The sequence below is a fragment of the Mus musculus genome, chromosome X (assembly GCF_000001635.26).
Source record: "Mus musculus strain C57BL/6J chromosome X, GRCm38.p6 C57BL/6J".
NCBI classification, from domain to species: Eukaryota; Metazoa; Chordata; class Mammalia; order Rodentia; family Muridae; genus Mus; species Mus musculus.
The window spans coordinates 111,570,012-111,858,369 of record NC_000086.7 but is presented as its reverse complement, the minus strand read 5'-3'; the positions used below and the strand labels follow the sequence as shown (position 1 = coordinate 111,858,369).

Genomic DNA, 288,358 nt, shown 5'->3' with positions numbered 1-288,358 from the left:
ATGGAAAATATGAAGAAATACAGGGCTGATAACCACATAATAAAGTATATTAAATATGATTGGGCAGTTATTTCATTTTAAGTCAATAATGTAGTTCTCTGGATGTAGAAAAGTTCTTGGACCCTTTGTAATAGATTTCCTGAAATGTATTTGGTGCACAACAAACAAAATATATTTGATGTATACAATTTGATGATTTTTTAAAAAATAATGTGTGATTACCCATAATAACTATCATCATTGCTAGTATAAAAAACAAATATATAGTCTGTAAGATTTTTATTTTCCTTTGCTTTTTATGGTAAGATTATTAAACAGAGACCTCCTGTTAAACAAGCTTTAACTACACAAACAAATATTGTTACTTAAGGGCCACATGTTGTTAAGCATCTCTCTGTAATTTACACTTCTTGTATACATTTAATTTTTATCATTTGAATAACTATGTATAAAATATAATACCCTAAATAAGAAAGATGCATACATATTTGATATACAGATTATATTAAAAATGAATGAAAAGGTAAAATTAAGACTCACTTGCTGTTCGTTCTCAGTCTGTGGGAAACAATTCTGTTTTGAATCTCAACTTCACTCTTCACGTTTTGCATGAATTTGACAAATTACTCAGTATGCCTCTGAAAATCCCTCGTTCAAAATACTGTGAATGATGTCTTAGGGTCAGAGGCAAGCTCATATCTTGGCACCAGGGTCAATAATTTAAATAGTAAAATCTAGAGTAGAGTTATACATGAAGTCCAACTTTAAAACTTAAATTGTGAGAGAAATACTCCCAGACAACATGATAATGACAGTTGGTATTTTGTGAACACTTGCTATGTGCTAAGCCCTCTTCCAAGGAATATATTATCTTATATAATCCTCGTGACAAAGCTGCAGTATAGGTGATGCTATTATTCTCTATATGGAAAATGGGGTTCATGGAGGACTGAATAAATATTAGTTTTTATACTTTGGAAAAAACATTGGATAAAAGCAAAATTCTCAATGTCTAGATTAAACTATTAACTTGGTCAATAACTTGAAAATTTTTAGCTGGTACTAAATTTTAGCCTTTGTCTTTGCATCAATCAAACTAAGAAAGTGGCATTCCAAAATAATCCCTAAAAATAATGTATTGTCCGCTAGTCTTCAGCTCTGACTCCAAAATTTCCTGTCTAAGAGTAATCTCACTCAAACTCATGTTCCTACCTGCCTGTGGAGGGTTTAATCTCCTTTAATACACAAGTATATTGTGTACTTTGTATAAAGTAATTATTGGATTGTTTCCAAGGAAACCACTAGGCAGAGTAATAAATTTTATCCCCATTCCTATTCTGAAACAGGATTTACACTTTCCTTTCGCCTACACCATCCTTCCACAAGGCCCTTCATGGAACATAAAAGGCCCCTGTCTAATGGATATCGTCACTGAAGAAGATTCAGTTTGAGATCCTTGGTGAAACTGCTAATGTGGTCTTGATGTTCTCAGGAATGAATCTATGAATAAAGGAACACATAGCCATAGATTTCACGGCTGTTAATGAAATTCCAGTTAAGAATTACACGAGAACATATTAATTAAGATCATGCTGACAAGATTTATCTGTACTGCTTCATTACCTCACAGACCTCCCTTTCTAAAATTTCACCAATGATTCAGAAAACTTACCTTGAAATTTTTCCAGGAAGGAGTACATAAAATGGTTACAAATTACTTAAATGATGACAATGATAACAAACATCTTTTAGTAGCAATGAGGTACCTCTATTGTCTCTTTTTGTACAAAGAATGATGTAGAGAAAGAGAGGAAAAGAAGAGACAGAGACAGACAGATAGACAGACACACACACAGACACACAGAGACACACACATTCAGAGAGAGAGAGAGAGAGAGAGAGAGAGAGAGAGAGAGGCAAACAAGTCCCCAAAGGGTTTTTTTATAGCTTATGTAATATTGCGTAGCTAACAAAATTAATATTTTCAGGAATTGTAATTTTAACCCCACAGTCAATCCCTGTTCAGTACTGTTAAGTTTTTAAGTTTTGAAAGAAACAAAATTATAATCATGGCTTTCATACTCCACTGCTATATGACTTTAGTCAAGTCATTAAAAATGTTTGTGCTTCAATTTCTTCATCTGTATAATAAGGTTGGATTAAATGTTCTCAACTGTCCTTCTGGGTTTTAATATTCCATGATTATGTGCACACACGTGCACACACAAAGGTTTTCCTGCAGAGTAGTCCTTCATTTGCATAGTAATTATCACAAGCACCAAGATAAGTACTGGCATTGCTTTCTCATAATTAAATCCTATAAGAGTACCTATATATCATCCGACCCCTTTCTGTCTGCATCGCTCATTATAAAGGGACAAGTAAACAAGAGGGGGTTGTAATTCACTGTGTTCAATTTCTATTTGTATTATTCTGAGAACCCTTCTGATAGAAATCATCATAGTTCAATCATAGCTATTATTTTGGTCCATTCACAATTCCACCTCTCTCCTGGCCTATTACATTCAAAGGCACAAATATTTGTTCTATCTTAAAGAGAGAGGGAAAAATAATTGTATGAGATTCTTTCATTGTTATCTTTCTTAATTCTGTTTCAATATTTAGTCTCAGATGATTGAGCAGGAAAATACAAAGTATAAGTAATACATCTAAATAATATACACTATCCATGTTATTTTCATACGTTACTTTTATGATCTTACGAAACTGTAATTTTGTTTTGGGACCCTAATTTTCATGTAGAAATGATAGAAGTTGGTTTTATATGGAACTAAAGAGTTTTATAGAATGATAAAAAATAGTGTATGGCTAATGCCTAACCTAATAATTTAAATGAGAAGATATGCAACAATATGCTAAAATATAAATCGCTAATTTATTTGCATTAATGAATGTAATATATATATAATTTCTGTATAAACTATTCTTCAATATTAAAAGTAAAATTGGTGAGAAAAGTTAGTAATACCTTGTTTAAGATCCAAACAGCAGCAGAATTTGATTTGAAGGGCTCAAAAAGCCAAATATATAACTATTATTGATTTTTAGGAATGCATAAAATTGTACATCATTCTTTTAGGCTAAGGTATGAAAATACCTAGATTTGGCAATACATTAGTTATTTACATTTCATTTTTTCTACTTTTGGTGGTGGTGACTCAATGTGCTAAGTCATACAAAGTTCAGAGGACAACACAAAGTTCAGAGGACAACATTCTTTTCTGTGTGCTCCAATTCATGAAAGCCCTTTTTTTTTATGGACAACCAACCTCCGATTTTTCTTTTTCTTTTGAAGTTCTTGCATTTCCTACCATTAGTTGAATTCCAGTCGTCATGCTTTCTTCTTCAAATGCTTGTCAAATATAAGTTGAGTCTATATACACTAAGCCATGCCACTGTCTCCCAGTTAGTTGCTTTTATAATGAAGCTAATCTGATTTTTATATGCTTATTAGATGTTTCCTCTTTTCACTATACTGCTGGTATTTTTAACTTGTTAAAAATAATAATCTCACTTTCTTCACTCATCTCAACCCTACTCCCCTCTCACTTTCCTCATTTCTGTTCATTATTTCCCATGCAGTATACTTGCCTAAGAACTAACTGTAAAAGTATGTTGACTCATCTTCTTTCTCCATTTCCTCCTTTACTTTTTCATGTTTCAATACATTTCTTTTTTATTAGGTAGTTTTGTTATTTACATTTCAAATGTGATCCCCTTTCCTAGTTCAAAGGCATATTCATCATGTTTCTGCAATTCTTATCTATTGCTAAAATTTTCCTCACAATATTTACATTCTTAATTCTTACCAACCCTTTAAGGCCAAAGCAAATGTTCCTTTATCATAAAGTCTGCTATGAATACTTTTACCTCAAGATCGCAATCAACTACAGATAGAATAAGATTATATCTTCATTAGGCATTATTCCAAAGCTCACTACAAATATGGCTCCATACAGTAGAATAACCCTATGGGAGAAGTAAAGCACACAAAGGAAAAGGGATAGAGGAATAATGGATTATCAAATCTGAGAAATCAAATCTGAGAAAGCAGATACTTTTTGTCCTCTCATGAGAACTAGCTTCCAGAAATCTTTCAACCAAATGTTCTTTAAAAATAATCAATAAGTGCAATTTTCTAAAATTTTCCTTTATACAATTTAGAGTTAGGATACCAAGTAATGTATTTCATTATGACATTTTCATACATGGCATGTTCTTATTCTTTGTCCTTCCCCATTTCCTCTTTCTAATGTCCAACCACTTCCTACCTGCCCCCTAGAATAGCACTGATTCTATTATCAAGTCCCACAAATTCCATTAACTTTTATACCCCTCCTCTTTTAAGATCTGTTGTGCTGCTCTTATGGTCTTCTTTTTATATTTTATAAGTTACACACACACACACATGAACCCAGGATACAGATACGAGAGAAAATATGTCATATTTGCCTGAGGGTAGTTTATCTTGCTTAACCTAAGTTTCCAATCCTATTCGTTTTGCTTAAAAAGTAATGATTTCAATATTTTGTTTACAGAGCTGAATAAAATTCAATCATGTAGATAAACCAAAATATCCTTATTGATTGACCTATTGATAAGAATGTTTATAGTTCCATTTCTTGACTATTGTAAAATATTAGACCATAAATATGGATGTGAAAATGTTTCTATAGTATGTTGACTTGGAATCATTTGGCTATATACCAAATACCTGTGTCATATGGTAGTTCTATTTTTATTTTTTAAAGAAACCTCTATTCAGATTTTCATAATGGCTGAACCACTTTACTCCCCTACCAACAGTAAATAATAGTTATTCTTTACCCATATTCTGCAATCATTTATAGTCATTTGTTTCTTCATGTTAGCCTTTCTGACTGTGTTGAAGTAGAGCTTCGAAGTATTTTTTTTTTACTGATACTGTATTCTTTTTTCCTTTATTTTTATTATTATTATTAGGTATTTATTTCATTTACATTTCCAATGCTATCCCAAAAGTCCCCCACACGCTCCCCCACCCACTCCCCCACCCACCCACTCCCACTTCTTGGCCCTGGCGTTCCCCTGTACTGAGGCAGATAAGGTCTGCATGACCAATGGGCCTCTCTTTCCACTGATGGCTGACCAGGCCATCTTCTGATACATATGCAGCTAGAGACACGAACTCGGGGGGGGGGGGGGACTACTGGTTAGTTCATATTGTTGTTCCAGATCCCCCAGCTCCCTGGGTACTGAAGTATTTTAAATTTGTGTTTCTGTGTTGGCTGAGGACATTGAACACTTTAAAAATATATTTATTGGCCATTTTTGGTGGAGAGTTTACTGTTGTTATTGTTGTTGTTATCTAACTTTCACATTTATTACCACTTTTGTTTATTAAAGGTTTTGTGTTGATACTTAGTTTTTGCCATTTTTGATATATGAAGTATGTTAACTCCTCTCTTTACCATACAAGGTAGCAAAATTGTTCTCTAATTTTGTAGGGCTATCTATTTGCTGTTGTAACTTTTATCATGCAGTTTAATTTTAGAATTTGGCAAGTCAGGGTTTTTTCTCATACTATTGAAGTTTTTTTCCCAGAAAGTTCTTCCATGCACCTTTTACTGAAGTTTTTATTTAGCATTTTCAAGGTGAGAGATCTTATATTGCAGTCTCTACTCATATTAAGTTTGTTTTTATGCATGGCAAGAAGTTCATACATAATTTCATTCCTCTACATGTGACTATAAGAGGCTGTCTTTGATATACACTTGTTAAAAAGTTAAGGGGCTGCAACTGTATTTCTAGAACTTGTATTCTATCCCACTAGTTTTATGCCAATATTAAGCCATCTCTGTGACCATGGCTTTAGTACTTGAGATCATGTATTGGAATAAATCCATCGCTGCTTGTTCAATTCAGTATTGACCTAGCTATTTGTGTTTTTCTTTTTCTTATTTATTTATTTATTTATTTTTGTGGGGAGAGTTTGTTTCCATATATGTATTTCAGGGATTTTTTTTCTAGCCCCATAGAGAATGTCACTAGAACTTTTATCTGGATTGTTTAAAATCTGTAAAACAATTTCAGTAATATGACAATTATCAGTATATTAATTCTTTCAACTCATAAGCAAGCAAAATCTTTACATTGTAGTGTACTATTCAATTTATTTCTTCAAATATTAAAATTTTTATTTAGAGTTTTATGCTTTCGTAGTTTAAGCTCATTTGCATGTACTTACTAGTATCAAGCTGTATGAACAGAATATTTCCTCAATTATGTCCTAGAAGAGTCAATAATTGAAATATATAAAAGATACTTAATTTCTTATGTTGATTGACTCTTTCATACTATACTTTGCTGAAAGTGTTTGTCAAATTAAATATATTTCTGGTGGAATCTTTACGGTTTTATAAGATGGTGTCAAAGGTAATTTAACTTTATGTTTGCTTATTTCTAGCCTTTTCATTCCTTTCTCTTGATTAACTTGGCTCTCTTAAAACCATCAGCAATATATTAAAGAAGAATAGTAAGGCTATTTATCCTGTCCCCTTCCAAGTTTTTGAGAATTTTTTCATTCCCCCCCTTTAGTATAATGTTGGTTATAGAACTTTCATAAATATATTTTATTATATTGAGTTAAGTTCCTTCCACTCAAATTTTTTGAGATTTTTATCACGAAGCGATAGACATGGATGCTGGATTTTGTCATACAGCATTTCTACATCAACTGAGATGATCTTGTGACTTTTTGTAAAGACTGTTCACATACTGTGTTACAATTGTTGAGTTGTATATGTTGAACCAACTAAATTCCTGGGAAGAAAGCAATTTGGATGTGATATATGATCATCTTAATGCATTTTTATATTTACTTGTTCTTTCACAATATTATCTATATATGTGTCTTATGAATAAACAAACATACACACATACACAAAGTCCCCTATTATCCTTTCTTTTTTCATTTTCTCTCCCACAAAATAACTTCTTCTCAAATCACTTTCATTGTTTGATGTCTTTCTCCAGAACATCATAACATTTAATTGGAATTTCCTTCTTGAGTATGGGCAGTACAATATGCCAATTACTACCACTGGAGTTTAAGATTTCTCATCTCAGTGTAGCCTCCATGTGCCTATAGTTCCTGTGGTATAAGTGGCTCTTATTACCCCTATCCTATCCATAATGGAACATTATTGAGCACAGTTTTGTATACATACGCACTGATGCTATGAATTCGTAAGTGCAACAGCCATGCCATGTCCAGAAGATGGCATTTACAGCATCCGACTTATTATCCAGCTTTTACAATTTTCTGTACCACCTTCTGTGGTGTTTTCTGAGTCTTGGAGAGAGAAATGATATAGATGTCTCATTTAATTCTGAGCATTAAAAAGTCATTAGTTCTCAGCATATTGGCCAGTTATGTATTTCTGCATTAACTGCCACCTATCGCAAGTTAAAGCGTATCGAAGGCTGAGAGGACAGAAATATTCTCTTTATGAAACTTTTTGGAACTAAGAGGGAAGTTTAATATCATGTTCATTTTGCAGACAATAATAATAGGTTTCCCAGGGCCTATGACCTCCTCATCAATAGGTGTCTCCAAGGTTTACAATGCAAGGTGTGATTTACTTCTGTGGAGTGATTCTAAATACAGTAAGAAGGCAATTGGTTACACCACACACACACACACACACACACACACACACACACACACACACATCATGCAGTCATTGCACTAGTGGGCATATCATATTGTACTCTTGAACTAAATTTGCATATATTTTGTTGAGAATATATATATATATATATATATATATATATATATATATATATATATATATATATACATATATATTCACCAGGGAAATGGTGTATAGTTAGTTTTCTTTTTATGTTATACCTTGGTGGTTTTTTTTTTTTTTTTTTTGAGACAGGGTGTCTCTGTGTAGCCATGGCTGTCCTGGAACTCACTTTGTAGACCAGGTTGGCCTCAAACTTCCACCTGCCTCTATCTCCCAAGTGCTGGGATTAAAGGCATGTGCCACCACGCCTGGCCATACTTTGGTTTTTATATGAGGCTAATACATTGGAAAATGTGTGTGGTAGTAGTCTTGTCCTATTGGATTTGTGGACCACTTTGAGAAGTATTGATGCAAATTCTTCCTTAAAATATTTGTAGAATTTAGCAATGGATCTGTTTTGTTCTGGACTTTTCTTTGTAAGAACAGTTTTGATTACTGCTTGTTTCTTACTTGCTGTGTTATATTTAAGATGTCATAACCTTCTTGATTCAATTTTTGTATTTATTAGACACGTGTATTACATGTGTTTAGAAGTTTACCCATTTCTTCTAGATTTTTCAGTGTTTTGAAATAGAAATTTTCGTTAAATTGCCTAATGACTCTGTGGAGTTCTTTGGGTTCTGTGGTGACATCTACTTTTTTGCCTTTAAACTTAATTCAAGTCCTTTCTTTCTGTTTCTTTTAGTTAATTTGGGTAGTAGCTTGTCGATCTTGTTTTTCTTTTCAAAAAACAACTCCGGCTCAGTCTCTGTAATATTCTTTTAGTCTCCATTTCAATATTTTTCGCCCTAATAAAGATAATGTTTAATTTATTCTTAAGAATTTCATACTTATCTACAATGTGATTTTATCATATCCATCTCACTTACTCCTTTTCAACTCCTGCCAGAACATAACACCAGTCCCATCCAATATCCTATACTATTTTGTTAATAAATCCACTGAGTCTGTATGTGAATGGGAGAACTGGAGCATAGGTAAAATTTTAGTTCTAGAAGCCAACAACTGCCAATAGCTCTTGGACAGGGTTGGACCTCATGACCCCTCTCCCCCATCAAGAGTAGAATTATGGCTGACTTAAACTTGTGCAGATTTTGTGCATAGAGTTATACTTGCTGTGAGTTTATATGTGCAATGGTACTGTCATGTCCAGACAAAATATTGCTTCACAACAGTCTTTCATTGTCTCTGCCTGTGACTTCAGTACCTCCTATTCATCAATAGACAACATATATGCCCTAAATTTTTTCAGTTCTGCTGGTCAACTGAATTTGAGTTTGATATTTTTCTTGTTTTGTAAGACATGAGGTGTAACATTAGGTTATTTATTTTCTGTCACTCTGATAGTTGATGTAAGTACTTAGAATCATAAACTTTCCTCTTAGAATGCCTTTGGCTGCATCTCAGAGGTTCAGTATCTCTATTTGTGAGAAACTACTACTACTTTTGAGTAAGTTTCTAATGGTTTATGATTTTAAAAAATAAAATAACTATGCAATGCTTCTATGGTTTAGAAAGCAAAATTTGACATGTTACTTCCCAAATCTTTTAAAATCAATTGTCCCTAAAGTCTTTTAGTTAATTTGTAGAACATTATAATGTTCAGAAAAAGAAAATCCAGAGACAATGATAGTAAATGTCTCTTAAACAACTCTATCTCACCCTAAAAACATTTTCTTCTGAGAAGTTCAATGTAAAACCTATTATTGCATTGGTATATAAGAAAACTGGAAATGGATTAAATTCTTTCTCATTCTTATACTTGAAGAATAAGAGTGAATTATGTCCTCAACTCCATGTAAATTTTGTATGAAACAATCCTTTTTGGGTATGTATCTGCCTCTGAATTATGAGTGTCTGACTTTTCATCTGTTGTCATATTTTTGTTTTAATTGGGAAAAGTAACTCATAGTTTTTATAAGAGATAGATCAAGCTATTAAATTTTTAGAATTATAAAATTCAGATTAAAATTATAAATTAATATAAAGCATGTAGTTTTAACTTCTGTAACTTGTTAACTGGGCTATAATGTCTCCCAATAATACATTAATTTAGTGTCAAAAACAAATTTTATTATGTATAATTAAGATTTAACTACAAGCTATTATTGGACATATATAGATAGAGAGAGAGAGAGAGAGAGAGAGAGAGAGAGAGAGAGCAAGAAAGAGAGACAGAGAGAGACAGAGAGAGACAGAGAGAGAAAGGAAAATGATCATGATAGTAGGGAAAATAACAATATATATTATCTGACAGCTGTATTTTGGAACAATAGCAGTCACAATCTACTTAAGTAACAAAAACTGATACAATATAATTTTATTAAAATTTTGTTTGCATTAATGCTAGTTCTCCTTTTATTATATTTTATACATATATACAGATGCTAATAACTCAGTAATTTCTTGGTATTGGGCCAAGTTCTATGTAGAATGCTGTATATTATATGACTTTCTAATTAAAAATGCCATTGCATTTTAATAAGGACCACAATTTTAATGATTCATGTAACTCTCTGCTTGAGAAAGTCATTAATAAATGAGTCCCAGTTGTCTCATCTATATAAGGGATATAGGTGGTATTTTATGTTTTTAAAGGAAGAGAAATTTTTGAAAAAAACTATTTGCTGTATCAATTTGCGTAAAATGTACAAATAAAGGCAGATTTACTCTAGTTCTTTTCCAAAGCAAATAAACACCAATAGGATTTTTTTTTTAATAAAGAAAGTAACCGCTAATATCAATAAATCACAAACCAAGAAAAAAAAAACTGTTAAATATCCCAAAATGATGATCAAATTGGGAGAGGTATGGATGGATGAAAATGAGAATTCCCTGTCTTTAGCATATCCAAAAGAAGAAATTGTAAGGCTTCCTAAATTCTTAGTTTTTATGTTTTATTTTTTTATTTTTCTTTCTTTTTTTAATTTTCTATTAGGTATTTTCCTCATTTACATTTCCAATGCTATCCTAAAAGTCCCCCATACCTGCCCACGCACTCCCCTACGCACCCACTCCCCCTTTTTGGCCCTGGCGTTCCCCTGTACTGGGGCATATAAAGTTTGCAAGTACAATAAGCCTCTCTTTGCAGTGATGACTGACTAGGCCATCTTTTGATACATATGCAGCTAAAGACAAGAGCTCCGGGGTACTGGTTAGTTCATATTGTTGTTCCACCTAAAGGGTTGCAGTTCTCTTTAGCTCCTTGGGTATTTTCTCTAGCTCCTCCATTGGGGGCCCTGTGATCCATCCAATAGCTAACTGTGAGCATCCACTTCTGTGTTTGCTAGGCCCCGGCATAGTCTCACAAGAGACAGCTATATCTGGGTCCTTTCAGCAAAATCTTCCTAGTGTATGCAATGGTGTCAGCATTTGGAAGCTGATTATGGGATGGATCCCTGGAAATGGCAATCACTAGATGGTCCATCCTTTTGTCATAGCTCCAAATTTTGTCTCTGTAACTCCTTCCATGGGTGTTTTGTTCCCAATTCTAAGAAGGGGCAAAGTGTCCACACTTTGGTCTTCGTTGTTCTTGAGTTTCATGCATTTGGCAAGTTGTATCTTATATCTTGGGTATCCTAAGTTTCTGGGCTAATATCCATTTACCAGTGAGAACATATTGTGCGAGTTCCTTTGTGATTGGGTTACCTCACTCAGGATGATGCCCTCCAGGTCCATCCATTTGCCTAGGAATTTCATAAATTCATTCTTTTTAATAGCTGAGTAGTATTCCATTGTGTAAATGTACCACATTTTCTGTATCCATTCCTCTGTTGAGGGGCATCTGGGTTCTTTCCAGCTTCTGGCTATTATAAATAAGGCTGCTATGAACATAGTGGAGCATGTGTCCTTCTTACCGGTTGGCACATCTTCTGGATATATGCCCAGGAGAGGTGTTGCGGGATCCTCCGGGAGTACTATGTCCAATTTTCTGAGGAACCGCCAGAATGATTTCCAGAGTGGTTATACAAGCTTGCAATCCCACCAGTAATGGAGGAGTGTTCCTCTTTCTCCACATCCTCGCCAGCATCTGCTGTCACCTGAATTTTTGATCTTAGCCATTCTGACTGGTGTGAGGTGGAATCTCAGGGTTGTTTTGATTTGCATTTCCCTGATGATTAAGGATGTTGAATATTTTTTCAGGTGCTTCTCTGACATTCGGTATTCCCCAGATGAGAATTCTTTGTTCAGCTCTGAGCCCCATTTTTTAATGGGGTTATTTAATTTTCTGGAGTCCACCTTCTTGAGTTCTTTATATATATATATTTTTCCCCTATCCGATTTGGGATAGGTAAAGATCCTTTCCCAATCTGTTGGTGGCCTTTTTGTCTTATTGACGGTGTCTTTTGCCTTGCAGAAGCTTTGCAATTTTATGAGGTTCCATTTATCGATTCTTGATCTTACAGCACAAGCCATTGCTGTTCTATTCAGGAATTTTTCCCCTGTACCCATATCTTCGAGGCTTTTCCCTACTTTCTCCTCTATAGTTTCAGTGTCTCTGGTTTTATGTGGAGTTCCTTAATCTACCTAGATTTGACCTTAGTACAAGGAGATAGAAATGGATCAATTCGCAATCTTATACATAATTGGTCACAAAACAGGCCTCAACAGATACAAAAATATTGAAATTGTCCCATGCATCCTATCAGATCACCATGGACTAAGGCTGATCTTCAATAACAAAATAAATACTAGAAAGCCAACATTCATGTGGAAATTGAACAACACTCTTTTCAATGATACCTAGGTCAAGGAAGAAATAAAGAAAGAAATTAAGGACTTTTTAGAGTTCAATGAAAATGAAGCCACAACATACCCAAACTTATGGGACACAATGAAAGCATTTCTAAGAGGAAAACTCATAGCTCTGAGTGCCTCCAAAAAGAAACTAGAGAGAGCACACATTAGGAGCTTGATAACACACCTAAAAGCTCTAGAATAAAAGGAAGCAAATTCACCCAAGAGGAGTAGACAGCAGGAAATAATCAAACTCATGGGTGAAATCAACCAAGTGGAAACAACAAGAACTATTCAAAGAATCAACCAATAGAGGAGCTGGTTCTTTGAGAAAATCAACAAGATAGGCAAACCCTTAGCCAGACTCACTAGAGGGCACAGGGATTAACAAAATCAGAAATGAAAAGGGAGACATAACAACAGATACTGAAGAAATCCAAAACTCTCGCCCCAGCTAGTATCTCGCTGGCAAGAATTCACTGGCAGACAACCAGATCCTTCTACGGCAAAGCTTTTATTGCTCACTTCTCAGGAAGACCCTAAATCCAGAAAATGGCGCTGCTTATATAGCCCACAGTGTGACGTTTCAGCACCTGATATGGCATGACAGCTCCTGATTCATTGCTCGGCCATCACCCCATTACTATGCCCCCAGATGGGCAGTGACTAGGCGTGAATTCTCTCTTGCACTTGCGAATAAGGCTTGTTTACTAGTTAGGCACAGTGGAAGCCAGTGCCATCTTATAATGGCGACTGCTCACGGCACGGCTCTCCACACAAAACACCACCAGATTCTTCTACAAAAGGCTATACTCTACAAAACTGTAGAACCTGAATGAAATGGAGAAGTTTCTAGACAGATACCGGATACCAAAGTTAAATCAAGATCTGGTTAATGATCTAAACAGTCCTATATCCCCCAAAGAAATAGAAGCAGTCATTAATAGTCTCCCAATCAAAAAAAGCCCAGGGCCAGATGGGTTTAGTGCAGAGTTCAAAGAAGATCTAATCCCAGTTCTTCACAAACTATTCCACAAAATAGAAACAGAAGGTACTCTACCCAACTCATTCTATGAAGCCACAATTACTCTGATACCTAAACCACAAAAAGACCCAACAAAGATAGAGAACTTCAGACCAATTTCCCTTATGAATATCAATGCAAAAATCCTCAATAAAGTTCTTGCTAAACAAATCCAAGAACATATCAAAACAATCATCCATCCTGACCAAGTAGGTCTCATCCCAGGGATGCAGGGATGGTTCAATATTCGGAAATCCATCAACGTAATCCAGTATATAAACAAACTCAAAGACAAAAACCACATGATCATCTCGTTAGATGCTGAGAAAGCATTTGACAAAATCCAACACCCATTCATGATAAAAGTCTTGGAAAGATCAGGAATTCAAGGCCCATACCTAAACATGATAAAAGCAATCTATAGCAAACCAGTAGCCAACGTCAAAGTAAATGGTGAGAAGCTGGAAGCAATCCCACTAAAATCAGGGACTAGACAAGGCTGTCCACTCTCTCCCTACCTATTCAACATGCACTTGAAGTCCTAGCCAGAGCAATTTGAAAACAAAAGGAGATCAAGGGGATATAAATTGGAAAGGAAGAAGTCAAAATATCACTTTTTGCAGATGATATGATAGTATATATAAGTGACCCTAAAAATTCCACCAGAGAACTCCTAAGCCTGGTAAACAGCTTCAATGAAGTAGCTGGATATAAAATTAACTCAAACAAGTCAATGGCCTTTCTGTACACAAAGGATAAACAAGCTGAGAAAGAAATTAGGGAAACAACACCCTTCTCAATAGTCACAAATAATATAAAATACCTTGAAGTGACTCTAAGGAAGTGAAAGATCTGTATGATAAGAACTTCAAGTCTCTGAAGAAAGAACTTAAAGAAGATCTCAGAAGATGGAAAGATCTCCCATGCTCATGGATTGGCAGGATCAATATAGTCAAAATGGCTATCTTGCCAAAAGCAATCTACAGATTCAATGCAATCCCCATCAAAATTCCAACTCAATTCTTCAACGAATTAGAAAGGGCAATCGGCAGATTCATCTGGAATAACAAAAAACCTAGGATAGCAAAAACTCTTCTCAAGGATAAAAGAACCTCTGGTGGAATCACCTGCCTGACCTAAAGCTGTACTACAGAGCAATTGTGATAAAAACTGCATGGTACTGGTATAGTGACAGAGAAGTAGACCAATGGAACAGAATTGAAGACCCAGAGATGAACCCACACACCTATGGTCACTTGATCTTCGACAAGGGAGCTAAAACCATCCAGTGGAAAAAAGGCAGCATTTTCAACAAATGGTGCTGGCACAACTGGCGGTTATTTTTCTTTCTACTTCTTAAAAAATAGTAGACTTTTACTAATCTGTTTTAAAAATGACTTACATATTACATGGTCTATTTGATGAAATGAAGAAACCGTTTTTCTGAATGGTGAGTTTATTTCCACTTTATATGACATTACATGAGTTCTTCTAACCTTTATGATATGATGGCCATTTTCACTCCTCTCTCTCTCTCTCTCTCTCTCTCTCTCTCTCTCTCTCTCTCTCTCTCTCTCTCTCTCTCTGTGTGTGTGTGTGTGTGTGTGTGTGTGTGTGTGTGTGTGTGTGTATGAGAGAGAGAGAGAGGGGGGGGGGAGGGAGAGAGAGAGGGAGAGGGAGAGAAAGAGATACAGGGAGAGGGAGATGAAAGGGTGGAAGAATCCTAGGAAGTTTGACTGAATCTGTTATTTTGCTTATCCTCGAGTATGTTTTCCTTTAAATTTCTATATTTTGCAGAGAGATGGAACACAAGGAAACCCTTTTAAATCACAAGCTTTCCAGGGGCAATCAGTGTTATTGATATGACAATTATGCCTTTTCTCTTTCCTTGGAGTTTGAATGCTATACAGTAAATTAAACGAGGAAAATACCTAATTAAAAAAAAAGGTTTTTCTTATGTTTTTTCTGCAAGATAACTCTTAGATGGGTGTGATGGCTCAAGCTTTTAATCCCAACACTGGGGAGACAGAAGCAGATGAATCTCTGTGAGTTGAAGGACAGCCTGGAATACAGAGTGAGTTTCAGGATAACCAGGGCTATCTAGTGAGGTTCTGCCACAAAACAACAACAAAAACAAACAAACAAAAACAGATACTCTTGTGATGCAAATTTTCAAACACAGGAAAAGTGTCCATAATAGTACAAGCACAATACTGTTTCTCCCTGTGTGAAAGGGTGTCATATATCCCAGACTGACTTCAAACTTGTTACTTAGGATTTTTGTAAAATTTTTAAGCTCTTGCTACTACCATTCAAGTGCAAGTCTTAAAGGGAAGAGGAAGGAAACAGGAATCATTTATGTAGTATTGTTGGTCAAAACCTAGGGCTTCAAATTGCTAGGCAAACACCGTACCAACTGAACTAACAAGCCTAGCCCCAACAATAGCATTTTTTGTTATTAGAGACAGGGACACACTATCAGCCCTGGATGTCTAGGAACTGACTATATAGAGTTGAGCTGACCTCAAACTCTCAGAGTTCAGTCTGCCTCTCAAGAGCCAATGTTAAAGATGCACACCACTAGACTTGGCATAACAATAGTGTTCTTTTGATTGTCTAAGAGTTTCACATCAGTATACAATTCCTTTTGTTCACATATACTCTTTCACTTCCTATCCTCCAAGTTTTCTCCTATTTCCTACTTTGCCTTTCAATCTTCTGAATTCTTTTTTCTTTTTTTTTTTTTGGCTTTTTCCTTTATTTTCATTTCAAATGTTATCCCCTTTCCTGTTTCACCTCCAGAAACCCCTTTTACCATCCCCTTCCCCCTACTTCTACCAACCTACCCACCCCTACCTACCCCACCTGGCATTCCCCTATATATGGGGCATCAAGCCTTCATAGAGCCAAAGATCTCTCATCCCACTCATGCCAGACAAGATCATTCTCTGCTACATATGAAGCTGGAGCCATGGGTCCGTCCATGTGTAATCTTTGGTTGGTTATTTGGTCCCTGGGAGCTCTCGGGCTTCTGGTTGGTTGATAATGTTGTTCTTCCTATGGGGCTGATAACTCCTTCAACTCCTTTAGTCTTTTCTCTAACTCCTCCATTGAGAAGGGAGCCCTTTGCTCAATCCAATGGCTGGCTGCAAGCATCCACCTCTATTTCTGTATTTGTCAGGCTCTGGCAGTGCCTCTCAGTAGTCGGTTATATCAGGCTCCTGTCAGGAAGCACTTCTTGGCATCCATAATAGTGTCTGTGTATGGTGACTGTATATGGGATGGAATCCCAGGTGGGGCAGTCTCTGGATGGCCTTTCCCTCAGTCTCTGCTCCACAATTTGTCTCAAATTTCCTCCTGTGAGTATTTTGTTCCCCCTTCTAGGAAAGACTGAGGCATCCACATTTTGATCTTCCTTCTTGAGCTTCTTGTGGTCTGTGAATTGTGTCTTGGGTATTCTGAGCTTTTGGGCTAATATCCACTTATCAATAAATGCATACCCTGTGTGTTCTTTTGTGACTGGGTTACCTCAATCAGGATGATATTTTCTAGTTCCATCCATTTGCCTAAGAATTTCATGAAGTCATTGTTTATAATAGCTGAGTAGTACTCCATTGTGCAAATGTACTACATTTGCTGAATTCATTCCTCTGTTGAAGGACATCTGGGTTCTTTCCAGCTTCTGGCTATTACAAATAAGGCTGCTATGAACATAGTAAAGCATGTGTCCCTGTTATATGTTGGAGCAGCTGTTGGATATATGCCCAGGAGTGGTATAGTTGGGTCCAATTTTCTGAGGAACCACCAGATTGATTTCCAGAATGGCTGTAACAGCTTGTAATCCCACCAACAATGGAGGAGTGTTCCTCTTCCTCCACATCCTTGCCAAGATCTCCTGTCACCTGAGTTTTTGATCTTAGCCATTCTGACTGGTGTGAAGTTGAGTCTCAGTGTTGTTTTGATTTGTATTTCTCTAATGACTAAGAATGTTGAACATTTCTTTAGGTGCTTCTCAGCCATTCGGTATTCCTCCTGAGAATGAGAATTCTTTGTTTAACTCTGCATCACATTTTAATAGGGTTATTTGCTTCTCTGGAGTTCAACTTTTTTAGTTCTTTGTACATATTGGATATTAGCCCTTTATTGGGTGGATGTAGGATTTGGTAAAGATCTTTTCCCAATTGTTTGTTTTCATTTTGTCCTCTTGACAGTGTCCTTTGCCTTACAAAAGCTTTGCAATTTTATGAGGTCCCATTTGTCAATTCTTGATCTTAGAGCATAAGCCATTGGTGCCCTGTTTATGAACTTTTTACCTGTGCCCATGTGTTCGAAGCTCTTCCCCACTATCTCTTCTATTAAATTCCATTTGCTGAAAATGCTCTCTTTTTTCCACTGGATGATTTTAGCTTCTTTGTCAAAGATCAAGTGAGCATGGATTCATTTCTGGGTTTTCAACTCTATTCCATTTATCTACCTGCCTGTCTCTGTACCAATACCATACAATTTTTATCACTATTGCCCTGTAATGCAGCTTGAGGTCAGGGATGATGATTCCTGCAGAACTATAGAACATTTCATCCTTAAATAAAAGAATATACCTTCTTCTTGGCACCTCACAGCAGCTTCCCAAAGTTGACCATATAATTGGCCACAAAACAGGCCTCAACAGATGCAATAAGATTGAAAAAATCCCATGCATTCTATCAAATCACCATGAACTCAGGCTGGTCAACAAAAGCAACAGAAATCACACACACACATGGAAGCTGAACAACGCTCTACTCAATAACTTGGTCAAGGAAGAAATGAAAGAAATTAAAGACTTTTTAGAGTTCAATGAAAATGAAGGCACAACATACCAAAACTTATGAGACACAATGGAAGTAGTTCTAAGAGGAAAACTCATAGCTCTAATTGCCTCCAAAAAGAAAATGGAGAGAGCATACACTAGCAGCTTAATAGCACACTTGAAAGCTTGAGAACAAAAAGAAGCAAATGTACACAACAGGAGTAGACAGCAGGAAATAATCAACTCAGGGCTGAAATCAACCAAGTAGAAACAAAAAGAACTATACAAAGAATCCATAAAACCAGGAGCTGGTTCTTTGAGAAAATCAACAAGATAGATAAAACCATAGCTAGACTAATCAGAGGGCACAGAGACAGCATCCAAATCAACAAAATCAGAAATGAAAAGGGAGACATAACAACAGAAACCAAGGAAATTCAAAAAAAATCATCAGATCCTACTACAGAAGCCTATACTCAACAAAACTGGAAAATCTGGAAGAAAGACAATTTTCTAGACAGATACCAGATACCAAAGTTAAATCAGGGTCAGATAAACCATCTAAACAGTTCCATAACCTCAAAAGGAATAGAAGCAGTCATTAAAAGTCTTCCAACCAAAGGACCAGATGTGTTTAGTGCAGAATTCTATGAGACCTTCAAAGAAGTCCTGAATTCTTTAACTCACTGAGTCCATATAGTGTTGTCAGTCTCTTTGTGGACGTAAGATCATCCATCCTCTGGAACATGGAAAACCCACTAAAGGCCACATTCTTGAAGAAAGAAAACCAGCCCTCACTCTAGCATCAGTCACCAGTGGTCCTCAGCTATGTCTTCTGTGAAACAGTATATCCTGGGTAGGACAGATCCACTGTAGATGAGGATTCACAATAGCTGTGGCAGCACCCACAAAATCAAGCCAACCAAATGTCAGTATGAATGGAAGAGGGGCCAATGAAGTCCCACCCTTAACTAAATAACAAAACCATTTTAAAATGTTTTCTTTTGGTTTAATGATTGAGCTTGATGCTCTTGCAGACTTTAGTAGTTCACATCCCAGATCCCAGATGGGGAAGGGTGCTCAAACCATTTGTAACTCCAGTTTTAGAGCATCAAATACCCTCCTTCTCTTCCACTTTCTGTTGATACAGGTATGTGTGTACACACACATACACACACATACTTAAAGTGTTTTATCCCTGCTAGCTATTTTGTTCAAATAAAACTTTAACTCATTCACTGAAGTTGCTGTTTCTCTGAAAGTATTATTTACTTATTTGCGTTATCTATATACTTGGTGTTTGAGATACAACCCAGAGTCTTTTATATGCTGGGTATATGCTCTACCACTGACGAACATTAATAGGCCCACATAGCTCTTTAAATTTGAAACAAATCAACCATTCTTTTTCCATATAATTTATAACATTTGTTCCATATAAATTTTAACATTTGAAGTTGACTGAACCCATTCTCAAGTGTCTTTATTATATGCTTTTATAAAAACAGTTAAATCAATATATTTGATTAACTTTGACTTTTTTCCACTGTGATTCTGAATTGTTATGGTGTGTCAGTACAAAGTAGTTACCCTTTTTGATGCATACCTTATACCTATCTTATACCTGTCATAAAACAGCAAGGTATAATAGGAATATTTAAGGGATAATACTAAAACTTCCATAAAAGTATAGACAACATGAAAAAGTAAAAAAAAAAAAAAATGAAGGAAAGAAAATATGGCTCGGTAATTAGTACAGGATGCCTAATATCCAGCCAATAACATTTCAAACATAGAAAATATGGGAAATTATCTAGGAGTTCTTTCAGCATATTGAATTAAAAACAAGCACATATAGCCATTTGTCACAAAATCAGAATGACAACAGACTTCTACAAACCAAACTTTGGTTGCTTTTATTACGTGTTGCATAAAATACCTAACACGGAACAGAAAATATTGATCACAGTATCTTTAATACAGTGAATACATTAAATTTTCCTACTTGTCTCTAACAGTTAATGGTTCTAATAAAATTTCTCTAAGACTTACTATTTGCTGCATAGTTCATGTAAAACATTCTAGAAAACTAATGTATATATACATAGATACACACACATATATAATATGCAATTATCATATACATAATCATAAACATAAGAAATATAATAATAAAATTGGGGGATAGGGTAGCTCTTAAATGTACGTAATTTAGTGGGAAGTTAAAATAATGTCAAAGTATATTGACTAGCTTCTTTTTTTTCATTTTTTTTATTAGGTATTTTCTTCATTTACATTTCCAGTGCTATCCCAAAAGGCCCCCGTACCCTCCCCCCTCACTCCCCTAACCACCCACTCCAACTTCTTGGCCCTGGCGTTCCCCTGTATTGGGGCATATAAAGTTTGCATGACCAATGGGCCTCTCTTTCCACTGATGGCCAACTAGGCCATCTTCTGATACATACGCAGCTAGAGACACGAGCTCTGGAGGGTACTGGTTAGTTCATAATGTTGTTCCACCTATAGGGTTGCAGATCCCTTCAGCTCCTTGGGTACTTTCTCTAGCTCCTCCATTGGGGGCCCTGTGATCCTTCCAATAGATGACTTTGAGCATCCACTTCTGTGTTTGACTTGCTTCTTTCTGATCTACATATAATTAGAGTGTGTATGTTATAATTGAATGATTTTTAATCAGTCTTTGAAATTCCTGAAAAAAGGTAAAAAAAAAGTGAAATAGAAAAAAAATTGACAGGTTGACAGTTTCAAGCAAATGCATCAATATTTCTTCTGTGTAAAAGAGGGGGTAAGCATAAGTATACACATGTAGCTAATCTGATATAACATAGGCAATTGAAAGTTTTCTGGAGCCAAAAATTGAAAAGAACTTACTTATTCATGAAATACTAAATATGTGTCTCTTTTACATAAACAGGACATTTTCCACATGAGATATTTGTTTGGGTTATCTTCTAACATTTTATATTAATTTTTAATATTTATTAATTATGCAAAATAATGGGTCTCACCCTTACATTTCCATAACTTGGTTTTGATATCTAAAGTACCATAAAGGTTTGGCTAATTGTTGCAGTGCATGTAAAACAAAGACATGCCAGCAGATTTTACTATCCGTATTTTTTTATGTTCTACATCTGTGACTTTTATGACTTTAAACCATCAAAAATAATGGGGAAAGCACTGGAAATAATGGGAAAAGCATTAACCTTATAATGGAATCATGATTACTCTACATAGTTTGTATAAAGAGCCATAATTTTAAGATGCTCTTTTGTTAAAGAATCTTTTAGGTAAGTAATTTTAATACAAATTCAATTTACAAATCTCCTGATAAAAATTACAGTCCATTAATCAATTAGGGTTTTATTTCTTTTAGTTCTAAGTTAGCAATTTTGCTTCTCAAGGCAAGTATGGTAGCACACCCCTGTAATCCTGGCACTTGGAAGGTTGATTCAGGAAAGTAGTGAATTCAGGGGTCTGTCTCAGCAAAAACAAGAAGCAAAGTATCCAAAGGGAGGGGGATAAAAGAAAGGATAAACATTAAGAAAGAAAGAAAGAAAGAAAGAAAGAAAGAAAGAAAGAAAGAAAGAAAGAAAGGAAAAACATTCCTCAAAGCAGATGCTGTAATTCAACATTTTGAAGTTAAGGAAATTAGAATGGTATGTGCGAGATTTAGTACAATAGAAAAATAAAATAAAAAAAAAACAAAAAAACAAAAAAAAACAAAAAGCAAAAAAAAAAGCTGGTTTTTCACCTAAAAAGGACAGAATTTTCAATGAAAAACATTTCCCTCAAAGAGCAGGATGTAACAGGAGCCGGGTATGCTGGTGAGTGCCTATAATCTCAGCATTTGGAAGCAAAAGAAATATCAGTTTAAAGCCAGCCTGTGTTATACAGAGAGGTCTACACCTGTCTGCTGTGGGATATATAAACAGAACTTGTCTTTAAAAAAAAACCAAAATGTAACACCCCTTCATATTAAAAGTATTGGAGAGATCAAGACTTGAAAGGCCCATACCTAAACATAATAAAAGCAACTTACTGCAAACCAACAGCCAATATCAAATTAAATTGAGATATACTTGAAGCAATCCCACTAAAATCAGGGACAAGACAAGAATGTCTACTCTCCTCATATCTATTCAATATAGTACTCAAAGTGCTAGCTAGAACAATAAGACAACAAAAAAGACATCAAGGGGATACAAATTGGCAAAGAAGAAATAAAGTTATAACTATTTGCAGATGATATGATAGTATACATAAGCAACTCCAAAAATTCTATCAGAGAACTTCTCCAGATGATAAACAACTTTAGCAAAGTGGTTGGATATAAAATTAACTCAAATCGATCCGTAGCCTTCCTTTATACAAATAATAAGCAGGCTGAGAAAGAAAATAGGAAAACAACTCCCTTCACAATAGTCACAAATATAAAGTTTCTTGGGGTAACTCTAACTAAACAAGTGAAAGACTTGTATGACAATAGCTTCAAGTCTCTCAAGAAAGAAATCGAAGAAGATATGGGAAAATGGAGAGATCTCCCATGCTCATGGATTGTCAAAATTAATATAGCAAAAATGGCCATCCTACCAAAGGTAATCTACAGATTCAATCCAATCCCTGTAAAAATCCCCAACACAATTCTTCAAAGACATGGAAAGAGCAATTCTTAAATTCATCTGAAAAGGAAAAAAAAAACCACAATAAGGGAAAACAATTAAAAACAGCAAAAGAACAGCTGGAGGACTCACCATCTCTAACCTCAAGCTATACTACAGAGCAATAGTGATTAAAACTGTATGGTAATGATACAGACAGACACTTTGATCAATGGAACAGAATTGAAGACCTAGAAACAAAACCACACACTGACAGACACTTGATTTTTGACAAAGAAACCAAAAATATACAATGGGAAAAAAAGAAAACATCTTCAATAAATGGTGCTGGTCTAACTGGTATATAGAAAAATGAAAATAGACCCATATTTGTCACCTTGCAGAAAACTCAAGTTCAATTGAATCAAGGACCTCAAGGTATCTAATAGAATGTGAAGAAAAGGAAGTAGGAAAGAGCCTCGAACTCATTGGCACGGGGGAAAATATTTTCTGGACACAACAATGGTCCAGGCTCTGAGATCAACAATTGACAAATGGGACCTCATGAAACTGCAAAGAACTGTACACAATACCTACGATACAGTCCACAAAACTCAAAAAGTCAACAAGCTGAAGGGCCAAAGTGAGGCACCTCAGTCCCGCTTGGGAGGGAGAAGAAAGCAATCACAAGTGGGGAGGGAGGGAGGGACCTGGGAGGGAAAGTGGACAGGGATGTGGGGAGGGAAATAGGGGAACCTGATTTGGTATTGGGTAAGAGAAAAGGACTGAAGCCCTGAGGGCCAACAGAAAGAATAGAAACTTGCAACTTAGGGCTTTAGGAAGTTGGGGGACCCTCCAGAATGTACCAGAGACCTGGGAGTGAGAGACTCCCAGGACTCACAGGGAGCCACATTAGTTGGAAGGGCTGACAGTAGGGAGAGGGAACTTATAGAGTCTACCTCAAACAGGAAGACAGGGCATCAAATGAGGGAGGGGGTTGCCATCCCACAGTCAAAAACTCTGACCCATAATTGTTCCTGTCTGAAAGAATTACAGGGATGGAAATGGAGAGGAGCCTGAGGAAAAGAAGGTCCAGTGACAGGCCTAAAGTGGGATCCAGGTCAAGAGGAGGTCCCAAGGCCTGGCACTATCACTGCGACCATGGAGCACTCACAAAAAGTGATCTATCATGACTGCCCTGCAAAAGACCCAACAAGCAGCTGAAAGAAACAGATGCAGATATTTGCACCCAAATAATGCACAGAAGTTGAATTAGAAAAAGGCTTAAAGAAGCTGAGAAGGAGAGGGACCCTGTAGGAGGACCAGCAGTCTCAATTAATCTGGAAGCCCCACCCCCAAGATCTTTCAAACACTAGACGACGAAGCAGACAGCATATACCAGCTGATATGAGGTCCCCAACACATATGCAGCAGAGGATTTCCATGTCTGTGTTCATTCACAGATGATGCACCTAACCCTCAAAAGACTGGAGGCCCCAGGGAGTTTAGAGGTCAGCCAGGGTGGAGGCATGGGGACATCCATGTGGAGACAGGGTGGTGGGGAAGAGGTATAAGATGTGGAACAGTCAGAGGGGGCAGGAGATAAAATCTGGAGTGTAAAACAATAAATAAATAAATAAATAAATAAATAAATAATATTTTTAATAGAAAAAAAAAGAAAAAAAAAGCTATGAAGATGGTGCTTTTGTAGTTCTGTATCCCCTGAAACTTGGCCAAGGACTACTTATCATGATAGTCATTTCTCTGCTGCTAAAATGAGGCAATTTAAACCAGATTAGATTATATTAAAGGACAGGTTTATTGAGAAGCTGCCCTCAAGGGGGGAAAGGAGTGGAAGTGTGTTGGGAGAGGGAGAGATAAGGAGAAAATGGGATGGTGTTCACACAAAGAGAGGGGAGGGGAGGGGAGGAGAGGGGAGAGAAGGTAAAGGGGAGAAGAGGGACCCAAATGTCTGAATTATAAAGGGAGGAGCCTCTGGGGGAAAAGCAGCTGCTATGTTGGAAAGTTCAGGGTTGGGGGCAGGGTATTCTAGATAGGGACTGAGGGATGCTGGAAGAAGCTGGAAGTCGGGTCTGCTTTGGTCTGTAAAATATGCAACTCAATCCCTTGTCCTTGTCCTCAATAGGAAACCAATCACTACTAAGCAACTGGGTTAACTCCCTAATCCTCTAGTTGAAACTATAATAAAAACTGTTTTCTATTACTTAAAAGCAAGACGAAGGAAAGTTTTTACCTAATGATCCCTAAAGGGGACGACCTTGTTTGAGAATATTTAAAAACCTGAGTAGACCAACAGAAAACTTCTGAGATGATTGCTTTTGTGGAGCAAGGCTTAGCAGAGTTAGAAAAAGGTGGCTATAATTTCAGTGTTTTATTTTGTTTTTCTCTTTGGAACTTATTTCCAAAAGAATTTCAAAAGTTTTCAGAAACTTACTCTGAAGAAAAACAAAAACAAAAACAAAAACAAAAAACAACAACAACAACAACAAAAAAAAACTCGACTTTACAAAGAAAAGACAAAAAAAAATCCCTATAAAAATTATAGGTAATTTTACCAATTCCAAGAAATACGTTGACGAAGTTGTGATATTTTCTGGCAAATGTAACATCAGATGTCCTCAGATTTCTCTGAAACACAGCCTAATGTAAAAAGTCAATGGAGCAAAACCTGTAGAGCTCTGGGGCTGGGGGTGGTGGTGGAGAAAATGTGCTAACAGCAAGGTAAGTTGTTTGCCATGTTGAAAAACAATAGTGAGCCAGCCGTTTGCAGAACAGAACAACTCGGGATATAGTAAGAATGAGGCTTTTTTGAAAAATATCAAAATTCCTCTCCTAAAAAAAAACAAAAGGGCAATTTCAAAGCATTTTTCTAATATAAAAAATAATTTATTTTATAATAAGTCGAAGATCTTAAGAGACATCTCTCAGAAGGTATATAAATGCCAGAGCTAACATCAAGAAAGAATTCCAGCACTGAGGAAGAGGAGAGAATACTAAGCCACACCCCCAACCAAGAAGCTATTTGCAACTGATACCTGCTGAGAAAGGAAAAACCATCTTTCTCCAAGGGATTGTCACTGAGATATCACCCATTCTCCAAGGTAGCCCTAGAGTATTTGGCTAACAGAGTACATACTCATTTTTCTTTCATTTTTGTTTGTCTTGTTAGTTTGTTTGGTTTTTGCTTGTTTATTTTGTTTGTCTCATGTGTGCGCTTGCTTATCTTTTAAAATCATACTGTTTTTCAGTTTGCTCTATTTAAAAGCTGCATGGGCTGAAGAGATGGGTCAGAGGTTAAGAGCACTGGCTGTTCTTCTAGAGGTTCTGAGTTTAATTCCCAGCAACCACATGGTTGCTTATAACTATATGAGATCTGGTGCCTTCCTCCTAGTTGCAGGCATTCATGCAGGCAGAATGCTGTATACATAATAAAAGCTCCTTATACATTTTACCTGCTTTACAATAGGTTCTCTTCCTTCTCATTTTACTAGGCTGAATCATGACATATTAGCTTCATATAATTCATTCTCTAAGTCTGGGGTTTGATTGTAACTTTGTGCCCCACATCATCCCAAACTCATGAATATACTATTGTAGCCATACCCAATATATATAGTATTTGATATCATCCAAAACATAAGAAAAATATAGAATTTAGAGTTAATATCAAGATGATACACAAATATATGGATCAAATTTGTGATCAAAGCATGCTGATTAAAAACATGAATATTTTCATTTTTACCTCTATATCAATACCACAGTGCTTAATTCATAACCACTCCTTCACTAGAGCCAATTTTTAAAATCTAGTAGAATATGATGCCCAGCTCATTCTGAAAACTTCATGAAAACAAAATAATTTGTAATAGAAAGACAAAGAAAAGGGCTATTTCCTAGCACAGTGCTCTTCAATCTTTCTATTGCAGTTTCAAAAGTGGGTCTTATGAGCATTAATTTTAATTTCATACAATATTCATTATTTCCCAAATTTTAAGTTTTTCCTAATTTTATATCTATTGTCAGTCTTTCCTATAAATGCAATTTCTCTTTGCACTTCATTCTTTCAAAGTCAAACTCAATTCTTTTTACCAAATGATATCTTCAACATCATCACAGGTTGTAAATTGTAACATTATAAAATTATTGCATTATAAGAATGAAAATTTTAGATCTGGCTCTCTGTTTTTAAGTATTTGGCTACAAGCAGATCATCGCTGCTAACAAATTTCTAATCAACTGGTTTCAAGATCTATAAAACTGAACTGATAGCTTTTTTAGCTTCCTTAGTTTCCACAGTTGTACTAACAAGAGCATTGTACCAGCTCTGGCCTGCATGCAAACAACAGTGTGAGGCTTTTGATTGAACTGGTTTTGTAGAATAATGATCTAGCAGGAGTTGGTACCATTGGTGGCCTTGTTAGCATGGCTGAGGCTGCCAATAACTGATCACTTGGCCCACTTTTTTCTTCCTATTTTTTTATGTATCTGGGGACACAGATAAGCTACTAACAAGAAGCAGGCTTTCCTTCAGATCTTACAGAAACCACTTTTCCATTCTGCACAATAATTCCCCCAACTTACTTATTCACCACATATTTATTTCCATTAAATAACATTTCACTTTGTAAAGTAAATCATTTTAGCACTTTTTCAGGGACATAAAGTGAACAAAGATATGAGGTTTTGATATGTCTTGCCAAATATTCATTTTAGCCTAAAATTCCCTTAATGGTTTCACAATATAGTTGATATAAGTGTACTTACTTGCTCTTAGAACTTAGCAATGGGAGACTGGGAACTGGGGATAGCCACAAGCAAGTCCCAGATACCAGGAAAGCAAGATGTTCCCAGGAACCAAAGGGGATGAGATTAGCTGAAGTACCCAAAAGGGGAGGGAGAACCTGTAGAGAACATATCCAGAGATTAGGCAAGGCCCCAGGTTGGGGGATGGGGCCACCCACTCAACTCCAATTTTTTCTTTGTACCCAAACTGATTTTATTTCATTTTTTCTTTTTTAATTTTTCTTAGATATTTCTTCATTTACATTTCAAATGCTATCCCATATATATATATATATATATATATATATATCCTATACCCCTCCCTGCTCCCCTACACACCCACTCCCACTTCTTGGCCCTGGCATACCCCTGTACTGGGGCATATAAAGTTTACAAGAGCAAGGGGCCTCTCTTCCCAATGATGGCCAACTGGGCCATCTTCTGCTACATATGCAGCTAGAAACATGAGCTCTGGGGTACTGGTTAGTTCATATTGTTGTTCCACCTATAGGGTTGCAGACCCCTTCAGCTCCTTGGGTACTTTCTCTAGCTCCTCCATTGGGGGCCCTGTATTCCATCCAATAGATGACTGTGAACACACACTTCTGTATTTGCCAGGCACGGGCATAGCCTCACAAGAGAATTATTTTTATGCTTATCTTTTTAAAAGAACCAAAGCAACAGAAGAGGTTTTAGTTCAATATTAAGTAGAAACTTATAACTAAAACTTTCAAAAGGTGGCACCTTCAATCTTGAATAGTAAAGGACCTTCATAATTTGAATTAGTCAAACAGAGCATGGATTATCATTCTTCAAGAATGTTGCTAAGCTTATTTATAATAGCCAGAAGCTAGAAAGAACCCAGATGTCCCTCAACAGAAGAATGGATACAGAAAATGGGGAATATTTACATAATGGAGTACTACGCAGCTATTAAAAACAATGAATTTATGAAATTCTTAGGTAAATGGATGGATCTGGAGGATATCATCCTGAGTGAGGTAATCCAATCATAAAAGAACACACATGATATGCACTCACTGATAAGTGGATATTAGCCCAGAAACTTAGAATACCCAAGATACAATTTGCTAAACACATGAAACTCAAGAAGAAGGAAGACCAAAATGTGGATACTTCTTTCCTTCTTAGAATGGGGAATAACATATCCATGGAAGGAGTTACAGAGACAAAGTTCGGAGCAGAGCCTGAAGGAATGAACCCGCTTGGGTATCTATCCCATAAACCACCACCAAACCCAAACACTATTGCAGATGCCAACAAGAGCCTGCTGACAGGACCCTGATATAGCTGTCTCCTGTGAGGCTATGCCAATGCCTGGAAAATACAAAAGTGGATGCTCACAGTCATCCATTGGAGGGAGCACAAGGTCCCCAATGAAGGAGACAGAGAAATACCAGGGAGCTGAAGAGGTCTGAAGCCCCATAGGAGGAACATCAATATGAACTAACTAGTACCCCCAGAGCTCCTTGGAACTATACCACCAATCAAAGAAAACACATGGTGGAACTTGTGGCTCTAGCTATATATGTAGCAAAGGATGACCTAGTTGGTCATCAATGGGAGGAGAGGCCCTAGGTCCTATGAAGGCTCTATGCCCCAGTATAGGGGAAACTCAGGACCAGGAATGGGAGTGGGTGGGGTGGGGAGCAGGAAAAGGGGGGAGAGGATAGGGGATTTTCAGAGTGGAAATTAGTAAAGGGGATAACATATGAAATGTAAATAAAGAAAATATCTAAAAAAGAAAAAAGAAAAAAGAAAGAATGTTGCTAAGGACATTCTGGAATTTTCTTTGTATTTGGGAAAGAGTTGAATAGTTGGTTGAGCTGTTGAGACCTGAAGAACATTCTGACACTAAAATCAGAAGACGTAAAAATGTCCTAGAAAAATGTCTCTTCAAAAATATAACCTCTAATTTACTTCTACAAAATAACTTGACTTCAAATGCAGCTAAAGACAAACAGTAAATTTAGAGGAAAATATTTGAAAAGTATAGTGTGTTAAAAATGATCCATTCCTATCTCCTTATACTAAGGTTGAATCTAAGTGGATCAAGAAGCTCCACATAAGACCAGAGACAGTGAAACTTATAGAGGAGAAAGTGGGGAAAAGCCTCGAAGATATGGGCACAGGGGAAAAATTCCTGAATAGAACAGCAATGGCTTGTGCTGTAAGATCGAGGATTGACAAATGGGACCTCAAGAAACTGCAAAGCTTCTGCAAGGCAAAAGACACCGTCAATAAGACAAAAAGGCCACCAACAGATTGGGAAAGGATCTTTACCTATCCTAAATCAGATAGAGGACTAATATCCAATATATATAAAGAGCTCAAGAAGGTGGACTCCAGAAAATCAAATAACCCCATTAAAAAATGGGGCTCAGAGCTAAACAAAGAATTCTCACCTGAGGAATACCGAATGGCTGAGAAACACCTGAAAAAATGTTCAGCATCCTTAATCATCAGGGAAATGCAAATCAAAACAACCCTGAGATTCCATCTCACACAAGTCAGAATGGCTAAGATCAAAAATTCAGATGACAGCAGATGCTGGTGAGGATGTGGAGAAAGAGGAACCCTCCTCCACTGTTGGTGGGATTGCAAGCTTGTACAACCACTCTGGAAATCAGTCTGGCGGTTTCTCAGAAAATTGGACATGGTACTACCAGAGGATCCCACAATACCTCTCCTGGGCATATATCCAGAAGATGTTCTAACTAGTAAGAAAGAAACATGCTCCAGTATGTTCATAGCAGCCTTATTTATAATAGCCAGAAGCTGGAAAGAACCCAGATGCCCCTCAACAGAGGAATGGATACAAAAAATGTGGTACATTTACACGATGGAGTACTACTCAGCTACTAAAAAGAATGAATTTATGAAATTGCTAGGTAAATGGATGGACCTGGAGGGCATTATCCTGAGTGAGGTAACCCAATCACGAAAGAACTCAAATGATATGTACTCACTGATAAGTGGATATTAGCCCAGAAACTTAGAATACCCAAGATATAAGTTACAATTTGCAAAACACATGAAACTCAAGAATAATGAAGACCAAAGTGTGGACACTTTGCCCCTTCTTAGAATTGAGAACAAAACACCCATGGAAGGAGTTACAGAGACAAAGGTTGGAGCTGAGACGAAAGGATGGACCATTTAGACACTGCCATATTGAGGGATCCAACCCATAATCAGCTTCCAAATACTGACAACATTGCATACACTAGCAAGATTTTGCTGAAAGGACCCAGATATAGCTCTCTCTTGTGAGACTATGCCGGGGCTTAGCAAACACAGATGTGGATGCTCACAGTCATCTATTGGATGGATCACAGGGCCCCCAATGGAGGACCTAGAGAAAATACCCAAGGAGGTAAAGGTATCCACAACCCTATAGGTGGAACATCATGAACTAACCAGTACCCTGCATATGTATCAAAAGATGGCCTAGTCGGCCATTACTGGAAAGAGAGGCCCATTGGACTTGCAAACTTTATATGCCTCAGTACAGGGGAACACCAGGTCCAAAAAGTGGGAGTGGGTGGGTAGGGGGGTTTGGGGGAGGGTATGGAGGACTTTTGGGATAGCATTGGAAATGTAAATGAGGAAAATACCTAATTAAAAAAAGACTATACTTAATATTTAAATAAATCATAGAAGACAATCAGAAAAGAACACTGCTTAGTAGAAAGATTAATTCATTCACAGAAGAAGAAATACAGAATATTGTTAAGTTCAATAAATGTAACAGAAACAAACAAAGAAATATAAATCATACCAACCTTTCCCAAACCGAAGATTAATAATTTCAGTGTTAAGAAGTATTTAGTAATTTATTTAATAATTCACGTGTACTCAAGTTGTGGTAAAAGTGATTAAAAACTGAAATACAGTCTGTTGGAGGTCCTCCAAGCCGGTGGCGATATGAACGACACAGACACCAAGTCGGGTTCACGCAGCAACTTTACTTTGGGCTTTTTCTTTTACAGCTCCCTTCCCCAGCAGCTTCTTCTTAGGGCAAGGGTTAAATTACTCCTATTCTACTTCTCTTACTCTACTTCTACTCACAGCAAGGTTTAAAACTCCTCACTACTCTACTTCTGACTTCTACCTAGTGCAAGGGCTAAACAACTCTCCTCACTACTCGTGACTCCTCTCCTTCTAGCTCCACCCCACCTCATCCAATCAGAATTCACACACACTCCAGGCATGAGCTTAGGTCGTTCACAGATAGGCTGACAGGTCTGGATCACGAGGAACAGTCACTGCGCATGCTCAGGCAAGGCAGTAAACAAGTGGGTTTCATGGGGCCTGCAGCCGCACCTGCTTCCCACATCTCCCCCTTTTTGTTTTATTAGCAGCTCTGGGATCAGCATCTGTCTTAGGTTGCCCCCATCCGTGCCACATCCTTACCCGTCATGGGAGTGATGAACTCACTTTCGCCATCCTGTCTTAGGTTCGTATGTGCACATGAAGGTCTTACCCATCATTGATTACTGATCCAGCATGTTGAGCCAACATTGGGGGGATGTTCCTGCTTCCAAGGCTGCCATAGCCTGCACTAAGGCTCATTTATCAGCCCTGTGCCACCTTCGCATATGTGCCATCAACCAAAGCATTCCTCCACACACAACAGTCAGCAGGAGTGCTCAAAATGCTATCCCTCCCCAATTTTTTAAGAGTCCCACAGTTCCCTGGATGATCTCCAGCCATTGCTTTGCAGTTGCAATCTCCACATGGGTGTTGTTCATGGCAACAATCGATGCTCGCAATTCCTTCATCTTTGTGTCAAGATCATGACTCCAATTTCCGAGAAGCATCGCACCAATTGCATGTGACAGATTTGCAGTTCTGGAAAAATTCTGATACTGAACAGAGGTTACACACATTCCTAACATATGAGTCAAGCTCTGGCTAAGGGTGTTAATTGGTGAGGAGATTGTAAATCGGAATCTCCTTTTAAAATATTGAATAACAGGCATAACTCTGCATTGGGTAGATTACAATAGGGCCGAATCCAATTGATATCTCCTAAAAATTTCTGAAAATCATTCAAGGTATGCATTTTATCCATCCTTAGTTCCAGTTTAGTGGCTCAACAACAGCATCTCTCAATTTAGTACCTAAATAGTGTTTTACTTCTGTCTTTTGAACCCTTTCTGGGGCTATCACCAAATTCCACGTCTCCAACTGTTTAGTTAGGGTCCCAAATACCTCTTCCACTTCCACATTAGAGGATCCACAAATCAAAATATCATCCATACTACGTTTTCCCTTTTTGTCTCCATCATCTTTATAGAGGGGAAGAGAAGACAACGGAGGGGCTGATGGTTCGGGCAGCCTACCGCGCCTCCACCTCCAGCGGAACATCCGACTAGAGATGTCACTGTAGCTATCAGTCTTGTCACTGTCACTAATATACCCTTCAGAGCTAGATTCCTTCTTCTCTTTCTTATCTTTGGTTTGTTGTCTAAGCTGTTTAGGCTTTCAGCAGCTAGCCTGAGACGCAATCTCCTTATTGTACTTTCCACTGGTGTCCCTCAAGCACGCCCTGACCAAGATCCAGATGACTAACATTTTTTTAAAATATTTTTTATTATTATGTATTTTCCTCAATTACATTTAGAATGCTATCCCAAAAGTCTCCCATACCCTTCCCCCCATTTCCCTACCCACCCATTCCCATTTTTTGGCCCTGGCATTCCCCTGTACTGGGGCATATAAAGTTTGCAAGTCCAATGGGCCTCTCTTTCCAGTGATGGCCAAATAGGCCATCTTTTGATACATATGCAGCTAGAGTCAAGAGCTCCGGGGTACTGGTTAGTTCATATTGTTGTTCCACCTATAGGGTTGCAGATCCCTTTAGCTCCTTGGGTACTTTCTCTAGCTCCTCCATTGGGGACCCTGTGACCCATCCAATAGCTAACTGTGAGGATCCACTTATGTGTTTGCTAGGCCGCAGCCTAGTCTCACAAGAGACAGCTACATCAGTGTCCTTTCAGCCAACACTTGAACCCATGTTGCTTAAATTCCCTTCGTTTCTATTCCTGAGAACCTTAGTGCTCCATTCCCTTTTTTCCAGGGAACCTATCAGGCCTATGTTTTCTTTAGTTGCTGAAATTCCCTTTGTCTCTATTTCTGAGAATCTTAATGCTTCTCCCTTTTTTCCCCGGGAACCTTACCTTCATCTCTATACCTGAGAACTTTAATGCTTTGCCCCTTTTTTCCTGGGAACCTTACCTTCGTCTCTATACCTGAGAACCTTAATGCTTCGTCTCTATTCCTGAAAACCTTAATGCTTCGTCTCTATTCCTGAAAACCTTAATGCTTCATCTCTATTCCTGAGAACTTTAATGCTTTGTCTCTATTCCTGAGAACCTTAATGCTTCGTCTCTATTCCTGAGAACCTTAATGCTTCGTCCCTTTCTTCCTGGGAACCTTACAGGCCTGTGCTTTCTTTAAATACTGTTGCTTACCAAAATTTCCTTACAGCTGTTTACTAAGGTTTCCTTACCTCTGTTTACCAAAATTTCCCTACTGCTGTTTACCAAAGTTTTCCTAACAGTGTTTATTAAAATTTTCCTACCACTGTTTGCCAAAAATTTCCTACCACTGTTTACCAAAAATTTTCCTACCACTGTTTACCAAAAATTTTCCTACCACTGTTTACTAAGGTTTCCTTACCTCTGTTTACCAAAATTTTCTTACTTACCTTTGCTGACCTACACGATGAGTTCCCCGTTCCCCTTATGGGCCACCATTTGTCGCAGGTCCTCCAAGCTGGCAGCTACATGAACGACACAGACACCAAGTCGGGTTCACGCAGCAACTTTACTTTAGTCTTTTTCTTTTACAGCTCCCTTCCCCAGCAGCTTCTTCTTAGGGCAAGGGCTAAATTATTCCTATTCTACTTCTCTTGCTCTACTTCTACTCACAGCAAGGGTTAAAACTCCTCACTTCTCTACTTCTGGCTTCTACCTAGGGCAAGGGCTTAACAACAACTCTCCTCACTACTCGTGACTCCTCTCCCTCTAGCTCCACCCCACCTCATCCAATCAGAATTCACACACACTCCAGGCATGAGCTTAGGTGGTTCATAGATAGGCTGATAGGTCTGGATCACAAGGAATAGTCACTGAGCATGCTTGGGCAAGGCAGTAAACAAGTGGGTTTCACAGGGCTTACAGCCACACATGCTTCCCACAATAGTCAACAACTTTTTAAATTTTTCTGGTGTTGAGTAACTTTAAAGTATCATGAGTTGTGTCACAATATTTTCCTTACTAGAAAGGTAACTCATGTATTCACTTTACAGATGAAAAACTGAAATCCTTTTCCAAAGATCTTGTATGTGCTCATTGGTAGAATTGGCACCCAGCTGTAAGTCAGTGTGACTGAAGGTAAAGCTCCTAACCAGTGTCATGTGCTAACTTCATTCCCTTTCCTATCCTGTCTCCTGACTTTCCTTCTATGCCTCATTCAAACACATCCAGGTTATCCATACCTTCACACAGAGCTCTCCAGAATTATTTCTTGCATTTTAAAAAATGAGACAGCGGGACCTGAGACTGCATTGATTAAGGAAGCAGATAACCCGGCCTGATCCGGGGCTCAAGTAACTTCCGGCCCATTGCAGCACCGGGATCCCTGGCCTGGGGAGTCTCTGGACACCCGCAAGGACCCACACAGGACCCTCCACAAGATCTTAAAACCTAAGGTGAGTGGAACACAACTTCTGCCAGGAGGCAGGTTCAAACACCAGATATCTGGGCACATTCACTGCAAGAGGAGAGCTTGCCTGCAGAGAGTACTCTGACCACAGAAACTAAGGCTAGAGATAGTCTCCCAGGTCTGCTGATGAAGGCTAACATAATCACCTGAGGAACAAACTCTAACCAGAGACAACTAAAACAACTAGCTCCAGAGAATACCAGAGGGTGAAAGGCAAACGTAAGAATCCTACTAACAGAAATCAAGACCACTCACCATCATCAGAACACAGCACTCCCACCCCACCTACTCCTGGGCACCCCAACACAACCAAAAAGCTAGACCGGGATTTAAAAGCATATCTCATGATGATGGTAGAGGACATCAAGAAGGACTTTAATAACTCACTTAAAGAAATACAAGAGAACATTGCTAAAGGGTTACAAGTCCTTAAAGAAAAACAGGAAAACACAACCAAACAGGTAGAAGTCCTTATAGAAAAACAAGAAAACACATACAAACAGGTGATGGAAATGAACAAAATCATACTAGACATAAAAAGGGAAGTAGACACAATAAAGAAAACCCAAAGTGAGGCAACGCTGGAGATAGAAACCCTAGGAAAGAAATCTGGAAACATAGATGTGAGCATCAGCAACAGAATACAAGAGATGGAAGAGAGAATCTCAGGTGCAGAAGATTCCATAGAGAACATCGGCACAACAATCAAAGATAATGCAAAACGCAAAAAGATACTAACTCAAAACATCCAGGAAATCCAGGACACAATGAGAAGACCAAACCTACGGATAATAGGAGTGGATGAGAATGAAGATTTTCAACTTAAAGGGCCGGCAAATATCTTCAACCAAATTATAGAAGAAAACTTCCCAAACCTAAAGAATGACATGCCCATGAACATACAAGAAGCCTACAGAACTCCAAATAGACTGGACCAGAAAAGAAATTCCTCCTGACACATAATAATCAGAACAACAAATACTAAATAAAGAGAGAATATTAAAAGCAGTAAGGGAGAAAGGTCAAGAAACATATAAAGGCAGGCCTATCAGAATTACAACAGACTTTTCAACAGGACTATGAAAGCCAGAAAAGCCTGGACAGATGTTATACAGACACTAAGAGAACACAAATGCCAGCCCAGGCTACTATACCTGGCCAAACTCTCAATTACCATATATGGAGAAACCAAAGTATTCCACGACAAAACAAAATTCACACATTATCTTTCTATGAATCCAGCCCTTCAAAGGATAATAACAAAAAAAATCAATACAAAGACAGAAATCACGCCCTAGAAAAAGCAAGAAAGTAATCCCTCAACAAACCAAAAAGAAGACAGCCACAAGAACAGAATGCCAACTCTAACAACAAAAATAAAAGGAAGCAACAATTACTTTTCTTTAATATCTCTTAATATCAACGGACTCAATTCCCCAATAAAAAGACATAGACTAACAGATTGGCTACACAAACAGGACCCAACATTCTGCTGCTTACAGGAAACCCATCTAAGGGAAAAAGACAGACACTACCTGAGAGTGAAAGGCTGGAAAACAATTTTCCAAGCAAATGGCCTGAAGAAACAGGCTGGAGTAGCCATTCTAATATCGGATAAAATCGACTTCCAACCCAAAGTTATCAAAAAATACAAGAAGGGACACTTCATACTCATCAAAGGTAAAATCCTCCAAGAGGAGCTCTCAATTCTGAATATCTCTGCTCCAAATGCAAGGGCAGCTACATTCATTAAAGACACTTTAGTAAAGCTCAAAGCACACATTGCACCTCACACAATAATAGAGGGAGACCTCAACACACCACTTTCATCAATGGACAGATCATGGAAACAGAAACTAAACAGGGACACAGTGAAACTAACAGAAGTTATGAAACAAATGGATCTGATAGATATCTACAGAACATTTTATCCTAAAACAAAAGAATATACCTTCTTCTCAGCACCTCACGGGACCTTCTCAAAAATTGACCATATAATTGGTCACAAAACAGGCCTCAACAGATACAAAAATATTGAAATTGTCCCATGCATCCTATCAGACCACCATGGACTAAGGCTGATCTTCAATAACAACATAAATAATGGAAAGCCAACATTAACGTGGAAACTGAACAACACTCTTCTCAATGATACCTTGGTCAAGGAAGGAATAAAGAAAGAACTTTAGGACTTTTTAGAGTTTAATGAAAATGAAGCCACAACATACCCAAACCTATGGGACACAATGAAAGCTTTCTAAGAGGGAAACTCATAGCTCTGAGTGCCTCCAAGAAGAAACTAGAGAGAGCACACACTAGCAGCTTGACAACACATCTAAAAGTTCTGGGGAAAAAAAAAGGAAGCAAATTCACCCAAGAGGAGTAGAAGGCAGGAAATAATCAAACTCAGGGGTGAAATCAACCAAGTGGAAACAAGAAGAACTATTCAAAGAATTAACCAAATGAGGAGTTGGTTCTTTGAGAAAATCAACAAGATAGATAAACCCTTAGCTAGACTCACTAGAGGGCACAGGGACAACATCCTAATTAACAAAATCAGAAATGAAAAGGGAGACATAACAACAGATCCTGAAGAAATACAAAACACCATCAGATTCTTCTACAAAAGGCTATACTCAACAAAACTGGAAAACCTGGACGAAATGGACAAATTTCTAGACAGATACCAGGTACCAAAGTTAAATCAGGATCAGGTTAACGATCTAAACAGTCCCATATCCGCTAAAGAAATAGAAACAGTCATTAATAGTCTCCCATCCAAAGAAAGCCCAGGACCAGATGGGTTTAGTGCAGAGTTCTACCAGACCTTCAAAGAAGATCTAATTCCAGTTCTGCAGAAACTATTCCACAAAATAGAAGTAGATGGAACTCCACCCATCTCATTCTATGAAGCCACAATTATTCTGATACCTAAGCCACAGAAAGATCCAACAAAGATAGAGAACTTCAGACCAATTTCCCTTATGAATATCGATGCAAAAATCCTCAATAAAATTCTTGCTAACCGAATCCAAGAACACATTAAAGCAATCATCCATCCTGACCAAGTAGGTTTTATTCCAGGGATGCAGGGATGGTTTAATATACAGAAATCTATCAACGTAATCCATTATATAAACAAACTCAAAGACAAAAACCACATGATCATCTCTTAGATTCGGAAAAAGCATTCGACAAGATCCAACACTCATTCATGATAAAAGTCTTGGAAAGATCAGGAATTCAAGGCCCATACCTAAACATGATAAAAGCAATCTACAGCAAACCAGTAGCCAACATCAAAGTAAATGGTGAGAAGCTTGAAGCAATCCCACTAAAATCAGGGACTAGACAAGGCTGCCCACTTTCTCCCTACGTTTTCAACATAGTACTTGAAGTCCTAGCCAGAGCAATTAGACAACAAAAAGAGATCAAGGGGATACAAATTGGAAAGGAACAAGTCAAAATATCACTTTTTGCAGATGATATGATAGTATATATAAGTGACCCTAAAAATTCCACCAGAGAACTCCTAAACCTGATAAACAGTTTCGGTGAAGTAGCTGGATATAAAAATAACTCAAACAAGTCAATGGCCTTTCTCTACACAAAGAATAAACAGGCTGAGAAAGAAATTAGGGAAACAACACCATTCTCAATAGTCACAAATAATATAAAATATCTCGGCGTGACTCTAACTAAGGAAGTGAAAGATCTGTATGATAAAAACTTCAAGTCTCTGAAGAAAGAAATTAAAGAAGATCTCAGAAGATGGAAAGATCTCCCTTGCTCATAGATTGGCAGGATCAACATTGTAAAAATGGCTATCTTGCCAAAAGCAATCTACAGATTCAATGCAATTCCCATCAAAATTCCAACTCAATTCTTCAATGAATTAGAAAGAACAATCTGCAAATTCATCTGGAATAAAAAAAAACCGAGGATAGTAAAAACTCTTCTCAAGGATAAAAGTACCTCTGGTGGAATCACCATGCCTGACCTAAAGCTGTACTACAGAGCAATTGTAGTAAAAACTGCATGGTACTGGTATAGTGACAGACAAGTAGACCAATGGAATAGAATTGAAGACCCAGAAATGAACCCACACACCTATGGTCACTTTATCTTCGACAAGGGAGCTAAAACCATCCAGTGGAAGAAAGACAACATTTTCAACAAATGGTGCTGGCACAACTCGTTGTTATGTAGAAGAATGTGAATTGATCCATTCCTATCTCCTTGTACTAAGGTCAACTCTAAGTGGATCAAGGAACTCCACATAAAACCAGAGACACTCAAACTTATAGAGGAGAGAGTGGGGAAAGGCCTCGAAGATATGGGTATAGGGGAAAAATTCCTGAATAGAAGAGCAATGGCTTGTGCTGTAAGATCGAGGATTGACAAATGGGACCTCATGAAACTGCAAAGCTTCTGCAAGGCAAAAGACACCGTCAATAAGACAAAAAGGCCACCAACAGATTGGGAAAGGTTCTTTACCTATCTTAAATCAGATAGAGGACTAATATCCAATATATATAAAGAACTCAAGAGGGTGGACTCCAGAAAATCAAATAACCCCATTAAAAAATGGGGCTCAGAGCTAAACAACGAATTTTCACCTGAGGAATTCCGAATGGCTGAGAAGCACCTGAAAAAATGTTCAACATCCTTAATCATCAGAGAATTGCAAATCAAAACAACCCTGAGATTCGATCTCACACCAGTCACAATGGCATAGATCAAAAATTCAGGTGACAGCAGATGCTGGTGAGGATGTGGAGAAAGAGGAACACTCCTCCATTGTTGGTGAGATTGCAAGCTTGTACAACCACTCTGGAAATCAGTCTGGCAGTTCCTCAGAAAATTGGACATAGTACTACTGGAGGATCCCACAATACCTCTCCTGGGCATATATCCAGAAGATGTCCCAACCGGTAAGAAGGACACATGCTCCACTATGTTCATAGCAGCCTTATTTATAATAGCCAGAAGCTGGAAAGAACCCAGATGCCCCTCAACAGAGGAATGGATACAGAAAATGTGGTACATTTACACAATGGAGTACTACTCAGCTATTAAAATGAATGATTTTATGAAATTCCTACACAAATTGTTGTACCTGGAGGGCATCATCCTGAGTGAGGTAACACAATCACAAAAGAACTCAAATGATATGTACTCACTGATAAGTGGATATTAGCCCAGAAACTTAGTATAGCGAGATATAAGGTACAATTTGCAAAACACATGAAACTGAAGAAGAACGAAGACCAAAGTGTGGACACTTTGCCTCTTCTTAGAATTGGAAACAATCACCCATGGAAGGAGTTACAGAGACAAAGTTTGGAGCTGAGACCAAAGGATGGACCATCTAGAGACTGCCATATCCGGGGATCCATCCCATAATCAGCTTCCAAACGCTGACACCATTGCATATACTAGCAAGATTTTGCTGAAAGGACCCAGATATAGCTGTCTCTTGTGAGACTATGCCGGGGCCTAGTAAACACAGAAGTGGATGCTCACAGTCAGCTATTGGATGGATCACAGGGCCCCCAATGGAGGAGCTAGAGAAAGTACCCAAGGAGCTAAAGGGATCTGCAACCCTATATGTGGAACAACATTATGAACTAACCAGTACCCCTGAGCTCTTGTCTCTAGCTGCATATGTATCAAAAGATTGCCTAGTCGGCCATCACTGGAAAGAGAGGCCCATTGGACAGGCAAACTTTATATGCCCCAGTACAGCGGAACGCCAGGACCACAAAATGGGAATGGGTGGGTAGGGGAGTGGGGGGAGAGGGTGTGGGGGACTTTTGGGATAGCATTGGAAATATAATTGAGGAAAGTACGTAATAAATAATATTAAAAAAATGAGACAACATAGTTTTTAAAATATTCCAACTTTCATACAGATTTAATGAACTTACACATTCTCCCTTTCCATTAGAATAATCCCTGAATTTTACTCCTTCTTTGTTTAGCTCTTTCAGGGCTAAAACTTAGCACTTAATCACCAAACTATAATTACTTGAATGATTCCATACTAGATTTAAGTAATATACCTTTAAGCATTTTAACACGGCTTTAAAATTGATGAAAATTTAAAAATTTAAAGAATACCACAGACTGGATTTTAGAGCAAGAATGCAGGTTCCTCTATTCTTAATGAATAATACTATATTTGCTACAACTAAGAATTGTAAAAATTGTAAAAAATTGTAAAAAAAAAAGAATTGATAAAGAATTATCTAAAGTTTATATGCATTCATACTACTTTAGTCCTTAATATGTTCCTTTCTGTTACAATATTACATCTAAGACACAAAATTACATTTAGTTGTCATATTTCATGAGGCTTCTCTGGGATATGATGATTTCTCAGATATAATTTAAGTAAATACATAAAATGAATTGCTGCTTGTTGTGACATGTGACAATTTGTTTCAAGGAAGTTTTCATCTATTAACTTGATTTTCTACATTCCCAACAGGTATAGAACTCGTGCTGTTGTGATGATAGCTGAAATCACTCACATAAAATGTCCAAAGACAATTAAAATAACTCACCAATTTAAATTTTATAACTATTAATAAAATGGGTCTCTCTAACATGCAGCCACTCTTTAGCCATATGCTGTCAGAAATTCCATTATTTGTACTTCATAAAGACACATGTATGACGTTAATCTTACTGCTGATAACTAATACTCTCCTGCTTCCCCGGCCCTCCCTGCTCCTTAATTCCAAACTGTTATGAATTTTTATAAGAAACATATTAAATGGTATCTTACACATGCTAGATAAGAGTAATAAATGCTGATTTAATTTGAAACACTATTTTAACATTTTTATTCAGGAATGCATAATAAAATCTGAATAACTAATACCTCTATTGAATTATCTGTTAAGTAAAAATATAATTACCATTAATTTGTCTTTATAATACATATCCTTTCAAATTCACATTCTGGAACCCTAATCCAAATGGGATTCCAGAGACAGAAACTTTTGAAAGGTAATTCACTTTATAAGACTATATGGTAGAGCTCCCATGATAGGACTGTTGTACTTAAAGAAGAAGAGGAGAGTTTGACTCTACAACAGGTGATGATTCTGGGTGTACTGGCTAGTTTTGTATCAACTTGACACAGCTGGAGTTATCACAGAGAAAGGAGCTTCAGTTGAGGAAATGCCTCCATGAGATCCAACTGTAAGGCATTTTCTCAATTAGTGATCAAGGGGGAAAGGCCCCTTGTGGGTGGGACCATCTCTGGGCTGGTAGTCTTGGGTTCTATAAGAGAGCAGGCTGAGCAAGCCAGGGGAGGCAAGCTAGTAAAGAACATACCTCCATGGCCTCTGTATCAGCTCCTGCTTTCTGACCTGCTTGAGTTCTAGTTCTGACTTCCTTGGTGATGAACAGCAGTATGGAAGTGTAAGCTGAATAAACCCTTTCCTCCCCAACTTGCTTCTTGGTCATGATGTTTGTGCAGGAATAGAAACCCTGACTAAGACACTGAGAAAAAGTGGTCATTTGCAAGCCTGGAAATAAAATAAAAGTAGAGCAGTCCCAAGGATGTGAGACTTCCCAGCCTCTAGTTTGTGAGAAATAAATGCTTGTGGTTTAAACCAACAACAACAAGCCAGGGTTTTTTGTTTTCTTTTCTTTTTGAATTAATATATTTTAAATGTACAAATAATGGCTCTGTTATGATTTTCCTTTTGAATTTCTGAGGCATGTTTTTATACTGTAGCACAACCTGGTCTGAAAATCTTTCTTTAGCCACTCAACTACTTATATTACAAAATTGGGCAATCATACCTGATTCATTATTATACTTACATAAAATCTCCACTGTGCTTTTATCATAGTCACTTTCTATCACCTTCAGCTGTCACCACTTTTCTTCCTGTGAGTCTACTTCCTCCCTCCAACAAAATTCCTTCTCTATTCTCATGTCTTTTTACTTAATCTAGATAAGAGAAAAATTGCATGACAACTTTCTTTCTAGGTCTGGTTTATGTAATGATTTCTACTTACATCTATTTTCCTACAAACAGTATTCTTTTGCTCTTTGTGGCTAAGTAATACTCTCTTGTGTATATATAGCACACTGTGGTGGTTTGAACAAGAATGGCCTCCACAGGCCCTTATAGTTGAAGAATAAATAAGAGGTATGGCCTTGATGGAAGAGGTGTGTCACTGAGAGCTGACTCTGAGGTTTTGAAAGACTTGAGCCAATCCTGTGCTCTCTAGTTCTCTCAGTGTTCACTCATCAAGATGTAAGTTTTCCGCTACTACTACAGCACTGTAATGTCCATGGCTTTCATGCTCTGTGCCATGATGGTCATAGATTCTCACATTATGAAAATTTTAAGCACTCAAAAATCTCTTCCTTCTGTATGTTATCCTGAAAAATGGCATCTCATCACACCAATGGAAAAGTAATTAATGCATTTTTTCTTTTTTTTTATTATGTATTTTCCTCAATTACATTTCCAATGCTATCCAAAAAGTCCCCCACACCCTCCCTCCCACCACTCCCCTATCCACCCATTCCCATTTTTTGGCCCTGGCGTTCCCCTGTACTGGGGCATATGTAGTTTGCCTGACCAATGGGCCTCTCTTTCCAGTGATGGCCAAATAGGCCATCTTTTGATACATATGCAGCTAGAGTTAAGAGCTCTGGGGTACTGGTTAGTTCATAATGTTGTTCCACATATAGGGTTGCAGATCCCTTTAGCTCCTTGGGTACTTTCTCTAGCTCCTCCATTGGGGGCCCTGTGATCCATCCAATAGATGACTGTGAGCATCCACTTCTGTGTTTGCTAGGCCCTGGCATAGTCTCACAAGAGACAGCTATATCTGGGTCCTTTCAGCAAAATCTTGCTAGTGTATGCAATGGTGTCATCGTTTGGAGGCTGATTATGGGATGGATGCCCTGTGTCCCATTTCCTACCCTGCAACTCTGCCTGCTTTCCTGGAGGAATGCCCACTCCAGGGACATCAATTAAGCCCCTTCCTAAACCCTTGGCCTAAATATTGTGTAAATGTACCACATTTTCTGTATCCATTCCTCTGTTGAGGGGCATCTGGGTTCTTTCCAGCTTCTGGCTATTATAAATAAGGCTGCTATGAACATAGTGGAGCATGTGTCCTTCTTACCGGTTGGGACATCTTCTGGATATATGCCCAGGAGAGGTATTGTGGGATCCTCTGGTACAAGCTTGCAATCCCACCAACAATGGAGGATTGTTCCTCTTTCTCCACATCCTTGCCAGCATCTGCTGTCACCTGAATTTTTGATCTTAGCCATTCTGACTGGAGTGAAGTGGAATCTCAGTGTTGTTTTGATTTGCAATTCTCTGATGATTAAGGATGTTGAACATATTTTCAGGTGCTTCTCAGCCATTCGGTATTCCTCAGGTGAGAATTCTTTGTTCAGCTCTGAGCCCCATTTTTTAATGGGGTTATTTGATTTTCTGGAGTCTACCTTCTTGAGTTCTTTATATATATTGGATATTAGTCGCCTAACCGATTTGGGATAGATAAAGATCCTTTCCCAATCTGTTGGTGGCCTTTTTGTCTTATTGACGGTGTCTTTTGCCTTGCAGAAGCTTTGCAATTTTATGAGGTTCCATTTATCGATTCTTGATCTTACAGCACAAGCCATTGCTGTTCTATTCAGGAATTTTTCCCCTGTACCCATATCTTCGAGGCTTTTCCCTACTTTCTCCTCTATAAGTTTCAGTGTCTCTGGTTTTATGTGGAGTTCCTTAATCCACTTAGATTTGACCTTAGTACAAGGAGATAGAAATGGATCAATTCTCATTCTTCTACATGATAACCGCCAGTTGTGCCAGCACCATTTGTTGAAAATGCTGTCTTTTTTCCACTGGATGGTTTTAGCTCCCTTGTCAAAGATCAAGTGACCATAGGTGTGTGGATTCATCTCTGGGTCTTCAATTCTGTTCCATTGGTCTACTTGTCTGTCACTATACCAGTACCATGCAGTTTTTATCACAATTGCTCTGTAGTACAGCTTTAGGTCAGGCATGGTGATTCCACCAGAGGTTCTTTTATCCTTGAGAAGAGTTTTTGCTATCCTAGGTTTTTTGTTATTCCAGATGAATCTGCCAATTGCCCTTTCTAATTCGTTGAAGAATTGAGTTGGAATTTTGATGGGGATTGCATTGAATCTGTAGATTGTTTTTGGCAAGATAGCCATTTTGACTATATTGATCCTGCCAATCCATGAGATCTTTCCATCTTCTGAGATCTTCTTTAATTTCTTTCTTCAGAGACTTGAAGTTCTTATCATACAGATCTTTCACTTCCTTAGAGTCACTTCAAGGTATTTGATATTATTTGTGACTATTGAGAAGGGTGTTGTTTCCCTCATTTCTTTCTCAGCCTGTTTATTCTTTGTGTAGCGAAAGGCCATTGACTTGTTTGAGTTTACTTTATATCCAGCTACTTCACCGAAGCTGTTTACCAGGCTTAGGAGTTCTCTGGTGGAATTTTTAGGGTCACTTATATATACTATCATATCATCTGCAAAAAGTGATATTTTGACTTGTTCCTTTCCAATTTGTATCCCCTTGATCTCTTTTTGTTGTCTAATTGCTCTGGCTAGGACTTCAAGTACAATGTTGAATAGGTAGGGCGAGAGAGGACAGCCTTGTCTAGTCCCTGATTTTAGTGGGATTGCATCCAGCTTCTCACCATTTACTTTGTTGTTGGCTATTGGTTTGCTGTAGATTGCTTTTATCATGTTTAGGTATGGGCCTTGAATTCCTGATCTTTCCACGACTTTTATCATGAATGGGTGTTGGATTTTGTCAAATGCTTTCTCAGCATCTAATGAGATGATCATGTGGTTTTTGTCTTTGAGTTTGTTTATATACTGGATTATGTTGATGGATTTCTGTATATTGAACCATCCCTGCATCCCTGTGATGAAACCTACTTGGTCAGGATGGATGATTGTTTTGATGTGTTCTTGGATTCCTTTAGCAAGTACTTTATTGAGGATTTTTGCATCGATATTCATAAGGGAAATTGGTCTGAAGTTCTCTATCTTTGTTGGATCTTTCTGTGGCTTAGGTATCAGAGTAATTGTGGCTTCATAGAATGAGTTGGGTAGAGTACCTTCTGTTTCTATTTTGTGGAATAGTTTCTGCAGAACTGGAATTAGATCTTCTTTGAAGGTCTGGTAGAACTCTGCACTAAACCCATCTGGTCCTGGGCTGTTTTTGGATGGGAGACTATTAATGACTGCTTCTATTTTCTAGGGGATATGGGACTGTTTAGATCGTTAACTTGATCCTGATTTAACTTTGGTACCTGGTATCTGTCTAGAAATTTGTCCATTTCGTCCAGGTTTTCCAGTTTTGTTGAGTATAACTTTTTGTAGAAGGATCTGATGGTGTTTTTTATTACTTCAGGATCTGTTGTTATGTCTCCCTTTTCATTTCTGATTTTGTTAATTAGGATGTTGTCCCTGTGCCCTCTAGTGAGTTTAGCTAAGGGTTTATCTATCTTGTTGATTTTCTCAAAGAACCAACTCCTCATTTGGTTAATTCTTTGAATAGTTCTTCTTGTTTCCACTTGGTTGATTTCACCCCTGAGTTTGATTATTTCCTGCCTTCTACTCCTCTTGGGTGAATTTGCTTCCTTTTTTTCCCCAGAACTTTTAGATGTGTTGTCAAGCTGCTAGTGTGTGCTCTCTCCAGTTTCTTCTTGGAGGCACTCAGAGCTATGAGTTTCCCTCTTAGAAAGCTTTCATTGTGTCCCATAGGTTTGGGTATGTTGTGGCTTCATTTTCATTAAACTCTAAAAAGTCCTTAAGTTCTTTCTTTATTCCTTCCTTGACCAAGGTATTATTGAGAAGAGTGTTGTTCAGTTTCCACGTGAATGTTGGCTTTTTATTATTTATGTTGTTATTGAAGATCAGCCTTAGTCCATGGTGGTCTGATAGGATACCTGGGACAATTTCAATATCTTTGTATCTGTTGAGGCCTGTTTTGTGACCTATTATATCGTCAATTTTGGAGAAGGTCCTGTGAGGTGCTGAGAAGAAGGTATATTCTTTTGTTTTAGGATAAAATGTTCTGTAGATATCTGTCAGATCCATTTGTTTCATAACTTCTGTTAGTTTCACTGTGTCCCTTTTTAGTTTCTTTTTCCACGATCTGTCCATTGATGAAAGTGTTGTGTTGAATCTCCCACTATTATTGTGTGAGGTGCAATGTGTGCTTTGAGCTTTACTAACGTGTCTTTAATGAATGTGGCTGCCCTTGCATTTGGAGCGTAGATATTCAGAATTGAGAGTTCCTCTTGGAGGATTTTACCTTTGATGAGTATGAAGTGTCCCTCCTTGTCTTTTTTGATAACTTTGGGTTGGAAGTCGATTTTATCCGATATTAGAATGGCTACTCCAGCTTGTTTCTTCAGACCATTTGCTTGGAAAATTGTTTTCCAGCCTTTCACTCTCAGGTAGTGTCTGTCTTTTTCCCTGAGATGGGTTTCCTGTAAGCAGCAGAATGTTGGGTCCTGTTTGTATAGCCAATCTGTTAGTCTTATGTCTTTTTATTGGGGAATTGAGTCCATTGATATTAAGAGATATTAAAGAAAAGTAATTGTTGCTTCGTTTTATTTTTGTTGTTAGAGTTGGCATTCTGTTCTTGTGGCTGTCTTCTTTTTGGTTTGTTGAGGGATTACTTTCTTGCTTTTTCTAGGGCGTGATTTCCGTCCTTGTATTGCTTCTTTTCTGTTATTATCCTTTGAAGGGCTGGATTCGTGGAAAGATAGTGTGTGAATTTTGTTTTGTCGTGGAATACTTTGGTTTCTCCATCTATTGTAATTGAGAGTTTGGCCAGGTATAGTAGCCTGGGCTGGCATTTGTGTTCTCTTAGTGTCTGTATAACATCTGTCCAGGCTCTTCTGGCTTTCATAGTCTCTGGTGAAAAGTCTGGTGTAATTCTGATAGGCCTTCCTTTATATGTTACTTGACCTTTCTCCCTTACTGCTTTTAATATTCTATCTTTATTTAGTGCATTTGTTGTTCTGATTATTATGTGTCGGGAGGAATTTCTTTTCTGGTCCAGTCTATTTGGAGTTCTGTAGGCTTCTTGTATGATCATGGGCATCTCTTTCTTTATGTTTGGGAAGTTTTCTTCAATTATTTTGTTGAAGATATTAGCTGGCCCTTTAAGTTGAAAATCTTCATTCTCATCCACTCCTATTATCCGTAGGTTTGGTCTTCTCATTGTGTCCTGGATTTCCTGGATGTTTTGAGTTAGGATCTTTTTGCATTTTGTATTATCTTTGATTGTTGTGCCGATGTTCTCTATGGAATCTTCTGCACCTGAGATTCTCTCTTCCATCTCTTGTATTCTGTTGCTGATGCTCACATCTATGTTTCCAGATTTCTTTCCTAGGATTTCTATCTCCAGCGTTGCCTCACTTTGAGTTTTCTTTATTGTGTCTACTTCCCTTTTTAGGTCTAGTATGATTTTGTTCATTTCCATCACCTGTTTGGATGTGTTTTCCTGTTTTTCTATAAGGACTTCTACCTGTTTGGTTGTGTTTTCCTGTTTTTCTTTAAGGACTTGTAACTCTTTAGCAGTGTTCTCCTGTATTTCTTTAAGTGAGTTATTAAAGTCCTTCTTGATGTCCTCTACCATCATCATGAGATATGCTTTTAAATCCCGGTCTAGCTTTTCGGTTGTGTTGGGGTGCCCAGGACTAGGTGGGGTGGGAGTGCTGCGTTCTGATGATGGTGAGTAGTCTTGATTTCTGTTAGTAGGATTCTTATGTTTGCCTTTTGCCATCTTGTATTCTCTGGAGCTAGTTGTTATAGTTGTCTCTGGTTAGAGCTTGTTCTTCAGGTGATTATGTTGGCCTGTATCAGCAGACCTGGGAGACTAGCTCTATCCTTAGTTTCAGTGGTCAAAGTACTCTCTGCATGGAAGCTCTCCTCTTGCAGGGATGGTGTCCAGATATCTGGTGTTTGAACCTGCCTCTTGGCAGAAGTTGTGTTCCACTCACCAAAGGACTTAGGATCCCATGGCGGATCCTGTGTGGGTCCTTGTGGGTGTCCGGAGACTCCCCCGGGCCAGGGACCACGGTGCTGCAGTGGGCCGGCAGGAAGGGACTTGAGCCCCGTATCAGGCCGGGTTACCTGCTTCCTTAATGCAGTCTCAGGTCCTGTGCAATTGGATTGGAGCAGGCACTATGTTCCACTCACCAGAGGTCTTAGGATCCCGTGGTGGATCCTGTGTGGGTCCTTGGGAGTGTCTGCAGACTCCCCCGGGCCAGGGACCACAGTGCTGCAGTGGGCCGGCCAGAAGGGACTTGAGCCAATGCATTTTTTCTTTGTTTATTCATGTAATGATGGTCACCTAGTCTGATTTCAAAAATTTGCTATCCTGAACAATAAACAATGGTAGGCAATTATGCTGAAGTCGATTCCTTTGGCTGTTATGAGTAGTGCTGAATGGATGTGGAGGTATTTCTCTGCTATGCTGACTTGTTTGGAATCATTTGATTATATATCTAGGAAAGCTACAGATGGATCATATAATAGTGTTACCTTGAGATATATTCAGAGCCTAGATTAGGGAAAAAGACATGAGAGTAGAGCAAGGATTTTTTGGAGAGGGGAAGTAGACCTACAGAAGAAAAGTTGCGACAACAGAAGGTAATAGAAAGTGACTATGAGGGCCTGGTGGTGGTAGCGCACGCCTTTAATCCCAACACTCGGGAGGCAGAGGCAGGTGGATTTCTGAGTTCGAGGCCAGCCTGGTCTACAGAGTGAGTTCCAGGACAGCCATGGCTACACAGAGAAACACTGTCTTGAAAAACAAAACAAAACAAAAACATGACTTTGATATATATATACATATGCATTTATATGCATTTCCTCAAGAAAAGTAAGATTAGATAGATAGATAGATAGATAGATAGATGTGTAGATATAGATATAGATATATAGATATATATAATAAAGAGAGTAGTCATCTGTGAGTCTGGAAGAAAACAAAGTATACATACACACACATATATATTTTTATCATGCCGTATACCATGTAGTGTATATCATGTATTATTATAGATTATACATTACATATTATACATTATATATATTACGATACATAGTATGTGTATATATAGTGTATATTTTAGGTTTTGTGAGTACCCTCTGTTCTAACTTTACACAACACCAGTGCTAATTTACACCCACACCAATAGTGTTTCAGCTTCCCTAGTCACCAGCCCATGCATTCTCACCAGAAGTTGTTTTTTGGTCTGGGATAAGAGTGAATCTCAGTGTAGTTTGTTTGCATTTGCATATGGCTAAGGTGGATGAGCATTTTTAATATACATATTAGCCACTGAGACTTTGTTTCTTTAAATATATATTCAATTTGTTCACCAAGGATTGATTGGATTGTTATTTTGATAATATTTTGAGTTATTTTTATAGTTTGGATGTTAATTCCTTGTCAGATGGCTTGCTATCAACAATGTGCATGATCTATCTGATATCATATAATCCAATGAAATTAATTAGTAATAATTGTTTTATTTCTTCGGCTATCATTAGATCACTATTCAGGAAACTCCTTCCTATGCCTGTATCTTACAATATCTTCCAGTAGCTTCAGTTTCATTTCTATTTTAAATTTTAATATACTTATATTTATTGTATGTACATTGGTGTTTTTGTGTTCCGCCCGCATGTATGTCTGTGTGAGGGTGTTGGATTCACTAGAACACAAGTTACAGACAGTAATGACTGCCGTGTGGGTGAATTGAACCTGGGTCCTCTGAAGAACAGCTATTGCCTTAAACACTGAAACCACTGAGCCATTTCTCCAGCCCCTCAGTTTCAGTTCTTACATTTAGAGGTTTGATTCATTTTGAATTGATGTTTGTACCACAGTCTAGTTTCATTTTTCTATATGTCCAGTTTTCCAGCACTATTTTTGAGGAAACTGTCTTTTCTTGGATGTATATGTTCACAGCAGTTGTTGGGACTCGTATTGTTGTAAATGCATAGATTTCTTTCTAGATCTTTTATCACATCACATTGGTATTCGTGTCTGTTTGGGTACGGCATGCTGTGTTTGTTATTATGGTTCTGTAGTATGTTCTGGTCCCAGATATTACCAGACTTTCAGAGTTGTTCTTTTTTCTTGGGATTGTTTTAACTATTCAGGGTTGTTTTGTTTGTTTGTTTCTTCTTTTTGTTTTTCTTCTATGTGAATTTTAGGAATTTTTTAAATAATTCTGTGAAGAATGTGTGGCATTCTTTATATAAATACAGATTATTTTAGGGATTACCAAAAAATATTTAGAACATTAAATTTTTCCAAAAAAAGCAGAAAACTAAGACTAGTCATCTGTGGCAACCATTTCTTTACAGCTGTTTTTGATTTGGTGAGTATGTGGGAAATACCTGAAGTTTTTGATTTTGTGAGAAATATCACAAGTTTTTATTTTGATTTGTTGGAGGACAGGTATGTGGACATATTTCCAGACATCCTCTTACTGATTAGATATTATAACTCAAGTTTCTTTTCCTTTTTATTCAAGGAACTGCTAATGAAGAAACAGGTTCTATACTTCTATTAAGTAAAAGTCCTTTTCAAAAAAAAGTCTCTGAAATTACTTGCTGATGGTCCTGGATTCTATAAGAAGGCAGTCTGAGGAAGCCTGGGGAAGCAGCCAGCCTGGGGAAGGAAGTAGTAGCCTTTATGGCCTTTGCATCAGCTCCTGCCTCCATGTTACTGCCATGCTTGAGTTCCTGAAGTGGAAGTGGAAACCAAACACACCCTTTCATCCTTAACTTGCTTTTTGGTCATGACCTTTCATTGCAGCAATAAAAACACTAACTAAGACAAGCTGCTTCATAGAATCCATGTGTGAGCAAGGCTTTGACTCCATCTAGTCACCTTGGAACTTAGTGTAGAGAGTTCCACCATCCATTCTGTTGGCACATAACCAAGACAGGATCATTTCAGCAACACCAACTTTTACAAGTCCTGGTAGCTGAATTGCAAGTAAACATTTATCTAAAAGGAGTCACAGAAACTATAATATCTCAATAGGCATGGAGGAATAGGAATTTTTTTAAAATCCCACTTTAATAGAATCATGAGAGTTAACAAAGCAAAACAAAAACTATGAACACAGCTATCACCCATGACCTATCACCAACTGACTCTAACCCCTTATGAACAAATCCAACAGTAAAGAAATAGCCAAAATGTCAGAATAAGAAATTGGAGTCTTCCTGTTCAGAAGAGTTAATGATCACATAGAAGAGTAAAATAAATAGATGCACAAATTTTTAAAAAGTTTCAATATCTTAGTAAGACAGTTTCTAGAGTGAACACAACAGTTAATAGATCAGAAATTAACTTTCAAAATGTGGAGGAAAATGTTATCAAGGATATTAACATATTGAAAAATAACCAAACAGTAACATTTACAATGAAGTGAATATTTACAATGAGGTGGTCAATCAAATCAAAACCTCAACAGACATTCATAACAAACAAAACCATGCAGAAAAAATTAACTTGGGGAATGAAGGACAAAGTGAAGGTAACAATACAAATATATCCATATAAGGAAAAAATAAGGAGCATGACGAATATTTCCAAGTCTGAGACACATTCCAGAGACCAAAGTATTAATGATATAGAAGGAGTAGAGCTAAAATCAAGTGGAACCGACAGAGTAGTTAGTGAAATCATAATACAAAACTTGACAAATTCAGAGTAGGAAATGTGCCTCCAAACACAAGAGGCATATGAATATCCAAAAAGACATTATGAGAAAAGAAACTCTCCATGTCATATTATAATCAGGATGTCAAAAGTACAATGCAAAGTAATAATCCTAAAAGCAGCATGAGAAAGAGGAAAACTCACCTAAAGGGCCGAAATATCAGAATTACCCCCAGACTTTTTATCAGCAACCATAAAAGCCAGAAGAACGGGGAATAAACTATATCAAGGTCTGAAAGTAAACAACAGTGAAACAAGAAAGCTATGCCTTAAAAGGTTTCTTTCAAAATTGATGGAGAAATAAAGGTCTTTCAAGACAAGCACAAATTAAGGCAATTTCTGACAAGCAAGCTATCACTTCAGAAATTTCTTAGTGGAATACTTTACAGGGAGGAAGATGAAAGAGAAGCTAACTACAGGTAAGGCAGACATGGAAAAACAAAAATGTCCAACACAACTTCAAATCTAACATGAGAACGGGAAGAGAAATATCAACAATCCATCAAAATAGAACACCATCTAATGTATGTGCAGTAAATAACAAACCCCTTTCTAATAACCTTAAATGTAAATGGGCACAACTCATTACCAAAATATATGGACTAGCACAGTGAATTTAAAAAAAAAAAACACCTACCATAAGCTTTCTTTTCTAAAGAAACACAACCAGTAAAGATACCCAAAAGTTAATATCAAAGAATGGAAAACAAATTGCCAAAAAATGAAAAATGTAAACAAACTGGTATAGCTATTCTTACAACAGGCACAGAAAACACCAAACCAAAGATTAGATTAAACCAAACCAAGAAAAGATTAAAACAGACTGTATATATTGATAAAAGGAACAATGCATCAAGAAAATATAGTAATTGTAAGCCTTCCTGCACCAAGTATTGGAACACCTAATTTCATAAAACAAACACTAAAAGACATAAAAGACCACATGACTTGACATAATAATGGGGACTTGAGTACTCCACTATTAAATTTGCATAATTTTCCCAGAGAAATGAGAGAGCTAAAATATAACTGGCCTTAACAAATATACACAGAATATTCCACCCAACAATTAGGGAATACATATTCTTCTCAATGGCACAAGGAACCCTCTCCAAAATTGATCACATCACAGGTCACAAGTCAACACTCAAGAAATGAGAGACAAAGGGAAAGAGGGTGAGAGGGACAGAGAGATCTTTGTTCTCTATCAAATTTTAATGCAACAAAATTAGAAATCAACAATAAGAGAAATGACAGAAACCAGGAAAATACTCAGAGTCTAAACAACACACTCTGGAATGAACAGTAGATCATCCAAGAAACCAGAGAGGAAAGTTTAAAAGTTGTAGAGACAGTGAAAATAAATCTGGATTTGAATGTCAGCAAAAGGATGGAAACAGTAGCAGCAGCAGCAAACATGGAATGGAGAAGGTGGTACAGGCGAGGACTTGTTCTCCCTTGGAGCTCATAATATCTGAGAAACTGGCAATAGTAGCCCATTTTGGAAGAGTCTCTGAGCTCGTTTAATTCTTCTTGGAAGTACCTCAGATCTGTCAGCAGATTACTAGATTCCAGATCCAATGAAGCAATACACCTTATATATATGTATCAAAATAAATCAACCTTTATTATTATTATTAAACATTTGGTAAGGTGCAATGATGCTACTCTCTATTTTGTATAATCAAACATATTATTTATTAATTAATTTAATTTTTTACACTCCATATTTCATCTGCCTTGCTCACTCCCCTGCCCCTGCCCACCCTCCCACTGTTCCATATCCTATACCTTCTTCCCACCCTGCTGTCTCCACATGGATGTCCCCACCCCCACCCTACCTGACCTCTAAACTCCCTGGGGCCTCCAGTCTCTTGAGGGTTAGGTGCATCATCTCTGAATGAACACAGACCCAGCAGTCCTCTGCAGTATGTGTGTTGGGGGTCTCATATCAGCTGGTGTATGCTGCCTGGTTGGTGGTCCAGTGTTTGAGAGATCTCGGGGGTCCAGATTAATTGAGACTGCTGGTCCTCCTATAGGATCACCCTTCTCCTCAGCTTCTTTCAGCCTTCCCGATTTCAACAACAGGGGTCAGCTGCTTCTGTCCATTGGTTGGGTGCAAATATCTGCATCTGACTCTTTCAGCTGCTTGTTGGATTTTCCGGAGTGTAGTCGTGATAGGTCCCTTTTTGTGAGTGCTCAATAGCCTTAGTAATAGTGTCAGGCCTTGGGACTTCCCCTTGAGCTGGATCCCACTTTGGGCCTGTCACTGGACCTTCTTTTCCTCAGGCTCCTCTCCATTTCCTTTCCTGTAATTCGTTCATACAGGAACAATTATGGGTCAGAGATGTGTCTGTGGCAACCCCATTCCCTACTTGATGTCCTGTCTTCCTGCTGGAGGTAGGATCAATAAGTTCTTTCTCCCTACTGTCTACTGTTTGGCATTTCATCTAAGGTCTCTCCCTTTGAGTCCTGATTTTGGGGGGCGGGGGGAAACCTGATCTGGTATTGGGTGAGGGAAAAGGACTGAAGCCCTGAGGGCTAGCAGAAAGAATGGAAACAGGCAACCTCTGGAGATAGGAGGCTGGGAAGTTGGGGGGGGGGCCTCCAGAATCTTTTTTTTTTTAACATTTCCAAGGTACCTAGCAAAATGGTACTCACAAGACAACCAGCCACCTTCGGGGCCAGAGGACAGGTGTCCGCCCAGCCTGGGAGGCTTCTGCCTCAGGTTCCGCGAGAGCCACCTTTGTTCTGGGACTCCACTGCGGGCTTCTGAGGCGGCGCCATTTTCGGCTCCAGACAACCGGCCACCTTCAGGGCCAGAGGACAGGTGTCCACCCGGACCGGGAGGCTTCTGCCTCAGAATCCACGGAAGCCATCTTGGTTCCAGGACTCCGTGGCGGGCAGTCTGCACAGGTGAGAGTGTGGACTGCAGAGGCTAGCAGCTTATGGGACAGGCGAGAGCCACAGAGCTTCTGAGGCAGTGCCGTTTTCGGGCTCCAGACATCCAGCCACCTTCCTGGCCAGAGGACAGGTGTCCACCCAGCCTGGGAGGTCTTTGCCTCAGGATCCGCAGGAACCATCTTGGTTTCAGGACTCCACAGAAAGTAGTCTACACAGGTGAGAGTGTGGACTACTGAAACAACGGCTTCTGTGACAGGCCAAAGCAACACAGCTTCTGGGAAAGGTCCTGTTTTGGGCCTTCATCTTCGGCCAAGAGGAGGTCCAAATGCCAGATAACTGTGCACCTTCCCTGAAAAAGGAGAGCTTGCCTGCAGAGACTGCTCTGATCACTGAAACTCAGAGGAGAGAGCTAGCCTTCCAGGTCTGCTGATAGAGGGTAACAAAATCACCAGAGGAAGAATCTCTAAACAGAGAACTATAACAACTAACGCCAGAGATTACCAGATGGTGAAAGGTAAATGTAAGAATCTTACTAACAGAAACCAGGACCACTCACCATCATCAGAACCCAGCACTGCCACTTTGCCCAGGCCAGGGCACCCCAACAAACCCGAAAATCTAGACCTGGATTTAAAAGCATATCTCATGATGATGGTAGAGGACAGCAAGAAGGAGTTAAATAACTCACTTAAAGACATACAGGAGAACACTGCTAAACAGGTAGAAGACATTAAAGAGGAAGCACAAAAATGCCTTAAAGAATTGCAGGAAAACACAACAAAAGAGGTGATGGAATTGAATAAAACCATCCAAAACCTAAAAAGGGAAGTAGACACAATAAAGAAAACCCAAAGTGAGGCAACTCTGGAGATAGAAACCCTAGGAAAGAAATCTAGAACCATAGATGCGAGCATCAGCAATAGAATATAAGAGATGGAAGAGAGAATATCAGGTGCAGAAGATTCCATAGAGAACATCGGCACAACAATCAAAGAAAATGGAAAATGCAAAAAGATACTAACTCAAAACATCCAGGAAATCCAGGACACAATGAGAAGACCAAACCTACAGATAATAGGAGTGGATGAGAATGAAGATTTTCAACTCAAAGGACCAGCAAATATCTTCAACCAAATTATAGAAGAAAACTTCCCAAATCTAAAGAAAGAGATGCCCATAAACATACAAGAAGCCTACAGAACTCCAAATAGACTGGACCAGAAAAGAAATTCTTCCCGACACATAATAATTAGAACATCAAATGCACTAAATAAAGATAGAGTACTAAAAGCAGTAAGGGAAAAAGGTCAAGTAACATATAAAGGCAAGCCTATCAGAATTACAACAGATTTTTCAACAGAGACTATGAAAGCCAGAAGAGCCTGGACAGATGTTAAACAGACACTAAGAGAACACAAATGCCAGCCCAGGCTACTATACCCCGCCAAATTCTCAATTACCATAGATGGAGAAACCAAAGTATTCCACGACAAAACAAAATTCACACATTATCTTTCCACGAATCCAGCCCTTCAAAGGATAATAACAGGAAAAAAAAGAAAAAAAACGATACAAGGGCGGGAACCATGCCCTAGAAAAAGCAAGAAGATAATCCTTCAACAAACCTAAAAGAAGACAGCCACAAGAACAGAATGCCAACTTTAACAACAAAAATAATGGGAAGCAACAATTACTTTTCCTTAATATCTCTGAATATCAATGGACTTAACTCCCCAATAAAAAGATATAGACGAAAAAACTGTCTACACAAACAAGACCCAACATTTTACTGCCTACAGGAATCTCATCTCAGGGAAAAAGACAGACACTACCTCAGAGTAAAAGGCTGGAAAACAATTTTCCAAGCAAATGTAGTGAAGAAACAAGCTGGAGTAGCCATTCTAATATCAAACAAAATAGACTTCCAACCCAAAGTAATTAAAAAAGACAAGGAGGGGCACTTCATACTCATCAAAGGTAAAATCTTCCAAGAGGAACTTTCAATTCTGAATATCTATGCTCCAAATACAAGGGCAGCCACATTCATTAAAGACACTTTAGTAAAGCTCAAGGCACACATTGCACCTCACACAATAATAGTGGGAGTCTTCAACATACCACTTTCACCAATGGATAGATCATGAAAACAAAAGCTAAACAGGGACACAGTGAAACTAACAGAAGTGATGAAACAGATGGACTTAACAGATATCTACAGAAAATTTTATCCTAAAACAAAAGAATATAACTTCTTCTCAGCACCTCATGGTACCTTCTCCAAAATTGACCACATAATTGGTCACAAAACAAGCCTCAGCATATACAAAAATATTGAAATAGACCCATGCATCCTATCAGATCACCATGGACTAAGGCTGATCTTCAATAACAAAATAAATAATAGAAAGCCAAAATTCACGTGGAAACTGAACAACACTCTTCTCAATGATACCTCGGTCAAGGAAGGAATAAAGAAAGAAATTAAGGACTTTTTGGAATTTAATGAAAATGAAGCCACAACATACCCATATATATGGGACACAATGAAAGCATTTCTAAGAGGAAAACTCATAACTCTGAGTGCCTCCAAAAAGAAACTAGAGAGAGCACACATTAGCAGCTTGACAACACACCTAAAAGGTCTAGAAGAAAAGGAAGCAAATTCACCCAAGAGGAGTAGAAGGCAGGAAATAATCAAACTCAGGGGTGAAATCAACCAAGTGGAAACAAGAAGAACTATTCAAAGAATCAACCAATCAAGGAGCTGATTCTTTGAGAAAAACAACAAGATAGGTAAACCCTTAGCCAGACTCAATAAGGGGCACAGGGAAAGCATCCTAATTAACAAAATCAGAAATAAAAAGGGAGACATAACAACAGATCCTGAAGAAATCCAAAACACCATCAGATCCTTCTACAAAAGGCTATACTCAACAAAACTGGAAAACCTGGACGAAATGGACAAGTTTCTAGACAGATACCAGGTACCAAAGCTAAATCAAGATCAGGTTAATGATCTAAACAGTCCTATATCCCCTAAAGAAATAGAAGCAGTCATTAATAGTCTCCCAGCCAACAAAAGCCCATGACCAGATGGGTTTAGTGCAGAGTTCTATCAGACCTTCAAAGAAGATCTAATCCCAGTTCTACACAAACTATTCCACAAAATAGAAACGGAAGGTACTCTACCCAACTCATTCTATGAAGCCACAATTACTCTGATACCTAAAACACAAAAAGACCCAACAAAGATAGAGAACTTCAGACAAATTTCCCTTATGAATATCGATGCAAAAATCCTCAATAAAGTTCTTGCTAACCGAATTCAAGAACACATCAAAACAAGCATCCATCCTGACCAAGTAGGTTTCATCACAGGGATGCAGGGATGGTTCAATATTCGGAAATCCATCAATGTAATCCAGTATATAAACAAACTCAAAGACAAAAACCACATGATGCTGAGAAAGCATTTGACAAAATCAAAGACCCATTCATGATAAAAGTCTTGGAAAGATCAGGAATTCAAGGCCCATACCTAAACATGATAAAAGCAATCTACAGCAAACCAATAGCCAACAACAAAGTAAATGGTGAGAAGCTGGAAGCAATCCCACTAAAATCAGGGACTAGACAAGGCTGTCCACTCTCACCCTACCTATTCAACATTGTACTTGAAGTCCTAGCCAGAGCAATTAGAAAACAAAAAGAGATCAAGGGGATACAAATTGGAAAGGAACAAGTCAAAATATCACTTTTTGCAGATGATATGATAGTATATATAAGTGACCCTAAAAATTCCACCAGAGAACTCCTAAGCCTGGTAAACAGCTTCAGTGAAGTAGCTGGATATAAAATTAACTCAAACAAGTCAATGGCCTTTTTGTACACAAAGGATAAGCCGGCTGAGAAAGAAATGAGAGAAACAACACCATTCTCAATAGTCACAAATAATATAAAATACCTTGGCATGACTCTAACTAAGGAAGGGAAAGATCTGTATGATAAGAACTTCAAGTCTCTAAAGAAAGAAATTAAAGAAGATCTCAGAAGATGGAAAGATCTCCCATGCTCATGGATTGGCAGGATCAACATTGTAAAAATGGCTATCTTGCCAAAATCAATCTACAGATTCAATGCAATCCCCATCAAAATTCCAACTCAATTCTTCAACGAATTAGAAAGGGCAATCGGCATATTCATCTGGAATAACAAAAAACCGAGGATAGCAAAAACTCTTCTCAAGAATAAAAGAACTTCCCCTGGAATCACCATGCCGGACCTAAAACTGTACTACAGAGCAATTGTGATCAAAACTGCATGGTACTGGTATAGTGACAGACAAGTAGACCAATGGAACAGAATTGAAGACCCAGAGATGAATCCACACACCTATGGTCACTTGATCTTTGACAAGGGAGCTAAAACCATCCAGTGGAAAAAAGACAGCATTTTCAACAAATGGTGCTGGCACAACTGGCGGTTATCATGTAGAAGAATGAGAATTGATCCATTTCTATCTCCTTGTACTAAGGTCAAATCTAAGTGGATTAAGGAACTCCACATAAAACCAGAGACACTGAAACTTATAGAGGAGAAAGTAGGGAAAAGCCTCGAAGATATGGGCACAGGGGAAAAATTCCTGAATAGAACAGCAATGGCTTGTGCTGTAAGATCAAGAATCGATAAATGGAACCTCATAAAATTGCAAAGCTTCTGCAAGGCAAAAGACACCGTCAATAAGACAAAAAGGCCACCAACAGATTGGGAAAGGATCTTTACCTCTCCCAAATCGGATAGGGGACTAATATCCAATATATATAAAGAACTCAAGAAGGTGAACTCCAGAAAATCTAAAAACCCCATTAAAAAATGGGACTCAGAGCTGAACAAAGAATTCTCACCTGAGGAATACCGAATGGCTGAGAAGCACCTGAAAATATGTTCAACATCCTTAATCACCACTGAAATGCAAATCAAAACAAGCCTGAGATTCCACTTCACACCAGTCAGAATGGCTAAGTTCAAAAATTCAGGTGACAGCAGATGCTGGCGAGGATGTGGAGAAAGAGGAACAATCCTCCATTGTTGGTGGTATTGCAAGCTTGTACAACCACTCTGGAAATCATTCTGGTGGTTCCTCAGAAAATTGGACATAGTACTACCGGAGGATCCCACAATACCTCTCCTGGGCATATATCCAGAAGATGTCCCAACCGGTAAGAAGGACACATGCTCCAGTATGTTCATAGCAGCCTTGTTTATAATACCCAGAAGCTGGAAAGAACCCAGATGCCCCTCAACAGAGGAATGGATACAGAAAATGTGGTATATTTACACAATGGAATACTACTCAGCTATTAAAAAATGAATTTATTAAATTCTTAGGCAAATGGATGGACCTGGAGGTTATCATCCTGAGTGAAGTAACCCAGTCACAAAGGAACTCGCACAATATGTTCTCACTGATAAGTGGATATTAGCCCAGAATCTTAGGATACCCAAGATATAAGATACAACTTGCCAAACACATGAAATTCAAGAAGAACGAAGACCAAAGTGTGGACACTTTACCCTTTCTTAGAAATAGGAACAAAACACCCACGGAAGGAGTTACAGAGACAAAATTTGGAGCTGTGACAAAAGGATGGACCATCTAGTGATTGCCATATGCAGGGATCCATCCCATAATCAGCTTCCAAATGCTGACACCATTGCATACACTAGCAAGATTTTGCTGAAAGGACCCAGATATAGCTCTCTCTTGTGAGACTATGCCGGGGCCTAGCAAACACAAAAGTGGATGATCACAGTCAGCTATTGGATGGGTCACACAGCCCCCAATGGAGGAGCTAGAGAAATTACCCAAGGAGCTAAAGGGAACTGCAACCCTATAGGTGGAACAACAATATGAACTAACCAGTACTCGGGTGCTCTTGTCTTTAGCTGCATATGTATCAAAAGATGGCCTAGTCGGCCATCACTGCAAAGAGAGGCCCATTGGACATGCAAACTTTATATGTACAGGGGAAGGCCAGGGCCAAAAAGGGGGAGTGGGTGGGTAGGGGATTGGGTGGGGTGGGTATGGGGGACCTTTGGGATAGCATTGAAAATGTAAACGAGGAAAATATCTAATAAAAAAAAAATTAACTCAAACAAGTCAATGGCCTTTTGCTACACAAAGAATAAACAGGCTGAGAAAGAAATGAGGGAAACAACACCCTTCTCAATAGTCACAAATAATATAAAATACCTTGGCGTGACTCTGACTAAGGAAGTGAAAGATCTGTATGATAAGAACTTCAAGTCTCTGAAGAAAGAAATTAAAGATCTCAGAAGATGGAAAGATCTCCCTTGCTCATGGATTTGCAGGATCAATGTAGTAAAAATGGCTATCTTGCCAAAAACAATCTACAAATTCAATGCAATCCCCATCAAAATTCCAACTCAATTCTTCAACGAATTAGAAAGGGCAATCGGCATATTCATCTGGAATAACAAAAAACCGAGGATAGCAAAAACTCTTCTCAAGAATAAAAGAACTTCCCCTGGAATCACCATGCCGGACCTAAAACTGTACTACAGAGCAATTGTGATCAAAACTGCATGGTACTGGTATAGTGACAGACAAGTAGACCAATGGAACAGAATTGAAGACCCAGAGATGAATCCACACACCTATGGTCACTTGATCTTTGACAAGGGAGCTAAAACCATCCAGTGGAAAAAAGACAGCATTTTCAACAAATGGTGCTGGCACAACTGGCGGTTATCATGTAGAAGAATGAGAATTGATCCATTTCTATCTCCTTGTACTAAGGTCAAATCTAAGTGGATTAAGGAACTCCACATAAAACCAGAGACACTGAAACTTATAGAGGAGAAAGTAGGGAAAAGCCTCGAAGATATGGGCACAGGGGAAAAATTCCTGAATAGAACAGCAATGGCTTGTGCTGTAAGATCAAGAATCGATAAATGGAACCTCATAAAATTGCAAAGCTTCTGCAAGGCAAAAGACACCGTCAATAAGACAAAAAGGCCACCAACAGATTGGGAAAGGATCTTTACCTCTCCCAAATCGGATAGGGGACTAATATCCAATATATATAAAGAACTCAAGAAGGTGAACTCCAGAAAATCTAATAACCCCATTAAAAAATGGGGCTCAGAGCTGAACAAAGAATTCTCACCTGAGGAATACCGAATGGCTGAGAAGCACCTGAAAATATGTTCAACATCCTTAATCATCAGGGAAATGCAAATCAAAACAACACTGAGATTCCACTTCACTCCAGTCAGAATGGCTAAGATCAAAAATTCAGGTGACAGCAGATGCTGGCGAGGATGTGGAGAAAGAGGAACAATCCTCCATTGTTGGTGGGATTGCAAGCTTGTACAACCACTCTGGAAATCATTCTGGCGGTTCCTCAGAAAATTGGACATAGTACTACTGGAGGATCCCACAATACCTCTCCTGGGCATATATCCAGAAGATGTCCCAACCGGTAAGAAGGACACATGCTCCAGTATGTTCATAGCAGCCTTATTTATAATAGCCAGAAGCTGGAAAGAACCCAGATGCCCCTCAACAGAGGAATGGATACAGAAAATGTGGTACATTTACACAATGGAGTACTACTCAGCTATTAAAAAGAATGAATTTATGAAATTCCTAGGCAAATGGATGGACCTGGAGGGCATCATCCTGAGTGAGGTAACCCAATCACAAAGGAACTCACACAATATGTACTTACTGATAAGTGGATATTAGCCCAAAACTTAGGATTCCCAAGATATAAGATACAATTTGCTAAACGCATGAAACTCAAGAATAATGAAGACCAAAGTGTGGACACTTTGCCCCTTCCTAGAAATGGGAACAAAACACCCATGGAAGGAGTTACAGAGACAAAATTTGGAGCTGTGACGAAAGGATGGACCATCTAGTGATTGCCATATGCAGGGATCCATCCCATAATCAGCTTCCAAATGCTGACACCATTGCATACACTAGCAAGATTTTATCAAAAGGACCCAGATGTAGCTGTCTCTTGTGAGACTATGCAGGGGCCAGCAAACACCGAAGTGAATGCTCACAGTTAGCTATTGGATGGGTCACATGGTCCCCAATGGAGGAGCTAGAGAAAGTACCCAAGGAGCTAAAGGGAACTGCAACCCTATAGGTGGAACAACAATATGAACTAACCAGTACCCTGGAGCTCTTCTCTCTAGCTGCATATGTATCACAAGATGACCTAGTCAGCCATCACTGGAAAGAGAGGCCCTTTGGACTTGCAAACTTTATTTGTCCCAGTACAGGGAAACGCCAGGGACAAAAAAGGTTAGTGGGTGTGTAGGGGATTGGGGGGGTGGGTATGGGGGACTTTTGGGATAGCATTGGAAATGTAAAGGAGGAAAATACCTAATTAAAAAAAAAAGGAAAAAAGTGTAAAAAAAAAATGGTACTCACAGAGACTATAATCAAAGAACTAACACAATGTTTAAAAATATCCCAGGACAAATACTTCCCAGAAATTTAATAGACAGATGTTTATCCCTACCTTAATTCTAAAATGGTCTGACTTTTAACTACTCTCCTACAAAGATTTTTACTGTAGAACATGAAAGTCAAGGTTGATTTGGAAATATACTTTTTTCTGTTATCAGTATATGAATATTTCCTGTCAGAGCCAAGGATAACTTTAGGGAGGCCTTCATTGTATTAGGTATTGGAATAAACTTTTATTATATTTGTCAAAAGCCTACTTCTAATTGTAACCAATTATTCTAGATCTGTTTTTGTTTCATAACTTGGCTTTACTGCATCTGTCATCAAGAATTTTTATTGAATAACTCATTCAGTAGCAGACAATCCTGACAGTTCTTAAAAAGTTTGTTTTTCCATATGACTGCACCAATCTCCAACAACAACACATGCACATCAAATGCTGGATGACAACATAATTCCTTGTATGAAGTAGATACCAGGTATAGGTTTGTTTAATGGCCCTCACCATGCTTCCCTCCACTACATTTTCATTTATACTGAACATGCAGGGTACACACACTCTGAAAGAGCTAAATGTTGCTGATGGAAAGTCACTTGGTGCTTTGCTTTTTTCATTCTCATTTGATGATAGCTGTGTTTCAAGTACAGTTTCTGGGAAATGTCCTGCATTTAACAAAAAATAAATAAATTTTTTCAGCACTGATTTGCCACACAAATATTGGCCAGATAAAAACAAACACAATGGCTGCAGATGCTTCAGCATCAAAAGATATGATAGTCAGAGTATAAATATTTACATAATGTGCATAATCATTTTTTCAGGTAAAAATTCTAACAGATTCTTTTTCTATAGGAAAATCTAAACATATTATAAGGGCATTTATAATTTGGCAACAAAAGTTGGAAAATGTAAGGTATATATAACCTATCATCTATCCTATCTCAGAAATTCATAGTAAAAATAATCAAAACAGTATGCAAAATAATATATAAGTATTTACATTATTAGATTATTTATAATAGAGAATAATTAGAAGCAAAATGTCAGGCATTGAAAATTGCTTAAGTAAATTACAGGAAGTCCATATGGAGGTAAGATGTACTATGATTAGAAGCATGTTGTGGAAGAATATTAATTTACTTAAAATAGTCACAACTCTGTAGTGTTAAAGGCTTCAAAATACATGTAAAATATGATTCTGCATTCGAATAAGTACATAAATATAATTGTAATGTAATCGTAGATACATAAATGTATTAAAAAATCTTAACAATGTTTATCTCTGTGTGATAGAAATTATAGATGAGTTTTAGTCATCATACTATTTTATCTTTCAGTAAGTTTTCTGCATTTGACCTATAGTTACTTCTATAATTATAAAAAATGTTTAAAAGATCAGTTTTGGCAAATACATAAAGGAGTACTTTCATTATAAAAGTAAATATTGTTATGACACTGTCTATTAAAATGTAAGCGAACCTTCAGAATAGTGGATGGTACAGTGTATATCATTTACAGATATATGGGGTTAGCTTGTAATATATTTGCAAATAAAGGAAACCATGTTGTGTTATTTCAACTGAGATTAAAACTGATTTCTGGTAGTAGCACAATTTAGAAGTGCCACTGTTGATATTTAGTCATTATTTCTGCTCCTCCTGATTTTTTACAGCCGTAGTTTGTAGGCTGTTGCAAATGTACAGAGAATTTCTATAGTGAATGGGAGTGTTTTTTCTTTCTTATAAATTCCTGGAAAATCAGATCAGAAATAATAATCAGCTACATATCTACTTTTGCACCTCTTAGAGACTTACTAATAAGTGCCAGAGTCAATGACTATGTGTAGCCATGGATGCAAGAAGAATCAGCTCAGGAGCTGATTAAAATCAGAGATAGAGGTAGGCTCAGGAACAAAATTATGAAGAAGCCTGTTTTCCCCAGTGTAATCAGATTGAATGCACTTGTTGCCAAGGCACTTGAAAGGACAAGGTTTGTGATGTTACAGTATACATAGTTTAAAATGTACAGATGATGAGGTCTGTGCTTTCAGGAATTTATAGTCTTAATTAAATCCACAGAAAATGATGGTTTGTAAAAATCTCAACTGTGAGCATCAGATTGGTCCAGAAAATAACATGAACTAGATGTGTGCTTATCTACTGTAAATGTACATATTTTGTAGCTCAAAAATATTCATACAATTTGTGTTATTTGAAAAATCAAAATGCACTGTAGAAAAGACACCAGTAATGATGTACAAATCATTTACAGATAAAAGAACATATGCATATAATAACCAAGCATCAAGACTGCCTGGGGCTTTGTACAAGCTTAGAATTTTCAGTTCAGTACTATCCAAAATATCTTATTCTCTTTTTTTTTCATTTTTTTCCTGTTTGATGATGAACAAAATCTAAAATGTTGATTTTCAAGATATTTTTGGTTTTCCTTTTGTGTCCCAAGTATCTCTAACCATTCTAATTCTCAGTATAATTCCCATTTTTTTCAGAAAAGACTAAAATGCACTAACTTTGAATAACTAAGAATATATTACTTCTATTTATGAGATATATAAACAAATATAATCAAACAATTCATCCAGGTACTGAGATGTTGGCAGCTATGGCAGCATTCCTGGTTAAGGAAACAATCTCTGCTTTACTTAAGTTACAAATCAACTTGCAAAAATTCAAATGTAACAAACTAAGTACAACCATCAAGTTTCATAAATATCTGAGGTACAGAGGGAAGCACATGTATAAAGGCTATATGAATACAAATCAAGCCATCACTGGGTATTCTGTCTACAGTAGCACAACTCGATGTATTTTTAATATTTAATGGGAATAGTATGCATTTTTCATCCTGTTTATTAGATATTAGTGAAAAGTTGTGGGGTTTTTTGTAAAGATTATGCAATCAATACTTAGCAAGTACACATAATATTTCTAGAAATCTTGTTAAGATCGTATTAGGAAGAGATCTACAGAATCATTTGTTTCCTTATATTTTTCCATGATAATATATTCATTTGTATTATTATTTATCAATACTCTGTATTATACATCAGATATTGGTGATGAGCATGAGAAGTGGCAGGGTCTTCACATTTCAGACTACATATTATAGTTAGGATGGATTTGTAGAAAGGGGACTGTAAACACACAAATACATTGGCATTAGTGTTCCCAAGTTGAGATTGGATAGTTTTCTTTATACTTTTACTCATGACAGTTTCATGTTCAACACAAAATATTTGGAACTGTTTTAAACACGAACAATTTTTCAAGCACGGATTTCATGGAACTTTCCAGTAGTTTCTAGTCATGTAGAAAGGTGCAAAATACATCTTCTTGCAATCTTTGCAAAAGTAGAATTTTCTTGTGAGAAGTAATAAATGGCACTGGTCTCCTTGCAACAGCCAAACAACTGACCAAACAGCCACAGTGAACTAAAGAAATTACAATATATTTCAAAAAATAAATTTAGTCATTATGGTGTTATTGGCAGGTATTCTATAATGAGCGATAGTTCTTTTCAAATAAATTAGTTGTCAGGATACTCTAAGGCATTGTTGGAAATAGGGACACGTTCACTTACAAGAGGTAGATATGTCGTAAAGTTTCAAAACCAATAATGAGATTCAAGGCTAGTATAAACTTAAGCATGTTTTTCTTATTGGGGTCCAGCAAAAATCTAGATTTGATACTTGATAACTGTTCATTCAATCTTATTTCTCTACTGTTCATGAAATTGTGTTGGAAATAGATACATGAAATATCAACTTGTAAAAAGTTCATATCTGGATGACATGTATTCTGCCACTGGGCTCCCATGCACACTGCATATTATTATTATCATTTCTAATAAAGCATTACAATTAAACTGTGTGCTCCTATTTCATGGCATTATTATGAAAATTAAATAAAATTCATATATTACATTTCACAATAGTATATACTTGAAATAGGCAGCCCTTACTATACTGATAAGGTAGGTGAGTGTTCACAAGAATAATTTATAGATTAGAAAAAACTCCTCTTCTTTAAAATATTTCTCCTGTTAGACTTTGTAGATGGCTGGAGTCAATGATTTTTTTTTCTTTTTGTTGGTTTTTACTTGCATTTTCCTTATTTTCTTAATTATCTTACCAAACATATCCTCACATATATTACTGTTTAATATCTACCAGTTTGTTTACTAACAAAAATTGCTTTTATTCATAGTGGTAATATGAGAGATAAAACAACTCTACACTGTTTTCCTGAGCCTCTCTTCCCTGCCTGTTGCTATGTCTCAGCTCCCAGCTTGGCCAAGCATCTCCTGCTCAACCACAGGTTATGCTTGTCAAGAAGATAAGATAGGCTTTCCATAGACGACCTCCTCCTCCTCCTCCTCCTCCTCCTCCTCTTCCTCCTCTTCCTTCCTTCCTTCCTTCCTTTCTTCCTTCCCTCCTCCTCCTCCTCCTCTCTCTCTCTCTCTCTCTCTCTCTCTCTCTCTCTCTCTCTCTCTCTCTCTCTCTCTGTTATCCCAGACTCAATCAGAGTCACCAGTGGAGCTGCAACAAAACATCATCTGCAGCCTCCCCTCCCCATATCCATGCTTTCTGTGGATCCCATACATAATCCCCCTACCCTAGATTCCCCTTCCCCCAGCCTTCAACACCAGCAAGTACTCCCCAATACTCCACCCTAATGGGTCAGTAAACACGCAATACTTGACCATCATACTCTCTGAAAATCCAGAGAGGGAACAGAAACCAAACTAAACACCCATCCAATAAAGACAAATGCAGAAATTAGCACCTAGACCTATAATCACATCAAAGCCAGATGCCCAGACACCAGCAAAAGAACACAATAATAGCCAGGGCAATATGGCACCACCAAAGCCAACTGTCCTACTACAGTAGGCACTGAATATTCTAACATAGCTAAAGCACAAGGAAAAGACATTAAGGTCTTAAAAAAACCAACTATATGAAAATGATAATGGTCCTTAAAGAGGAAATGAATAAATCTCTTAAAGAAATCCATAAAAATACAAACAATTAGAGCTAATGAATAAATCCCCGAAAGAAATCCAGAAAAACAAACAAACAGTTGGAAAGAATGAACAAATCCCTTAAAGAAAAGCAGGGAAAAAAATAGTTGAAAGAAATAGTACTGACCAGACAGCTTCTGGGACGGGCGGAAGCACAGAGCCGCTGAGGCAGCACCCTTGGCGGGCCGCAGACAGCCGGCCACCGTCCGGACCAGAGGACAGGTGTCCGCCTGGCTTGGGAGGCGGCCTCAGCCTCAGCAGCAACGGTCGGTCGCCATCTGGGTTCCGGGACTCCGCGGGACCTAGGAAATTAGTCTGAACAGGTTAGAGGGTGCGCCAGAGAACCGGACAGCTTCTGGGACAGGCGGAAGCACAGAGCCGCTGAGGCAGCACCCTTGGCGGCCCGCAGACAGCCGGCCACTGTCCGGACCAGAGGACAGGTGTCCGCCTGGCTTGGGAGGCGGCCTCAGCCTCAACAGCAGCGGTCGCTATCTTGGTTCCGGGACTCAGCAGAACTTAGGAAATTAGTCTGAACAGGTCAGAGGGTGCGCCAGAGAACCGGACAGCTTCTGGGACAGGCAGAAGCACAGAACCGCTGAGGCAGCACCCTTGGCGGGCCGCAGACAGCCGGCCACCGTCTGGACCAGAGGACAGGTGTCCGCCTGGCTTGGGAGGCGGCCTCAGCCTCAGCAGCAGCGGTCGCCATCTTGGTTCCAGGACTCACCAGAACTTAGGAAATTAGTCTGAACAGGTTAGAGGGTGCGCCAGAGAACCAGACAGCTTCTGGGATGGGCGGAAGCACAGAGCCGCTGAGGCAGCACCCTTGGCGGGCCGCAGACAGCCGGCCACCGTCTGGACCAGAGGACAGGTGTCCGCCTGGCTTGGGAGGCGGCCTCAGCCTCAGCAGCAGCGGTCGCCATCTTGGTTCCAGGACTCCCTGGAACTTAGGAATTTAGTCTGCACAGGTGAGAGTCTGCACCACAGAAGCTGACAGCTTCTGGGAACTGCCAAAGCAACACAGCTTCTGAGAGAGGCCCTATTTTGGGCCTTCTTCTTCGACCAGGAGGAGGTCCAAAAACAAGATATCTGCGCACCTTCCCTGTAAGAGAGCTTGCCAGCAGAGAGTGCTCTGAGCACTGAAACTCAGAGGAGAGAATCTGTCTCCCAGGTCTGCTGAGAGACGGTAACAGAATCACCAGAAGAACAATCTCTAAACAGAGTCAACTATAACTACTAACTCCAGAGATTACCAGATGGCGAAAGGTAAACGTAGGAATCCTACTAACAGGAACCAAGACCACTCACCATCATCAGAACCCAGCACTCCCACTTCACCCAGTCCAGGGCACCCCAACACACCCGAAAACCTAGATCTAGATTTAAAAGCATATCTCATGATGATGGTAGAGGACATCAAGAAGGACTTTAATAAATCACTTAAAGAAATACAGGAGAACACTGCTAAAGAGTTACAAGTCCTTAAAGAAAAACAGGAAAACACAATCAAACAGGTAGAAGTCCTTACAGAAAAAGAGGAAAAAACATACAAACAGCTGATGGAAATGAACAAAACCATACTAGACCTAAAAAGGGAAGTAGACACAATAAAGAAAACTCAAAGTGAGGCAACACTGGAGATAGAAATCCTAGGAAAGAAATCTGGAACCATAGATGCAAGCATTAGCAACAGAATACAAGAGATGGAAGAGAGAATCTCAGCTGCAGAAGATTCCATAGAGAACATCGGCACAACAATCAAAGAAAATGGAAAATGCAAAAAGATCCTAACTCAAAATATCCAGGAAATCCAGGACACAATGAGAAGACCAAACCTACGGATAATAGGAGTGGATGAGAATGAAGATTTTCAACTCAAAGGACCAGCAAACATCTTCAAAAAAATTATTGAAGAAAACTTCCCAAATATAAAGAAAGAGATACCTATGAACATACAAGAAGCCTACAGAACTCCAAATAGACTGGACCAGAAAAGAAATTCCTCCCGACACATAATAATCAGAACAACAAATGCACTAAATAAAGATAGAATACTAAAAGCAGTAAGGGAAAAAGGTCAAGTAACATACAAAGGCAAGCCTATCAGAATTACACCAGATTTTTCACCAGAGACTATGAAAGCCAGAAGAGCCTGGACAGATGTTATACAGACACTAAGAGAACACAAATTCCAGCCCAGGCTACTATACCCAGCCAAACTCTCAATTACCATAGATGGAGAAACCCAAGTATTCCACAACAAAACCAAATTCACACATTATCTCTCCACGAATCCAGCCCTTCAAAGGTTAATAACAGAAAAAAACCAATACAAGAACGGGAACAATGCCCTAGAAAAAACAAGAAGGTAATCCCTCAACAAACCTAAAAGAAGACAGCCACAAGAACAGAATGCCAACTTTAACAACAAAAATAACAGGAAGCAACAATTACTTTTCCTTAATATCTCTTAACATCAATGGTCTCAACTCCCCAATAAAAAGACATAGACTAACAAACTGGCTACACAAACAAGACCCAACATTTTGCTGTTTACAGGAGACACATCTCAGAGAAAAAGATGGACACTACCTCAGAATAAAAGGCTGGAAAACAATTTTCCAACCAAATGGTATGAAGAAACAAGCTGGAGTAGCCATCCTAATACCTGATAAGATTGACTTCCAACCCAAAGTCATCAAAAAAGACAAGGAGGGGCACTTCGTTCTCATCAAAGGTAAAATCCTCCGAGAGGAACTCTCAATTCTGAATATCTATGCTCCAAATACAAGGGCAGCCACATTCATTAAAGAAACTTTAGTAAAGCTCAAAGCACACATTGCACCTCACACAATAATAGTGGGAGACTTCAACACACCACTTTCACCAATGGACAGATCATGGAAACAGAAACTAAACAGGGATACACTGAAACTAACAGAAGTGATGAAACAAATGGATCTGACAGATATCTACAGAACATTTTATCCTAAAACAAAAGGATATACCTTCTTCTCAGCACCTCATGGTACCTTCTCCAAAACTGACCACATAATAGGTCACAAAACAGGCCTCAACAGATTCAAAAATATTGAAATTGTCCCATGTATCCTATCAGATCACCATGCACTAAGGCTGATCTTCAATAACAAAAAAAATAACAGAAAGCCAACACTCACGTGGAAACTGAACAACACTCTTCTCAATGATACCTTGGTCAAGGAAGGAATAAAGAAAGAAATTAAAGACTTTTTAGAGTTTAATGAAAATGAAGCCACAATGTACCCAAACCTTTGGGACACAATGAAAGCATTTCTAAGAGGGAAACTCATAGCTCTGAGTGCCTCCATGAAGAAATGGGAGAGAGCACATACTAGCAGCTTGACAACACATGTAAAAGCTCTAGAAAAAAAGGAAGCAAATTCACCCAAGAGGAGTAGACGGCAGGAAATAATCAAACTCAGGGGTGAAATCAACCAAGTGGAAACAAGAAGAACTATTCAAAGAATTAACCAAACGAGGAGTTGGTTCTTTGAGAAAATCAACAAGATAGATAAACCCTTAGCTAGACTCACTAGAGGGCACAGAGACAAAATCCTAATTAACAAAATCAGAACTGAAAAGGGAGACATAACAACAGATCCTGAAGAAATCCAAAACACCATCAGATCCTTCTACAAAAGGCTATACTCAACAAAACTGGAAAACCTGGACGAAATGGACAAATTTCTGGACAGATACCAGGTACCAAAGTTGAATCAGGATCAAGTTGACCTTCTAAACAGTCCCATATCCCCTAAAGAAATAGAAGCAGTTATAAATAGTCTCCCAGCCAAAAAAAGCCCAGGACCAGACAGGTTTAGTGCAGAGTTCTATCAGACCTTCAAAGAAGATCTAATTCCAGTTCTGCACAAACTTTTTCACAAGATAGTAGTAGAAGGTACTCTACCCAACTCATTTTATGAAGCCACTATTACTCTGATACCTAAACCACAGAAAGATCCAACAAAGATAGAGAACTTCAGACCAATTTCTCTTATGAATATCGATGCAAAAATCCTCAATAAAATTCTCGCTAACCGAATCCAAGAACACATTAAAGCAATCATCCATCCTGACCAAGTAGGTTTTATTCCAGGGATGCAGGGATGGTTTAATATACGAAAATCCATCAATGTAATCCACTATATAAACAAACTCAAAGACAAAAACCACATGATCATCTCGTTAGATGCAGAAAAAGCATTTGACAAGATCCAACACCCATTCATGATAAAAGTTCTGGAAAGATCAGGAATTCAAGGCCCATACCTAAACATGATAAAAGCAATCTACAGCAAACCAGTAGCCAACATCAAAGTAAATGGAGAGAAGCTGGAAGCAATCCCACTAAAATCAGGGACTAGACAAGGCTGCCCACTTTCTCCCTACCTTTTCAACATAGTACTTGAAGTATTAGCCAGAGCAATTCGACAACAAAAGGAGATCAAGGGGATACAAATTGGAAAGGAGGAAGTCAAAATATCACTTTTTGCAGATGATATGATAGTATATATAAGCGACCCTAAAAATTCCACCAGAGAACTCCTAAACCTGATAAACAGCTTCGGTGAAGTAGCTGGATATAAAAATAACTCAAACAAGTCAATGGCCTTTCTCTACACAAAGAATAAACAGGCTGAGAAAGAAATTAGGGAAACAACACCATTCTCAATAGTCACAAATAATATAAAATATCTCGGCGTGACTCTAACTAAGGAAGTGAAAGATCTGTATGATAAAAACTTCAAGTCTCTGAAGAAAGAAATTAAAGAAGATCTCAGAAGATGGAAAGATCTCCCATGCTCATGTATTGGCAGGATCAACATTGTAAAAATGGCTATCTTGCCAAAAGCAATCTACAGATTCAATGCAATCCCCATCAAAATTCCAACTCAATTCTTCAACGAATTAGAAGGAGCAATTTGCAAATTCATCTGGAATAACAAAAAACCTAGGATAGCAAAAACTCTTCTCAAGGATAAAAGAACCTCTGGTGGAATCACCATGCCTGACCTAAAGCTTTACTACAGAGCAATTGTGGTAAAAACTGCATGGTACTGGTATAGAGACAGACAAGTAGACCAATGGAATAGAATTGAAGACCCAGAAATGAACCCACACACCTATGGTCACTTGATCTTCGACAAGGGAGCTAAAACCATCCAGTGGAAGAAAGACAGCATTTTCAACAATTGGTGCTGGCACAACTGGTTGTTATCATGTAGAAGAATGTGAATCGATCCATACTTATCTCCTTGTACTAAGGTCAAATCTAAATGGATCAAAGAACTTCACATAAAACCAGAGACACTGAAACTTATAGAGGAGAAAGTGGGGAAAAGCCTTGAAGATATGGGCACAGGGGAAAAATTCCTGAACAGAACAGCAATGGCTTGTGCTGTAAGATCGAGAATTGACAAATGGGACCTAATGAAACTCCAAAGTTTCTGCAAGGCAAAAGACACCGTCAATAAGACAAAGAGACCACCAACAGATTGGGAAAGGATCTTTTCCTATCCTAAATCAGATAGGGGACTAATATCCAACATATATAAAGAACTCAAGAAAGTGGACTTCAGAAAATCAAATAACCCCATTAAAAAATGGGGCTCAGAACTGAACAAAGAATTCTCACCTGAGGAATACCAAATGGCAGAGAAGCACCTGAAAAAATGTTCAACATCCTTAATCATCAGGGAAATGCAAATCAAAACAACCCTGAGATTCCACCTCACACCAGTCAGAATGTCTAAGATCAAAAATTCAGGTGACAGCAGATGCTGGCGAGGATGTGGAGAAAGAGGAACACTCCTCCATTGTTGGTGGGATTGCAGGCTTGTACAACCACTCTGGAAATCCGTCTGGCGGTTCCTCAGAAAATTGGACATAGTACTACCGGAGGATCCAGCAATACCTCTCCTGGGCATATATCCAGAAGATGCCCCAACTGGTAAGAAGGACACATGCTCCACTATGTTCATAGCAGCCTTATTTATAATAGCCAGAAGCTGGAAAGAACCCAGATGCCCCTCAACAGAGGAATGGATACAGAAAATGTGGTACATCTACACAATGGAGTACTACTCAGCTATTAAAAAGAATGAATTTATGAAATTCCTAGCCAAATGGATGGACCTGGAGGGCATCATCCTGAGTGAGGTAACACATTCACAAAGGAACTCACACAATATGTACTCACTGATAAGTGGATATTAGCCCAAAACCTAGGATACCCAAGATATAAGATACAATTTCCTAAACACGTGAAACTCAAGAAAAATGAAGACTGAAGTGTGGACACTATGCCCCTCCTTAGAAGTGGGAACAAAACACCCTCGGAAGGAGCTACAGAGACAAAGTTTGGAGCTGAGATGAAAGGATGGACCATGTAGAGACTGCCTTATCCAGGGATCCACCCCATAATCAGCATCCAAACGCTGTCACCATTACATACACTAGCAAGGTTTTATCGAAAGGACCCAGATGTAGCTGTCTCTTGTGAGACTATGCCGGGGCCTAGCAAACACAGAAGTGGATGCTCACAGTCAGCTAATGGATGGATCACAGGGCTCCCAATGGAGGAGCTAGAGAAAGTACCCAAGGAGCTAAAGGGATCTGCAACCCTATAGGTGGATCAACATTATGAACTAACCAGTACCCCGGAGCTCTTGACTCTAGCTGCATATGTATCAAAAGATGGCCTAGTCAGCCATCACTGGAAAGAGAGGCCCATTGGACACGCAAACTTTATATGCCCCAGAACAGGGGAACGCCAGGGCCAAAAAGGGGGAGTGGGCGGGTAGGGGAGTGGGGGTGGGTGGGTATGGGGGACTTTTGGTATAGCATTGGAAATGTAAATGAGCTAAATACCTAATAAAAAATGGAAAGAAAAAAAAAGAAATAGTACTGTTCATGGCCTAAAAATAAACCTAAGAGGCAAATTGGTATAGTCATTCTACTATCTATCAAAATAGACTTCAAAACATAACTAATCAAAAGAGATGGGGAAGGACACTACATAAACATCAAGAGAAAATTTCACCAAGATGACATTTCAATTCTTAACGTCTATGCCCCAAACAAAAGGGCTTCCACCATTGTAAAGGAAACACTACCACAGCTTAAGTCAAATATTGATCCTCATACACTGATATTAGAAGACTTCAATACCCACTCTCAACAGTGGACAGGTCATCCTGACAAAAACTAAAAGAAAAAATACTGAAACTAACAGACATTATAAATCTGAAGAACCTAACATATTGCTATATAATATTACATAATATTTCATCCAAACATAAAGAATAAGGCTTCTTCTCAGCATCTCACAAAACTTTCTCCAAAATTGTCCACATACTCAGACACACAGCAAGTCTCAGTAGATACAAGAAAATTGAAGTAACTCCCTCTTTTGTATCATCCAACCATAGATTATCACTGGATATCTACAACCACAGAAACAACAGAAAGCTTCCACACTCATGGAAATTGAACAACTCTCTACTGCATGAAAAATGGGTCAAACCAGAAATTAAGAAAAATATTGAAAGACATTTCACAATTGAATGAAAATGAATACACGAAATACTCAAACTTATGGGATGTAATGAAAGCAGTACTGAGAAAACTTCACAGTACTACATTTAAAAAAATTAGAGAGATCTCATACTAGCAGCCTAACAACACACCCAAAAGATTTAGAACAAAAAGAAGTAAGCATACCCAAGAGTAATATAGAGCATAATATACTCAAACTAAGGGCTAAAATCAATAAAATAGAAACAAAGAAAACAATATAAAGATAAATGAAACAAAAACTTGGTTCTTTGAGAAAAAAAAAAGGTAAACACTATTCAAACTAGCTAAAATCCAGAGAAATAGTATCCAAATTAATAAAATCTAAAATCAAAGGAAGTATATAAGAGATTCCAAGGGAATCAAGAGAATCTTTTTTTTTTTTTTTTTTTTTTTTTTTGGTTTTTTGAGACAGGGTTTCTCTGTGTAGCTCTGGCTGTCCAAGAGAATCAAAAGAACAAATTTCAAAGAACTATACTCTAGAAAGTTATAAAATCTAAAAGAAATTCATAATTTTCTTGATAAGTACCACTTATCAAAGTTAAATCAAGATTAGATAAACAATTCAAATAAACCAATAACCCCTAGGGATATAGAAGTAGGCATTAAAAGTCTCCTAACCAATAAAAGTTAGGACCAGATGGTTTCAGTGCAGAATTCTAATAGACTTTCAAAGAAAAGCTAATACCAATGCCCAGGACACCAGGAAAATATGGCCTACTGAATCAACTAAGTAGGGCTCACAGGGGCTCACAGAGTCTGAAGTGGCAAATAGAAAAGCCTGCACTGGTCTGCGTAAGTTCCTCTGCATACATGTAGCCTCCCTCAACCTTGAAGGAGGCTGATCCAGACTTTGACCTTGCCGCCACTAAGAAGGAGATTACCTAGGGTAGAGCCTTCTGACCTTGATGGCTCTATTTGCTCTTCTCCAAGACTCTGCTTCCTGCTGAAAGGTCCTTGAGATGTTCCGGAAACACACCCTGTAGATCACCTATGGGCTGGCTCCAGGCACCAAGAATGGGCTGACGGATGGGGGATGGCCTTACCCTCTTTATAAGCACAGATTCTCAGTAAACTTTGGGGGCCCATTTCTTTCCATACAGCTCCGGCCTCCCACTCAGGAACCCAGTTCATGTGGCCGCAGGCAGCTTATGGGTGGTGCCCGAACAGTGACCTGAGTACGGGTATATCAATCGGAGAGAACACTGTCTTGGTAGAGCTCTACAAGAAAGATTAAGAAGATGTATCTGGCCCTGTGAGCAACACTTTGTATTCATGCTAGCACTGGCTTTAAACTTCATCTTTTCAAAATTGTTGCGGTAAGTGCAAAGGGATACAGGCTAGACTGAGTCAGCGTTGGCCCAGCGCTGATATCAGCTAGGGGTTGACAGTGGAAAATGGGAGTGAAAAAGAAAACAGGCATTTGTCCGCAGTCAAGAACTGCATCGGGCAAGAGGAGTAGGGCTTAAAATAATAAAATAAAATAAAATTAGTAAAATTAAAAAAAATAGGGAGAGAGAGAGATCAAGAGAGAAGGAAAATGGATTTCACAATTCTCCCGGGGACACAGGGAAATCCGGAGACGTCCAGCCTTCTCTCTGGCCCCTACAGGAGACACTCTTAGATTTGGTTACATCAAGTTCTCTACCTTCTCTGTGTTGTTTGTGTTTGGTGCACCATGTGTCAATTCATGTCTGTCTTTGTGTTTGGTCCATGTGAAAATTCATGTGTGTCTTTGTTTCGTTGTATGAATGACTGTTGTTTTATGTTTCCTGTTGAAAAAGAAAAATGGTTAAAACTTTATCTGCTGGCTTTCCATCTCTTGATTTAGTCAGTTTACACAGCGGAGGCTGATTTAATTTGCCCTGCACTGTAGCCAGGAGTGACACACAGCAAGGAAGCTCCTGCTGAAAAACTGTTTTTTAAAAAAGGAGTCTGCAGCTTCTTAGTTCTAAGGCATAAAAGCTGATAGTTGTTTTTTTCCTAGAAAATTCTCTACAATTGGGTTCAGCAATTGACAAAGTGCTTTTTATCTTAAAATTATAGCTAGAAAAAGTAAAATTCTTTGATTGGCCTAAATTTATTAAGATTCGTGTAGTCACTTAATTTGGATTTTACTGGTCTTAAAGGTGTAAATATGCTCTGCATGTCTTGGTCATAGAATATTGGCTTATAGTTATTGGATATGATCAAAAATGTGTAACATTGGTTACAAAAAAAGTTAGCTTTAAATTGGTAACTCCTGATTGGAGTCATTTTAAATAACAACACGTGGCAAAAACCAGCCCAGAAAACTAGGCCTCTAGGATACTTCTAAATTGAGATAATATTTAATTAATTCTTATCCTAGAAAGTAGACTTATAGAGATAAGATTTTTAAAAATGTATCTTTAATGAAGCATTAAAATTTGCACTGTCATGCATTCATATGTATAAATTGGCAGCCAAACTTCGTAACATGATATTGATGTTTCTAGTATTGATTTCTAAGATAATAAATTGTTTAAAATTGGGGTTTACTTTCCCAAAGTTGTAGAAATATTCTGTTTCTAGTATTGATTTCTAAGATAATAAATTGTTTAAAATTGGGGTTTACTTTCCCAAAGTTGTAGAAATATTCTAACATCACATTAAAAAACTTAAAAATTATGATTAAAATTGCCAATGTTCCATTGTCTGCACCTTGCAGTTTGATTGCAAATTTAAGATCTTTAATTCACCTATATATTGTAATTAGGATAATTACAAGAGTAATCATCTTATGAGAGCGCTAATACAGCTCTCTGTGGCCATACAACCATACAAAGCTCAGAGCAGCCTCAGCAGGGCTTGTGTGGCTTTCCTTTTTGTTTTGCAAACAGTGCCTAGGGAAGTTCTTGCCTGCCTTCAGGGGAATTTCTTTTTAGGAAAAAACAAACAAACAAACAAACAAACAAAAACATTGTTGCAGATCTAGCCAGATGTTGTTCTAAATAAAGTTTAAATTCAGAATTTATAAAAAGTAAATCAGGCCGTAGATTTTATAAAGACGTTACAATCTGACTTGCCTACTTCATATAAAATTATTATAGATTGAAAAGTTTGTTTTTTCCTTTGCATTCTGATAATTGAAAAGGGTTTGCTTCTAGTGAATTGGTGATCACTGGAAAATTTTACCTCTATGTCTGGCTAATATAGCTTTACATAATGTAAGAAAAAATTTTATTGTCTCTGCTTCAATACAAGAAGCTGAGAGTTTGAATCTTTCAATGTATATTGTTTCCTAAGTGGAAAGTATTTTATTAGCTAATGCCTCTAAAGGGAAGTTTACTTCAAATCCGTTGCTTTCACACAATGAGCCTTAATGTTCTGGGGAGTAGTTGTTGCTTCATAAGATTCAGAGGCAATATCTTTATGATATTTAGGGTTTTAGTTATACTAGAAAATCGTATTAGAGAAAATCTAAGAAAGAAAAATTGATTTGCTTCAAAATTTTTTTTCGAAAGCTTCCAGGAGATTTTAATTGGCTAAAACCTCACCTTAAGGTCTTAAAGTGACTTAAACCTTTGTTGAATGTTATCTTGAGAGACACAAATTAATTGGTAAAGAACAAACGGCTTTGCAGAAAATAAAGGAAGCTTTTATAATTGTTATCAATTATAGTCAATGGTAATTAAATATTAGCTGCTTATTTTATTTATGGTTATTAAATGTGTCCACAGCAATTTTTTGGCAAGAGAAAACATTAATGTAAAATCATCTTTCTTCACCTCAAAGTAAAGTTTTAACATCCTATTATAAGGCTGCTGTGGTGTTAATTAAGAATTGTAAGATAAATTCATATATTTAGAAAAAACTATACCAAAAAATTATGTCTTAAAAACCTGACAAAGTGTCTGTTCCTTGTTCCAAACAGCAATTAAATTAGTTATTGCAGAATATTGATATTTGGCCTATTGCATACCATCATTTTAAATAAAATTGGTAATCACTATCCTAAAGATAAGTTAAAAACTGTTTTTATGCATGCTTTTGTATCGTCTATAATTCATGCATGGATGCATCCCATTTACTGTATTTAAAAACAACCCTTCTATGAGAGAAAAGTATATGTGAATTGGATCACATGTTTATTCTTTTGAGTTTCCTCCTGCTTCATTCAGCACAGATAATTAAATTGTGTGCTGTAGATGGTGTTTTAAAATGTTAAATAATCAAGCTTTAATTTGTATATTAATAGTCAATATATATCTCAGAGCTTACAAAATTGCTTAAAATTGTTCATCCCTCAGATACTATAAATTCTCAAATTTGCAATTGTTTATGCATATACAACTCATAAGAAAAAATGCTGTTCTTTTAAGAAAACTGTCTTTGTACATTTAAAAATTTGTCCTAGATTGTCTGGACAAGACCTCTTAAGGCAATGCCATGCTAGATTTATATCCCATCCAGATTACAGACCTTACATAAAAATAATTGGCCATATAATCTCATTCTTTACATCATCAAAATAGTAATGGCTTAAGATAATATTTTGGTATTTTTAGAGAATGTGCATGTCAAATTGTAAAAAATTTGTTCTTAGTGTCCTCAGTTTCTACCTGTTTCCACATAATGATGTTAATTCTTGAGGAATTATACTTAATCAATTGCTGCAAATGGATACTCTTATTTCTGATTAATAAATAAATTATGCACATGTGACTTTTAATACCTTTTCAAGCTTTCTAGTTACAACTGCTCTACAAGAGAAACAACTAAAAGTGTAGTTAGCCATTGTCTATGTTAAAAAAATTTTTATATATACTTGGTGTTCCAAATTAGATTACAACAGATAATGGAACTGGCTATAACAGTCAAGTATTTGAGATGTTTTGTCAACAATTTAATGTTACCCATCCTACTGAGACATTTTATAATTCTCAAAGACAAGGTATTGTGGAACTTTAAAAACTATATCTTCTTAAAAAACAAAAAAGGGGAGGAGTTCTATCCCCGTGCACATTATTTAAATCACATTTTTATTTTAAAAATTTTAAAATTTGGATGTCAAAGAGCTTAATAAATGCCTTATAGTATCTTAAAACTAGACATAATCATGTCTAGGTGAGATGAAAAGGATCTACTTATTGGCATATGGCTTGATCCTGAACAGCTACCCTGTACTACCCTATACTTGGGAAGAGGGAAAGCTTAGGTTTTCTCCACAGAATGTTGCAGAAGCATGACAACTGCCAGAATGAGTCCTGTGATGGGCTGACCTGTGAGTTCGCTGAGTGCCCTGACTTTGGTGACAAGAAAGCTGATTTGGGTATATGTTTTTGACCCACCTTTACCTTTGTCCCAGATTGGACAAGCTAAACTGCCTTACTTCAAGCTTTTTAACTTTACAGGACAGAGAACATTAGAGACCATGGAATATGACTTAAAAAATTAGTCATAAGAAGGAGTTATAATGATTCTTCTCCTTCCTTTAATGTGACCAGTTATTCTAACTCAATCTTGGACTGGTCTAGTAATAATTCCAGTATTAGAGATTCCTATTGAAGATATCTAAAAATCCTTATTAGCTGGCAGAGTTAACTTGGAGCTTCACCTATTTACATGAGAAACAGCTGTTTTGTCCTGTTTTGTCCCATTTGGCTGTTGTGTCTTGGAGGCCTGCTCCTTTCTGAAGAGAAACAGAAGGGAAGTGGATCTGGAGGAGGGTGGAGGGGGAAAGGGGGGGTTGGAATGTATTGTATGAGAGATGAATCTACAATTTAAAATAAAACTATTTTTACTGTAGCTCTTTGAAGAAAAAAGAAAATAATATTGAGTTTATAGCTTCAGGAGGGCCATGCATAGGGTGGTAAGGGAGGAAGGATACACTTTTCTAGTCAGCCAAATAAACTGAATGGATCATGACCATATATGGGATTTCAGAGATCACAGCATAATCACACTCATGATCAACTCACTCTTACATTGAGCAACTAACGTAAAACTATTTTATGGCAAAAAAATTAATCATGGAATTGCCTTACAGTATTCATCACTTTGAATGACCACCCTATCTCATATTCAGCTATTGTGAGAACTAACAGCTGTTAGGGCCTATGTTTAATTTATATCTTGTTCCATTTGCTATTCACACTGGCAGTTTCAGTACCCATATAGGGACAAAAACATCTCACCACTATATAAGGCCTCCTCTTCTAAAAGTCCATGTTAAAACCAGAGTGCAGGTTTCCCAGGCTCTATGCCTTGAGTTGCAGTAGTGGCATGTGAGGTGACAGCAGTGACTGCAGCACGATTTTCTCCCTACTGTGATCATTACAGTCCTATACCTACCTTTAGCAGCATTCTTCCTGAGACCTACCAGCCCAATGTCAATGTGAAGATTATCCATGTTTCATATATCTTCCTTTTCTGCTAGCATTAGGAGAAGCATGGTCTTACTGGCAATAAAAGAAACTGTCCTCAGGACTGTTACAGGACATGTCTATTTCTATAAAACATTTATAAGATAGTCAAGGGCACCACAACAATTTTCTAGGGTTGTGATACTGTTGAACTAGAAATATAGAAATTGAGCTTCAAATACAGAGGAAAGAAAGAAAACATGGTTATAACAATATTGATCTGTCTAATTTGGTTCTCTATTATATAACAGAAAAATAATAGTGCTCTAAATGACTCAGTACAGTTGCTATAGTTATGATAGTTATAAGACAAGCCTAAGAGATATTATTAGAAAATACTGTAAGTACATATTTCAGTAATGGATGGATTCTCCATGAATGAAAGTGAACTGGGGAAGGCTTCTCATAGAGGACCATATTTGAATGTTATAAGAACAGAGGCTCCTTCAGTCTTTCCCCTAACTCTTCCATTGGGGTCCCCAGCCAACCAAAGAGTATACAGAGAGGGATCCATGGCTCTAGTTACATCGGTAGCAGAGAATTGCCTTATCTGGTTTCAATGGATGGGAGGCTCTTGGTCCTGTGGAGGCTTGTCCCAGTGTAGGGGAATGCTAGGGTGGTGAGGCAGGTGTGGGTGGGTGGGGGGTTGGGGAGCACCCTTATAGAGGCAGGGAAGGGGAGAGTGGAATAGGATGGGGAATTGTGGAAGGGAAACAGGAAAGGGGGACAACATTTGAAATGTAATTAAATAAAATAACCAAGTAAAAAAGAACAGGCCATTCATTAGATGATAAATGGTCATTTCAGGTTAAACAGTAGGTTAGGACACTAGAATTTAATCATTTCTGCTGCTGCTGAAGCTGCTAAATCTGGAAAGAAAAGTGATGGATCTAGAAGACCATTTGGTTCACAAAAGGATGGAGGTAGGTATGAGGCATAGGAATCATAGAGATCCTTAGAATAAACAGCAGGAAGAATGTGGCAATGGGATAATAATAATAAAGTACATTATATTTTGTCATTCATGCAACGTTATACTTATTTTCAGGACAATAAAATAATTTTTCCATGTGTAATTTTATCCATTTAATGTTAAGTACTTAAAATGAATAAATAGGGAAACCCACTGATCAACTATTCATTTTAAAACCTTTTTATTGTTTCCTTGTGAATTTCACATCATGTACCGCAATCCCACTCATCTCCACATCCCTCTGAATCTGCCCTTGCAATTTCCCCACCTCCCGCCCCCAAGGTAAATGAATAAATAATAAACATCTCGCTGTGGAAGCTGCATTGTTCATGGTGTGTCACACAGCGTACACTTTAGCCCAAATAGATTTACTTGCCAATGTTCATTGCAATGAGTCATTGGTGTGATTCAAGGCCTCTGGCTTCTGCTACACTGTCAATACTGAATCCTCACTGGGACTCCTCTCAGATATCCTGTTGTCCTGTGTCATGGAGATCTTATAGCTTTGGTTCTGCAGGATGGGTTAGATTTTGGGGTTAGCCAACTCAAAGCCCTGGATCTGTGTCTGGGTGGTAGCTGAGCTGGTCTACTTACAAGCTGTCCTGCTTTGCCCTGGTGGTCTAGGTGTGAGAGATGGACCTCCACGATAGAGGTCCTGTCCTTCGCTGGCTGCAGCTATTCTTAATAAGCTTTTGTTTAGTCACCTTCTAGTAAGTTATGAACTTAAAAAATAAACTGGGCATAATGATATTTACCTGCCATTTCTGTAATCCTGAGGCTAAAGCAGAAGGATGTCAATTATTTTTAATTTTTTTATTACATATTTTCCTCAATTACATTTCCAATGCTATCCCAAAAGCCTCCCACACCGCCCCCTCCCCTACCCACCCATTCCCATTTTTTGCCATCTCTCCAGCCCCTAGGATGTCGATTTTGAAACCAGCCTAGGATATAGAAATGGTTCAGACTAGCTTTTAACACGATCTCAATAAGGTAAAAACAAAACAATGAAAAGTCATAACTCCTCTTAACTGTGTATATGTGTAAAACAAAAAGATACTGTATCCCACAAAGAAAGCCACAGGGTATTGGATATGTGGATAATTATTGTATACAACGTATAAGTATTGTTATTATAAATATTTGATTAACAAAAACAGGGTTTTCAAAGCTTTCAGTTTTTCAAAAATCTGTAAAAGAATTAATCATAGTTTATTTTTATTAGTGATCAAGTATAGAGCAATAATTTAAAATTAGTTCAATGATCCATACTTTTAACAATGTTTTATTTTTCTAAATAATAGACAAAAAAGCAAAACATAGCATTTAGGGAAAAACTAATTGCAGTAGGCTACCAAAAGAAATATACTCAAATCAATTCAGTAAAATATTTTCAGATCAGGTTATGTCCTTATTTAGGAAGAACCTGCTCAAGAATATAATTATAGTATTTTCTCTTTCTCTATAAGCCACAGAACAGAGTCAGTCAACACATGCTGCTCTTGTAGAGGACATGGGTTTGCCACCTGTAACAGGTGGCTCAGTACTGCTATACTCCAGTTCCAAGAGATTCAACACTTCTTTTGTGGTCTTTATGGGCACCTGCATGTATGTGGTACACATAATTTCACACATACATGCAAAAAATAAATAAAATAGTTGTGTTTTTAGATAGATATACATTCATATTCTTATGAATATAGTTTGGGAGACTAGGAGAAAATCAATAAGCTAGATATTATAGAATCTGCATTTTTGTAGAAAATAAAATCTACTTTGAATGAAATTCTTTCCAATTGAATATCATTTTGAGAGTCAAATAATGATTCTACACTTATAAGATGTGATTAAAATATACAATGTTAATTTTTAATGTGGCTTTTGAATCTCAATGCTAATTTGAGATTTTTTTGCTAATTTCAAGCTAACTATCTGTCATGTGTTATAACAATCTAAAATAGACAGCCCATGATTATAATTTTCTTTTTTTTATTAGATGTTTTCATCATTTACATTTCAAATGTTATCCCCTTTCCTAGCTTCCTTTCTGAAAATTCCCTATACCCTACCCCTACCCCTACCCCTGCTCCCCAACCCACCCACTCCTGTTTCCTGGCCCTGGAATTCCCCTGTATTGGGGCATATGATCTTCTCAAGACCAAGGGCCTCTCCTCCCATTGATGCCTGACTAGGCCATCTTCTGCTACATATGCAGCTAGAGACAAGAGCTCTGGGGATACTGGTTAGTTCATATTGTTGTTCCACCTATAGGGTTGCAGACCCCTTCAGCTCCTTGGGTACTTTCTCTAGCTCCTTCATTGGGGATCCTGTGTTCCACCCAATCGATGACTGTGAGCATCCACTTCTGTATTTGCCAGGCACTAGCATAGCCTGACAGGAGACAGCTATATCAGGGTCCTGTCATCAGTTTCTTTGTTGATCATTAATAGTGGTTAACAAAATAAAATATCCTAAATATAGTAAATATATCAAAATTTACAAAACAATCTTAAAATGCAATCACAATTATGTAGGGTCACCATGTTTTCAAGAATTATAACAAATGAAGATAGAGCTTTTGAACCACTGGACATGGGACAATAACAGTAGAGAACACTTCCCTTCTGATGCGTTCTTTTGATTTATTTTAATTTGAAACAATGGTTTTAAGATGGGGCTTATTATGTAAGGCATTCAACTTGAGTTGAGTAAGCCACGTGTAGCCTGTGTCTGACATTCAGAAGAGGTATGTCTATCTAGATAAATATCAAATATCCCTTGTCTCTGAGAAATACTTACATTATGAGTAAGCAATAAATTGTAGGTGGTTGTGGGAAAGACTTAGGTCACATTTTACTTACAATCACTACGTACCACTTATTGGACGGTCCTAGCTAAAAATCAATCTAACCATTCTGAAGTTAGATTTGCTTATATTAAATGTAATGTGAACAATATCTGCTTTATCTAAGCAGGGTTTATTTTTCTCAAATGAAATGAGGTATATAAAACTATGAAACATTGCATTGATTTCATAGTTAATGAAATTTTTTTCTGTCACCTACTTTAAAACTAGCACCAAAGATTATAAGAGACCTAAGAGCCTTTCATCCAGCACCAATATTCAGCTGAGGCATAGAGCAATTGCATGATATATAATATTTATTGGTATATAATAATTTTATATATAGTATTAGATTCCAAATAGACTTTTATTTTCAAGTATATCATGTATTTTGTACATATTCAGACCTTCTATTCCCTTCCTTATGTTTGCCTCGCCCTCTCCTACTCCTTGGATTTCCCTTATTTTTTTTTCAGTCTTCCTAGTGACTTCATATTGTGTGTGTGTGTGTGTGTGTGTGTGTGTGTGTGTGTGTGTGTACATACACATGTATGTATGTATGTACATATAAATATAAATATATGTTGTTTTCATCTTTTTAATGAGTTCTAATTCTCAGTAATGAAAGAAAATGTGATGTTTGCCTTTCTGTGTCTGTTTTTTCCTTATAAAACAATCATCTTTAGTTATATTAGGGAAGCAGCATGATTTTCTTTCATTGATGGGTCACAAAATCAAGATTGTGTTCCTTTTTATGGCCAAATAAAACTCTTCTTTCACTATATACAACATTTTCTTTATCAATTCACCTTTGGATAACACTAATTCTGCTATTATGTTATTATAGAAGAAGCACTTTTCTGTAGTCTGTTGATTTAAGTTTATCAGCTAGTTAAGTTTGCTAGGATTTATGTACATCTAGATCACAGTCACAACACACTATTCAGCTTGGTGCATAAATTGATTTACCTTTGCTTACCTAAATCCTATTGAATAGTGTAAACGTTGTGCACATTTCTGGTTCTTCATGAAGAATGCTTTCTGTCAGAAAGATATGTAGGAGGGTTGGGGTGGAGGTGGACTAGTTACCATTAGTGAGAACTAGGCTTTCTTTCTCTGCACCTATTACCTTATATGAAGAAAGTGTTTTTAGGTTAACGAATTTTTCTCTTTTTACAAAAACTTACCCCAAACACCTAGGAATGTCAGAATCAATTAACTTAAGCCAGTACCATCTGGATTGCTTTGACTTTATATTTAGCGGATACATTACAATATTGAGATGGGATTTTAGTCCCCCAAAGAGGATTCAGAATTTCCAAAGAATATTTAAAGGAATTGTTTCAGAAAACTTAGAAAAATTCATTATGCTATGGTTCTTGCCTCTTTTGACATAAAAGGAAGTATGTAAATAATTTTACTTGATATAGCTATATGTGGATCTAAAGTAGGATATGATTTTCTACTACTTGATTTCTTTGCTAAAATTTATCTTAAATTCTGTAGGAGCCTAATGCATTTTTCTTCCTCAGAAGCCTGAAAATATTTTGAGGCTAGATGTAATTAGTTTATTTTGTCCTTGTACAAACATTCCTCTCTCTCCACACACAAGTACACAATGTCAGTACATTGCTTAATACATTGAAGGTATTTGATAAAGGACTATCCAGTTTGATTTTACCAGATATGTAATATTGAATTTACTGTCCTGAGGATAAAACCTTCTAGATGGGGTTGACCAACAAGGACAGAATCTGTTTGTTCAAAATTGAATGTGTTACACAGTCATACCAATAATGTTCATAAGACTTTCTCTGAGTAAGAACGATTACAAAATGAAAGTTAAAAAGAGATGAAATAGAAATGTGAAATACAAAATACATTTTATCTTGATGATAGAGCCCATAAATTAAGTGGCTTCTAACATATGATTTCAGGTCTAGTTTTCTAACAACACAAATAAAATTTTCTAAAACATATATTCTTTTCAAGAAATATCTTCTCAAGAGCTTTTTTTTTTTTATTTTGGCTTTTTTCCAGTGTGTATGGGTGTATATAAGATGAACCCAAGTGCATATGTTTGTGTGCATATGATTATATAATAATTTTAAAATGAGAGATAGTGACAAAAACAGATATGAACTGCCTCTTTGCCTAAATAAGCCCAGCTGTGGCATATGTGAATAGACTCATTCATACCTCTGTCACTTAGTAATCAGTCTTTATTTGGAAATATGATTTTTTTTATAAAGTAACCAAGCATTTTCTTGGGGTTTTTCTTGGAGTGATATTGCTGCTACTAAAAGGTGAAATTCCATTCAATAACTTGGACTTAAACTTTGTGTGCCAGTTACCTTGTTTTATTTTTTGTTTTTTGTTTTGTTTTTTGGATTTTTTTTTCAGGTGTGAGCACTGGGGCTGGGGATTTATTTCTACCACTGAGCTAAATCCCCAACCCCAGACTTAAACTTTGTAGGGAATAAATTCATAAATTGCCTTTGATTGTATTTGTTAAAACTTATGATTTCTTTCCTTTTTTTAAAAAAAGAAAACTATTTTATTTTGCCCCACCAATAATAAATTCTTTTTAAAGAGATAATATAATATAATATAATATAATATAATATAATATAATAAATATAATATGATGTAATAAGACATTGCAGTTCAAAGAGAAAAACCAGTGGAAGGAAAAGAGCTCAAAGAGAAGGCACAAGAATTACAGATCCATTCATTGGCACTGTTAGGAATTCCATATAAACACTAAACTGAAAGTCATAATATATATGCACATGAAATAGTATAGACCCATGCAGGCCCTGTCCATCCTGCCTCAGGATGTGTGTAAGTTCATATTAACTTTGATTATGTTGATTTAGTGGGTCTTATATTCTTAGAGTCCTTTATCTCCCCTGCTCTTAGACTTTTTGTGCTTCTTCGTCTTACAGGGTTCCCTAAGTCCTCAGGGGAAGAATTTGATGGAGACATCCAATTTAGAGCCGAGTGTTCCAAGGTCTCCTCTCTATTTTTGTCTCTGTCTCTGTGTCTTTGTCTCCATCTCTTTCTGTCTCTGCTTCTCTATCTTTTTCTGCAGGTCTAGCTAAGAGGGGGTGTGTCTCTGTATTTGTTCCCATCTGTTGCAGGAGGAAGCTTCTCTGATGATGCTGAGCAAGGCACTGATCTATGAGTATAGGGAAATGCCAGTAAGGATCATTTTATTACTATGTTATTTATTTAGAACAGTAATTTTTAGCTTTCATCTGGGACTCTAGGCTATCCACAGATTCTTGGTCACTTAAGGAGTATCAGTTATGGGTTTCATCTCATGGAGTGGGCCTTAGGTCACAGAGGTAATTAGCTTTATGCTACCCTCATATTACCATATTTTTCAGGCAGAACCATATTGTAGATCAAAGGGTTTGTGTCAGGATTAGTTTTACATTTAACTTTTGGTAGCCTGCAAAGTTTCTTCAAATACCAAGGCTTTTAGCACATAGGGGTGAAGGCTCTATGTAGGCACCTGGCTTCTCCATGTTCAATGAATTGTGTATGAGTTGTCTTTAGCCAGGCAGTGGTGGCGCATGCCTTTAATTCCAGCACTTGGGAGGCAGAGGCAGGCAGATTTCTGAGTTCAAGGCCAGCCTGGTCTACAGAGTGAGTCCCAGGACAGTCAGGGCTATACGGAGAAACCCTGTCTTGAAAAACCCAAAAAGAAAAAGGGGAAAAAAAGGAGTTGTCTTCAACAATGAGACATTGCTGTCACTTGAGAGCAACCTAGAGTTATGGCAACAATCTGAGTTTGTTTGAGAATTCCCATGGTACTCATTTGGCCAACAACTCTAGTAAAGTACCGAAGACCAGAAACTTAATTTGTTGACAAGATATGGCCAGTTAGGTTTCTTTCTCTATTATTTGGCAATTTCATTAAGATTGCCTTTATTTACTATATTTTAGGAAGTTTCTACTGTATTCAGGTTCTATATTACCCCATAAATGGTCCTTTATTTTAGCTATCATTCCCCATATTCTCTCTCTTCTCCCTTACCCTCTCCCCACTTGATCCTCCCATACAAGCCCACCCTATTTATGCATAACTGTCCTATTTCTTCTTATTAACAAAAATCTATGTCCCTAGTACCTTATTTTATAGTATAGAGTCTATACCTAAGCTCTTTGGTTCTATGAATTGCTTGATTATCTTTGTTTTAATAACTAATATCCACATACAAGCAAATACATACCATATTTATCTTTTGGGGTCTGGGATATATTACTCAGGGTGATTAGTCCATCCAGTTACCTGTAACTTTGATGATCTCATTTTTACTAACTGAGTAGTACTCCATTGTATGAATTTATCACATTTTCTTTATTTCTAAGTTGAGGGACATACAGGTTGCTTGTAATTCCTGACTATTATGACTAGAGAAGCAATGAATATGGTTAAGCATATGTGTCTGTGGTAGGATGAAGCAGCCTTTGAGTATATGCCCAAGACTAGTATAGCTGGATCTTGGAGTAGATTGATTCCCATTTTTCTGAAGAACTGCCACGCTGATTTCCCTAGGGATTCTGCAAGTTTGCACTCCCACCAGAAACAGAGGAGTGTTATGCTTACTCCACATCCTCACCAGGATGAGCTGCATTTATTTTAATCTTAGCCATACTGATGGGCGCAAGATGAAATCTCAAAATAGTTTTGATTTGCATTTCTCCAATAACTAAGGATTCTGAACATTTCTTTAAGTGTTTCTCAGCCATTTGAGATTCCTCTATTGAGAATTCTGTTTTAGATCTATATCCATTTTTAATTGGATTATTTGGTTTGTTGGTGTCTTGTTTCTTGAGTTCTTTATATATTTTGGATACTAGTCCTCTAAATGGATGTAGAGTTGGTAGAAAAAAATTCCTATTGACAATGTCCTTTGCCTTACAGAAGCTTTCCAGTTTCATGTGGTCTAACTTATTAATTGTTGATCTTAGTGGCTGTGGAATTGGTGTTCTGTTCAGGGAGTTGTCTCCTGTGCCAATGAGTTCAAGGCTATTCCTTACATTATCTATCAGGTTTGGTGCATCTAGTTTTATGTTGAGGTCTTTGATCCATTTGAACTTGAGATTTGTGCAGGGTGATAAGTATGGATCAATTTGCATTCTTTTATACACAGGTATCCAGTTAGACCAGCACTATTTGTTGAAGATTCTTTCTTTTATCCAGTGTATATGTCTTGCTTCTTTACAAAAAAAAATAAGATGTCCATCAGTATATAGATTTATGTCTGGGATTTCAATTCAACTCCATTGATCAAAATGCTTGTTTTTATGCCAATACTATGTGTTTTTTATTACTAGAGGACAACTTTAAATTGGAGACAGTAATACCTCCAGCAGTTCTTTTGTTGTTAAGGGAGAAGAAAGCAATCACAACGGGGAGTGGGGGAGGAACCTGGGAGGGAAAGTGGACTGGCGGAGGAAGAAGGGAACCGGATCTGGTATTGAGTGAGGGAAAAGGACTGAATCACTGAGGGACAGAAAAAGAATGGAAGCAGATAACCTCAGGAGGTAGGAGGCTGGGGGGGACCCTCCAGAATGTACCAGAGACCTGGGAGTTGAGAGACTCTCAGGACTCAAAGGGAGGGACCTTTGATGAAATGCTCTACATCCAGGAGGATGAATTTGTAGAGCCCACCTCCAGCAGGAAGGGCATCAAGTGAGGGATGGGATTACCATCCCACAGTCAAAACTCTGACCCATAGTTGTTCCTGTCTGAAAGAACTTCAGGGATGGAAATGGAGAGGAGCTTGAGGAAAAGAAGTTACAGCAACAGGCCCAAATTGGGATCCAGCTCAAGGAGATGCCCCAAGACCTAACACTATTACTGAGGCTATGGAACGCTCACCAAAAGGGATCTATCATGACTGCCCTCCAAAAGACCCAACAAGCAGCTGAAAGAGTCAGATGCAGATATTTGCACTCAACCAATGGACAGAAGTTGCTGACCCATGTGGTTGAATTAGGGAAAAGCTGGAAGAAGCTGAGGAAAGGGTAACCCCATAGGAGGACGAGCAGTTTCAACTAACCTGGACCCTCAAGATCTCTCAAACACTGGACCACCAACCAGACAGCATACACCAGCTGATATGAGGCCCCCAACACACATACAGTAGAGGTCTTCTGGTCTGTGTTCATTCAGAGATGATGCACCTAACCCTCAAGAGACTGGAAGCTCCAGGGAGTTTAGAGGTCTGGTGGAGTGGGTGATGGGTGGTAGAGACATCCACGTGGAGACAGGGGCAGGGAGGAGGTATGGAATGTGGAACAGTCAGAGGGTGGGCTGGGAGGGGAATAAAATCTGGAGTGTAAAAGAAAAGGAGAAAGAAAGAAAGAGAGAGAGAGAGAAAGAAAGAAAGAAAGAAAGAAAGAAAGAAAGAAAGAAAGAAAGAAAGAAAGAAAGAAAGAAAGGAAGGAAGGAAGGAAGGAAGGAAGGAAGGAAGGAAGGAAGGAAGGAAGGAAGAAAGAAAGGAAGAAAGATTAAAAAAAGATTGTTTTCAGCTATTGTGGGTTTTTTGTTTTTCTATGAATGGCTAAAATTATTCTGTAAAGATCTGAAAAACTGTGTTGGAATTTTGATAGTGATTGGACTGAGTCTGTAGATTGGTAGGGTGACCATTTTTACTATATTAATTTTACTGATAAATGAGCATGGGAGATCTTCCCATTTTCTTGTATGTTCTTCAATTTCTTTCTTCAAAGACTCCAGGCTTTTATCATAGTAGTCTTTACATGCTTCATTAAAGTTATGCCAACATACTTATATCTTTTGTGGCTACTGGGAAGGTTTTTATTTGCGTGCTTTTCTTCTCAGCCCACTTGTCATTTGAATATAGGAGGATTACTTTTTTTTTCTTTTAATTTTGTTTTGTTTTGTTCTTTGGGGTTTTTGCTTTATTTTAGTTAATATTGTATCCATCCACTTTGCTGAAGGGGTTTATCAACTGTAGGAGCTCCCTGATAGTATTTTTGGGGCCACTTATGCATATTATCCTATCATCTGCAAATAGGGATACTGTGATTTTTTTTTCCTTTCTAAATTCTATCCTCCTAATCTCCTCCAGTTGTTTTATTGCCCTAGCTAAAACTTCAAGTGCTATATTGGATAGGTATGGAGAGAATAGACAACACTGTATTGTTCCTGATTTTAGTAGAATTGCTTTGAGTTTCTCCTCATTTAATTTGATGTTGGCCCTGGGCCTTCTGTATATTGCTTTTATTGTGTTTAGTTATGTCCCTTGTGTCCCTAAAATCTCCAGAACTTTTATTATGAAAGGGTGTTGGATTTTGTCAAAGGCCTTTTCTGCACATTTAGTGGTCATGTAGTTTTTGTCTTTCAGTCTGCTTATGTGGTGGATTACATTTATTGATTTTCTTATGTTGGACCATCCCTGCATCTCTGGCATGAAGCCTACTTGATGATAGTTGCACTGGCTGATTTTGTGTGTCAACTTGACACAGGCTGGAGTTATCACAGAGAAAGGTGCTTCAGTTGAGGAAATGCCTCCATGAGATCCAGCTGTGAGGCATTTTCTCTATTAGTGATCAAGGGGGGCCCCTTGTGGGTGGGACCATCTCTGGGCTGGTAGTCTTGGTTCTATAAGAGAGCAGGCTGAACAAGCCAGGGGAGGCAAGCCAGTAAGTCACATCCCTCCATGGCCTCTGTATCAGCTCCTGCTTTCTGACCTGCTTGAGTTTCAGTCATGACTTCCTTGGTGATGAACAGCAATGTGGAAGTATAAACTAAATAAATCCTTTTCTCCCCAACCTGCTTCTTGGTCATGATGTTTATGCAGGAATAGAAACCCTGACTAAGACAATAGTAGTGATTTTTTTTTTATGTATTCTTGGATTTGGTTTGCAAATATTTTATTTTCTTTTAAATGTGCTACTACAACCTTCTTCTTGACAGAGTGTGTAATTTCTTCTTCCTGGAAGGGAATTTCTTTGTGACTCCATCTTTAACTGCTACTTCTTTTAGTGCATAAGGGGCACTATTCATTAAAGCCATTTCCATTTAAAATGAATTGTCTATAAGTTTCAGTGTAACACTGAGACTGTCATTTAATGGGGGTAGGAAGAGTGGTGAAAATGGCTGTCAGCTTAAAACTGAGAATATGAAGCTAGAAGATTTTAAGTTGCATGAATGAGATTCTAATTTGAAGAACTTTATATCTTTACATTAGCAATTCTGACACTGACTACACTTATGAGAGCACAATTGCCAGCTTAGCAGATAGATAATTTTTTTCAAGAACAGAGATTATGATAACAAAAAATGCTAATCAAACTGCAGAATATGTAAGAAATTGTAGATATAGGTACTTATCTTTTCTGGTCTTCAAATTACTTACAAATAAATTAATGTAAAAATAAAATAAAGCAGCTAAATAAACTCCATGGTCACTCTCAGCTTTGACCCTTAATAATTACCTAAACCCCAATGAAGGTTTTTTTTTCTCATCAAATTACTATATCCACAAACTATAGGATAGTACTACATAGGAGCTCTGTTCTTAGGGATTCACATCTCAAAAGTAAAATAAAATAAAGTAAAGTAAAATAAATAGATGATTAATGATCCTTTGGGGAAACACTTTCCAATATATCTGTAATACCCTGAAACCCAATCTTTAAGCAAGGTCAGTCACATCATCAAATATCAGAAAAAAAGCCAAGCACCTCATTACTGTCTAATAGTCAAAAATCAAAACCCCATGTCTGTAAAGGAAAGGATAGGAAATGGTACAGAATTGAGCTTAACAAAATGTCTCAATCAAAGGAAACTATCATTATACATTCCTAAACTTCGCAATGGAGTTGTTACAAGCATCATTATTGCTCTAATTAAACTAATTTTGGATTACTGGAATTCTAGCTAATACCCCCCCTTTTGTTTTCTTTTTCTGGTTTTATTTATAATATCAGCCCAAAAAACTTCCCAAAATTTTACTTGCATAATTTTATTCTAATTAATATTGAAATTCTTTGAACTCAACATAAAACCAGAGACACTGAAACTTACAGAGGAGAAAGTGGAGAAAAGCCTCGAAGATATGTGCACAGGGGAAAAATTCCTGAACAGAACAGCAATGGCTTGTCCTATAAGATCGAGAATTGACAAATGGGACCTCATAAAATTGCAAAGCTTCTGTAAGACAAAGGACACTGTCAATTAGACAAAAAGGGCACCAACAGATTGAGAAAGGATCTTTACCAATCTTAAATCAGATAGGGGACTAATATCTAATATATATAAAGAACTCAAGAAGGTGGGCTCCAGAAAACCAAATAACCCTATTAAAAAATGGGGTACAGAGCTAAACAAAGAATTCTCAACTGACGAATACTGAATGGCTGAGAAGCACCTGAAAAAATGTTCAGCATCTTTAATCATCAGGGAAATGCAAATCAAAACAACCCTGAGATTCCATCTCACACCAGTCAGAATGGCTAAGATCAAAAAATTCAGGTGACAGGAGATGCTGGCGAGGATGTGGAGAAAGAGGAACACTCCTCCATTGTTGGTGGGATTGCAAGCTTGTACAACCACTCTGGAAATCAGTCTGGCGGTTCCTCAGAAAATTGGACATAGTACTACCGGAAGATGATGTCTTTTAGAGGTATGCCACCCTGTTCCTATGAACCTCATCGCATTCTGCCAAATTATAACTCTCTTCCCTGCCAAAATTTACCTTCATTAATCTTTGATGTTATTTGTTTTTACTTATTTCTGTATCTTTCTTAAGGGAATCCATGATTCTTGTATGAAATTCTCAAATAATTATAAAAATAATTTATTTATAAAAGCAATAAGTGTGAACGAATATATGCAAAAACAAGAGACCTGCACAGTTCTAGGAGGCATGTAAAATACCATAGCTGATATCTGGAATGTAATATATTAGTTCCTCAAAAAATTAAATGTAAATATGACCCATTAATTCTATATTTGGATATATGTGCAAAGAATTGGAGGCAAGGGGTCCTGGAGTGATAGCTCAATGGTAAAGATCATATTCTGTTCCTAGAAAGAATATAATTTCAGTTCCTAGCACCCATGTAATATGACACACAGCAGTCTGTGACTCCAACTTCCGGTGATCTGGCTTCTTTGTGTGTACTAAAAACATAATCTGTATTCCATCCAGAGGAAGTAAAGGTGTGTTCTAATGGCATGTCTAAATTCCATATGGATCATATAGACTTGGAAAGGTCTTTGGGTGTGATCTCCTGCAAGAGCAGCCATGTTGCTAGATTAAAATCCCCATACAGATTTTATTTTTATGAGTCCTAGGCACAAAACAGCTTTGGCCATCAAGCTACAATAAACAAAGAACTGACATCTGCTGTGCCCCTTATTGATAAGAACAACTCCACCAACAAGGTGTCTCTTTACCCATCACAAGGGGGTGGATCTCTCTCTCTCTCTCTCTCTCTCTCTCTCTCTCTCTCTCTCTCTCTCTCTTGAGACAGGGTTTCTCTGTGTAGCCCTGGCTGCCCTCACTCTGTAGACCAGGCTGGTCTCGAACTCAGATATCTGCCTGCCTCTGCCTCCCACGTGCTAGGATTAAAGGTGTGCGCCACCACTGCCCAGCTATATATATACATTTCTCAATTCATTAAACAATAGTTTTTTTTTTTTAATTTCCTCTTCTCCCAAGCTCAGTCATCAGCATTCTACTTTATGCTTCTACAAATTTGACCTTTCTTGTTCTTCACAAAATTGGTGCCATACAATTCTCATGTTCTTTAATGACTGACTCGTTTCACTTAACATATTGTCTTTAGCGACACACATGTTGTAGCACATGGTAGAATGTTCTTTTTTTATGGATGAATAATATTCCCTTGCAAAATTGTTTGCTTGTCCAGTCACCTATTAATAGGTAAATTTTAGCTATGAACATTGTTGTACACATACGCACTAAAGTATTTACTTTCAGTTTCCTTTTAAAAATTCATTTGTTTGTTATTCATTTGTTGACATACACAAAAAAAAAATTGTGTATGTCACCAGCTGATCTGAGGCCCCCAACACATATACAGCAGAGGACTGCCTGGTCTGGCCTCAATAAGAGATGAAGCACCTAACCCTTGAGAGACTTGAGGCCCCAAGGAGTGTTAAGGCCTGACAAGGGGTGGAAGGTGGAGTAGGTGAGAACATCCTCTTGGAGACAGGGGGGAGGAGAAATGGGATGAGGAACTGTGGGAGGACAGACCAGACTAGGAGGGGATAATGACTGGACTGTAAAAAATAAAAGTAATAATAAAAAAGATACACTTAAAATGAACATTTTTATTTCTTTTAGTTAAAAGAAAGAAACCTTAAGCAAATAATATGGAATATGAGTTCTGTTTCTAGAAGAAATGTTTGTCCTACTGCAGCACTTGGGAGAGTGGGCCTTGTGTCTTGACGGCATCACAGTGAAGCTGGCTCTGAAGATGTGGATGGACCCAGCAATACTATTCCTGAACATATACCCAGAAGATGCTCCAACATGTAATAAGGACACATACTCCACTATGTTCATAGCAGCCTTATTTATAATAGCCAGAATCTGGAAAGAACCCAGATGTCCCTCAACAAAGGAATGGATACAGAAAATGTGGTACATTTACACAATGGAGTACTATGCAGCTATTAAAAACAATGAATTTATGAAATTCTTAGGCAAATGGATGGATCTGGAGGGTATCATCCTGAGTGAGGTAATCCAATAACAAAAGAAGTCATTAGATGTGCACTCACTGATAAGTGGATATTAGCCCAGAAACTTAGAATATCCAAGATACAATTTGCAAAACACATGAAACTCAAGAAGGAAGACCAAAGTGTGGGTATTTTGGTCCTTCTTAGAAGGGGGAACAAAATTCTCATGGAAGAAGCCGGACGTGGTGGCGCACGCCTTTAATCCCAGCACTTGGGAGGCAGAGGCAGGCGGATTTCTGAGTTCAAGGCCAGCCTGGTCTACAGAGTGAGTTCCAGGACAGCCAGGGCTATACAGAGAAACCCTGTCTCGAAAAACCAAAAAAAAAAAAAAAATTCTCATGGAAGGAGTTACAGAGACAAAGTGTGAAGCAGAGACTGAAGAAATGACCATCCAGAGACTGCCCCACTTGGGGATCTAGCCCATAAACCACCAAAACCAGACACTATTGCAGATGCCAACAAGAGCTTGCTGACAGGAGCCTGATATGGCTGTCTCCTACAAGGCTCTTCCAGTGCCTTACAAATACAGAAGTAGATGCTCACAGCCTCCATTGGATGGGGCACAGGGTCCCCAATGAAGGAGGTAGAGAAAGTACCCAAGGAGTTGAAGAGGTTTGCATCCCCATAGGATTAACAAAAATATGAACTAACCAGTATCTCCAGAGCTCCCTGGGACTAAACCAAAGGAAACACATGGTGGGACTCATGGCTCTAACGGCATATGTAACAGAGGATGGGCTAGTTGGTCAGCAATGGGAGGAGAGGCCCTTGCCCAGTATAGGGGACTGCCAGGGCCAGGAAGCAGGAATGGGTGGGTTGGTGAGCAGGGAGAGGGGGGAAAGAATGGGGGGGGGGTTGAAGAGGAAACCAAGAAAGCGGATAACATTTTAAATGTAAATAAATAAAATATCTAATAAAAAAAGATGTGGGTGGAGGTGAGCCAGTCCCAAGAGCACAAGCACATTAAAGGGCCAGTTCTGCTGTTCCAAAGCTGCAGGATCTCCATGACACAGAGCAATGGCACAATGATCAGAAGTCCCAGTGAGGACCCAATATTGATGGTGTCACAGAAGCCAGAGATCTTGAACTTCATTTCAATAAGCATTTGAAAGTGAAGATGAGGGATATACTGTGGAACACACTACAGCTTCCACAATGAGATGTTTTCTATGCTTTGTTGCTTTGTTGTTTGTTTGCTTGCTTGCTCATGTGTTTTATTTTCTGAGGGGAGTTGCAAGGGCAAAGGGTGGATATGAGGAGACAGAAAAATGAGTGTGACTGGGGTACATGATGTGAAATTCACAAAGAATCAATATAAACAAGAAAAAATGGAGATGTGTAGTGGTGATACTTGTGAAACATTATGAATGCACTGAGTGTGAATAAACTGTACACTTTAAATTGCTTGGCAAAGAATATGTGATAAATTTAAATGTATATTTAAATATATGCATATATAATATAAATGTATACAGATAAATTTTAATATATATTTAAAACAATGAACAATATATATGGACCTACAAAACAAGTATGCTCTGCCATTTTTGGATTTTTTTTTCAACTTAAATACTAGCATATTATCCTTAGAAACATAGCTTTTATTTATTTTTTAAGTTATTTTATTTACTTACATTCCAGTCATTGACCCCCTCAGGGCATCCTCCCACAGTTCCTCATCTCATTCCTCCTCCTCCTTGCCTCTAAGAGGGTGCTCCTCCCCCACCAGCCCTCCCTCTTCTCTGGGGCCTCAAGTCTCCCCAGGATTAAGCTTTGCAATTTTATGAGGTCCTATTTGTCTGTTGTTGATCTTAGAGCATAAGCCATTGGTGTTCTTTCAGGAAATTTTCCCCTGTGCCCATGTGCAATCTACAGCAAACCAGTAGCCAACATCAAACTAAATGGAGAGAAACTTGAAGCAATTCCACTAAGTTCAGGGACTAGACAAGGCTCTCCTCTCTCTCCCTTCCTATTCAATATAGTACTTAAAGTCCTAGCCGGAGCAATTAGATAACAAAAGGAAGTCAAAGTGATATAAATTGGAAAGGAAGAAGTCAAAATATCACTATTTGCAGATGATACAATAGTATACTTATGTGACCCCAAAAGTGTGACCCAAAAAAATTCCACCAGAGAACTCCTAAACCTGATAAACAACTTCAGCAAAGTGGCTGGGTATAAAATTATTTCAAACAAATCAGTAGCCTTCCTCTACTCAAAGGATAAACAGGCTGAGAAAGAAATTAGAGAAATGACACCATTCACAAAAGTCACAAATAATATAAAATACTTTAGTGTGACTCTAACCAAACAAGTGAAAGATCTGTATGAAGAAAGAAATCAAAGATCTCAGAAGATGGAAAGATCTCCCATGCTTGTGGATTGGTAGAATTAATATAGTAAAAATTGCCATCTTGTCTGAAAGCAATCTACAGATTCAATGCAATCCCTATCAAAATTCCAACTCAATTCTTTATAGAGTTAGAAAGAGCAATTTGCAAATTCACTTGGAATAACAAAAATTCCAGGATAGGGAAAACTAATCCCTTTCAGCTTCTTAATTCTTTCCCTAATTCAACTTTAGGGATCCTGACTTCAGTCCAATGGTTGGGTGTAAGTATCTCCTACTAGCATAGTATCCTTAGAAACATAGCTTTTGAAAAAGATTATTCATTAGCCTAAGGGGTGTAGAAAAAGCATTGTTATTCCATTATTAGGTAATTCCATTTTAACTTTTTATATACATGCATGTACATACATACATTCCAATAGCATGTGGTCAAATATATATACACACATTTATATATGTATGTATATGTATGCATATCACATATGTATATATGTATATGTATGTGTATATGTATATGTATATACACATATTTATTCTACCACATGCTGTTAGAAATCCACAATTCCAAGAATATATGGGCAGCACAAATTGGATTTGATGTTTTAAAAAAGGAGGACACAAAAGTTGGATGGGTATGGAATGAGTGTGGCTCTTGGAAGAGTAGGTAGATAGTGAATATGATTAAAAAATACATTGCAGGAAAATTTCAAATAACATATAAAATTAAATTGCTTTTCAATACATTTAGTTGTGTGTGTGTGTGTGTGTGTGTGTGTGTGTGTGTGTGTGTGTGCAGACTTGTATTTAACAATATGGAAGTACAAGACAGAATATAACTTGGTGGAGTCAATTCTTTCCTTCCATCCACTGAATCCTGTCTTTACCCATTGACCCATTCTACTGGCCCCAAATAATCTTTGGCTCCTTCTTTTGGCGAAGGGCTCCTTAATTCACCCATACTCATGTTACTACACTGAATTCTGGTAGCATGGACTCTTACTCATATATCTGGTTGAATTATCTTAAATCACTTAATTTTTAAAGCACTTCATATTTACTGTAGAAATAAAAGAAAATGAAGGCAACCTACAAGAAGAAACTGTAAGGCTATCCCAATAAGGAGAATTTCTGAAACTCTAATGTAGAGAAGTTTCCTCATGAGTGATTTTGAAAATATGAGATTTGCAGACAGCAGCCCAGTTATTTTAATTCAGGAAGTTTGTGATGTTACCTAATAATTTGTGTGATTCAAGTATCTTTTAAAAAGTAATGTACAAATTGTATGATAGAAATCACTCCTGGCGCTTGGCAGGTGTCTCCCTATCACTTCTTCGGAGAACTTTCCACTATTTAAATGACTATGAAAACAAAGAATTTATCTGTCTTCTGTGTCAATGGGTTTTTTAGGCTCTTGATAAATATTTCTAGTGGAGAAGCATGAGTTAGTTTTTGATAATCATTTCTTATTTTTAAAATTGTAGGAATTCATTTTTGTATAATTAAATTTAAAATAGGTGCATAAAACAAGACCTATCATTCCCTGCATTTCCCCCACTCTGCTTTTAAAGAGATGAAAACATTTACGTCCTGACCTCAATTTTCCTAACACAATAAACTTGTTGAATTATTGTATAATGGAATTATATTACCAGAAAGAGTATTAGCTTTTCTATATGTTTGTTTCCATTTGAGAGGGTTAAAGCTGGTAGGGATATAAGGACCTATGGTTTACACTCCAGATAGTGAACAAAAAAAACCAGATAATTTTGACATATGTAGATGAAAATTCATAAATTTTTAGATAATTTATGGTACTAAGGAACAGCAAATAAAGGAACAAAAAATAATTTTGTCAGCCTAAAAGAACAAGTGGGCTACGGTATCATAGCGGTAACAGTCAGTAGTGTCTGGGGAAGAAATGACTTCATGCTTTGAAAAATTAAATCTGACATGTTAGTAATTTATAAAAATGGATTTGTTAAGAACCTAACTGGTGTTGGTATTGTAAAGCAGAAAATAGGAACTGGTATTCATTTATAAATCACGCATTTCAGTTCCCTCTCTAACACAAACTGTCCGCGTAGTTTTAGAAAGTCATAGTTTCTCTGAATCTTTTGAATATGAATAATTCTCATATTCTCCTTACTTTTAAAGTGTTGTCAGGAAGACAGGAGATGTATGTAAAAGCACACATGATGTAAAAGTTGATTATAATTGAATTAGGTGGTCATTGAATCTGAATGTATGGAAAGCACTTTGAGAATTGTAAAGAAGCCTGTCATGCATTTAAATGAAGAAGATGATGATAATTAACAATTCTCTTTAACATCTATGAGTGTTATGCTAATAATTATATGAAATGACCTGAAGAGGCATAATTATATCCTTTTGAGATATTTGCAATTATCCTCAAACCCCAAGCACATAGGAAATTGCCAGAAATGGCTACATTTAATATCAAGTAAGATCTTGCCAGTTTTAGTCTCATCTTTTCCACAAACTAAGTCGAAAAGACTGGATTACATTTCTTTATTAATGGAAAATCACTCATATCTCCAATCCTCTCCTTTCCTTGACTTGCTTTGCCTCGCCTCTTCTCTTCTTTTTTCTCTTCTTTTTTTCCTTCTTTCTTGCTGAGTTTATCTTGAGCTAACTTCTTTCCTATGATTTTTGTTTCTTTGAAAATGTAAGAATACCTTGGGCTACTTCTTATACTGCTGCTATAAAAGGGCATTATGTGGCTGGTGGAGTTGGAAAATGATTGTATCATACTTTATAATACTCAGATATTTTATACTTAAATAGGAATTCAACAAAAAGAATCCTTACAGTTTCAATAAGACAATGTCACTTTTTCTGTTTTCTTAATACTTTCCACTGGACATTTCAGCTTATAAATATATTCTTTTGCCCTTAATTCTTTTCTCTTCCTTTAAGAAAATATCTTTGAAGGTCCACAGATAACAGAACTAACAATGCTATGACAATAGCAGTGTTGTTCTATGGTTCTCTATGTCCAGTGCAGTCAGAACTTTTCCTGTGCATCTACTATATTTAGAACACTATAGTAAGTTTTGTAAAATAATACCACAAAATCAACTAGAGTTTTCAAGAATGTATATGTTTAAAAATATCTGCTAGTATAATTTCATAAAACAATTCTGAAATTTGTACAATTAACTTCAAATTTCTGATAAATAAATTGTGACTCAGAAGGTATCAAAAAAGAACTATCCATGATCCCTGCTATTCCCACACCAAATATGGCAAGACATAGTCTAAAAAGAGGAAATAGTAACCTGAAATTATATGTAATGTTGTGCTTCTGGAAATTCAGAATTGTGAGAGCTTCCTATTAGCTTTAATAATTGGAAAACGATTAAAGAGGAGTTACAGCTAAGTTGAGTATCAAAGATGGAAATTTGAAGTTATATAATGGTAAGAAAAGGTGTTTTGAGAAGAGGGGAAAAATGTTATGAGTTGACCTCTCAGAATCAATAGGAAAAGAAACAATGAGTGGAGAATATCATCCTGGGGAGAAATAGGAAGTGATATACTTTGGAAGGTGCATTAGCCAGGGTTATCTAGAGACACCAAACTTATGGAATGTTTCTATGTATTAATGGGCTTTATTGTAATGACTTAAAGTCTGCAGTCCAACTAACCCAACAAGAGGCAGCTGTGAATGGGAAGTCCAAGAATCTAGTAGTTGCTCAATCCCACGAGGCTAGTTGTTTCAGTAGATCTTCTGTATAAGCTAGAATACTGAAGAAGTAGGTTCTAATGTGCTGGCAAATAAGTACAAGAAGGCAAAGAAGAGTGACTCTTCTTCCAATGTCTTTTTGTAGGCCTCCAGCAGAAGGTGTGGTCAAATTAAATGTGTGTACCACCACAGCTCAACCTGGAAGTTGCTTTATCCCAGGCTGACCTTGAACACAAAGATCTGCAGGGCTCTGTCTCCTGAGTGTTGGGATCAAAGGCATGTACTACTACCCCTGGACTTAAGCTTCTTCATCTAGAATGTGCTTTGTCCCAGGCTGTCCTTGAACTCAGAGAGCTGCTTGCCTTTGTATCCTGGGATTAAAGGTGTCTACTACCTTGCCTGGACCTAAACTTTGCATGGCCACTATGCCTCAAGATCTGGATCAAAAGCTTGGGTCATCCTACATCAAGATCTGGGTCAGAAGCCTGTGTCTTCCAGTCTCAAGATCTGGATCACAGGTGTGCTCTCCATTTCTGGATTGTAGTTTATTCCAGGTGTAGTCACATTGACAAATAGTAAATAGGCATCACAGAAGGTTTCAACGTTCTTTTGAAAACATGCATGACAGTCATTCTGGGTTTTTAATTAACATCGAAAAAGCATTCAGGGGCTGGAGAGATGGCTCAGTGGTTAAGAGCACAGACTTCTCTTCAAAAGGTCCTGAGTTCAAATCCCAGCAACCACATGGTGGCTTACAACCACCCATAATGAGATCTGATACCCTCTTCTGGTGTGTTTGAAGACTGCTACAGTGCACTTACATATAATAAATAAATAAATAAATAAATAAATAAATAAATAAATCTTGAAAAAAAGAAAAAAAAGCATTCAATATTATTCGTAGAAGCCAAGTATGTATAGGACATTGTGACAAGAGGAAATTAAATCTGAAAATAGAAACATTAGGAAACTATTGCCATAAACAAGGCATGAGTTTATCTAAAGCTAAAATGTGAAATATTAAGAAGAAAGGACCCAAGAATTTCAACACTGAGTTTTGAAGGAAGAAATTATGGAGCAGGTTACTTTGTGTGGTAGGAGAGGCAGAATGACGGAAGATTAAGGTAATCAGGAAAGCACCTTCAACTTTTTATGTTGAGATGATAAGAAGTTGTCCTAAATCAAAATAAGTACCTTGACAACAGTTATTAGTTTACATATAAGACTTTATTTAGCCATTAAGAATAAAATTTCATAATTTTCAGGAAAATGGGTGGAACTGGCTTTCATCATGTTAAACAAAAGGAGACAATTTTTTGTTGTTTATGAAATTTAAGCAAGGAAATGACTTGGAAGTAAAAGAAGGAATACTAGGGATATAAAAAGGTAACAGCAAAGGTTAGGAAAAGTTACAGGGAGAATGAATATTATCAAAGTCTATTATATGATTATGTTATATAATTAACATATTGCTAAAATTATATATGAGATTATATAATTTTTATTTTAGATATACATGGTGAAGTATACTTGAAATCTCAGCCACATAGCAGGACGAGATAGGACAATTACAAGTTACAAAGGTCAGGTTTGATAACTTATGAGGACTTTGTCTTGAAATAAATGTTAAAAGTGAGCTGATGACTTAGCTCAGCGAAAGAATAGTCGTACAAAGGTTCAATTTCTAGCAACGCATACAAGTGCACATGCATATGCATGCACCCATGTGCCCATGAGCATGAGCTCACACATGTGCATGTGCGCGCACGCACACACACACACACACACACACACACACAGAGTACCCAGTTGGTAGATAATGCTAGAGAGCCAAAAAGTAATGCAATAGTCAATGTAGCTTTGAGTATGGGTTCTTAAAAATCAAGATTACCAGTCTAAAAATGATGTTTATCATATATCACTGCAATGCTTCCAGGTGAATCTTCAGTAGCCATTGAACAGCTGTTTCTTGCCATAGCTTTAATATAATCAGGATGTAACTACAAGAAACCATATTATCATTTTGTAGTTTATGTAGTTCTGACTCTGATTCTTTTCTCCACTTTATGTCCAGATTCACAAACACAAATGAATATCAACTTCTAAATGAAACCCATCATGTAAGCAAATACTTACTGGTAAAATACAGTGTCATTAACTATAGAAATGATGTAAACAGATATCTAAAATTTATTAATTTTACAAGGATGTATATTTCCTGAATAATAATTCTTATTTACCTTGTACAATCTGCTGGTAAATAGCTATCTATTCTCTGCTTCAGTTTTTAGCAGTTTTAAATAACTCATAAGAGAAATCAATAAAATACACAAAAAGAATTTTACTTCAAGTTCAAAATATTCTTAGTCAACTTACAGAGGCTCCCGACTTGTCACATTGAGTGAAATTTAATATCATCAAGAAAACTAACAACAGTAAATAAATACACATTGGCTGTCTTAAAACCCATGATTTTATATTGATGCTTACATTAATAAAACAAAACAATAAAAATAAGAGAAAAAACACAAGGAAGACATAACATTTATGCTCACACAACATATTTCATTTTAAGAAGCACCCAAGTCATTGCTCAGTGTGTAACTGAGAAGTCAAATTGCAAACCACATAGTAATAGAGTATACCATCTACTATATGAAACAAAATACCATCTGTTGATCAATGTTGGCTAAAAAGAATTTATCATATGTGCATTTGTTGTCTACAGGTAAGAAATTACATCTCTTAGCATATACAAAAATAGTGTTCTCCAATTTCATCTCAAACAGTAATTTCTCTTTCAGTACTGAAGCAATATAGAATACTAGAAAGATTCCAGGGTTAGAATCCAAAACCATATATATTCTGCTCTTCTATTTTAAAAAATTACATTGAAGAAGATTCATTTTAACTCTGAAGACATTTTCCATAATCTCTTCCAGCTCTAATGTTTTATAATTTAATAAAAATTATATCTGAAGATTATTTTCAGTTCATTGTATTGTTTTTCTATTTATGAATTCTACTTCTGCATAATACCTATGAGTGTAGATTTCAATTATGACTCTTCCCCAAAATTTTGTTCACAGATGAGTATATAATGCTCTTAGCCTAATTTTACCTAATGGATCAACTAATTTAATCAATTATCACTCTATTTAATAAGACAGAAGTGCAGGGGAATAGAGCCCCATGGTTTTTGCATACCTATGTTCTATTTACACATCGGTGCAAAATGTAATATTACAAACAGAAAACCTTTATTAACAAAACTTTTTTGTACTTGAAGAATCTTTTTATCTTTGACATTATATGCTTCAGCTAGTGGACCTAAATTGGCCACTTCTAAGTTGTCTATTACAATGTGTCATTGGGAAAGGAAAAAAAAAAAACATTGATATGTGTCAGTTTTGTACTTTGTAGATAGTATAGTCTCAGTAATATGGAAAATTTGACAGCAGTATAGATGGCAACTTGCTTCCACTTCACAAAACAAGATTTTATTGCCCATATTAACATGTAATTCATCCATACTACATGAATAAAATCAGAATACATTCATAAATGATGATTCATTGGGGTAAATTTATATGTTATAGATTTCCAAGAAATTATCAAGCCTATAATTAAAAAAAACACTACTGTTCTCAGATGAATCTGGCCATCAAGAGGCTTAATAGACCATATGGCTGCCTGTTCACTTAGCCTTTTGTTTCATATACTCATGCTTCCATACAGTAAATAGTTATTGAATGTCTACTGCCAAAGAATCTTTATTGCTGTGTGAATCAGAAATCCTAATTACATCCTATAATAGATAATTGATTTAAAAATCTGGCTGTAAATGTAAAAGAGGTAGGTGAAATCAGGGGAAACATTGGCAGTTAATAGAAAGAATCTTAGTGAGCTCACAAGTAAAAAAAAAAAAAACAGTGCTCTGCAAGGTAGGTCTTTATGAGTCAGGATTCACAATAATAACCTAAGTTCAGTGAGATGTTAAGAAAGATAAATTTATCAAAATGTCAGGAAATGGAATTCTTAAGTAGGAAACACAGAAACCAGGAAACTGAAAATACGATGAAAAATATGGCAGTAACAACGGAAGTGATAGAATGAAATAAGATGTGATAAATATCTTCTACCTATACATTTTGTAAATGATCTTGTAAAGCTCATGGCTATAAATTTCATTTATGCATTGATAGCTACCAAATGAGATGTCTAGTTTATCTGCTCTGGACCTCACACTCCAAATTCACTGTACATTGGCATCTCCACTTGGTATTGAATTGGTACTCAAATTTAACAAAGCAAAAACTGAACCCTTGATTCCACCTCTCCATCCTGCTCTTCCTTAGCACAGCATAAAGAATTTCTGGTCCATCTTTTTTCACTGCTTGCTGTTCCTTCAGTAGTATTTTAGTTCATTAAGCAGTGACAATTTGACAGTTAATGCTAACTAGGACACATTTTTTTATATGACACTTATCTTCTATAAGAGGCTCGATTAAATGCAACCTCCTTAAGCATATCTTCCTTACATATCCTTTCCAATATAGATTCCTCCAACAATCATTTTGTACATTTATTTTCTTGATTACTTGCTTCTCCTTCTATTTTAGTTTAATATCTTTAGAGGTAATGCCATTCTCCAAATCTTTAGGGCCTAAAAATGTTCCGATCACAAAATAAGTAATAGCTAATTACTGCCTAAGCCAACGGAAAACAATAAATGTATGAATATGAAATTTTATTTTCTTGGATATAAGTAGCCATTATTTTCCCCAGTTCCAATGATCAATAAAATAAAATCTTCTACACATACAGCACATCAGATTAAAAAGCTAAGTCATTAGCATTTTTCTACTAAGGAAACAAAGTTATCATGGTTATTATTACTCACTCAGAAGCTTAGAGGAGATATCTAGATCATTAACTATCCTAGTTTGGGTTACTATTGCTGTAATGCAATGACATGATCAAAGCAACTTGAAGAGAAAGGGGCCTATTTGGCTTATGCCTCCACATCACAATTGATCATCAAAGAAAGTCAAGACAGAGACTCAATCAGGGGAGGAACCTGAATGCAGGTGCTGATTCAGACACCATGGAAGAGTGTGCTCTCTGTGGCTTGCTCAGTCTGCTTTCTTATAGAACCCAGGACCATTACCCCATGGATAATACTACCACAATAGGCTGCACCCTTCCTCCCCCATCAATCATTAATTAAGAAAATGTCCCGTGATATAGCTGTCCCTTGTGAGACTAGGCCGGGGCCTAGCAAACACAGAAGTGGATGCTCACAGTCAACTATTGGATGGATCACAGGGCCCCCAATGGAGGAGCTAGAGAAAGTACCCAAGGAGCTAAAGGGATCTGCAACCCTATAGGTGGAACAACATTATGAACTAACCAATACCTCCAGAGCTCTTGACTCTAGCTGCATATGTATCAAAAGATGACCTAGTCGGCCATCACTGGAAAGAGAGGCCCATTGGTCAGGCAAACGTTATATGCCCCAGTACAGGGGAATGCCAGGGCCAAAAAATGGGAATGGGTGGGTAGGGGAGTGGGGGGGGACTTTTGGGATAGCATTGGAAATGTAATTGAAGAAAATACGTAATAAAAAAAGAAGAAAAAAATCAGTTTACACTTTCAGAGCCATCTCATTGAAAACGAATAAAGAAGAGAAGCAGAAAAAAAAAAAAAAAGAAAAGAAAATGTCCCACAGGCATACCTACAGACAGATATGGATTTTATTCTTAATTAAGGATCTCTCTTCTCAGATGACTTTAGCTTGTGTTAAACTGATATAAAACTAAATATGAGCCGATATTAGCCCAGAAACTTAGACTACCCAATATACAATTTCCAAAACACATGAAACCCAAGAAGAAGGAAGACCAATGAGTGGATACTTCGTTCCTTCTTAGAATGGGTAACAAAATACCCATGGAAGGAGTTACAAATTTCAGAGCTGAGACGGAAGGAAGGACCATCCAGAGACTGCCCCACCCTGGGACCCATCCCATATACAACCACCAAACCCAGACACTATTGCATATGCCAGCAAGATTTTGCTGACAGGACCCTGATATAACGATCTCTTGTGAGGCTATGCCAGTGCCTGGCAAATACAGAAGTGGATGCTCACAGTCAGCTATCGGATGGAACACAGGGCCCCTAATGAAGGAGCTAGAGAAAGTACCCAAGGAGCTAAAGGGGTCTGCAACCCTATAGGAGGATCAACAAAATGAACTAACCAGTACCCCCCAGAACTATGTATCTAGTTGCATATGTAGCAGAGGATGACCTAGTTGGCCATCAATGGGAGGAGAGGCCCTGGTCTTGTGAAGATCATATGCCCTAGTACAGGGGAATGCCAGGTCCAGGAAGCAGGAGTGGGTGGGTTGGGGAACAAGGCAGGGGGAGGGAATAGGGGGCTTTGGGGATAGCATTTGAAATGTTAATGAAGAAAATATCTAATAAAAAATAAAATAAAACTACCCAGTACATTATGTCAAATCTACAACTTTAAAATTCCAATAAATAGCTATAAGTTTCTCACTAGACATCAACTCCATGAGGAGCTGTGTGATATTTATAAAATATTTTTTAAAATGAAATTCAACAATATTTGTTGTAGAGGAATTTTAATCTAGCATCATGGCTGCTCTGGCAATGGATCACATCCAAAGACATAGGTCTGTGTTATTGGAATGAATACAGACACTCTATACACCTTTAAACCCTAGGGCTTGAATCCTTTAGTACACAACTTTAATCTCAAAAAATGATGTCTAACTGAAGGGCAGACAAAGTGACAGATCAGAGAAAGATTTGACAGAATGAGTTAGAGACAGGATACTCCCAATTCTCAGATGAGTGAGCTATTTAAGAGAACCACAGGGAGAAACAATTCAGTCACTGAATTGGAGTTGAGTCAGTTGGGAATCAGTGGAGTGAATGAAGTGCAGTGGAGTTGATGCCATTCATGAGTTAATGCAGTTCAGTGCAGTTGAAGCCAGAGAATAAGAAGCAGCCAGATTAGAAGTTGTCAGAGTTAGTTTGAGGCCAAGCAGAGTGAGAAACTGAGAGAAGCCTGACTGAATCAGTCAGTGTAGAGAGGAGTTCAAGCCAGAACAGCTGAGGTGAACCAGCCAGCCAGAGTTCAGAAAGTGGCAATCTGGTGAATGAAAGTTATATTTACAATTTGTGTTAAACTTTTCTCTACTTCTTTAATAAGATTGATAGGATGAAGTACCTAGAAAGCAGCAAATAATGCTTCAGACATCTGGGTTATTTTCCAATCTTAATATATCTATTGTGCCTGGTACCTTAGCTACGTAACTTCTACTGGAATGGATATAGAAATAATACTTCAGTAATTGACTATAGTAAGACTTTAGGGATGAATTAAAAGAAGAATAAACTGTTCTGAAGGCTATAGTGATGGACACCAATTGGTTCACAGCAAACAAATCACATTCTTTTAAAATTACCATAATAATTCAAGCATCATTGAATATGTAAAAAGAAACAAATAGTGATATTCTGAATCTGGGGATCAGAATTTATATCAAAGGAATTTGAAAGTTGTATTACCTCTTTGGAAAAACAATATAAAAAGATATGAATTTGGTACCTAGTTATGTGTGTGCTAAAATAGGTACTTCTTTGGCTTCAAAATCTAGTTGTATTTTTCTTTTTGCTTATTTTTCACACAAATATTTTAAGGTTTCCTCATTTTTTTCTCACTATGGTTACTTTTGGCATACCATATGGAATTATAAATAAAGTTAAATTGCAGGAGGATAGTTTTAGATGTTGTAAAGGCACTTAACTGTAGTCATATTTACACAAATACATATATATGTATCCATATCTATTTCAAAATTTTACAAGACTTGATTAATTATTTTCTTAGTTGGATGCAAATACTTTGATCCAATTTATAAGAGGTTTTTCACAACACGTCTCAGTGTAATGCTTTCAAATCTTACCAAGTACCAATATAGACTTGTGATTCCTTATTTTTTTTCTTACATTAGCAAAAGAACAGTGAGAAATCAAAAGGTATAACCATGTTGAAATCCATAAGATTCGGGAAACCTAATTAATAGTTCTGCCTCAGACTAAAGATAATTTTATTGATTATTCTAAAGCATTCTTTCATTGTGGTCTTTTTTTCCCTTGTGATTGATTAGCATTTTTATCTAAAGGTACAAAATGATAGCAATATTACTCTGATTTATTGTATCACTTCACAATTATTTCTAGAATTTCTCTCTTTTAAAAATGGAGCCTAAAGAGAAATATGTCTTGTGGTAACAAAGATAAATAAGAAATGTGTCCTTTAAAAATTGCTAAGTGTTTACTTCAGTTATGAACAATGTCGATCAGGACACAATCCAACTCTGTGGAGAAGTTAAAACTTTAAAAGGAAAATAATGTCTTAGTCATTTTGATAATTCTGTTTTTAGAGAATTCTGAATCTGTATACTCTACTTGACCCACTTATTTTAAAAGACTTGTTTGAAGCAACCACAACTGCTGTGCGGAACCTAAAGTTTATTGTGCTGCAAGCCTTTTTCTATCTCCATTTTGTACGCAAAAACATCAAAAACAGTGCTCAGAAACCATACTGTGGTAAGGCTCTTGTTAGAACCAAGTGAGAAAAAAGTAGATATTACCAAAATTCAAAATATATTCCTCCATAAATCACTACGGAGGAACTTTTCAAAAGAATCCTATTATATTTGTTCTTAGTTGGAATGAGAACGGCAACCACATCTATCACACTGAGCTTCACTGGTGATGCATAACTAACTAAGGCAGGGGTTAGGGCTAATTGTATTTAAGTCTCTTTTTGTCATCGGCGTTACAAAGACATTGCCCTCCCTTTTCTACTTGTATTTGCAGGAGTGCAGTTCTAAATTAGGTTATTCTGTCATTACTGAAAAGTTCCCAGCAACACTGAATTCTATACTTAGGAAGACAAAACTAGCTACTTCGTATCTTATCCATAATAAGAGTATTTGAATACAAAAAAGGGCTGGATCCAGAACTCCAAAAATTTTAGACATTAATTAGCTGTTGATGTGGTTCTTGAATATCAATTAGAAAAGTTTCAGTCTTAGAATAAATATTTATTGAATAGTTATTCAAAATCTGAATGACACTACACTAGGAGTTATTCTTACAAAGTATTTTAAAATGTATCTGTTGCTATCAAGGAGGTTGAGATCAATTCATATAGAGATACACAGTAGTAAATCTTTAAAAAAAACACAAAACGAGTATACAGAAGTTATTATCATCAGGCACTAATGAATGAGATACATAATGAGGTTTTTAACAGCTCATTGGAGGAGGTAATTATTGAAATTTGAACTTAGGGGAGGTTTTTTGGACCAAGTAAATTTTGTACTATGCATGTGACCAATAAGATTTAGTTTTACATCAATAGTAGACAATGTTATGAATACAAACTGGGATTTCAGAATCACTATATGATTTCTTCAGGAACTTTTTAAAACTAGAAGTCTTGATTTTTTTTCCAAAACTATTTATATAACTTTTATTCATGTTGAATCCTTAGAATTTATGTACTCAATATTATATTGTTTTCTCCTTTTGATATGTGACTTTGTCATTGCTTTCAACAACTTACTTTTATATAATGAAGACTGGTTGCTATGTAGACATACTCTAGCTGAGAATATGAAAGTTTGGTGGCAAGAATTGTCAATAATATAATTTTTTCCTTTTCCTCTTTCCTCTTAATATCACAAAAACATTAAGAATTGTTCACAATCTAACAATAGCTGCTAAATTATTGTACAAAATTCTGTTTAGGATACAATTATTTTATTCATAAGTTAATTGTATGCATGATTTCTTCTACTATATTTTAACCTCTTTGATAGCTTGGACCAGGCAATGTTTAATTCATATTTGTGTAATCCCCTTTCCATTATCCGCACTTAACATGATAACTATACAGTGAATGCTTATTGAACTAAAGCCAATGTTAACAGTGTAGATATGCAGACAATAGTGACAACATTTTTGGAAATTAACAAGTAAATAGTTTAAATCCAGATATTCTGCTTGAAAATAATTTTTATCTGTAGAAAGTGTTTGGACAATACCTATTCAATTTGCAGCCCAGATTTTCTATTATATTCCCATTTGTATTCATGGTATTCAACCATATAATATGGCACTTTAAACAGTTTATAAAAATACATCTTTATACACACATACAATACAGCCTTCTTGGAACAGCACACTTGTTTTTCTTACTAGTGTTTGCTTATTAGCAATCAAGAGGCAGGTTTTCCTCATGAATTTAAATCAGTTCTCCTTCTCACCATCTTCAATACATTTACTTCAATGACATGATGCATAAAGAAACTACAGGATAATTTTAGAACTCATCAATACCTACTTCCATGAAGGTTTCTAATACTATAGATTCCATTAACTTGTTCTACATGCCTCATATGTCACAGTAAATAATGAGTTTGGTTTTTGTAGATAATTGAATAAAGAATATATCTATTTTGCTGAGTCTTTTCAGTCGGAGATTAATAAACTTTTGAAAGAATAAAAATGATGGCACTCCCTGTGAGAACTTATAACAAATTTAAAAAGGAGGTGTTTTAATTACCTCTGCTTTATAACATAGAGCTTTGAAAGGGATATATTTATTATGTAAAAACACCAAATAAAGAAGAAAGCAACTCAGGCCTTCAAAACATCTTACTTTGCCCCTTCTTAGAATTGGGAACAAAACACCCATGGAAGGAGTTACAGAGACAAAGTTTGGAGCTGAGACAAAAGGATGGACCATCTAGAGACTGCCATACCCGGGGATCCACCCCATAATCAGCCTCCAAACGCTGACACCATTGCATACAGTAGCAAGATTTTGCTGAAAGGACCCTGATATAGCTGTCTCTTGTGAGACTATGCCGGGGCCTAGCAAACACAGAAGTGGATGCTCACAGTCAGCTATTGGATAGATCACAGGGCCCCCAATGGAGGAGCTAGAGAAAGTACCCAAGGAGCTGGGAGGATCTGCAACCCTATAGGTGGAACAACAATATGAACTAACCAGTCCCCCCAGAGCTCTTGTCTCTAGCTGCATATGTATCAGAAGATGGCCTAGTCGGCCATCAGTGGAAAGAGAGGCCCATTGGTCGTGCAAACTTTATATGCCTCAGTACAGGGGAACACAAGGGCCAAGAAGTGGGAGTGGGTGGGTAGGGGAGTAGGGGGTAGGATATGGAGGACTTTTGGGACAGTACTGGAAATGTAAATGAAGAAAATACCTAATTAAAAAAACATATTGCTGGGTAGAATTACAGTCACATATTCTAAACTATCTAGCTGAGTTACAAACAAGATAAAAGTCCATAAATATGCTGTATATTTTATAACTCTAATGATGTAAGCTTGATAAGTATCTTCATTTTGGAAGATACTTTATCAATTGTATTGTTGGTATAAAATTTCCATGTTGTTTATTATAATATCCATACTTCTAGCTGTAATTCTGTTGTTGTTGTTATTATTGTTTGAGTCGGGATCTTGCTCTATAGTCCTGACTGGCCTAGAACTCACTACATAGACCAAGCAGGTTTAAAACTTGGGACAATCCTCCTGTCTTTGTATACAAAACTGAGATTGTTGACATGAACTATCACTCCTGCTATATGGCTATACTTGTTGATCCAAGAATATATATAACAAATAACAGAGTTCATCTGAATTCCAAAACAAATTTCACATAAACCCACTACTAGATATCATATCCTTCAAGAATATGAAATAGAAATGTGTTTGTTAGTGTGGGAAAACATGATTGTAACCCAATAGCAGTCTTCCAGAATTTTATTTCAGTCAGTTCTTCGAAATCAGGTAATCTTTATTACCACTTGGCTATTTTGAAGTCATGTATGAGAAATGGATCTGTTGCCATTTTAAAATACATTGTTAAATGCCTTGCTATAGTTTCCAGTCACTATTATGCTAGATATAAATACCTCACTCTGGTCTGGAAATACATGATGAAACATTCTTGTCAATTCTTGGAAAAGCTACAGTTGTCACTAGTTTGCTTTGAAGTCTTATTCAGAGCAAGGCAAAATATTGCATACAAAAATATGCCTTCTCTCATATCTGGTACAAAGGACTGTTGAAAATACTCATTACTTAGGGTACAGATTGTGACGTTAAAAGTACATATTTGAGTTTATATGATTGCCAGGTCCCAAACAGCTTTGGTAAGGAAAGAATGATGTGGTTCCTGCCCCTGGGACACAGCCAGCAGGCACGGGCCTCTGAGAATGTCAATAGCTCCTAAGGGTTGGTAAGGTTTGTTTGCATAATAATGTACATATTTTATGTTTCTCCTTCAAGGAAAGTCCTCCCTGTTAAAGTTAATGACTCCATGCTGATCCAAGACAGCAGGAGTCCTCCTGGAGGCAAAGGTGTGGCTAATGTCTCAGCAAAATGGTAAATGCTGGCACCTCCAGGACAGCTCTTAAGACTGTGGAAAAGAACTCTAAAAACATGAATTCTAACATTTTAATTTCTCAACTATGCAAAAATATAAAGATGCAATATGGATTATATAGGGGGTTTCACAGATCTGAAGGAACAGAGGCAGCTACACTAAGTGCCAACCTGTCAGAAAGATACTAAGGGAGATAGATACAGAGATTTAAGGGAGTGATGATCACAGGAGATCCCATCCTGCCAAGTTTGTTGTTGTTATTGTTGTTGTTTGTTTATGTTTACAAAGTGAGACAGATTTCTGAGTTCAGGGTGTGTCTGGGACAAAGCAAGTTTAGGCCTAGGTGTGGTAGAAATGGTATTTTCAGGACCGGGTCCCACCCAGCTAGTTTAGCATTTGTGCTCATCAGAGGTTGACCGATCTCTGAATTCATCTGCAGCTGCTGAAAGAGTCAGATACAAATATTTACACCCAACCAATGGACAGAAGCTGCTGAGCCCTGTGGTTGAATTAAGGGAAAAGTTGGAAGAAGCTGAGGAGGGCGACCCTGTAAGGAGGAACAGCAGTCTCAATTAACCTAGACCCCCAGGGTCTCTCAAACACTGACCCACCAACCAGACAGCATACACCAGCTGAAATAAGGCCCCCAAAACACACAGTAGAGGACTTCCGGGTCTGGGTTTACTCAGAGAAGATACACCTAACCCTAAAGAGACTGGAGGCCCCAGGGACTTTAAAGGTCTGGTGGGGTGGGGGTGGGCACATCCACGTGGAGACAGGGGTGTGGGGAGGAGGCATGGGATGTGGAACAGTCAGAGGGTGGACCAGGAACAGACTAAAATCTGGAGTTTAAAATAAATTTTAAAAAAAGAAAAATGAAAAAGAAATGTGTGCTTGCTGTCTCCTAAGAATTGAGAGATTGGGGTCTTGGGATGCTGATTCATGAGATAATCAAAAGGAAACCTGGAGTAAATAGCTGGATTGATATGAAAATAAAACACTGATTGGGCTTTTGACCTGCAAGAGATGAGCTATCCAGAGATTTCTTTTAGAAGAGCAAGAGAAAACTGCTTGGAGAACTGTCTCCAGCAGAACACAGAGACAGCTGTCTGGAGATCTCCAGAAAAAGTACATCAGAGAGAAAGAAAGCAGAATAATGAGAAAGCAGGCTAGAACTTGTCTCAAGCAGAATTTAGGCTGCCAGCTTAGACTCAGGATTTGATGTCCAGTTGTTTGTTTTACCACTCCCAGATGTTCCTTCCTCAGAACCTCTCTCCAAGCCAAGGCTGGTCCTTGGCATTATAATTATTAAAGAACTTAATTGACCAACATGTATTTTACTGAAGAACCATTACACATCTTTTTTACCTTGTATATATTACTATATTGATCACTTAGCACACAACTCAGATATCACACTGTTCATTTACTCCATCATTCAAGAAATAGTTCTCAATTTCTCTTATGTTCCCAAAATTGTGTTAGTTCCACGATGGAAAAAGTAGACACAGTATCTGAAGGCATAGAATCCAAATTTCAAGACTGAAAACCATCAATAACTCCACTCCCAGGGGATACAATATCCTCTTCTGACTTCCTTGTAATGCACATACATACATGCAAGCAAAACGTTCATACACATAAAACAAAATAAATAAATCTTTAAAAGTAGCTATTGCAACTATGGAAACTTAAGAAAATAATATACTCTATACATTAGAAAGGTTTTTACCTCTCTTCTAGAAAATATTACACCAGTTTTTGAAAAGCAAACCTAGCCACTCCTTTTTATTTATACCACCTACACTTCTTTGTTGCCATAAGATTTGAGATATATGTTCTTTGTTTTATTGTACATGTATTTACCAAAGTTCTGATTTAATTTTAATATTTTCTGAGATATGATCTCACTGGGTAACTATAGTTGGCCTGGAACAGTCTAAATAGACCAGATTTAGACACTCTAAATAGACCAGATTGTCCTCGAACTAATAGAGTTCCACTGTTCCTCTGAGTACTTGGATTAAAAGCACACAGCACAATGCACAGCTTATTTTAATATGGTTTTCTTTTAAATAATACTTTTAATTTTATAGGTTGATAGCATATACTGTGACATTTTATAACATATATACAATGTGAAATGATGTGATACTTATTTTTATCATACAACCCAGGAAATTATATAATTTTCTTTCTGTAGTTAGAGTTATAAAAATGATGACATCAGGTTTTGAAGATAGACAAGCATGTATTTCAGTACTACTTTAACCATTTATTTGGCTACTATGCCCTTAAACAAATGACCTAACTCCTCTAAACTGGTTTATTTATCTGTAAAATGAGTATAATTCTTTTTATGGTGAGGGTGAAAAGTAAGCCATGTTATGTAAAGAAACTAACCTCGTGATGTGAGTAAATTATTTTCTTTGTTGGTCAGGGGCCTTTTGCATCTATTGGTGTCTGTTAAATAATATCTAATGCATCATAGCTGCCCAATGCATGATACTGAATTTTTAATACAGAATGTACCCATTTTAAAAGGTTCTGAAGACATAAAATAATGTGTATTCTAATATTCAGACTACATATCCAATGTATCTTGATTTCCTGGAGATCTTGCTTATCTTAGTTTAAACATTATAAAATACTGTTGAATGCCTAGTTTTAAATGTATTTTTTTTTGTTAGAGCCTAACCTTTCTTAAGCAGGCTCAGATGAGAGGAGTAGAAACATTCAAAAAGGAGAAAATTGCTGGCTGCATTTATTAATCAACAATTATCCAATTTTGTGCCAGGCAAGACATGTAAGACATGATTTGTGCAGTTAAAGAGCTTACAATCTAGTTGAGAAGACTGACTCATGAAACTATTATAACAATTAAGTGCAAAATTGTGTGGTACTTCTTCTCAGTGCTGTAGGAGTCCGGGAAAGGGAGACCTCACTCTGTGTGAGCTGCAAAATGTCAGGACAGGCTATTAAGTTAAGGCTTCAAATGAAAAGGCGAGTTTTCAGACCTAGAAAGACAAATGCAGGAAAAAAAAAAAAGAGAGAGAGATTATTTGTGAGACCTTCATTGTACCATTGTTCTTTGATTTACAGTCCTGTATTTGAAAAAGAAAATTAACTTATACCTCAAACACTTACACTGAGAAATATTTTCTCCCATATTTGGTGCAAAATGCTTCTTTCCATGAAACCCATGGCAAAGCCTTTAAAATTCATAATGTGAACAGGAAAAATAGCATTATGTTTCACAAATAAGAAAAATGATCAATATGTAAGTGTTTCATGATCGTATTTTATTATGGCATTTGAAGTTAGTTCCAAACTTTAAGACCTTCTTTACAGCCATGAAACTGATTATCATATATATCATATGGCAATAACAGAACAATTTTTACTAAAGTAAGTTCGAGTTTCCTTTTTAAGGGAGATGTTGACTTTCTTTTCTTTTTCTATTTTCCCACTGGTGTTAGGTATGATACCTAGAGCCATGTAGGTGAGAGGCAAGCACTCAAACACTGAGCTACTCCCTCAGCCCTTAACTTTTATTTTAAAATAAACTCTTATTTAAAACTTGTGGTATCTTATCACTTTTCTGCTTCTTATTACTGTAATACTAGGACCATGTTTCACCAGCATGATTTTAAAGGAGGCGTTAAGCCTGAGGAAGCTTAAAGATAAAATGCTTTGGGAAATCACTGCTCCTGCTGTATGGTTGTATATGCATTCATGCGTACAAGGTTTAGGGAGGCTTAGACTATCACTGCTCCAATATTTGGGAGAAACTAGTAGTGTGCTACCTATGACTATATCCTGTGGGACTCTGAGTATCCATCATTTCCCCATGTTATTTCTTGATAGACACTCTTATCAATGAATTAAAAAAAAAAGAACTGAAGCCCTCAAAATGTACATTAGCCTAACAGAGTAAACAAAAATACATTCTTAAAGGTTCGATGAACAATGGAGCGAGAGATCCTGTTTGGGAAATATTTATTAATTCTTTTGAGAAAGAGGATATAAATTCTATCTGAAACTTTAAATTATAAATGGGCAGTTACTTTATAGAGCAATAGCAGGATGCCACAGATAAGGGCTCCAAATCCTTCATTTTATATTACCCTGTTTAATGGAAGGGAATGGATGACTGGGCAATCCAAAAAGCGATCCAGCCATCGTCCCAACCTGGGTTAAGCCTATATTTTATGTGTGTATTCTTTTCTGAGTAAATGTTTCTTGAAAGTAAAATGTGAATATGTGCCTGTGAGAAATTTTACATGACATAGTTTGGGACAATAATTTTTTTTTTTACATTGGAAAAAGCCCTCAATTTTTATTTTCTTTTTTTTCCATTTTTTATTAGGTATTTAGCTCATTTACATTTCCAATGCTATACCAAAAGTTCCCCCATACCCACCCACCACCACTCCCCTACCCACCCACTCCCCCTTTTTGGCCCTGGCGTTCCCCTGTACTGGGGCATATAAAGTTTGCAAGTCCAATGGGCCTCTCTTTCCAGTGATGGCCGACTAGGCCATCTTTTGATACATATGCAGCTAGAGTCAATTATTAATGAACTATTTTTAAAACTAAAATTTATCCTTAATAATTCAAAAGGGGAAGTTATATAAGACTTTTCTATGTGAAGAACCCTGGAGCATTTAATCAAATAATCATATGATCAGATAAATCTATATATTTGCATATATGCAAACTATCACAAAGCAGACAAGTTGTTACAGCTAAGAGTGCATGCTCTTCATATGAACTTCTTACTTGAAATTCATGATTTTAATCTTGAACATATTTAATATTTGTGTTTTAATGTGTCTCTGTAATGATATCATCAAAGAACTTGAATATTTTGCTTTAGATTTAACTGAACTTAGAATAAGAATATAGTTTCTAAAAACCCTAAAGGACTTTATCTGCAGTGTGTTCCTTACAACTGTCTCAAATATCAAAAGTCTCAAGTTGAATTTACCAGAAAATAAACTGTGACACAATTCACTGTGTTGATGACCAAAAGGAACATATTAAACTGCCAAACACATTATCAAAGTACAAAGTGCTGTGAGAGAATAATAGTACAGGAACAAAATATATGACAGCACTTCTGGAGTGAGAGGTTATTTAATTTTGATGTGCTGTGTGATAGAGCTTGAGTGTAAGATGTGTGGGAGTTCAAAACGGACAGTATAAACAGGAAGACAGACTAAGAACAGATTGTCTGCCTTTCAATACTCTTAAGTATTGAGCAATAAATGGTGTAGGCTTTATGCCATAGATAGTAGGGAAGCTTGAATTTCAGAGTAATATAAGTGGAGTTGCATTTTCAGATAGATTATTTTTTCTTCAGACACTGTGGCACTATATTGAGGCTGGAAGAAAAGAATGTCACAGAACATTGCAAGCATTGTAATATTTCTCATGAAATTACTTTCTAGACAATAGTAACACTAATATATTTAGAGAAAAACACATATATAGGAAATATTGCAAAAGCAAGATTAGAAGCGCCAAATATATAATATGGGAAACTGAATAAAGAGTGATACTAGATTCCTCTAAGATAGCAATTTCATTGATAGAGACTTGTGAATACAAAAAGAGATAGTAAGTATGAAAAAGGTGAATTCCATTTTTGATGTGTTAATTTTGACAAGCCAAAACTAGAAGTGTGTGTGTGTTGGACAGGATATCAAGCCACAGGGTGGGAGAAGAAAAAAAATCCCTTCAATAGACACATTCTTTTTTATTACAGTTATTTGAGGTGAGTAGGGTGACACATGTGGATAAGAGATGACATCTAGAGGGGACTTGGTCATCTTCTGTGGATAAGAGATGACATCTAGAGGGGACTTGGTCATCTTCACCAATGTGGATACTGGGGATTGAATGCAGGTTGTCAGGCTTGGTAGAATAGAAAGTGTCTTGACCAACTGAACCATAACTACAATGTTTTTATTACATGTTTTCATTTGATTTTATGTGCCTTTTTGCTTACATGTATATATGTGTACCACATGAGCACCCAGTATTCATGCGGTCAGACAAGGATATGAGATCCCCTGGAACTAAAGAGACAGATGGTTGTGAAATATCATGTTTTAGGAATTGAACCTCAGTCCTCTGCAAATGCAAGTGTTCTTAACTGCTGAGCCATTCCTCCAGACCCCCAAATACTTTCTTAGGGAAGAGTTTTTGAGATTGGAAGAAAGTAGAAATGATTTGATTTAATAACATTATCATCTGTTGTTGCTAAAATAAATATGTCTTGTCTATGACATCTACTGTTTATTTTTCATCTAAACATCAATCATTTAAAAGGAACAATATTGTAAAAGTAGGAGAATACAATATCTTTCCAGATTTCACCACTGCTGCTTTCTTTCCTGTAGAAGAAGTAATATGAATATACTTATTCACTATAAGAAACAAGTTACCCTCTTTAGCATTTAATCATTAATGTCTGGACAACAATTTGAGAGAAAGAAATATGAATGGTTTTAAAGAAAGTTACATTTGAAATAACGAATCAGATATTAGACTGAAAGATTAAAAGCATATTTTGTAAAAACAAAAAGTGAGTTTGCAAATGTTTCATAGATAATCCTTCTAGAATCTAGTTAATTGCACTGGCTTTTAGTTAATTTCAATTGAACCATAAAATTAAATTCTTAACACCAAACTGTGTGTACGTTTCTCTTTTACTTAAAAGTTAATTTTTTTTTCAGGTTATTTAGTCAGTCTTCTAAGTTAAATTTCCAGATGTGTACAGGACTGAAATGTAACCCCCTGAAGAGAGCTTACATTAAATAAAATTGCTACACAATTATGCTGCTGGTGGTATATGTAATGATATGTTTCCTTGACTTCCAACAGAGTGGTGAAGGGGATGAGTAAGAAAGGTGTTAGTAACTGAGAAAAAACTTCACTGTTTTTTATATAAGAAGTTAAGTCTGGATTTGTTGCCTTTATGTGTAAACGAGAACATAAGAAAAAGTGTCATGTTGCTATGAGAACAGAGAGTAATTGGAAATTGAATTTCCTTCTGTAGACCTTTGCTCTGCAGTGACCACAGCAATAAGTTCCATGATGAGAGCAGTCTTATTATGAGTCATCCCAAGAAAATCATCACAACTACATGATACTCAGACCCTGGTTTGACATATCTTAGTAAAAAAAAATAAGTGCTATTCCCTAACATAAAAATACTTTGTTTGAAAATCCAGTTTCTTTGGAACTCTGCATTACATATCAAAACTCATAATTACAAAATGGTTAAAAGAAATTTCAGGTGTCAATGAGTTACATAACACAGAGTTGAATAATATTTTTTAAATATAACCATCTCAACACCAGAGGACATTTAGATGGAGCATAAGCAAAATGTATTTTACCAATATTGTTTCATTATATATGTAGTAAAAATTGCAGTGCTCAATAAAGGTGGAGTTGAAAAACATCTCTTCTTTTCCCTCTTATATATCATACATCTTGACTGCAGTTTCCCCTCCCTCCTCTGCTCCTGGTCCTCCTTCATTTTCCTCCACACCCATCCCCAAACTCTTCCATTCCCTTCAGAAAAGGGTAGGCCTCCCAGGGATATCAACCAAACATGGCAAATCAAGTTGCAGTAATACCCCCTCATTTAAGATTGGATGATCATGATCAGGTATTGGAAGAAGGGAGAACAGGAGAGAAGCCCCTAGGGCCAGCAGAATGAATAGAAATATGCAAACTTGTGGGGGAGGGACCACTCTAGAATGTACCAGAGACCTAGCAGGTGAGAGACTCTCAGGACTCAAACGGAGGGACTTAGATGAAATGCTCAATAGTGGGGAGAGGGAACTTGTTGAGTCCACTTCCAATAGAAAGACAGGACATCAAGTGAGGGATGGGGTTGACATTTCACAGTCAAAAACTCTGATTCAGAATTGTTCCTGTCTAAAAGAACTGCAGGGACAAAACTGGAGAAGAGACTGAGGGAAAGAAGCTCCAGTGACAGGTCCAAATTGGGATCCATCTCAAGGGGAGGCTCCAAGGACTGACACTATTACTGATGCTATGGTGTGCTTACAGACAGGAGCCTAGCATGGCTGCCCTCTGAGAGGTCCAAAAAGCAGCTGAAAGAGTCAGGAGATACTTATACCCAACCAAATGGACTGAAGTCAGGGATACCTGCGGTTGCATTAGGGAAAGGCAGGAAGAAGCTGAGGAGGAGGGCTACCCTATGAGAAGACCAGCAGTCTCAACTAACCCAGACTCCTGAGTTCTTTCAGACACTGAGCCACCAACCAGGCAGCTAGCTGGTCCAAGGGTCACAGCACATATACAGCAGAGGACTGCCTGGTCTGGCCTTAGTGATAGAAAATGCACCCAGGTCTGGCAGGGGGTTGGGGGTGAGGACAGAGGTTGGGGACATCCTCTTGAAGACAGGGGGAAGAGGCATGGGATAACGAACTGTAGGAGGGCAGACCAGGAGATGGGTGATGACTGGACTGTAAAAAAAATAAAATAAAAGTAATTTGAAATGTAAATAAATAAAGTAACAAAAACAACAAAAGACTGGATGAGGCAGCTCAAAAGCAGGCAACAGAGTCAGACAGCTTTTGCTCCCACTGTTAGGAATCCCAAAAGAAGACCAAGCTATAGAACCAAACTGTATATATATATATATATATATATTTGTTTAGCTTTGTACCTCATATATATCTATATATATAATAGAGAGAGAGAGAGAGAGAGAGAGAGAGAGAGAGAGAGAGAGAGAGAGAGAGAGCCTAGGTCAAACTTAAGCAGGCTTCCTGATTGTTGGTTTAGTCTCTGTGAGCCCCTATGAGCCCAGGTAGTTGATTCTATGAGTCATCTTGTGGTGTCCTTGACTCTGCTTGCCCCTACCACATTTTCTCCCTTTCTCCCACAGCATACCCTTCTAATGTTGGGCTGTGGGTCTTAGTATCTGTTTCCAACAGTTGCTGGATGAAGCCTCTCTGATGATAATTATGCTAGGCTCCTGTCTGCAAGTATAGCAGAATATCATCAGGAATCCTTTCATTTACATATTTTTTCTGATCGTGTTCAGTTCTTTTTTTATTAGATATTTTCTTTATTTACATTTCAAATGTTATCCCCTTTCCTGGTTTTCCCTCCAAAAACCCCCCTTCCCATCCCCCCTCTCCCTGCTCACCAACCCACCCACTCCTGCTTCCCTGTCCTGGCATTCCCCTACACTGTGGCATCCAGCATTCTCAGGATGAAGGACCTCTCCTCCCATTGATGCCAGACAAGACCATCTGCTGCATATGCAGCTGGAGCCATGGGTCCCTTCATGTGTACTCTTTGGTTGGTGGTTTAGTCCTTGGGAGCTCTGGGGGTACTGGTTGGTTCTTATTGTTGTTCCTCTTATGGGACTACAAGCTCCTTCAGTCCTTTGGTCCTTTCTCTAGTTCCCCCATTAGGGACCTTGTGCTCAGTCCAATGGTTGGTCCAAGCTTCTGTGCTAATATCCACTTATCAGTGAGTGTATACCATGTCTGTTCTCTTGTGACTGGGTTACTTCACTTAGGATGATATCCTCCAGATCCATTTGCCTAAGAATTTCATAAATTCACTGTTTTTAATAGCTGAGTAGTACTCCATTGTGTAAATGTACCACATTTTTTGTATCCATTCCTCTGTTGAGGGACATCTGGGTTCTTTTCAGCTTCTGGCTATTATAAATAGAGCTGCTATGAACATAGTGGAGCATGTGTCCTTCTTACATGTTGGAGCATCTTCTAGGTATATGCCCAAGAGTGGTATCACTAGATCCTCATGTAGTCTGATTTTCTGAGGAACCTCCAAACTGATTTCCAGAGTGGCTGTAACAGCTTGCAATCCCACCAGCAATGGAGAAGTGTTCCTCTTTCTCCACATTCTCACCAGCATCTGTTGTCATCTGAGTTTTTGATCTTAGTCATTCTGACTGGTGTGAGGTGGAATCTCAGGGCTGTTTTGATTTGCATTTCCCTGATGACTAAAGATGTTGAACATTTCTTTAGGTGCTTCTCAGCCATTTAGTATTCCTCAGTTGAAAATTCTTTGTTTAGCTTTGTACCTCATTTTTTAATAGGGTTTTGTTTTTGTTTTTTGGTGGTTTTTTTTGTTTGTTTTTTGTTTTTTTTTTTTTTTTTTTTTTGGTTCTCTGGAGTCTAACTTCTTGAGTTCTTTGTATATATTTGGATATTAGCCTTCTATCGGATGTAGGATTGGTAAAGATTTTACCAATAGGTTGGTTGCTGTTTTGTCCTATTGACAGTGTTTTTTGCCTTACAGAAGCTTTGCAATTTTATGAGGTACCACTTATTGATTCTTGATCTTAGAGCATAAGCCATTAGTGTTTTGTTCAGGAAGTTTTCCCCGGTGCTTATGTGTTCGAGGCTTTTCCCTACTTTCTCTTCTATAAGTTTCAGTGCATCTGGTTTTATGTGGAAGTCCTTGATCCACTTGGACTTGAGCTTTGTACAAGAAGAGAAGAATTGATCAATTCGTATTCTTCTACATACTAACCACCACTTGAGCCAGCACAATTTGTTGCAAATGCTGCCTTTTTTCCACTGGATGGTTTTAGCTCCTTTGTCAAGGATCAAGTGACCGTAGGTGTGTTTGAATTCAGTTCTATCCTGGGTCTCTGGACTATCCAGCCTCTGGGTCCTGGCCAGCCAATTTCTGTACCACCTTTACTAGAGCACATCTTGTAAATAGGATAAATTTTAAGCCAAAGGTTTTGAGGCTGGGTCCCAATTCCTCCACTGTAAGTCTTTGACTAGTTATAGGAGAAGGTCAGTTCAGGCTCCATATCCCCCTTTACTCCAAGATTTAGCTAAGTTCACCCTCATAGATTCCTGGGAGAATCCATTGCACTAGATTTCTCTGTTTTGCCTTAGAAATACCCTGTAGTTCCAGTTGTCTGTCTCCATCTTTCCCCACCTGATCCCTCATGTTCCTGTCCCTACTCACTCTAGTCCACCTGCTATATCTATTCTATTTCCCCTTCCAAGGGAGAGTCAGGTCACACCCCCCCTTTAGCCCTCCTTTTTACTTAGCCTCTCTGAGTCTGTGGATTGTAGCATGATGATCTTTTACAGCTAATATCCAGTTATAGGTGAGTATATACCATGTTTATATTTCTGGGTCTGGGTTACCTCACTCTGGATGATTTTTTTTCTAGCTCCATCAATTTGTCTGTATATTTCATGATATTATTTTTAACAGCTGAGTAACACTCCATTGTGTAAATGTATCACATTTTCTTTAACCACTCTTCAGTTAAAGGACATTTAGGTTATTTTCAGTTTCTAGTTTTTATGAATAAAAGTGCTATGAACACAAAGAAGCAAGTGTCCTTGTGGTTGGATAGAATACCCTTAGGGTATATGCCCAAAGTGGTATAGCTGGGTCTATACCACTGATAGGTATATAGGTAGAAATAAAGATATTCAATATTCAATATTTCTTTTTAAAGGCATAAATGATAATTAAAAACAATTAATTTGTGATTTTATAATCCATCTTACTAGCCAATTAGATAAAAATACACTATTTTTAAGTGAACTGAGGTCATGAATAAGCAGTTCACAAATGAAAAAAGAATTAATTATAATAACCTCAGAAATGCAAGATAAAATGGGATACCAGTTTTTCCTTAAAGGTTCAGCAATTTATAATAATAATAACAATATTCAGGGTCAAAAAGGTAAGGTAAAAAAGCCCCTTATTGTGCTACTGTAAACTAGCAAAATCTTTATGAAGAAAAATTCACTAATATGTATTCAATGGCTTAAAATTTGCATAATAACCTTTGACCCAGATATTCACATATAATTTGTTTTAAATTGGCAAATGTGTCAGCCAGAAACACAAAGATATTTATTGCATAATTAAAGTATACAAAATTAAACACAATTAACACCTCCAGTAACTATGGATTTTTAAAATTGTTTTAGACTGCAAAATTAAGAAATATGTAGTCATTAAAGCTATAAGAAATGTTCACTTTATAATAAATAAAATCTTAAATTACTTTTGTATAATTCAAATATATGTATTTGCAAAGAAAAATATGCATGTATATACATATACTTAATTGGTCTACACAGAGTATGCCAATTTTATGCAACTTGGTGTTCTTTATTTTATAAATTTTCTAAATTGAAAAGTATTAATCAGAAAAATAGCACATTATTTTAAAAACAGAATATAAAAAGTGTGAATATTTAAAAGAAGACAAGTATAGTGGTTTGAAATAAAATGACTTCAATAGTAGCATATGTTTCCATATTTGGTCTTTGGTTGATAAAAAAACTGGGAAGGAGTAGTAGATGCGGCCATGTTGGAGGAGGTATGTTAGTGGGAGCAAACATTGAGGATTCAAAAGCCAGTGCCATTCTCAGTTATTTCTCTCTGCTTTGTGCTTGTGGATAAAAAAGTAAGATCGCAGCAATTGCTCCTGTGTCATGCCTTCCTAAATGCTGTCAAAAGCTCCATGGTGTTTGTGGACTCTAACATTCTGAAACTAAGCAAGGCCTAGTAAGTTTTTTCTTTTACTGGTATTTTGATCATGGTGTCTTATTACAACTATAGAAAAGTAACTATGGCAAAAACTGGTTCTAGGGGGTGATCTATTGCTGTACCAGGCTTTACAATACTGGTTTTTGTTTGTTTTTGTTTTTGAAGAATATGGAAGGCTTTGGGACTTTGGACTAGAAAAATGGTTGAGCCAGTAAATGAAGCTTGGTGTACCATCCTACTAATGACTTGAAAGACTGAGTACTGAGATCCATATGGACTATAGAGACCTAGATCAAGGGGTTTTATCTTATGAATTTCTTGTCTAGGCAACCACAGCTGCTATGAGCCTGTCATGTCCATAAGGCACCATTTTACTCCAATCTATTCTTAACTTCTGGCACTGGCACCTGAGCCTTAGGAGTGATATAGATGTTCACTTTGTGACTGAGCACTCCGCTGACTTTTTCTACACTATCATTAGTTGTGAGTTTATATATTAGTTACAGTCTACTGTACAAAGAAACTTTTCTGGTGATATCTGAGAGTTGCAGTAATCTATGGATTGAAAGATATGAATTAGAGCCTAGTTTGATACCATGTCTATTTAGTAGGATAATAGTAATCAATCCACCCCTGGAACTTATGAGCTATGCTATCCTGTCATGGGTTCTTGGCCAGGTTACAGTACCACATCCCATGGAGCTGGCCTTAAATCCAAACAGAAATTGGTTGATTACTCTCATAACATTTGTGTCACCATTACACCCATGAGCATATTTTGCTATGTATGACAGTGTCATCCACAAGGGTCATAGCTGGATGAGACCTCTGATGCTTTTTGTTTAAATTTCTGCACCTGAATAGAACCTTTTAACTGTATGAAAGCTAGCCAGCATGGAGGAAGCTTTCTGGTTGGTACCAGCTTGATTTGATTTCTCTGTATCCTGTGACCAGAGTATGTGTTAACTTCAGCAATAGGATCTTACCATCAAGTCTGGTAGAAAACAAAGATAAATAAAATCCATAATCAAAATGCCATGCAGTTCTTCACAGGAATTAAAAAATACCAAGAATTTCAAATTTCATATGAAGCACAAAGATACAGATTATCAATACAATCCTGAACAACAAAATCATTGGTGGAGTTATTAATACTTCAAGCTTATAAGTTATAATACAGAAACATAGTAGAAACAGCACTTTACCTTACAGCACTTTACTTTAACAGCTTAAAAATGGACACATTTGTTATTAGAATAGAATAAAGGACCCAAATACAAGTCTACACACCTATAGCTATCCTATGCTTGACAAAGATGCCAGAAATACGCATTGGAGAAAAGACAACATATTTAACAATTAGTGTTGGAAAACCTGGGTATTTATGCATAAAAGGATGCAATTTCATCCTTCCCTCTCACCTATGCCCAAATAAATATCCAGTGGATCAAATGTTAGGCATGATATTCTGAAACTTCCAAAATAAAGAGTACAAAGTACACTTGTCTTGTGTATGTACTTTCTGAAAAGAATTCTAGTTGCCTAGGAAACAGAACCAGTAGCCAAATGTGACTTCATGTAATTAGCCAAACTAGCACACCTGGAATTGTAAACTGAATAAACTCTTTCCTCCTTAAAAGGAAAACAACAACCACAAAAACTTCTGGCCTACCAACTGAAGAGGCAGCTTATGAATAAACATATACACATTTGAAGTGGATGTTTCTGGTAGTGTCATGTGATGCAGACTCACATGCTGTTTTCCTGAGGCAAGACCTATGGGAAGACACATGATGTTTGGAGGGAGTATAAATAGAACTAAAAGGACAGTGACATAGGGCTTATATACCTAGCTTTGCAATGCTTTGTTGGTCTCAGGTCTTCTTACTGTGTTGAAAGAGGCACAGCAGAGAATTTTTCCTGGTGTCCCCTGCTGATCCTGGTCACTCCTGCTGACTTGTGCCTATTTGGCAGGGATTGGTAGTTTTTGCTGGATCATGCTGCTGTTGCTGATTCATGTTTGGTATCCTGATACTACTGAACTGGACTGCTGGTATCCTGACAATGAAAATTGGAATTACCCCCAAAGAACTACTTCCAAACAGGTCTACATTCCTTGTCCTATTTACCATCTTTTCTGCCCTAAGTTTGGAAGGTGAGCTAGAAAGGTGTGGGGGGGGGGGGAGGGGTGTCGAAGCATTTGAGAACCCTTATGAAAAGTAGTTGGTTTTTTTTTTTTTAATCTAAGCCTACACACATTACATAAGTAAATACATGTTGTCAGTTGCAAATAGAGGTATCTTTCTTAATTTTAAATTAATGTTTCTTTAATTTCTTTTTCTTGCCCAATTGCTTTGGCTAGGGCATTTAATATTGTATCAAATAGAATTAACAAAATGGGCACTTTTGTTTCATTACTGATCTTGTGGTAACTTTTCCGTTTTTACACGTTTTAGTTCTTCTAGCTGTGAGTTTTCCAAATATGGATGATTTATATCAAGCTGTACAACTTTCATTCTATTGAATATAGTTATTAATCAATAAAAGCCAATGAGCTTTGTAAAATGAGGTTTTTCTATATCAAGTAAAAGAAACAATTTTTTTCTTTTTTAATCAACAGAAAGATATTATGCTAGTTAACCTTCTAACTAATCATCCTTGCTTTTCAAAATAAATCTCACTTTGCCATGACACTATGTTTGTATGGCTAATTTTGATTGTCTGCTTGACATTTAGAACAACACCCAGATTTGTTTCTCTGTGAGTTTTTCTAGAGAGGATTAACTGGGTGAGGAGAAGGAATGAACTTGAAATAGGCATCACTTTTCACTAGGAGACCCAGATATACAGAAAGATATAGGCAACTACAGTGCCCACATGCTTTTCTTTGCTTCTCCAGAATGAGCACCTCTATCACTGCTGCTCTACCATTGGCTGATAAATATATTTTAGCTTCTTTGGCCTTTCAGTGTGAACTAACTACCATTGACACACCAGGGAATGTTCAGGCCTTCAATAGCCCATACTGAGGCACTCAGTCTTAACAAATTGAGCGGTTACTGAGATGGATTTTCTTTTATGTCTTCACCATGTAGATGGATATTGTTGAACTACTTAGTCCTTGTCATTTGAGGCAATCTAATAAATCATCTTTATATCATCTTATGTTTATCTTCTACAGAACCTTTTCCAATACACACTTCTTTTACTTTAATATGCCTAAAGCAGTTTGCTAATAACTTACTGAATTCATTTTCACAATAAATATTGTTCTGTGGTTTCCTCACAATTTTTTTACAGTTTCGTGCATTTAATAGAAATATCAGTCATGCCCTTCCGCTCGACTCGAGACTCGAGCCCCGGGCTACCTTGCCAGCAGAGTCTTGCCCAACACCCGCAAGGGCCCACACGGGACTCCCCACGGGATCCTAAGACCTATGGTGAGTCGAACACAGCGCCTGCCCCAATCCAATCGCGCGGAACCTGAGACTGCGGTACATAGGGAAGCAGGCTACCCGGGCTTGATCTGGGGCACAAACCCCTTCCACTCCACTCGAGCCCCGGGCTACCTTGCCAGCTGAGTCGCCTGACACCCGCAAGGGCCCACACAGGATTCCACACGTGATCCTAAGACCTCTAGTGAGTGGAACACAACTTCTGCCAGGAGTCTGGTTCGAACACCAGATATCTGGGTACCTGCCTTGCAAGAAGAGAGCTTGCCTGCAGAGAATACTCTGCCCACTGAAACTAAGGAGAGTGCTACCCTCCAGGTCTGCTTATAGAGGCTAACAGAGTCACCTGAAGAACAAGCTCTTAACAGTGACAACTAAAACAGCTAGCTTCAGAGATTACCAGATGGCGAAAGGCAAACGTAAGAATCCTACTAACAGAAATCAAGACCACTCACCATCATCAGAACGCAGCACTCCCACCCCACCTAGTCCTGGGCACCCCAACACAACCGAAAATCTAGACCCAGATTTAAAAACATTTCTCATGATGATGATAGAGGACATCAAGAAGGACTTTCATAAGTCACTTAAAGAATTACAGGAGAGCACTGCTAAAGAGTTACAGGCCCTTAAAGAAAAGCAGGAAAACACAGCCAAACAGGTAGAAATCATTAAAGAAAAACAGGAAAACACATCCAAACAGGTGATGGAAATGAACAAAACCATACTAGAACTAAAAGGGGAAGTAGACACAATAAAGAAAACCCAAAGCGAGGCAACGCTGGAGATAGAAACCCTAGGAAAGAGATCTGGAACCATAGATGCGAGCATCAGCAACAGAATACAAGAAATGGAAGAGAGAATCTCAGGTGCAGAAGATTCCATAGAGAACATCGACACAACAGTCAAAGAAAATACAAAATGCAAAAGGATCCTAACTCAAAACATCCAGGTAATCCAGGACACAATGAGAAGACCAAACCTACGGATAATAGGAATTGATGAGAATGAAGATTTTCAACTTAAAGGGCCAGCTAATATCTTCAACAAAATAATAGAAGAAAACTTGCCAAACATAAAAAAAGAGATGCCCATGATCATACAAGAAGCCTACAGAACTCCAAATAGACTGGACCAGAAAAGAAATTCCTCCCGACACATAATAATCAGAACAACAAATGCACTAAATAAAGATAGAATATTAAAAGCAGTAAGGGAGAAAGGTCAAGTAACATATAAAGGAAGGCCTATCAGAATTACACCAGACTTTTCACCAGAGACTATGAAAGCCAGAAGAGCCTGGACAGATGTTATACAGACACTAAGAGAACACAAATGCCAGCCCAGGCTACTATACTCGGCCAAACTCTCAATTACCATAGATGGAGAAACCAAAGTATTCCACGACAAAACCAAATTCAAACAATATCTTTCCACGAATCCAGCCCTTCAAAGGATAATAACAGAAAAGAAGCAATACAAGGACAGAAATCATGCCCTAGAACAACCAAGAAAGTAATCATTCAACAAACCAAAAAGAAGACAGCCACAAGAACAGAATGCCAACTCTAACAACAAAAATAAAAGGGAGCAACAATTACTTTTCCTTAATATCTCTTGATATCAATGGACTCAATTCCCCAATAAAAAGACATAGACTAACAGACTGGCTACACAAACAGGACCCAACATTCTGCTGCTTACAGGAAACCCATCTCAGGGAAAAAGACAGACACTACCTCAGAGTGAAAGGCTGGAAAACAATTTTCCAAGCAAATGGACTGAAGAAACAAGCTGGAGTACCCATTTTAATATCGGATAAAATCGACTTCCAACCCAAAGTTATCAAAAAAGACAAGGAGGGACACTTCATACTCATCAAAGGTAAAATCCTCCAAGAGGAACTCTCAATTCTGAATATCTACGCACCAAATGCAAGGGCAGCCACATTCATTAGAGACACTTTAGTAAAGCTCAAAGCATACATTGCACCTCACACAATAATAGTGGGAGACTTCAACACACCACTTTCTTCAAAGGACAGATCGTGGAAACAGAAACTAAACAGGGACACAGTGAAACTAACAGAAGTTATGAAACAAATGGACCTGACAGATATCTACAGAACATTTTATCCTAAAACAAAAGGATATACCTTCTTCTCAGCACCTCACGGGACCTTCTCCAAAATTGACCATATAATTGGTCACAAAACAGGCCTCAATAGATACAAAAATATTGAAATTGTCCCATGTATCCTATCAGACCACCATGGCCTAAGACTGATCTTCAATAACAACATAAATAATGGAAAGCCAACATTCACGTGGAAACTGAATAACACTCTTCTCAATGATACCTTGGTCAAGGAAGGAATAAAGAAAGAAATTAAAGACTTTTTAGAGTTTAATGAAAATGAAGCCACAATGTACCCAAACCTATGGGACACAATGAAAGCATTTCTAAGAGGGAAACTCATAGCTCTGAGTGCCTCCAAGAAGAAACGGGAGAGAGCACATACTAGCAGCTTGACAACACATCTAAAAGCCCTAGAAAAAAAGGAAGCAAATTCACCCAAGAGGAGTAGACGGCAGGAAATAATCAAACTCAGGGGTGAAATCAACCAAGTGGAAACAAGAAGAACTATTCAAAGAATTAACCAAACGAGGAGTTGGTTCTTTGAGAAAATCAACAAGATAGATAAACCCTTAGCTAGACTCACTAAAGGGCACAGGAACAAAATCCTAATTAACAAAATCAGAAATGAAAAGGGAGACATAACAACAGATCCTGAAGAAATCCAAAACACCATCAGATCCTTCTACAAAAGGCTATACTCAACAAAACTGGAAAACCTGGACGAAATGGACAAATTTCTGGACAGATACCAGGTACCAAAGTTGAATCAGGATCAAGTTGACCATCTAAACAGTCCCATATCACCTAAAGAAATAGAAGCAGTTATTAATAGTCTCCCAACCAAAAAAAGCCCAGGACCAGATGGGTTTAGTGCAGAGTTCTATCAGACCTTCAAAGAAGATCTAATTCCAATTCTGCACAAACTATTTCACAAAATAGAAGTAGAAGGTACTCTACCCAACTCATTTTATGAAGCCACTATTACTCTGATACCTAAACCACAGAAAGATCCAACAAAGATAGAGAACTTCAGACCAATTTCTCTTATGAATATTGATGCAAAAATCCTCAATAAAATTCTCGCTAACCAAATCCAAGAACACATTAAAGCAATCATCCATCCTGACCAAGTAGGTTTTATTCCAGGGATGCAGGGATGGTTTAATATACGAAAATCCATCAATGTAATCCATTATATAAACAAACTCAAAGACAAAAACCACATGATCATCTCGTTAGATGCAGAAAAAGCATTTGACAAGATCCAACACCCATTCATGATAAAAGTTTTGGAAGATCAGGAATTCAAGGCCAAATACCTAAACATGATAAAAGCAATCTACAGCAAACCAGTAGCCAACATCAAAGTAAATGGAGAGAAGCTGGAAGCAATCCCACTAAAATCAGGGACTAGACAAGGCTGCCCACTTTCTCCCTACCTTTTCAACATAGTACTTGAAGTATTAGCCAGAGCAATTCGACAACAAAAGGAGATCAAGGGGATACAAATTGCAAAAGATGAAGTCAAAATATCACTTTTTGCAGATGATATGATAGTATATATAAGTGACCCTAAAAATTCTACCAGAGAACTCCTAAACCTGATAAACAGCTTCGGTGAAGTAGCTGGATATAAAATAAACTCAAACAAGTCAATGGCCTTTCTCTATACAAAGAATAAACAGGCTGAGAAAGAAATTAGCGAAACAACACCCTTCTCAATAGTCACAAATAATATAAAATATCTTGGCGTGACTCTAACTAAGGAAGTGAAAGATCTGTATGATAAAAACTTCAAATCTCTGAAGAAAGAAATTAAGGAAGATCTCAGAAGATGGAAAGATCTCCCATGCTCATGGATTGGCAGGATCAACATTGTAAAAATGGCTATCTTGCCAAAAGCAATCTACAGATTCAATGCAATCCCCATCAAAATTCCAACTCAATTCTTCAACGAATTGGAAGGAGCAATTTGCAAATTTGTCTGGAATAACAAAAAACCTAGGATAGCAAAAAGTCTTCTCAAGGATAAAAGAACTTCTGGCGGAATCACCATGCCAGACCTAAAGCTTTACTACAGAGCAATTGTGATAAAAACTGCATGGTACTGGTATAGAGACAGACAAGTAGACCAATGGAATAGAATTGAAGACCCAGAAATGAACCCACACACCTATGGTCACTTGATCTTCGACAAGGGAGCTAAAACCATCCAGTGGAAGAAAGACAGCATTTTCAACAATTGGTGCTGGCACAACTGGTTGTTATCGTGTAGAAGAATGCGAATCGATCCATACTTATCTCCTTGTACTAAGGTCAAATCTAAGTGGATCAAGGAACTTCACATAAAACCAGAGACACTGAAACTTATAGAGGAGAAAGTGGGGAAAAGCCTTGAAGATATGGGCACAGGGGAAAAATTCCTGAACAGAACAGCAATGGCTTGTGCTGTAAGATCGAGAATTGACAAATGGGACCTAATGAAACTCCAAAGTTTCTGCAAGGCAAAAGACACCATCAATAAGACAAAAAGACCACCAACAGATTGGGAAAGGATCTTTACCTATCCTAAATCAGATAGGGGACTAATATCCAACATATATAAAGAACTCAAGAAAGTGGACTTCAGAAAATCAAATAACCCCATTAAAAAATGGGGCTCAGAACTGAACAAAGAATTCTCACCTGAGGAATACCGAATGGCAGAGAAGCACTTGAAAAAATGTTCAACATCCTTAATCATCAGGGAAATGCAAATCAAAACAACCCTGAGATTCCACCTCACACCAGTCAGAATGGCTAAGATCAAAAATTCAGGTGACAGCAGATGCTGGCGTGGATGTGGAGAAAGAGGAACACTCCTCCATTGTTGGTGGGAGTGCAGGCTTGTAGAACCACTCTGGAAATCAGTCTGGCGGTTCCTCAGAAAACTGGACATAGTACTACCGGAGGATCCAGCAATACCTCTCCTGGGCATATATCCAGAAGATGCCCCAACTGGTAAGAAGGACACATGCTCCACTATGTTCATAGCAGCCTTATTTATAATAGCCAGAAGCTGGAAAGAACCTAGATGCCCCTCAACAGAGGAATGGATACAGAAAATGTGGTACATCTACACAATGGAGTACTACTCAGCTATTAAAAAGAATGAATTTATGAAATTCCTAGCCAAATGGATGGACCTGGAGGGCATCATCCTGTGTGAGGTAACACATTCACAAAGAAACTCACACAATATGTATTCACTGATAAGTGGATATTAGCCCCAAACCTAGGATACCCAAGATATAAGATATAATTTGCTAAACACATGAAACTCAAGAAGAATGAAGACTGAAGTGTGGACACTATGTCCCTCCTTAGATTTGGGAACAAAACACCCATGGAAGGAGTTACAGAGACAAAGTTTGGAGCTGAGATGAAAGGATGGACCATGTAGAGACTGCCATATCCAGGGATCCACCCCATAATCAGCATCCAAACGCTGACACCATTGCATACACTAGCAAGATTTTATTGAAAGGACCCAGATGTAGCTGTCTCTTGTGAGACTATGCCGGGGCCTAGCAAACACAGAAGTGGATGCTCACAGTCAGCTAATGGATGGATTATAGGGCTCCCAATGGAGGAGCTAGAGAAAGTACCCAAGGAGCTAAAGGGAACTACAACCCCATAGGTGGAACAACATTATGAACTCACCAGTACCCTGGAGCTCTTGACTCTAGCTGCATATATATCAAAAGATGGCCTAGTCGGCCATCACTGGAAAGAGAGGCCCATTGGACTTGCAAACTTTATATGCCCCAGTACAGGGGAACACCAGGGCCAAAAAGGGGGAGTGGGTGGGCAGGGGAGTGGGGGTGGGTGGATATGGGGGACTTTTGGTATAGCATTGGAAATGTAAATGAGTTAAATACCTAATAAAAAATGGAAAAAAAAGAAATATCAGTTATTACAGTTCTTTATTGTTTGTCACAAAAAACATATATGTCTTGTAATTAAAGTAGTTTTGTCATGCAAAAGTTATTTTTTTACTATATTCATATGAACAGACCAGATTTGAAAACAAGTTTATTCAGACTTCAAAAGGCATGTTAGGCCCAAAGAAACATGTAGTTTATTTAAATACTACTAAAATGACAAGGATACCACTGGGCATACTCACATTCACAGTTCAGGAAGATAGAAAACCTCACCTTCTAGAGTCAGCTCTGAGAGAGATGCATTTTCACCAGCATACTCACTTGCTAGGTCTGTTTAACACAGGCGGAGTGACTGAGAGATGGACAGCTTTAAGAAAACAAACTCGTTATGTTAGCAGCAAATATCAGCGAAACCAGATTGGAAACCAATATTCATAGTGACTGAAGGACAGTTTCTAGCTGAGACTGAAAATTGGAGAATAAACCGTAAGCTTAATACTCCAAACAGCACTATCTGGTTATTTATTAACAAATTACATATTAAAATATAATCCCCAAATTTGATTTAAGAGTACAATTTTTTTAATTAGGTATTTTCCTCATTTACATTTCCAATGCTATCCCAAAAGTCCCCTATACCCACCCCCCCACTCCCCTACCCACCCACTCCCCCTTTTTGGCCCTGGCGTACCCCTGTACTGGGGCATATAAAGTTTGCAAGTCCAATGGGCCTCTCTTTCCAGTGATGGCCGACTAGGCCATCTTTTGATACATATGCAGCTAGAGACAAGAGCTCCGGGGTACTGGTTAGTTCATATTGTTGTTCCACCTATAGGGTTGCAGTTCCCTTTAGTTCCTTGGGTGCTTTCTCTAGAAGAGCACAATTTTAATCTAGTCAATATAGTATCTGGATTTCTCTGTAACATTAAGTTACAATTCTTGGAAAAGTTTGCAAATGATATGTGTCAATTCTTTTTTAAATACCAGGCACATTTCACCAGCAATTCCATTTTATCCTAGGTTGTCAGGGAAAGTTGTCTGTTTGCTTAATACTTACTTTTATTCTCTCTCTCCCTCCTCTCTCTCTCTCTTCCTGTTTGTGTGAGGGGTGGGGTAGGGTATGCACACAATTGCACGTGCTTACAAAAGCCAGAAGAGAGCATTGGATCCCCTGTAGATTTAGTTATAAGCTGCTGTTTGTGGATCGTCATGGGTACTGAGAATTGAACTCAGGTCCTCTGTCAGAGCAGAATTTACAGTTAACAGCTGAGTCATCTTTCTGGTCTCTGATTGTTTTGCTTTATTATTGGTTAATTCTCCTTACAAATATATTTGTTTAAAATTTTCTTTTTCTTCTGAATCAGTTTGGTAAATTGTTTATCCATTTCACCAATATTACCATATTTGTTGGTATAAAAATATTCAAAATACTCTTTTGTAATCAGTTTTCTGCTGTAAAAATCAATATTAGTATTGTCACATTTTCTTCTATGTAATAACTTAATTCCTACACATCTTCTTTTTTTTGATACTTAAAGTTGCTTAATTAAATTTATTTTTCAGCTAAGATATACACATTCTTAAAGTGCCAGAAAACAAATTTCTCTTGTCAAATCCTACCCAATCAGACATCTCCAGAGAATTTCCATTTACATGTTGATTAATTCCATTTCTGGCGGCCTACGCATCTTCTTTTCCCTCTCTTCTCTCTCCCTTCCTCCTGTGCCCAACTTCTCTCCTTATACTGTCAGTTGAGTTAGAGTTTTGTTAATGTCATTTACACTTCCTAAGTTGACCCTCTATTCTTCCCCCAAATACAAAATTATGTTGTTGATTGGATGATTTTCTTCCTATTTTTACAAAATCTTTACCACTTTACATTTCCCTCAAAGAATGCTTTTCACACTGTACCACAAGTTTTATATGTTTACGAAGCTTCTGAGTTGGATTGACAGATGCGTGTGTGTACACCTGTGCACACAGTTAAATTTAAAAAGAAGCTCCTGTATTAAGAAGAAAATCTTATATTGTTTTTGAAAAGAGTAATTGTCCTCTGTTACAATTAGTTGTTTTTCTTATTTCCTTTTTGTCCTTTGTTTTTGCTTTTTAATATGATGTGAAGGTGTTTGGCTTTCCCCAATGCACTGTTACCCATTTCTCAATAATATTTATGAATTTTCACTAATCCATAGAGCCAATTATCAACAGATGGAATGTCAAACTATTTCTATCATTGTTTCAGTTTCTTTTATCCTGTGTGTATCCATGATCATTAACCTACTGTCTTAGCAATTCCTCTCATTTTCTTCTTCATGAGCACTATGGCTGTTTCTGGCCATTATTACTTCCAGGGAAAAGAACAGAATCAGCTTGTTACGTTCCTAAAAGAAGAAAAAAGAATACTGTAAATACATTGCACCTATGTATCAATTTAGAAAGTTGATATCTTTAAATTTCATTTAAGTAACATTGTCTTCAAATCCTTAAAGAAGCTACATATTTGTGACGTGTGTGTTTGTGTGTATGTTTTCATGTGCGCCTTAATTTATTTTTCTGTTGTTTTGATGAAGCAAGAGCAATTGAAGGGAAAAACTTAATTCTGGCTCAGAGTACAGATTAGAGGTCATTATGGTGAGAAAGTCATATCAGCAAGGGCTTGGAGGAGCTGCGGAGCTGCTCACATCAGTTCACAATCAAGAACTAGGGAGCAACAAAACTTGCCCCCTAGTGTTGCTCTCATACTCTTCATTTTATATAGTTCAGAAGTTCCAACCATGGGAACGATCCCAGCAAAAAATAAATGAGTCTTCCTATATAAACTTTTAAAAACACAACCAATCCCCACAGCCATGCTTAGAGAATAATTTCCTGGGTGAGTCTAGATTCTGTCAAATTGGCAGTTAACGCTGACCATCACATTCTGTGTGGCAGGGAGGGTTGTACCTAGGGAAAACAGTTGCATGTACAAGGACAGACACCGATATGGGATTCTTCCTCAATACCTTCTGAATACTATTCTTTTGAGAAAGAATCGCTCATTGAACTTGGAGCTTACTGATTGGCAAGAGTGTGTGGTCAGCTAGACCCAGGGATCTCCATGTATCTATGTAGCTACCTTTAGGATTGAAGCTTTACTGTGCTGTGTCCAGTTCTTTGTGTGGATGTTAGAGATCTGAATTCTAGTCCTCAAATTTGTGTTGCACACACTTTACTAACTGAGCCACCCCCTAACACCACTACATATAATTTTCTAAAAGTTGGATATATATGTACATTTGATTATATATATTATAATTTTCAAAGATATTTCACAAGCCTTTCTTTTGTCTCTTATGATATACTTTTTTTGCTTCCTCTACCCTACAACTACTGCCCCACTCCCTCTCTTATTCATGATGCTTTCTTCTATATAGTTACACATATGTGTATAATATATGTATTTATATAACCACTTAACCCATTTAATTATGTACAAGTATTTACAGTTCACCACTTTACTATGAGTAAACTGTCATGGGGCTCATCCCTGGAGAAAACATGATAGCTTAATATTCTTGTATTATGGTAGATTTCATTACATTAGATTTATTCTCAGATATTTAGATACCTAGGACATATTAAAAACATATTTATCTTATTACCTGTCTAGTACTGTTATTTGAAGTAATTGTTGTTTTTTATTTTTGTTAATTCAGAAACACATGACCTTAATTTAATGCAAATAATTTATTAATTTAGACTTTCTATATAGAAAACTATATTAATGTCAAAGGTTATAGTTTATGTTCTCCTTTTCAAACCTTATGCTTTTTATTTAATTTGTGTTTTACTGGGCTAAAAGTTGAATAGAAGTGCTGAATATTGAATAGTAATAATGAGATTAATCATTCTTGTCATGTACCATAATATGAAAGAAGTCTCTGTGTCTTATAAAAAAGCTTATGTAGTTGTTATGGGTTTTAAGTAGATATTGGAAACTAGAATGTGAAAGTTTACCCTGGGACAAGGAGATTGCTCATCTGGTAAACATGCTTCTACCATACCTGGTAATCTGAGATGGGGTTTGCAGGTCGTGCATGGTGGAAGGAAAGAACTGACTCCTGAAGTTTGTCTTCTGAACGCCACGCTCACTTACATATCAGAAGACACGCACATACACACATGCTAAATAAATATTTTTTAATGCAACATTACCTATTGTTTCCCTATTGAGTTTAATTTTAGTTACAAATATGTGCCCAATTATATTAAAACTTACAAATGCATCAAGATAATTGTATATATTTTCTACAATTTGTTAACTGCATTACTTAATTTCATAGTATCAAACATATTTTGCTTTCTAGTAATAAGCCAGATAGACCATGATATATTATTTTTATATATTGCTATATTCTGTTTACATTGTGTTTAAGAAACGTATATTTATTGTTCATAAACAATTATTAGCTTTAGTCATGATGGATTCTGTACCATTGGCATTCTATTCCTGTAAAATCAGTTCAATTGTTTTTCATATTTTTCCTAGATTTCATGTAACAATAAAATTTATTCTGCTAAAATATTTCCTAGAAATCACCATCTCATCAATATAAGAATAGCATTATTTTTTAGAAAATATTGACAATCATCTAGTTTTATTAATATCATAATACTATTCAGAATTTCTATTTGGTTTTTAATTTTGAAAACACAGGGAGAATTGGCTCACTTCTTCAACATTTTCAAAAACACTGCCATAAAATTATTATTGATTATAGGTTTCCCTTTGAAATAGCTACAGTACAGCAATGATTGTTTGTTCAAATTAAGTTTCTTTGGAATTTACAGATTATTTTTAAATAATTTATGGCTTAACCCCCCCAAAAAAAACCTTCAAAATTTATATTTTAAAAATTCTTTAATCACCTCAGACAGTAATACTGTAACATTTTAGCTCTTCCATTTTTTTCAGCTTATATTATTGAGTTCATATATCTATTTTTTCTACCTTTGGGTCCTATGATTAAGAATGTAAATATCCTGGAGGGCATCATCCTGAGTGAGGTAGCCCAATCACAAAGGAACTCACACAATATGTACTCACTGATAAGTGGATATTAGCCCAGAAACTTAGTATACCCAAGATATAAGTTACAATTTGCAAAACACATGAAACTCAAGAAGAACGAAGACAAAAGTGTGGACACTTTGTCCCTTCTTAAAATTGGGAACAAAACACCCATGGAAGGAGTTACAGAGACAAAGTTTGGAGCTGAGACAAAAGGATGGACCATCTAGAGACTGCCATATCCAGGGATCCATCCCATAATCAGCCTCCAAACGCTGACACCATTGCATACACTAGCAAGATTTTGCTGAAAGGACCCTGATATAGCTGTTTCTTGTGAGACTACGCTGGGGCCTAGCAAACACATAAGTGGATGCTCACAGTCAGCTATTGGATGGATCACAGGGCCCCCAATGGAGGAGCTAGAGAAAGTATCCAAGGAGCTAAAGAGATCTGCAACCCTGTAGGTGCAACAACATTATGAACTAACCAGTACCCCGGAGCTCTTGACTCTAGCTGCATATGTATCAAAAGATGGCCTAGTCGGCCATCACTGGAAAGAGAGGCCCATTCGACTTGCAAACTTTATATGCCCCAGTACAGGGGAACGCCAGGGCCAAAAAGTGGGAGTGGGTGGGTAGGGGAGTGGGTGGGAGGGTATGGGGGACTTTTGGTATAGCATTGGAAATGTAAATGAGGAAAATACCTAATAAAAAAATTCAAAAAAAAAAAGAATGTAAATATCAAAAGTGGACTGTAACATAAACTGTGGGCTTTGAAAGACTCAATTAGAATAAATATATCACTCTGGTACAGAAAGTGTAGGTAAATAGTCTTATTTTTAAAACCTGAAACCCACATATTACAACATGATTATTGCTTTAGAAAGCCAGTACTCATCTAGACTTATCTATAATATACTGTTTTGTGTGCTGTTAAGGCTTGTTTGCTATGAAGTGCCCGAAAATTTCATAATACAGTTTTCAGGAATCAGTTCTCCCCTTTTACTATTGGTTCCAGGGGAAAAAAAGCTATGAAACTTTCATGGCAAGCCTTGTTAGCAACTGGGCCATCTCCCCATGTGGTCTTCAAATATCCCTTATTTCCACCTTGCAGAACATTAGTTTCTGGTTTTCTTTTTGAGAGTCCTCCTTCTCTTCTTACTCTTGTTTGATAACTGTTCATTTTACTTTCTTTTAAAAAGAGATTTTTATTTTAAATATAAATCTAGATTGGACCAGCTTGATTTTTCTCAGAACTATCATCACGTTATCTTTTGACTTGCATTGCTGCTATCCATAATGCATATATGGGTGTATGTAAGAAGCCACAATGGCTTCTTGGCCATTTTGCTCAGATCAGCTATGCTTTGCTTGCCACTTCTTCAAGATGGTATTTATTATAAAAACTTCTCTTTAGTAATTTTAATTTTTCCTTTATGGATATCTGTTTTATTATGGTATGGATAGATATTTTTTACTCTTGATTACTGGATTCCTAATATAGTTGGTTATCTTTCATTTATGGTAACTAATCAATTAACTGAGAATAACTTGAAAAGTACAGCAAAGCTGACTTTATTTAGAGAATTTTAATCTGCCTTTGCGTGAATAGGGACAAGTCTGTTATAATATTAAAATAAATCTTGTCTTAGGGTTTTACTGCTGTAAACAGATACCATGGCCAAGGCAAGTCTTATAAAGGACAACATTTAATTGGGGCTGGCTTACAGGTTCAGAGGTTCAGTCCATTATCATCAAGGTGGGAGTATGGCAGCATCCATGCAGGGATGGTGCAGGAGGAACTGAGAGTTCTACATCTTCATCTGAATGCTACTAGCAGAATACTGACTTCCAGACAACTAGGATGAGGGTCATAAAGCCCACACCCACAGTGACACACCTACTCCAACAGTCACACCTTCTAATAGTGCCACTTCCTGGTCTGAGCATATACAAACTGTCACATTTAGCTCCCTGGTCCCCATAGGCTTGTTCAAACATATGAATCTATGGGGGCAATACCTAAACATAGAATAAAAAAAAACATACATTTAGTTCAACTTCAAAAGCCCCCATAGTCTATATGAGTCTCAGCAATGTTAAAAGTCTAAAGTTCAAAGTCTCTTGAGATTCGTCCCATTACTTAACTCTAATTCCCAAAACAAAACAAGAAACCAGCTGGGCAAACTCCAAACTCTGCATCTCCATGGCTGATGCCAAAGTGGTCTTCAGACCTTCAGCTCCCTTTTCATCCTTGTTGACTGCAACAAATTTCTTTCTCCAGGGTTGCTTCCACCCCCTGTTAGCAGCTTTCCTCAGTAGACAGCCCACAACTCTGGCATCTTGAATGTCTTAGAGATGCTCCAAGGCAACTTCAATGTCACAGCTTCTTGTTTCAATGTCTGGGATCCATACGTAATCTTCTGGGCTCCTTCAAATGGCTTGGGTCACTTATCCAGCTCTGTAGCACTCTAAGCTCAGGTTGATCCATTCCACTGTTGCTGCTGTTCTTGGTGATCATGCCATGGTACTGACATCTCCAATCACTGGGAACTTCTGCTGCAACTAGGCTTCACCAATAGCCTCTTATAGGCTAACTTCATGGTGCCAAGCCTCAACTCCTTTGCATGATCCCTTCAGTCCTGGGCTGCCAACTGCAATTGAGGCTGCAGTTTTACCAATGGTCTTCCCTGGGCTCTCACAATGCCAACCCTCAGCTGCTCTTCATGGCCCCTTCATGCTTCAAAACCAGTACGACCTGGGATATTCTTACCCATTTCCAAGTACAGCTGCAGCACAAGGTACAACCTTGGATCACTCTGGAACACAGCCTCTGTGCTCTTAGAAAACATTTCCCAGAAAATTTCACCTCGATGATGCTGGTCTCTTGATCACCACTAATTTCTTAGCTCCAGCTAACAAGCACCAACTGTCCTAGTAGCCCTTTTATTCTGGACTCTTATAAGACAAAGCCACATGACCGAAGCTGATGTTTTCTGTTTTATAACTCTTTCACTGCCTAAACTTGGCTGTCTTCAATCTCACTCTGTAAATTGACCTTGAACTCAGAGGTCTGCATGCCTGTCTCCTGGGACTAAAAGTGTGTACTACCATGCCTGAATTTAAGCTTTTCTTCACCTAGAACTTGCTCTATCTCAGGCTGGCCTTGAACTAAGAGATTTTATGGCCTTTATCTTCTGGGATTAAGGGTGTATACCTCCCTGCCTGAATCTAAATTTAGCTGGGTAGGATCTTTCCCCAAAGTCCCACTCCCTTAATTTGTTATCTCCTTAAACACAGGATTCACCTCCATTTTTCTTCCTTGTGCCCCTTTAATGCTTGACCCATATATTTTATATTTTTCCTTTCTCAGCTTGCTATACTTGTTCAAAATGCTCTTCATGAGACTTAACCAGAAAACAAAGTCTACGATGGGCATTTCTGAGACTTCCTTTGTCAATGTACTTAATCTGAGTCTCTTCACCTTAGCCTCAGGCAGACTCTTCAGACAAGCACAAAAAGTAGTCACATTCTTCACCAAAGTACTACAAAAACAGTCTCTAGGCCACATTTTGTATTTCTCCACTGAAACTTCTTGGGCCAGGTCCGCAATTCAAATCACTCTCAGTAACAATGTCTTCCATATTCCTACTAGGATAGCCCATTAAGCCCCAAATCCAAAGTCCCCAAATCCACATTCTTCCAAACCAAAGCATGGTCAGGCCTATCACAGCAACACCCCAGTCCCTGGTACCAACTTCTGTCTTAGTTAGGGCTTTACTGCTGTGAACAGATCCCATGACCAAGGCAAGTCTTATAAAGGACAACATTTAATTGAGGCTGGCTTACAGGTTCAGAGGTTTAGTCCATTATCAAGGTGTGAGCATGGCAACAACCAGGAAGGGATGGTGCAGGAGGAGCAGAGAGTTCTACATCTTCATCTGAATGCTACTAGCAGAATACTGACTTCCAGACAACTAGGATGAGGGTCATAAAGCCCACACCCACAGTGACACACCTACTTCAACAAGGCCACATCTGCTCCAACAGAGACACACCTTTTAATAGTGCCTCTCCCTGGGCTGAGCATGTACAAACCATCACAACAAATCTATAGCATAGTTTTCTGAGTGACTCAAGTGAAATATTATTGGTTTACACAGACTAGTATACTTCTGGGCACTTTCACCTTAATTGTCTATTCTTGAGAACTGAGATTCAAAACTATAAAATTTCCTAGACTGTTAAATATTCTCAGGGCTTAAGTAGCTTCTTTTCTCTTTTTATCACTCTGAATTTTCCCTAGCCTTTCAAATTTCCTGTTAATTTCTATGTATCTTAATATTTCTTTATTGGTATTTCTGAATATTTTTGTAACAAGTTGATTCAGTGTTTTCATTCTGCTCAAGATGGTTGAAGTGTGAATAATATAACATTTATTTACCATCATGGAACTCTTTCCTTTACATTTTTTGTTAAATTCAACTATGTATGCATTCAAAAGGATGCTCTTATTTTTCCATCATTCCTATGTATATAGTCAGACAAATTTCATGTCTCTTATTGTAATGTAGAAAGGAAAGTCTACTGTTCATAGTGTAAATATCCTAATCATATTTGCAGAAAATATTGTTCAATTAGCCAGGCCAAAATATATGAGCCTCAGGCCTATTTTTGTTCCTTCTATCCAGTGTCAGTATATACCTATAAAGTGTCTCCTTTTTTTCTGAGTCCTTACTCTTCAGCAGATGTTTTTGTGGTGCTAGGTACCTAGCTCAGGGACTTTACATTAGCTAAACTATCTACTGCTAAGGTGCACACCCAGCCCTATAAAAAATTGCTTATGTTCTCTACACCAGCTTTCCCTTTCTTACCACATTAACCACTTGGGAAGTAAGAGTATTATTTTTACCATTCTAGGACCTATACTTCTGTTACTTAATTTGATAAAGTCTCAGTTTTGTGAAACTATTTGTTATGCCTAATTGTATGTCTTTGGGTATACTATTTTGTCTTAATCATTGTCATTATTTCTCTTCCTGAGTAGTATAATGCTACAGGGAAGTGGGTGGCAGTGTGGTGGTGGTAGGGAAGTTTAAGCATTTAATTCTTGTTCCATAGCTTGGAAATTTTAAATTACTAGGTTTAACTACTGTTAAGAGATAACTTCATGGTCTTTGTATAATTTGTCATATTTCAACAATAATGTACCAGATAAAAGTTTATAAATATCCCTATAATTCATTTCTAATAGTTCCACACTTTTATTTTTTTTACTTTCTCTTTTATTGAAAACAGTTTGTTCTTTTGTAAAATACATCCCATAGCAGACTTTTATTTCCATCATTACTGCATTTAATTTTTCTTGTTTCTAGAAACTTCTAGACTTATTTTTGGAGTTTTAGAAATAGTCTTGTCTTCTACCCTTAAAATGTGCATTGTTTTTTAAACAAATTATGGGTCATAGAGCATCACCACCATATATTATATGATGTATTTCAGATGATATTACTCAAAAAAGTTATATATCAAATGTGGATATTAAAGCACAATAGCCCTGTACATTATAGTCATTAAATAAATTTGTATATATAGCTACTTAAAAAGAAGTATACTTAATTTAGTTGAAGCATACTTAATCTAGTTCTGTACAAGTTTTAGAAATTTTCTACACTTATAGGGAATTTTTTATGTATTATGCTAGTATAATATCTCCATACTTATAAAATAAAAATATGTTATAATCTATTTCTCTTCTTTATCTTGTTTTAAGGTTTCTGTAAGTCTTTATCCATTCATATCAAAAGTTTAATGCTTTCTAAAAATTTAACATTTGCCATAGACATTAAAATTATACAGTTTTGGAGAGGCATTTTAAGAATTAAATCACTCAAGAAAAATTGCTCAAGACTCTAGATACAAAGGCTTTTGAATTGAAAAGCAGGCAAAAATTATCTTTTCTTTCATCACTTTCTTTCTATCATCTACTATTGTTCGTTTCCTGTTCCTTTCATAATGTGTCTATCAGGTCTATTCTATATACTCCCAATTCAATAAAAGACCTGTTCATGTTAAATTTCTCCACGGTGTCAAATATGAATATATAAATTTGTTCATATTATTTCTTCTTTTTCTAGCCATACTCAATGATGATCTCAGCCCCAGATCCAGACCTAAGTCACAAAGGTACAGCAAAGATCAATTAGCAAAGAACTTCATTTTTCTCAGGAACAAAGGACCTATTTTTTTTTAACCAAGTTTTTAGTAATTCTCAAGACCCCAAATATTTTGAGACTGTAGCAGGCATGTGTGTCACATGTTACACTTTTCACTATTGCAGCATGATGTGATCTATAAAATTCACTCTTGAGGATCAGAATCAAGAATCAAATATGAAAAATATATCACAAAACTATATTTTAAAAATTGATGAGGCAGAGGCAGGCGGATTTCTGAGTTCGAGGCCAGCCTGGTCTACAGAGTGAGTTCCAGGACAGCCAGGGCTACACAGAGAAACCCTGTCTCGAAAAACCAAAATAAATAAATAAATAAATAAATAAATAAATAAGGATGATTTTGTGTTTGGACACATCTGTAGTTATCCTGGGTCACATGCAGCCCACAGATCACATTGGACATGCCCTCAAGCTCATAAATGATTTAACATACTACTCTTAATCCATACAAGCACAGTATTAATTACTCAGCTCACAAATAATTTAATATAATATTCTTAACAAATACAGATGCTGTATTAATTGATGTGACAAGATGGCTGGCAAAAACAGCTCATGGAAAGAAACCATATGATGGCTTACATTGGGAGGGTACAATCTATAATAAGGAAGCAAGAGAGTGAAGCAGTTGCTTGTGTTGAATTTTTAATTAGGAAACAGAATGGCAAGTGTTAGTGCTCAACACACTTTTTTATTCCGTCTGGGGCTCCAATCCTTTAGAATTGTGCTGCTCATACTTAAAGAGGAGTCTTTTCAATTAATCTAGATAATCTTTCACAAGTTTATCTACAGACTTATCTCTTAGGTGATTTTGTATCCTTTTAAGTTGAGAATGAATATTAAGTATAACTGGTATGCATGAAAATGAACTGTAGTGTTTTATCACTCTAATCATTCCTCAGTATAGATATGAGAGTAGTATTGCTAAAGTCTGTTTTGGGCCTCTGAGATCTGTACACATCTTTGACACAATTGGCAAGCTACTTGATGAAGGATATTACTTCATAAGCTCCGATTTACCATGGCTTGAATATATAAAATGATCATTTAACTTTTCTGTTGCTTGATGCCAAAACCCACAAAACTAGTCATTTATTTATGTGATCAACAAGCATGTACTGAGTACCTACTATGTACCAGTGATTGTGCTTTTGAAATATTTTGAAATATAGTAATAAATAAGAAAGGCAGGATAATTGTGCTGGTTAGTGTATTTTCAACTTGACACAAGCTAGACTCATTTGGGAAGACAGCATGTAAATTGAAAAAAAAATGATCTCACCAGATTGGCCTGTGGGTTAGTCCACGGTGCATCTTCTTGATTAATAATTAATATGGAAGGATCCAGATCACTATGGATCACTTTTGGCAGATGATCCTAGATTGTATAAGAGAGCATGTTGTGCAAGCTATCAAGAGAAAGCAAGTAAGCACCATTTCTCCATGGCCTCTGATTTTGTTCCTGCCTTCAAGTTCCTTGCCTTCTTGAGTTCCTTCCTTGATTTCACTCATCACTAGACTTACCTGAAAGAGCAAGATAAAATAAGCTCTCTTTCCCAAGTTACCTTTGATCATGGTGTTTTAATCACAGTAATCAAAATCATAAGACATTACCTCATGGAATTTACCATCTAGTGAGGAAAGAAAACAGTTAGCAAGTACACAATACATGATTTAATGTCATACAGTGGTAAGTTATATGAGGAAAAACTAAGGCTGAGTGAGAATGTTAAAAGAAAATGTTTTCTCTTTTAAAGAAGGATCAAAGTAGTATATTCCTTTACCCACTGAGCCATTTTGTTTTAAAAAATCTAAAGGAGATCAAAATATAATGTTAAAACATTATGTGGTCATGAATTTTTATTATTTTCAAGGCTTAGAAGTAATGGAAAACTTTACACAGCCCTGTTAGTCACTCATAAAACTTATTACTATATCACATTAAATATATTTTGTTTACTTTTTAGCAAGCAGTCTGGAGATATGGGTTCAGATTGCCTGGTTGCCTTGTGGTTATGGTACAGCTATATCAGATGTTAGGGGCCCATAGTTCAAAGTCATTACCTCCTGATAGGAAATAAGAAATAAGAACCATTTGGTTCTTTGCATGATTTTTTTAAAAAGATAGCATGATATAGGTAAGAATATGAGAATATCTCCCTTGACCAGTAAGAAGTATAAGATCATAGAGGGTTTGATTTCTTCAAATTATTATTTAATACTTAAATACATGAGAAAGCGAAGAGAGAATAATTAGCAACTCCACATACACTCATAACTTAGATTCAACAGCTGTCAGTACTTTGTCATAAATTCTTAGCATAAATATGTTTTTTGATGTAATTTGTATTCCAAAGCAAACCTCAAATATTTACCCCATTGTTATATTTCAGTATATAACTCTGAGTTGTTTCTATGTACTATATTTACCCAGTCCATGATTAAGTCTTACTATTGGGACTTTTGTTAAAAACAATGTGCATATCCTATGAGCACAGAAAGCAATATAGCTAGAAATAATTGAGTTTTCTTTAAAAAAATGTATATTTGAATATCGACTTTCACACATACAAGCTTTGAAATGTTAATGTCTCTGAGATTTGATTTCTAAGTACCCAAGTAGCTAAAGGGGTCTGCAACCCTATAGGTGGAACAACAATATGAACTAACCAGTACCCCCAGAGCTCGTGTCTCTAGCTGCATATGTAGCAGAAGATGGTCTAGTTGGCCATCATTGGGAAGAGAGGCCCCTTGGTCTTGCAAACTTTATATGCCTCAGGACAGGGGAACACCAGGGCCAAGAAGTGGGAGTGGGTGGGGAGGGGAGTGGGGGGGAGGGTATGGGGGACTTTTGGGATAGCATTTGAAATGTAAATGAAGAAAATACCTAATAAAAAATGTAAAAAATAATAAAAAATAAAATTAAAAAAAGAAAAAAAGATTTGATTTCTATTTTAAAATTGGAGTAATAATCTCATAAACCTTTGTAGATTCAATATGAACAAATATATTTTATTTTAATTTATTTGTGTATATAGCATACAGCTATCATTCAATAAAATTATAGGTATTAAAATAATTGTATGTTTTATTTAAAAGAGGATGAATTAAATCTAAATATCTAAATAAGTATTACAAAAAGTAAAAACCTGATTGCCAAAGCTTCATGTTAATTAGACTTGTTTATATAAATTGTTTATTAATTTCTACTTTACTTTCATAATGACCATTTATTTTTATCAGTCATACAGAATTAACCCCCTCATTTTTGATTATTAAGATTTTCATTATTACCTATCTAAAATCAACTTTTTGATCATTGGATTAAATGAGATGACATATGTGAATATATCCATTACAGTGTTATTGAAACTTAAAAAAACAGCAATTAGTCTTGAATTTAAAATATCTGACTGTATATATTTTACTTTGTTACCATACTAAAATATTCATGTAGGCTTTTTTTCACCCTTTATTGTTCATGACATACACAGTTTAAAATATTACAGGGGATGTTATCTAGGGACTAGTCTATGAAGAAAGTGAATAATTGACTAAAATATTAGATGAACATATGGAGTCTTCATCGGTCCAATAATTCTGTTATATAGAACAATGTTCCCTGGACTTTTAGACTATCACTGCTATGCTTTGTCCATATAGAGATTTCCTTTAAAACTTAAGCATATTGGCCATTGTCATCAACTGAGTTTCTGCAGAGCACAAAAAAATAGCCTCATTACAAGAAAGTAGTGATTTACAAACAAGTCTAACTCATGAGTCTATGCTGCCATCTTAATACCCATTTTGGCCTAGCATTATTTTCAGTTCCATATTTTTACATATTATGTGAGTATCCACCTTATGCCTCTTCAGATACTCCTTTCATATATATATATATATATATATAATCACTTAATTCAAAGTCTTGCTTTAAAGTTTCAGGCATAGCTCTGTACTGAGGCAATACTCATGTATTTCTTGTCAGATCCACATGATAAAATAAAATCACTTGACCAATATCATCCATTATAACCCATCTAAAATCAACTTTCTTAAAAAAATACACTTCTTTTTATTATTAGGTATTTATTTCATTTACATTTCCAATGCTATCCCAAAAGTCCCCCACACCCTACCCCATCCACTCCCCTACCCACCCACTCCCACTTATTGGCCCTGGTGTTACCCTGTACTGAGGCATATAACGTTTTGAAGACCAATGGGCCTCTCTTTCCACTAGGCCATCTTCTGATACATATGCAGCTAGAGACACGAGCCCTGGGGGTACTGGTTAGCTCATATTGTTTTTCTACCTATAGGGTTACAGATCCCCCCAGTTCCTTGGTTACTTTCTCTAGCTCCTCCATTGGGGGCCCTGTGATCCATCCAATAGCTGATTGTGAGCATCCACTTCTGTGTTTGCTAGGTCCCGGCATAGTCTCACAAGAGACAGCTATATCAGGATCCTTTCAGCAAAATCTTGCTAGTGTATGCAATGCTGTCAGCGTTTGGAGGCTAATTATGGGATGGATCCCTGGGTATGGCACTCTCTAGATGGTCCCCCATTCCCATTTACTCAATGGTGTTTTGATTCTTGTTTAAATAAAGATTTGAGTAAAAAGAACATAGGTAGGTATAAGTAGGATAAGGTTAATTATAATTACCAAATAACTTAGTTACTTCAAAAGTATACATTGGATCCAGAATATTTTCTCTGTAACATTCTATTTAAATGTTTTAAAGGCTAATTAGTAAGATATGTTTTCACTCCTAATCACAGATGCATTTTCCAGTTGTACCTCATATTTTCATGGTAAACAAATTAGAGTTAACCAATCCCTCTGAGTTAATTTCAAAACACTACTCTGTACTCTCTCCTCTTCATACTCTGTCTTGCTATATGCTTAGCAGTATGCTGGTCGGTGCTTAATGAGTAGCTTTTTACCAATGGGGTGGCCCTCATTAGTAGCACTGGCTGATTTGTGTATTACTACTTCAAACATAGCTTTACCATTTTACCAGAGTATAGTCACCAGAATTGAAATATGAAGAGATGGACATAATCAGTTCTCCCAAGCAGGTGTTGGCAGGCCCTAGCACATCACTGCTTTTTTCTTTATCACCCCATCTTTATTAAGAAACCATAATCTTTAATGTCTCTACTTTGAAAATTATCTACTCTCTTTGGATAAAGTGCTTTTAAGAGTGATGAGAAGGTCATTGGATGTGGAGATGTACTTCATCAGAACACTTATTTAGTGTACATGTATGTATATATATAAACCTCACCCAGTATTCTAAAAATTGGTTAGCTATAGGAAAGGATGGATATAAAATAACCTATGTTAATATTTAAAACTTAAGATTAAATAGAAGTTGAAGTTATGCAAAGTAGTAGATTTTGTAGGGTTTGAGATACAGAGAGCTGTGATTTTGAATTATAACACACAATATTTTTTGTGAAAAGAAATAGTTTTGCCTCTCAAATCATAGCCACTTTCTCATCCTGTATGTCGGAAGTTTGTCTGGTGTATGATGGTTGCAAGAAGAAGACTTGGCTTTGCTTTGTTTTGTTTTGTTTTGTTTTGTTTTGTTTTGTTTTTTAATGACATAGCCCCAAGACTAGTTCGACAACACAAACTGAACTGCACAGGGAAAGATTAAAACAAAAATTAATCTCAAAGTTGGGTGGGAAGGATGAGAGAACTGCAAGGGTGGTAAGGGGAGAGGTCATGGATATTTTCAAGGTAAATACAATTCTATGAAATTCTCAAAGAATTTATTAAAATATATTTTCATTAAATACTACATATATAATACTATCACATTTCATTTATTTATCTGGAAATTTAATAATTTGTTTTTTCTTTAATGCTAACTAGAATTCCATTTTGTACAAGTACCACGTTTTCATTACTATTCATCAATTAATGGAAATCAAGTCTGATTCCTATCCTAGCTATTATGAATAGAGAGCAATGAATGCAGTTTTCTCTGTTGTGTAGTGTAGCATTCTTTGGGTGAAGGATATGTCTGATATGTCTGGGTTATAAGGTAGTTCTATTTTCAGCTTTCTTCTTTAGAAGTTTCCACACTGATTTTCATAGTGGTTTCCACTCCTAAAGAAAGAGTAAGAGTTTGCCTATCCCCACACCCTTAGAAGTATTTGTTATTTTTTTTCTTGACTGTGATCATTCTAGGGTGAGACAGATCACAATGTAGTTTTAATTTGCATTTCCTTGATGGATAGTGAGGTTGCCATTTATAGATATTTCTTAGTTGTTTATTTTTCACCTTTTGAGACTATTTGTCCAGACCCATGGTCCAGTTTTGGTCAAGTTGTTTATTTTCTTGATGTTTAGATCTTTTAGTTTTCTGTGCATTCTAGATATTAATCCTATGTAAGATGAGCGACTATCAACAATTCTTTCCCATTTTGTAGACTGCTCTTCACTGACAATTTCCTTTGCTCAACAGAAGCCTTTTATTTTTGTGAGGTAAAATTTGCCAATTGTTTACTTTACGTCCTGCACAGCACAGCTAGAGTCCTGTTTAGAAACTCTCTGCCTTTATCTGTCTATCTATCTATCTATCTATCTATCTATCTATCTATCTATCTATCTATCTATCTATCTACCTATCCATCTACCTACATATCTCTCTAGTGTACAACTTACCTTTATCTTTAGGAGTCTCAGTATTTTGGGATTTACATTGATGTCTTTTATCTATATAGAATTAACTTTTGTGCAGAGTAAGTGAAAAACATCTAGTTTCATTCTTCTATAGATAGATATCCAGTTTTTTCAGCACCACTTGTTGAAGATGTTGCCTTTTCTCCCAAGGCTACACAGGTCTTAGTATGCAGCTTTGGCTACTAGAAGCAAAAATTATGAACGATTTTCAGCAGTAGCAAAAGAAAGCTACATTACCAATTGAACATGTTAAGTATTAAAATGGTACTTGTCACAATAATTTCTGAGTCCTAAATAGAATGTCTATGCTACGAACAGTGAGATTTAGATGTTTTAAATGTACAGAATACTCACTTGAGAGATATCCGATTATATTGACTAACAGCCCAAGCCAACTCACTGTCATTTGTTTCCTACTCATTATGTTACCAAAAATACTAGGTTAATAAAGTGAAAACAGGAAAGTAATCAACAAAGGTTGTTTGTCTAGATAACACAGTATGTATCAACAATCTGAAGCTGAATAGGAAATTTTATTGGAGAGAAAAATAATTAAAATAATTTTATAGGACAAGTTTAAAAATTGGTGATATAACATTTTCACACAGTCTTTGTAATGCAACTGATAGTATAATAATGTCATGCAAAGTTCTGAAATGTATTCTTGAAAATTTCACTGCCAAATAATTTTGCTACATGTCATTTAGAAAATTTACTCTAATGGAAAAAAATGATATTCAAGTTTGGAAGAAAGATTTTTTTTACCTTATTAATTCTTATAAGACAGCCAAAAAAACCACTCTATATTTTTTCTGGTTTTTATTGTTGAAATCTGATGTCTACAAGCAACTCCTTTTTTGCTCCCATGTACTTCACTGCAGACAGATGTTCCTGTTTATTTCCTCCCACCTTCAGGACCCAGTTTGAGCACACTGGGATTATTAAAGCTCCAGCTCAAAGCTGACTAGCTTCTTTTATTTATTAGATCCACCTTGAGATTAATCCGTCTTTCACTTTGCCATATTCTGTTCTTTAATTTTCTATTATTTCTCTGTTTCTTGATTTGCATTGACTTCTAATCATTTCCTTGTTTCATATATAAAAACTGACATTATTTGTACTTATTTGCTTGAGTCCCTAATTCCCTTCTTTTTAAATTGACCTTTGTGCTTGCCTTTTTCCTGCCAATTAGATCCTAATGCTGTCTGTCCTCTCAGGAATTTGTCTACTGACTCTTAATCTCTTTAACTACGCACTTATTTTTTTGAAACCCAACTTAAATATTTCTTCATCTGCAATCTTGAATATTGTCACCTGTTATTTTTCCCAAGTACCTACAATTTGTACTTTGCTTTCTGATACTGGCTGTTGAGAACTTTCTGTTGTACACTTACTTTGTTCAGGTAATTTCAGAACATTAATTCTATCTTGACTTAGTTCTAGTTTTTGAAGCCCCAACTCATTTTGTTAAACCTTGGCTCTTCAACCTGTATCTACTAAGGACTAATGACTTTTATTTGAACTGGTTGAGGTGCTTCTAGTCACATTGTTTGGAAGGTGGAGGCAGAAGGACTGAGAGAACAAGGGCAGCCTGGGATATAGCTAGAGAGAACCTATCTCAAAAGAACTAGGTGTGTTGATAACTACTAGGGCACTTGTCTAAAAAGTGGAGGACCTGGGATTTATCTTTCAGCACTAGATAAAATATTATTTATCCTTTGCCTTTCTGTCTCCAATATTCTCTGAACTCTATACACAGTTTAGCAAAATTAGCTTTTTGCAATTCTTTTTCATATTTATTTTATTTTATATGTATGGATGTCTTGCCTGTATGTATATCTGTGTGCCATGTGTGTGCTTGGTGCCCACAGAGAAGAGCATCAGACCTCTAGAACCAGAGTTATAGACATTTGTGAGTCATGCTACATGTGAGTCAACTACATATATGGAAAAATGCTACAAATACATTGTTTAGGATATGTGTGGGGGGGGGGTTGTATGCAGTTGATAAGAATTTACATTTTATAGTATCTGGGAATGGAAGATATTGAGAAATCTAGAGTTGTATGTGAATTGAATTGTGTTTGATAAAAATTATCAGAGATTTTTTTGAGGATCTTTGATTCTAGAGGTTGATATCCCTTGAACCACAAAACTTTTGGTGGCTTTTAATTGAATCAAAGTTTTCTGTCTATTTTTAAAGGTTTTTATTTTCAGCCTATTTAATTTCACACTAGTTCTTACTATATACTCTTCATTGGTCAAGTTGGTTTTATTATATATATATATGTATATATATATATGTGTGTGTGTGTGTATATATATATACATATATATATATTCTCTTCAGTTGCCTATTCCTTTCCCCCTTTAAGACAGTTGCATTTTATCTTCATATCTTCTTTTAACCAACAATCAAATTAAAATATTAAAATAGAACGCTTCCCCAACGTTCCTATCTTACTGATGCCTTCATTCATAAAACAATGTAGTCTTTAATAACAGAACATAAGATCATATATTTTATTTTATTGTTGTCAATGTTTACTGCATGCTAATTCTATCTTCCAAATGGGATGGCAAATTCTGTAACAGTAACTAACCAACAAATTATATATCTCTCATGTCACCCAACAAATTTTGGTAATGCATCAAGTGTTGCCAATTTAACATAAGGCTTGCCTTTATTTTTTTCCCTGTAATTCACAGGTGATTGCCCAGATTTGTTTTTCTGACAAAACAAGGATTGAAATTAAGTGAATTAAGTCCATTTAGTGCCTTAGTGACCACAGTCAACCATTTACAAATAAGTACACTCATTCTTATTGGAAAAATTCCAAAGGGTCTTTGGAAACATTGATTTTTAATAACATTGCTTATATACCTGTCAAATGAACCTTTATGCTACTATTCAGTTTTGGTAATGGAGAAAAATTTTTCTCAAAGCAAATCTCAAGTTTGAAGACCAGGCATCACTTGACTCAAAGGATTGTCATGAAACTACTACAGGCACAGGGATGCTGGATGTTCACAGCTACCCAGGGAGAGAAGAACTGAGAGGCCCCCCGCCACAGATTTAGCAGATAAGTGCCAGGAAGAGGCAGCCCTACTACAGGAAGCCACTTCTCCTCCCCTCCCTCCCAACTCTTGGGTTCTGGGCTGAGGCCAGGGACTGTCCGGAGCTGATCTCGGGCTCTCATTGGCCGCTGTCTTTGGTGACGTCACGATCATGATGAGAATTGATGATCGGACACGCTGATTTCATTGTCTGAGGCGGCAGTGGAGACCCAGGAAAAAATCTTGCGGACTCCGCCTGCTCTGGCCCTGGTCTCATCTTGGAACCTCTGATCTCTTTCGTGACCGCACCACGCCCGAGGTAAGCGCCTAACCTGACTGTCTGTGAAGGGCAAAGGAGGACTTTCAAGACCCTGGGATAATGTGCCCAGTAGGGGGCCCGTAGGGTCTGTGGCCTAAAGATACAGCCAATAAATTGGTGCAGCTTCTAGGAAGCCAACTTCCTCTACCCTCCAAGCAAAGGCTGGGAAGAGCATGAAATTAGAAAGGAGCTGAGGATGGGGATACTGTGGGTATTGCCACACAGTGCAGGACCTTGCTCTGAAAGAGGGCGATGTCTGGGACTTACTACTGGCCAGATAGTAAGAGAAACTGGCGCCTCTGCTTCTAAAGAAAAGACAGGATTGAATTCTACCACTTCTAGATTTCACTGGACAGTAGATTTCTCATAGCCCCACTCAAATCGCACCGAGGACGCTGCGCCTGCGCATAAACACTCTGATTAGAGGGGAGGGGGGAGGTTCACTGCAGAGAGAATGGGCTTGGAAGTTGCGCAGGCGCCTTTTCTCTTTAGCTGGAGGGGGAGGGGCTGAGCTGTGTCTGAACTGAATAAGGGAAAGGTTAGGGATTTGGCCTTGAGATGTTTCAAGTGCCATTTGAAGTGAGGGATCTGCTACTGATTTTTGCATTTGGCCTACTGAGTGTACTCAGCATCAAAATAAGACTGATAAATTTGAGAAAGCAAATTCTTACTTTAAAGATATGTCTATGGAAAGGAAGGAAATTGAAGAACTTGCAGACTAAAGTTCTCAGTTATAAAGAAGAGTTAAAGATGTGTGTGGGGGGATTGTATACAATAGTTTTAAAAATAAATCTAACTTTCAATCTTCAAAGAGCTTAGGTGTGATATGACATTCAGTAATTTGGCGCATCACTTTGAAGACTTAGAAATATATTTACTCACTTGTCTGTCTTTTCTTCATGTTTAGCCCCATCACATAAAGCTTTTACCTCTATCTCAGATTTGATATTTTCCTTCTTTCTTCTTCTTGGGTGTTTCTATTAGAACCATCTAAGTCAAATCTTATTTCAAGAGACTTTCTCTAGCATCCATTAATTGGGACGGACTATGTCACCCCACTGTTTGGAGGAATGATCAGCCCCTCTGTCCTTGGGGAAAGATTGTATTGTTGGATTATTAGTCCCTGCCATGATCTCATCATTTACTCCCATTTTACAGGGAAAAATTGGGATTTTCTCCAATTTTTAAAGTGAAGATCTTGTTAAATATTGGCGACTTTTCCTTTGTATGTCTTCTCATACCATTCTTCACCTGCTCCTCAGTCTTCTCTCTTATACTCCTCTGGTAACTAAAGGAGCTTCCTAGCCAGCATATTCCTTTCACCATATAAAACTACCTGTCTGTGAACACTACTTCAATATTGTTTTCTCTAACAAGAATATCCTTGGCTTCCTATTATCCATTTTTTCAAGCTACTTCCTGTTATCTATTATTCCAAGTCAGATTCTACCTAGATTGCAAAAGAACAACGAAACCTCAATCTAGCCTTTTTGAATGGTAGCACCTTATCTTTCTTCAATGTAAATTTCCCTACTGTTTCTTGAACAATTTTGCTTCTCACACCACTATCACCACTTTTTCCTAGGCAACTTTCTATTCTACATAATTTAAATCTTGTCTTCGTTGGAACTGCTGTTCAAATTAGACCACCTATAAGTGTCTTTCAAGTACAATGCAGTGGCTGTATAGGTCAACTTCCCTAAAATTCTGACATCTGTTCTTTGATTTGCCACTTTCTTCTACCCTGTTGTCTACCATCTTACTTTGTGCAGTGTGTGTGTGTGTGTGTGTGTGTGTTATGTACTCTTTAACTGGACTTTATATCCTTAGCGGTTGAGAATATACCAGCCAGTTCTTTACTATCTTCCCACACACCTAGCTGACTAATGAAAACAGCTATAGTAACTTCACTTCTTTTTTCTTTAGGAAACAATCCCCTGGGGAGCTTAGTAATATTGTTTTGGAGAGAACTATACACACACACACACACACACACACACACACACACACGTCAATTTTAGTCATCTTTAGTCAGGCAAGGACTCCTCTGGTGACTAAACAAACCTGACTGTGAGTCACGAAAAAGGCATAATGGAGATACCTGTTTCATGAGTGGCTTTCAAATATGCCACAAACAAGACCAAAGCATTATAGCCTCGGAAGTAGATTTGTTTGTAATTCTTTCCACTGGAAAGACACTGCTTAGAGACATCCCATCACTCTGTACTTCTTTCTAATCACATTATGTCATGAATCGCCTCTTGAAAAATCTGCTATTAATCACTATTTATTGCATTATACTTTCAATTACTATGTTAGATTGACTACCCTTGACAGTTTTAATTTGACAGCTGATCACCATAGTGGTTGCTACAGTTGCATATATATTTGCATATATATATTTGCATATACATATATATATTCCTCTGGGGAATAAAATTTTATTGTTTCATAGAACAGAACTTTTGCTTGAATGATAGTGTAATCATAGCTTATTATAGAGAATGTTTTTTAGATAAACAGTTTTTTTTTTCAATTCTTATTTCACTTTGAGACACCATCCCAATACTTTTTGAATGTTATGGTTTGAGACTATAGCTTAAAAGCAATTCAGAAGGATATTACAATTTATAAATTTTAAAATAATGCTAATAGGTTATTATAAGCAAACTATAAGTGCTATTTATTATTAGGGACTGTTCTTTTACCTTGACCTTTTCTCTTCTTGCCTAAATTATGGGGTTCTTTCAAAGCAGTTTTAGTTTGTAGACAATAAATATAGTAATTAATATGATTCCCTTACATGTTTATTTGCACACCAATAGATTATTCAGTTAGGCAACTCTGACCAAAATGCAGGACTTAAGATTGAACATGCTCTTTATTTTACATCATTAAAAATAAAAGATAAGCCGGGTGTGGTGGTGCACGCCTTTAATCCCAGCACTTGGGAGGCAGAGGCAGGTGGATTTCTGAGTTTGAGGCCAGCCTGGTCTACAAAGTGAGTTCCAGGACAGCCAGGGCTATACAGAGAAACCCTGTCTCGAAAAACCAAAATAAAATAAAATAAAATAAAATAAAATAAAATATCAAGGAAGAAAATATCATCTATATATTGATGTTCATTTTATGATTCTTACCTGTAGAGAAAAGGAGATTTTTTTTTTCATTTAAGATGTAGAGTTTGAGCTAGAAGGAACTTTCTAATGATAAGCCAGTTTTCTCATCTTACATAGCATAAATCTGAGACCTAGAGATGTGAAGTACTTTGCTAATATTAGCACAAGCATTGTGTATTTTATATACACCATCATACTCTTACACAGTTTATTGTATTTAATCCATATAGCATGCCTCTCAAACAGTTGCTAATATTATTTTGTTTTTCATTTTTGTTTTGAGAAACTGAAAGGTCAAAGTAGTTGACTTGCCTAGGTCCACACAGCTAGGATTCAAATGCCACAGTCAGGATCCAACTTCTATTTGACTCATGATCAATGTATCCTTGAGAAAGGTAACATAATGAATTCTTAAGAGACTTAACTAGGATCTGAGCCTCTGGCATCCTGGCCCAGTGTGGTATGTGTGTGTGTGTGTGTGTGGTGTGTGTGTGGGGTGTGTGTGTGTGTGTGTGTGTGTGTGTGTGTGTGTGCCTATAACTAAATGAAGATACTCATTTTGGATTTCCAGTTGCAGTTTAGAATCTGAGAAGATCAAGGCTTTGTCAAGGTGATGATGGCACGAGACAGGTGTATATCCTCCATACTATGTGTGGAATGTCAGTCATGAGTAAGCTTGACCCAATGGTGTATGCTTATATTTGGTTTCCATAAATCCAGTTCCAATGACCCTTTTTGACTTTTATCGATACCAGGCATGTACAGAGTCCATATGCATATACACAGGCAAAACATCCAATTACATAAAATAAAACATAAATAAATCTGTAAGAAATACAGTGCCTTAATTATACAAGATGATAAATTTTACATTAAATTATTTTTTTAAAAAACACTGAATTCAATCACATTAAAATTGTATTTTAGAGAGGACATTAGATTTTTAAACAATAGAATCCTCAACATGATAAAAATATGAATTGCTGATGTTTATTTTGTAGTGGAATCGGTTAAAATGGAAATTAGTGGTTACATGTAAATCCATTGAGTATACTATATTTAGGTATACTGTTTTCGGAAGTAAAAGGTGATGAAATCTAAAGCGGTAGAAATACAAATATCCATTCAATAGCAATTAATGGAAAAATAGAGGCCATGAATTTTAAGAAGACTAGGGAGAAGCATATGAGAGGGTCTGGAGGGAGAAAAGGGAAAGGAGAAATCTAATTAAATTATTATCTCAAAAACAAAGAAAAAAAGATATTTTAAGAAAAAAAAGATGCTGTAACAGCTAGGGCTCGGATTTACCTCAGCATTGGAGTACTAGCCTAGTAAAATTAGATCTTGAGTTTGGTCCTCAACAATAAACAGATACACACACACACACACACACACACACACACACACACACACAAGCTGGAAAGGTTAGCATATTCAGAAACTGTTACAGGCATCCTGGAACCTTTCTAAGCACCAATAATACCAAGGCAATAAGGGAAAACTCATTTGTGTAAGTAGAGTCATCTTTGTGACAGCTAGTAGAAAAACTGCCAGCATTAACTGGATGTATGACATTGTATCATGTTTGTCAATCAAACACTATAGTTTACTTCTTCATGTAAAGGTATACAAGAGAAGTTGCTCAACTTTCTTGGTCCCCTGCTGCTTTACAGCTAGTATAATAAGCAATTGAACTGACTGGCATTCTTCACTCCTTTTATTTTTTAGAGTAATAAAAAAATTAAGGGAATCATCTCCTTAGTTTCTCTCTCCTTGGAATGGGAGACATTTTCTTTTGATGTGTTTTAAGCAGTCTTGCAAAAACACGTGACTTACATACCCAGTAGAAACCTTTTCCATGTAGACAGTCATTTTGGGGGTTGTTTTTGTGCAAGGTCATGCAATTAGTAAGTGGCAGAACTTGGACATAAGGAAGGTGTTATTCTAAGCTAAACACTTCATTTTATTTTTCAAATGTTTGCACGAGTATATGTTTGTGTATATGTCCACTTAGCCTGTAAAGTCTATAAAATTTCCATGTTTTTCTCAGTGGATACGTGTTTTTCTTACAAAAAGAGGTCATCATATGAACCCTCATGGTTTCACATGGCGTAAGGTAATAGGCTCACATTCTTTACTATGATGTCTAAGCAGCCAATGGCGAACACATTCCTTCACTGAGTTTTATGGAACATTGTATTACAAGATTATGTGCTTTCAACTACACTAATTTATTGCTTTAATACTTTGCTATTTGGTTAGCTGGATCTACCTTTTGTGTATTTTATGATGGACTAGCTGTAACATTTTAGAAAGTAATTATCTGCGACCTACCTTCAAAGTAGCTTTGCCCTTTCATAGATTAACAACTTTCCGTGTCAAAATCTTCACAAAAGAGTATGATTGGTAGAGACCTAGGAGACTGTAAAATGTGAAAAAAGAAATATGTTCTACATTAGTGGGAAGTATTAGAGTAGATGTCTGAGTCTTCAGTCTTGACTCATCTCTCCTAAGACAACAGCATAACCACTTGTGTTATTTTTAATATATGCTATATATTTTATTTAGAATCCCCACTCTTATATTTAATACTGACAAATAATGTTACAATCATGAATATATTGAAAAAGTCTGTGTCTGCATCATTTCTAGTTAGAAGAAAAAAAACACTTCAGACTTACCTCTAGCAACATTAAATCATTTATCAGTAAATTGACTTTTCTGATTAGGTTTGGTGTATTTGCATCTATTAAATCTTTGATAGTCAAAGAATGCTCTGTGGAATAGAAGCATGACCATCACATGGGAAGGACTCAGAAACTGAAAATTTCTGACCTGCCCAGATAACCTGCTCATCATCTGTATTTTAGCAAGATCCCCCAGGTGATCTCTATCACATTAACATCTAAGAAACGATATTGGAAACCAAAGTCAAAATTTCTTCACTACCTAGACTTTTGAAAGCTGGTGATCATAGACAAAAATTGAATTTTCTGTCCACTTTCATAAATGTAAAGAAATATGAAATCAAAGTATTTTCTGTTGTCTATTACCTGACTGATTTTTTTTATTATGTATTTTCTTCAATTACATTTCCAATGCTATCCCAAAAGTCCCTCCCCACAACTCCCCTACCCACCCATTCCCATTTTTTGGCCCTGGCATTCCCCTGTACTGGGGCATATAAAGTTTGCAAGTCCAATGGGCCTCTCTTTCCAGTGATGGCCGACTAGGTCATCTTTTGATACATATGCAGCTAGAGTCAAGAGCTCTGGGGTACTGGTTAGTTCATAATGTTGTTCCTCCGATAGGGTTGCAGATCTCTTTAGCTCCTTGGATACTTTCTCTAGCTCCTCCGTTGGGGGCCCTGTGATCCATCCAATAGTTGACTGTGAGCATCCACTTCGGTGTTTGCTAGGCCCCGGCCTAGTCTCACAAGGGACTGATTTTTATAACCTTCCTTCCATCATGAAGCTGATACTGTTTCATTAGGAGAGCTATAATTATATAATAAATCAAATTGTTGAGTCTAGATGAATCCACTTACTTTGATGATAGCATTGGCCTCACATTTGAAATGATACTTGTCATTATACGTGACTCATTGGCACAATCAACAGAGAGTCACAAAAAGCATATAGATAGATGTGCAGGAGCTGATAGCACTACGCAATGGGGCAGCTAAACCATTTTTCTGTTTGTTGCTGGGGTATAGTACCATAAAATTAGTGGTTTACAATAACATAAATTTGGCATTGTGAAATACTATAACCTCAGCACTTGTGAGACAGGCAGAAGAATCACAAATCTGAAGCCAAAGCTGGCTTCTTAGAATAATCTTGCCTTTCGACAAACAAAAATAATAACATAAATGCATTGTGTTATGAAAGTGATAATTATCAAATGATTCTCGCTATATTAAAATACTTTTGTCAATAGAATTTCTATTTTGGGAATTCTAGGTGAAGAATCCATATCCTTGCTCCTCCCAGGTGTTGGAATTTACCCACATTTCTTGTCTTATAGACTTCTTCTATCTGTCTTAGAGCTGACAATGTTTTATTAGGACTCTGACATTTTACCATTCTTGAAGCTATTATGGTTCCATCTTCATGTTTAAGGTCCCTGGTGATCATCACATTTAGCCCACTCAAATAATGTGGAATAATTTTATTTATGGTTGCTGACTACCAATCTTAATTCCACCTGCAATCTTAATTTACTTTTACAATGTAACGTTCCAGGAATTAAGCCATCTCTTTAAATGGAACCCCAACATCCATATTGTAGAGTGCCAATCTTCTGAACTGTGACAGGATAAATTTCTATTAAAGCTTTCCAGGGTGGGTTTCTCCCCACTTTATTAGAAGAGCTTTAACAAATTTACTCAAGATTGTCTTTTAGGATATATAAAAATATTTATTTAAATACTTTATGTTATATAATACCCTCAGTTTTGACAAAATAATCTAGACATAAAAGAGCTTATGATGTGAATTATTTTGGTAAAACAAGTTCTGAAATATGTTTTTCTATCTCTGATCTTCACTTTACTGATGATACCAGATTATTATATTTATTATGATATAAAGTTATTTCTAAGTTTTAAACTATGAGTCTATTATTTTAGTAAATTACTAAAACTATGTATCCATACAAAATACCAATTGCAGGTCAACTCTTCAAGCTTCTGTAAAGCCTTTCTTCAGGATGCTGTATCAACTGGACCCGCCCCAGCACTTATTGCCCACTTTCTAACCTTCTGTTTTCCATAGAAGTATAAATATTATACTGAAAAACATTATTACTTAGACTCTCTTGACCTTTTCAAAATTTGTTTTAGACTCTTTTTCAAACTCGACATGAGGGCTCACAACGGTAGCCCCAGCACTTGAGACTGAAACAGGATTGTGAGTTCAATAATTGCTTGGACTATCTAACAAGATTCTGTTTCAGAAATTAAAACAACAGACACACACACACATATACACATACACACACACACACACACACACACACACACACACACACACACATACATACACATGCACGCATACATGCAAACTCACTGGCACACAAGCATGCACATAGATTCACAAATGCATGCACTCTCACACACAATTATTACAACAAAATATATGTTCAAAAGCATAGCACATTAATGTTCTAAACATAAAATATATACTTTAATCCTTTTACCTGCATTAAATATGAATGATAGAAAAGCATTTGCTATATGTGGTCAGGATCAGACTATGGATAGTTTATTCTAAAGATTCAGATCTGTTCTGATTGCCACAAAAGAATAAAATTATAATGAAAGAGTCAAAAGCATGTCAGCTGTGTAATCTTCCCTACTGTTATTCATATCTATATGCTAAGATTAGCCAAGAGAAAATGCCAAAAAATACATTAGGAGTTAATGCTATTCTTTTGTTTTTGTTTTGTTTTTTTGTTTTTCAAGACAGGGTTTCTCTGTATAGCCCTGGCTGTCCTGGAGCTCACTTTGTACACCAGGTTGGCCTCAAACTCAGAAATCCACCTGCCTCTGCCTCCTGAGTGCTGGGATTACAGGAGTGTGCCACCATGCCCGGCCGTTATTCTTTAAATACATACATGATTATAAATTGGCAATAATGTTCATGCTCTATTTTAATTTTACATGCTTGATATAGGACAGTATCTTTAAAACTGAGATTTGTAGATACTGCAGTAAGTCCAATGACTTACTTTCAAATATCTGAAAAATATGATTTTTTAAAATTTAGAAGTTTTTGTACACTAATCATAAAAGAAATTGCCATGTGTATATACACAACACAGAGAAAGATGTATATGGGTATGCAGTTGTAAACTATAGAAAGACATTTGATGTAGTAAGAATTGAGCATCTTAAGGTAGAATATCTCCTACACTCAAAGAAATTTTTGTCAGTTTAGGAAAGATCATGTTTTGGTTGTGTCTTAGTCAGGGTTTCTATTCCTGCACAAACATCATGACCAAGAAGCAAGTTGGGGAGGAAAGGGTTTATTCAGCTTACACTTCCATACTGCTGTTTATCACCAAAGGAAGTCAGAACTGGAACTCAAGCAGGTCAGGAAGCAGGAGCTGATGCAGAGGCCATGGAGGGATGTTACTGGTACCAACTTCTGTATTAGTCAGGGTTCTCTAGAGTCACAGAACTTATGGATAGTCTCTATATAGTAAAGGAATTTATTGATGACTTACAGTCTGCAGTCCAATTCCCAACAATGGTCAGTAGCAGCTGTGAATGGAAGTCCAAGGATCTAACAGTTGCTCAGTCCCACATGGCAAGCAGGCGAAGGAAAGAGAGAGAGACTTCCTTCTTCCAATGTCCTTATATGGTCTCCAGCAGAAGGTGTAGCCCAGATTATAGGTGTGTGCCACCACACCTTTAATCCAAGATGACCTTGAACTCAGAGATCTCCCTGTCTTAATCTTCTGGAATCCATAGCCACTATGCCTCAAGATCTCCATACCAAGATCCAGGTCAGAAAGTTCTATCTCTTAGCCTCCAGGTTAGGGTCACTGGTGACCACTGGTGGTGTATTGTAGTTCATTCCAGATATATTCAAGTTAACAACCAGGAATAGCCACTACACATTGTCTCTTTCAAATAGACACTGAACAAATGTCTTTAGGGATAAGGATGTAGCTCAGTTGGTGGAGTGGTTGCCTAGCATTGATCAGGCCCTAGATCAGGCCCTAGATTGGGTATTTAGTATCACATCAAACTAGGCCTATTGGCATGTGACTAATTTAGGCATGTGAGAGGCAGAGAATGGAGGAACAGACATTCAAGATCATCCTTGGCTACACAGCCTAAGCATGAGAAATACACAACAAACAAGCAAACAAACAGAAAAGAAGTGGTTTCTTCTCCTGTGGGTATTGAATTCAGAATTGTTCTCTTATAAGGCTCTTAAGTAATCCAATGTTTTCTCAGTTTGTTAAAAATATGTATAAGGATAATTATGTGTTACTTAAATGATAAAAATTATATATGTAATTATATATTTATGACCTACAAATATTTATAGAAACACAATCTTTCTGTGTAGCCTAGATTAAACTATAGCTTATGGTCCTCTTGTCTTAATCCCTCCAAGATTCTGATATTAAAGGTGTATACAGTGTCTAGCCAATGTTATGTTCTAATATATGCACATAATAGAATGGCTAAATCAAGCTAATTAACATACATATTACCTTAAATACTTATTATGGGTTTTGTTCTGAAGACATTTGTAATCTATTCTTTTATCACTTTTAAAGTAAACAATCCATTACGATTAACTATAGTCATGCTACACAATAGATCTCTGGAAATCACTCCTTTTATCTAATTGAATGCTTGTATGCTTTCACCAATATCTATCCACAATCTCTCCAACCCCAACCCCTGACAAGCATTGTTCTACTCGGATTTGATGAGTTCATCCTTTTTTTTTTTCTTTGTATTCTATATATAAACAAAATCATGTAATCTTGCTTTTTCCTATTCTTGGCTTATTTTACTTAGCAGAATGTCCCCCAGTTCTATCTTATGTTGTTGCAAATGACAAGGTTTCCTTCTGTTTTAAGGCTTAGTTGCATGTATATATACCGCACTCCCTTTCTTTATACAACCATTTATGGACACTCAGATTGAGTTCACCATATCTTCGCTACTGTGACTGTTTCTATAAGGACACATAAGTGCATAGATTAATTTCATTTCCTTGAATATATACTCAGTAATGACATTATTGGATCATACATGAGTTCTAATTTTAATTTTTCGAGGAACCTCCATAATGTATTTATAATGGCTGTAAAAATTTAACTCTTTAACGACAGTTTGAATTCTTTTTTCTTTGATGGAAATAAATATGTTTCCAGTATTTAGGTAAAAATTGTGTCTGTTTGTATATTGTTTATCTTCTATGTATCTGAATGCTTATACACTGTTACTTATGCACCACTAGATGGCGTGCTTCAAGGGACTTGTCCTATGCCCTAAAGCTTGTGTACTGAAAAGTTTTCCTCCCTAGGATTTTTGTAGAATGATATAAAAATCAGAAACAGGAGATATAAGAAATAAGGAGTAAAAAAATTGGATAGTCTAGGTCTTCCTATCAAAACAAAACTACCTTTAAAGCAAATCTGATTCAAGGGGGGTGGGTGGGTATGGGGGACTTTTGGTATAGCATTGGAAATGTAAATGAGCTAAATACCTAATAAAAAATGGAAAAAAAAGAAATAGTAAAAGAATGTTTAAAGAAAGAAATAATACATTAATCTTAAAACAAATTTTATCCACCAATAAACATTTCTTCTGGGAGTAGAGAAGGTAAGAAGAGAAATTGGATGGAGTTATAGTGATTAAAAAAATTGAGAAAGAATGGTTAAGAACATACTATCAGTATACTACCAGGAAGAAAGGCTTTCCTTGCATAGTTTGTTTAGAGACAACAATACATAAAGAACCATAATTTAGTGATGAAAGATATATAAATCACAGTGCTTGATTAGTTCATCAGGGGTAACTATGGACCTCAAGATATTAGTGATATCCCTATATTCTATATGTGGATGGACTGTAGATTTGTTATATGAAATCAGAGTTAAAGATACAGGGAAATTACTCCTGAAGCCTTATTTATGGTTTTGCCTTGTGCTGGAGTATCTGTTTGAAACTGATCTTTCTCTTTTTTGTAATAATATGAATTTTGTCATCCAAATATATAAAATGCTGTTATAGTTTATAGACAGTCTAATTGTATCATTAACACATAATAAATGCAAGTATCTTAAAAGCTGATAAATTATTATCAATGAAACATTCTGAGATCCCGGGTACTTACTTGCTGAAACATTTTCCCCCTTTGATACAAACATTTTCTAAGTTCATTAGAATTTAAATATTAGAGCTGGACATGGTGGCTCATGTTGGTAATCCCAGTACTCAGGAGGTTAATGCTTGAGTATTACCATGGATTTGGAGCTAGACTGTGATAATATATATTGAGTTCTAGGCCAGTCTGGGCTGCAGAGTGAGACTTTGTCTTCCCCCAAACAAAAAGACTCAAATATTATAAGTGTAGCTATACATGTGTATGTGGGTATCTCTGTATCAATTATGTATGTTTTCATATATTTTTGTGGGTCATGTATACATGAAATTATGTTGCAATGTGTTTCTATGCCATGATGAATCTAAATTTAACTTTGTGAATCTGGTAAACATGAATAATTATACATTTAAGATTTTTTTAGATGAGGTCAGTAGACGCTTTGAGGAACTCATGCAGTAGGATTGTTTATAATATCTCCTGTCTCATAAATGACAGAACCAATTATATTTCTAAAAAAAGGCAAGAGATGTGTATAGGTCATGTCAGTAAATTGTAGTTCAATAAACAGATAATGAATATATTTTCATGCTATTAGAATATGTCAGATACCCATTAGTAGACTTTGTACATATTTTTTTTACAACATCTGTAATTCTTGTAAGTTAATAGTAAAATAAGCTAAGTAAAACAGTTTCGGTTGAGGAGAATTTTACATGTAAATGATACCCAAAAGATACAAATTTGAGAATAGATTTACAATAATAAGTATTCACACATGTTCAGATTTAACATTGAAATGCCAATTAATTACTATATATTTATTCAAGTTTTCCTAAATGAAATTTAGCCTGTTTTATTATGATATCCTTTTATGTTCGATATTTTTGTACTAAACATTTTTGCATTCTTTGATATTTTAAAAATTAAACTCTTACAAATAGGAAGAATAGGATCATTCTTTCTTTTGTTACTATGGTATAATACTATATTTCCTTTGTTTGAAGTTTTATGCAAATGGTATAGGAATGGAGTAATATTTGTTAAATTATTCCTAATCATGATGACATATGCATTTAACTCCATGACATGGGAGGCAAATGCAAATGGATCTCTTAGTTAGCTGGTCTGGTTTATGGAGCTACTTCCAGGACAGTTGGGGCTATACAGAGAAATCAATAAACAAACAAACAAATAAATAAAAATTTAAAGTTTGAGAAATGGCATTTACATAGAACATTATAACTTAGCAGTTATTTTAGTGGAGAAGACTCATCATGAGACATTTTTTATATCCCCACTATCCATTTGAGGATGTTCAGGACCAAGAGTTCAGTTATCTGTTCCAAGACTGTGAAACTAGAGTTAAGCCCATTGAATGCAAAGATGTCTTAACTCCTAAACTCTACCCTAAAAGGCCACCTGAATTTTCTGCTCTCAGCCATGATGAATTAACAGCAACAAGATACAGACTTTCATCTTAAATGTGTAAAAACAAACATAACAATATAAGAATTAATGGACTTCAGGCCTATGACAAAAGGCAGGCCAGGACAATGATTTCTGATAGAACAACAACTAACAAAATGAGTTCTTAGATCATTCCAACTCATTGCCTAGGGAACATTTAAATGATAGGCCAAAGAAAAGCAACCCAAGCATCCTAGTATCTTTGAGATAAGGAGACATAGTTTATAGAGTTAAGGATAACAGTTTAGGTACCTTTGAAGGACAAAGGAATATAGACATGAGTCCTGCACAGGGGAGGTTATCACACATAGATCTCAAGATATCTATAGAAAGATTGTTCAAATCTTTAAGTTGAATACTGATCAGCTCAAGTGAACAAGCTACCGAGGACAGAGAGGAGAAAAACATCACTAGAAATCAACAGGCCAAACTGTCTTCAAAGTTCACATAAGAGGCTCTTGACTCTAGCTGCATATGTATCAAAAGATGGCCTAGTCGGCCATCACTGGAAAGAGAGGCCCATTGGACACACAAACTTTATATGCCCCAGTACAGGGGAACACCAGGGCCAAAAAGTGGGAATGGGTGGGTAGGGAAGTGGGGGGGAGGGTGTGGGGGACTTTTGGGATAGCATTGGAAATGTAATTGAGGAAAATACATAATAAAAAAATATTAAAAAAAAAAAGAGGCAGGTATGGCAGCACCAATGATCCCTGCACTTGGGAAGTAAAGGTAGGAAGAGCAGGAACTTAAGACCATTCTTTGCTACATAACACATTCAAGGACAATTTGGACTACATGTGACATGGTCTATTAAATATAATTACATAAATAAGTGTTCACTCGCACAGGATCAATAATAATTAATGTTCCTCCTAACCAAATTGGAAAGCCCCCATTGCATGATACTTTTAGGAGGGTCCTCAAAAGACTTTGTCTCGGTAATGTAGCAAATTAATTCTAGAATAAAAGCAATTTTAGATTTGCCAACCTCAGTTCTTCAAACTACGTTCAAATAACTTAAATATTTTTCCTAGCAAAGCCTGAACATACCTAAAGACTACAGATATATCCATTAGCCAACAATAATGTGCACTGTATATAGAATTAACTGAAGATTCAGTACATTAGAATACACAGAAACAGGAAGATGTATCCTTCACATTTCAAAGAGGAAATAATTAAGGCACCTTCAGGAAGAAAGATAGGTCTAGAAGACTAATTAAACCACTGTTGTTATCACATGAGATATGTTTATGAAGATTAAGAAGCAGTAGGATGAGACAAATGGAAGCTATTTTTAATGGTTTGTTTTGAAATTCTAGAAATGGAAGACTACATGACATGAAGGTTGGGTGTGATGTCAGCATTTTGAATTATCCAATTGCTAAAATACAGAGGGACAGAAAATACTAAAAGCAGAAAAGGGGGTGCGGGCTATACTTTATATACAGGGAAGTAAGAGTGAGGTACCTCATTGAAAAAAAAGATGGAAACAGTGAAGCCACACCTTTTAAGCACTTAAACTAAGAATAATCTTAGTTCTGGGGATGCAGCTTACTTAATAGAGTAATGTGTGCAATTTTCAGTACTGCATAAACCATATGTGGTGTAGCATATTTTTAATTCCTGTTTTCAGGAGATATAGGCAAGAGGATATGAAGTTCAACGTCAGCCTCCAATACCAAGCAAATTTGAGATCCTGCTGATCTTACGTGAAACTGTCTTTAAAAAGCCAGACAACAAAGCCACTAAGATGACTTAGCTGGTTGGTCTTGTGCACAGGCCTGACCACCTGTTTTTGGATCCCACAAGGTGGCAGGAGAGAACCAACTCTAGAGAGCTTTCCTCTACTCTCCAGGCACATGGAGAGTGGGGCAGAGAGGTAAAGAGGAAGGGAATGAATGAAGGAGAGAGTGAGAATGAGAGAGAGAGAGCAGGAGGGAGGGAGGGAGACAGAGAGAGAGAGAGAGAGAGAGAGAGAGAGAGAGAGAACTTTAAAAAACTCGTAAACGCTAAAGACAAGAAAATAAATAAATAAATACAAGTGTAATGAAATCTAGTTCTTGGTGACAAAAAGAGTCTGGCTACAGACTGAGTCCAAGGTTATCCTGGAATACATGAGAGTCTGTTTTGCGAAAAAAAAAAAAAACCCAAATTCTTTATCAAAAATGTCAAAGCAAAATAAATGTAGTTCACTTATGAAAGAGAGAAATATTTCAAAAACATTCCAGCAGCAGGTGTACTCTATCAAGATTATTAAAGTTCTTTTTAGAGAAGAAGAAAATGAAGGCAAATTGAAATATGGAGTTTATAATAGTAAAAATAATACTAGAAATAGTACATATGTGGGTGAAAAAAATGAAAGATCTTTTCTATTTAAAAAATCATATTAAAAAACCACTCCTTAATTTTTAATGAAAATTTATTGAAAGCTTTAAAATGTAATAAGACAGCATTATTTAGCAACGAAATAAAGGCTAGTGAGAGAAGAAATTAAAGGATATCATTGGAAGATACTTTTGTGTGAAATAGTATCATATAACTTAATAAGGCAATAAGTTCCACATGTATACCACTGTGTCCAAAAAGTTAACTCAAAGGAGCAAAGTGTGATGACCAATAAGTTAGAATCACAAAAACATTTAATGAATACAAAAACTTAAGATGAAGAATAAATAATAAATACAAAAATATTAATAAAGACAAAGAATGGGTTGGACAAATAGACAAATAGGGAACAATTAAGCATATTAAACACTTAAACTCAACCATATTGATGTTTATGTCAATTAAAAACTGTCAAAATAGGCCATCTAAAAGGCATAAACTGCCTACAAGTAACTTTAAACACAAAGACACAGACATATATAAGTGAATGCAAAAATATACCGTGAGAAGAAAGCTATATTATATCAATATATCATATGCGAATTAAAAAAGGAGCCAGGCAGTGGTGGCGCACACCTTTAATCCCAGTTCTTGGGAGGCAGAGGCAGGTGGATTTCTGAGTTTGAAGCCAGCTTGGTTAACAGAGGGACTTCCAGGACAGCCAGGGCTACACAGAGAAACCCCGTTTCAAAACACTTCCCCCACCCAACAAAAAATAATTAAAAAGGAAAAAATATTACTAGGGATGAAGAAGACGGCCATTCTTTTAAATAAAGGGATCAATTAATTAAAATATAAAATGCTTAAACAATTCGTATCAAATAATAGCACTCTAAAATTTGGAACAAAAACATAAAAAAGAAACAATGACACTTGTATTCTAAGAGAGGAATACCTTTTCTTAGTATTTGCTACAAATATAGAGTCAAAAATCAACTACTTTTTAAAGACTTAAGTGGCACTCTCAGCTTAACTTAGTTGATTAGTATAAAAACAATAACAAAATACATGTAATATTAAGGTGCTCATAGAAATCTCATCAACATGGATCATATTTAAGGATATCAAACTGTCAAAAATCAATAAAACAAAACAAACAAAAAAACTTCTAGAAAGGATATTCTCTGGTCATAATACAGTGAATCTGAAAATCAGTAAATGAAATATTTGAGAGATCTCTAAATTTTGGGAAAGAAAACATTACACCAACTACCTGGGAAAAAAAGTAACATTTAAAGGCAGAAATATATGAAACAGAAAAGAAAGTATTTAAGAAGTCAACATGCTATCTTTGAGAAAAGGCTATACTATATATAAATGTATATAGGCTTGTAGCCAGAAACCTGATGAATTAAACATAAATGAAAAACTATTAAAATGATTCCAAATAAATTGGAAAAATCCTTGGAATGGTTGCCCACACCTACAGCCTGAGTACCTGAGGGGTAGATTCAAGAAGAACTGGAGTTCAGTGTCACCCTCTCTTTTTTTTTTCCATTTTTTATTAGGTATTTAGCTCATTTACATTTCCAATGCTATACCAAAAGTCCCCCATACCCACCCACCCCCACTCCCCTGCCCACCCACTCCCCCTTTTTGGCCCTGGCGTTCCCCTGTACTGGGGCATATAAAGTTTGCAAGTCCAATGGGCCTCTCTTTCCAGTGATGGCCGACTAGGCCATCTTTTGATATATATGCAGCTAGAGTCAAGAGCTTCGGGGTACTGGTTAGTTCATAATGTTGTTCTACCTATAGGGTTGCAGATCCCTTTAGCTCCTTGGGTACTTTCTCTAGCTCCTCCATTGGGAGCCCTGTGATCCATCCATTAGCTGACTGTGAGCATCCACTTCTGTGTTTGCTAGGCCCCGGCATAGTCTCACAAGAGACAGCTACATCTGGGTCCTTTCAATAAAATCTTGCTAGTGTATGCAATGGTGTCAGCGTTTGGATGCTGATTATGGGGTGGATCCCTGGATATGGCAGTCTCTACATGGTCCATCCTTTCATCTCAGCTCCAAACTTTGTCTCTGTAACTCCTTCCATGGGTGTTTTGTTCCCAATTCTAAGGAGGGGCATAGTGTCCACACTTCAGTCTTCATTCTTCTTGAGTTTCATGTGTTTAGCAAATTGTATCTTATATCTTGGGTATCCTAGGTTTGGGGCTAATATCCACTTATCAGTGAGTACATATTGTGTGAGTTTCTTTGTGAATGTGTTACCTCACTCAGGATGATGCCCTCCAGGTCCATCCATTTGGCTAGGAATTTCATAAATTCAACCCTCTCTTATATGTGGTTTTGAAGCCAGCATGAGAGGAAAAACATACATACATTAACCAACTGTTAAATTACATGATTCCATGTTTTTAAATAAATAAATCAACAAGTGGCAAAGGAGGTATCAAAGAACAAAATGTCAGAGTTAATGATTAATTAAGTAATATATATTAGTCTAATTATCTCAGTATATTTAATACCAGTGTTCTAATAATTCTAAAGACATTGATTGCTTACCACGTGGTGGCGGCACATGCCTTAAACTTGGGAGAAAGAGGCCCACTTATCTGTGAGTTGGAGGCCAGTCTGGTCTATAGAGTGAGTTCCATGACAACCAGGCCTACACATAGAGAAAGCCTGTCTCAACAAACAAACAAATAAACAAACCCAAAACTCCCCAAATTAAAACAAACAAATTAAAAAGACTTAAATTATCTGCTTTATAAAAAGGATCCACTTTATATTATAGTAACAGATTAGAAGTAAAACGACAGAAAATGTTATATTGAGACACAGACATACTATTAAAAAAAAAAAACCCTGAATTATATAGATTAACATCAAGCTTAGTTGAATGCAAACCAAGGAAAAACACAAGGAATATAGATTGCCTATAGAAAATGACTTATTGAATAAAAGTTCAGTATGCCAAAATATATAACAATTCTCAAATGTCCATGTGCTGAAAAACAGATTTTTAAAATACATAAAGCCAAACCTGATATAAATAAAAAAAGAAAAAAATATCATCTATACTTGAAGACTTCATTCTTTCAATAACGGATTTAAAAGATAGTCAGAAAAATCAGTAAGTATATAGAAAGCTCAAACAATACATGAGCCAATGTAATCAACTGACATTTTCAGAAACATTCATGCAACAGTAGAATACATAGTCCTTTAACTGTACATGGAACATTTAGCAAGAGGGAGTACATAAAAATTAAAACTCTAAAAAGAATTTTGGAAATGAACAAAACAAAGCAGACTTGGAAAGAAATCAGCATTTAGAGAAATGACTGACTATATATGGTTAAGTTTGGCCCTTTTTATGTAACTCAAAGTATATTCTCCATTTTCACAAGTAGAAATCAATAGCAAGAAATATAATACTTAAACATTTTAACTAGACTATAAATAAAGGGACTTTGAAAGTACTGTAACCTGAAGGGTAACTTTAAATTATTACCACAATTTGCAGACCATGAATGAAGTACTTATTAGAAATTGAAATGTATAATGGTAATTGCTTATATTTGTGAAAATGTATCTCAAAACAATGGTATAAGATCTTCCCTAAGAATCTGTTTTAAGTGTAAATTGAATCCAAACAAACCAGAGTGAAGGGAAGAGCAAACAGTAAATAGTTAGAGCAGAAATTAAACATAAATGTAAATGAAGACAGAAAAACTTTGACAAAAATCAATGAAGTGAAAAACTAGTTATTTCAGATCAATATAAGTGATAAACTTATTGCCAAGCTCAAAAGAAAGAGGAAAGAAACACATTACCAATACTAAGAAGGAAAAGGATAAATCACTGCAGACTCTATAGTCATTAGACAAGTTGAAAGGAAATGGAATAAATTCACGCTTTGGAATTCAGCAATTTAGATTAAATGAACCAATTCCCTGAAAAACACAGAGGGCCAAAACTCACTCAAACTTCGATCATTTAGATAATATAGGAAAATGATTTGCAGTTTAACACTTCACAGGGATGGCAACCATGGTTTTATTTTTAACATGTGTGTGTGTGTGTGTGTGTGTGTGTGTGTGTGTGTGTGTGTGTCTGTGTGTATGTGTGTGTACCTATGTGGAAGCTGAGGGATATTTTTCAGTGTGGATGCTGGGGATCTAAGTCATCATTAGGCTTGTTGTCGAGGACCTTTATCCGCAGAGTTATCTTGCTGACCCTCTATAGTTGTATTTGGAAATTTTAAACAAATATTTAAAATGAAATATAGCAGTTATATGTAATGTCTTTTAGAATATATATAGAAAATCTATTTTGTTACTCATTAGCATAGTAGCAATGCTAAATATAACACAAGAGAACCAGAAATATCCCCCAAAATATAAGACTCAAAAGTGGTGATAGAAATATTTATAAGTCAACTCAATGATATATAAAATCAAATGTATGTACCACAACTGGGGTTTATGCTAGGAATGGAGTTAGTTTTACCATTTCAAAATCAAATAACATAATTTACCATGTAAAAATATTAGAGAGCAAAAAATACTGTCATCTCAATAGATATGCAAAAACATGGAAAAATTAATCACCTACTGATGCTGTTGATGGTGTTCCATTTAGCGAAAATACAAGACATTCTTATTAACCTAATAAGGGTAATATTGATAAATTTACAAATAATATTGTACTTAATGGTAAAAGACTTAATCTTTGCTTCTGAAATTAAGCACAAGGGTGAAATATTATACTTATTAAGTAAAAAAACAAAAACAAAACCATGCTGTAGTTCCCAGCCAGTGTAATAAGTAAAGATAGAGAACTAAAAGACATACATATTGGAAAAGAAGAAGTAAGCCTATGTGTGTGGTTGGTGCAAGTTAGAAAGGTACCAAGAAGTAAGCCTATCTGTGTGGATGGTATAAGTTAGAAAGGTACCAAGCACAAAATAAAAGTCTTCTGCAAGTAATATGTGAACTGTGTCACGTCTTCAACTGCAAACTCAACACAGCAAACAACGGTGTACCAATAAAATAGCAAAGAACAACTGGAAATTTTAAAAATGAATGAAATTTACTATAACACCGTACTGGCAAATAAAAAAAAATATGCTTGTATAGTTTTGACATTACAAGTGTTTGATCTGTATGTTGAAAAACCAGAAATCAACATGTAACTAAATACATTAATGAATTAAGAAACATGATAATGCTAAGATAATGAATTTCATTGACCTGATCTATAGATTCAGTATAATCACAGATACAATCACAGCAGGATTCCAAACTTAATGCCCAAAATTGTATGAAAAGTTATTGGGTATAGAATAGTCTAACTCAAGCAAAACTAATATAAAAAGCAGAGTCAATAAAAGGGGAAATAAATGTCATCAAAGTTAAAATCACTAATCTGTGGAATATATTTTGAAATGTTAACTAAAATATCTTTACATTATTTCCCCCTTCCCTGTCCTGACAACCTCTCCCACATTCCCTCCCTTTATCTCCTCTCAGGCCCCAGCCCCTCACTCACTCTCAAAGTTGTACTGTAAAAATTTTAATTTGAACATATATTTTTTTGATAAAATATATTCTGATTATGCTTTCCCATCCCACAACTCCTCCAAGATCCCCTACACCATCCCACCTATCCTGTTTATATAAGTATCTTGTTCAAATATTTCCCAAGTACTTCAGGTATTTTTAAAATCAAAAGCAGTTTTCAGTGTTCATTATATATACTGAATTATATATGCTTTATCAGAAGTAGTACCTTAAGTGCTGCCTTTCTATTTGATATCACTTTTTGAATTAGTACTTTAAAACTTTAAAATATTAAACAAGATACATAGATGGCAAAAGAGTGTATACGCTTGTTCAACATCATGAATGATGGGAAAAATACAAAGTAATGGAACCATAGTTATTCATAAATCACACATTTTCAACCACTTTTTCAATAGTCTTGGCTGTAACAAATGCATATGAGGAAATGAAGTAATGCAACCTTTCATTGAATATTGCATTTGAAAGCATATAACTTAGACACTTAAGCATATGACTCAGCAATACCATTCCTAGGTATTTATGCAAAAGAAGTGAACACTTACTTATATGCATAAAATTGCACATACATTTTCTTAGCCACTTTGTTTATAATTGCCAAGAACATGGAAGAACCCAGATATTCATCAGGAAAGGAATATTTTAAGGAAGGTATATTCACATAATGAAATAAACCTCTGAAAGAAAAGAGCAAACTATTGAAAACACAAATTAGTCTGACATACAGTATGCCGAATGAAAAGAGCAAAGCTCAGAAGACCGTGCAGTCCGATGTCATATATTTCGAATTCTTAGTGGGTGACACAAACTGGGGTTGCTGAAGGCATTGATTACAAAGAGGTAGTGTAAAAAAAGTGTAAAAAAATATTTGGGAGGGCTTGAAATATTTTATATTTTGACTGCCACCATAGATTTATGACCATATACATTTGCCTTACTATAACAATACTTTCTAAAGAATGAGTTTTGCTGTATGAAATTTAAAACTGAATAACAGTAATGGGTAAAGAGGACAATGCTAATACAGACATATTTGTTGAAGATGTATGTGGCTTTTATTAGTCCTGACTCCATTTTGTAAACAAAACACCAATGGCTGACCTAAAACTCAAAATTTGAATACTAAAAATGTTTTATATCTGAATTAGAGATAGATTTGTCTGGTCATCTCATTTATAAAAGTTTCAAAGAGTGAATAGTTTTTAATGAATTTTCAGATAAGTTAAGCAGCGAAAACATTATTTAAACATTGGACTTTAAAGTGTGAGTTAAATATGGCATCAAATATGTAAAAGCAGTATGATATCAGGATTTATTTGGAATATTTCCACCTGAATACACAGTCTTGGGTATTAGGAATATCTAAGGAGGCAGTCATTTTTAGAAGATGTATGCCTAAAGCAACAAATTTTAAATATTTAGTCATTGCTTTGGTGGTTTGGATATTATATACTGAGCATAATTTATCTTTTCTCATTAGCTTGGGGTCCTTATTAAAACACTGAATCTTGAAGCTAAAAAGAACATGAGAAATTTGATTCTTGAAATTAATAATTTAAGGACTTATTTATATTAACAATACAAATTATGTTGTTGAGAATTTGAGAAAAGTGAACTCAAATTTCTGTGTTGTAGGAACTGAGATTAATTAGTAGGCAAGTCAAATTGTGCAGCCCAGCATTTTACAGGCCAGGAAGAGTATGCTCAAGGAAATTAGGTGACTTGCTGAATAGTAAGCAGATCAGCTTAAGTAGCATACAGGCTGTCTTATTCCAATGATCTGGTGTGTGTTGGGTGGATGAGGCGATGCATAGAATATGAAACTAGAGAATCTTGAGGCAAGGCTAAATGGTCTGTGATTTCAATAATTAGTTACTCAATTCAGAACTTCTTTCCATGCAAATCCAATGACTGATTCCATGGAACCAATGGCATGCCATTTTGTTTTTTACATAGATTATTTTAAAAGAGATATTTCTGATTATTGCTTTGTAAGTAATTACCAATTTTGGCTGTGTGTTCATTTAATATAGACAAACATAGCTATGATGGGTAAAAATAATGGCATCTTATTCAGATGAGTTATTTAGTAGCTTAAAAGGAAAACAGCTCCTTTCAGCAAAGTATCTTTTTGCTGTTAGTGCCGAATTTAAGGGTAAGACTTTAAAAGTCCTTATCATTTCTACAGATGTGTTTGGTGTTCAGTCACTTGCATTTGTATATTAGTTATCAGTGGAGAAGTCCAGCTGTTCTTTATAATGTAAGTGTAGTGATTGTAGCCAGCCAATAGGAAGATAGTTTATCCTATATTTCTAGGGAGGTATGCTCACACTTGGGTATCAACTGCATCCTGCAGTGTAGGATTTTACTGTTGATGCAGCTGTATAGGAAAGGATCAGAGTGATTTTCCTAATTATGCATTCATAATTTGACTTTGCCACCCTCAGAATCCATTCCAGGATACCTTGCTTCTAAATTGGATGTGGTATTTCAGGTATTTGACTTCCATCTATCTTCTGCATCTTCTTCTGATTGTGGTTGAACCATTTAGGGTAAACTCTGAGAGTTGGAACCCATAATAGTACAAATTGATTTGATGGATACTGTCCCTACCTACTGTTGCAATCATCCTTGAGTGCTTGGTCAAGTTGACATTCACATTACTGAGCATCCTCGGTACTCTCCTTCAGAAAGTTAATGGAGGTCTTTATTTCTGGATGTTCCTGAAAGAAACTCTACATTCATTTCTCCTGTGGCCTCTCCTACAGTTAATTTCCTTTAATCATATCTCTTAGCAGTTAGAGAAGGGTTTGTGTGAGCAATGAGCAAAGTTTAAAAAATAAAAAAAATCAAACCCAATAACATACTGTAGAATATGGTTAGACTTTATGATTCATTAATTTTTATTGGGTGGATTTAATATTATAAGTATTGAGAGCAGGGGGAAATAAGTTGTATTTCCATATTAAACCTTGACTGTTTCAATATACTGTATACTAGGGAAAATGTTTAATTTGACTGATGGTATTTTTGTTGTGGCAGTTTTCTAATTTTGAGGAATGACTTCCTCAAGAAATTCTATGTGCCAAATTTTTAACAGAAATCCGAAATTCCCTTAATCAAATTACAAATGCTCTTTTTTAAAAATGCACTACTATAATTCATCCTTTAAAGATAGTTTTTGACCTGACATTTTCTTAGGCAATACACAAAATTCTTAGCCCTTTTTAGTAAACATCTTGTCCATTATCAGGGAAAGTAAATTTACATTGTCTACTGTTGATGGTGTCAATTTAATTTAAAAAGACAGCGTTTCCACGTGGCTTTAGTAAGTTATACTCAGTTTGAATTTCCATTTAGCTACTATAGTTATTAAAATAATTATTTTGGATAGCATTACATACAGCAACAGCACTTTCATGGTTATTAATCCCTTCTTTTTGTTTCTGATCCTTAATGAAATGTTTTGTTGAGCCGAGGGTGTTTGTGAACCCTTGTAATTGTAGCATTTGGTAGAGGCAGGAAAATAAGGATTGGAGGCCAGCCTGTACTAGAGCAAAATCAAAACAAACAAAAATTTAAAAAGACAGGTTTTTAAATATATGATAAAAAATTCTTTTTAACTCAGAATGAGGGGGGGGGAAGAGTCCCCTTTGTTTCTGAGCACAGCTTCTGACTGTTAAGACATATGCCAGATGCTTTTCTTGACATAGAACAGTGAGTGTCCCTGTTGATAATTGACTGCGTATGGCTAACACCATCTCTGGCTTTACTAGCCATAAATATTTATTTCCGTGAAAACCGTTTTTCCCCATGTACTGACACTAACCAGATAAGAGCTTGACTCTTTTCTCTTTTTTGTTTTCTATGTTACTTTACTGTCTTTGAAATTTGTGCTTTTCCAAGCAAATTAAATATTTGTATATATTTTTCAAGGGGAAGCTGTCTCCCTTTATCACACAAATTACTGCCCATTACTGAGGATTAATTAATTTACATAAATTGTGCACTTAGAAACACTGAAATTGTATCAAAAAACAAGTGTTCAAAATCTACACCTACCACATTTTTATTCCAATTTTCAGAGTATCTTCTTTTATTTTTAGATGAATCTACGTTCTGTATTTACTGTAGAGCAACAAAGGATTTTACAGCGTTATTATGAAAATGGAATGACAAATCAAAGTAAAAATTGCTTTCAGCTCATATTACAGTGTGCACAGGAGACTAAGCTGGACTTCAGTGTAGTCAGGGTAAGTATTGAGGTCTTGCACTTGAATTTATAGCTTTTTATTACAAATGATATTTGCTTACTATAAGAAAAAACTATTCAGGGTATGAAGTCCTAACTTTATACACAGCTTCATTTCCCTGATGTAAAAATACTATTTTGATAAAAAGAAAAACCCACCTAGTATCTATTTATTTTTATAAATACCTTGAAAACACTAAAACCCTTGCAGTATGAACATATCTCTTACATAGATCTTTGAACTAATAAATATCAATAACATGATTAGTGAAACAGAGATTTTTCTGAAGCAATTACAATTACCTATCTTTTTTGTTGTTATATTTAGAACTTTTCCTCACACATTTAAGATTTGAGAGTTTCTCTTTTCAGGAAAGTACAATTGGTTTTACGGATATATTTTCTTTCTAAGTAAAATGTATATATTTAATGGTTAGCAAGTATGATACAGGGAATCCCAAAGGAAGAAATTATTGCAACCATTCTTATTCTGTGTAAATAAAATCAAAGCTACTCCACATTCCTGAACAGCAATGAGATAATAGAGAGGAGGCAAGTGATAAATCTAGCAGAACTAGTGACTGATTTTATTGGATGCATCGGTCTTTTCATGTTTATTTAAACATTCTGCAAATCCTTTTGGTGTGGAACCCTACTGATTCAAAGATTAACAACTTTCCTGTCCATGACATTCACTAGACTAATTTTGAGAAAAGAGGGATATATGTTTTTTCAAGTTTATTTTGCTGTACAATTGTACCTTCAAAGACACTCGAGACGATCTTTAGATAGAGAGGTTTCAAAATTATTTCTTAAGAACTTAAGAATTTATTCACTTTCAAATATGAGATAATGCCATGAATTATAGGGTAAGTATTGTCTAAGATCAACTATCAGATTCACATTTCTATAAAAACTACAACTATCTCCTTTTGGTAGCTCTAACTGCACCATTTAAATTAAAAATAATAAAATATTTCAAGTTGAGGAGATTGTACTGTATACAAATAAACTCTTTTCCAACTGCTAATTCCTTGGACTTCCCCCCCTTTGTCTCATCATTACTTTGAAGTAAATCATCTTCCCAGGCAGCTGAAATGTGGACCATCTTTTATATTTCAAATTTATTATTAAATTCTTCCCCTTATAACTACTACTATTATATTTGAATATGGAAATATATTTCTACTTCTCATGGAGTGAAAATCTAAAGCAATGATAGTAATAGGTTTCAATTCTTAGAATGTAGTATTGTGACTATAATATTGTATAGATATAAGGACTTGTGTAAAGCAATCAATTTTCTTCATTCCAGGAAATTATCAGTCGTACACAAACTCAGTATTTCAACTCTACATCCCAACATAATATTCATTCTTTTTCCACTCAGACAAAGGCTCAGCATAGCAGGTTGTACGTTTTTAAATCTACAATCTCCCCCGTATTTTGCTATTTATGCATCCCACTTGAGAGAGATCTTTATCATTTTTATTATGTTACTGGTTTTTTTCTGAAGAATTTTAAGTATTATATTATTTACTCTGTATATAAAGTGAGCTTAAAAGGCTGACTAAAACCTCCAAGTAAAAAGAATCACTATGAAGTAAATGGACAAGAGAACATTGAGATATAGAAAAAGGTGAAGTGGTTTAGAACAGGGAAGTATGAAAAGGCTGTAATGAGACCCATTCTTTTGTGTGCTAACCCCTCAAAACTGAAGAAAAAATGTTCTGACATTAAGTAGTGGTAATGGTTATAAAATGCTGATGATATTAAATATCTCTGTACTGAAAAAAAGAAATTTAGAGGTAGTAAATGTAAAAGACTGAACTGCAAGAGAATTTTATGACCTCCAAATATTGGCAATTCAAACATTTTCCTTTCTTTTTTCCTATGAAGACTCGGCTTGCTAGATCATCATCTTTGATTCTCATTATCCTAGTTTGTCTGACATGTTTTTCATTTTCCTTTTGATGAATGAGGCATTTACAAGGAGTGGACATTTATATCTGATAAGCATTGCTAAGTTTTAGATCTTATATCTGAGCAGATTTGGGTAAGGTTTAATTTTTGTAGCCCTCAATGAATTTTCTTTATTTACAACATTTTAGGAAGAAGTGTTTCTTAAGTGCATATTTTTGTTGTTTTCTTTGATAGGAAACTTGGAAAATAATTGTACTCTTAGTTTTTTTTCATTGTTTAGTGATTTCTTATTAAGAGTTTATTAGCATATGTCAATTATACTTAATGAATTTCATTATGTTGTTTTTATGTTCCCCCTTCTGGATCAAGAGTGTTGTAATTTTTTAAAACACTTTATGGCTTATTCAATGCACTGTTGAGCTGGGTGTGGTGGTGCACAAAAAGAACTGCAGCATAGCGGAGGCAGAGGTAGGAGAGTCCCTACAAATTCAAGACCACCCTGTCCACATAGTCCAACCCTGTGTCAAAAAGGAAGCTGCACAAAAAAGTATTAACTTTGAAGATTTAAGAAAACAGATATTGGGCTGGAGAGATGGCTCAGCCGTTAAAAGGGTAGGCTCACAACCAAAAATATAAGAAAACAGATATTGCCATACAAAAGCATTAAAATAAATCCCAATGTTTTACAAAATATGAAATCTGCAGAAAATACCCTCCACAAAAATAAATAAATCTTTAAGGTTGTTTGAATATTCTAAGTGTTTATAAACCAGACAACTGTAAAGTTGATTATATTAGTAAGATGATTGATTAAAATGTTAATATACAGTAATACAGTCACAGTTCTTTCTTCTTTGTCCTCCCTCCATGTCCTCCCATATATGCCTCCCCATTCTCCTTCAAATTCATGGCTTCTTTTTGCACTTGTTATTGCATGCATACAATTATGTATATGCATATATATTCCTGACTATAACCTGTTCAGTCTGTATAGTTTTACTTGTATGTATGTTTCTAGAACTCTGGCCCTGGACAATCAATGTCCAGTTCTTCCCTAGGGAAGACTACCTCTGCTGCTTCCAGGTTTAATCAGTTGCCTATAATTCTTTATATACCATTGAGACCTAGTATTTTTTTTTTAAGTAGGCACTCTAAAATCAGGTTCGCTTGGAGGCACACCTGTAATCCTAGCACTTGGGAGAAAAGGGCAGGGAGGACTTGGGAAATCAAGGCCACCTGTGGGTACATAACATGTTGAGGCCATCCTGGCTGGCATGTGAGCCTGTCTCAAAAAACATAAGCATTAAGTGTACAATGAGAATTCTTCAGAACTGAAATACGAACGTTACTGCTAATATTAGGTGAATTGTTTTTCTTCTAAGATTATAATGCTCCCACAAAATTTACCCCAAGTATTTTATTTCAATCATCTGTGAAACATTTTTACTGTCTGTACTGATAGTTTTAATTTTAAATCACCAGCTCGAAGTAGCAAGGCATAGTTATATACACCTGTGACATTAACATATGGAAGATGGAAACAGTTTATTTAGAAATTTGTGCTCATCCTGTGCCTTATAATAAACTCATGAACAGTCTGGTTATATGATACTCTGACTTAAAAGAAATATAAATCATACATCTAAGCTAATAAACAATAATAGTACTCTAGTATGTAATTTAAAAGTATCTCAGATGCATAAGTGCAATTAATATATTGATTCTTTTAATAATTGGGCTAGAAATATAGTTCAGCTGATAGACTACTTGCCTAGCATGTAATGAGCCCTGGGTTCTCTCTTCATCACCACATAAGTTGGGTGATGTGGTAAACCCCTGTAAAAAGATAAAGCCGGGGGGATCATAATTTCAATACTGTCCTTGGCTAACTAGGCTAGCATGTGCTAGACACCTTTTATAAAGGAAATTTACAAGTTTGTGAACCAACAGATAAACAAAGGCCAATTTCCAAGATTTAAAAAAGTAATTGCCTTGAGCATGTAGCCAACGTGACAAGTGTGACATTCTTCTCTGCTCATGTTATTTTATTTAGTAACCATATAACCAAGCACATATACATAACCCAGATTTTTTTCTATTTTAATAGTGATGTATTAAAAATAAGTCTAAATTTTAATACTGGTTTGCTTTCAACTAAGAATACCTACTGTATACCACTTAAATATCCATTAATGCTCTAAAACTCCAAGAAGGATAATTAAAGAGTCTACTTAGAAACAGCACTTCACAGGGCTGCTATAGAAATTATTTGGGAAACAAACTGAAAACTTGACTTGAAAATCTTACTAACATTGATCAATGGTTCAGCCTCTGAAATGGGCTAATGGTGCTGTTTCTTTAACCTACTAATATGGTTTCACATTGGGGTTTTTTTTGGGGGGGGTGTCAGATCACATGGCTTTTTTTTTTCTTTTGAGACAGGGTTTCTCTGTATAGCCCTGGCTGTCCTGAAACTCACTTTTTTGACCAGGCTGGCCTCAAACTCAGAAATCCGCCTGCCTCTGCTTCCCAAGTGCTGGGATTAAAGGTGTGCACCACCACACCCGGCTTGACCGTTTATTTTTTTAAGATGTATTTATTCACTATATGTAAGTACACTGTAGCTGTCTTCAGACACTTTTTCTTCTCACTCTGGACCCGCTCCCTAGCAGTAGCTGTCTTCAGACACCCCAGAAGAGGGCGTCAGATCTCATTACGGATAGTTGTGAGACATCGTGTGGGATTTGAACTCTGGAAGAGCAGTCAGTGCTCTTAACTGCTGAGCCATCTCTCCAGCCCTCAGTTGGCCCTTTATTAAAGCACTGTGTGTATTTGCATTGAGAGGGTTTCACATTGTTAACCAACAAAGTAATTAACAAGCAGAGCTTCTTGCATAAAACATTATGAACCATAAAATTTAAATTCTTTGTTGTTGTTGTTGTTTTGGTTTGTATTTTTAAATAAAGTTTGTAATCCAATGGACATACAAACAAAACTGCACTGAGAAAAGCAATTTCATAAATTAATAATTATTAGGAGAGGTCCAGGTCACAGGAAGAGGGAGTGGAGTGGCCAGGTCTATTGTACTGGTGCGATGTGACACTTTCAGGTTGCAGGAGAAGGACCTGTGCAGTAACAAAGTGCACTTATACAAATGAATGATGGTACAAAGTCTGAGTATGAAAATAATATTTTCTTTCAAAACAGTTTTGCCACAGATTTAAAAAAATGAATGTCACAGAAATTTGATTTAAGTCAGTATTATATTTATATATACACATCCCAAGTTCTGTAGTCTGACCAAGAAAGAAAATCCTTCTGTTCACTTTTACTCATTCTTAAAGCACTGTTAGAATTCACAATGGGAGTTATTGAATAGCTAGCTACATAGTATCATTCCTAACTGTATATCTATCATACACAAAGAAGGAATATATTCACTGTTTTGCACACTCAAAAATACTAGCAAATCTTATCTTAGAATATATTAGTCATTTTTTTCCTTCTCCTTCATCTTCTGCATTACCTTCCCTCTTCCCAAAGATCGTCGTTTTTGCTCTTTAACATAGTTACCATCATCTTTATCCTGATTTCAATTTTTCTTTAATATAAGAATTTTTTTCAGGGGCTGGAGAGATGGTTCAGTGCTGAAGAGCACTGACTGTTCTTCCAGAGGTTCCGAGTTCAATTCCCAGCAACCACATTGTAGCTCACAACCATCTATAATGAGATCTGATGCCCTCTTCTGGGGTGACACTGTACTAACATATATAAAATAAATTAAAAAAAATCCGGATGATGCCCTCCAGGTCCATCCATTTGCCTAGGAATTTCATAAATTCATTCTTTTTAATAGCTGAGTAGTACTCCATTGTGTAAATGTACCACATGTTTTGTCTCCATTCCTCTGTTGAGGGGCATCTGGGTTCTTTCCAGCTTCTGGCTATTATAAATAAGGCTGCTATGAACATAGTGGAGCATGTGTCCTTCTTACCGGTTGGAACATCTTCTGGATATATGCCCAGGAGAGGTATTGCGGGATCCTCTGGTAGTACTATGTCCAATTTTCTGAGGAACCGCCAGACTGATTTCCAGAGTGGTTGTACAAGCTTGCAATCCCACCAACAAAGGAGGAGTGTTCCTCTTTCTCCAAACGATGACACCATTGCATACACTAGCAAGATTTTGCTGAAAGGATCCTGATATAGCTGTCTCTTGTGAGACTAGGCCGGGGTCTAGCAAACACAGAAGTGGATGCTCACAGTCAGCTATTGGATGGAGCACAGCGCCCCCAATGGAGGAGCTAGAGAAAGAACCCAAGGAGCTAAAGGGATCTGCAACCCTATAGGTGGAACAACATTATGAACTAACCAGTACCCTGGAGCTCTTGACTCTAGCTGCATATGTATCAAAAGATGGCCTAGTCGGCCATCACTGGAAAGAGAGGCCCATTGGACTTGCAAACTTTATATGCCCCAGTACAGGGGAATGCCAGGGCCAAAAAATGGGAATGGGTGGGTAGGGAAGTGGGGGGAGTATGGGGGACTTTTGGGATAGCATTCTAAATGTAATTGAGGAAAATACGTAATAATAAAAAAATTAAAAATAATCTTTTCTCTTTCAAATCTGAGCCTATTTCATTGTTGTCCTCTTATTCTTTTTCCTTCATCTTAATCGTTAGATTTTTCCTCTTCTGAGTCTGATTATTTTTAATCCTCCCGATAAAAATCCATCTAAGTGTGTGGTTTACTGTAGCAGTTCAAAAACAACTTTATAATCTCCCAGTTCCACAAGTCAAGGAAGAGCTACTTTACTGTGGTCCTGAAGTTTGGTACTACTCTAATTGTTGTAGGACAGTTTTGGACATTTCTCTGCAAGAGCTTCCAAACCTCTAGAAATCATGTTGCTACTAAATTCTAATTTTCCAAGCATAACCTGGGAATCTGTGCCAATATGTTTATGTTAAGTTTCAGAACTGTAGTTATTTAAAAGTCTCATTCACTACTTCAGTTTGCCCATTGACACAAAGCAATTATTTTTTAAAGATTTATTTATTTCATATATGTGGTTATACTGTTGCTGTCTTCGACATTCCAGAAGAGGGCACTGGATCCCATTACAGGTGGTTGTGAGCCACCATGTGGTTGCTGGTAATTGAACTCAGGACCTCTGGCAAAGCAGTCAGTGCTCTTAACCACTGAGCCATCTCTCCAGCCAAGACACATAGCAATTATTAAGACTAGCTGTCATATCTCTTCTAGGCTCTCTTCTTGAGCCCAGTGTTCTGCTTCTGCCAGTCTGCTAGTATTCTCTTCCTTCCCACTTTTCTGCCTTTCATCATACCCAGAATCCTAAATCATTTAATGGTTTGAAAATGAATAAAAAGAAATGCAAATATAAAATCCCATTGCCAGTAAATAGGTTTGGAGGAAAAGGAAAAGAATATTAAGTAGAGTCCAGGGAGTGGGAACTCTTAACTTGACTACCTCCATTTTCTTGTCCACGTACACATATAGACACCTTTACTGGTTGCTCAGAGACTGAGTCTGCATCCTCCCCACCTCCTTTTTAATGAGCATCATTTAGTGTATCATTATCAGAGAGCCCTACAATCACGAACCTCTATCACTACTGATTCCACTTCTAATTTTTTAACTTGTGGGAAAGTATAATTCTGTATTTGTTTATAATATGTGTAAAATCAGAGAAAGTGGGCTACAAGTTAGTAATCACTGTATTAATGAGCTACATCAATTGATCTTGTGACATCCGTGACAGTGTGCTGGATAAATAAGTTTTCTGGGTTACTGGATATTTGAATTTCAGATATACATGATATTTTATTGTATTTTACTTTGATGTGTACATAATATATTAAACTAATATAATATTATGTATAATATATAATTATATATGTAAACATTAAAATTTATAAGTAAGACATATGATCCAGAGATGTCCTCTAGGTATAATAAATAGTTCCTGTATTCAATTTTTATCAAATCACTGTGCCTTTTTAAAATATTTTTTAAGTTTAGTGGTATATATTTTGTAATGTAAGAATACCTCATTCTTCTGCACTTTTAAATTGAAAATCTGGAAACATATTTTAGATGTTTGTATTTATGAAATTCACCTTTTGGGAAATTATGTTTATCCAAAAACTATTTCAGATCCTGCTTGTAGATCCTGCTTGACCAGTTGAAGGAAGTCAGTGTGAGTTTACAGTTCCCACTATGTTATGTGAAGTAAAGGGGAACATTACAGTTTCTGGAACGATTTTTTAATTGAAAATATCATGAAAGTAGGATAGACGATGGATGACTCCTTCAGGAAGTTCTAGTTGCCTTATATGGGATACTGGAAGAAGAATACATTTGAGATCAAGAAGAATTTACCTAGGAGTCATTGCTACTTGCTGACATGATATTGTGCCCAAACTTATTATTTTTGGATTTTAGTTTCTCCATTTACATAATTTAAAAAGTAGCATCTACTAAAATAGCTCTAATATATACAGAATAGTCATTGCAGAATCTAGTATAGACAGTATTACAGCAACATGAATGTTGTGTCTATACATTGTGTAAACACTGAAAATTGGGTACTTTATGAGGTTTTCTAAAGCACATCATTAAAAATTTGCAAAAATAAACCTTACATCAACTATGTGCAAGACTGGTTTATTTAAAATTTTCATTTACTCATTTATTTTGTTTAATTTTTAAGAGATTATAGTGTTTTAGTAGTTTATCATATGATATACATTTTTGAATATAAAATTTCATAATCACATTTGGACTGCAATATTTTTATTGTGTATTTTAAGAAGAACCATGATTCAGGGGAATTACACTAAGGTAATTATAATAAATTACTCATATAGAAGAGTGTATCTTATAATTAAGTCCTAAATGCCAACCTATTGCATTACTTTTATTCATAACGTTTTTATGTTTATAAAGGTAATGCATATTCATTGTATAAAACTTTTTAAGTAGAAAAAGTTGCAAAAGAGGTAAATGACTACCATAAATTAACAACAATGCAAAACAAAGGCATTGTGTAATCAAGTTACTGTCTTTATAGAAAATTGCTCTTACAAATTAGTTTAAAAGGGTAAATACCCCAATACAAAAACAGATATATATAATGCATGATATGGGCTATCAAAATAATATAGTAACCACAAAAATCTAATCAAAATATTTACGTTTTATCAGTTCTCAGGAATAGTAAAAACTACAGGAGATTCAAACTGGAGGTTTGAGGTAAACAAAATTTTGGTATGTTGGATGGCACTTAGAAAACACAGATTTTAGCTATTTCTCTTCTAGTATTTCATGACAAGGAACCACTAACACAAAAAATATATGCAAAATAAGGTATATGTAAATAATGAATATTTCTGAAAATAATCTAGTATGAAATAAAACATGTTATTATGTATATCTATACAATAGAGGCCATTAAGCCTGACAGTTATACATGCATGTTTGATTAATAATACAGTAATCATTTTCTAATGAGTTAAAGAGCTGACCTTTAGTATGCTTTCATTTTTTGATATTATAAAGGAAGTGTATAATGAATATGATTAGTTATAAACTTCATCTATATCTGTGCCTATATTTCAATAGTTATTAGCATATAGTAATTGTGCATAATGATGAATTGCACCATGGCATTTTTATACGTGTATACATTTTATCATTCACCTCCTATTACTCTCCCCAGTTCACCTCCATTCCTGGTGATCCGCCTTGCTCTTTCCACTTCTATCTTCATCTCCTTTTCCAATTTATTTCAGTGTGTCCTCTGACTTTTTAAAATCATTTTTGATGACTCTAAGTTTCTTTGGGGCTGTTTTCGGGATACTAAGTAAAGAATTACTTACAGGAGCATGGGCTCATTACCATAAGCTATGCCACTAAAGAAAAATAATGTGTTTCCCTTATCCTAGAAGCTATTAATTGCCTATAGATCCGCAGGGATAGTTGGCACCTGGTAAACCCTCTCCATGGCTGTTATTATCTGCTTATAGGTTGGGGAGTCAGGGGGTGGCCTTAAGTCAGTTAAGTGGGTAACCAACTATTCTGATCAGATATGAGTCCTGCAATACAGGAAGGACTCTACTGCTGGTAGTCAAAGTCCTGTGGCTGGGGCAGCTACTGTTATTATTTTGCAAAATGGATACTATGCCTTCATGAAATTGCTGTCTAAATTGCTGTCTAAGTATGTTGATATTCAGATTGGTGCTCCCATCATCTTTGGTTAGAGAAGCTCTTGTTTGCTGTGGGCAAAGGTAAATGCAGAGAGTTATAACTGGCCAGATAATAACTGTATTTTAAGATGCATTCCTAGAATATTATTTGATGGATCAAAGGATAGAAACAATTTTAGAATTCTTAAACATTTTTTGCAGTTCTCAGTATTAATTTGATGGATCTTATGGCAGAGAGAAGTAGTAATATGTTCTTCCTTGTATTCTCGGGTGCTAGTCTTTAATCATGTTTGCTCTTATTCTTTGGTTACTTTGTCTTTTATTGGATCTTCTCCTTTTGCTTGTGTGTAAGCTTTGTTTCTATGATAAGAATACAATTCATCATTTAGAAATGGGGTTCTCTAAGCTTGTTTTTAACTTTCTCATATTGCCTTTTTTTTTTTATCTTTTCAGACGTGGGTTGGCAATAAGCGAAGAAAAATGAGTAGTAAAAGCTGTGAATCAGGAGCAGCAGGAACTGTGTCTGGTACCTCATTGGCAGCGCCAGACATTACAGTCAGAAATGTGGTTAATATTGCCCGCCCTTCAAGCCAGCAATCTTCTTGGACTTCTGCCAATAATGATGTCATTGTAACTGGTATATACAGTCCAGTAAGCTCATCAAGTAAGCAAGGCACTACAAAGCATACAAATACACAAATTACAGAAGCACATAAAATTCCTATTCAGAAGGCAGCCAATAAAAATGACACTGAATTACAATTGCACATTCCTGTTCAAAGACAAGTAGCGCACTGTAAGAATGCTTCTGTGCTCCTAGGGGAAAAGACAATTATTTTGTCAAGACAGACAAGTGTACTAAATGCTGGAAACTCAGTGTACAATCACACAAAGAAAAGCTATGGAAGTTCTCCGGTGCAAGCTTCAGAAATGACAGTACCTCAAAAGCCATCTGTGTGCCAGCGACCTTGCAAAATTGAACCAGTTGGGATTCAAAGGTCATATAAACCTGAACATGCAGGTCTGGCATCACATAACTTATGTGGGCAAAAGCCAACCATTAGAGACCCTTGCTGTAGAACACAAAACTTGGAAATTCGTGAAGTGTTTTCATTGGCAGTCAGTGATTACCCTCAGAGAATTCTGGGAGGAAATAGCACACAGAAGCCGGCCTCAGCAGAAGGAACTTGTTTGTCCATTGCAATGGAGACTGGAGACGCAGAGGATGAATATGCCAGAGAAGAAGAACTGGCATCAATGGGAGCACAAATAACAAGCTACTCAAGGTTTTATGAAAGTGGCAATTCCCTTCGAGCTGAGAACCAAAGTACAAATTTGCCTGGACCAGGAAGAAACCTGCCAAATTCACAAATGGTGAATATTAGAGATTTGTCAGACAATGTACTGTATCAGACTAGAGACTACCATTTGACACCACGGACCTCATTGCATACAGCATCTAGTACTATGTACAGTAATACTAATCCATCACGGAGTAATTTTTCTCCACATTTTGTATCATCAAACCAACTGAGGTTATCACAAAACCAAAACAATTACCAGGTAGGTATAAATTTATTTTATGAAGATTTTTATAGGTGTGCTTGTTTTAAAAACGATGGCTGTGTACAATTATAGTCTAGGTCACAATTCATATTTTGGAATAATTTGAGACTTTTATTTGGAAATGTTGGATTGTAGCCAACACCTAGAAGAATGGTATGTTTTCTTTATCAAGTTTTCAAATGATTAGGACTTTTAAAGATAAAAGGAATATAGACATTTAATAAAATTTGTCTGACATAAAAAATGGTTCACGACATGGTACTTTATAGGAAGCATAAAATTTCCCACATCTAAAATAAGATTATATTGGTTATGTACCCAATTGCCTTCCTTGGATACATAGGTAGGCAGGTGATTAAGCACTCTAGAAATTAATGGCTGCAAACTTAAGAGCTTGGATGGTTTAGCCAACTCATTTGTCTAAAAATAGATGCCTGATTAAAATGTTAAATTGAGCATTAATCAAATAATCGCTTGTATGATGTTTATTGGGAAAAGATATATCCTGAGTAAGACTTTTCAGAAACATTAGACTGGGAAACAAAGAGTATTTATTTCTTTACTGTTTTACATATTCAATTGTTTGGGTATGTTTCAAATAATCTCATTTTAAAAAGTTATTATATATATCTACATATTTACCTATATCTAGAGAGAGAGAGAGACAGAGAGAGAGAGAGAGAGAGAGAGAGAGAGAGAGAGAGAGAGAGAGAGCGCAAGCGCAAAAGAGCGAACACAGTAGCTGTCTTCAGACATACCAGAAGAGGGCACCAGATCCCATTATAGATGGTTGTTAGCCACCATGTGGTTATTGGCAATTGAACTCAGGACCTCTGGAAGAGGAGTGCTCTGAGCCATCTCTCCGGCCTCCTCAAATAATCTCTTTAACTGTGAACTATAAGTCTACCTCTGAACCTTCCTTAAGGTCTACTCCTTAAAAGGAAAAAAAAAAAAACAACAAAAACAAATAAAGATGTTGAGAATTTGAATAATAGGATGTGGATATTTGCTACGTTTCCTTGCTACCAGCTACACATCCGTATCTGTTCAACCACAGTACTGAAGGAAAGATGCTTCCAGGATTTTTTGATTTTAACACACAATTTTCTCCTAGCTCCCTCTCTCTACTCTATAGTTTTATAATTCAAAATGAAAACAGTGGCTGATTGTAGTGGTCTATATCAGTAGTCACTACAAGCTCCTGGCCATCCTAATTCACATAACAAATTCTAAGTCAGCCTGGGCTACATAGTGAGTCCCTGTCTCAAAACAAAAATAAAAATAAAATAATAGAGACCATAAGGGTAGGGGGAAAAATTAATAACACTATGATGTCATACTGAAAGTACATCCCTCCAGCCCCAGTGCTCAGCTGTCCCACTTTTGGATATCTGAACTTCCAGTTCATGGAGAAAGAGACCCCCAGACATCTGCAGACACATTCCAGTAATAAAAAATTCAATCAAATTAAGTCCGCCGCTTGTTCACAGAAGAGATTAGGGATTGGGCCAAAACTGCTTTCATGCCATGTCACACTAAAAAACAGTTCTAAAAGTGGTCAATAAAAATACCATACATTTTACAACCACTTAGTCATTTGTTTAGTTGCCATAGGTTTTGAAAGGTTTTCAGAGCTACCACAATGCTGGTTTGTCCTTCACTACTTGTTTTTTTCATTTTGTTTTGACATAGAGACCCAATATAATGCTGGCTTGGAACTGCCTATATAAGCTTACCTCAGTTTTGTAATCCTCCTGCCTCAGACTCCCACATTCTAGTTATGTGCTCTGACCTCCATCCCATTAGTTGCTTACTTAATATTGTCTTAGCAGAACAATTTTCTAGTGCTTCCTAGCTCTTATTGTTGCTAACTTCAATCTGCCATTTGTTTTCAAAATATAGTTACTACATTAGAGCACATAAGGTTAGTGTAACAAGCAGCCATGGTGTTTAAAATAAAACAACAAAACAAAAACTCCGTATTTTGCTTCAAGGAAGAGTTGTATGCTAAAGGAAAGATACAGTAAAAACACTAGTACCCTCCAAAGATGGTAGTTTACTAACAAAATATGGACGTTCCATTGTTTCCTGGAGCTCTGATGTGTTGCTAGCCATGTTATAAAATTACTTCATTTCATTTATAAAATGGTATTGAAAACTTAATGCTACCATTTAGTAGGTATAGTTTTTGAAATTAGTAATGAACATTTATATTTTCTCAAATGTCTTTTTAACATGAGCAAAATTAGATAATAAAGCATTCTGGAAGGTTTCATTGCAAATTTGTACTTGTATACTGCCATGTGCCTTTGAACCAGAAAAAAAAAATCTTTCCAGATAAAGTTTATATCATCTTGCTTATAATGTTGCAATATTTTATAGTCAATATTTCAAGAATTGGGAATAAAATGAGGTTTTTTTATGTTATATCTGAGGACCTTTTCTGATTTCATTTACACATCATAGAATTCCAAGTTTCTTATTCTTTATTTTCATAACTCATAAAATTTAACCACTAAAATTATGTAGAAATAATTGAAAATAACATCTTGGTTCTGAATTGCAAGAATTTTGATAGGCTTATAACCATTCCTAAGCATCGTTCTATTATCACTTAATGGGGAAAAAAGATTTCTATCTCTAAAATATGTTAGTTGCTTATCCAAAAATGATAATATTAAAAAATAATTTATAAAGATAATCTATTTCTCAGAGCCCTGATAGAGACTGGGTAGGGAAAAGAGTGGAAGCAATTTGATATGTGCATCACAACATCGCCTTTTTTTCCAAACAACCCACTCTCAAAAAGACAAATACCTAATGTTCTTTCTCATTCGTGTTCCCTAGCCTCTAACTGTGCATTGAGGAGGGCACAAGCATTGGATAAACTAGGAAGCGCCAAAGACCTCATGAGACTGGGGAAAGTGGATCTTAAGGAAGGGAGTGAGGAAACAAGAGAGTAAAATGAAAGGCAGAATACTGCGTGAAAGCCTATGGTAGGACAAAGGGAAGGTAGGAAGAGAGGAAGGAGTGGGTAGGATAACAATCAATAAAAATGAAGTCTGCCTAAAGTGCCTTATGGGAACTGTTAATCTGTTACTTTGTGAGCTGATTTTATATATATATATCTATATAGAGAGTGATATATATATACATATATATACATATATAGCTATATATATATATATGTAACATATTAAATTATATATAAATATAATATATATAATATTTTTAAAAGTAAAATGTTCTTTTCAACCAGAAGAAATGTCCTCTCCTGTCCCCATGTTCTTACTTTCTAAAAGAGTCTTTTGCATCTTGCCATGTTTAGCTTTTTGTAGAGTTTCAGAAAGTCATAGCAAGTGAGCAGTGAAGGCTTTAATCAATTCAATTAATTAGAAAGTATTTATTGACTTCCTGTCACATTCCCAGCAATGTTCTCATGTTACACACCTCATAACCTAAAAATACAAAATAAAAACTAGGGAACTCTGACAATTAAGCATTATGACTGGCAGGCATTGGTGCTTGTCTCATAACAGAACAATTGAAGGAAAGCTAAATCATTGATTTATGAATTTCTTACTGTTGACAGTTATTGCCTAATTGTTTCAGTTAATCAAATCACATTTAATGAAATGCTAATTAATAAAAATTCAATTTCCTTAACCCACATAAAATAAAACATATTTCAGTATGTAGCTTCAGTCGTTTGAAATTATAAAAATAGGGTATTCAATATGTGTGTAGAATTCTTTATAGATGTCATAGTTTCTAACGGTTTCTATTGCTGTGATAAAGACAATGGCATAGAGCACCTCGGGGAAGAAAGAGTTTATTTGACTTACACTTCCATATCACAATCTATCACTAGGAAAAGTCAGGGCAGGAGCACCAGCAAGAACCTAGAGGCAGAAACTGAAGCAGAGACCATGGAGGATACTGCTTATTGGCTTGCTCAGCTTGCTTTGCTAAATACACTAGAACCATCTGCCCATTGATGGAATCACCCACAAAGCACAGTTTGCTTTCTTAAATACTCTAGGATCATCTGCCCATTGATGGCATTACCCACAGTGGGTTACATTCTCCTACACCAAAAATTAATCAAGAAAATGTCCTATAGGTTTGCCTACAGACAAATCTTATGGAGGTATTTTCTCATCTGAGGTTCTCTTTTCTCAGATGAGTCTAGCTTCTGTCAAGTTGACAAAATTAGCACAACTGACCCTTTGTCAACTTGACACAAAAACACATCACTATTAAACTGTAAGATTTTCTTTCTTGTTTGTCTCCCAAATGTCATGTTACTATTAATATTATAAAACAAAACATAGAATAACCTTAAAAGTTCCACAGTCTTGAAAAACTTCAACAATTTAAAAGCCAAGTTCTCTTTGAAAACTCAATGTCTCTTTAAAATTTCAAAGTTGCTAAAATATTCAAGGTCTCATAACTGTGGATTCCCATAAAATAAGAAAACACTCTAAATACTTTATTGCTCCAAGAAGGAAGAACAAATGTATAGTCACAATCAAAGCAAAGCAAACCTGACATCCAGCAGTGTTAATCAAATACTGTAGCTGAATGACCCACAGCTAGGATTCTCTCATGATCTTCTGGACTCCACAGAACCCGGGGCAACTTCACTTCTTTGTCTCTGCCATCCACAACACACCTAGTTCATTTCACAGTCTCAAGTTGGCTCCATTCTAAAGCTGTTGCTGTTTTTGGGGGTCATCCCATGGCACTGGCATCTCCAAAATGCTGCGGTGTCCACATGCTGCACCTTGACAAATGAACTCTCAGGCTTTCTTCAGGGACTCCAGACCTATTACTTGGTGCCAATCCTCAGCCTTTTCCTGTAAGCCCTTCAATCCTGGGGTTTCTACTACAACAGAGGGTTTACCTTCACAAGTGACCTCTCCTGGCCTTTCATAGTGCCAAAGTCCAGTGCTTTTCAGGACTCCTTCATGCCTTCAAATCCAGTACCATGATATACTAGATTATACAATGCTTATACATTACTAAGTTTGGCTACCAACACGAGATACAACCTTGTTCCCCTCTGGACCACAGCTTCCACATACTGAACCTGAGAGAATATTCCCCCAAAGATTTTGCCTCAATGATGCTGGGCTTTTATTAATCATAGTTAATCTCTCAGCCTGATTGTCTCAAGAGGGCAAAGGTTTCATTGTAGTGGTGCTGGTCTCTTGTTGATCATACTGACTTTCACCCCCAGCTGACCAAAACCCATGTATTTTATTTCAACTTCTCTCTTGAGCAGCCTAGATCTAGTCTTTGCTGGGTTCTCAAAACTTCACTCTAAAACTTAACAAGCCAGGCTTCCATTCTCTGCATCTTTTTTCAGCATTATCACAGAACAGCTCATTAAGCTCTAGGTAATCAATGGCTTTTCCAGCCCAGTGTCACAAAACCCATCATAGTCTTCCTAAGAATGGCATGGTCAGGTCTGTCACAGTAATACCCCATTATAAAACACCACAACGAAAGCAACTTGGAGAAGAAAATGTTTCTTTGGTTTATATGTCCACATCCCAATCCATTGCTGAGGGAATTTGGGTCAGGAATACAAGCTGGAAGCTGGAATTTGGAGGCAGGAAGTGACTTTGGTTTGAAATCTGTGTCTTATGGCTACAGTAAGTTGCCTACTGACTTGCTCTCCATGGTTTTCTTTCTTAGAGGACTCAGAACCACCTGCCCAGAAGTGGCATCACCCACAGTGATCTGGGCTCTCCTATACCAACAATTAATCAAGAAAATACCCCATATTCTTGCACACAGGCCAATCTTTTGGAGACATTTTCTCAGTTGAACTGTCTTCTTTTCAGATGACTAGCCTGGGTCCCATTGACAAAACAGTAACAGAACAACTAAATTACTTTTGGAATCAAGTTAATGCTTTTGAAGTGTGATTCCTATATGAACTTTCATATGACCTAAATTCTCTAAAAGGAAACAAACTTCAAAAATTAACCATATACATGGCTTCTGAATGTATACCCATCAAAAGTAGTTAAGTATCTAATGTACAATTAATATATTGATATACATCATCAGCTTCAAGCATAAGTATAATTTTTTTCATGAAACGTGTTACATTTGGATTCACTATGCTCAACCACACAAGCAATGTAGTTCTCATTTACATTTAAGCAATTGTGTTATTTTTTTTAAAAATACATCCATTTTTAGCCATAAGAAAGATTTCAAACTAAAGGCATTTCCTTGTATTAAACTTGCAATTCTTGGTTGAATTAAATAGGTTGGCCTGTCTAGGAAGTAGCTTTATGATGGTCATTTTAAAAGGTCATTGTCATCTATCAAGTATCCAATTATTTTTATGTCTCTTATATAAGGTCTGTGTTTGAGTCTATGTATTTTTTTTTTTTACATTTTTCTTCTGCATTCCTACTTCCTCTTTCTTACTTTCTAGCCTGGATTGCCTCTTATACAAATTCATATAAAAGTCTCTACTTCTTATACATGGACAGTCATATTAAACTTCCCAATATATAAAAATACAGTTCTGACACATAACAGGTATACCACAGAATTACATAGAAGTGTACATGGCACTCCTCGCTTCCACCAAATGGCTTCAGCCGACCACAGCAGTGCTAGATGAGCTGACAGTTCCTCGGATACAGCTGTGCTTTGGTGCCACAGCGGTGGTACGATTCTTTTTTCCCTGGAATGTCTCTTTTTTATTTTTATCAAAAATTCTACTCACTTTTTAAGATTCAGCTGCGATATCAACCCACAAGTGGGTGTAATTTCGCCATACTTTGAACTCCTATTACTTTATTTATTGGATATCCATTATAATTCTTATTATAGTTGTCTTTGTATTAAAATCTTGTGTACCTGTCTTATCTCTTCCTTTCAAATCATACTTCTTGCCCTCCAGGAAATTAGGTTTTACCTATCTTTTTATTTCCTGTAACAGCTAAAACGGCATCTCATATAGGAGAGATACCTGATAGACATTTGAACAGAATTTAAATTAGAAACCTTGAAAAGTTATATCTACTTATTTTAATAATGTTCAATTTGTCAAAAAGTTTTTGAAGTCTTTTACAATTGTTTTAAGAACCTGTGGGATTCTTTTAAATGCTTTTACTGATGACAAATCATCACTAAAATTTGATTTTAGAAAATAGAATTCATTCTGAGCCACATTTAGTGAATAGTATGAATGTTTAATCTAGGCTGAATTTTTTAGTTACAATAAAAGGTGTATGAGTAATGAGACAGAATCTCTTGATAAGGCGTGAACTGACATTTTCAAGTTACCCAAATGCTTTCAACAATGACAACATTATTTTAATGAGTTTATAATATCATTAATTTTCTAGTTTGAAATACAGAACACTCATTTGGCTGTGTAAGTTCTGAAATGTTTGTGAGATCCACCTTGTAGATTTATTTCATAATTTTCTAAATCAGGTTGTTTATGTGTAAAATTAAACTAACTGTCCATTTCATTTGAGTACTAGGATTTATGGGTTCTAGTGCATGAGAATCCTGTCTTTCAATCTTACACCAAAAAAGACTCCTAAAAGTCAAAGGAATGTTTATTAGTCAATTCTATTTTTATATAATCTAGCTATTCTGGCTAGCTGTTCTTTGAATTGAACTAGAAATATAAGGAATTAAAGAATACATTACAGTAGATGTTAGTATTATTGAACACTTTAGTAGTTTAGGATTCTGTTTTATCCATAATTCTTTGCTGTACCATACTTGTTTTCTAGAGGTTCTGCATAGCTACTTTTGAGTTATTCTCACTAGTAAGAATATGTGAAGTGATTATTAAAAATAATTGCATATCTCTATTTGTATGGAGCACATGATGTAATTATTTCAGTTGATTTGTCATGTTTATTTCTAAAATAAAAAATCAATTATTCATACTCTGACATGACCTTCTGCATGTTAATAAAATACTTTTAGTTATGTTAAGCCAAGATTTCATGTCCATTATACAGATGATTGAAGTAATTATATTCTTAACTCTGATCATTACCCTCTTCCATTTGTAAACGTTAAAAATCTCTCAAAAATTGGAGACATTATTAGAAAATATTTGCTGGGATATGAAATACTTTTATACTATGGGAGATGTATGTATCTGTTCATGACTGCAACATTGCAGAATTTCATTATCAACACTAAACACTGGACTGCAACTCAAAAAGAACAGATTTTACCTGACATCCACTTTATCTACAGAATCTTTATATAGAGAAGATAGAGCTTAAAATTTCATCTTTCCTACCTTTTATAGTTATGTATTGTTTATACAAAAGAATCATCCTTCAAATCATTGGTCTTAAAAATCTATATTTATCACTTTGTGATAAGATGGAAGGCATATCAAGGTAGTGATCTAACAAGGACACAATTTAGAAAAAACAGTTTTTCAGTGATTTGTACTGAATCCCTAAGATTACTTAATTCCTAAAATATTGATATATCTTAATCCATATTAAGAAGGCACCTATAATAACATTTATATTAGTAAGTACTTAGTGTTCAAAGTAAATACTGCTAATGTGTTTCATTTATAGTAACATCTCTTGTTTTGTGATGATATGCTATTTAAAAATTCTTTTCTCTTAATCCACAGAGCATTGAAATTTAAAAATAATTTTATTTTTTACATACTTTCATATCCCTTACAGGTCCCAACAAGCATTTTTGTTTTAATTTCTGGAAGATTCTACACCATTTATTTATTTATTTATTTATTTATTTATTTATTTATTTATTTATTTGGTATTTTCTTCGTTTACATTTCCAATGCTATCCCAAAAGTCCCCCATACCCTCCCCCCCACTCCCCTACCCACCCACTCCCACTTCTTGGCCCTGGCGTTCCCCTGTACTGAGGCATATAAAGTTTGCATGACCAATGGGCCTCTCTTTCCAGTGATGGCCAACTAGGCCATCTTCTGATTCATATGCAGCTAGAGACACGAGCTCTGGTGGGTACTGGTTAGTTTATATTGTTCTACACCATTTCTTTTTTTTAAATTAGGTATTTATTTCATTTACATTTCCAATGCTATCCCAAAAGTCCCCCACCCACTCCCACTTCTTGGCCCTGGGGTTTCCCTGTACTGAGGCAGATAAAGTTTGCATGACCAATGGGCCTCTCTTTCCACTGATGGCCAACTAGGCCATCTTCTGATACATATGCAGCTAGAGACATGAGCTCTGGGGGGTACTGGTTAGTTCATATTGTTGTTCCACTTATAGGGTTGCAGATCCCTTTAGCTCCTTGGTTACTTTCTCTAGCTCCTCCATTGGGGGCCCTGTGATCCATCCAATAGCTGACTGTGAGCATCCACTTCTGTGTTTGCTAGGCCCTGCCATAGTCTCACAAGAGACAGCTATATCTGGGTCCTTTCAGCAAAATCTTGCTAGTGTATGCAATGGTGTCAGCGTTTGGAGGCTGATTATGGGATGGATCCCCGGATATGGCAGTCTCTAGATGGTCCATCCTTTCATCTCAGCTCTACACCATTTCGAATTATTTTTTTTTCTATAAGGGAAGGCTCTTTAAATAAGTAAGGAATGGATGCCATCGATTTGGACTATGTTCTAAATACATATCTATTTTTCTCCATATCATATGCAATGTTTGTTTTTAGTGTTGATCAACATTACGAGCAATGTTAATACATACTAAGATTCCATTTGTTGTTTTCACAGATTTCAGGAAACCTTTCTGTGCCTTGGATTACAGGGTGTTCTAGGAAAAGAGCAGTAAGTAATCTTTCCTTTAATGCAACAAATGAGTTTCCTGTCATAGTCTTAGTGGAAATATCATTGAAAATTTTAAATGATTTTTATTGAACTAATAAAAACCTAGCTTTGATAAAACTAAATTGGCTCAAAACATGTATTTCTAGATCATAATATCTAATCTTCAAAGGCAACCTTAATTCCTGAAATCAATATACTGAGTAATCTATGGGCAGGACTTTCTGTTTAAAAACAAATTTATGTTTTTACTTGCAAGTTTTTTTAATACTTCAGTTTATAAAAAAGAAATGTTTAAGTAAAAAAAAAGAAAAGAAAATAGGTTCATAACCAAAAGAAAACATTTAAAGCAACTCACAAAATATCTTAGTTTTCTCTTTCACTGATCATACAACTTAATCTTAACAGATAATAAATATTTACTAATATACCTCACCACTCTTATAACAATTCAGCATTTTAGAAGTGATATGTAGCTAATATTTATAACTACTTTAAGTTCTTTACTGTAATATCATAGAAATTCACTAAGATTGCATTTTCCAATAAAATCTCATTGACTTTTTCTGTGTAGGACTCATAAAACTATATTTAACCAAGTACCCTGAATACTTTGTTGTAACTGGTACATACAAAAACCTGCAAAGTTGTGGAAAATAAATGTACATTTATAAAGGTAACTGAAGTTACAAAAAGATGGATGAGTTTGAGGACGAATGAAATTAGAGCTAGGACTTCTGTATTCAGACAAGACTGTTCAGATTTTTTACTTCCTCCTCGTCTCTGTAACGTAGAGAAATGATGAAAATAATGTAAGAGATTTCTGAAAGGTGGAAAGAAGGTGAAATGGTTAGAGAGCGCAGGGCCTGGAGGAATCATAAGGTACATTGTCATTTACTTAACAACAAAAGCAGAAGGCCACCTGATTTAAATGGCATGTAACACTCACACTAGCAACAGGAAAACACACACACACACACACACACACACACACACACACACACACACACGGCATTAATACCTTCACCCTCCTGAAGAGTTCCATAAACAAGTTTGGGAATTTGGTAAGGAGGATCAGCTAAGAAGCTTCTCTCGGCATCCTATACACAGCACTGCATGTTGGCATCATCAAGAGGAATTAAGACACAGCATGAAGTTCCTGAAATAAGGTGAATCCACTTTTCTTTCTATAGATATAGATCTGTTGATTGGCATTATAGGGACATTATCCTCACAAGTGCCTGGGTTTCTATCACTTTAGGTGGCCCTAAAATGCATTAGTGATGTCAGATCATATGAAAATACCATCAAAGAAGATATAGGAATTAAAGAATCACTTAAACTATAATCTTATTAGGTTTCCAGAGAATGCCCTGAAACAGGCATAGACTTAAGGTAAGTCAGTCTTGAGGCAGTGTCTGAGGTAAAGGTACAGCTTACTTAGGAAAGGCAAAGGGTGCTGTTTTTGAAAATTTCCTTTGGAAAGGGTAATTGTCACACCAGAAGAAGTAGGTCTTAAGTCAGTTGACATTACCATATTAGGCTAAAATGCACTGTGAACTCTGGTTTAGGGCTAACGCAGATGTTTGCAAAGTTCCGGGCACATCTCCGGTTAAGGGGCAAATGGAAAAGAACACAGAACAAAGGTCCTAGGTAATATATGACTTAACAATGTGACAGTGGTGGGCCCATTCTGGGCCTGGGAAGCAGGGAAACTGAGTGTGTTCTTGCCCTTCTAAAGCCCTTCCAGTTAGAACTTGCTGGAAGGCTGGTTTCCAAAGGGCATGGGCTCCCCAGTCTTGTGATGGGACAAGACTGTAGATACTACCAGAAAGTCTAAGCCAAACCTAAGCAGATGAGTATCTATTAAAAAAAAAAGATAAGACTGAAAGCCTAGGAAGATAGTGGTCAAGATATCCAGGAAGCAGGTGAAAATCCCTCAGTATACAAAGTCACAGGGATGATAAAAACCCGGCTACTGGCACACACAGATGGTGGCATCTGACAAACAAGGTAGAAAAAAACTGTGAAAGCACTAAAATAAGCAGGTTCAAGTTATCTTCAGTGGCAGCAAACGGGTGTTAGGCTAGAGGCGAAGACTATAGCTTGGTTGGTACAGTGCTTGCTTGCCATGCATTCAGCACTAGCTTCAACACCCCCTCTCCCTGCCTCTATGAAGGCGCCCACTCACTACTGCCTAAGTGGCCTGGTGTTGCCCTATCCTGGGTCATCAAGCCCCTCCACAGGACCAAGGGGCTTCCCTCCCAGTGATGCCAGATAAGTCCATCCTCTGCTACATATCTGGCTGGAGCCATGGGTACCCACTGTATAGTCTTTGGTTTGTGGTTTAGTCCCTGGGAACTTTGAGGGGTCTGGTTGGTTGATATTGTTATTCTTCCTATGAGGTTGCAAACCCCTTCAACTCCTTCAGTTTTTCCCCTAACTTCCCCATTAAGCGTCCCCACTCTCAGTCCAATGGTTGGCTGTGTATATCTGCATCTGTATTGGTCAGGATCTGGCAGAGCCTCTCAGGAGACAGCTATACCAGGCTCCTGTCAGCAAGCACTTCTTGGCATCAGCAATAGTATTCGGGTTTGGTGTCAGCAGATGGGATGTCCCTAGGTGGGGCACTCTCTGGATGGACTTTCCTTTAGTTTCTGCTCCACTCTTTGTCCCTGCATTTCCTTTTGACAGGAGGAATTCTAGATTAATATTTTTGAGGTAGGTGGGTGGCCCCATCCCTCAACTGGAAGCCATGCCTATACATTGGATATGGTCTCTACAGGTTCTATCTCGCCTTTGTTGGGTATTTTGGCTAAAATCCTCCCTGTTGGGTCCTGGGAACCTCTTGGGTCCCTGGCATATGGGATTTTGTAGTGGCTGCTCCTAGTTCCCTCTCCCTCACTGCTACACACCTACTTTCATATTACTGACCCTCTGTACTTCTCCCTCATCACCTCCCATATCTGAACTGGTCCCCCTTTTTCCCTCCCCTTCTTCTCTCCATCCCAGATCCCTCTCTCCCTCTATTTCCCAGAGATTATTCTCTTCCCCCTACTGAATAGGACTGTAGCATCCACACTTTGGTGTGATCTTTTTTTTTCTTTGGTTTCATATGGTCTGTTGGGTTGTGTCATGGGTATTCTGCGCTTCTTTTTGGCTAATATCCACATATCAGTGAGTACATACCATGTGCGTTCTTTTGTGATTGGGTTATCTCACTCAGGATGAAAATTTTAAGTTCTGTCCATTTGCCTGTGAATTTCATGAAATTATTGTTTATAATAGTTGAGTAGTACCTGTAGTGTAAATAAATGTACCACATTTTTGTATCAATTCCTCTGTTGAGGGATATCTGGGTTCTTTCCAGCTTCTGGCTCTTATAAATAAGGTTGGTATGAACATAGTGGAGCATGTGTCCTTGTCTTCACATCTTTACCAGCATCTGCTGTCACCTGAATTTTTGATCTTAGCCATTCTGACTGGTGTGAGGTGGAATCTCCGGTTTGTTTTTATTTGCATTTCCCTGATGACTACGGATGTTGAACATAAGAAAGAAAGCATTTCTTAAGTGTTTCTGTGCCATATGAGTTTCCTCAGTTGAGAATTCTCTGTTTAGCTCTGTACCCCATTTTTAATAGGGTTATTTGTTTCTCAGTAGTCTAACTTCTTGAGTTCTTTGTATATATTGGATATTAGCCCTCTATTGGATGTAGGGTTGGTAAAGATCTTTTCCCAATCTGTGGATTGCTATGATGTCCTATTGACAGTGTTCTTTGCCTTACAGAAGCTTTTCTGTTTATTTATTTATGCATTTATTTATGTATTTATTTAATGTATATAAGTACACTGTTGCTGTGTTCAGACATACCAGAAGAGGGCATCAGATCCCCCTACAAATGGTTGTTAGCCACCATGTGGTTGCTGGGAATTGAACTCAGGACATCTGGAGGAGCAGTCCGTGCTCTTAACCACTGAAACACCTCCAGCTCCCCGTTTTTCTTTTTCTTAATGTTTATAGTCTTTATACATTTCAGTTTGTGTCTGTGTTTGGAAAAATAGCCTTCTCCTCTCTATAGGCTAATTTATGTGACTCACCTTTACCTGCAAACCTAGCTAAAGAGTCCAGGTGTTATTTTTTTTGTTGTTGTTAGCTTTCGCACGTACGCAGACTTCTGTCTTCAGGTACTGATAATCTCTGTCTCCTTCTGGTCTTTGACTGTGTCACCTTGTCACAGTACCTTTTCTATGAGAGATGTGAATAAATATCCATTTATCCCATATATGATTCCACCAAAGACTAACTTGAGTACCATGGTATGTAAGAAACATATAAGAACATGTTTATATTTTTCCACAATGTCAGAATCTATTGAACAGATACAGTCTCAAGCAATTTCAATGCTAGCTAGCTTGTCAGGCTTTCCCCTTGTCCTTTGCAACTCTTGTGAAAGGAGCACGAGTTCGTATGTTCTAAGTTTAATTAATAATATTTATTTCAGATCCCACGTAGCACACCATAAAGTAAATGTACTAGTCTGTCTATCTATCTGTATGTCTGTGGACGTGGATGTGAGCATGTATAAAAGTTGTAAAATGAGGACAAAGGGGCAAGGAATTTGAAGAGGCCTGGGAAGCTGATGTTGAGAAACAAATGGGAATGTTGAGAGTCTCTGTGCTGATAAGATAATGATCCAGAAGTGACCTGCAGGGAAGAAGTTTCTCAAATGAGTCATTGCAGCTGCACAGCAGAGGTTGAGGTGCAAATTGCTGAGTCTTGCCTAGCCCCGGAGGTAAAGGGCAGGAGCACAGGGATACGTGGAGGAAAAAAGGTCATGCAGACAGCATAAGGGGCTGCAACATTCTTAAGTGTATCCCCCTTAGTTTAATCTTTTGCTTTGTTTTATAAACCAGCCTTGATCTAAGGTAGCACCTTCCTGGGATAACCCCCCACTCTAAATGTAGATGAGTAACAAAAACATTAAAAGACAGCACGCAAAAAGGAGAATGGAATATGTGGCCTGAAATTTAGCCTCCCTACCAGTCTTCAGCTTTTCTAGGTTTATAAGAGCCTGCCATTGTAAAGAGGCAGTTTGTAGTATTTTGGGGATTAAGATGGTGTTAGTTAGTCAGCTAATGGATGGATCACAGGGCTCCCAATGGAGGAGCTAGAGAAAGTACCCAAGGAGCTAAAGGGATCTGCAACCCTATAGGTGGAACAACATTATGAACTAACCAGTACCCCAGAGCTCTTGACTCTAGCTGCATATGTATCAAAAGATGGCCTAGTTGGCCATCACTGGAAAGAGAGGCCCATTGGACACGCAAACTTTATATGCCCCAGTACAGGGGAACGCCAGGGCCAAAAAGGGGGAGTGGGTGGGTAGGGGAGTGGGGGTGGGTGGCTATGGGGGACTTTTGGTATAGCATTGGAAATGTAAATGAGCTAAATACCTAATAAAAAATGGAAAAGAAAAAAAAAGATGGTGTTAGTTATGCGATATCCTTTAGAAGATATAAAGCCCTTCTCCTTCCAAAAATGAGAATGTGGTTGTGGATAATATAAAAGGCATATATAGAATTAGTATAGATACTTTATTGGTGATCCCTTGGCTATTGTTATGACGGGTTAGTTCAAGAAGCTCATAGGTTGTAAAATGATTACAGGTGGGAGGGGTCCTCAACTCCAAAACTGAGTCTGAGGTAGCCATAGCATAGCCCTTCTTAGTTGGTTCCTGCATTTTGGTTATGACCCTATCTATCAACTGTGTGGGAACTATAGCAGGTAAAGGAGAAGCAGAAATGTTTGGAAGAGGCTTTAAAACATGGTCTAATATCTCAGAGAAATCATGAGAAGGGGTTTTGAGAAGGCAGTAAACAAATAAATAAAAGGTAAGTATAGTTGTATTTAGGGAAAGACATCTTTGTCGAGATATATCAGTAGTTTTAGAGAAGTGACTTGCATAGCTTAGAGTTAAAAACAGGAGGAGATCATGGAGACTAGTGGGTTAAGAAAGTTTGTAGACTGGCCTCTGAAAGACCCAAAAAGCAACTGAAAGAGTCAGACATAGATATTTTCACCCAACCAGTGGAGAGAAGCTGGTGAACCCTGTGGTTGAATTAGGGAAAAGCTGGAAGAAGCAGAGGAGGAGGGCAACCCTCTAGGAGGTCCAGCAGTCTCAATTAATCTGGACCCCCGAGATCTCTCAGATACTGGACCACCAAACAGGCAGCATACACAAGCTGAGGACTACTGAGTCTGGGTTTAGTCAGAGAAGATGCACCTAACCCTCAAGAGACTGGAGGCCTCAGGAAGTAGGGAGGTCTTGGTAGGGTGGGGCGTTGGGGGTGGGGACATCCTTGTGGAGATAGGGGGAGGAGGTATGGGATGTGGAACAGTCAATGGGTGGACCCAGAGGGGGATAAAATCTGGGCTGTAAAAACGGATTAAATTTTTAAAAAATGAAAAAATAAAAGAAAGTTTGTAGATAATGAAACATAAATGTGAGGATGGCGGGCTAATGCACCTCCCCCACTTAGGTATCTTGGATCAGGAGATCATTAACTACTGGAACCCAGTTTCCCCCTTCTGTCATTTTTTTTATTGTTGGTAATATCCAGCTTAAATCCATAGTCATCAGATAGGATATAGGATGCTATTTCAGTTTTCATATATTTGTTGAGACTTTTTTGTGTCTTAATATGTGGTCCCTTGAAAAAAAAGTTCTGTGAGTTGCTAGAAGAAAGTATATTCTTGGACATCTGGGTAGAATATTCTCCAGAGATCTGTTAGATCCATTTGATATATGACTTTTTTTGACTCCAGAGTTTATCTAATTATTGCCTAAATAATCTCTATTGGTGAGAATTGGCGTTGAAGTCACCCATTATCACTGCATTAGGATTAATATGTGACTTTAGATCTGATAGTGTCTGGCTGGACTGGCAGATATGTTTTTTGAGAACACTAGCTTTCAATATGTCCATTAAATGTCCAGGTCTTGGAGCTAGAAAGAAGATTGAGCAGATAAAAGCACCGTGGGCTCTTCCAGAAGATCCAGGTTTGATTTCCAGGACCTATTCCCAGGACATGTGGCTTACCAAAGTCTATAACTCCAGTTCTTTTGGATTAAATGCCCTAACCTGGTCTCCATAGACACCAGACACACATATGATGTACAAAGATACACTCAGGCAAACATTCATCCAAATTGTGGGGGAGCACCCTCATAAAGGCAGGGGGATGGGATAGGGAGTTTCTGAAGGGGAGACCTGGAATGTAAATAAAGAAAATGTAAATAAAGAAAATATCCAAGAAAAAAATCTTATTTTTTAAAAAGGTGTTAAAAACTTGCTTTTATATGTGACTTGGTGTTTCTCTCTTGGAGCTTTTAATATCCTTTATTCTGTTATGATATGCCACAGGGAGTTTCTTTTCTGCGCCTGCCTATTTGGTGTTCTGGATATCTTGATAGGCATCTCTTTCCTCAAATTTGAGAAATTTTCACCTGTAATTTTGTTGAAAATTATTCTTTATGCCTTTGGCCTGGTTTTCTTCTCCTTCCTCTATTCCTATTACTTGTAGATTTGGTGTTTTCATAGTGTCCCAGATTTCTTGGCTGTTTTGTTCCTATTCAAAAAAAAAAAAAAAAAAAAAACCCTCTCTTTAACTGAGGTATCTGTTTTCTTCGATCTTGTCTTTAGTGCCTGAGATTCTCTCTTCCATCTCTGTATTCTGGGGGTGAAGCTTACCTCTGGGGTTTTTACTTCACTTCCTGACTCTTTCCTTTAAAGTTTTCTTTCAGTTTGGCTTTTCTTCGGTGATTCTTTTTGTTTAATTCTATTTTCATATAGTGAACTGTGTTCATTATTCCTGTCAACTGCTAGTAGTTTTTCAGTCTTCACTCAGGCATTTGTTCATATCCTCCTTGAACTGGTTGTATTTATAATTGCTCTAAGTCCTTTTCTTGTACACCGACTAAACTGCTTTCCTCGAGGATGATTATGCTTAGGGTTCTGGTTTCAGGAGGAAGCATGGTGTCTTTGCTATTCAGTGTTTTATCATTTTGCAGTGAGATCCAAGCATCTGTGGTTAGGTCATTTTGTGGCGTTTTCTGGTATGCATATCTTCTCTCACATTTGTTGTGTGGGTTATGGGCCAGCTGAATGATGCTTGGTTTTCAATCTTGCGGCCGCTCTTGGGTCTGGGTGGAGTCCCCAGTAGTCACAGAATAGGGTGATTTCTTAGGCAGACAGGGACAGAGAAGGATCTGGGGAATCTCTAATTATAATTTGAGGGCTTTACACAGTTCCGGAGTCCATATACAGGCTCAGGAGCTCCTACTTAGAGTTTTGGTTCAGAATTCACTCTAGACAGTTTCAGGTCTGCACCAAGGATTGGTGTTGGGTAGCTTTGAGTTTTCAGTTAATGCCACATGGGCAGGAAATGGAGTATGGGGACTTGAGTTAATCCGTCAGAGGTGGAAGGGAAGGAGGGTGGAGAAGGCAGTTCTGAAGGGGTAGAAGAGGAAGCTGGCTTGGAGGGGGCCAAAAGTTCATAAGGAGAAGGAGGTTCAGCATGGTCACCTGGGTCAAAGTTATCGAAGGAGTTCTTGGAATGAGTAAATTTTTTCACAGCAACATGTTTTTCATTTAGAGGCAAGATTTGGAAGGTGGTAAAAGATTGACAGAGAGAAGGTCAGTAGCAGATAGAAGATAGCCTGCATGTAAGGAACTGCAGACAACTTGCAATTGCTCTATATGAAGTTCTTTAAATCTCTAAGAATGTTTAACGCTACCATTTTCAGGTCACTGGACTCTCAGTTAGGTGCGATTTGGTGGTACACATTATGAAGTCTGCTGAGTTAAATGGGATGAACGAGAAAAATATCCCTGTGTCCCACAGGTTCCCTTCTAGAATTGTGGACAGCCGACTGCCATTAGGACTTGTCCAGAGAACAAGTCAACAACCAAAGTAACCCCTGACCTCTTGTTAGGATTTCTGAATCCTGGAGACTATGAGGAGGACAAAGGTCTGCTGTTAGGTGCAAACACAGCAACAGCAAGGGTGTAGCAGTTCCACAGAGCAATCCACCTCCGTAGTGCCTGCCTGAGGTGTGAGCTCCAGAATCTTAATTTGGGGAGAGAGAGGAGACTGCTGTTTAAGGGAGGCATGGAGGTGCCGAAGTAGCCCATTAGGCAAAACATACTAGGTATGGCAGCACAACAGGATCTAAAGCAAAGCACCAGCCCACCTAAACAAAGAAAAGTGTTCTTTTAAGGTTCTTTAGGAGGTGGGAGACAGGGCAAATTTGCATGGTGAACCCCAAAGAAGTAGGTAAAGGTCCCTTGGCATTACCGAATTAGGTTGAAAGGCCCCACATGCTCCGCTACTGGGTTAGGCCAGGTGCTCACTCTCAGGCAAACGTTCAGGTGGAGATATGTGCAGAACAGTTGGCCTGGTTAATATGACCTGTGTCCCATGTCATGTGGGCTATACGGGCATGGTTAGTGCATGACATGAGACAGGACAGTGGGCATGCTGCCTGTGACTCTGTGCTAGAGAAGCAGGGTGCATTTTTGCCTTGCTTATAGCCTTCTCTGTGCAAAGCCTCGTTATCCGCCTTGTTATCCGGAAGGCCTCTTTTTTTCTAGGAGGGATGACTTTCCTGCCTACATGAGATAGTAATACAATGCTTTATTTTAATTTATTGAAGAACCAGAATGACTGTAGTTTTGATTAGCATTTCCTTAATAATTAGTGATAACATTGTTTTTGTTGTTGTTGTTGTTTTGTTTTTTGTTTTTGATTTTTGGTTTTTTTTTTTTTTAACTTACTGGTGTTGTACTGTGGCTTTTTTCCACTGGGCATAACACGATTTCATCACCATGTTAGAGATGAGACTATCATGCCCTGGTAACCATGACAACTAATTGAGCTAAATAATGTTGTGGTAGTTAGGTCTGTGGCAATATGATGGAGTTGCTATCACCCTTTAGAAGAAGGAGGTTGGGGGAGTGTCACAAGATCTTCACTGGAGATTCTGTCCAGTATACACTTCTATACTCTTCTAGTGCAGGCAACCTCTAGCAGAGGTGCTAGAATACACAGGAAGTGGAAAGTTGACTGAACGGGGAAATCTATGATGTATCGTACATGAGCTAGGCGTCTGTAAAGAAATGAGACTCAGGTATTTTTTTATACTTTTTATTAGTTATTTTCCTCATTTACATTTCCAATGCTATCCCAAAAGTCCCCCATACCTTCCCACCCACTCCCCTACCCACCCACTCCCCCTTTTTGGCCCTGGCATTCCCCTGTACTGGGGCATATAAAGTTTGCAAGTCCAATGGGCCTCTCTTTCCAGTGATGGCCAACTAGGCCATCTTTTGATACATATGCAGCTAGAGACACGAGCTCTGGGGAGTACTGGTTAGTTCATAATGTTGTTCTACCTATAGGGTTGCAGATCCCTTTAGTTCCTTGGTTACTTTCTCTAGCTCCTCCATTGGGGGCCCTGTGATCCATCCAATAACTGACTGTGAGCATCCACTTCTGTGTTTGCTAGGCCCTGGCATAGTCTCACAAGAGACAGCTATATCTGGGTCCTTTCAGAAAAATCTTGCTAGTGTATGCAATGATGTCAGTGTTTGGAAGCTGATTATGGGATGGAACCCTGGATATGGCAGGATCTAGATGGTCCATCCTTTCGTCACAGCTCCAAGCTTTGTCTCTGTAACTCCTTCCATGGGTGTTTTGTTCCCAATTCTAAGAAGGGGCAAAGTGTCCACACTTTGGTCTTCGTTCTTCTTGAGTTTCATGTGTTTAGCAAATTGTATCTTATATCTTGGGTGTCCTAAGTTTCTGGGCTAATATCCACTTTTCAGTGAGAGACTCAGGTATTTTAGAGTCACTTAGGCTCATTTAGGTTACTCTTCACCCATATTCACCAGTAACTTGATTAGTTCACCAGGGTTTGACTTTGCTGAAGTCCTAAATTTACTGTATTCTTGGTGCCCTGTCTGAAGTAAATGTTTGTTTACATCTCCCTAGGTAAAGATAATATAACATTTTTACTGTTCTTTCATACACTTTCCTTGAAAAATATCTTTTCAGATCAATTGACCTTTAAAAAATTAATTTATTTTTGCTGTTGAGTTATTTCAGTTCCTTAATATTGTCTGCATATTAATCATTCTCCACGTGTATGGTTTGCATATACTTACTCCAACTTTTTTTTTTAAAGATTTATTTATTTATCATATGTTAAGTACACTGCAGCTGTCTTCAGACACTTTTTTTTTCTTCTTGCTCTGGCCCCATTGCCTTGCTGTAGCTGTCTTCAGACATCCCAGAAGAGATCTCATTACGGATGGTTGTGATCCATCATGTGGTTGCTGGGATTTGAACTCACGACCTTCGGAAGAGCAGTCGGGGCTCTTAACCGCTGAGCCATCTCTCCAGCCCTACTCCAACCTTTTATGTTATCTCAACACTCAGTGATGTTTTCTTTCTTGTTGAGAGTTTTTAACTTTTTATTTAACAGCATTTTAGCATTATTTATTTTGTTGGTGGTGTTTTATTCTAATATTTTCGCAGATTTTCTCATTCTAACTCTTGTAAAAATATAGTGTAAGAGATAGGACAAGCATTTATGGTGACTCTGTAAATGAAGAAACCAAAGTCACAGTGGCTAAGATATTACATCATTTTTAAATAATTGAATGGAGTAAGAATTCAGGTCATTTCTTATTTACACTGCATGATCGTATTGTTTTTCCTTGTAGTATAATCAGAGAAAGGGAAAGGCATGAGTCTCAGGGCCTTTTTCTCCTCTTTTCTTTCTCTCCTTTCTTTCTTTTTCTTTCTTTTTTATAGAAGCATGGTTTTTAAATTTTTATTCCTTTGTGGTTTCCATAGACTTGTATAAACAATTGGAATGATGAAGTCAGTTAGGTATCTGTTCATTCAAGTTTGGAGGGATAATGAAGTCTATCTACTCTTATCCAGCCAACTGAAAACAAATTTTGCTTCTAGAATTCAAAACAAACCTGGAGGAAGGAGTCAATAACTGGGAGATCCACTTAATTGGGTACATTGTTTCCAGCACTGTCTGACCATAGGAACCACTGAAATATGTATGTTGGAATGGTAGGGTCTAATGGCTTATTAAAAATAGGACATGTTTATTCTCTACCCACTCAAAAAAAATCTAGGGAGAAATCTGGAAAGTATATTCTTAATACATGCCTCATGTGAGTCTTATGATGATATAATGTTATGGAATATTCTCCTGGCTCTACTGATTGGGGTCCACTGATCAGGTTTTGCTGCCTGGTATTAATTTAACCAAGTTAATCTCAACAAAACTTTAGATGACTTTTCCCAAAGATTAACAGAACTACAAAGCCTTCTTCAATTTATTTACCGTTATAATGGTGTTCTTTTTAATATTTTTCACTTTTATAGGGACACTGACATTTTCTTAATACATTAAGTTATAGATGGAAAATAGTCAGAAAGGAAAAACTTTAAAACTTAAAATCATGTGCACTAGAAGCAGAGGTGTGTATATTTCTGTGAGTTTGAGGTCATCCCGAGGAACTTAGTGAGTTCCAGGCCAACCAGGGCTGCATAATAATGCGACCCTATTTATAAAAAGATCATGTATTTGGCTTGGGATGTAGCTTGCTTGGTAGAGTGCTTACCTCTCATGCACAAAGCTCTTGGTTTGTATTCAAATGAAATAAAGATAAAGATTTTGATCTTTGATGGTTATATAAATCCCAGATAAAGATTTTGATCTTTGATGGTTATATAAATCCCAGTAAATACAATGGAAATATTAAAACCACAAACTAAGTAATATAATAAAGTGAGATCTTTTGATGGTTATATAAATCCCAATGATATTTTTACAATATATCGTCTTAGGTAAAGAATTGTTACAATCAACAGGTACGATGGTACACACTTGTAGTTTTGGCTACTTGCAGGTTGATTCAAAGTGATCACTTGATCACTAAAGTATGAGATCAGTCTTGACAATATGTGAATACTCTGTTGAAGTGTTTCCCTCATTTCTCGTCTTCTCAAAAGAGAAGTTTGGCTAAGAAACATGGAACATTTAGGCAGAAGTTTATTTAGCAAAGCAAAGCCAAACAAAGCAATTCATATCAGTGCTTAGAGGGGGCTGACATACAGGGGTAGATAGGACCTCCCTGGGTTCTATACTGTGAAATTTTAATAATTTTTTATGAATATTTGAGGATATTAACATAGCTATGTAGGTGAGTCAATCCTTTTCTGCTTCCCATATTATGGTGGATTGGATCTCCCTTTGTGGGTATTTCTTCCCATGATTCTCTTGAAAAGCTCACAATGGGAATATTAAAACCACAAAGTAAGTAATATAATAGAGTGAGGATATTTTTTATTGGGTATTTATTTCATTTACATTTCCAATGCTATCCCAAAAGTCCCCCACATGCTCCCCCACCCACTTCCCCACCCACCCACTCCCACTTCTTGGCCCTGTCATTCCCCTGTACTGAAGCATATAAAGTTTGCACGACCAATGGGCCTCTCTTTACACTGATGGCCAACTAGGCCATCTTCTGATTCATATGCAGCTAGAGACACGAGCTCCAGGGGGGTACTGGGTAGTTCATATTGTTGTTCCACCTACAGGGTTGCAGATCCCTTTAGCTCCTTGGGTACTTTCTCTAGCTCCGAGTGAGGATATTTTGAGGATGGAGATCCTTCTTTAGTTTGCCTGGGTTAGAACTGAGAAAATTCTATAAGACCTGAGTTTGTGATATAGTGAGAAAAATCCAACTGTGCCTTCAAGGATATTTAACTACAAGAGGCATTCTGATAGTCAGGGGCTATGGACACCAAGATATAGCTACTATTTCCTTGGTTCTCACACATATAATACCCTGTGTAACAAGCAGGCATAGCTAGCAAGATACAGCCCCAGCTTTCCTTGGTTACCCCCTATCTAACCTCTTGCCTACTTAGTCTCAACCTCCCTCATATGAAAAAGAATTCATTCTCAATCTCACCTTGCCACTGATTTATTCAATATGCTTGAAGGAGCAGTGGGCTTGATAGTAACAAAATTATACATACTGCTTGTGTCCTCTATATACATGTTATTAGAACATGTATAGTGTTGACACCATGTTCCAGGGCCAATTAACATGATCATATGAGATTTCTTTCCTCTGTAGTTCTATTAATATGTTTTATTACATGATTGTTTTTTGTGTGCTGAACCACACTCATACTTCTTGAATAAATCCAGATTGATCATAATGTATAGTGAACATGCTTAGTTCCATTTCTCTATGATTGGATAGAATAACTTTATATATGTGTTCATAGAAGTTACTTAACATGTAGTGGCATAAAATCACGGTATCCTTATCTGGCTTGGGTATCAGATAATACTGGCCTCAAAAAAACAAACAAACAAACAACAACAAAAAAAAAAACCAAGTTAGGGAGTTTTACTTGCTGCTTGATGTTTTCTAAGCGTTTTCGAAGAATTGATGTTAAGTTTTTCTAACTGTTTGAACGAATTCACTGCTGATGCCATTCTTTCCTGTGGGGGGATTTTTATTATAAATTCCATCATTACCTGCTATTGGTCAGTTTAGAATTTTTTGTTTCTTTTTAATTCATCATGGTTCGCTTGCATGGTTCTCAAAATTATCCATTTCTTTCCCTACTTTCCAATTGTTCATAGTAATCCCTTATGATTCATGTGCTTATTTCTGGAAGTTTATGGGAATAGCCCCAGTGTTAGTTCAGCTCTAGTGATGATCAGGCTGTATCATAATGAAGGGAGCAAGTGCAAGAGGGAGAAATCACATGACAAGACAAGAAGCTACAGAGAAAAGTGGCAATTTTAGTGCAAGCAAAATAGGTCTAAGTTCAGGCAAATTAATGAGAGGAACTATCTTAACACTGTCAATTTGAAGCTATTTGTGTTTTAAATATATTGTCAAAGTAATTACCACTGTTTTGTCTTGCACCTGGGACTTTTAGACAAGTGACGGATGGCAAGATAATTTTCTGGTACATGCATATTTTATTAAATCAAACTGCTTGTTGTATATTATAACTGGTATTTCATACTTTTGGCAGAAGTTTTCCCATTCACAAATAAGAACACAGCTAAGTCATACCTATAATATAGCTTTGAGAATTTAAGTACATTTTACAAGATGAAGTTCTCATTTTTACCTCTTTCTTGTACTTTCCTGGAATGTGGCTGAAAAATGTTTAAAGCATAATAAACCAGGCTCTTTGTAGCACTTGTCTCCAATATGCAAGGGCCCAGTAGGAAGGCCCTCGGGCTTCCACAAAGATGTGCATAGTGTACTTGCGGGCTTTCAGAACTGTGAACTAAATAAATATTGTTTTTCTTTACATAACACATTTAAAGCAGAGAAAACCAGACAGAGAACAACAAAAATCTATAAAATTGATTGGTAGTAAAAGAAAGAAGAATTTAATGCAAACATCTATCAAGGTTCAAATTTATTGTATAGAATATTGGGTCATACACAGATTTTACTGCAAGGAAATATAATGAAGCTTTAACTGCATCTTCATGATATTGTCAAGAAAATAAATATTTTTTTCCATAGTCAAAATAATCCCTGGGCATCTGTACTATATGAAGAGTGTGGCTGAAATGTAAATTTGGCCATACCTACTATTTTGGGTTTTTTCCTAATTTTTTATTGGTTATTTTATTTATTTACATCTCAAATGTCCCGCTTCCTGGTTCCCCCTCAGTCACCCCCTATCCCACCCCCCTGCTTCTATGAGGGGGCTCCCCACCCCACTCCCTTAGCATTCCCCTACCCTCAGCCATCAAGCCTTCACAGGACCAAGTGCCTCTCCTATTGATTCCAGATCAGGCCATCCTCTGCTACATATGCAGCTGGAGCCATGGGTCCCTCCATGTATACTCCTTGGTTGGTTTAGTCCCTGGGAGCTCTGGGGGGGGAGGGTTGTTTGGTTGATATTGTTGTTTTTCTTATGGGTTGCAAACCCCTTCAGCTCCTTCAGTCCTTCCCCTAACTCCTCCATTGGAGTCCAGAGCTCAGTCAGATGGCTGGGGGCGAGCATTCACATCATTTGTCAAGCTCTGGCAGAGCCTCTCAGGGGACGGCTATACCAGGCTTCTGTCAGCAACGGCTTCTTGGCATCCGCAATAGTGCCTGGGTTTGGGAACTGTATATGGGATGTATCCCCAAGTGAGGCAGTCTCTGAATGGTCTTTCCTTCAGTCTCTGTTCCACTTTTTGTCCCTGTATTTCCTTTAGACAGAAGCAATTCTGGGTTAAAATGTTTGAGATGGGTAGGTGGCCCCATCCTTCAACTGGGGGCCGTGCCTAACTTCTCCATATGATCTCTACAGGTTCTCTCTCCCTTTTGTTGGATAGTTCAGCTAATAACATCCCTGTTGGGTTCTGGGAGCCTCTTGCTTTCCTAGCATCTGGGACATTTTGGTGGTACCCCAGTTCCCCATTCTGTTCAATTTCCTGGCCCTCTATACCCCTCTGACCCCTGTCTCCTCTCACAACTGATCCTTCCCCTCTTTATCCTCCTCTCTTCTTCTCAAGTCCCTCCCACCCTTTACCTCCCATGATTATTTTGTTTCCCCTTCTAAGTAGGATGGAAGCACCCACACACATTTTGGTCTTCCTTCTTCTTGAGCTTTATGTGGTCTGTGAGTTGTATCATGGGTATTCTACGCTCTTTGCCTAGTATCCACTTATCAGTGGGTACATGCCATATGTGTTCTTTTGTGACTGGGTTACTTTCTAAAATCAGAAATAGTATTCAAAAAGGCTGGGGAAATTCCAAGTATTTCTAGCTACTTCTGCTCTTTTTAAAAGTGGTTATTCCCCTGAGATATCTAGTTTCTTGCTGGAATTAAGGTTGCCTCTAAATATCTTGTAGCTTTTTCTTGTTTAGGATAGAGATAGACATGTAGAGGAAGTAGGTGTCAGGATGCTAACATTTATAAAGTCCCTATGATTATGAGCCTGGTGTGTGTGTGTGTGTGTGTAGGATTTTTTTTTTTAAAGATTTACTTTATGTTTATGAGTACACTGTTGCTGTCTTCAGACACACCAGAAGAGGGCATCAGGTCCCATTACAGATGGTTGTGAGCTACCATGTGGTTGCTGGGAATTGAACTCAGGACCTTTGGAAGAGCAGTCAGAGCTCTTAATCACTGGGCCATCTCTCCAGCCCCCAGGATTTCTTATTTAATCAATTTAGTGGTGCTAGGAGGTAGTCTTAATCACATCATTATAGGATAAAGAAAGTAAGTCTCAGAAATTAAGTCACTTGCCCACAATGAGGAAGACAAGAAGCTAAGATTTAAACTTAGGATTCTCTAGATTCCCACTAATTTTCATTGAAGAGAAAAATTGCAGCATATATACATATCAATAATAGAGACTTTGCACACTGTATGAAAAACCTCCTATACGCAAAACTCATGTTCCTAGCATGGCAAACAGAAATGAAAGAAAAAATGCCTGACACCAAGTTCCCACATATTGTGTGTTTAGGAGAGATTTGGATCACTAAGTTAGATGATGGTATTGGAAGTCCCCAAATTGTTATAATTTAACTTACAATAATTTTTAAACTTTTATGTTGGTACAAAACAAAGTACATAGTCAATAGAAAATATATTTGCGACTTAGAATTTTGTTCTTTTCATGGGCAAATTGCGTGTAACACACTATACACATAATTCTGGACATCTGCGGCAGGGCCTCTGCTCCAGTCAGCCATGTGGTTTTGAAGGTAAACAGTTGGTATTTTACAGTGCTGTGTTACTAAACTGTGATGTACAAGAGGTTTGATATATTAAATACATTTAAAATTTATATTTTATTTATAATGGGTTTATTGGCATGCAATCAGTTTAAGTTAAGCCAATGTACTCCAGAAAGTAAACAAACAAAACAACAAAAATACCCCCAAGATATTCTTTACTGGAACTCAGGCTGTGACGTGAAAGCTGTTTCTCAAGAATGAATTACAAGGAGCTGTGATCTGTGTTAGTTAGTAGTATCTCTAGTAGGAGAAATCCAAGGGAATGAATTTGCCACAGCAATTTTGGAATGTGCTCCAGAGTGGCAGCCATTCCTAGCACTTGGTGTGCTTGACTGGGGAAGCTGGGTTCTTGAAACTTGATGGATATCAAAGCCACCCCATACCAGCCGCTTTGGAGTTCTTTGCTTACAAATTTAAAGAATGAAATTCATAGAGCATAGAGAGGGTTCTAGAAAGAAGTATTTTATTGTAGCTTAAGGCAAACCGAACAAAGGAGAAGGAAGCATCTCGGGGAATGGGACCCCCGTTGAGGCTCATTGCCTTAGAGTTAGTCAGGTTTCACTAGCCTGAGGAGGCACGCAGGGAGGGAGCTGGTTGTTCCGGTTTTCCACTTTTCACTTCAGGTGTCCAGGTGCCTCACTGTCTCAGGAATGTTCCGGGTTCTGTTTTCAAGAAAGGGGTAAACCTTGGCTGAGAAAGAGATAAGAAAATTACTGCCCCGGCATCCCTTGTCTCTGGCCAGGTGCAGAGGCAGATGTCCTTGCTATCTAGGAAGGACAGTTCTACCTTCTAGCTATGAAGGAAACTGGCTTGCATTCTTTTCTTTTTCTTTGTTTAAATTAAACTGCATAGGCATTCCAAGGCTTCTGTTCCCATCAAATGAAGACAAAGAATTGACTAACTCAAATATGGAGGCAGAGAAGTCTCAAAATCTGTGGTAGTAGCACCTCAATATAGTTAAGATGTTTATTCTAAAATGTATAGACACAGACAAAGCAAGACAAGTGTTGGTGAGAGTGTAACAAAATCTTTGTTAACTGTTGGTAGAAATTCTGACTAAAGAGAGGGACATTTTCCCCAGTGAATGAGCTAGAGAAAGTACCCAAGGAGCTGAAGGGGTCTGAAGCCCCATAGGAGGAACATCAATATGAACTAACTAGTACCCCCACATCTCCCTGGGACTAAACCACCAACCAAAGAAAACACATGGTGGGACTTGTGTCTAGCTGTATAATGTAGCAGAGGATGGCCTGTGAAGGTTCGATGCCCCAGTATAGGGGAATGCCAGGACTAGGAATGGTAGTAGGTGAGTTGGGGAGAAGGGGGAGGGGGAGGGCTAGGGGATTTTCGGAGGGGAAACTAGGTTTTCCCTCACAGTTTCATCTGTAGCACTGCATTTAGAATTTTGAACACCTTTCCTTTGGACAGGAACATCACTGGGTTTAAAATGTTGAGATGCATGGGTCCCTCAATTGGGGGCTGTGCCTATCTACTAGAGGTGGTCTCTACAGGTTCTCTCTCCCCTTTGTTGGGTATTTCAGCTAATGTCATTGCCATTGGCTCCTGGAAGACTCTCATTTCCCTGGCTTTTGGGACTTCCTAGTACCTACCCCCAGTTCCCCATCCCTCACTGCCACATGTTTCTATTTCCTGACCCTCTGTACTTCTCTCCTGTCCCGTCCAATACCTGATCCTGCTCCCCTTTTCCCCTTCCCCTCCTCTCTCCCTCCCTGGTTCCCCTTCCCTCTACCTACTGTGATTATTTTGTTCCCCCTTCTATGTAGGATTGAAGCATCCATACTTTGGTCTTCCTTCTTAAGGTTTTTGGGTTGTATGGTGGGTAATCTGAGCTTTAGGGTTAATACCCACTTGTCACTGAGTATATACCATGTGTGTTCTTTTATGTGTGGGTCTACCTCACTTGGGATGATATTGTCTAATTCCATCCATTTGCCTGTGAATTTCATGAAGTCTTTGGGTTATTTTTTGCTTGTTTGTTTGGTTGGTTTTTTTTTTTTTTTTTTTTGAGACAGGGTTTCTCTGTGTAGACCTGGCTGTTCTGGAACTCACTCTGTAGACCAGACTGGCCTCAAACTCAGAAATCTGCCTGCCTCTGCCTCCCAAGTGCTGGAATTAAAGGCATGAGCCACCACTGCCTGACTTTTTTTTTTTAATACCTGAGTAGTACTCCATTGTGTAAATGTACCACATTTTCTGTATCCATTCCTCTGTTGAGGAACATCTGGGTTCTTTCCAGCTTCTGGCTATCATAAATAAGGCTGCTATAAACATAGTAGAGCATGTGTCTTTGTTATATTTTGGAACATCTTTTAGGTATATGCCCAGTAGTGGTATAGTTGGGTCTTCAGGTAGAACTATTAACAGTTTTCTGAGGAAATGCCAGATTGATTTCCAAAGTGATTTTACCAGCTTGCAATCCTACCAGCAATGGAGGAGTGTTCCTCTTTCTCCATATCCTCACCAGCATCTGCTGTTGCCTGAGTTTTTGATCTTAGACATTCTGAAATGTTCCTGTCCAAAGGAAAGACAGAGACAAAAAATGAAACAGAGACTGAAGGAAAGGCCATCCAGAGACTGCCCTACCTAGGGATCCATCCCATATGCAGACACCAAACCCCCACATCTTAGCTGATGCTCAGAAGTGCTTGCTGATAGAAACCTGTTATGGCTGTTCCCAGAGAGATTCTATCAGCACCTGACCAATACAGATGCAGATACTCACAGCCAACGGTTGGACTGAGCCCAGAGTCCCCAATGTAAGAGCTAGGGGAAGAACTGAAGGAGCTGAAGGGGACTGCAACCCCATAGGAAGAACAGTATCATCTAACTGGATCCCTCAGAGCTCCCAGGGACTAAACCACCAACCAAAGAGTACATATGGAGGGACCCAAGGCTCCAGCTGTATATGTAGCAGAGAATGGACTTATCATCAATGGGAGAGAAAGGAGACTTGATGCCCCAGTGTTAGGGGGATGCTAGAGGGGTGAGGCGGGAGTGGGCAAGTGGGTGAAAGAGCACCCTCATAGAGGGAAAGGGGGGGGGGCGAGAGGGAATGGGATTGGGAGATTGTGGAGGAGTAACTGGGAAGGGGATATCATTTGAAATGTAAATGAATAAAATGATTAATAAAAAAAAGTTTAAACTCATATTTACTAAAGTAAAAGCATCATTCTTCATGCCTAAGCACCGCGGAAACCTGGGAGTGTCTCAACTGGTCTGCTCCATTGTGTTGCTGCAGTTACATTATTTGAACAACCTTTTTCATGGGCACTAGGAACAATACCTGATCTCAGAGTAAAAGATCTCAGTTTGCTACTAGCTCATAGAATATTGAACCATGCTTGGGAACTGGTTACCATCAGTCCTTATCTCTACAAATCCTGTCTCCTACCACCTCAGAATGTTCACTTTGTTCCCAAATGCACATTAATATGGCTTCACATAGCATATAGTATCTGTAACTAGAAGCAAGTGTATTACTGCTCATCTCATCTACTTAGTATTGGAAGTCATGATTTTAGCCATTCTCATTACCCAGTGGCAGGAATCTCTTTCTAACAATATGAAGAGGAAATAATCAAAAAACAAAACATACTGCTGGGAATTTCTTCCCATCACACAAAGCAGTAGATAACCTTGTTATGGTTGTATCTACAGGATGGAGCACAATATGTTAGCTAAAAACGGAAACTGAAAAATGAAAGTGGAACTATCATATGTTTAGGAATTGCCATTTTGGGATATATAATCAAAATATTTGAAAACTGGGCCTCAAGAGATGTCTCAGTGGCCAAGAGTACTTACTGTTCTCTTAGAGGATCCAAGTTGTTACCAGCACCCTTGATTTACAACTGTAATTCTAGGTCTGTGGAATATGAGACTCCTCTAGTTTCTGTGGGTACTTACACATCCACGTACATATAACAAAAACAGCAGCAGCAAGAATAGCAACAATAATATATTTTTAACTGATTTGAAAGGAAAATCTCTTATATTATCCATTGCAGCATTTTTTGGAAATAGTTGAAATATGGTAACAACCTAAATCTTATTAAGGGATGAATAAATAGAGAAAATGTGGTATTTCTGCGTATGTACACATAACGTTTTATTATATGTAGGTATGTTTATAGAATAGAATATTGTTCACCCCATATAAAAGGTAACCTTGTTACTTATAAGTGTATGAATAATAATGAAAAGTATCATGTTAAGTGAAGAGTGACAAACACTGCATAATTTTACTTACATGAATGATTTTTTAAAAATAGTCAAATGTGCCAGGTATAATGGTTCATACCTTGTAAGCCCAGAACACAGGAAACTGTGCAAAGGGGATTAGGAGTTTCAGGCTAGATTAGGCTATAATGTATGTATATCTGTAAATGTTGATACAGAAAATTTAGCATACTATACTATTAGGTAGAAAAGTTTAAGTTATATCTATTAGGTTATGGTATCATTTCATATATATACATATATGTGTGTATATATATGAAAGTACTACTAGTGGCTGTCTTTTGGTGTTACATTTATAGATTTTCAGGTAAGACTATGCATATGTATATATGCACATATACTAACACATATAATTGTGTATATATATGCTGAGAAGCAAGAGGGAGAATCTCACACATAACCTGTGGCTGTCCTATGCAGTTCAGGCTGCAACTCAGAGTGATTCTGTAATGATGGCATTACCATGTAAGCCATTGAACAGGGCTCTATATATGCATTTTAGTCCTAGACTGTTACTGAAGAATCCACTGCTAATGGTTATGTTGGGTGTTAAAATTAATAGGTTTTTAGGTGAAGTAAAGGAAGACAGGAATTGATTGTGAGGGTAGCACACTGACAATGCTTTTTGTGTGTGTCACATTTAGGAAGCCCTGGACTTTTGGAATGCAACCCTTTGCACAAAATCAACAGAGTTATTGACAGTGCCCTTTACCTAAGCCAGAACTTTAGGCTTCAGTATGTTTCCTAAAAGGAAGTTGACCTGAGAGTCCAATAGAAAGACAAATTTGACTTCAATTGCAGTCTTCCTTAGGGGAGAATTCACCTTATCCTGTAAATGTCCACTCACTCTGTTCCCTCTCTAAATGGGTCTTCGCAATTTTAATGCTAATTGATTTTTATTACCTTATTTATTTTCTTAGTTAAAATATGCTCTTAGGAGTTTTAAAAAGAACTGTGCTTCTTTCAGAAGCTTCTACTTAATAGGCATTGTCATAAAAGGTCGCCTTTAGCATTGCTAATGCTTAGACCCCAGCACATTTCTAGCAAATAAAATCAGGTTTTATTTAGTTCAATTTAAAGAATGAATCAGCTTTGGATGTCCTCTAAATGAATTACAAATTAATTGGCTGAGCGTGTTCAGTGTTCTGTTCATTACTTCTTCCATTCTGACAGTAATGTAGGTTAACTCGCACTAGAGAATTTGGTGCAATGGAAATTCATGGGAATATTCATGACAGCAGTTGCAGTGAATTATTTGAACCTTCCTAGAATCTTCCACAATTGATTTTATCCTGGGTTTTGAGAATTTTAATTCCACAACTGTTGTGCAATCAATGTAGAACAAATAAAAGATGTGATTTTTTTTATGTTGCAAATAACATTAGACCCCTTTGATGAGGAAAAAAAAACTTTAAATGGCATGTTTAGATTCATTCAATGAAAACATATGATTTAATAATAGTACTTACAATAAATATTTTTAAGTAAGGAGAAACACATTTAACTTGTAATCATTTTCAAGTTTTATTTTTTGATTATATGTATGTGTGTGCACCTGGACATATGTTTGTGTACCACCTGTTTGCAGTTGCCTATGGAGACCAGAATATGTGGTCAGATCCTGTGGGAGTATAGTGATAGGTAGATATGAGCTATCCAGCATCAGTGCTTGGAAGCACATTTTGAGTCTCTGAAAGAACAGTATGTTCTTAACTTTTGAGCCATCTTTCTATCCCTTTGTAATTGAATTTCTCTCAGAGAGAGAGAAGAGGAAGAGATGGGGGAAGAGACACATAAAGACAGAGAGGTGGAGACAGAGAGAGAAAGTCTCATTGAACCTGAAACTTGCCGTTTTGCCTAGATTGGCTGGGTAGTAAACACCAGGAATCCAGTTAGCTCCACTTCCCAGTGCTGGGGTTATAGGCACACCTGGCACACACTACTTTTCTGTGAGAGCTGGTGATTTGAGCTCAGGTCCTCCTGCTTACATAGCAAGTGTTTTTGCTCACTGTACCATCTCCCTGGTCCTTGCTGTACATATTTTATTTCCTACTTCTGAGTCTGATTTAGGAGGTCTTCCATATTAAATTAAATAATACATTTTAAAAGGAGTATATATGTAGGAAGTATTTGAAGGACATTCTTAGTGTGGAACTAAATAAACTTCATCTTAGGCAAGAGGAAGCACTGGAGCCTCTATTGCATTGCTTCTCCTGTGGAGATGTGAACAAATATCTATTCACTCCAAATCCAGCACAAAGACAGACCAAAGGCAAGATTTCATTCAAATCCAGCCTGCAGAACAAGTGGGTTTATTGGGTTTATTTACTAGATAGAGCACGATGACTCAAAACCACCTGTGTAACACAAAAGGCCCATCCCAGCATATGTGACACCAAACTCACTGAGCTGCCTCATATTTTAGCACTTCTGAAGGCCACTTGTACTGAGGAGGCAGGGGGGAGTACTGGTTACATTCCCAGTTGAAGTCCTTATACCCTTCCATCTTCCCTACTAGAGACTATTGGCAACTCCACTACTACTGGCAGAGCCCTGACTATTAAAATATATTGTTTTATTTCCTTATCTGATGAAAGAGTCAGGGTTATCTCTGCTCTGTGTTGGTAATGAGAAAAGTCATGTTATGCTCAGATGAACTAACTATACTAAAACAACCACATAACCCAAACATCATGATTTGCAGCACTTTTAAAAGCACTCTTATAACCTCCTCTTTATCTGTTTCTCTCATCTATCTATCTATCTATCTATCTATCTATCTATCTATCTATCTATCTATCTATCTATCTCTTCCTTCCTTCATACCTTCCTCATTCTATTTCTCTACCTATCAATCTACCCAATTCCCTGTTCCTTCCCTCCACTGCATCCCACCTTCTCTCTCCCTTCCTTCTACCTCTCATTCCCTTTTTCTTTCTCCTTTATCTTATCACACAAACATGGATACACACAGATTTCCAATATATAATATATATAATTGTATATGTAAGGCCCATTTTTAGATTTTTCCAGTATTCCATAATATAATTGGGTATATCATAGGATAAAGCTTACAGAAAAAGAATTAGAGATATTTGTTTCTACCTCTGCATTGAACCCTTTGTGACCTACTGAACAAGTTCTTTGACCTTTTTTTTCCTGATACCTTATCAGCAAAATGATCATCATTATTCTATCAGTTTTTTAGTTTACTTTCCAGGGACAGCTCTGAGATTCATTGAATTAAACAGTGTATAAAGCATGTACTATATTGGTTTTTTTAAAAGCCTAAGAACAAAAAGGGTTAGGTTTATTGGAAACTTTTGGCGACTATAAATATGATTCATTTTTCATAATTACAATGTCCTCTTTCCCTTTACTAATTTGTCTTTTAAATTCATCATGTTACCAAGGGTCCTTAAGTTCGTAAACCTGCTGCATTGTAAAAGAATTAAGTAGCAAATTGATAAAGCAAATGGATTTGTTTGCAGTTTGGCCAAACTGGGAAGAAAAAAGAGATTTATAGTTTCTCTCTCCATTTTCTATAGCAGTGTTACAATTTTATAGAAAAGATGAAGTAAGCTATGAAACTTACTGGTTAATTTAAGTTGTCAGAATTGTGTGAAATTTCTTCTTGGGAAGCAAATGTTTTTGGGGCCTTTAGAGTTTTTCTCTACCTGAAAGACAACTTTATATTAACACCAAAGGGCAGGCAGCACAATGATATTAGGCTATCTTTGGGGTGTGTGTGTGTCTGTCTGTCTGTTTATGTGTTTCTGTATGTGTATGTGTGTTTCTAAATGTTTACATATTTATATATGTATAAGTTTACACATGTGTGTAGAGCAGGGTGCCATCACCAGAAATAATATAGACTTCCTTTGAGACAGGGTCTCAAATTGGCCTGCAGTTCAACAGTTAGGCTAGGATTGGCTGACCATTAAGACCCAGAAAGTCTTCTGTCTCTGTCTTACTAACACTGGCTTTATAAAGAGCACACCATCATTTTGGCATCCTAGGCACTCAAAGCAATCCATTTTCTTGCAGGCAAAGCAAGCACTTTATTGAGTGAGCTGTTATCCACAGCCTCTCTCTTTGTTAATTTTGTATAATATATGAGTGGGAATGTGTGCATTATAAGTAAAAGTTTGAAAGAATATAAATTAAAATGTTAAGTGTTATTCCAGGTTGTTAATTTAAGTCATCTTCTTGTTTCTGTTTGCTATAATGAAAATGTTTGCAGAGTGAAGTGCATTGCATTTCTGTCACTTAAAAGCAATTCTACTCCTTTCATCCTAGCATACTTATTATGGAAATTTAAAACAATGAAAAATGTATATTTTAATAATGAAGAAATATGGCAAAAGTTGTAAAATTTGTTTATCTGCTACATTTGCTGGACACTTGGGTTCATAAACTCAGAGTCTTAGATTGTCTGGAATTTAGACAATCTAAGAAACAGAAATTAGTCAAAGTGAATGGATTTATTTATGTTCTGGCCAAAGTGTGGGGAGCATCTGAGCTCCTCCCCATCATGTCTATAGGCGTCTCATAATTTATAGAAAGCCGGGAGACAAGGCTAGAGCATACACAATTTAACTGTGAGATAGACCAATGATCCTATTGTGGGAACAAGGAGACCTGGGTCCTAAGTTTTCTCTGAGAAAGTGTTTTTTTGTTGTTGTTTTGTTTATTTTAATTTACATCCAGATAGAGAAACATGAGATCTTAAAGACACACTACTTTGAAAGAGAAAATAATATTGTTAAATATAAGATTCTCACCCATTCTCAGCTTGATAAGAGTTCTTTGTTATAAGTCTGTGTTATTGCCTTGAGAGGTGGAGAATGCCAGCATCTTGTACCTTTGCTTAGGAGGTCAGTTTGAATTCCTGACACCTGTCCCCCACCCTCTTTTTTTTTTTTTTTTTTTTTTTTTTAGGAGTAAAGGGTTTATTCAACTTATATTTTTTTCACTTGATAATTTTTTAATTTTAATTAGGTATTTTCTTCATTTACATTTCCAATGCTACCCCAAAAGTCCCGCATACCCTCCCCTCCCACTCCCCTATCCCCCCACACTCCCACTTCTTGGCCTTTGCAAGTTAAAAAAATGTAGTCTGATAGCTGAAAGAAGAGGCACAAATGTCTCTTAGAATATCTCTGGATCATTGTCACAATGTTATATATTGAACTTAGCTTGCTACTTCCCACCCTGTTTACCTTCTTGTATTACATTTTAAATATATTTTCTAGCTACAGGACCGCACTCAATTCAGTGACCGAGACTTGGCTACTCTTAAGAAGTACTGGGACAATGGTATGACCAGCCTGGGCTCTGTATGTAGAGAGAAGATTGAAGCTGTTGCAATTGAATTAAATGTCGACTGTGAAATAGTTCGGGTAAGACATGTTCAGTAATTTTCATGCTTTAGTTAATGAACAACAAAAATGAGAGATTGAAACTAGTGGGGTACTGCAAACAATATCATTAATGACATGAAAAGACCTGCAGAGTGGGAGAATTTTTTTCTTTTAGATTTTCAATTTATTTATTTATTATTTATTTATTCGTCTATCCATTCATTCATTTATTCATTCACTTTACATCTTAATATCAGCCCCCCCCTCTTCCCAGTCCCCTCACACAGCCCCTCTACTCACTACCCCCTCTCCTCCACCCATTCCCCCCTCTCCTCCTCTGAGAAGGAAGAACCACTCCCCCCATTATTACCCCACCCTGGCACATCAAGTCACTGCAAGACTAGGCACATCCTCTCCCACTAAGGCTAGACAAGGGGGCCCAGTTAAGGGAATGGAATCTATAAACAGTGAACAGAGTCAGGGACAGTCCCCACTTCAGTTGTTGGGAGACCCACAGACACCAAGCTGCACGTCTGCTACATATGTGCCAGGGGCCTAGGTTCAGCTCATGTATGATCTTTAGTTGGTGTTTAGTTCTAGGAGCCCCCAAAGGTAGAGGTTAGTTGACTCTGCTGGACTTTTTGTGGAGTTTCTATCATCTTCAGTTCCCTCAGACCTTCCTCCAACATTTCTTTTTTTTTTTTTTTCTGAGCATCTAATATTTGGGTGTGAGTCTCTGTTCCCATCAGCTGCTGGATGGAGCCTCTCGGAGGACAGACATGCTAGGATTCTCTCTGTAAGCATAACAGATTATCATAGTGTCAGAAATTGGTTCTTGTCTATGGGGTAGGTCTCAATTTGGGCCAGTCATTGGTTGTCCATTCCCTCAGTCTCTGCTCCATCTTTGTCTCTGCACATCTTGTAGGCAGAATACATTTTGGGTCTAAGGTTTTGTGGGTAGGTAGGTGTCCTTATATCTCTACTGGGAGTTCTGCCTGGCTACAGAGGGTGGCCACTTCAGGAGTCTCCGATAGTGTCACCTCATAGACATCCCCCTCTACCCCTGTCCATTACCAATTTCTATTCTCTCTCTCCTGCTTTCCCTACATCTGATCCACCCATCCTGTTTCCCTCCCCATCTCCTCTCCCCCTCAGTTTCCTCCCTCCATCCACCTCCGATTTCTATTTTCTTTCCTCCTCTGAGAAAGATCCAAGCATCTTCCTTTGGCTTGTTATTTGGCTTCTTTGCGTCTGTGAATTACAGTGTGGTTATCCTGCACTTTAATGCTAATATTCCACTTATCAGTCAGTATTTATTCAGGATGATATTTTCTAATCTATCCATTTGCTTGCAAATTTCATGGTGTCTTTGTTTCTAATAGCTGAATAGTATTCCACTGTATAAATGAACCATATTTTCTTTATCCATTCTTCAGTTGAGGGACATCTGGGTTGTTTCTAGCTTCTGGCTATCATAAATAAGGCTGCCATGAACATAGCTGAGCAAGTGTCCTTGTGGAATGGTAGAGCATCTTTTGGGTGTATGCCCAGGAGTGATATAGATGGATCTTGAGGTGGAACTATTTCCAATTTTCTGAGAAACCGCCAAATTGATTGACAGAGTAGTTTGCACTCCTATCAGCTTCGAGGAGTGATCCCCTTACTAATGGGAAACATGTTTTTAAAAATTATGTATCAGGCCGGGCGGTGGTGGCGCATACCTTTAATCCCAGCCCTTGGGAGGCAGAGGCAGGCGGATTTCTGAGTTCGAGGCCAGCCTGGTCTACAGAGTGAGCTCCAGGACAGCCAGGGCTATACAGAGAAACCCTGTCTCGACAAACCAATATATATACATACGTACATACATACATACATACATATATATATATATGTATCAGATAAGGAAAGTATATCTAGTGTGTAAATAATACAACTGAATGATTAAAAAAGCAAATGGAGCATTTTTTAATTGTAAAAGGTATATATAAACATTTCTCTGAAGTATCTCATGCACCCATAATAAACAATAAATAAAAATAATTGTATTGATCAATTATAGGAACAATTAGTTTATATTCTACTTGAAAGACATTTATAGGAGGTTGAGATAATTGGGGCATTGTAAATATTTAATAATGTTTTTTTAAGGGACAAATGCCTCTTTTTTTTTTTTTAAACCATCTGCTGGTTTCTTTGGTATAAAGATTTCTACCATTGGGTTTCCAAGTCTCATTCAACTCAGAGGAAGAAATGATAGCATTGGGCATTGTGCAAAGTTATTGTGTGGCTTCATCCATACTTGAGAGTCATCTCAGAAGACCAGGAGAGAAGTACTAATAAAGAACAAGTAACAAAATATAAAACTCTCCCAGATGAAATAACATTTTTCAAACACATAAAGAGAAGACGATGGGCAAAGGTTTTTCAAATCCTACTCTAAAAAACACTTACTGTCCTAGTCAGTGCTTTCCTTCTTGTTGTGATCCAGATGTAAAACCAATTTTCATCCTGTGTTTGCCAAGTATGCTGCTGTGCAAGAGTGTATGCTTTCAGGGATAAAGAAATTTATCAGACACATCCTGTTCTAAAGGATTTTCAAATATAGCAATAGAAATGATTTTTAAAAAATGACTGGAGACTCTTTTTTAACATTATTTCTTATTATTTTATTTGTTCATTAATTTATTTATTCACTTTACATCCTGATTGCAGCCCCCTCCCACTTCCCCCAATATACACAGCCCCTCTCCCATCTCCTCCCTTTCTCCTCCCAGAATGGGAACCCCTCCTGGGTACCGACAAACCCTAGCATATATCAAGTCTCCGCCAAACTAGGCATTTCCTCTCCCACTGAGGACAGACAAGGCAGTCCAGTTAGGGGAACAGGATCCACAGGAAGATATCAAAGTCAGGGGCAGCGCCTACTCTAGTTGTTGGAGGACCAACATGAAGACCAAGCTGCACTTCTGCTACATATGTGTGGGGCAGGGGACGCTAGGTCCAGCCCATACTTGCTCTTTAGTTAGTGATTCAGTCTCTGTGAGCCCTCAAGGGTCCAGGTTAGTTGACTCTGTTGGCCTTCCTGTGGAGTTTCAATCCTTCCCCCCAACTCTTTCACAAGACTCCCAAAGCTCCATCTAATGTTTGGCTGTGACTCTCTGCAACTCTTTCCATTGGCTCCTGGGTGGAGCCTCTCAGAAAACAGTTATTCTAGGCTCCTGTCTGCAATCATAACAGAGTACCATTAATAGTGTAAGGAATTGGTTCTTGCCCATAGGGTGGGTCTCAAGTTGGGCCAGTCATTGGTTGACCATTCCTTCAGTTTCTGCTCCATTTTTTGTCCCTGCATATCTTGTAGGAAAGATAAATTTTGGGTCAAATGTTTTGTAGGTGGGTTAGTGTCCTTATTCCTCCACTGGGAGTCCTGCTTGGCTACTCAGGAGGTGGCCACTTCAGGTTCCATATTCCCCACTGCTAGAAGTCCTAGCCAGAGTCAAGTTCACAGACGCCATGGAGAATCCCCTGTCCAGGGTCTTTCACAAGTCTTAGAGAGATTCACTCCCCCCTCCCCCAACTGCCAATTTCTGTTCTCTCTTCTCTGGTTTTATTAATGTGGGATTGTAATATGGAAAACCTAAGTAAAGTTGAATAGGGAAATATGGAGCTTGTGTTTTTATCATTTTAAATTTTATTTGTAAGAATCAAACCTACTTCCTTGAGTAAAACTGCTTGCTTGCTCTGCAAGCCATAACCTAGATTTGAGCCTCATTTTCCATAGTAGAAGAAGAAAACTAATTAGCACTTGGAAGTTGTCCTCTGTTTTTCACTTGCACACTGTGGCATGTGTGTACCTGAGCATAAACACACACACACACACACACACACACACAAACAACCAAATAATTTTCATTGAAATAGAATAATATCACTTTACCCTTCGCTTTCCCCCATTCATCCCTTCCCAGTTATCCTCCCATGCCCTCTCCAAGTGGGTAGCCTCTTTTTCTTTGTCATTGTTACACAGACATACACACATACACACAGGGTGGGGATACTTTTGGTTTTGGTACTTGCTACTAATTTTTCTTCAAACCTATACAAATATAAATACAACTTGCTGAGTCCATTGTTGTTTGTATATACGATTTCAGGGCTGATCATTCTGCATTAGACAACCAACAAGGCAGGTGGTAATTCTTAGGATAGGCTAATTTTTCCTTCTCCCCAGAGTCATTGGTTGCTGGTTGGAATCCCACAAAATTCTTTCCATTCCATGATAATATTCCCATTGATCTTATCATTGTTCCAGTCTCGTTTATATAGCTGTTTCATAGCTAGATTGTTTCTGACTCTTACAGTGTTTCTGCCCTCTCTTCCATGATATTCCTTGAGGCAGACAGAGAGAAATTGTGATGCAGATGTATCCTCTGGGGCTGAGCTCCCCACAGTTTGTTGATCTCTGCGTTGTGTCCAGTTGTGGTTTTCAGCAATGGTCTCCATTTGCTGTAAGGAGGGGCTTCTTTGGTAGCTACGCTTATCTCTGGGAAAAAGGATAAGTTCTAGAATGTAGTAAAGAATTATGCTTGTCTAGCACAGTGGCAGAAAGCAATTCTTTTCTAAGGCCCATTACTTCACTAGCACTTGGAAACTTGCTAGGTATCCAGTACCAGGTATGACTTCCCTCCTGTTGAATGGGTCTTAAGTCTAATTATACAACTCTTGGCTGCCACTGACATGGGAAGGCCTCTTATTGTACCTTGCTATTATGATAATTATGGTTCACAGGTGATGCAGGTGGATAGGGACTGTTATCCTCTTCTCTCCCTTGGAAGTTTGCATAGAATGCTCTAGAAGAATGGAAACTAGAGGCTTTCAAGTCAGATCCAGTTTGAACGACTTGAGGCTGTGCCTGCCCTAAGTGTTTGATGTCTTTAGCAACAGGGATCCACCCCAAGAGGCTACTTTAAAAATTTATATTGTTTTGGCAGCTATGTGAACTACTCTCATCAACCATTCGAAAGGAAGGTTTTGTGCCTGGTACTAGAGTTTTTATTAGGCTATGGTTCCTGTGGGGAGCATTGTCAGGCCAATTGTTGTGGGGCAGTGGGCAGTGACAGGGGCCTGGTGCCTGGGAGCAGGGTCTCCGGGGCTTCTAGCCTTAGCTCAACCAAGGACCAGGCTATCAAGTTCTATAGAATTTGTTAGAAAAACTCTCCCTACTCCTCCCCTCCTACCTTTTTCAGAAGCTAGAGTCAAATATTTTTTACTCAATTAGATACTCTCTAATTGAGTGTTTACTGCCATGTGTGAATGATGTCCTACACTTATTAGAATTAGCTCTGAGTTACAGAAGGATTCAAAATAACAATGATTTAGACAAACCTCTACAATTCTGTCCAGCTGATACACTGTCTACAGCTAGTGTAAAACTCCTAGGTAGCCTTAGTGATTTTTCTGCCACTTCTGTGGTGCAAGGCCTCTTCAAGGTCCATTATGGTGGCATATATAACTCCATGGTGTACAACAGAGAGAAGAGAAAATATCAAGGGTATATACCAATTATCTTTCAAAAAAAACTGGAGAAACTATCATTAAACACTTTCACTTCCATCAAATTGGCTAAAGTTTAGTCACATGGTCATAACCTAAGTGCAAGGGCACCTACAAATAGAGTTTTACTGTGTCAATCTTGTGTTCGGGTAAACCTGTTATTACTTTTGAAGAAAGAAGAACAAATATAAGGCATAGCTAGCTAGACCTCAAAAACCTGTTTATATTGCTACTTCATTTTTTCCATGCTAACCGGTGTCTATTACATTTTTGCTGTATGTTTCAAGGTTTTAAAAATCTTCTGTCATTGTTCCATTAACCATTTCTTTCACTTCTCTTCAGGTTTCTTCCCTCTTGTCCTCTCTTAATATTGGTTAGTGTGATATTCAATATTAACATTGAGTGGTTGGGGTGATCTGACCTGAGAAACCAAGGGTGATTTCAACCAAGTGGGTCAGGTATGCAGGTTTCTTTCCTGCCTTACAACTTTGTATGTGTTCCTCTTGAAAACAGAGGCTTGGTTAAAGACACCAACCATTCTCAACAGAGGTAGACCATTCTTCTGTGAAAGCTAGAAAATAGTGGCATTCCCCTGCTAGAATCCCCAAACTTATAAAATACAAATATGATTATAATGTAAATACATGATACCTGTGAATTATGTGGTGCAATATTGTTTTTCATTACGTATTATATAGTTTATTCCTTTGGAACTTATAAATTATGTATTTTTCGCTTTTTTTTCTTTTTTTTTTAATTGGATATTTTCTTTATTTACATTTCAAATGTTATCCCCTTTCCTGGTTTCCCCTTCGAAAAACACCCTCCCCCATCCCCTCCTCCCTCCCCTTGCTTACCAAACCACCCACTCCCCCTTCTTGGCCCTGGCATTCCCCCATACTGGGGCATAGAGCCTTCATAGGACAAAGAGACTCTCCTCCCATTGATGACCAACTAGGCCATCCTCTGCTGCATATGCAGCTGGAACAATGGGTCCCACCATATGTGCTCTTAGGTTGGTGGTTTAGTCGCTGGGTGCTCTTGGGGTACTGGCTAGTTCATATTATTGTTCCACCTGTGGGGCTGCAAACCCCTTCAACTCCTTGGGTTCTTTCTCCAGCTCCTTCATTGGGGATCCTATGCTCAGTCTAATGGATGACTGTGAGTATCCACCTCTGTATCTGTGAGGCACTGACAGAGCCTCTCAGGAGACAGCTATATCAGGTTCCTGTTAGCAAGCTCTTATTGGCATCCACAACAGTGTCTGGGTTTGGTGATTGTAAATGGGATGGATCCCTAGGTGAGTTGGTCTCTAGATGGTCATTCCTTCAGTCTCTACTTCAGACTTTGTCTCTGTAACTACATCAATGGGTGTTTTGTTCCCCACTTCTAAGATGGATAGAAGTATCCGCAGTATGGTCTTCCTTCTTCTTGAATTTCATGTGGTTTGTGAATTGTATCTTGGGTAGTCCAAGCTTCTTTTTGGCTAATATCTACTTAGTGAGTGCATACCATGTGTGTTCTTTTGTGATTGGGTTATCTTACTCGGGATAATATTTTCTAATTCCATACATTTGCCTAAGAATTTCATAAATTCCTTCTTTTTAATAGCTGCATAGTACTCCATTGTGTAAATTGCCACGTTTTCTGTATCCATTACTCTGTTGAGAGACATCTGGGATCTTTCCATCTTCTGCCTATTATAAATAAGGCTGCTATGAACATAGTGTAGCATGTATCCTTATTACATGTTGGAGCATCTTCTGGGTATATGCCCAGGAGTGGTATTGCTGGGTCCTCAATTAGTAATATGTCTAATTTTCTGAGGAACCACCAAACTGATTTCCAGAGTGGTTGTACCAGCTTGCAATCCCACCAGAAATGGAGGAGTGTTCCTCTTTCTCCACATCCTCACCAGCATTTGCTGTCACCTGAGTTTTTGATCTTAGCCATTCTGACTGGTGTGAGGTAGAATCTCAGGGTTGTTTTGATTTGCATTTCCCTGCTAACAGAGGATGTTGAACATTTTTTTCAGGTGTTTCTCAGCCATTCGGTATTCCTTAGTTGAGAATTGTTTGTTTAGCTCTGTACCCCATTTTTAAATAGGGTAATTTGTTTCTCTGGAGTCTAACTTCTTGAGTTCTTTGTATATATTGTATATTTGCCCTCCATCGGATGTAGGATTGGCGAAGATCTTTCCCAATCTGTTGGTTGCCTTTCTGTGTTCTTGACAGTGTTCTTTGTCTTACAGAAGCTTTACAATTTATGAGGTCCCATTTGTCCATTCTTGATCTTACATAACAAGCCATTGGATTTCTGTTCAGGAATTTTTCCCTGTGTCCATATGTTCAAGGCTCTTCCCCACTTTCTCTTCTATAAATTTCAGTGTCACTAGTTTTATGTGAAGGTCCTTGATCCACTTGGACTTGAGCTTTGTACAAGGAGATAAGAATGGATCCATTTGCCTTCTTCTACATGCTAACCGCCAGTTGAGCCAGCACCATTTGTTGAAAATGCTGTCTGTTTTCCAATGGATGGTTTTAGCTCCTTTGTCGAAAATCAATTTTGTGACCTATTATATGGTCAGTTTTGGAGAAGGTACCATGAGGTGCTGAGAAGAAGGTATATCCTTTTGTTTTAGAATAAAATGTTCTATAGATAGGTTAAATCCATTTGTTTCATAATTTGTTAGTTTTACTGTGCTTCTGTTCAGTTTCTGATTCCATGATCTGTCCATTGATGAGAGTGGGGTATTGAAATCTCCCACTATTATTGTGTGTGGTCCTATGTGTCCTTTGAGCTTTAGTAAAGTTTCTTTAATGAATGTAGATGCCCTTGCATTTGGAGTATAGATGTTCAGAATTGAGATCTCATCTTGGTAAATTTTACCTTTGATGAGTATGAAGTGTCCCTTCTTAACTTTTTTGATAACTTTAGGTTGAAAGTTGATTTTATTCAATATTAGAATGGCTACTCCAGCTTGTTTCTTCAGACTATTTACTTGGAAAATTGTTTTCCAGCCTTTTACTCTATGGTAGTGTCTGTCTTTGTCACTGAGGTGGGTTTCATGTATGCATCAAAATGTTGGGTCCTAGGACCCAGATAGAGCTGTCTCTTGTGAGACTATGCCGGGCCTAGCAAACACAGAAGTGGATGCTCACAGTCAGCTATTGGATGAATCACAGGGCCCCCAATGGAGGAGCTAGAGAAAGTACCCAAGGAGCTAAAGGGATCTGCAATCCTATAGGTGGAACAACAATATGAACTAACCAGTACTCCCCAGAGCTCGTGTCTCTAGCTGCATATGAATGAGAAGATGGCCTAGTTGGCCATCAGTGGAAAGAGAGGCCCATTGGTTGTGCAAACTTTATATGCCCCAGTACAGGGGAACACCAGGGCCAAGAAGTGGGAGTGGGTGGGTGGGGGAGTAGGTAGGGGAGCATGTGGGGAACTTTTGGGATAGCATTGGAAATGTAAATGAAATAAATACCCAATTAAAAAATAAAAATAAAAAGTGATTTAAAGAAAAAAATGTTGGGTCCTGTTTATGTAACTATGTCTTTTTATTGGAGAATTGAGCCCATTGATATTAAGAGATATTAAGGAAAAGCCATTGTTGCTTCCTGTTATTTTTGTTGGTAGAGGTAGAATTCTGTTCATGTGGCTATCTTTTTTTAGGTTTGTTCAAAGATTACTTTCTTGCTTTTTCAAGAGCACAGTTTCCTTCCTTATATTGGATGGAGTTTTCCCTTTATTATCCTTTGAGGGGATGGATTTGTGGAAAGAGTGTGTAAATTTGGTTTTGTCGTGGAATACCTTGGTTTCTATGGTAATTGAGAGTTTTGCTGAGTATAGTAGCCTGGGCTGGCATTTGTGCACTCTTAGGGTCTGTATGACATCTGCCTAGGATCTTCTGGCTTTCATAGTTTCCGATGTAATTCTGATAGGTCTGCCTTTATATGTTACTTGACCTTTTTCTCTTACTGCTTTTAATATTTTTCTTTGTTTTGTGGATTTGGTGTTTTGATTATTATGTGATGGGAGAAGTTTCTTTTCTGGTCCAAACTATTTGGAGTTCTGTAGGCTTCTTGTATGTTCATGGGCTTCTCTTTCTTTAGGTTAGGGAAGTTTTCTTCTATAATTTTGTTGAAGATATTCACTGGCCCTTTAAGTTGGAAATCTTCCTTCTCATCTATTCCTATTATCCTTAGGTTTGGTTTTCTCATTGTGTCCTGGATTTCCTGGATGTTTTGGGTTAAGATCTTTTTTGCATTTTTGCATTTTCTTTGATTGTTGTGTCAGTGTTTTCTATAGTATCTTCTGCACCTGAGATTCTCTCTTCTATCTCTTGTATTGTGTTGGTGATGCTTTCATCTATGACTCCTGACTTCTTTCCTAGGTTTTCTATCTCCAGAGTTGTCTCCCTTTCTGATTTCTTTATTGTTTCTACTTCCATTTTTAGATCCTGGAATGTTTTGTTCAATTCTTACACCTATTTGGATGTGTTTTCCTGTAATTTTTAAAGAGATTTTTGTGTTTCCTCTTTAAGGACTTCTACCTGTTTACCTGTGTTGTCCTGTATTTCTTTAAGGGAGTTATTTATGTCCTTCTTAAAGTCCTCCATCATCATCATGAGAAGTGACTTTAGATCCTTATCTTGCTTTTCTGGTGTGATGGTGCATCCAGGACTTGCTAGGGTGGGAGAGGTGGGTTCTAATGATGACAAGTAACCTTGGTTTCTCTTGCTTCTGTTCTTAAGCTTGTCTCCTGTCATCTGATTATCTCAAATGCTCCCTGCCCTTGAGATATCTGATTGGAGCCTGTCCTTCCTGTAATCCTGGTTGATTCAGGACTCTTCAGAATCCAGCTCTCTCTGTGATCCTGTGATTCAGGGATCCTGTGATCCTGAGATTCTGGGTGTGTCAGCGTTCTTGGCAGTTAAGCTTCCTCTAAGACCCGGAGATTCTGGTGTGACCAAGTTCCTAGGATCCTTGGATCCTAGGACCCTGGGCGTGTTAGAGCACCTGGCATTGGGGGGGCCATGGGACTGTCTGCTGAGTTTGAAACCAAGATAGACCAGCGCCAACTGGAAGGAAATCGAGCCACTGGTCAGGTGGGGTTCCTGTGTCCCTGCTCCTGCTGGCTCCAGGCACTCCTGGTGGTGTTGAAACAGATGTTGTGTTCCACTTACCTGTGATCCTAAAATACTGAGCATGCTAGGGCACCTGAGTAGTGGAGAGTCCTATGGGGACCTTGGAACTGTCCCCAGAGTTCGCAGCCAAGGTCTTTCACTTTTGGTTTTTGAGACATGGTCTCCCACTGTATCTCTAGCTCTCTGATGCTCATCAAGTAGCTTAGGCTGGCTTTGAATTTGTGGAAACATCACCCTTCCAAGTGCTGGCACTATTAGTGTGTGCTATCACAGTATATTTCTTATGCTGTATTTCTGATATTTTCATATTTGCTTACCTAGTTTTCTAAGTACTTGATGCTAGTTTCTTTACATACTTACTCAATACATCCCCACACATTTGGCAGTAGAATAGTTTCATCATCTTGAATATATATTTTCTGAATCTTATGACTCACTCACTGCAGTCTGAATTGCTTACTTCCTTTACAGGGATACAACTGTCTCTTTGTAATTCTTATTTTTAACTTGTTTTTCTCTTTACTCTACCTTCAGTAAGGTATCCTCAAATTTATCTTATAACTTTTCTGTAGAATATTTAAATATTTTTTCAAATGTTCTGTTTAACCTGCCACTGATAGTAATAAGTGCTTTGTGCTTCAGGGCCTTCCTGGGACCCCTTCCTTTGTACTTCAAAAGAAAATAGATAAGTACAGATTATTTTCAAAAATATACACTTCTCAAATGCAAGGTGATATAGCCATAGTATTCATGGTTAGGATTCTCTCAGTGGGTTAAGGCATGTACTTAGTATGTTTTTAAACTAGTGCTATTAGTATGAAGTCCTGCATCAGTTATGTGTATAATCTACTATACCTACAGAAACTCTCAATATGTAAGACAAAGATGAAGTGATATTTTATTTTTGCTTAAGTTAGTGAAAACTTTTTTATTAATTTTTATTTTTTAATCCTTTTTTACAGTCCAAGAGGATATTCCCCACTCCTACCCAACTAGACCTGCCCGCTCCCTAGGGCCTCAAGTCTCTGGAGGGTTAGATGCATCTTTTCTTATTGAGTCCAGAGCAGGCAATCCTCTGTGGTATATGTGTCAGGGTCCTCAGACCAGCTAGTGTATGCTGCCTGGTTGGTGGCTCAGAGCAATTTACCAAATATTATAGAAAAAGTCCTTTTAAAACATATTCCCTGAAGAGAGGATGGGTTTTAAAAGGACTTTTTCTATAATATTTGATAAATTGCTCTGAGCAAGAGTTTTTACCATTAAAAAACTCTCTTGAGAGTTCAGGAGAAATCTTGTTAAGTACAGAGGATGTTCATGTTGCTGATTACTGAAGTGAGCATTGTGTCTAGATGGCTAGTCAACTATTACTTATGACAAAATTTTGACATTTTAGAGATTTTTTTTCCTTGTTCTGTCCCATTAAGTTGCAACCTTGATTCATGGAAGCATTCCAAGACCTCCAGTGTATTTCTGAAACTCAAACCCTTTGTATATTGATTTTAGTTTATGTATACATGTCTATGATAAAGCTTAGTTTCTACATTAGCTTCAAGATATTAATGACAATGACTGATAACAAACAAAAACAGTTATAATTCTATACTGTGATAAAAAGCCATGTGACTTTGGTCTCAGTGATGAAAGTCAAGACATATGTTTCTATTCACAGACTACATTTGACTACTGGTCACTGAAACTACAAACACCAACAGCAAAGCTATGAGAGGATTACTATACTTGTAAGAAGCCTGGGAAGAAAACGTGGCACACCATTCATTTGATTTTAATTAAGTATCATAGTTACAATGCACATGCTTCTTTAACTTAAAATATTATTTCTAGATTCCTGTCTATTGTTTATTAACTTATTCATTTAACAATTGTGCACGGTGAACCTACCATGTGCCAGAATTCTGTGCGGTATAAAGACTGCAGCTTGCTTAAGGAACTTGCAGGTGCTTTATTGTCTCTGAGCTTCAGTAAGTTGGAAGATAATTTTACAAAGCCTATAAAATTACATGGGAACAGTACTCAAAAACCGGTAACATACACCCTTTCTTGTGATAATTCTGTTATAATGCCTGCCTTTTCCATCTGGGTATTGTTTATGGTGGACAGGCCCAAATGTACTGATTCATGATCAAATGTTAGAGTGAGCAATACATGATGGAATGTTTAAAATTGATTTTGTGAAATTTAAATTAATTGCATAGAAAAATGCATGCACATTTTAAAATTTAAGACTACATTTAGTTTCAGAAGAGCATGGCTACATTTGAAATGTCTTTAATACAGACCACAATTTTTCAATTATATAGTAAATTCTCTGCTATCTTTTTTGTTTTCTTTATTAAAACAGAGTTTCTATAGTCTAAGCTAAGTAGCTAAGGTTACTAGTCTTGAACTCAAAGCAACCCTCTTCCCTTTGCCTCCTAAGTGCTGGGATTATAGATAAAAGCTACCAAGCCTAGCTTCTATTATCTATCTTAGACATTAATTTAGCCAGTGAGCACTGAGGCAGAGCACTTACTTTCCCAGAAAAGTGCTAGCCAAGCCTGGCACTATGCTTTGCAAAGCCTAGGAGTAAATCCTCAGCAGGACAAGAAGTCAAGTGACTCTTAATCAGTTTAGGGGAGGGCGTATTTTAGTGTTAGGGTACTTGCCTAGTATGTATAGCAACCTGGGTTCAAGTCTGGCACTCAAAAAATGTTAAAATAATAAATTTTACAGGCTAGTATTTGATTTACACCTTTAGACCTAAAACTCAGGAAGAGGATGCAGGATACCTATAATTTTTAGACCAGCATCCTTTACCTAATAAGTTCTAGGCTAGCCAGGGCTACAAAGTGATAGACTGTCTCAATAAAGAATAGGAAGTACAGGAAATAAGCTGATAAGTACCCTGAGATTTAATTCAGTGCCCTGCTATTACACAATGTTTTTTCTTCCCTTTTTAAAATTGAGAGACTGAGTTAAATATGGAAAAGTCTTCTCTATAGTGCATTATGGTAGTTAAATAGTTATGGTAGTTAGCTGGTTCTCACTGTAACATCTGGTCAAACTATTTAGTTTGCATTTGTTTTTATATGTATCACCAGTATTGTATTGTAAGTTCAAGTTCCCTCCATATATCTTGCTTGTTATCTCTACTACTGTATATATGATTGCTGTATAGTATTCAGTAATATTTGTGGTATGAACAAATATCTAGCAGAAATGTATACTATATATATATGTATATATAGGTATGTGTATCATATAGAAAATATGAACTATATTATAGCATACATCTATACGAAAAATTAAGAATATACTTTCACATTGCTTAATAGAAATACTATTAGAAATTTATGGTCTAAAAGTCTTCACTTTTAATGGCCATTATACTTCTGAAATTATTCTTAGGTGTTCTGGTTAAAAAGACATAAATCCTATTCTATCAATTGATGACCATCCTGGAAGGATACTTATTATCCTAAAAAGGAAAGTATTTGGAAACCAGAAAACCTAATTTTGCACACAAGGAATCTAAGGCCAAGTAATAAAATAACTTGCCAAAAGATTCTGTGAAACAGTTGAACAACAGCCAGGCATGGTGACACAGTCCTTTAACCCAAGCACTCATGATGCAGAGGCAGGGGGATTTCTGGAACTTTGAAGCCAGTCACATCTACACGGTCAACCAGGCTAAATAGTGAGACACTGTCTCAAAAACTCTTGAAAAACTGGATAGTTCTAAACAAATCAAGTTTAATATGAAGTAGATAAAATTTATCTTTGCATATATTCAAAAGCTGGAATGCAGAAAGCACTTTGGGTTGAAGAAACTCTGAAGCGAAGAACTGAGTACAATACTTGGACACTGATCCACTGCCCTAGGTTGCTTTCTGTTGCTGTGATTTAATACTGACCAAAAGCAACTTGGGAGTGGAAAGTCTTATGTGGCTTACAGGTTGCAGTCCATCATCCTTAGAAGCTGAGGCAGGAACTGATACAGAAACCCTGGAAGAACACTGCTTACTGGCTTATTTCCCATGCTGCTCGCTTTGCTTTCTTACACCATCTACTACCACCTGACCATGGCTGGTACTGCATGCAGTAAGCTGGACTCTCCAACATGACAGCACTCGTTAATCAAGAAAATGCTCCACAGATTTACCAACAGGCCAATCTGATGGAGGTGGTTCTAGTTTGTGTCAGATTCACAAAATATAAGTAGCCCTTCCACTATTAGGAATAATGCTGGGGAACAACAGCTAATTGATTAATTAATTAATTAAAGATCCCACATTCTTCCAAAACCCAGAATGGAGAAACTTAAAGAGTGGTAAATTTGATGTTTTTAAAATGTTCATGAAAAGATTAAATGGGAACTTAAAGTATTCAATGAATGGGCTAGGTTTATCTTTTTCCTCAGTTGAGCTAATCTAATGCTATTGCCTTCCAGAGGGCCCTCTTAAACCAAAAAATCCTGTTTATCGACTCTCTGTGTATCCCTTCACTCAGTCAAGTGGCCATCACAAGTTGCTAGAGCAAAATAACATTAAATGGCTTGTTGTAAGCAAGTCAAAAAAACAAACCTCTCATAGTTTTGAGGACTACAAAATCCAAGACTAAGGTGCCAGCTAGCATATGTAATGTCTGGCTAGGGCCCATTCTAGACAGCTAACTATTTTTTTCATGGTGGAAAATATGACATCCATTTGTTTTTCTTTTTAAACCAGCAGTAAATCTCTTCTTGAGATTCACCCTCATGACCTAGTTATCTCTCAAGGGCTCTGCCTCTCAATACTCTCACTTTACAGGTTAAAAGCTTATCATACTAATAGGGTTAGAGAACATCGATATTCAAATCATAGCCACTTGTAAGATTACCGAATTTTTCTATTAGTCTATCCAATGAAATAAAATCTTTACCGTTGCATTTCTCTTTTGAATTGTTCCCCATTGCCATTCAGGGTACGCACATTGAAGGCAGTCTCTTTATATAATATGGGCTGCCTAGAAACTCATTGTAGGTGCATTTTGCCACTTTGGGTTCTGCTGTTTAATTTTGAGGAGCATCTAAAAATATTTTGCACCTTAGAATACAAAAGATAAAATCAAACCTCTCAAATAGTTGCCAATATTCACATCGCATTTTAACTTTGTCATAGCTGAGAGATTCCCCACCTCCAGGGAGAGAAGCAGAAACTTGGTTTCTCTTTTTCTTTCCTTTTTCTTCTTCTTCTTCCTTCAGGTTTTATGATGTAAATAAGGCAAGCATCCTAAAGAGAAGGTATCTTCCTCCTGTTGCCTATGCCTTCATTTACCCAAGATCTCTGGCTAGGATGATTGTACAAGAAAAGGGTGTGCATTACATTTTCCTAAGCAGCAGTTCTCACAGATAGGAAATAGTGAAAGAACATAACAAATAAAATAAAAAGAGCTTTGGTGAGAAGGTCAAGTTCTTTAGATTTTCTGAAGTCTAGCAATTTATTTGTAATGAGGCAACATTAAGGGAAATGGAAACTACTTTTTAAACTAGTGTTTTTCCTTAGTGGGAAAGCTAGCCAATTTAAGAAAATTATTACCCAACATCTATAAGAATTTTCTCTTGGATTACTTTTCATCTAAGACAATATGTTTGTTTTAGATTTCATGTTTAGTATACACTGCTAAATACATGTAAAGTTCTATGTTTCCTGAATTTGCTTTCCTACTCCCAAACCCAGCAAGTACAAACAATAGTTAGCCTTCTTAAACTAACTGAATAGTTCTTCTGTTTTGCCAGACATATTTTTTTCTGAAAAACCTAACCAAATATAAAACTAACCTTAATCACATTTTTATTTACATTGGAAAGTATCTATGATGGCTTTGTATTTATGAAGCTTTTTTGGTATAGAGTAAATTCTATTTAATATTTTTATAGAAAGGGTCTGGGAAGATAGTTCTATCAGTGTAAAATGCTAACTATATAAATATGAAAACCCATGTTCCATCTCCAGATAGCACAAAACAAACAAACAAACAAACAAACACACAAACAAAAAGTAAGTGGGTATATGTCTAAGAGAGGTACAGCTGGCCAGCCAGTATTCCAGCAGAGATGGGGGAGGTGGTTTCCAAGCTTCATCAGTTACTGAGAAGCTATTGGCAATTGAAAGCTACTGGGAGAAAAAGAATTATAATTACTGGGTATGGTCAATGGTAGGTTTCACATACTCCAGTGGATGGACCCACATTCATGTGCACAAAACAAATTAAATGTAGTGGGTTAACAACAATAACAAAGAAAACATGAAGTTGGGAGGACAGATGTATCAGGAGGGTTACAGGGAAATTGGAGGGGTAAGGAGGGGTTGAGAGGTACCTATAATCATATTTCATTTATACCGGTATGAAATGATCAGAGAACAAAAATGCAATGAAAAGTACAGTTTTTAAAATCCAGACAGTAACACACACACACACACACACACACACACACCTGGAATTCTAGAACCGTTAAAATGGATTCAGGCCAATCCCTAGGGCTATCAGTCCAGACAGACAGACTTGCCTAGCCATTAAGCCCTAGGCTAATGAGCAACCCTGTCTAAACTGGCTGGATGTGGTGACATACACCTTTTTACTTGAGAGTTTGGGAGTCAGAAGCATTTGTTTTTCTGAGTATGAAGCCAGCCTGCTGTACATATTGAGGATACATAGTAAGACCCTTTCTCAAAATGACCAAAAGACCAAGGGTGCCTGAGGAACAACACCTGAAAATGATATTCAAACACACCTGAATGGGTGTACAGACATTAATCTACACCCTACAAAACTATAACTTAGAAAAATGGCTTGGGGGCTTAGTTCAATGAGTAAACATTTGCCTTGCAAATATAAGGACCTGAGTTTGAATACCCAGAACTAGTGAAAAGGCTGTATGATAATACATGCCTATAATCACATTATTTCAAGCAAGATGAAAGCCAGACTGACACCCAAAGTTGTTCTCTGACCTCCACAAGCACAGTGGAACATGTCTTGGTATTTAGATATACAAACACACACATACACACAGAGAGAGAGTAGTTTCTAGCATATGATTCCTACACATATTTTATTAAGTTTATGCCTACATTTTTTGAGGGATGGAATATAATCTAGTACTAGGGGTGTAGTCTAGTGGTAAAGAGCTTGCCTACTATGAATGCTGAATTTAATCCTCAACACCACAGAAAGAAGGTATGGGGAGAAAATAATATAATATTTTAAATTATAACATTAATATGTTCACTTTTTGCTATAAGGTCTCACTTATGTAACCATGGCTGTCCTGGAACTCATAGGAACTCTTCCTGCCTCTGCTTCTAGAGTGCTTGGATTAAGGTATATGCTACCATACCCAGGTCAGTACATTTAGTTTTCCTATATAGTAGCGCAATTGGTTTCTTTGTGCTGATTTTAGTATTCGCAGTTATTGCTGAATTCACTTCTTATTTGTAGGAGTATTCCTTGGGATCTTCTGTATAAACTCTATCCTACAATCTGCAAATAGAGCTTTAGTTCTTCCTCTCTGCTCTGTATACATTCCTATACTTTCCTTAATTGGTATGTAAGTTAAAATCACTTCCATGTTAAGTCCAAGTAGCCAGAATGGATATCTTGTTTACTCTCATTCTTAGAATATTTTACATTCTACTTTTTATAATTAAACATAAAATTATCTACAGGCTTTGGGGTCCTGGAGATTTCTTTACAGGGTAGTTTTTAATGATGAAGTAAATTTTCTTAACAGTTAAGATTCTGTTCAAGTAATTTGTTTATACTACAGTAATTTGCAGTTTTGAAAGAATTGCTCCATTTTATCCAAGTCGTCCAATTGTGTGTTCAGAGATGTTTATATGTCCCCATATTATCTATTTTGTGTCCACAAAGTCTACAGTGATGTACTCTGGTTTATTTCTGATATTAATAGTGGAGGCCATCTCTCTTTTGCTTTGCTAGTCTAATTGCCAATGTCACTGATCATTTCAATGAACCCATTATCAAAACCATTAATAAATTTTCTTTTGAAAATGTATTTTTATTAATTATTTGATGATCTCATCCTTGCATATGGTGCATTTTGATCATATTAACTCCCAACACCCCCATAACTTCTCTTAGATCCACTCCCTCCCAATTTCATTTCCTCTTTTTCCCCCTTTCACATAGATTCTTTTCTCATACAATATAATCTAAACACAGTATCCCGTCCCTCTACTCCTTCCAGTTCCTCTCCACATCTTCTTTCATCTTGATTAACTCCCTTTCTGTACTGCATGTCCTCTTTAAAAAAAAAGCCATTGAGTCCAACTGGCTGTTTGGATATAAAGCCATCTATAGGAATTTGTCAACCTACCTATAGATTCATCCTTAAAAATAACTCACTTTTCTTACCTCAGAAACCATCAACTGTTAATAGCTCTTCAGCTCAGGGTTCATGAGCTCCTCCACCCTCCATGTTGAAATGTTGGTTGGCTTGAGCTCATGCAGGTATTGTGCATCTAAGCTTTGTCTGCCATGAGTTCATGAATACAACAGTTATTGTCATGTCCAGAGACACTATTTCACTCTGGTCTTCCCAAATTCTAATTCTTACATTTCTTCGCCTCCTTCTGAAATGTTCTCTGCACTTGTGAGTTTCTGTATTAGCTCCCATTCACTGCCCAGACACTTCTCTAATAAAATCTGGGAGCTGAACTAATCTATAGGTAGAAATATACAAATTTAGGGATCAGTTTGATGCTATGCCCATTAAACAAAATAATAATAGTATGACCTATGAGCTCCCCACCCATGGGGTTTTAATCGGATTTATAGAACTAGGCATACATTTGTTTCCCATGGAGCAGACCTTAAGTCTAATCAGAAAGTGGTTGATTATTCCTATATTATCTTTGCCACTATTTCAGTGATAAGAGAGTATTTAGCCATGCTGACTATTATTGTATCTCACAGCATTCACAGCTGGGTAAGACTATTGATGACTTTTTGCTCTCAGCAACCATAACACCTTCTGGTACCATGAAAAGCTAACCAGCCAGGAGGAAGCTTCCTAGCCAGTATCAACTTGATTTTCCCAAGTTCTGTGATCAGCAATAGGTCTTACAATCAAGTTCTGGTAGGCAACCAAGAGCAATGGCAATAGTTTGCATTTTTTGACCTACCTCTCACCAGCAACTTGAGGGGAAGTGTTTTTTAAAATTTAAAGATGTTTTATATTTCTGCTGCAGAAAACCCAGAATAGAAATTCAGGTTATACACTGAGATAAAATATTTGTCAACCACATATGTGACCAAAAAAGTTAATACACAGAGTATTTAAGGAACTCAAAGAACGCTATCTTGGGTATTCAGTTAAATATCTCAATTAGAAAAGAGGCATTTCACTAAAGAGGCTATATGAGTAGCAAATCAATATGTGGAATAGTGTTTAAGATTCTTGTTGTTGTTGTTGTTGTTTTTCGAGACAGGGTTTCTCTGTATAGCCCTGGCTGTCCTGGAACTCACTTTCTAGACCAGGCTGGCCTCGGACTCAGAAACCCACCTGCCTCTGCCTCCCGAGTGTTGGGATTAAAGGCGTGCACCACCACTGCCCGGCTCGTGTTTAAGATTCTTAATCATCAAGAAAATGAAAAAGAACTCCATGAATTTCACTGATGGAGTACTTTGGTAATCGAAGTTTTATAGAAAATATATATAATATCATATAGATTGTTAAGAATATAAAATAAAAACATACATTAACACAAAAAGATTACATAGGGCTTTTTATAGAAACTTTATATGAAATAGCCAAAAGCTGGGCAAGGCATATACCCAATTTTTTCATATATATATATATATATATATATATATATATATATATATATATATATATATATCTTACTAATTAGCCCTAGCTGGCCTGTTACTCCTTGTGTATCCCAAGTTAGCATCAAATTCACAGCAATCTTTATACCTCAGCCTCCCAAGTGCCAGAATTATAGGCATGCACCACTATACCTAGTCTACTGTTCTGAATAGTGTATTCTAATTCTGTAAGACATAAGTCACAAGAAACAAAGTTAATAATAGAGTTTTTCTGTGAATTTCCAGTTATTTTAAGATAAAAATTTTAAGAGTTAGTCATGGTTTCTCACACCTATAATCCTAGCAATACAAGGTCTAAGGCAGGAGGACTGGTTTTAGTTTAAGGGGAGCGCAGGTTACATTGTGACTTCCTGGCCAGACTGGGTAACAAATTGAGATCCTGTTTCAAAAACAGCAAAAGTAACAAAAGTCAAGTCTAAGGATGTAGCTCAGTAGTAACATGTTTGGCTCTCTAGGTTTAATCCCAAATATTGAAAAAAAAAAACAAAAACAAAAACAAAAGAACAAAGAAAAACAAAAACTTCAATTGGTTCTAAATGTAATAAAAACAAAAATTTAGACTATTAGAAACAAGTATTTTGAAGCCAGCCACACACAGAGAGGGCACAATTTTAGCTATGAAGAACAAAATTTAAGCCTTATTTCATTGAAAAAAAAAAGACCAATCAATTTTCCTATTTAAAGATTTGGTGAATTGTTTTCCTTGGAAACAAACAACAACAACAAAAACAGGAACAAAATCAATCTTCAATAGCCTGCATATCGTTTGAAAATCTAGATATTTAAATAAAAAACCTCTTCTGCTAAAAAAAATTTAATGAAATTTTTCTTGTTACATGTGTTTTCTAATCATATTTTATGCCTCATTTGTTTCTTATTCTGATGCCCAGATTTTCTAAAATTGCTTATATTTCTCTTACAAAGACTTGGATTGGGAATCGAAGAAGAAAATACCGTTTAATGGGAATTGAAGTTCCACCTCCAAGAGGAGGCCCTGCTGATTTCTCTGAGCAGCCTGAGTCTGGTTCTTTGTCTGCACTCACACCAGGAGAGGAAGCTGGGCCTGAAGTAGGAGAGGATAATGACAGAAATGATGAAGTGTCCATCTGTTTGTCCGAAGCAAGCTCTCAAGGTACTTTAGTGCACCTCCTAATAACAACAGCCCTTGGAAATTTGATGTATTTTTACTTGCTTTTCAGTGTACTGCACTTTAAGTCTAGAGTGTTCAAAACATATGACCAAGCATTTGAAAAGAAACAGATTTATTTTTTAATGCTTCTATGTAAAAAGTCTTCTATATCAAGTCATCACAAAGAACATTCATCTATCACAATAGTGATGGCCTACTTTTAAAAATGTTAGTTATTACAATAGTCTTTATACAAGAAGCAGGTAAATTATTATATTTGGCATGCTTAGTCAGTTAGGTGTGAGCTTACAAATACTTGAACAAAAGAGAATATGGCACACTATAATAAAAATAGACTTGTGATCTGAAATACTAGGTGCCACTCAAAGCTTTTCTACTAGCAAATTGTACAGTTTCGGGCAAAGCATTTAACTCAGCTCATTAGACTCTTTTCTTCACCTGTTAAGTTTAGTTAAACTGGCTCATCTTTACGATACCTCTCAATACATCCCTGAGTGAGACTGTACCCCATAGCATAGATTAATACCATTTACCCAAGAAGAATATTTTATTTGACTTCAAGCATAGAAATAAATACTCCTAATGTCATTTTATTAAAATGTTTATTAATATTTACTTTACATATAATAAAATACTCTCTGTAAATACACAATCCAGTTATATTTAGTAAAGCTTCTGGATTTGTACCACTAAAGTTTAATTTTAGATATTTTTTACCACCCCAGGAAACTTCTCATGTTTAGTCAGTGTCTCTTGTGTCCTCAGCTTCAGGCACACTAATCTGCCTTCTGACTATGTAAGTGTTTTTCTATGTACTTTCTCTGAATCTGATAATAAAATCTATAGTCCTTTTGGATCTGTGCGTGAGGAATTTCAAACCACTCATTTGCACACTTGTCTCTTGCTATTTTTCACTGCTATCAGTTCAGAATACAGACAATTCGTTTCTGGTTTATTTATCTATTTCACATATGTATATGTGTATGATATGCACGTGTGTTTGAGTGTGTGTAGGCATCCAAGAACCCAAAGGTCTCTTTTCCAGTACAAGCCAACCTGTTCTGGGAATTCTGTCTCCATCTCATACACTGAGCTGGAATTGCTGGTGGGTGACCATACTCACTTTGGTCTTTATGCTTGCTTATGTAGCAAGTGCTTTACTCACTGAGCCAGCTCTCCAACCCCTTGTTTAATTAATACCTCTTAACTTTTGATACACACCCCCCCACACACACACATTTTGAGATAACTGGCCTTGAACTCACTGTACTTCAAAGATTGGTCTTAAATGCCTGATCCCTCAATATCCCCCAGTACCTGGGATTGGTGCATTGTTGTACTAGTCATCTTCAAAGATGGCATTATTTGTGTGATAAAAAAATGTTATGTTAGGATAACTACTGGTTATACAAAAGCATTTTTAGTAATTAGGGCAATAATCAATTTGGCAGTAGCCCTAACTTTTGTGCTATTAATGAGTCTTTCATTGGGCTCTAGAATGTTAGCCAATTACTTAGGATACCTCAGAAGCTCCATTGTAGAGAGGATTCTAGATCAAGTAAGAAACACTATCTCCTTAGGTTGAAACGTGGGCTGAATACTCCCCTTTTTTGATTAGGGAAATAAACAATGTATTGATAAAATAGGTTTATCAAAGTGACATTATATAGGGACATAAGATGTATTTGAAGTGATGACATTTGAATTTGATTATTTTGAATTAGAAGTTCTCATTACTCCTAGTCCTCCTGTCACCACTTCCTGTTTAGGTAGATTTTTTTTTTTGCATATAATTTTTACATTGTCATACATAGCAGTATTTTCCTTTGTGGCTTCTGACTTTGTAGTCCTAATTATAGTCTCTTCTTGCCCTATGGGTGTGGAAGCTCATATATTTTATATCCTTATGGTAATAGTTTGGCAATTGTATAATAATTTCACTGGGAATTTACTTTGCCTTAATATGTATGAGGAGAATACCTAGTCTTACTTTTCCAAATAGTTAAGCAATTGGCGCACACTTATTTATTACATAATTCATTCTTTAGTTAGTTGCAGTGTAGCTTTTAAAAATAAAATATGTATTTGCATGCATACGTATATGCAGGAATATATATATATATATATATATATATATATATACACACACATGTTGTATTACATTAATTTATTTTTAACTGTGACTTTATAAAATCCCTTAATATCTGGTAAAGTTTTACTTTTTAGCTCTAGACAAACTGTAACATTTAGCTCTATATCTTTTCACAATTTCCTCCTTATATTTTTTTCAAAATTTTTATTGCCGGCACATTAAATAGATAGCCTATCATTAGGAAGATTAATTCACTTTGCAGTTCTGAATTTTAGATAATAGCAGGACATAGAGAACTGTTGAGTAATATTGGTCTGGAGCTCAAAAAGAGATCTTAAATCAGAAGAAGAAACATGGTAATCTGCCAAACTGAGGCCAATTAGCACCTACCCACAGAAAGAGAGTTTTAATTGAGAAAATTAAAATCAAAAAACAAAACAAGACAAGACAATGGAGGAGGGCTGTGTGTTGAGAAATATTTACATTCTGGGGCCCCGGGAAAAAAATTAGCTACTGAAAGGACATTCACGAACATCAGAACTGGATAGTGTGCCATTACTAAATCCAAGGAAAGAAAAAGATTTCAGAAATAAGAGGGGTCATTATCTCAATGATCTCATAGAAATTGAGTAGAAAGGAGAGGCCATTGAATCAGTCTTTAAGAGGTTCTTTGCAAAAGCAATTAATTGCATGCCCAGGGGGCAGGCAGGCAAATTGTAATGGGTGGAATAATGATAGGGATAGAAAAGCTGTCACTGAGAGAGGGCAATGAATTTTAAATCCAGGTGTTTGAAAGATTATCAAGTGTGAATATTCTCTCTCTCCCTCTTTCTCTCTTTCTTCTTCTTTCTCCCTCCTCCTGCCTCCCTTCCTCCCTCCTCTCTCTCACCTATGGTTGAAAATGATAAAAGGAGCTTAAGGTGTAGGAAAACTGTTGCAGGCTTAAAAATCATCAAGAAAAAAGGTGTTTCATGATTTCTAAGGTCATTTTTCTTATATAGTTGATCCAGTAAATATATGTTTATCTTCTGTTAGTCTTTCCAAAATAATAGCGCTGGAGATCCTTGGGTTACTCCCAATAATTATATGATGAGGTCTTTAGAGCCTAATGCCCTACAGCTATTTGAAGTGGGTAGGGAAGAAGGGTCTGTATGTTTCTCTGAAAGGGTAGGATTGCTGTGACGAACTATTCTGATGAAGCAAAATACATAGGCCCCTGAGTACAGAGTTCCATTCCCAACTGCCGTTTCCTCTCCTGAAACAGAATTTTAGAAAATAAGCACTTAATGGGGAAACAGCGAATGTTAATTTTAAAGTCTGCATTAATGGTCCCCATTTAATAAACTGCTGCTCCTGTACTGGGGTCCTTTGTCATATAATAGTGTGTTGTCTAGATAGCTGGCAGAGTAATCAAGACCTAATGAGAAAAAGGAGAGAGAGAATTTAATGTATGAATCAGAAAACACATGATGAGAAGTAAGCAGTTGCCTCTCCCGGTTGCTAGTTTTTTCACAAGCACACAGTAACCTTTTCATTCTCCTCAGAAATTGCTGCAGAAAAGCATTTTCAAGGACTAGAAGGAGCCTTTTGGTACTGTTTCCTACTAGGTCTGTACAGTTTCTTCATTTCACTGATGGACAATACTAATCTGACTGTGTTGACTATGTGACCTATTTGTAAGAAGTAATTGTATCATCTGGAAGAGACTAAAACCTACCTCATAAATACACTGACCTATTCTCTTCCAGATTGGAAAAAAGATTGCTTGATTATGTTTACATTGAGATTTCCATCAATTCCCCCTAAGAGATGTAGAGATAGTTTCAACCTAAGGACTACAATTCAGAGTCCTTAAACACAATTGTTCATTTAAAAAGATTGGAGTGTTTTAACTATCTCAAAGGGGAAATATCTTTAAATTAGTGCATCCATATTATAATACATGTTAAAACAAACACATGAAAACAACATACAGTTTTCTTTCAGTGCCTTTGCATGGAAAAATATTATCCTTCACATTGCAAAAGAACACGGGTTTGCTTTGCCAGCTAACAAAAGCAAGCATGATTCTTTAACAGTTTCCTATGTGCTCTTTCGTGTCTGAACAAGCATGGAGGTCCCTGGCATAGACCTTCTGAATCACCTCGGTTCTGCCTTGCACTTGACCATCCTGTCCCCCCATCTTCTTTTCTGTTTTCCTGGGAGGGAGTGAAAATAGGCATGGTGGAATTGATTCTTACAATTTGGAGACTTTAGCAAAAATAATACTTGGGTAACGAGAAAATTTAAAGGTTTTCACTATTCTGAGAATCAAATTGTTTAAAGTAAATAATATTTACAACTTTATATTTCTAGCAGTGTATCTTTTACAGCTGTATCTTAATATATGGGGTATATGTAGTATGTGCATCCAAAGATAACTTTTCTGTGGCTTAGTATGAGCTTAAGCTACCACATAGAGTGCCCTCTGGAGTTCTCACTGATTAATTCTATGTTTTATTTTCAATTAGCAAAGCTGCCCTTTGTGTGTGTGTGTGTGTGTGTGTGTGTGTGTGTGTGTGTGTGTGTGAGGAATTACCAAGACACACTGGCAGTTTTTACATCTCAAACTTTTCCTAATGTTGAAAGTATCTATATGCAGAAGAAAACATTGCTTATTTAGTGTATCATGTTACACCTTTTTTTTAATTTCAAAAGCCTCAAAATAGCTTTTATATAAATTTTCCAAAATAATCAAAGCATACATATGCTGTCAGTGATCTGGAGCTGTGTATAAACTTACGAGTAAATCTGAAGAATATACAGCAATCCTATAAGGAATAGTACCAGTAATGATCTTGTTGATGAGTAATATAACCCCTCTTCTGAGACCACTATTCCTAATATCAGAACTGCAGCTAAGTCTAATGACAATTTTCCCTCTTTCCATTTCATTTCATCACTAATAATGTAGGACTTGAAATGTCTGTGACTTGAAATGTCTAACTAATGAATAGGTAAACTTTCCTTTGTCTAGGAATCATTGTTTTTATAAAATTTTAAATTGACTTTTCTTACATTTCACAAATAAATGAGATCATGCAATTTATTTTCTTTCTTTCTTTCTGCCTGTCTTATTTCACTTAGATAACATCCCCCGGGTTCATCCATGTTGCAGCAAATAGCAGGGCAAGGAAGGTCAAGTATATCAAATGTAATAAAAGAGTGGATTTTTGAATGGGGTAGGAGAATGGGGAGATGGAACTCAGAGGGTACAAAGTTACAATGTGTGTGATGAATAAGGGGAAAGATCTAATAAAAAGCATGAAGACCACAGTTAATGATAGTGTATTGTGTATTCAGGATTTTCAATAAGTGATGATAGCAGCTGTCGCCTGGGGGATGGGAAACTGTGAGATGATAAATATGTTAATTTGTTGCATTGTAGCAATCTTTTTGCTATATACATGTATATTGTATTATATACCACAAGTACATACAATAAAATTTAATTTAAAATATATGGTAGAGATAAGAAAGTTAAATTGAATTTATACAGAACATTGTATTAAAATTCTGCTGAAGTTTTCTTGGATATCATATACTTGAATTCTCATAAACAATTCTTAAAAGTGAATTTCTCCTAATCCTTCTTCATGCTTATACATGGAAATAAATGGACTAGGAAAATCTTAGGAGGGATGATATATATTTTTGTTCTGCTTTCTAAGTTGAATGAAATGTCATTTGCCGAGGGTCTGAGAAATTTTGCTAGTATTTATCCAAATTATCTCCATGAAATTGCTGTGTAGAAAAGAGAGACACAGAGATAAATATTCCTACTCCATTTTTAAGGCATCTGGGTGAGGATATTACAAAATAAAGGGGCAAAGGGGTAATGTATGTAGATACACCCAGTGCCTTGAAGCAGACACTTGCCATAGCTCATCACAGACAGCTTTTATTAGACTAGTTTCTCTAAATTAATGTCTCTCGTTGTTTTATTATTTTTTATTTTAAAATAATGAATTTGATTAGAAAAAATACAAATCCATTGTTGAAAATACTATCGGAACAGAAATAATCTTACACCTTAGAGAACAACCTTCTTCTCCTTCTCCTTCTCCTCCTCCTCCTCCTCCTTCTCCTCCTTCTCCTTCTCCTTCTTCTCCTTCTCCTTCTTCTCCTCCTGCTCCTGCTCCTCCTCCTCCTCCTCCTTCTCCTTCTTCTCCTCCTTCTCCTTCTCCTCCTTCTCCTTCTCCTTCTTCTCCTTCTCCTTCTCCTTCTTCTCCTGCTCCTCCTCCTCCTCCTCCTCCTCCTCCTTCTCCTCCTCCTTCTTCTCCTTCTCCTTCTTCTCCTTCTCCTCCTTCTCCTTCTTCTCCTTCTCCTCCTTCTCCTTCTCCTCCTTCTCCTTCTCCTTCTCCTTCTTCTTTTCTTTTCTTTTTTTCTTTTGGTTTTTTGAGACAGGGTTTCTCTGTATAGCCCTGGCTGTCCTGGAACTCACTTTGTAGACCAGGCTGGCCTTGAACTCAGAAATCCTCCTGCCTCTGCCTCCCAAGTGCTGGGATTAAAGGCATGCGCCACCACTGCCCAGCGAGAACAACCTTCTATAAACAAGAGCAAAGGGATATTTTCATGAGTAGTATCTCTTTGCATATGTATAAGATATATAAAGGTGAATGTGTATATACAAGTGTTGAAGTGATCCTGCCTTTTAATACAATTGGAAATCTGAATTTAAAATTTTATACCATTTATTGAGAAATTAATTTGCTGTTTTTATCTTATAATGATCAAAGCCAGGTGTGGTGGCAGAGGTCTGAAAATCCACCACCTAGGATGTAGAGACAGAAAAAATTATTGAAACTTTAAAGTTAATCTCATCTGCATGATGAGTTCTTTCCCAGTCAAGGCTATGTAGCAAGACCTTATCCACCAAAAAAAAAAAAAAAAAGAAAGAAAGAAAAAGAAAAGAAAAATGAGTAATATTATAGAAGAAGCTTCACCGAACAAAATTTAAAAACTTCAAAATAAAAGTAAAAATCATTTATAATTATATATAATTCTATCCAGAGATAATAATGGAAACAATATTTGAAAAAAATAGTGTCATCTCTTGGTTTTATTTATTAGACACACACATTTGTATATGTACATATATATGCATGTGTGTATATTTTACAAATGTAAGATTGTGTGTACCTATATCATAAGTGACTTGTGTATTTATTCATTGCTGAAGATAAAAGTTTCTCACATCTTTTCTATCATAAATAAGCAGAGTGATGATCATTTGTATATTTCTACCCATCCACATAACTAATGAAAATATATATGACTCAATAAGATATGAATAAAGTTAAAAACAATGCATATTTGTGATTTGCCATGTGTACATTTTTAGCAAAACAGACAAAATTATTCTTTAAAGAAATATACTAAGGTTTTGAGATACAAGATATGGACTCTACTTTTTTTTTTCCTATAGAGGAGTCCAATGAACTTATCCCAAATGAGACCAGGGCACATAAGGATGAAGAGCACCAGGCAGTATCTGCAGATAATGTGGTATGTACAGCTTGAAATTCTTTCCTCATTACAGGATGGATTTCAAGGACACCATGCCAGTTGATGACAACATCTGTATTGTCAGTATAAAGTCTTGCTTTACTCTGTAAACCAAAACAGAACTTTTTTGTATAAATTTAATCTCTTTTACTACTCAATAAGTAATGTTAAATACTTCCTTTTTTAACTTTTGGAGATTTCCACGTATGAAAACCTAATAGCTCAAATACGACATATTTTATATATAGCAAGTTACTTTCTTCAACACACTGAACACGGAGCAGATTGATTCCATTGGACAGATGGCAGAACTGAAATGGAGTTTAGCTGGAGATCAGGAAGGAAGCCTTAGTGCTAGTGCTTGTATCCAAGGATTTCTCTCTTCAGGCCATACCTGTCTGTCTTAGTTAGGGTTTTACTGTTGTGAACAGACACCATGACCAAGGCAGCTCTTATAAATTGACAACATTTAATTGGGGCTGGCTTATAGGTTCAGAGGTTCCGTCCATTATCATCATGGTGGGAAGCATGGCAGTATCCAGGCAGGCATGGTGCAGGAGGAGCTGAGAGTTCAACATCTTCATCTGAAGGCTGCTAGCAGAATCCTGGCTTCCAGGCAGCTTAGGGGTCTTAAGCCTACACCCACAGTGACACAGCTACTTGAACAAGGCTACACTTTCTAATAATGCCACTTCCAGGGCAAAGCATATACAACCCATCACACTATATTGTATTTGAAAACGTCTTTTTGGTTAACTTGGACTCTGTTAATTGCTTTCAACATCACGGCAAAGATGGAAAGGCAGCATTTTAAGAATTTGAATATCCCACCTGTTTGAGTTAATTCAATCACCCATGTTACAGAGACAAAGTTTGGAGCTGAGACAAAAGGATGGACCATCTAGAGACTGCCATATCCAGGGATCCATCACATAATTAGCCTCCAAACGCTGACACCATTGCATACAGTAGCAAGATTTTGCTGAAAGGACCCAGATATAGCTGTCTCTTGTGAGACTATGCTGGGGCCTAGCAAACACAGAAGTGGATGCTCACTGTCAGCTATTGGATGGATCACAGGGCCCCCAGTGAAGGAGCTAGAGAAAGTATCTAAGGAGCTAAAGAGATCTGCAACCATGTAGGTGCAACAACATTATGAACTAACCAGTACCCCAGAGCTCTTGACTCTAGCTGCATATGTATCAAAAGATGGCCTAGTCGGCCATCACTGGAAAGAGAGGCCCATTGGACATGCAAACTTTATATGCCTTAGTACAGGGGAACGCCAGGGCCAAAAAGTGGGAATGGGTAGGTAGGGGAGTGGGGGGGAGGGGATGGGGGACTTTTGGGATAGCACTGGAAATGTAATTGAGGAAAATACGTAATAAAAAATATTTATTGAAAAATTATGTAAAAAAAAGAATTTGAATAGCAGCAGGCTGTATGTGGATTAAATTGGGTTTTGTAAAAATATAAACATGTAATGATGTTCCCTTAGCAGCTGTTTTAGCAGAATTTGTTTATATGTTGGCCATGTAAAGTTATATAGGAATCAAGATAGTATTAAACCAAGTCAGACACAAACAGAAATGCAATCATGTTTTCCTTTTGGCTTTTGAGTCATTGCTGTATGCATGATTTTCATTAAAAGAGACCTTATAATGGATTATTTTTCCTCTAGCTTCTATCACAAACATAATTTCTTTGACAGTATAATCCTGAACATCTCTTCAATAAAAACAGAGCACATAAAATATACATGTTGGCTCATATTTGTTAAATAGCAATAATATCTAATGTTCTCTACACTTAAAATAGACTTCAGGATTGCATTCCATTATACTTTTTTTTTCTTTTTAAGTCCCAGTTTAAGTCCATGTTTGATTCTTCTAAACACTAAGTTCAACAGGCATATTGAAAAGTTAGGTTTGGTTTTGAGGCAGTCATTTTTTTTTAAATCAAGTATGTGATAATCACTGTTTTCTAAAACGAACTGTCCTAATATTTTAAATCTCAGCAAATATCTCCTTCTGCTCTAGATGTGAATTATAGTGTATAAAACATAAACACTTATTTACATTTCAAATACCTTTTCCCCTAAAGATGTGTTCATTTTTAGCCTGAATATCTCTGCATTGCATCTCATCAGCAGCAGACAGCTGAAAATAACAAATGAAGCCGTGAGTTATGACTCAGAGTCACTTAGGCACCTAATTTTTCAAGAACAATTGATTTTCAGAGACAAAACTTCAAACTTTCAAAGGTTGATCTCCTCTGCCTGTAAGTTTTGAGTGCCCCCAATTATTAGTCATGGATGACAAATCTGAGACATATAAGATCTATTTATATGCACAATCTATACAGTGGCTGCTGGGGTCTTCTTCTCTTAAATGCCTAGCTCCATTTTCTAAAAAAACGTCCAAATAGGTAGAAAATCTAAAGACCTTAGAACAAGAAGTATGATGTGATTAAGACTTCAGTTTATAGTGGTCATCATAGGAAACAAAACATTAGGCTACTGTCCATGCAGTGGTAGAAGGCAGTTTCACTGCAGCTGTCCTGATGACTCATAGACTGCAGGTCAGAAACACTGTGATGGAGTCATATCCTCAGCGGTAGTGTAAGTATATTCATATGTGTGTGTGTGTGTGTGTGTGTGTGTGTGTATCTAGATAGATAGATAGATAGATAGATAGACACACACATATAAATATATATATGGATACGAAATCTGATTTCATATTCTGCCTAAGACATGATGCTATTAATGTGTTTGTTCTTAAAACACTGTCTAGTGACTAAATAAGGTTTAGTTTCCTCCTTTTTGAAACTTTCTTTTGACTTGGTAGTGTTTAAATGTTTTAACATACAGTTTGTTTTACCTCAACTACATTTTCAATATGCAAAGGAAAATATTTTAATTGATCTTATTGGGGTTTTTTCCCTTTCTTTTTGAAAACAGAAAGGTTTTCTAATTAAAGAATTTGTTTTGCCCTCCTGATTGGAGCTTATTGTATTCTTTTCATCAACAGTGTGCTACATTGTTTATTTTGACAGATATTATTTAAGTACGTACTGTGCTCAAGATACTGCACACGCTTTGCTGTGTGCTAATTCTGAAGCGGAGGGGGCTGCCCTCTCTGTCTCTGTCCTCTCTTTACTGTCTTTGTTACTGTCCAATGAAGAGAACAAATCACCATGCGATTTTCATCATCATATCATAGATGTCTGCTTTCAGTTGTCCAGCTAATAGTGCAATAAACACGTGAATTTTTAGATATTGTATTTTCCTTTGGGATGCATGCCATATGTTAACATTTTTCATTAGAAGAAAGAGTCTTATTGGAACAGAAAGAAAACTCGTTTCTAGTGTGCGGGCAGGTGGGCAAGTGCACATGCATGTGTGTGTGTGTGTGTGTGTGTGTGTGTGTGTGTGTGTGTGTGTGTGTGTGATTAAAATAGATTACCCTTATCACCGGAGGGAGCTATCAATCACCAATTAAAGATATAAGGGTTGATACACATGCTGTATGTTACAAGGAGGAGCCAATTATCAAAGTTTAATCAATCCAGATAACCTAGATCACTCTGTCACCAAACTAAATTTTGAAGAGGTATGTTGTATACTTTGTATGTATTGATCTGATATGTATTTGTCAAAGTTTCTCTGCTTGTGTTACAGAAAATAGAAATTATCGATGATGAAGAAAGTGACATGATAAGCAATTCTGAGGTAGAACAAGAAAATTCTCTCCTGGATTACAAGGTAAAAAGAACTTCCAGAAAACATGTAGAGTGCCTCTCATTTTTTTGCCTGATAGACTGGTCCTCAGTGCTGATTTTTCTCAGGCATCTTGAAAGTTAATCAAAATGTTGGACACGTTCATAATTGTGGCTTATTTAGTTGTTATGGTTTTAAACCAACTGTTTACTGGCTCAAAATTTAGCATCGATGGGAGAACAACACATAGTGACAATTAATGTGAAGTTTATAGTAAAGGCGGTTTTCTTTTAAATGGTAGTAAAGCTGCTAGAGGTATATATGTGAAGCCCCAGCTATGTGTGGGAATAAGGCAGAAACGTCAGTTTAGTCCAGAAATTTGAAATCAGATTGGGAAACATTAAATCTTTCTCAAACAAAATAAACACTACAGTAACATGAGAGGGTTAAGGAGAGAATTTATTTTTCAGTGTCCATTGCTAATTTTCTATTGGATTGCAGTTTCTTGAAAAACTGTACCTGGTACCCAGTTTTTTGAGAATTTAAAAAACAATTCCCAATGAAAATACGGGATGAATATGAATAAAGATGACCTTTTCTTAATGTTACTTGTTACTAAATTGGACGGCATCCTTTGATAGTGTGTCATGCATAATTTTGTTTTTACTCAATTTTGACATAAGCTATCAGTCTGTTTATCAATATGTTTTTTGTATAAATGTACAGTGTTCTCCCAGTGATATTCAGCAGCCTATCTTGCTGGGAAACTTTGGTCTTTCTGAAATTTTGGTGCACAGTGCTTCTTTCTAAATACAAAATTTCTTTTTGTGGAGCATAATCAGCACTTACAGCTTATGATAGTAACAAAGACCACCATTTAATTAGAAAACAGCTGTCACTTTTCTCAAAAAAGTCCTTTCAGTTTTAGTATAGTATAACTGAAATTAATGCCATTGTGAAAATTGTTTTTCTAATGTTCATAACATGGCAAGCTTTAAAATACTGAGTATTATCAACACAGAGGGAAGTTTTTTTTTTTTAATTTCATTTGCTAAGTGGTCAAAAGGCACAATAAAATTCTATATTTAAGCTACATTTATGGCTATAGCTAGATATGATTGGTCACACCTAAAATCCCTGCAGTCATCAGGCTGAGGCAGGAGGAGTTCTGTGAATTCAAGTCTAGCATGGTTTATATAAAGTGATCTTTTCTTTAAAATGAATAAATACATTTCCAATAAGAAATAAACTCGTATTTTAACTAGCTGAATTATAAAATTGCTGGTTCTGAATTAGAAGAGATCATGCTATTGACTCCTCCATGGTCATATAATACTTTTAAATACTGGGTTCAGGATTAAAATGACTCTGCAGGCCAGGTCACTCCTTGGCACAGGCCATGGAAAGTCCAGGCGAGAGGACTGGATTGCACAGCTGTTAAGTGTGTCCCACTTAGCACTCTTGAACAGTTCAAATAGGGTTGGGCTCAAGACTTAGAGGATTCTTTCCAAGACCTCTCCCCTTTTCAGTGCCAATCTACTTGAGAAGGTTTGCAGCTAAAGACCAAGGAAGGCAGCGTAAATTAGCCAGCCCAGAAACGTCAGTGAATGTTTGCACTGCATTCTAAAAGACAGTTTAGTGACCTAGTATTTTCAGTTGTGGGAACTATTGTGAGAACAAGAGATCCCATAATATGTCATTAGGAACATTCTTTATAATCATCTCTATCATATTTAAACATTTTTCCTTGAATTCTATTTGCTCATATAGAGAGAATATATATTTTTATACACATTATTTTAAAATGCTTCCATTTACCATCTGAGAACTTTGTGCCTGGAGTTGCCATTGCATATTGTGGTGTAGAACATGCCAGTTTAGAAATCTTGAAGAAAATTGCTTTACTCTATTTAAATATACATACCATTGTTAGGGGTGAAGGTTTGTTTTTTTTTTAATTTCTTAAGCATATTCAACATAAGTTTCTTGAAGGCAGAAATGTATTTTAATTACCTCTGTATTACTTGGTTGGGAGACCCTTGCACCTGGATGTTTAGCAAGCAGTTGATGAGAAAGTAATTGAATAAATTATTTTGTCTCTGTAAATAATTTTAATACCATTTCTCAAGGGTTTGTTTATATAAATTCATTAGGGGGAGGCTACAGCATTTTTAAACTTTTCTACATTGAATTCATCTTCTATGCTTGAGATTTATTATAGCAATTTAAAAGAATATATCTATAGTGCATTTTATTAACAGACAATTTAGATGTGGTAGCATTCCTGATTGATATACATCATTAGAAACCCATATTTCTGGGACTTGTAACTAATTCCAAATCCTTAGGAGGCATGTTGATGGACACAATACCTGTGGCATGAGTAACTATATCATAAACTAGGACATCAGACTTGGTAGCTATAAATAGCCTTCCCAGATATCAAAACTCTGGCATATTTGCAGCCTTGTGTCTCACAACAATCATCTTGCAAAATATAAACAGTTTACTGGGAATGTAGGGAAGATTTTTAACAAAATTAGGTGGGCATTATTTTGTAAAACTTGGTGACTGTTATTGTCTTACTCGATGCTTTCACAAGTACTCCATTTACTAAGGAAAATCTCTAAAGTACACATAAATTACTGCCTGTAATCTAAGAAGCATTTAATAGGCTTGCAAAAAGCATTTCTGAGAAGAAAATGTCTGCAATATTAAATTATCTTAAAGCTGTTTATGTTTTTCAAACATTTCATAAATACCAAAGAAGGGAAATATTTGCATGGAAAATTAAGATCTGCATATGAAAAGATGCTTTCATGACTTCTACAAATATGAACTAATATTTTTAAAATGTTTTCTGATGGGCTGTAAGTACAGCTCAGGAGGACTGTGTATGCAAATAAGCCTCCATTAAATGATGATAGATACTGCCTGTATTCAAATGACTTTCTGCCTAGTGTGCTTGATACATACAATTTAGGAAATAGAGGCAGAAGGACCAGAAGTTTAAGGGTACTTTCAACCACACAGCCAGTTCAAGGCTAGCCTAGTTATGTGAGACTTAACTGAAAAATAAAAAAATAACAATTTGAAAACCTCAACAGCAAAACAGGGCTCAAGAAGAGAGCTCAATCTGTAAAGTGCTTGCTTTGAAATCACGAGGACCTGAGTTTGGATTCCCAGCACCCTTGTGAAAAGCCTAGCCCAGTGACACATACATGAAAACCCAGTGCTGGAGAGACGGAGACAAAAGGCTAACTGAGCATAGCTGAAACAGTGGGTTTCAGGCTCAGTGGGAGACCCTGTTTCAAAAAATAAGGTGGCGAGCAACTGAACATATGCTTGCATGCAAGCACACACACAAACACACACTCATGCAGGTGCACACGCATGCACACATACAAAGACACTCACATACACATATGTGTACATACATGCCACACATAACCATCCATATATCATATGCATGTGCATCAAATGTGAAACAAACAAGAGCAAACCTAGAAAACCATTTTCTGGTCAACATTTTCCTAACACTCTGACAATGACAATGACTTCTTTTTTTTTTTTTATATTTGTCTCACCTTTTTAAAAATTAGATATTTTCTTCATTTACATTTCAAATGCTATCCCGAAAGTCCTTTATACCCTCCCACCCTGATCCCCTACTCACCCACTCCCATTGATGGCTGACTAGGCCATCCTCTGCTACATATGCAACTAGAGACACAGTTCTGGCGCATACTGGTTAGTTCATAATGACTTCTAATAAAAGCAAAGGCTTAGAATTAGCAAAACATTTCATGGCAGAAGCATGTGGAATTTCTTTAGAGTGCTTACTTTTAACTTAGTTGTTTGGTGACTGGACAGAAATTTAGCTTGGACAGATGTTTCACTTATTAAGTGGCCTAGAAGGAAGCAGTCTCATCATATAAATTAAGATTTAAACTGAACTAATAAGTAGCATAGGAAACATGTTCACAGATTGGATGTGATTAATACCACAACATCCACTTGACTGAAATACCAAAATAGTCATACAATCAACTAATTTTAATATGTTTTTAGGAAGCATTTTGAACAAATCCTGTTTAAAGTCCTTCCTGCTGTCCTACCAGACCCGGTCTCCAGCTAGAAAGAATATTCCACCTACTTCTTCAGTTTTTGCCAAGGAAGATGATTGATAATTTATTCTTTTCTATTAATTTTTATTAATAATTTATATTTTAATTGTAAATTGACAAACTATGCCTTTATATATTCATGAGCTACAAGGTTATAGCATGATTTATGAATATAATGTAAAATGATTAAATTAAGTGAATTAACATATCCATCACTTTGAGTAATTATTTTCTATGGTAAGAATTTTAAATTTTGCCTTTTCGATAATTATGGAATGCATATTATTTATAATATTCTCCACATGGACTTTTCAACAAAAATAATATTTACCATTTGTGAAAGCATGAATAAAATTTGAGAACATAAATTATGCTAAGTGGACTAAGCCAGGTACAGAAAGATAAATATGGCATTTTCCCACTTATATTTGGTATCTCAAATAATTGAACTCAAAGAAACAGAATAGAGTGGTGGCCACCCAAGACTACAGTGAGAGGATCGGGAGTCGGCTAATAATCAAATAGTGCAGACCTTCTATTAGACAACAAGAATTTAGTTTCTTTTATTTGGTTGGGATTGGAGCCAGCGTCTCAGTATTTACCCCAGGCTGGCTTCAAACTCCCGAGTGCTGGTGTCAATAGAAATATACCACAATGTTCATCCTAAGTTTTACTAATGTTCTTATTATTTGAGATATTATGTATGCTTCTATTTAATCAGTGTATATAGCTCCCAAACAGTAAAAATATCCATACAGAGACATTCACCTTTCTAATTTAATGTACTATTAAGTAATTTTGACAAATTGTTTATTCAAAAATAGTTTGTATATTAGTTACTTTTCTCATTGCTGTTATGAAATACCTGACAAAAAGCAATTTTAGGTTTTGGTTTGGTGTGTAGTTCAAAGGAAGACAGCCTATTATGACAGGAAAGGCACAGGGGCAGAAGTGTGAGGGGTTTGGTCACATTGCATGGATTGATTATCCACAAGCAGACAGAAGACAGGAAGTAGTAGCAGCTATAACACATCGGCTTCCAGTGATTCACATCTTCTAGCAAGGATCTAGCTCATAAATGTTTCACAGCCTCCAAGACAGGAGCCTAAGGTGGGAATATCACATTCAAACTACAACAATATGGAATGAAGCCTGAACTATTTGCATTTGGGGGCTATTATGAATAAAGGTGCAAAAATTCATGTGTTTTCATTGTTGTATACTAAATAATTAATAGTAGAATCACTAAAAAAACATTTTGAATTTTATAATAAATGTTTGCAAATCCCCTTATTATCTGACTTCCCACAAGCCATGTTGAGTGTTTTAATTGCTCCATATTCTCACCAGCATCTGAGTCTTGTGGCAGTAGCTCACAGTGGTTTTCATCTGCATTTCCTTCATGAAAATTAGGTTAAGTATGATTTGAATGTGAAACTTTTTCATGAAATGTCTGTTTGAAGTTTTTGCCTACACTTGTCTGCAACTAGTGTTAAAGTGTAAAAATTTTGATATCTTTTTTTTCTTTATGTGAATTTTCTTGCAGTATGTAGTTTGTGTTTTAATTTAGAGCATGTTTCTAATGATTCCTTCAATTCTTTTATTGGTTTGTTTCGTTTTTGTTTTAAATAAGCCTCCATGTAGCCTCATCTCAGTAGACAGTCAAGGCTGAACTTGAACTCCTTTCTGCTCCTCTGCCACCTCCTCCTATTTTATTGTTGGCATTTTATTATTTTAGAGTTTACATTTAATGAAATGTACACTTAAAAGTTTAGTAATTTCAGTCCCTTCCTGGCATAAAATAACTGTTTCAGCTTTTAGAGTTTGACTTTGTAAATAATATACTTAATATTGTTTCATCTTCTATTGTTCTTAGGGTTAATTGGGACTCTATCCTTAACACTAATCCAAATGCCAGTTAAGTTTGATATAGAAAAGTTGTTTCCAAGAAGATAAGTCTTTCTTGTTTTCCTCTCTTCCTGGAATCTATTTGCAAATTGTTTTCTATCAATGATTTGTTTAAAACGCAGCCTTTGAATACTAAGATAATTTCCTTCTGTGTTTTATTTATGGTAAAATTTTATTTTCTTTATTGTTCCTATTCTGTGGTTGCTTTTGCACTTTATTGTTCATCAAATGTGTACAGGCTTGAGTTTACGTGGGGTAATTTTATTGCTGGATGTCTTCTCCTTTAGAATGAAGAAGTCAGATTTATTGAAAATGAGCTAGAGATTCAAAAGCAAAAATACTTTAAGCTCCAGTCTTTTGTTAGAAACCTGATTCTCGCTATGAAAGCTGATGATAAAGACCAGCAGCAGGTAAGTCCCACGAGAGATGAGGAAGCCACAATGTGTCAAGTTGAAAAATGGCCCGTCAGATTTGGAGTCTTCATATCTCTTCATTTGTACTCTCCATTCTAGCTTTGAATTTCATAGAACAAATGGTTATTTTATGATCTTTTTAAACATATATATTTTTTGAAGTTCAGATTTTGGGGTGTGCTACTATAATACAAAATCTAAATAGCTGCTTAGAATATTTTCTGAATCTTAGGATAGCCTTTAAGTAGAGAAAACCAAATTTTAAGATTAATTTTCAAGAAATTCCTCAGAATTTTTGTAGCAATACAGCTGTCTCAACCCCCAACTAGACCAAGTGCTTGGGGCACTTTTTCTGAATGAAAAAAGTGGGTATTTATTTATCCACCAGCAGCTGCTGGAGGTCACAAATGTTTGGACATAGTCTGTTCTATAATATGTTGCTCCTCACTAAGAAAGCATGAAATTACTTCATGAAATTCTTTGTGACCATAGTGTATCACATTTTACAATGCAAGTAGAAATGTTTTGAGTCTTCCCATCCAAAACTGAAATGCCTTTTTTTGCTGTGGATATTTGTTTATACATTACTTCCAAATTACTTTTGGCCCTCAGATCTTTCTTGAGACAAAATTAATTAATATAATATAATATAATATAAGGATATTTAAACCTGATTATATAAAACATTTTATCTAATATTAAATGATGCCAAATTTGCTGCTGAGTTATATATGACCATGCTGATTCCTTATCAGACAAGTTTTGTGTGAGTAGTATAAAATGCAGGTAGCTATATTTTACTAAATTATCTTAGAAAATTTTATTCATCAAAAAATGTCAGAACCCAAATAAAAATACATACCCCAAAATACCACCAAAAAAAAAAACCAAATACCCAAAGATTATGCATAATAGCCCATCCCAGACCTCTCCAGGGAATAAGGTAATTTGTGAACATCCCATAATTCTCCTTTCTTTCAAAGAAAGAGAGCTTTGTATATTTAACTGTTATATTGTAACACAAAATTTAAGTTATGAGTCCCCTCAAGTAACCCAATCACAAAAGAAGTCATTAGATATGCACTCACTGATAAGTGGATATTAGCCCAGAAACATAGAACTCCCAAGATACAATTTGCAAAACACAAGAAAATCAAGAAGAACAAAGACCAATGGGTGATACTTCATTCCTCCTTAGAATAGGGAACAAAATATTCGTGAAAGGAGTTACAGAGACAAAGTTTGGAGGTAAGACGAAAGGATGGACTATCCAGAGACTACCCCATCCGGGGATCCATCCCATAATCAGCCACCAAACCCAGACACTATTGCATATGCCAGCAAGATTTTGCTGAAGGGACCCTGATATAGCTGTCTCTTGTGAGGCCATGCCAGTGCCTGGCAAACACAGAAGTGGATGCTCACAGTCATCTTATAGGATGGAACACAGGGCCCCCAATGGAGGAGCTAGAGAAAGTACCCAAGGAGCTGAAGGGGTCTGCAGCCCTGTAGGTGGAACAACAATATGAACTAACCAGTACCCCTCGGAGCTTGTGTCTCTAGCTGCATATGTATCAGAAGATGGCCTAGTCGGCCATCACTGGGAACAGAGGCTCCTTGGTCTTGCAAACTTTATATGCCTCAGTACAGGGGAGTGTCAAGGCCAAGAAGAGGGAGTGGGTGGGTAGGGGAGCAGGGCAGAGGGAGGGTATAGTGAACTTTCAGGATAGCATTTGAAATGTATATAAAGAAAATATCTAATAAATAAATAAATAAATAAATAAATAAATAAATAAAAGAGTCCCCGCAAAGGACTAAAGCCAGCATGAATGTGATTTATCCAGATTCCTGAATTTTACTCTTTCAGCCCTGAGCATATATAGAGATGACAATTCAGAAGCCGTTACTTGCTCAGGCTAGCATTAAATGTCTTGCTTCATTATACACGATATACATTTCATGGCACATTGAAGACGTGTTTATAAAAAAGGCATGGTGGCTTATGCCCTTACTGCAGCACTAAGGAAGCTCAGACAGTAGAACTGTTGTGAGTTTGGGTTCAGCCTTGGCTATAAATTGAGAATTTACCTTAAAACTAACAAAAGCAAGCAAAGCACAGCAAATTTTATAAAAAGAAAAACAGTTGTTTTTTAAGAACCTAAAATACAGATTTTTTTTAAATGAATAAGAGTGATAGTACTGAACACAATCCCAGGAGTATCATAGCTTTAAATAGCTATATAGCACACATGCACATGCACTCACACAAATAGGCTCCAACTTTAGACTAACTTAGAATGTATTTCTTATCTGAAAAAATCTTGTATGAATTTTTAATTCAGTTCTAGAACTAGTTAACCAGTAGTTGTCATTGTCTCAGTCTGAATTTCTATTTCTAACTTCAGCTCTACTTTCATTCTTTCCCAAAGGTTACTCACAAAAAAGGAACATGCATGTTGCTTTTCTTTTTCTAGTTTTCTTCTGATAAAAGACTTCTGAAGTAAGATATGAACAAAACATGGGCTGAAATAGAAAAGATACCAAATTATACTAAATGTCACAGCCTATAGAGCCAGCAGCCTAAATAAAAACTGTGATTTTTTTTGTACTTCTGATTGAGTATAATGAATTTCAAAATAATTTCTCCAAGCATAAAAGACACCAGGTATGTTGGTGACACACACCTGTAGTAACTTAGAAACTTGAGGCAAGAAAGTCATGTGTATAGCCTCTAAACAGAAAAATGAATTTATATATATATATATATATATATATATATATATATATATATATATATACACAGACACACACATATATATGATACTAGTAGTGACAAACAAAAGTAATCCAGTTTATATCCTTTTTTTATTAGGTATTTTCTTCATTTACATTTCCAATGCTATCCCAAAAGTCCCCCAGACCCTCCCCCCCAAATCCCCTACCTACCCACTCCTACTACTTGGCCCTGGCAATGATGTTTAACCCTTGAAATATTTACAAGTTTACTTCTGGAAATATATTTTATCCTATTTAGTAAAATAGAAACACTTGCCATTACTTTCTTATTTTTTTAAAAATATAGTCTTTCATTCATTAATCTTTATTTGGATAAGTTGGATGAGATAAGTGATCTATGGAGTATTTTTTCCCTATAAAGAAGTCCAGGGTTTAAAAAATATATAAGGTACTTTCCAACGGAAACATTAGATTACCTAAAGGTTGTCTTTTTGAAATCAATAATAGCCATTTTAACAACCAGATAATGTTGCCAACATTGCTCTAAGTCATTAGTTATGGTCTTTCCTTCCCCTGATAATTCACTGTGTGATCCTAGCCAGATCGATCGCCTTTCTTAAACTTCAATTTCTCCACTCTGCAAGGAGGATAAGAATGATTATCAATTTTACATTCACATCTTAGAGCCTAGAATAAGTATTACAGACACTGAGCGTGTATTTGGAGAAAGTGTTAATGATCTCTTGGGGAAAATGGCCTTTGGTCAGAGCTCAAAAATACTTGTTACTGATGAAAAACATGTAATAAAAAATATTGAGGCTGTAGATGTGAGTCATTGACAGAGTGTTTTTCTCAGAGTAAATGAGACCCTGGGTTCAATCTGCAATATGGGGGATGGGAGAATAGAAGAAATTTAATTGTGCCTACTTGTATCTTTGTGAAAAGGGCAGTTTCAATCATTGACAAAGAGTTGTTTAATGTCCTAGTATTGCTGTCTAGTAAGATATGGAAAGAATTTTGCAGTGATGCATCAACAGTGCTATGAACTACCTCATATAATGAACATACAAGTTCTATTCTCAATTGTAGTCAGTCAACTGTATCTAATGCAATGAAGAAGAAAGAAATAATACCACTTTCCTAGTTTGAGGCTCTTTCAAGTAGAATTTAGAATATCATGAAAATTTCTAATTCACTTCCAGTATATGAAGCTCATGGTCAGTCAGTGCCAATTTGAATCTCTTTCCATCATTAACATGGTGTATTTAAAACTGCAACATGAACTGAATTCACTGATGTTACATTCTGAACAGTGTGTATTAGCAAAGGCCCCTTTGTACCTGAACTGGATCAATAGTAGCTCGGTGTCCTAGAAGAAATTGGTATGTTTCATATAACTGCCACTTAGGACCTCAGAAAGCATGTGGTATCTTCAGTGTACATCCATGGGTAATTTAGTGCTACAAAAATAAATAATAACTTTCTCCACATATGTTAGTTTTTCATTATATAGCCTGACAAAAGTAGAATGTTTTCTTCATATTTGTATGCTACAAGGCAAAAATTATAGGATGTATAATTGTCACTATTATATTGAAGAAAAGAATCAGATCTTATTTCAACAGTGTACCTTTTTATGTTCCCCCAGCATGCCCTGTCTTTCTGTTCCTTAATTGGGTTCTTGTGAGCTTTCATTTGTTTCTATTCTCTTGCTTCTTGTTTACTAATCTCCCCAAACCCATGATACAAGTAATGTTGTTGAAATTTTTCCACATAGATTGTCATTTTAGGTCCAATTTCTTATGGTGAAGTGGATACCAGCAGTGTCAACCACATAAAACTTGACTATTTCTCTAGTATAGAAGCATGTTCGACAAATACAGATGAAACAATTAGAACATGGTTAAGTTTAGCTCATAGATACTGGAATATCCTAATTGTTCCAGTAAAGAAATAAGCAGATACATCATTAAAACAGCCATAATCTTATATTGAACTGTCCCTAGTGGGAGCTTCGCCTCCTATATGGACATAGTTGAAGGAAAGGAAACAAATGAACAAAAACCCCACATGGTCTTTTCAAATTGTTAAAATTTATCTAAAGTAAAATAGAAGAATATCTCCCCTAATTGCTACATTTATTCTTTTAACAAAACAAAATAGGTCTTTGTTGAAATGTGGGTTTCCTTAAAGGGTAATGAAGCATGAATATTTTTAATAAAGAATGAAATTTTAATCTTTTTATGAGTAAGAAATGAACACACAAAACTAGCATGAAAACTACTTGCCTCAACCACTTAAAAGCCCTTTTCTAAGAAGGGTCGTTGGTTTGAAATAGTTGTTCATGTCTACAACAATGCCATCCTAGATGTATCTGGTGTCCTCAGAATAGCTCATTTCCCTCTTGATTTCCCCTTTGTCTAAAGTTTTACTCTACTTAATCCAGATACTTGGCATTTATATTTTGTTCCTTCCTAATATTATATGAAGAGTTACTGTTTTAGGTAAGGAAATGTGTAAAATCCTTAAAAAGAAATATTTCTTTTTTTAAAATTCATAACAATACATTAAAAGAAAAGAACTACAAGTATTAACATAAAATTGTAAAAAAAAAATCCTACTGCAACACAATTGATTTTTTTTTCTTTTTGACCCAGGCACTGCTGTCAGATTTACCTCCAGAATTAGAAGAGATGGATTGCAGTCATGCCTCGCCGGATCCTGATGATACCTCACTCAGTGTGTCTTCTTTATCAGAGAAAAATGCCTCAGACAGCTTGTGATTGGGAGTGGGGGATATGATCTAGTCTGTTGATTGCCTAACAGGTGTGCATTTCAAGATAACTGTACTGTTTCCCAAACAGTCTTCAACTGGAAAAACACATTGTTAAAGCAAACATATGCTGTGAAGGAATGACAAGATATAGTGGCTACAATACAAAATAAAAAGCATGTACAATACTTGAAATGGTTTGTTTTTAAAACTTATATAAAATCCTAGGAAATTGTATTTAATTTTGACCAACTCCACTATGAAATCTATTATATCTGATTTCTGAAAGATTTTTTTGCTTATTCTTTAAGAAGAATCTTAATTTTATCCAGAAATATAGAAAATAAGCATATCACAACATTACTAAGTTGGTTAGTTTTATTTTGTAGCCATTACATCTTTCTTCCTACTTCATTTTCTTATCATTCATATACATTTTTACTCAGGAAAGTGGGCTAAAAATTTACAACAGGCCTAATCATATATTTAACCTGGATGAATCCTGGGATTTATTTTTCAATTCCGATGAGAATTTGACCTAAGATAATGATTGAAAATTGAAGCACTTACTAGGACGTAATTGTAAGTTATTGGTACTCCTGACACTGGGGAGAGGGAAAAATCCTCTGAAAAGTAGAATCATTGTCAAAATGTCAAAACATTTAAGTACATAAAAACTGTACTTTTTAAAAAACACTTTTAATCTCAATTCTTGTATACAATAAGTGATAAGTATTGATGATTAATATTCTACCATATAGTAAATTTATATAATTGAGTCAGACAAAATATTGCACAAATACTTCAAGTTTATCAACATTTTCATAATACTTTTCATATCTTAAAATTTGTGAAACAGGAAATCAAAGTATGGTACTGGTATCTGTTTGTTTTTATTTAATTCTAGACATACAACTTTGCCACAAAGTTTACCTCATTTCCATATGAGGCCTGCACAAAGCCAACAATAATGTCAAAAAAATAATTATATATAATACTTTGATTGTAAATCAAAGTCCTCTGGATCTCTTGGATGCTATTCTATGAATACACACCTAAAATGAGCATGGTACCCAGTTGTTACTATTAGTAGGTACCAAATGGCAGCACACTGTAGACATCTTTTTGCATCTTCCCTTCTGGAATACCAGATGGTATTACTAAGGTCTGTCTATAGATGGAAAAATACTAGTTTCTGCCTAAACTCACAATGTCATATATTTGTAACTAGGTTGTGTGGAACTATATTACACGATTAAATTATTATCTATTCCTGAAAGATGCATGAAGCATCTAGATAACTGTTTCAATTATCAAGTTTCAGATATGTTTAAGTTTCTTAACTACAGCTATTCTGATCTCAGAATTTACTGATACCAATTTATGATTCCAGAAAGGCCCTTATTAATCCCTCTAGCTCAGAAATGTCCTTTCTCATTACTATATACAAGTAAAGTTCACTGATGACCATTCAGTTCATCAAATGTTTGATTTTACACTGTTGCCACACAACCTCTATGGCTTCCTTGTCAGCAGAAATATTTCAGTAGTCAGCTAATCATGTCCTTTAGCTGAAAGTCATGTGGTTCTTTGCAAACAACTTCTGGTAGTCCTTGCTGACAAACCAAATTCCATTCAGGGAAAAGACCACTGAGCCACAGAAGCTCAAACATCTAGATTAAGCTCTTCAGTCACATAAATTTCTCCATAAAATAAGAGTCCTCCCTACATACAACAAATACAGAAACCCTGATTATTTTATTATATGGAGGATTAAGACAAATTTTCCTGTAGCCCAATCTGGCCTCATATTTCCAATATAGCTGAGGATGGCTTTGAGTCCTGCTGTTCCTGCCTTTGTTTCCCAAATGCCTGGATGGCAGATGTGCCCCACCACACCTAGGTTCCGTTTGTTTGAGTAGGAACCCATTTCTGGTCTCAAGTCTCTCTGTGATCTTCTTTAGTACCATTGAGTTTCTCTTTAAACTGCTTCAGTTTAAGACACTTCCTAGTTGGTTTTCATTACAGAACAAATGAAAACAACAAAAAATTATTTTCACATCTTAGAAATGTGTTACTACATTAAAAAAAAATCCTTGGAGCTCATTAAAAATATCCTTGGAGCTCTCGCTATAGGAAAGATTCTGTGGCAGACACTGGAATTTTTAAATAATCTATGGACTATAAAAAGAATTATTTCAGCTGGGTACTAGGACACATAGTAACAACTCTAGCACTGGGTAGCCTGAGGAAAGCTGGCCTTCAAAACACAAAGAAATGTCTCCTGTTAACCTTTTCAAGTCTATTAATAAAAGTTTTTCAACTAGCAGTTATAATTAATTTAAGGATTCTTATAGATGTGATTCTTAGAAAGAATGTTACATCTGTAATTTTGGGAGGATGCATAAATTGTTCTATTCCTTTTTAAAGTTTCATTTAAATAGAAGCTGTGGGTCCTCACAGTCTAGTTAGGACTACTTTTATCCTGGTGTTTTTCTTCTAGCCACAGGATTATATCTTTTATGAACATAGGAACTAAAACATTTACAAATATTAAATGGAGGTGTTCTTTGTTGTTGTTTTGGGTTTTTTTGTTTGTTTGTTTGTTTTAACATTTGTCCCTTTTATTCACAAAAATTAAGACTTACCCCTTTGTTGAACCTCTTTTCTTTATGATTTTACACAAAGGACCTTGAGATATATCAATTATAAAACCTCAAAAAAATCTTTAAAGTTTACAAACAGGCACTTTTTACAAGAGTTTTCTATAAAATCCATCAATGTAAAAAAGACACTGGACTAAATTTAAGGCATGTTCAGTTGTCATTAGAATTATTTTTGTTTTGTTGGAGACTTTTCTCTCCTCTCGTCCTGACTTCTCTTTGATTCTCTAGAATGTTCAGGGCATCTGCTAGGCTTTTCCCAGCGTCTCTTGGCACCATTCTGACACCTGTTGTCATCTCCTTTATGGTCAGAATGCTTTCAACTCCTCTCCCTTGACTTGAAGCGATCTTTTCTTCTGACATTATCACTGTCCTGATTTTGGGTTCTGTGTTTCTCATTTTCAGAAAAAGAAATCTTTTCTCTCTCACCGCTTCTTCTTTGGCTCGCCATGCTTGTCTTCTGGCTCTCTGTGTGAGCCTTGTTCTCAGCCATTGCCAACTCTGCTGTAACTATTCTCATGGCTTCTGTCTTCCATGTGCTCTGCTAGGGGATCTTGCCAGTCTGTGTCTCCTGAGTTCTGAGTTCTCTGTCTTTCAGACCTTGCTCTCTCAGTCCTCCCTTCCTGGTGTCTTTGGTCCTCCCTGCCTCCTCCTAGCCTCCTGTCACATGCCTGGTGGTCCCTGGCTAACTTATCTACTTCTTCCCCACCCCGCCCCCGGCCTTGCCTTGCCTCTTCTTTGTACCTTTAGCTGAGGCAGATCTCTGACTGCCAGAGGAGGAGGAGGAGTCGCTTGCTTCACTGGAGGACTCTGAGCTGCTCTTGCTGCTGTTGGAATCTGAGTCAGAGGAATCGGATGCAGAGGAAGACTCTGAAGATGAAGATGTCAGTGCTGATTTCTTTGTTCAGCTTCTGGTTTCTGTACTACAATGACACGGGCATATTTTTTCAGATGTTCTCAAAGTTCATCAGTCAAACCTCCGAGACATGGAAGTGAAGAAATTGATGACAAACCGGGTATTTCATGGGCTGTCTTGGGGTAACCATCCTTGAAAGAATGGCTGAAGCATTTCATCCTTTAACCTCGCCATTCAGTTTAGGAAGACCCATGTAGTCACACAGTTCCTGGAAGAAGATCTTGACAAAAATCCTACTAGATGATGTCATGTTCTCTTCACTCAGCTTTATACATTTGAGAAAACTCCATGGAAGTGAATCTGTGTATAAAAGGTGAGCAAACATCTTAGCAACATTTCTCAATTTGTTTGTCTCTAAGCGAAGGATGGTGTAGTACTGTTCCTTGAATATACTTTCAAATGATTCCATGTATTTTTTTCAGCATACAAAACCACCCAGCTAACAAGACAAAAATTTTTTCATAGGTCTTTTGTTGAGCACAGCAATCAAGTATCATGTTGCAGAGTTCTTTTGTTTGGCTCTCAGCAAACTCCATTTTCAGCAACTTGTGTGCACATTCTTCAAAATCTAAACTTGACTGAATGGCAAGGTATATTTATTGTAAGGCGAAATGAGACTAGTTGATTTCTGTTTTGTTGGATAGTTACGTTTTGTCCTCCTTTGTCTTCTTCTTCTTCTTCTTCCTCTCCCTCCTCCTCATCTTCAATACTTACAGCTTCTTGGTCTGTGTTTGAATCACTGTCTCCTTCATGGGATTTTTTTTTTAATAGCCTTGTTCTTCGTCTCTTCACTTTCCATAAAATAAGGATCCATCTTGAAAACATTAAGAACATGTTCTGGATTGTAGTCATCCTCCAAGGGGTGCATATGTATAAACTGATAGTCCTCTTCCATTAAATCAAGTCCTTCCAGAATAACAGACTGGTCCTTGAATCCATCCTTCTGTACAACAAACATCACTTTAATCGTATAATGAACTCTTCTGTCAATCTCAGACTGCTGTAGAATGTTTCACAGGAGTCCAAAGATTGCATTGATTCCCCTTTGTGACACGTGGATTAATTTGAGACCACACTCCTTGAGGAAGCTGATACCACTTCAACACTGTCATCTGTTGGTCTCTCTACGAGCAAAGTGAGCATCTCCAAGCACAGAGCTTCATATGCCACATTTTGGTTAATAAGATGTGCCACAAATTTTGAAGCAGTCAGACAAATTTGCCTATCATTCTTTTGATATCCTTCCCAAAAATTAAGAATTAGTCTCTTGAGGATTAATTTTCCAGTCTGTGGGACTTTTGAGTTGATTATTGCCACCAAAGCTGCATAAACATGAGGGAAGATTGGAGAAGCACTCTGCACTTGCAGAACAGGTCTGGACAGCAATCCTCTCCCTCTGACTATGTTCTCTTGAAGGAGCTCTTGAATTTTATTGGAGATATTGACCTTGTTGATATGACCATTGATTGATTTCTTCAGAGCATCCCAAATTATCCTACGGTACACTAAGATGTTTTTATCTACAATCTGTTCCTGCATCATCCTGAGCTTTGAGGGAGGAATATGTGCTCCCCTAGTGCAGGTGAGCAGCAGCTCCTCCACCTCCTCCTCCTCCTCCTCCTCCTCCTCCTCCTCCTCCTCCTTTTCCTTCTTTTCCTCCTTTTCTTCTTCAATGTAGGTTTTTCCTGTGTAGAACTCTGGGTTATTCCTTGCAGTCTGGGCTTCTTCTTTCAGGAGATGGGGATTTCCAGGACCATTTCCGATATCTCTTTTTCTGTATTTTTCTCAATCCCTACTTCATGATTCTATGCTGTCATCATAAGAGTATCCTTTTCTAGAATGCTCATAGTCTGACCGGCTGTAATCAGAGTAGTCTCTGTCCCCAGGTGGGACTGTTCTTGTTCTGCCTATCTGTCTTCTGGGGAGGCACTCCAGTGGTATGAATTGTGGTTCTCCCTTCTGTCATGACCAGAGGACTGTTTCATGTGTGCCACACTACTTTTCATTTTCTGCTGGCAGCTGACCCAATAAACCAGATGCCTTGGGTTCATTCAAGTGACACGTATGCAATGGTCTGAGTTCCTTGACAGTTTTTTTTTTCCTGTCTCCACATGTCACCTAAAGCTCTACCACACTTCTGTCACACTGGAAGTGCCAAATGGTGGTGTTATATAGCCAGTCCCAAAGGAAATAGCCTTTTCAATGCAAAAACAATCTTCCTTAGCAGATTAAAAATATAGCAATGACCTTGAAGAAGTCAAGATCAATTATTATAAACAAACAAACAAACAAACAAACTGGGACACTTGCTTAGCATGTACACAAGGCCCCAGTTCAATCCCAAGAACTTCAATAGGAAAACCATGAAACTACTATAATGGAAACATATTTTTCATATATATGTAGTGGATTTGGTTTTGAGATTTTTTTTAAAGACCAGGAAAAAATGATAACTACTGGCTGTTTTCATGAACATATTTGTGGCTGATAGTGAAAATCAACAAACTAGTATTTCCTTGACAATATTAAAACATATTACACTATCAGAAGTGTCACTCTGAGAAGCAGAGGTAAATGGAAATTTTTCCTACTTTACTGCATTTACATGCTTAACTTAGGATATCAAGGACTTTCTAATGTATATCTGAGAGTACTTATCTTCTAAAATGCAAGTTAAAAGCGCAACACTGAAACTACAATAACAATGAAAAAGAAGGTACCTTCCTCATTCAGTGAAGCTAAAATTAGTTGCAAGAAATGAAAATTGCAGTTGCCCTGGAGAATAGGAAAATTAACACATGCAAAGAAAATGTTAAAAGAAAATTGGCCTGTTTAGGGAACCTGGGGATGTTTTGTTGTAAGGTCAGTTATCAACAGGACTTTTACACAGCAGCAGTAATCCGTGTTAGAAATGTTTGTTACTATTGGAGAAAAAAATATCGTGGCCCAGTCACATCCTGTGTTCTGTATATTGTTAATATCAAGACCTCAAAAGATGTCCAAGAGCTCATTTCTGCAAAGACAGAAACAGCTACTTTTAGGGTCCTTATATTAGGGAGTCCTACCAGTTTGTAAGAGAAATGTTAAGTGGTGGATGTAAACAGACATTGATCAAAATGATTTTGTCTCCCTTTTTGTGGAGGAGTGTTCAGCCACTTAGCCTGATTGTTTATAATCACCAACAAAATTCTGAAATTTTTAACTGCTGCCTTTTATCTGTGAGGTGGTAATGAAATACCAGGAATGGTGTGTCCTTTTAATGAAATTTATTTTTAATCAAATCCCCCAAATTTAAAAAAAAAAGTTTTGTGCTTTGAAGTGGTACCTGTGTCACTGTTTCTAAATGGTGACTAGATTTCTTTTTGAAGTTGTGTTTACCTTGACAGACAGCACTCTGCCATGCCCTTTGCCAAGCTATGCTTTGTAATGCTCTAATGAAATAGCCAACTAACTTATGACCCTACACTTGACATAAACAAGCCTTTATTAAGAACAGATTTGCCAAGGGGTGGGAAAAGAAAGGGATATTTTCATGCTAATATAATTATGATTGTTCCATTAAATTGTATACTGGGTATATTTTGTTCTTCATTGAAATTTTATTTTGCATTAACTTACTGAGTAATCCCTTTTAGCAATCCTGCATTCCATTTTACTGGTACTACCTCTGAAACATATTATCTCCTTAAAAC

At 36.9% G+C, this 288,358-nt stretch overlaps 1 protein-coding gene and 3 pseudogenes across 2 annotated transcripts; 1 reads left to right on the top strand and 3 right to left on the bottom strand.

Annotated features, from left to right (window-relative positions):
- Positions 27,033-27,767, bottom strand: Gm14898 (predicted gene 14898; annotated as a pseudogene).
- Positions 97,956-98,085, bottom strand: Gm52469 (annotated as a pseudogene).
- Positions 98,086-161,290: 63,205 nt separating this feature from the next.
- Positions 161,291-283,166, top strand: Hdx (highly divergent homeobox). 2 transcript variants are annotated; one of them, NM_001080549.2, is made up of 10 exons: positions 161,291-161,403; positions 186,881-187,027; positions 197,627-198,736; positions 208,480-208,533; positions 235,923-236,069; positions 257,545-257,752; positions 265,330-265,409; positions 269,092-269,175; positions 275,453-275,575; positions 280,972-283,166. In NM_001080549.2, exons 2-10 carry the CDS (start codon positions 186,881-186,883, stop codon positions 281,095-281,097), a joined length of 2,079 nt encoding a protein of 692 aa, NP_001074018.1. In that variant the 5' UTR covers positions 161,291-161,403; the 3' UTR covers positions 281,098-283,166. The 2 variants fall into 2 exon arrangements, with proteins under 2 accessions (NP_001074018.1, NP_001277388.1); NM_001290459.1 differs by lacking the exon at positions 186,881-187,027.
- Positions 283,167-283,898: 732 nt separating this feature from the next.
- Gm7340 lies at positions 283,899-286,735 on the bottom strand (annotated as a pseudogene).
- Positions 286,736-288,358: the final 1,623 nt, after the last annotated feature.

Coding starts and splice junctions, on each gene's coding strand:
- Hdx (NM_001080549.2), top strand. CDS start 186,881: ATGAATCTACGTTCTGTATTTACTGTAGAGCAACAAAGGATTTTACAG. Junction 198,737..208,479: donor AAAACCAAAACAATTACCAG/GTAGGTATAAAT, acceptor TTGTTTTCACAG/ATTTCAGGAAACCTTTCTGT. Junction 257,753..265,329: donor GTCCGAAGCAAGCTCTCAAG/GTACTTTAGTGC, acceptor TTTTTCCTATAG/AGGAGTCCAATGAACTTATC.